This window comes from Cetorhinus maximus, chromosome 20 (assembly GCF_964194155.1).
Source record: "Cetorhinus maximus chromosome 20, sCetMax3.hap1.1, whole genome shotgun sequence".
NCBI lineage: Eukaryota > Metazoa > Chordata > Chondrichthyes > Lamniformes > Cetorhinidae > Cetorhinus > Cetorhinus maximus.
Window position 1 is genome coordinate 3,928,564 of NC_135898.1, and position 271,442 is coordinate 4,200,005.

At 47.7% G+C, this 271,442-nt stretch overlaps 1 protein-coding gene and 1 pseudogene across 2 annotated transcripts; both read left to right on the forward strand.

Annotated features, from left to right (window-relative positions):
- The first annotated feature begins 10,119 nt into the window (after positions 1 to 10,119).
- Positions 10,120 to 233,126, forward strand: LOC144694798 (GDNF family receptor alpha-2-like). 2 transcript variants are annotated; one of them, XM_078565400.1, is made up of 5 exons: positions 10,120 to 10,762; positions 14,859 to 15,158; positions 43,074 to 43,166; positions 60,133 to 60,216; positions 232,777 to 233,126. In XM_078565400.1, the coding sequence occupies exons 1-5, from the start codon at positions 10,723 to 10,725 to the stop codon at positions 233,124 to 233,126; spliced, it is 867 nt and encodes a 288-aa protein (XP_078421526.1). In that variant the 5' UTR covers positions 10,120 to 10,722. The 2 variants fall into 2 exon arrangements, with proteins under 2 accessions (XP_078421526.1, XP_078421527.1); XM_078565401.1 differs by lacking the exon at positions 43,074 to 43,166.
- A 36,111-nt stretch (positions 233,127 to 269,237) lies between these two features.
- The window catches only part of LOC144694714 (uncharacterized), an 18,037-nt pseudogene continuing 15,832 nt past the window's right edge, over positions 269,238 to 271,442 (forward strand).

Consider the following 271,442-nt stretch of genomic DNA (forward strand, 5'->3'; position numbering starts at 1 on the left):
CACACAGACACACACACACAAACACACTCACACACACACACACCTACACACACAGACACACACCTACACAAATATACACACATACACAGAGACACACCTACACCTACACACACACACACACCTACCCACCTACACACACATACACATGAAAACACACACACACAAACGCACTTACACACTCACACATTCAACACGCCTACACACACACACCTACACACACACACACACATGAAAACACACACACAAACACACTTTCACATACACACACGCCTATGCACACACACCTACATACACTCCCACCCATACACACACTGTCATGAAGTGATTAATGTGTATAATATTATTGGAAAATATTGTTATTTTAAAATCGAGGTTTAGTCTGTGGATGTGTCTTAATTGGATTAAAGCCAGCTAGTTTGGGTGCTTTGATGTGTACTAGTTTTAATATGTAAGAGAGATAGCGTGCATTTGCATTTGTTTGAATAGAGCATTCAAGAAGTGGGGTGAAAACTTGACACTTATCTAGCAGCTACCAAGCAACATGTTTATATTCCTAATAAAATTGATACTATGAAAGGGGTTTTATTGTTAGAAGAGGTTGGTGATACAATGAAAATTTACATTCAATGGGCAGTGGTAGGTATAACTTCAGCAGTTTTCGGGTGTGCAGGGCAGAGGCAATGTGATATTAAAAAGCAGCTGGAAGTCTCCAACTGTCTCCACAGGAACCAAAGTGAAAAGAACCTCATTTTGAATTCGTAAGGTGAAAATGCTTTGCCTGGTGTCGGGTTAAGTCTAAGGGTTGCTGTTGCCTTAATGGAGATTAGTTTGGGAATTGGTTAAAAGTTATGATAGTAGTAATTTGTAGACATGTGTATATATTTAACTTGTGTAAATTAATAAAATGTTTTATGTAGTTTAATGTAAACCTCTCGAGAACTGATGGTCTGATTCCTGAATTTGGAGTCGCATCTCAAACATACCACTTAAAATTATAGGTTATGACAGTTGTTTAAAGTTTGTCTCTGGGATTTTTAAATAACTCAGCTTTACCAACTGCATCGGTCATAACACTGACCTACACACAAACACACACACACACACACACACACACCTATGCACACCCCCACCCACACACCCACAAGTTCACATGCACACACCCCCACAACCACACACATCCACACACACACACTCACACACACGAACACACTCATATGCACACACATACTCACACCCATGAACATACACACACACACACAATCATATGCACACACATACTCACACCCATGAACATACACACACACACACACACACATATGCACACTCACACATGCCCACACTCCATCCCTCCCTCCCCCCACACACACACACACGCACAAACCCACACACACATGCCCACACACCCACGCCCATACACACACACACACACACACACACATCAGCGATGGTGACAACTGTTCTTTGATTAGAGGAGGATGTCTACACATGGGGGTTTCACGTGACTAAATAGGTCGATTCTCCAGCCACAGGTCTTTGGGCACATGGGGCAGGATGTCCCATGAGGCAGTGGGACCCGGAGTGCGGGATTTGCTTCCTTTTCTTTCCTTCTCTGTCGCTGCTCTGCCTCATCATGGAGACGTTGAGACTCAAAGTGCGACGCAGCTTGATGGACAAATTGTCATCATTTTGAAGCTCCTCCCAGTTATGAATGTCGATGCTGCTGCACTTCGAGGAGAGTTTCAGAGTGTCTTTGGAGAGTTTTCTTTGTCCGCCCTGGACAGCTAACCAGTTGCGAGTTGAGAAAACAGGACCGGGCAGGGGAGATGTCCGCCCTGTCCAGTCCAGTCCATCCAAATTCATTTTGTTGGGTTTTTGCCTGACTGTTTGTGGAGCTGGCTCCATGAAGGACATGATCATTTGTCCGATGTTCCTCCCAGTGAATATGGAGGATGTGGCGGAGGCATTGCTGGTAGAATTTCTCCAGCGCTCTGATGTGTCTCTGAGACACAGTCTAGGGGCAGAATTTACCGTTTGGCTGGTGAGCGCGGCGGACGGGACCCAGGAGCAGCCAAGGGAACAGACTGCCGACTGCGATCGACCCCCGACTGTGAGTTCACGCTGGCTGGCTTGCCAATTAACGGCCAGCCGGTGTGAAAGGCGGGCTGAGAGGTTCAGCGTGGCCGGGGTGGAGGTAGGAGGAGGGTGAGCACGGGCGAGAGCTGGCAAAAAGCTCCCTGAAGGCAGAGAGCTGCCCCGGGGGAGCCGAAGACCTGAACAACCAAAAAATTAAAGGCCGCAGAAACGGAATGAAATATCCAAGCTCCATAATCAGTCACCTGAAAACGAAGGTAATGAGAAAGCTGCCCACAGGAATCTATTTTAATTTTCATTTATCACGGAAACCGCATCCCCCCCCCCGTCCCTGGATGAGGTCTCCTGGAAAACGCGGAGGTCTCCTGGCCGATTCGCCCGCCCGCCAACCCTAACGTTAGACAGGCAACAAAAAAAATCTCTGTTAATTGCCTCGTTAATGGGCTTAATCGCCCTCCTAGTTGTCGGTCAGCGCGCGTCCGAGTTTTAAAGCGCGCGCACTGACCGAAATATCGCGCGGGCGTTAAACAGCGTGACGCTCGCTTGACGTTATCAGGCGCTATTTCGCACTCGAGTGGGTCGGGCGTGTGCTCCTCCCCCACTGAGTGAAACATTCTGCCCCGGGTCTCACTGCAGCACAGGGGGCCTGGTGAAGATAACTGCTCTGCTCACCAGGGCTTTTTGTCGACTTGAGGAGGTCTTTGTGGTTAAACGTTTGGTGCCGTGGTTTGTCGAAGGCTGAGCTGGCACAGCTGATCCACTGTTGGATCTCCATGTCATTGGTGGCCTTTTGAGGGAGGCAGTTGTCGAGGTGTGGGAAGCGCTCAACACATTCCAGAGGCAGAATCTATGGGTGAGCCGCTATCGATGCGAGAGCTGCAACAAGCAATCAAACGGATGAGAAACGGAAAAGCCTGCAGCCCTGACGGTATTCCAGCTGAGGTCTTCAAGCTGCTGGGTTTTTGCTCATATCCATGCATTGATCATATGGATTTAGGAGGATAGAGAACTCCCCTGCCACTACCCTCCACCCGATTTCAGGAATGCGACAGTTGTAACTATCTTCGAGAAGGGAGATAAATCATGCTGTGGAAACTATAAAAGTGTTTCTCTCTTGTCCATAGCGGAGAAAACCCTGACACGCATTTTCCTGAATTGCCTACTTCCTGTGGCTGAGGAATTCCTCCCAGAATCACAGTGTGGACTTAGACACATATAGACATGTACGAATACACAGGTGCATGTGTGTGTGTGTGTGTGTGTGTGCACATGCAAACAATGCAAAAACACACATATGTCCATACACACACATGCAGATGCACACGTATGCACACATGCTCATGGACATGCACACACACACACGTGCACATGATTGCATGAACACATGCACCACATACACATGCATACATACGCGCACACATGCAGGCACACACATGTACACACACACACACATCCACGTAAATACATAACCTCAGCACATGTAAATACACCTAAGCACGTCATCACTAATCCAATACAAACACGCATGTGTTTGTATTGGATTAGTGATGACGTGCTCAGGTGATCTTTAGGTAAGTGTAGACTGAAGCTGGTTATAAATCCCCCTGCAGTTCAATAGTCTCTTGCTGAGATTCCAGAGGACTCCTGGTCCCTGTAGGATTGCAGTCCACTTGGAAGCACTGATGGTGGGACACATGTGGTCACCCAGATAACATCTTTTAAAAAAATTCATCCATGGAATGTGGGTTTCGCTGGCTGGGACAGCATTTATTGCCCATCCTTAGTTGCCCTTGCTGGCCTGGGACCTCTTGCCTAACAAGGTGACTCAATCCAACCCCTTTGTCTCTTTTAAAATTCATCTACAACACTTGACTTGTTGGACTTGACACGTCCATTGGTTAGGCAAAGCTAACTGTGTTTTTAAAAACAGACAGTAAAGGCTAATGAAGGGTGAACATGTGAATGTGAATGAATTATCTGCACATGTTAAAGGAACAAGAGCACATCGAGATTGAACTTGGTGCAAGTTAATGGACAGGAACTTCCCCAGCGCGCAGTGAGAATTCGGAGTTTACACCCACATGGGGTTGTTGAGGTGAATAGCATAGGTGCATTGAAGGGGATCTCAATAAACACATGAAAGACAAAGGAATGAAAGGAAATGCTGATAGGATGAGATGAAGTCAGGGTGGGAGGAGGTTCATGTGGAGTACAAAGGCCACTGTGGAGAAGCTGGGCTGAATGGGGGAGGTGGGGGGGGTAACGGTATTGTCACTGGGCTAGTATTCCAGAGACCCAGTGTAAATCTCTGGTCTGAATCCCACCACGGCAGTTTGTGAGATCTGAATCCAATCAAAATCTGGAATTAAAAGCCTGATGATGACCATGAAACCATTGCTGATTATTATAACACCATCTGGTTCATTAATGTCCTTTTAGGGAAGGAGATCTGCTGTCCTTACCCGGTCTGACCTACATGTGACTCCAGACCCACAACAATGTGGTTGACTCTTAAATGCCCTCTGAACCAGGGCAGTTAGGGATGGGCAATAAATGTTTCCCTAGCCAGTGATGCCCACATCCCGTGAATGAATAAAAAAGGGCCTGTTTCTGTGCTGTAAATTTGATGTCTCTGTAATTGTTCCACTCACACTCTGATGAAGATCCATTGTCTTTAAATATTAATTACATGACGGGAATATTAAACGTACAAAGGAATTGCTCCCAAAGGCAGCTCAGTTTAGTTTGTGTCTGTAGTTTATGTGTGAACCCTCATAAAGTATTCATGAAATAAATTAATATGGGAATATTACTGAGATGAATGAGCAATATTTTCTCATATTAAAAACCTTGTGTGATATATTTCACCTCTTCCTTCTTGTTTCAGCTGTGGCTGTGTAAATGATTTTAGGACCGTAGTGTTACTGCAATGATGGCTTTTGTGATGATGACTTGAAGATAATGTGAATTATACAATGAAAGAGGCAGCAAGGCACTAATATTCACTGTCTCATAACTGCTCCATTTAGATCAAGAGTCTAATCCATTATTCCAGAGAGATCTGTCATATCTTCCATTGATAAAGAGGTTTAATGTCCCACCCCTGTTGCTCTGTGATTTCTCCCAATTGTCTTCCCTCAAACATGGCAAAGATCCACACGACTCTGCAGTCTAAGCTTTGCTTTGGGTTACAGCTGGTAGACTGTCAAACAGAAATATTGGAAACTCATACCGAGCTGAGAGGGGGGAGTTTAATTTTTCAGGAAGAATACAATTACTTGAGTTGCCGGGTCTCAGTGGACTGGCTTCTGACTGATCTGTGGAACTCAGCAAGGGCCCAGGTTTGTACCATGACTGGTCCCTATGGTAGGTGAAGGAAAACAGTCAGTACAATCACTCAGTGCCTCAGTGACTCGGGTAAGTGAAAGATAAAGTCAAAAAATTCCCAGCTCTGTTTAGTATTCATGTCCGAACGAGTGCATGTTATTGTTATGTTAATTGTATTGTTAAGGTTAAGGATAAACGGTGGAGAGCATTGATTGATTAAGTATCTCAAGCACATGTGAACAGGAACTTCTGGCACAGTGGAATGTTGGAAGTCAGGAGGCAGAGACATGTAAAGCTGCATTCTCTGAATAAACCTACCAACAAGAAAAGGTGTCTAGTTTCATATTTCATCTGACTTAGGGTCGATTTATGCATTCATATGTGCAGGTGTGCTTAAGTGACTGTGTGACTTTGTGTGTATGAGTTTGTGAATATCAGTGTCATTGAATATGTGCTTAAGTGATTGGTTGTGTGTGAGTGTGTGTGAATGTAAATGAATGTGCGTGAATGCATTTGCACAGTAATGCGGAGTGATAGCAGGCACATGGTCCAAACACGCAATGATATCACGACTGAGATTTACACCATGAATAGAGTAGATTTCTTGACCTGAGCACAGCCTTAACCTTCCCTCATTCAAAATCAACCCCCGCACACACTCACACCCAATACACAGCCTCACATGTACTCATACACAATACACAGCCTCACATGTACTCATACACAATACACAGCCTCACATGTACTCATACCCAATACACAGCCTCACATGTACTCATACACAATACACAGCCTCACATGTACTCATACCCAATACACAGCCTCACATGTACTCATACCCAATACACAGCCTCACATGTACTCACACCCAATACACAGCCTCACATGTACTCATACACAATACACAGCCTCACATGTACTCATACCCAATACACAGCCTCACATGTACTCATACCCAATACACAGCCTCACATGTACTCATACCCAATACACAGCCTCACATGTACTCATACCCAATACACAGCCTCACATGTACTCATACCCAATACACAGCCTCACATGTACTCACACCCAATACACAGCCTCACATGTACTCATACACAATACACAGCCTCACATGTACTCATACACAATACACAGCCTCACATGTACTCATACCCAATACACAGCCTCACATGTACTCATACACAATACACAGCCTCACATGTACTCATACCCAATACACAGCCTCACATGTACTCACACCCAATACACAGCCTCACATGTACTCACACCCAATACACAGCCTCACATGTACTCACACCCAATACACAGCCTCACATGTACTCATACCCAATACACAGCCTCACATATACTCATACCCAATACACAGCCTCACATGTACTCATACACAATACACAGCCTCACATGTACTCACACCCAATACACAGCCTCACATGTACTCATACACAATACACAGCCTCACATGTACTCATACCCAATACACAGCCTCACATGTACTCATACCCAATACACAGCCTCACATGTACTCATACACAATACACAGCCTCACATGTACTCATACACAATACACAGCCTCACATGTACTCATACACAATACACAGCCTCACATGTACTCATACACAATACACAGCCTCACATGTACTCATACCCAATACACAGCCTCACATGTACTCATACACAATACACAGCCTCACATGTACTCACACCCAATACACAGCCTCACATGTACTCATACACGAGTGCTCATACCTACAGACAGAACCCCACACACATAGCCCAACACATCAACACACAAACACACGCACACAAAACCCTACCCCCACCAACCCTCCCAAACACTCTCCCCATCCCCCCAAGGCATGGATCTATATCCCAGTAGGAGCTGGCTACTTTCATTGTGCCTGAAGGAAGGACATTTAAGCACATTTTCTGAATGTTGGGTTCTATTAATTTTTCTTTTAAAATGACATTAAATTTGTGTCGATGTCATTCTACCTGCCGGTACCAAGCGGGATCCAAACAATGAAATAGTGATCTGTCCTTCAACTCTCTCAGACTCCTGTGCGGAATCTCAATCAATAATCACTTCTGATGGTGATGAGTTTAATTAGTGATAGATAAATGAAGATTTCAAAGAGTTTCTTTCCCTTGGCAATTTAAGAACACGATTTTAGACATTGAGTGTAAAGATCGAGTGTACGCCCTGGCTCAAGCCTATGTGCAGCGTGCTCTGGAATGAAAATCAGAGGCCTATTCCCAGCTCCATCACTCTCTGGGTCAGGCTGCAGTGAGAAAATCCCTTCTCTTTCCCCTCAACAATACCCCATGCCTTTAATTCGGCTCAGGTGGAGGTGCGCTTCAATTCAACCATGGAGTTTGAGTTATTGTGGCAACCTGCATGTTGGGAGTTACGTGTAGTGATGGTGGAGGCTCCAACATTCCTTACACCGTATGGCTAGACCAGGAATCCCTCCCACTCCTACCACCAGGTGTGTACCAGGAGGATTTTGCAGGTGGATAACTAACCTGTTTGGGCAGGTTATAAACGCACCTCCCTGGGCTGTGAAGTCCTAGTCGGGTGGGACTTGAACCTGGAGCTTGTAGGCACAAAAAGGCAAGGGTTTGATCTGGATCATGGGGCTGAACGAAGTCTTATCCCTGGACGTGAGGGAATTAACTGAAGTCCAAAAACTCAAGTGTGCTGCGCACTGCAGGATATTTATGAAAACATGCATAATTGTACCACCAGTTGAATCAAATGTGATCTTTAAATGACAGCAATTTTTTTCTTTACCGCCTCCAGGCTAGAGGACATGACTTCCCCCGTACCTGTGATCACTTCATGTCTTGTGGCGTGTTTGGATCAACCCTGTACATAATTGTACACTAGAGGTCACTCTCAGGCCAGTATTCAGTCTCATTGCTAAATCATTACCATCCAGTCTTTATTTCACTACCTGAAATTACCCGACTAATTTATTCCGGTGTTTTCTCGAATGCGGTTACAAAGTGAACTCCAAGGGGATCTGCCGGTTTGGGGGGAAATGAATCAAGTGTAAAAGAAAGACTTGCATTTATATAGTGACTTCGACAACCTTGGGACATCGCAAATCACTTCACAACCAATTGATTATTATAGGATTATATACACACGGTATACAGCACAGAAACAGGCCATTCGGCCCCACTTGTCCATGCTGGTGTTTATGCTCCACTGGAGACTCACCCCCCTCCCCCCCATCTTCCCTCATTTAAATCTACCATTGTCCCCCTCTATTCCCTTCTCCCTCAAGTTACTTGTCCAGATCCCCTTAAACCCATCCAGACTATTCACCTCAGCCACTCCCTGTGGTGTTGAGTTCCACACCCTCCCCACTCTCCGGGGAAAGAAGTTTCTTCTGAGCTCCCGATAGGATCTCTTGGTCACTTTCTGATGGTGTATTCCACCCCACCCCCCTACAAAGTGCAGGCACTACTGGAATGCAGGAAACAGGGCAGTCAATTTGCACGCAGGCAGCTCCCACAAACAGCATCCCCTCATTGGCTGAGGGATAAATATTGGTCGGGACATTCCGTTTTGGGACGTTTCATCCCAGTTAAAAAGGCGCCACCTAGACGCAAGTTGCTGCTGTTGTTGTTCTTCTTGCAATAGTGGCTGTGGCTTGTCTCACATGGTACACCACCCACCCCCTGTCACCTCCACACCCCCACCCCCGGAGAGCCAAGGCAGACGCGACCTCGGCTCAAAATGTCATTTGAAAGTTGGCAGCTGACAGTGTCGCACTCCTTCGGCGCTGCACCGGGACCCTCTGGGCTGATTGTGGGCAGCGGGCGGACAGACCTGAGGGGGGGGAGGAATGAGCAATTCCGGGGAAACAGAGCAAGCGAAGCGAGGCGCCCCGGGGATCAACATTGCAGGAGGTAGCGGCGGAAAGATTGTGGAGCGATCCAGTCCTGAGCGTTCCTGTTTAACAGTCCGGGATAAGACTGAGCTCCCTCCCTCTCTCCCTCTCCCTCCCTCACACACACACACACGTTCGCACTGAGCCTCTTGCGTTCATTCTGACGCCAACCTGCTTTATTTCTACCCCCCCCACCCCCCACCCCCACAAAGACTCTCCAGGTTCCAGCTCCCCTTCCCAAGAAAAAGGAGCCTCGGGGAGGGAACTGTTCCCACTTGGGGGGGATTGTGGCTGGATCGCACCCCTCCGGGGCGAGGGCAAGAGGGAGAGGGGTGGGTGTTGGAGGGGGGAGGTGGTGGTGAGGGGGGTCGGTGAAAGCTCCCTCTCCCTCTCTGACTGCCGAACTGCAGTAATTTCCCTGGGACAGAGGCTGTGGGGGGCTCTGGAAAAACGGTCTGGATTCTCTCCCCCCTCCCTTGTCCTGTCCACAGGAGAGTCAAGTTTGGATCCAGAATATCCAGGCGGAATGAAAGAGAGAGAGAGGGGGGGCCGAGCCCTTAAAAAAAAAGGATTTCATTAAAGTTAATTGCAAGTGCGCTGTAAATGGGGACCCGGCTCCGCTGGGGGAGGTGATCAATCGATGCTCTGATTCACAGCGAGGATCTATTAAGCAAGTGATCGCTCCCCTCGCCCGTGCACAACAGAAACCCCTCTTAAAGGAGGCGGGTCTCTCCAGCGATGAGAGGAGGGGGAGTTTTGGAGCAACTAAATACATGAAATTTGTCAAGGGGGAGGGATGGGATGGGATGGGATGGGGGGGAGAGTTGTGGTGGAGGAGAGGAGGTGAAAGTCGGCATTGAAGGCGTTTTAATTCCGTTTGGAGCTGATCTTGGATGTCAACCGAATTAAAATAGCAGGGCTGGAGTGGAGAAAGTGTCCGCTTTAAGAGGATTGGAGAGCAGGAGGCAACACTGTTTGAGAAGCTGTTGGACGTGAGGAGTCGAGCTGGTGGATTTGACCGGCCGCTGCATTAACTGGACCAGCCTTATTTGCAGAGGGTGATTCTTTTAAAAAAAAATACACACATATATTTGTAGTTTATAAAAAAAAACCCCAGTGGAGTGGTGATCCCTTCAGCGTGAGCTGTGTCCAATGCTGCATGGGGAGTGGAGGCGAGTGGGGAGATGGCTGCAGGATCTCTACAACGTGGAAGACTAGGATCAGCATCACTGGACCTGACAGACTGATGTCCGTCTTCAGCGGATAAAACAAAAAAAAAACCAGAGGGGTTTTCACCCAGGCGGTGTTCCACTCCAGAAATAACACCCCCTCCTCCCCACCCACCCACCATCACCCCCCTCCCCACTCCCCACAGCCCCGAATCCGCGGAGATACTACCATGATTTGTGCAAACCTGTTCATCATCCTGATTTTCATTGGTGAGTCCGGTGAGGGGGGGAATGTGTTTATTTCAATAGGGATGCTTGGGGGTGGGTGTGTTGGGTGGGTGGGGGGTGGTGGTTGGGGAAGAGTGTGGAAAGGGTGTGTGTGTGTGTGTGGGTGGAGGTGAACTGTCAAGTGCTTCGGCGGAAAGTCAACTTGCTGTGGATCACAAGCTTAAGTCGCTTCATTTCATTGAGTTTGGAGTGCAGTGAGAGCAGGTGGTGGTGGGGGCTGGCGAGGGGTCTATGGAATAGTTAGTTAAAGATTTGATATATTTAATGAATGTAGGGAGATAGAGAGAGAGAGAGAGAGCTGGAGCAGGGGACGATGGAATGTACAATGATCGATCACCCATTCTGTCCCTTCTGTTTTGTAAACACTGAGCTGAGCGACAGAGGGTTAAAAAGTTTAACGCGATCTCATGGCTGGCTTTAATGGGAGTGCGTGTCCGCTTCACCCGGAGCGACGGGTATCGTCAAATGATGTGCATTTCTGAGAATGTGTACATCGCCTGTATGGGATCTGCAGGAATTTCATTAGCAAGAGCATTATAGTGGCGAGTTTCAGCATTTGCCTGTTTGATTTAAGCTAAGGCTGCCCAATTCAAGTGTGATAAACGCTGAAATAATACTTCAAACGCAATCCCAGAACAAACACCTGGCCCTTTCCGAACAAGTATTCACGCTAACAATCCAGGGATCAACACACGAGGGAGAGAGGGGTGGAGAGGGTATATGCTGATGGGGTGCGATGAAGCGAGGGTGGGAGGAGGAGACTCGTATGGAGCCCGAACCCCAGCCTGGACTGGTTGGGCCGAACGGCCTGCTTGTGTACATCAGATTCTGTGCAATTTGATGCAGATATAAGTCTGTCGGTGGGAGAGGTGGACATGGGGTGGGGGGAAAACAGTGGAGAGAGACTAACGGAAAGAGGGAGGTGCAGAGAGAGGGAGAGAGAGAGAGAGAGAGCGGTGTGAAGTGTGCATTAAAATATTAAGCTAAGCCCGTCTGGAGGAAGGTAAATCATATTCCACGGAAGGAGCCGGAATTCACGAAAATAAGATCCCAAAAATGCAGAGGGAGAGCGAGCGATGAGAGCCGTCCAATGAGTCTTTGAGGGACTGAAGCATTAAAGTGCCCACGGAGATAAGAATTAGTGAGAACAAATGGGATGAAAGAGGGATTGGGATCTGGAGGCTAATGGGTGGACAGATAACACTGCCTGCATTAAACTGTGTTATATTGTTCCAGATGTTCCCGCTTTCGTTACTATCCCTTTTGCCTGCTTCAGGAATGTACCTGGCTGTGCATCTATCGGGGCATTCGCCACCCCTATAGGTTCTGAGCTCAGAGGCCACACCTAAACCCCACTGCTGGGGGACGAATACCTCTTCAGTTTGGCCCTGAAATAATTGCTCAGCAAAAGTGGAGGTTTCAGGCGAACAACAGCTGACAGCTCATTAGAATGACGACTGTCCAAGGCAGTCAGGGATCTCTGTGTTTAGGAAGGCAGCTGATTGATAAGCCTTTGTGGAGTTATGAACGCGAGCCTGGTAGTTAGACCACCACCCACCCCCTTCATTCGCCGCTCCTTGCCCACCCCAAACCCTGGTCAAAATCCATTAAATGCCAAGTATTGAAAAAAATAATAATTCTCCCTGATCCAGTCAGACTGGCGAGTCTCAATTAGAAAGTAAACCAATGATGGAAACGAACCGCCAAAATTCTGGGAAAATCCAGCGCACTCAGAGGTAGAGTGACATCTAGTCTGGAATCCAGGGCAATGGTTAGTAATCTGGAATTACAGACCATCATTTTTATGAAAATTAAATCCAATTTCAAATCACAGATGATTTTAATGTTGGTTTCTGCATAAAAAATCTTTTAAATATATCTTTTAAACATTTTTCTATGTTTATGATTATATTTTAAAAGTTTATATAATTTATATATCTTTTCTTCTTCATCCATGGGATGTGGGTTTCGCTGGCTAGTCCAGCATTTATTGCCCATCCCTAGTTGCCCTTGAGAAGGTGGTGGTGAGCTGCCTTCTTGAACCGCTGCAGTCCATGTGGTGTAGGTACACCCACAGTGCTGTTAGGAAGGGAGTTCCAGGATTGTGATCCAGTGACAGTGAAGGAACGGTGATATATTTCCAAGTCAGGATGGTGCGTGACTTGGAGGGGAACTTCCAGGTGGCGATGTTCCCATGTGTCTGCTGCCCTTGTCCTTCTGGATGGTAGTGGTTGTGGGTTTAAAAGGTGCTGTTGAAACAGCCTTGTTGAGTTCCTACAATGCATCTTGTAGATGGTACACACTGCTGCTACTGTGCGTCAGTGGTGGAGGGAGTGAATGTTTGCGGATGGGATGCCAATCAAGTGGGCTGCTTTGTCCTGAATGGTGTCGAGCTTCCTGAGTGTTGTGGGAGCTGCACTCATCCAGGCAAGTGGAGAGTATTCCATCACAATCCTGACTTGTGCCTTGTAGATGGTGGACAGGCTTTGGGGAGTCAGGAGGTGAGTTACTCGCTGCAGGATTCCTAGCCTCTGATCTGCTGTTGTAGCCACACTATTTATATGGCTAGTCCAGTTCAGTTTCTGATCAATGGTGACCCCAGGATGTTGATAGTGGGGGATTCAGTGATGGTAATGCCATTGAATGTCAAAGGGCTATGGTTAGATTCTCTCTTGTTGGAGATGGTCATTTCCTGGCACTTGTGTGGCGCGAATGTTCCTTTCCACTTGTCAGCCCAAACCTGGCTATTGTCCAGGTATTGCTGCATTTGGACATGGACTGCTTCAGTATGTGAGAAGTCATGAATGGTGCTGAACATTGTGCAATCATCAGCGAACATCCCCACTTCTGACCTTATGATAGAACGAAGGTCATTGATGAAGCAGCTGAAGATGGTTGGGCCGTGGACACTACCCTGAGGAATTCCTGCAGTGATGTCCTGGAACTGAGATGACTGACCTCCAACAACCACAACCATCTTCCTTTGTGCTAGGTATGACTCCAACCAGTGGATAGTTTTCCTCCTGATTCCCATTGACTCCAGTTTTGCTAGGGCTCCTTGATGCCACACTCGGTCAAATGCTGTCTTGATGTCAAGGGCAGGCACTCTCACCTCACCTCGGGAGTTCAGCTCTTTTGTCCATGTTTGAACCAAGGCTGTAATGAGGTCAGGAGCTGAGTGGCCCTGGTGGAACCCAAACTGGGCATCAGTGAGCAGGTTGTTGCTAAGCAAGTGCTGCTTGATAGCACTGTTGATGACATCTTCCATCACTTTGTTGATGGTTGATAGTAGACTGAAAGGGCAATAATTGGCCAGGTTGGATTTGTCCTGCTTTTTGTATACAGGGCATACCTGGGCAGTTTTCCACATAGCCGGGTAGATGCCAGTGTTGTAGCTGTACTGGAATAGCTTGGCTAGGGTTGCGGCAAGTTCTGGAGCACAAGTCTTCAGTACTATTGCCAGAATATTGTCAGGGCCCATAGCTTTTGCAGTATCCAGTGCCTTCAGCTGTTTCTTGATGTCACATGGAATGAATCAAATTGGCTGAGGACTGGCTTCTGTGATGCTGGGGACCTTCGGAGGAGGCCGAGATGGATCGTCCACTCGGTGCTTCTGGCTGAAGATTGTAGCAAATGCTTCAGCCTTATCTTTTGCACTGATGTGGTGTTGATTATTTGTTATTTTGTGCCTATTATTTATAAAGCCTGCCAAAGGATTAATGGCACGTTACCTAGTTAGATTTCCAGTTAGACTTATATTAATGGTTCCTATCAGTGGATTAATGGCAAATTGCCTGGTTAGATTTCTAGCTAGGGTTATATTAAAGGGTCTTATAAATGGATTAATGGCAAATTATCTGGTTAGATTTCTAGCTAGGATGATATTATTGTTCTTATCAATGGGTTAATGACAAATTAGCCGGTTAAATTTCTAGTTTGGGTTATATTAAATGTTCTCGTTAATGGATTTACAGCAAACTACCTGGTTAGATTTCTAGTTGGGGTTGTATTAAGGGTGCAATTGTCGCTCTTTAACTTTACATTGTTTATCTTTAACCCTTCCCGCTCCACGGTACAGACGAGGTGCTGCATTCCACTGGGGATCCTGTTCTACCGGGTGGCTGGAGGGTGGACTGCGTGCGGGCCAATGAGTTGTGCATGGCTGAACCAGGCTGTAGCAGCCGCTACCGGACCCTGCGTCAGTGCCTGGCGGGGAAGGCCGCCATGCTGTTTGGTCCTGAGGCCAAGAATGAGTGCATCGCCGCCGTGGTGGCGCTTCAGCGAAGCCCGCTGTTTGACTGTCGATGTAAGCGGGCGATGAAGAAAGAGAAACAGTGCCTGGCCATCTACTGGAGCATCCACCAGAGCTTACAGCAAGGTAAGACATTCATAGGTTCAAAACATATTCAGGTTACCTCACCGGGGGCCCTGGGTTAATAATAATCCAGCAAGTGTGAGTTCAAAATCCCACCCTGGCGCTTTGAGAGTTTTCATTGTTCAAGTTGCAAGCATTATGAACTGTGAGGAGGATAGTGGGAAACCTCAAAAGGACATAGACAAGTTGGTGGAATGGGTGGACAAGTGGCAGATGAAGTTCAATGCAGGGAAGTGTGAATGATTCATTTTCGTAGGAGGGAGAGACAATATAAAATAAAGGGTACAATTCTAAGGGGGGTACAGGAGCAGAGGGACCTGGGTGCATATGCACATTAGTCATTGAAGATGGCAGGGCAGATTGAGAAAGTAGTTAATAATGCATACAGTATCCTGGACTTTATGTCCCTTTCAATAGAGCATAAAGGCAAGGAAGTTATGTCAGGAATTACAGAATACTGGTTCAACCTCACTTGGAGTATTGCATCCAGTTCTGGGTGACACACTTTAGGAAGGATGTGAAGGCATTAGAGAGAGTGTGGACAGGACTCATGAGAATGGTTCCAGTGATGAGAAACTTCAGTTATGTAGATTGATTGGAGAAGTTGGGACTGTTTTCCTTGGAGGAGAGAAGGTTGAGAAGAGGTTTAATAGAGGACAGAGTAGATAGGGAGAAACTATTCCCATTGGTTGGAAGGATTGAGAACCAGAGGGCACAGACTTAAGGTATGGAACAAAAGAAGCAACAGCGACATGAGGATAAAGTTTTTCACACAGCAAGTGGTTGGGATCTAGAATGCACTGTCTGAGTGTGTGGTTGTGGCAGGTTCTGTCAAGGTGTTCAAGAGGGAATTAGATTGTAATCTGAAAAGGAAGAATGTGCAAGGCTATAGGGAGAAGGTGGGAGGCTGCCATTAGGTAAATTGTTCCTATGAAGAGCAGATGCAGCTATGAAGGGCCTCCTTGTGTGCTGTAACGATTCTGTGAAAAATTGGTATTAAAGACAATGAAGGTCATTTGCCAAACCTGCTTTGACCTTTCCATTGCATGACCACCTGTCCCCCAACCGCCATTAGGTAAAATGCCTTTGCCACATTGTAAAAGTAGCACAGTGTTACTCTTATACTGGACTAGTGATCCAGAGGCCTGGGGGAATTTAAATTCAATCAGCGAATAAAATGGTTGCCTGGTAAATAATGATCATGGGGCTAATAGATGGTGGGTGAAAGCTCAGCGGGTTCACCAGTGTCTTTCAGAGGAGGAAATCTGCCATCTTTACCCGGACTGGCCCTCTGACTGACTGACTCCAGGCCCACAGCGAGGTGATTGATTCTTAGCTGCTGTCTGAAATGGCCTAGCAAGCCACTGAGTCGTAGGCAGCCCACCAACTCTTGCTCAAGGGGGCAGTTAGAGATGGGCAACAAATACTGGCATTGCCAGCAATGCTCACATCCCAAGCACAAATAGCAATAAAATAATTTTGCCAGTCTGTTCTCTTCCCTCAATTGTACTGGTCTCATTTAAAAAAAAACATTCAGTAGTGCACAGTTAAACACAGTCTTTGTGCTGGCCAGCATCGAACCTAACTATTAGTTTCACAGTCAGTGATGAAGTTAAAAATAGACTTTGGCAGAATGCCTTTCATGTGCTCCGAGTCATTTTCAGTGCAAAATACTCTGCTGTATTTTATTAATTGAAGTAAAGTAAGTTTTGCAGGAATTCCTTATTTTAATTACTATTGTAAAATGAGACAGCGATTTAAATTAATGATCATTAATAGTTGATGATCAGAATGTACATCACTGAGCTTCATAGAGAGGGGTCAAAAAACCCCTCAAACAATTGATGCTCTTTGCTGTATTTTTGCAGTGATCTTTCCAGGAGATTTATGTGACAAGGGACAAGGGTAGAGACGCGCTATAATCTGCTTCAGTTCTGAATACTGGACTTGCCTCCTCCAGCCCTCACTGCGTGATCTGACGGTGTAGGGTGCAGGTTGAGACGCCGCCCCGTTCGGTATTTCTGCTGGAGCACAGCGATCTCAGGGTGGCTTGGTCCCCAGCTTTTATTTAAAATATGAAGTTCATCGACCTCTAATTGACCTCCTCTACAATCTCACCCGATTCTAAGCAGCTTGACTGATTTGGATTCCCACAGGGATCACTTGAGCTGTCGTCTATAAAGGGAAAGGCTAGGTTAGCAGGAGAAGGACACCCAAACAGGCAGGGGAGCTCTGAGCAGGTATGGAAAGCACTCGCCCGAAACACCTGCACAGAGCTCACGGCGAAGCCAGCCGCTCGGATTCAGGCAGTACAAGGTCATACACTTGGAACGGTGTCTTCTTCACCCGCTGTTTGGTTCGGTTAGAGGAGCCAGGGTCCTGAAAGGAGGTTGGACAAAGTATTGAGCATGAGTTGGAGGGAAGACATCTGCCAGCCTTCTGGTGCAATTGCCTCTCTCCTGGCTTCATTGAAGGGAGCGTTTACTGAAGTTTCCCAGCTTTGACTGCGCCCTCAAGGCAATTCTCCTTACCGTGCAATCTTCCTGTCCTTCCAACCAAGATTTTACAATTCGGCAACGGCCAAATGCCAAGGTCTTCTTTTAAAATGGAGTTCCCTTACCCCTCTCGGGGTTGGACCCCTTATTCTCTCTGGATTCTGAAACATAAGAGACTTTGGTTTTTTTTGGGCTCACGGCCTTTGGTGAATCTCTTGATAGGAATTGGAAGTTTCGGTGACTCACTCTCTGCGGGTTCTAAACAGTCCGTGTGGGCATTGGGAGCACAATCATCACCGTTGACCAGACACTGCAATGGGACCTCAAGATTTTTGGATTTGAAAAACAATTAGTCAGGTGATCCGTTTCTCCCCTCAGTAAAATTCCCTTTGTTGGAGGGAAATGGCCAAGTGTGTTTGTGTGTCACAGAGTTATACTGTCAAAGAGCCTGGTTACTGCCAGCAGTCGCAAACCGTTTTCAAATACCAATTTAAAGGGGGTAGGCTGCAAACCATCATGGACTAGCCTCTAAACATGTGCAAGTTCCACACGACCAAGCTTGAGTTGCCTTTAGGTGGCTCAAGTCGATGATTTCATCCACAGATTTTCGAACATTTCATCCTGCGCTGAAAAACTTTAAACATTGGACGGGAGAGGATTTCTCAATACTTTGAAGTCCATCTGGCTTGTCACGTAAACCCAGTGCCTCTCAAATGACCCACTCGCTGATAGACCTCTCAGACTCTTCCTCGGGTGTCCCTGTCTCCGCGGGCAGATGATCAGGGCATATTCCCCCTGCCCTCTGCTTTCCAGAAAAAGGTCACGAAGATGTTTCAAGTGCCGAAACCCTCATGTATATTTGCGCAACACGTTTTGAAAAAAAAAAATACTCTGGGGATGCTTTGAAACTACTACCATTTGGCTTCTGTCGTATGAGACTCGTGATTGTCAAATGCACCAAAAATATCTTTTTCATTTTGACAGAAGTGTCACCCTCGGATTGTAAAGAACACAGCAATTAGACACTGTTGGAACCTTGCTGCTCAGCTACTGACTCCAGTTTCCTGAGACCTTAGATTCCAAAATAATCTGAGAAACATTTTTTTTTTGCCTTGACAAAGGAAGAAGCGAAATTGTAACTTCAAAGTCAGAACATGTTGGAAACGCACAGGAGGTCCGTTCGTGATTGAGAGAGGAGCTGGGTCAACCTCCAGGAACTGGAGTAGATGAAGGGTCAGCGCTGGGACAGGCCGAGAAGGCTGGCTGATCTCCTGTGCTAAAAACAAAAAAACTACTGCGGATGCTGGAAATCCAAAACAAAAACAGGATTACCTGGAAAAACTCAGCAGGTCTGGCAGCATCGGTGGAGAAGAAAAGAGTTGACGTTTCGAGTCCAACATGACCCTTCAACAGAACTGAAGTATAGTTAGGAGAGAGGTGAAATATAAGCTGGTTTAAGGTGGGGGTCGGGGGGGTGCTGTTTCTATGATTACGCTGGTACTGCGCTCACTCTAACCTGCTCCCCCACCCTCACTCTCACCTCCTCCTGTGCTCACTGTAACCTCCCTCTGTTAACTATTGAGTGCAATAGGCAACAACATGAGCAACATTTCCTCGGAGCTGTGGGGTGGGTTAACAGCAATGCAGGATCCATCAGTTTGTGCCATGATTAGGCTGGGCAGAGCAAAGAGAAATTAGACGGATGGTGAGGCATATCACACATGTTCTGATTTCTTCCTCTTTTAGTTGGTGCAATGACTGCAGGAGGAGTCATACATTGGTGATTTTCAATTTGTCATTTGTTCAATGTTCTGTGTTTGATTATGTGAGTCTGTTTAGATGCTCACTGTGCTTGATTGGTTCAGCCTGGGTGAGGACTCAGGGAAAAGTAAACAAACTGTGGCAAGAGCTGAGCATGGAGTAGACATTGGAAGCACGATGAATAAAACCTATGACGAACAAAGAAACTAGTGTCATCTCTGCATTGTTTTGGGACACACAAAATATACAACATTCAATATTAAAACAAAAAGCCTGTTCCAAAACTTTGGATGTGGGGTATCATCTGCCTGAGTGTTGGCCACAAGATTAAGGATTGTTTTTCAACCCCATATTCCCTTCCCATTGCTCCTAGATTGCCATTGTTCTGTACAGCAAGTTGTCTTGCTGATGTTTAGAAGCCAAATACAGGGAAAGATTCAACAGGCTGTGGTTGATCGGTGGGTCATTCTATCCACCCAGTCGCATAAAGGAACCCCAAAAATACAAGCTGTCAGCGAGGCATTGTCACACATGTACTAAACACGGCTCCTTCTTGGAATCCCTTGTCTTCAATGGATCCCTCCCCTCTTCCTGCTGAATGTGCTGCCAGCCATTTCAGTTTATTCTTGTGTGCCAACTATCTCTCAGTTCTTTTGTAAATCTGTCAGATCAAAACTTAAATGTGGCTTCCATCACAAGTGGCCAGACTCTTGAAAAATCCTCTGTGGATTTGTCGGCTGAGAGGGAATTACTCTGTCTCTCATCTCTAACCTCGAATCTGTCACTGTCTCTCTCATTACAACCCCAAACTTCTCTCTCTTTCACTGCCTCACTCACAGTTTGTCTAACTTCCTTTATTTTATCTAATACAGTATTCTAAGTGATTTCTCTCTTCCACACTGTCGTATAAGGGCCTGGGACATACAGAATTAATGTGGGATGGAGTACAGTACCACCCACACAGTGATGTAAGAAGGCACATGACCCAGACCTAGGGTCAGAGTGGTGTTGAGCAGAGATGTGTTAAGACCTAGACATGGAGATAGCTTCTTGTGTGTACTGTCTACTATATATATGAATATAGTGACAAGTACCTCATAAAGACTCAATGATAACCCACTGAAGACTATGAAGACTTCTTTAACAGACATGTCCTGTAATCAACAGCATCCCAACACTCACTCCATTAAGCCCCAGATATTTCAAGCATTTAATGACTTCATGATCCAAAGCTTTTAAAATTAACTCAGAATTTCTCCAACTCCAACTCAATCCTTCCCAGGATCTCAAACCTTCCTTGTGAATTCTTCACTCTCTGTCTTGCTCCCCTCAGTCTTCCCTCTATCTTTCTTTTCTTCCACAACCTTCAGGCTTTAAGATCTCAAGCTTACTGTCAGCTGATCACTGCTTTCCAATTTAGCTTGCTTTTCCCTTTTTCTGTTTATGGTTTGGGGCCCTAGGCCTTTCAACTTGGTTCTTTTTAAAAATTCTTTCATGGGATGTGGACTTCACTGGCTGGGCCAGCATTTATTGCCCATCCCTAATTGTCCTTGAGAAGGTGGTGGTGAGCTGCCTTCTTGAACCGCTGCAGTCCATGTGGTGTAGGTACTGTGCTGTTAGGGAGGGAGTTCCAGGATTTTGACCCAGCGACAGTGAAGGAATGGCGATATATTTCCAAATCAGGATGATGTTGATGTAGAGGGGAACTTGCAGGTGGTGGTGTTCTCATGCATCTGCAGCCCTTATCCTTCTTGGTGGTAGAGGTTACGGGTTTGGAAGGTGCTGTTGAAGGACCTTTGGCTAAAAAATGGTGTGATTATTTCAGATCCCACTGAATCTGGCAAGTAATTATTGTGTATAAGTAGCGTCCAGACATAAGCTTGTGATTGTCTGGTTGTAGGATTGAAACATAACCCAGTACACATTAAACACACTCCAAAAATAGCATCAATAAATTCGTTCTAGATATTTGCATAGGTAGCAGCTAGGATTAGGAACATAGGAACATTGGACTTGTTATGATCGCAGCTGAGGTTACCCCTGGACAAGCCTGATCCCAGAGTGGAACCCAGCTTGATAGATCCTAACTTTTATTTGTTTGTTTAGATACATGGAGATTCACCAAAGTCAGCTGATGAACTTTTAACAAAAGAATAAAACATTTATTCAACAAGAAAAGATGAACTACATTACAAAAGTCCTTCATCCACAACTATACCTTTACAGATATATACAGATTTGTAAGGACAACACGAAAGATATCTTATACTCTTATGTTCACAGTAAATACAGTCCATGTATTAATAGGCAACCTGTGGTCAGACACACCACACTCTGAAACCAAGTGACAGATGCCACCTCAACCAGATGCCATGGATCTCTCCTCAACTCCCCCCAGACACTTGTCACGCCGTGAGCCAACCAGTCTCACTGAACTCAGTCCTTCACTTGAGGGTTTCCAATCTCTACTCTCCAAGAACTCACCTTGGAATCTTCTCCCAAACTGACGCTTCTTCTCAGGCACCTTCTGCAACGGTTCACCTCCAGGGTTTCAAACTCTCCTTCCAATGTTCCTCTCCCCTGGGTCGCCACATGTTTTCATTCTGTCTTCCATGCAATCTCTCTCACCGACTCAGCCATCAACAATACTACTGCTTCACATGCCCATAGCAAAGAATAAACAGACCTCAGTTGTCTCTTTGGACCAACTTTCCGCTTGTAAGCTGTTCTTGCTTTAAAGCTTCTTTCTACAGCTTTTGTCTCTTTAAATCTGAAGCTTGGAGCCTTTCTCTCTGCCCCTCACTTTCTCTATGCCCCTCACTCTTAACTTCATTCACAGGACCTTTTCCAGGTTCCTGTGCTTCCTTTGACTAAAAGGTCTTCTTGGGACTTTCCCCTGTTCCATTCCCCTGGATTATTAGGGTTTTTCATTAGCTTGGGACTGGCTAAGTGCCCCTTGCAGGCTGCTTCTCTGGCAGCTATCTTCACAATCAGCTGAACTCCAACAGCTTCCAAAACAAACTGCTGTTTTTCTTTTTCTATGTGTGTCTATGGGAGGGACCTGCCTCTCTGGACCCCTGTTGCTAGGCAATAGCACTTTTTTTTCTACTCTTGTTTGCTTAACTTAGCTTATAGTTGTAAAACTCTCATTAGAAATGCAAGCACCTTTTAAATTTAAACTGATACTCAATTTGACCTTTCTTAACACACAGATACAGAAATACAAATCAAATGTAAACATTAAAGATAAAACTCATTCCTAACACCTACAAATACCAATATAACTTACTTAAACTATCTCTATTTCCTAACAAACTTAGGAGCAGCAGTAGGCTAATTGGCCCTTCGAGCCTGATCTCCCATTCAACAAGAAACAACTGCCACAACTATTTTACAATTTGTATTTATTTTGAGACGCGTGACTTGAATTCAATAGTAATACGACCACTGAGTCTTATAGGTTTCTTACAAAACTAAATTAAACCTTAATTAATTTAAAAAATGATTTTAAGCACATACATAGGTTCACAAATTACTACTATGATAGCTCTTAGCTCCCCTAGTTAATCTAACTCCCAGTTACACCTCCGTTCAGGCAACAGTAAAACATATAGGGAAGAATTTTCCCGGGATGTTCAGGAGCGGGTGCGTGCAGGCACACCTCCGATCGGCGCCCCTGATTGGGGGCACGCCTCCATTTTACGTGGATGGGCCAATTAAGGCCTGCCCAGCGTGACGTCCACCAGGAAGTGCCATGCGCTTCCTGTGCGGACAAGGGGGGAATCCCTAAGCCGAGAGTGTGCTCTTTCGCGCATGCGCGTGAAAGAGCGCACTCATCTCCCTGAGGCTAAGTGCTGCCTCAGGGAGATCGGCTCCACATTTAAAAATGTGAAATATAGACAAATAAAATTTCCCTAACATGTCCCCTCATGTGACATTGTTACATGAGGGGACATGTCCATCATTTTTAATTAAACTTTTATTAAATTTTTTAAAACCTATGTGAAGCCTCATTCCGCCCGTCGATGAGGTTTGATGCTTTTTCTGAAGCCCGCCAGGGCTCCCGGCCTCCTCGCCAACCTTAAGGCTGGACGGGCAAGTCCTTTAACTACTTCAATTACTTTTTAAATGGCCTCAATTGGCCGTTGACAGGTAGGCGGGCGCACAGCTGATTTGGCTGCGCCCCCGCCGACCTGAAAATTGAAATGACGCGGGGTGAGGTCGGGAGTTCCTCACGCGTTGGTGAGTGGGAGCTCACCACCCCAGGGCCCACCCCCCCCCCCCCCCCCCACCCTGGGGCCCACCCTGGGGCCCACCCCCCACCCTGGGGCCCACCCCGGGGCCCACCCCGGGGCCCACCCCCCCCCCCCATTCGCCGAACTCAATATCTTGGCCCTTAGATTTTAAAAGGCCCAGGCTAAGTAACAAGATACCCTGAACAGTCGAATTCAAGGTGAGTTTTCTTCACTTCAGTTCGTGTAGACACCAACTTGAGGCTTAGAGGCTGGAGGTTTTTCATATTTGTTAGGTTTTAGAAATCCTTCCTCTTGCACAGAACCTCATCTCCTTTACACAGGTTTCTCCCTTTTTAATGTAAATCCCATTGTTACAATATGTCTTTTCAACTCTACTTTTCTAATAACAAAAATATTTCATAGTACCCATTTTATCAGTAAGTCTTGGGAAAAAATAAACGCACTGTTTGGCTTCTTCTGGCTAAGTGTAACATTTCGCCACCTCCTTTGAAATTCAAATTACTCTGGTTTATCTAAAATGCAAATTTTACCTTGACACCTCACATTCTAAAACTTCCCCCATGTTTACCAATTTAACTTTTCAAACCTAGCTTCTCTTCTTGATACATCGAAGCCTTCAGACCAGCTGTCTTTAGCTCAATAAAGTCCCCCCCCAACATATACACACACAGACAAACACACTACTCCTACCTTACAGTAAATTCCAATAACATTATGAAAATTATTATATTTTCCTGACAGCCACCTGGAGACTCCTTTTACCATGAAGTCATTGATCAACCTGGTCTCATTGTTCATTGCCAGGTCAAGAATAACCTACTCCCTGGTTGGGTGTAGAATATTTCCTCTCACTTCCTTTGGATCTTAAATAAGTTATTTAATTTGAAGACATGCTTATTTTAAATCAATGGCTAAAACGGAAGCCAGGGTTTTGGAATACAAACTCTGATGTTGTGTACGTGTCTGTCGCATTCCACTGAACAGATTTTAAATTAATGGAGAGAAAATCACATTGAGCTTCGTCGCGGGCATTTGCTGCTCTCTGTCCCAGGTGGTGTGTTCAAGCCTGACTCCTGAAACTTGAGCACATAATCCAGACTAGAACTCCCTGTGCAATACTGAGGGAGTGCTGCAGTGTTGGAGGAGCCATCTTTCAGATTCGGATATTAAGTCAAGACTGCTTCTGCTCTCTCAGGTGGGTGTAAAAAGATTCCATGGCACTATTGGAAGCAGAGCAATGAAGTTCTTACTGATGTCCCGAGGCCAATACTTACTCTTCAATCACCAAAGCAGGTGATCTTTATCACATTGCTATTTGCTGTGTGCAAATTGGCTGCTGTGTTTCCTAGATTGCAACAGTAGCTGCACTTCAACAAGTACTTCATTGGCTTTGGAACCATCCTGAGGTCATGAAAGGTGGAATATAAATGCAAGTCTTTCTTTCTTTTATTCCCATCTACATGCCCAAATACAAATGTTTCACCAGAGATATTCAAGCTCAATAAACCAGTTGCCACTTGACATTACAGATGCAAAGAAAACCATTTACTTTTTTTAAAATGAGAAAGAACATCAATCATTTCATTCTCGTTTATTTTGGCCTGGAGACTTAAATTTGCAGGCAATTCCCTGACTTCAAAAGTAGGGAAGTCTTGCTAGAACTGCCCAGGGCATTGGTAAGCCTGTACTTGGAGTATTGTGTACAGTTTTGGTCTCCTTATTTAAGGAAGGAGATACTTGCGTTGGAAACTGTGAGGTTGTGCACTTTAGCAGGAAGAACAGAAAAGAATATTATTTAAATGGAGTGGGACTGCAGAATGTTTCAGTACAGAGGATCCTGAGTGTCCTCATATGTGAATCACAAAAAGTTATCATGCAGGTACAGCAAGCAATTAGGAAGGCAAATGGAATGTTGGCCTTTACTGCAAAGGGTTGGGGAGGAATCATCAAAATCAAGAAGTCTTGCTACAACTGCACAGGGCCTGAGTGAGACTGCACCTAGAGCACTGTGTACACTATTGGTCACCTTGCTTAATGAGGGATATACTTGCATTGGAAGCAGTTCAGAGAAGGTTTGCTAGGCTGATGCCTGGGATGAAGGGGTTGCTTATGAGGAAAGGTTGAGCGGGTTGGGCTTATACTTACTGGAGTTTAGAAGAATGAGGCATGATCTTATTGAAACATAAAAGATTTTGAGGAGGGTTGATGGTAGATGCACACTGTGGGGATGTTTCCCCTCCTAGGGGAGTCTAGAATTAGGAGGAACACAGTTTAAAAATAAGAGGTCTCCCATTTAAGATGAAGGTGAGGAGGAATTTCGTCTCTGAGGGTTGTTAGTCTTTGGAATTCTCTAACCCAGAGAGTAGTGGAGGCTGAGTCATTGAATATATTCAAGGCTGGGTTAGGCAGATTTTTGATTGACAAGGGAGTTGAGGGTTGTGGGGGATGGGCAGGAGGGTGGGGTTAAAGCCACAGTCAGATTAGCCATGATTTTATTGAATGGCGGAGCAAGTTTGAGGGGCTGAATGGCCTACTCCTGCTCCTATTTCTCATGATCTTTTGATCTAATTCACCTGAGAAATGTAGAAACCGCAACAATTATCTGGATCGCTACTGGGAATAATTCAGTAGTGGGTTCAATTAGACAGGCTAGGTTGGAAGCTATAAGGAGAAATTATTCTCCAGACGTGTGACTACGTAACCAAGGCCAAAGCAAATCCACCAAGCAACCTTATTGAAAAAGACAAAGAGGGAACCCAAAGGTGTTAGTAGATATGGGGCAAAGGCGTGGGTATGGAATTTGGCCGCAGGTCAGCCACTGAGTGATGGAAATGAGCTTGAGGGGCTCAATGGCTTTCTTTAGTGTTGCTAAAGTTTGTTACTGAACTTGGGTTCTCCTGACTGGGAAGCTGAAATTTGTGGCAAGTCACAATTGCCGTACGATTGATTTTCCCGAGTTTGAAATCATCTGGCTTTTCCAGTCTGCCTGAAACAGCCGAATAATTGAGGCCGGGTTTGAGGCTAAACATCACCACCGTGTTTGTGATCCCAGGTTACTTGTCAGCCAGACCACGGGATGTTGGCGAGCCTTCCTGAAGAGACCTGGAGTTGCTGTCCGAAGCGCGGTTCCATTCAAGTCAATTTACTCCTGCTTTCCTCTCGCTTTAATGCCCCTTTTCATCTCACTCGCCCTGTGCTGACGAGAAGTCGCATGTGATGTCATGGAGTTCAGGGGGGCATGTTTGACAAAGATTTCGCATCGTCCTGACAATTAGATTCGGCTGGTTGATGGAGAAGAATCCTATACATTTTAAGATCCGTTTCCCTTTGGAATAAGTAAAGCACAACAACCCTTTGCTCAACATGCACTTGGAAAGACGGTGGTGACAGGTTGCATAAGACCAAGCCTATATTCCCTTGAACACAGAAGATTTGGGCGTTTAAGATGATTGAAGAGGAGGATAGGACAGATGGAAGGAAACCGGTGGTTGGGAAAGTCCAGAACAAGGGGACCTGCCCTTAACACTAGAGCCGGACCATTCAAGGATCATGTCAGGAAATCTGGAACTCACTCCCCCCAAGAAAACCACTGCAGCTGGGGGTCTGTAGCAGATTTCAAAACTGAGACTGATAGATGTTTGACTGGAAAGGGTGTTACAGGCTGGGGAACCAAGATGGGGAAGTCAAGTTGCGGTACAGATCAGCCACGATCTAATGGAATGGTTTGAGGGATTGGATGGTCACCCCCTGTTCTTCTGTTTACAGGAAGTTCTCTTCACCCAGCTGTATCTATTGATCAATCTCTGTGCGAGCAAATCTCGCTTTCTCAATGTTTGCCTGAATGTGTGGCCTATTAACTAATGCGAAGGAATTAGCAACTTCTTTCTCTGCCTGCAAGTCAAAATAAATAATTAAACCAATAGCTTTTGCAAAGTACTCTTTAAAGCCTTGCCTGTATTGAATATAAATATTGAATCAGGCATTCATTCGCACGGCTGCTGGATGAGCTGATCCTTAAGGATATTTACTTTATACTTAGCTGATTATTAGATGGTGTTTGATAAAGTAAATTGATTTTTTTTTTTAGCCTCCATTCCAATTCGCAGCCATCTCCTGACTTGCTTTGGTCAGCATCAAGCTGAGGAATTTGACTCATGGGTGATTTTCAATGATTCTGCTGCCTTGCACAATGATTTTTGTCATGGAGAGTCAAGCATGGATTTTCTGCTGTTTTGGTTCGGCCTATCAAAGGGAAATAGGCAGCCTCCTTCTGAGGTCCTCCTTGCCCCCACATCTCTCTCCCCGCTGCACCCAAATGATCGAGAGAGCCCCGAGGGATAAGAATAAAACCCACCTGCTTGTTACTCGCGGGAGGACAGGGACAAATGGAGAAGATGGTTTGGGGCACCCGATGCTTAATTTGAGAGTGAAGGTTGAAGCGCTTGGGCTTTGCTTTCTTTGTTTAACAGAGGACTGTGGATTGGACCCGATGGTAAACAATGAGGGGAAACAATTGCTCACGGTGGAGAAGGGTTCAGATATGAGGGGTGGGGGGTGGATCATTGGGAATTTAGGAGTTAGGAGGAAAGTGAACAGCTTTCAACCCCAAATGTTTGGGATAATCTACCATGGAAGGTAATTGTGAAGATTGAAGGATATGGGGAGAAGGTGGATATGTGGGATTGAGGGATATGGGGAGAAGGTGGATATGTGGGATTGAGGGATATGGGGAGAACGTGGATAGGTGGGATTGAGGGATATGGGGAGATGGTGGGAAGGTGGGATTGAGGGATATGGGGAGAACATGGATAGGTGGGATTGAGGGATATGGGGAGAAGGTGGATATGTGGGATTGAGGGATATGGGGAGAACGTGGATAGGTGGGATTGAGGGATATGGGGAGAAGGTGGATATGTGGGATTGAGGGATATGGGGAGAACGTGGATAGGTGGGATTGAGGGATATGGGGAGAACGTGGATAGGTGGGATTGAGGGATATGGGGAGAACGTGGATAGGTGGGATTGAGGGATATGGGGAGATGGTGGGAAGGTGGGATTGAGGGATATGGGGAGAACATGGATAGGTGGGATTGAGGGATATGGGGAGATGGTGGGTAGGTGGGATTGAGGGATATGGGGAGATGGTGGGAAGGTGGGATTAAGGGATATGGGGAGAAGGTGGGTAGGTAGGATTGAGATATATGAGCAGATGGTGGGTAGATAGGATTGAGATATATGAGGAGATGGTGGGTAGGTAGGATTGAGATATATGAGGAGATGGTGGATAGGTGGGAATGAGGGATATGCAAAGATGGTGGGTAGGTGGGATTGAGGGATATGAGGAGATGGTGGGTAGGTGGGATTGAGGGATATGGGGAGATGGTGGGTAGGAGAGATTGAGGGATATGGGGAGATGGTGGGTAGGTGGGATTGAGGGATATGGGGAGATGGTGGGTAGGTGGGATTGAGGGATATGAGGCGATGGTGGGTAGGTGGGATTGAGGGATATGAGGAGATGGTGGGTAGGTGGGAATGAGGGATATGGGGAGATGGTGGGTAGGTGGGATTGAGGGATATGAGGAGATGGTGGGTAGGTGGGAATGAGGGATATGGGGAGATGGTGGGTAGGTGGGATTGAGGGATAAGTGGAGATGGTGGATAAGGAGGCCTCACAAGCAATAGCAGGTATGGTTGAGGGACACGGCGGATAGCGTGTATTCATGACTGAAATAGGGATATTCTTGTTGTAGCTAGTGGTTGTTTGTCATTCTGAAAATATTAAAAGTGACATTTTTCCTCCATGGGAAATGTCAATGAAGTTGCCTGGTCTGAGCTGCAGAGTAAATCTATCAGCAAAGGCCCTGAATTAAACATTGTGCTATACTTACTCACTGAAACAAGTAACCTCATGAGTATGTTGGGCGTTTCATCCATTGTATTGGAATATTAATTTCCCAAACAGCAGTACAGCCTTGCATACATTCATGTTAATTGGGAAATCACTGATTATTTCAGCATGTTTAATGAATTTGTTAATGTACTGAGTTTCTGCAACTCACTAACCACGATGAAAAGGCTGGAAAGACATTGCTGGTCACTCTACAGCTGTCAGGGAGGCAAAGAAACTTAATGTTTTGAGTAGAAATCTTCCTTGGATTCAAAATAAGGCCTAAAAGAAATCATTCCATTGTTTCTCCGAGTACAGACTGATATACAAACTGATCTATTGTTTGTTTGCAACATTCTCTGTCCCATATTTCTAGATTTTTATTTTTTTATTTGTCGCCAGCCATGTTTATCTAAAGATAAAAACAAAAAGCTAAAAGCTACTGCGGATGCTGGAAATCCAAAACAAAATAAAAACAGAATTACCTGGAAAAACTCAGCAAGTCTGGCAGCATCGGCGGAGAAGAAATCAGTCAACGTTTCGTTGACTGATTTCTTCTCCGCCCATGTTTATCTAAACATGCCCATTGTCACTGAATCTTGATTAAAGTATGTATCGAAAAGAAAAAAAGAGAGACCTACATTTATCTAGCACCTATCACTACCTCAGGACCTATCAAAGTGCTTTATGGCCAACATCAAGTTTTCCTTTGCATCAAGTGAAACTGCCTCTCGCCAGAAACACATTGTTCAACAACCCTAGAGTTCAAGAACTTCAGACCATGAACTCTCTCCTCCATCTTTACGTCTTTTTTAATGCATTTTTAAAAAGTTTATTTATTTATTTTGAAAATTTAGTTTGATTTATTTATTCATTTAAAACATTTTAAAAATACTTTTTAAAGTCCTTTCCCCCCAACCTCTTACCAACCCACCAACCCCCCCACTCACCCACCCCACCATCACAGGGCCATCTGTCACTTGTTTCTATGTGGTTCTTTCACAGAGTGTTGACCCTTGTTCTGCTGTTAACATTCTGCTATCTTACCTATCAGCACCTTCTTTAGTCTTTAACGCTACCATTAACACTCACTCCCTTTGCCTTGTGACCTCATCCTTGTCGGTCTCTCCTGAGCTCCCACCAATCTCTGACCTTGCGTTTTGCTCCACCTGCTCCACCCCCTCTTAAAAAGTATAAAAGCCATCAGATTTCTACTTCTCTTTAGCCTCGAGGAAGAGTCATACGGACTGGAAACGTTTCTCTTTCCGCAGATGCTGCCAGACCTGCTGAGTTTTTCCAGCATTTTCTGTTTTTATTTTAGTTTGTGCTATTCAGTCAGAACGCACTGCTCTATCATGCTTCAAATAAATGGCCGGGGGTGGAAATGGAAGTCAAGGAGCGAGTGAATGTGCAGTCAAAGAGAAGGGTAATAAGAGAGTAGTTGAAGCTGTGCAAGGAAGTTGGGAAGCATGAAGGAGTTTTGGAGGGCAGGGCAGGGCCTCTGGAAGCCCTGGTGTGATGATGGCCTGGGCCAACGATGGGGAACTAGGTCTTAGATGAGTGGAAAGCCTGATTGAAAGATGGGTTGGAGAAGATGGAGACAGTTGTTCCGACAATGCTGCAAGGGCCTTCCAATCAGCCCGCTGGAGTGTGGGGATGTCAGGCACCCTTGGTGTGTCGAAGCGTGATGGGAGCTTTGGGAGAGAACGATGGTATTTCGGGAAAGGTGATGGGATTTTGGGAAGGATGCTAACAGGGACATTCTTGAAGGGCAAAGGCAGCGAGGCCGGTGAGAAGAGTGCAGGAAGCGATAAAGGCATTAATTTGGACCAGAGTAATTTCTGTCAAGTCTTCACATAAGTTAGCACAAGTGAATGAATGCCACAATAATCCTATCTTATTTGTTGAAGTAAAGGAAGTATTCCAACCTGAAAAACTGCCCGGCTTCCTGTTTTTCAAATTCACTTCTCCAATCTGTGGAATCCACAGCCCCAAACATAAGCCCTCTCCGTCACGCTCTCTGATTATCCTTCGGGCACAGTGGAAAGGGATTCCTCTGCAGGGACTTCTTGAAGTGAGGTATCTGGCTGCATCCGGCCAGACTTGCCTCGGAGCTGCCCTGGTGTGAATGTCAAAGCCGCTGGGCCTCCTGTTGTTGACCGCACTCTTTGGCCCGTCACCCTCTCAAAGGCAATTAGAACTGGGCCACGAATGCTGGCCTTGCCAGTGATACTCCCATCCCATGGAAGAATTTAAAAAAAAAAAAATGCCCACTTGCCACCCCTTCTGAAACAATTGTTCAAAGAATGACTGGATTGTTCTGAATCAAAAGGGAAATATAAGAAGGGGCTGAAATATGAAGTTGAAAAGAGAGAATGTTTCATCGAGCGGTGTTTTTACATCTACTAATCTGCAGTTTCTATATTTGCTAAAGGCTGAAGATTTATTCTGCTCGAAGATAATGGGGAATTCTATTAGACATTAATGCATTGCAATTATAGAAACATAAAACTGTATATTGAAATATTTAACAACGCAGAATGCAAGTTAAGAATTTTATTCTTGTAATGACACTGCAATATCTGATGGAAAATCATTGGGACCTGGCTGTTAATCACACTCAGTCTTGTAAATGAAAATCTATACTTTCACACTCAAGGGTGAAGCCCATTTATAATCAACTAAAGTACATTTGGACCTTGTTTGATCTTTTCAGTCAACTGGAATGTTCTATCACTGGGTGTTGCCTGAGCAACATCCTGATTTTTAAAATTCTTAACCTTGTTTTCAGATCCCTCCATGGCCTCACCCCTCCCTATCTCTGTAATTTCCTCCAACCCTACAACCCTCTGAGGTATCTGCGCTCCTCTAATTCTGGCCTTTTGTGCATTCCCAAACACAATCACTCTACCATTGGTGGCCGTGCCTTCAGCTGCTGAGGCCCCAAGCTCTGGAATTCCCTCCTTACCTCTCCCCCTCGCATTCTGAGACACTCCTTAAAATCAACCTCTTTGACCAAGCTTTTGGTCATCTGACCCAATATCTCCTTATGTGGCTCGATATTGCACTTTGTTTTAACATGCTCCTGTGAAGCACCATGGGACGTTTTAATATGTTGAGGGGTCGATATAAATATAAGATGTGATTGTTCACATGAGGCCTCTGAGGCAGCTGTCAAAAGCTGCACTATTGGTGCAGTTGGTGTAACGCCAGTGGAGGATCAAAGGCAATGAGTTGTCCAATTGATTACCTTTCAGTTTTATAGCTCGCCCTGTTTTACAAGCCAATGGAAATGGCCAGCCAATCCAATCTAATCCAATCCAATCGGATCCGATCCAATCCAATCCAATCCAATCCAATTGGATCCGATCCAATCCAATCCAATCCAATTGGATCCGATCCAATCCAATCCAATCCAATTGGATCCGATCCAATCCAATCCAATCCAATCCAATCCAATCCAATTGGATCCGATCCAATCCAATCCAATCAGATCCAATCCAATCCAATCCAATCCAATCGGATCCGATCCAATCCAATCCAGGCAGATTGACGGCACAAAAAATTACGCTTGAGTAAATAAGTTTCCCTTCTGACAATGACTGGATGTTTGGTTACTTCACAAAACACCATGGGCAGTGTTGACAACACTTATGATTTCGTTCATGATTTATTTGTCCTTTTTTATTCAATCATGGGACATGGGCTTCACTGGCTGGGCCAGCATTTATTGCCCATCCCCAATTGCCCTTGAGAAGGTGGTGGTGAGCTGCCTTCTTGAACGCTGCAATCCATGTGGTGTAGGTACACCCACAGTGCTGTTAGGAAGGGAGTTCCCAGATTTTGACCCAGCAACAGTGAAGGAACGGCGATATATTTCCAAGTCAGGATGGGGTGCAGCTTGGAGGGGAACTTGCACCCATTTTTCCCATGCACCTGCTGCTCTTGTCCTTCAAGGTTGTAGAGGTTGCAGGTTTGGAAGGTGCTGTCGAAGGACTCTTGGTGATTTGTTGCAGTACATCTTGTAGTTGGTACACACTGCTACCACTGTGCTTCAGTGATGGAGGGAGTGAATGTTGAAGGCGGGGGATGAGGTGCCAGTCAATCGGGCTGCTTTGTCCTGGATGGTGTCGAGCTTCTTGAGTGTTGTTGGAGCTGCACTCATCCAGTCAAGGGGAGAGTATTCCATCTCACTCCTGACTTGTGCCTTGTAGATGGTGGACAGGCTTTGGGGAGTCAGGAGGTGAGTCACTCACCGCAGGATTCCCAGCTTCTGACCTGCTCTGCTCTTGCAGCCACAATGTTTATATGGCTAAGATAAAAGCAAAACACTGCGGATACTGGAAATCCAAAACAAAAACAAAAACAAAAATACCAGTTCTGTTGAAGAGTCATACGGACTCGAAACGTTAACTGTGCTCCTCTCCGCTGTCAGACCTGCTGAGTTTTTCCAGGTATTTTTGTTTTTGTTTTTGTTTATATGGCTGGTCCAGTTCAGTTTCTGGTTAATGGTAATTCCCAGGGTGTTGATAGTGGGGGATTCAGTGATGGCAATGCCATTGAATGTCAAGGGGCAATGGTTGGATCCTCCCTTGTTGGAGATCGTCATTGCCTGGCACTTGTGTGGCATGAATGTCACTTGCCACTTGTCAGCCCAAGCCTGGATATTGTCCAGGTCTTGCTGCATTTGGACATGGACTGCTTCAGTATCTGAGGAGTCATGAATGCTGCTGAACATTGTGCAATCATCAGTGAACATCCCCACTTCTGACCTTATGATGGAAGGAAGGTTATTATTGATGAAGCGGCTGAAGATGGTTGGGCCGAGGACACTACCCTGAGGAACTCCTGCAGTGATGTCCTACACTGCAGTTGTAATTTTCATGATTCACATGAACAGAAAGAAGGAATTTCTTTCTCGCTATTTCTACTTTCCTTTCTCTCTCCCTCTCTCTCTCTCATCTATTTCCATTTGTATGTTGTGTGAAAATGGTCCTGTCAAGTGCCCAGGGCTGCTTTATTTTATTAAAGGTGCTACATCAATGCAATTTGTTATTGCAGGGTTAAAGGTTGTGGACCTGAGAGTGAGTTGGAACAAAGGAGGCTGCTGGGGACAGAGAAATTGAGTTTTGATGTAAAGAAAAATGAGAAAGTTTCGACATTATAATCGCTGAATTATTCCTGTGCAATCCATAGCGTGTCTAGTCTCTTGCTAAGTAAACAGCTTGTAGCTAGATCTCTAATCAAGCTACTTGGGTTGCTATTTTGAATTGTATCCCCCTCATATCTCCACACTTATCCTGACAGCCTGCTATATTTAGGGAATTCTGAACATAGCTTATAACAATAGTTGTTTTGGTCATACAGAAGTTGAGTGTTGCTGAGGAACGAGACACACTGTTGAAGCTTTTCATCTTGCACTCATCAGGACAGACACAAGAATGTCAAATTTCAAAGACAGCAACAATATATACTGCATGAGAAAAGGGTGCTGATTGACTGGCAAGTCGACTCTGGTCGAGGTGTTGTCCTTGAGAATACACCAGGGAACAAGTGTCCCCCCATTCTGTTGTTTAATTTAAAACAGGTACAATGCCTGGACATGTTCCTTTTGGCAACAGAGGACAGGTCCCTGTGTCTGAATATATGCAGCTTTTAGCAAGTTTAAGTGAAGCACATTGCTAGCCCAACTGATAATCTTAAATTGGTTGTTAGTGTAATTCTTAGCACACTTGGGATTGTTCAGCAAGTGCTGTCCAATTGTGGAATAACATCTAATGTTGGACATTATGTTCTAAGTTTTGCCAGCACAGGATGACTGAGTACGGTCAGTGCACTGCCCACTGTGAACAGCCGAAGGGATGTGTTGTTTGATATGATCCTCCAGTCATTAGATCACATCTCATAGCACGTCACTGTAACACACGAGTGCACTAATGTCTTAGACCAGTCGGTCAGTAGTAGGGTGTATAATGTGGCTTGGATGCATTCCAGGATGTTTTATTACTTGACATTCAACCACCACTCTCCCCCCTCTCCCTGCCCCACCCCTTGCCTCACCCACGCGCCCCCCCCCACCAAACTCCTGCCATTGGTGACCTGACGTATCTTTGCTCGTGAGGCCCTGCCAACGTCAACTGAAAAATGAGTAAAGATGGATTGATAGCATCCTGACATGAGCTGGTGCATGAAGAGTGCTCACGTAGGCAAGGTGCTGAAGACTGTAGCATGCATGGGCACAGCAAGCACAAGTCAGCATTTCAGGAATGTTGTTGGTTGAACTGGAGAGCTTTAAAATTGGTTGTTGGTACATTGCAAGCGTGTGAGACTTAACATGAAGGTTTATGGCCCTTTTAGTTGAAACGTTTGAACTGATTGATCTTCCTGCAAATTATGTCGCTCTCTCTCTCTCTTCTAAAGTGTTTGCTTGCGTCTGATGCCCTGGGTCCTGAAGTCATTGCTTAGTTATGCCGAAGTAAAAAGCACTTTGGTTTAGTTCTGCATCATGGTAAACTCATTTGCAAGAAGATTGCACAAACGATAAGAGCGACGTTTAAACTGAATGTTCCAGTCCAGAATTCCATGGGCTTGGTGGGATTGAGGGAATGCTGTTTTACACCACACCCAGTATTGCTCTCCAGTGATCTTACTGTGGGCTGTAAAATCATTAATGGGCAGTTTAGATTAAACCCAATGCCAAATATCACAGTCAAATGGATTACAATTCTGAATCAATACTTAAATAGTGAAAGCTTCACTATTTACTCCCCCAGCAGCCTTGGATATTGGCAGGGGATCAGGAACCCCCAAATGTTATGGTCTGGTCACACAGCTCATTTATATTCTAGGCATGGACTAAATACGAGAACCACAGAAAATATAGTGGGCATTATAAAAAACACTTTAATTCTGTTGGATGAAAATGGAATTTGGCCTCTCTAGCCCTATGGGGTTTGCTTAGACGGGAAGGGGTTGGACATCAACGCCTTGGACAAGATTTTGTCCCATTGAGCTGTTGTGACCTGGAATGTGCTGCCAGAAAAGATGGTGGAGGCAGATTCAATAGTAAGTTTCAAAAGACAATTGGATGAATACTTGAAAAGCTAAGATTTACAGGGCTATGAGGAAAAAGCAGGTGAGTTGGGTGAATTGGATCATTCTTTCAAAGAGCTAGCAAAGGCATGTTGGGCTGGCTGAATGGCCTCTTGGCCTGTAAGGTTCTCTGTTTATAAAACAAAATTCGAGAGAGTTGGGAAAGCGCCTGAGAAATATTTGGTTGAGGTTTGCGTGAGATTTGCTGGAACAAGTGACTGGTCGGGGAACTCCAGTTGTTCCCTGGTAAACGTAAAACCAACCACAGCCTTCACTAGGCACACTCTGAGTTCCCACTGGGAGTTTCCTTTTGAGAAAGACCTTTAAGTGCAACATTGCTGAATTCGTTTGCAACCACAACAACAACAAATGGTACTTATATGGCACTTTCAACAGCACAATGGTTCACAGGAGCACTGTCAATAAAATTCAATACCAAACCACAGATGGAGATATTGGGAAAGGAAACCACGATAATATGAGAAAAAACTGGCAAGAAATACAAAACCAGACAGTAAAAGCTTCATCAAGTATATCAAAAGGAAAGGAATAGCTGAAGTGAGCATTGGCCCCTAAGAGACCGAGACTGGGGAATTAATAATGGGAAACAAGGAAGTGGCAGACACTTTGAACATATCTTTTCTATCTGTCTTCACAGTGGAAGACACAAAAAAAATCCCAAGAATAGTAGAAAATCAAGAGGCTAAAGAGAGGGAGGAACTGACTACAATCACTATCACTAGAGAAAAAGTACTGGGAAATCTAATGGGACTAAAGGCTGATAAGTTACCAGGACCCTGATAGCCTGCACCCAAGGGTCTCAAAAGAAGTGGTTGCACAGATACTGGATGCATTGTTTGCAATATCCCAAATTCCCTGTATTCTGGAAAGGTCCCAGCGGATTGGAAAATAGCGAATCTAACACCTCTGTTGGAGAAAGGAGGGAGACAGAAAACAGGAAACTATGGGCCAGTTAGTCTAACGTCTATCATCGGGAAAATTATAGAACCCATTATTAAGGAGGCAATAGCAGAACATGTAGAAAATCAAAATACAATCAGGCAGAGTCAACATGGTATTGTGAAAGGGAAATCGTGTTTGATAAATTTTGTCCAGTTCTTTGAGAATACTGGATAAAGGGACCCAATACTTGCAGTATATTTGGATTTCCAAAAGGCATTTGATAAGGTAACAACACAACCTACACAAGATAAGAGGTCATGGTGCTGGGGGTGATATATTCACATGGACAGAGGATATGGCGACCGTATTGTCACCAGATTTACTGATGTTACAAAGATAGGTAGGAAAGCAAGCTGTGAGGAGGGAACAAAGAGTCTGCAAAAGGATATAGATCGGTTAAATGAGTGGGAAAAATGTTGGCATTTGGAGTATAATGTGGGAAAATGTGAGGTTGGGAGGAAGAATAGAGAGGCAGAATATTATTTAAATGGAGAGAGACTGCAGAATGGTGCAGCACAGAGGGATCTGGATGTCCTTGTACATGAATCACACAAAGTTAGCATGCAGATACAGCAAGTAAGCAGGAAGGGAAATAACATGTTGGCCTTTATTGTGAGGGGGATGGAGTATAAAAATAGGGAAGTATTACAACAACTGTACAGGACATAGGTGAGACTGCATTTGGAGTACTGTGAAAAGATTTGGTCTCTACTTAAGGAAGGACATATTTGCATTGGAGGCAGTTCAGAGAAGGTTCACTAGGCAGATTCCTGGGATTAAGGAGTTGTTTTGTAAGGAAAGGTTGGGCAGGTTGGGCCTACACTCACAGGAGTTTAGAAGAATGAGAGGTGATCTTATTGAAACGTATAAGATTCTGAGGGGCCTTGACAGCGTAGGTGCTGAGAGGATGTTTCATCTTGCGGGGGGAACCTAGAACGAGGGAGCACAGTTTCAAAATAAGAGTCTCCCATTTAAGATGGATAGGAGCTGGAATTTCTTCTCTCAGAGGGTCGTTAGTCTCTGGAATTCTCTAACCCAGAGAGCACTGGAGGCTGGGTCAATGAATAAATTCAGGCTGAGTTGGACAGATTTTTGATCTACGAGGGAGTCAAAGGTTACGGAGGGGGGAAAGCAAGAAAGTGGAATTAAGGGCACAAACAAATCAGGCATGGTTACATTGACAGGCAGAGCAGGCAAGATGGGCCGAATTTTGTTATGATCTTACGATATTCTAAAACTTTCTCAAAGAGGTAGGTTTTAAGGAGCACATTAAAGGAGGAGAGAGAGAGAAAGAGAGGCAGAAAGGTAGAGCGGTTTAAGTGGAGAGTTCCAGAACTTGGGGCCCAGGTCGCTGAAGCCATGGCCGCCAATGGTGTAATGATAATCAGGTGATGCACACGAGGCCAGAGTTGGAGCATTATAGAAAGTGATTACAGAGATGGGGGTGGCCTAGACCATGGAGGGATTTGAAAGCAAGGATGAGAATTTTGAAGTTCAGGCCTTGTTTAACCGGGAGCTAATGGTCGGTGAGCACAGCGTAGGGTTGCCAACCCTCCGGCAATGGCCGTGAGTCTACTGGAACCGGCATCAGTCTCCCAGTGGCCAAAGAAAGCAACGCGGGAGATATTAAACAAGTCCGGCCCATTATTCATCATCAGCAACCACCAAGGCGGGAAAGAAACTACAATACCTCATAGTGCCTTGCGGCATTGCTACGTGGTGACATCACATCCAGTGCAGTGCTGTCCAATCAAACTCAAACCTTAAAGCAAAAAAAGTAGCCAGCAGGACTCCGATTGGCTGGGATTTTAGTAGGCTATGATGGGGTTGGTAGGGTTTGAATTTCATTGAGACATTGGGCGTGAGCAGTGAGCATTGGTCCGGATGTGATTGGTGCGAGCGGGGCTTCTGAACACTTCACTTCATTAAAAAAAAACAGAGATGGGGAGACAGAAAACAATTAATTTCGCCTCAGTTTCAGCAGCTTTTAATATCCCTGTTGGAAACCATGGTGTCCGATCCTGCACCGAGCCCATTGAGAGTGAGTAAACCGCATTGTGTTCCCTCTAAACTTTAATCATGATTCGCCCCCACTGCAAAGTCGTCCCCTCTGCCGAATTAAACTTGGTTTGTTTTCCTCATGTGCACTCCCTTAGCAACGCACTGTCCGCTTTCCGTGACATCACTTCCACCGATACCTCCTGCAACATATCCAGCCAGAGTTGAGAGCCGGGCACTGGGTGATGGAACTTGCAGCGTGTTAGGACATGCACAGCAGAGCTTAGCGTAACCTCAATCTTACAGAGGGCAGACTTTGGCAGGCTGGCTGGGAGTGCGTCGGGATAGTCAGGTTGGGAGGTACGTGCGGTATGGACGAGGGTTTCTGCAGCAGATGTGTCCAGGCAGAGGTGGAGTGGGGCGATGTTGCAGGAGTAGAAATAGGAGGTCTGAGCGTTGTTGCAAACACGTGGTGGGACACTCAGGGTCAAATACAACGCCAAGGCCAGGATTTTCCTGTGGTTGGGCGGGCTTGGCGGGCGGGCCTGGGAGCAATCGGGAAACCGACCATTGCCCGCGGTCAGACACTGACTGCCACGCGCGCTCAGCGCTGCCAGGGTGGGGGGTTGGCGGGAGGAGCGCGAGGGTGAAAGTTCACGCATGTGTGGGGGTCTGTGCAGTCAAAGCTCCCTGAGGCAGCTGAAGATTTTTAAAATAAAAAATTAAACGTATTAAAAATAATGAAAACGTGTCCCCTCTGTCACATGAGCAGGGATATGTTAAACGTGAGTGTTAAAAGTTTAAAATTTTTTAAAAATCACTGGTCGAAACCTCATCCCGCCCGTGGATGAGGTTTTGCCAGAACTGCAAAGGGCGCTTGGCCTTTTCGCCCGCCTGACGACTGAATGGTTGGATGGGCAGTGAAAAATTTGAATCAATGACTTCATTAAAAGGCCTTAACAGGCTGCTTAATTGTTGGCGCGGGCGCACTGCCAACTCTGGTGCGTGCCTGCCAATCGAAATATCGCCTGGGTACCCCAATGAGGTGGGGACACTTGCCCAATGTCGTCACATGTCACCTTACGCTCGTTTGGGTTGGGCACACGCCCGCCCAACCAGCCCAATATTTTACCCCAAGGCTGTAAACGGTCTGGCTTATTCTCAGACAGTTCCAAGGACTTAGGGGTGAAGGCATGGAGTTTGCAGTGGCAGCTAAAGACAATGACTTCGCTCTTCCCAATATTGAGTTGGAGGAAATTTCTACTCATCTATTACTTGATTCCAGTTTCCTTTGCTTGATCACTATAAAACAACGGATTATTCCCGCCGTTATTGGATCTCCTGTGGTGTCGCTCACTGGTGGTTTGATAGGCTCGTGATGTGAAGCAGCAAACCTTGCCTTGCTCCTTAAAGCCGTGGGAGCTAACTCTGGCCCTGTTCTGAGATGAGTTAGTGATCAGAAATTTGCAACACAGTATTTACAGCACTGAAAAAAACAGGGCAGTCAGCCCAAGTGGCCCAAGATGGTCTTTATGCTCCACTTGAGTCTCCTCTCACCTCACTGCATCTCACCCTATCGGTATATCATTCTGCTCCTTCCTCCCTTATCCAGCTACCCCCTAAATGTGTCTATACTGTTCACCTCAACTGTTCCCTGTACAGGGGAGTTGCACGATCTCACCAACCTCTGAGTAAAGAAGTTTCTCCTCACTTTCCCGATTGGATATATTGGTGACCAACTCCTATGTATGGCCTCAGGTTCTGCTCTTTCCCACAAGTGGAAACATCGTTCCCACATGGATTCTGTAAAAAGCCCTTTCATAATCCTGAGGACTTCCACCAGCTCATCCCTCTGTCTTCTTTTCACACAGTATCATGAGATTCCTTTGTATTTGTAACAGACTGTGACATTACCGATGGAGCACCACGTTCAGGATTACTCTTATACAGCTATGTGCAAGTGAGTTGTGGTGAATGAGAGAATATGGTCTCTCTCTTATCTGTCTGTCAAGTTAATGGCGCTTTGTGTGTCTTTTCTTGGCCTCTTGTCCACTTCAATCTCTGTTTCTCTTTGCCTTCTCTTTTGCTCTATCTTTGTCCTGGTTTTCTGTCTGTGTGCCTCTGCCTCTTGCTGTTTCTCATTCACCTAGCAGATTCTGGGAAGGGAGCTACTCTGAGTTGGCATTTAGTGGGAGTGGAATAACTGGTAGGGAAACTGTAGTTGCTTTCACATATCCTCCTGCTTCACTCTATCCTTGCTGTGTCTCCACTGTCCTACCATTCCCTTGGCTTCACATATTCGCATGCCTGTCCCTTCCCTACTTCACTCCTATCATACATCTGATCACTTTCCTTTCACATTTCCTTCTTAACTCCTCACTGTCCTGTCGGTGTTTCTGCCATTCATCCCTGCTTATTCTTCTTGCGGCTGCTTCCCCACCCCTATCCCGCTTACTTCCCACCCCACCATTCCTTCAACTGCACCCCCACATCGTGTCATTCTCATGGGTAACCCATTCCATGACCTGATCAACCTTCGTTCCCTCTCAACAACCTCATCCCCAATCCCACACCACTATATTCTTCCTGAAGGAAAAGCTCCACTTCCTGGTATCCCCCACCTGCCATAACTCCTTTTCCCACTTGTTATGATCTCGGTCAAGACGGGTAACCGTTTAAAAAAAATGAAATCTGAAATCCCAGCTATTCACTGAAAGATTCCGCAAATTAAATTTAAGAATTTTCAATATACAAGAATCAAACAAAGCAAACACTAAATGCTATCTTGGGTAATAACCTACACTCTAAAACCCAGAATCAACAGAAGTTAAACATGAATTAACAGGCATATTACAGTCGATTATAACTATAAATTACACATTAAATTATAGATACAGCTAAGACAGATATTACAAATTGGCTCGGCCGTCCATTGAGCAGATACGTCATCAATCTCGGTCACAAAATTCTTCAAAACTCTGCCTTCCTCATGAAGAATTTCAGCTCCTCTTCTTCTAGGGTGTGGCCTGAACTGCAAGCCGACAGCAGCACACAACCAACCCGAGTTCCACAGGCACGGTCTTTACCAAAAATGGCACACGTCTGCAGAACCTCCGCAACTGTGCCCACTATGTTCTGGATGGTGTAGATCCACCAATGTCGTCTTCAAGTACCAGGAACAGCTCCAGCAGCTGTAATTTTGCTTGCAGGTCTAGCCTCTGTCTTTTTCACTGGAGTCATCACCTGCTGAGCTCTGATGACCCTGTGTCCTTTTATATGTTTCAACCAGTTTCAGTCTCCCCAGAAGTTGTGCTTTCCGATCGCTCAGAGTTTCCTTAGAAACCGGAAAGGTCAGTTTCCTTAACCGGCTCCCCTTTTCAGTTAGAGCCTGTCTCAAAAAGTACAAGCTTTGAAACCACGGATTCCGTCACACGCAGTCCTTTGACAAGATCCTTCTTCTCACCAGGGAAACGAGCCCAAAATCTAACGCACAGGAATGGAGCTGGGAGACGCAGTTCAGAGGAAAGGCAGCGCCACGTGGTGTTGGGAGGCCTGAAAGGTAAGTAAAGAAACCTCTACCAAGCTTGCAGCTTTCGAGCTACGCGTGTGGCTTCCGAGATGTTGCTTCAAACAAGAAGTTGAGTGCCGCGCCCAGGAAATGAAGGCCAGAAGCGAGATTCTTTTCATAATGTGGGATTTGTGAAACTGATGCATTTGAATCAGAACCAAAGTTTAAGACTTTTAACTGTCCGGCAAATCAGATAATCCACACGTTGTTGCTTCTCTCGTGTGGACCTTCTGGATGCTTCTCTAAGACCTGTGGCTGTGATCTTACATTTTCATTTGGGCACTGCTGTGAAGAGTTTACATGTTTTGCAGGGGGCAGTTTCAGAAAAAACACTGCCCTCCTTTAAAACGCTGACCAAAAAATCCATGCAGACTCCATTTTCCTGACCACAAACCCTCAAGAGACCAAGCCTGTGAGAGGCAAGACCATTTAAGAAGAATCTGTGTACAGTTGAGGGACATGTTATGAGTGACGTACCGCTCAGTGGCTAATCCAGAAGGTTCCATTGCTCACTGCCAAGAGTGCAAATTAGAGGGCAGAGTAGCTGACAGTGAGTGTAATACAACTTCTGCTTCAGTTACAATCGATTACGCACTTGATGACTTTTTATCTGGAGTCGGGAGAGTTTTATTGAAGGAAATAAATAGTTGCATATTATTGGCCCAATGATTTGTGTGGAATGTTCAATGGACCTGCAAGGTTAGCTCGACAAGTAACACTTTCATCTCCAAGTCAGCACGTTGTAGAGTTTTGACTCACTCCAAGACCTATCGTAGAATGGTTGCAATACAGAAGGAGGCCATTTGGCCCTTCGTGTCTGTGCTGGCTCGTTGAAGGAGTGATTCACTTAGTGCCACTCCCATGCCTTCTCCATGTAGCCCTGCACATCTTCCTTTTCAGCTAATCATCCAACCTCCTCTTGAAATTCTTAATTGAACCTACCTTCACCACACTTTGATGGAGGGCATTGCAGATCAGAAGCACTCGCTGCATAAAAAGGTTTTTTCCTTATGTTGCCACTGCTGCTTTTGCCAATTACTTTAAATCTGTGCCCTCTAGCTCATGATCCTTTCATGCATGGGAACAGTTTCTCCATATCTACTCTGTCCAGACCCCTCATGTTTTTGATGACTACGAGCAAATCTCCTCTCAACCTTCTTTTCTCCAAGGAAAACAATCCCCAACTTCTCCAGTCTATTCAGATAACTGAAGTTCCTCATCCCTGGAACCATTCTCGTGAATCTTTTCTGCACTGCCTCCAGTGCCTTTGCATCCTTCCTATAATGCGATACCCAGAATTGGATGCAATACTCCAGCTGAGGCCGAACCAGCGTTTTATACAAGTTTAACATAACCTATTTGCTTTTGTAGTTTCTGCCCCTATTGATGAAGTCCAGGATACTGTGTGCTTTATGAACTGCTTTCTCAACCTAGCCAGCCATCTTCAGTGATTTGTGTACGTTTACATACAGGTCCCTCTGCTCTTGCACCCCGTTTAGAATTGTACACTTTATATTGTCTCTCTCCATTATTCCTACCAAAATGAATCAGTAAAGACTTCACTGTATTAAATTACACCGTCACTTGTTTGCCCATTCCACCAACCTGTCTATATTCTTTTGAAGTTCTATACTATTGTCCTCACAATTCACAATTCTTCCAAGTTCTGTATCACCTATGAATTTTGGAATTGTCTGCTGTACACCAAGCTCCAGGCGATTGGTATGAGGAAGAGCAATGGGTCTGAACATCGACCACGAGGGAACTCAACCATAAGACTTTGCCAGTCTGAGAAACAACTGTTCACCACGACTTTTTATTTGCTGTCACTCGGCCAATTTCTTATCCATGTTGCTCTGTCCCCTTTATTCCATGAGCTCTAACTTCACTCACAAGTCTGTGTGTGGCACTTTATCAAATGCCTTTCGGAAATCCATGCACACAGCACTAATGGCATTACCCTCATCAACCCTCTCTGTTACCTCATCTAAAAACTCAAGCAAGCTAGTTAAACATGATTTGCCCTTGGCAAATCTGTATTGGCTTTCTTTGTCAACCTACATTTGCCCAAGTGGCTATTATTTTGTTCTGAATTATCATTTATAAAAACGCATCATGTTGGTTAAAACTGGAAGGCAATACAAAGGGAGTTCTGAACTCTTGCTGATCAACACTGCAAGGCAGCATGAAAGGAGTGCTACCATGCTGATGGTTCTCACCAGGGTGACTGGCTTTGGTGGGGATGAAAGAAGGGACTTTCTACTAGAGGAGGGGTGGTGGTGGGGGGGTTGTTGGGAGGTGGGGTTTGCTAATGAGACTGGACCCCAGGACTCTCCCTTCCCCTGGGGCCCAGGTACAGCTGCTCCCTTGCGGCTGAATGCCTTTGTGTGTGGACTGTGCTGCAGACACCAACGATGCTCAGGAAGCAGCAAGAGGAGACTGTGGGCAGTTTCTTCACTTACTGCCCGGAGGAATCCAGGCCAAAGGGTGTCCTGGGAAGCCCATGCCCGGGACAGGAAACAGGAAGCCAACGCCTGGGACAATCCTGGAAAATCCAGAGTTTCCAAGAACAAGCTTTGGGAGGAGCTCTTGTGACTTGGTTGGCAGTGCCTCCTACCTCTGAGCCAGAACCTCTGAGTCCAAGCCCCACTGCAGAACCTGTTGGCTCCGAAAGGAGTGTTTGCGATGCAATTTAATAGGTTGGTAATTAGCCTGCTGCTCATCCTTTCAACCCTTCCCCACTATTCGCCAAAGGAAAACAAAAGCGTATGAAGATATAAATGACGGGAATTGAAATTAGTGACTCACGGAAATGTAGTCAGCTGAGTTCTGTACTGTAATTTCTACCCGTAGTCAGGAGATATAAAATGAGACTAGAGAGGAGCTTTCAAGCTGCAGGGGACGATCTGAAGAGATTATGTTGGTCTGGCTGCAGTCAATGGAGAGTGGAAGACCTTTACAAGATATAAATCGGTAGAAATATTACGAAGGATTGAGCAATACAACGCGTTTAATGAAACACAAAGACTGGACAAGACCCTGTCATTTTGGAATAAAAACAGAAAACGCTGGAAAAACTCAGCAGGCCTGGCAGCATCTGTGGAGATAGAGATGTTTCGAATCCATATGACTCTTCTTCAGAGCTAAAGAGAAGTAGAAGCCCGATGGATTCTATACTGTTTAAGAGAGGGTGCAGCAGGTGCTGCAAAACACAAGGTCATGGATTGGTGGGAGCTCAGGAGCGACTGACAAAGATGTCATGGACACAAGGCAAAGGAAGTGTTAATGCTGGCGTTAAAGACTAAAGAAGGTGCTGATAGTGGCATAAAGGTAAGATGGCAGAATGTGTTAACAGCAGAACAAGGGTCAGTGCTCTGTGCAAGCACAACATAGAAACCAGTGACAGGTGGCCCTGTGGGGGGGGGCGGGGTGGGGGAGAGGTGTGGGTGGGGGTGGGGGGGGTGGGGTGGGAAGAGGTGTGGGGGGGTGGTGGTGGATGGGTGGTGGTGTTGGGAAAAAAGAATAAAAACATTTTTAAAAAATTTAAAAAGGGGTAAAGATGGAGGAGAGAGTTCATGATCTAAAGTTGTTGAACTCAATATTCAGCCCGGAAGGCTGTAAAGTGCCTAGTCGGAAGATGAGGTGCTGTTCCTCCAGTTTGCGTTGAGCTTCACTGGAACAATGCAGCAGGCCAAGGACGGACATGTGGGCATGAGAGCAGGGTGGAGTGTTGAAATGACAAGCGACAGGGAGGTCTGGGTCATGCTTGCGGACAGACCGAAGGTGTTCCACAAAGCGGTCACCCAGTCTGCGTTTGGTCTCTCCAATGTAGAGGAAACCGCATTGGGAGCAGCGAATGCAGTAGACTAAATTGAGGGAAGTGCAAGTGAAATGCTGCTTCACTTGAAAGGAGTGTTTGGGCCCTTGGACGGTGAGGAGGGGGGAAGTAAAGGGGCAGGTGTTGCACCTTCTGTGATTGCATGGGAAGGTGCCGTGGGGAGGATTTGAGGAGTTGGGGATGTTGGAGGAGTATTTTGGCTCTGGTTAAACTAATGACATGCAACAACTTACATTTATGTAGTAGTACCTTTCATATCACAAAATGTCTCAAGGCACCTCACAGGAGTGTAATGAAAGAAAAAAATTGACGCCAAAACACATAAGGCCACATGTGGTCAAAAATTGGTTAAAAAACATTTGTTTCAGGGAGCATCTTGAAGTGGGGGGAGAGAAAGAAGTGGAGAGGTTTAGGAAGGGAATTCCAGACCTCAAGGTCCAGGCAGCTGCAGGCACAGCCACCAATGGTGGAATGATTAAAACTGGGGATACGCCAGAGGTCAGCATTGGAGGAGTGTAGAATTCTTGGAGGGTTGTGGGCCTGGAGGAGGTTACAGGGAGGGGCGAGGCCAGGAGGAATTTGAAAGCAGGAGTGAGAATTTTAAGAAAGAGGCATTTCTGGGAGCCAGTGTTGGTCAGCGAGGTCAGGGGGCAATGAGTAAAGAGGACTCCCAGTAAAGCAAGAAACTCCAGGAGATGAATTTCAACAAGACACTTGGACCAGATAGAGTACATTTGAGATTTTTTAAAGGAAAATGGGTAAACGTCTGGGTAATTTTTGTTGGTGTGACATCAACACCAGCAATGAAGGGAAGCAGCAATCTTTCCCTCCATTAAAACTGGATTCCAGGACCATTATTTGAATTGTTGCGATCTCCGTTTGCTCATCTTGGACGTTATACATCAAAATAAGTGATTCGACCTATGGATTATTAATGGGCCCATGTTGTGTGTCAGTTTGAGCACATGTCTCAAAAAAGACATCATAGGGGCAGTTAAACGGAGCGAAAGAGAGGAAATTATGGAGCAAGTGACTTACGCCATTAATGGCGTCACTCCATATATTCCTGGGATTTTCGCATCATTAACCTCATTGAAAACAGTTAGAAAACAATTGTGATCAGTCCGCCCCCTTTAAAATCATTGGTGATTGTGATTTTCCTGCAGTTAAGCTAGTTTTCACAGGGTTGTTGCTTAACACTTAAAAATAATGGTACCACATCTTTTAGTATCTTTTCCAGTTGGCCTGAGCTCATTGACTTTGTTCCCAATAACGTGGAAAGAACCTTATTTATTTCAAATCATTCATTGACACAGGATCATTCTAAAATAAAACGTCCTTCAACAGATGGTTTAAATAACCAGTCAATGCAGTTCATCGGGCACGACTGTGCAATTTGATGCTTCACACAAGTATTTATATTTCAAGCAAAGCAACCCTGGGAATTCCACTGTCAGCCACGCATGTTCCTTCAAAAATCTCAAAATTATATCAGTCCATAGCAACCCAAACTGACTAAATGAAGGAACTTAGTCAGTGGATCAGCGCAGTCACCACCCTCCCCTCTATCTCTGTAACCTCCCCCAGATCCACAATTCTCCAACATCTCTGAATCCCTCTCATTTCATTCTGGCCTCTTGCCCAATTTTAACTGCAACACCATTGGCAGCCGTGCCTTCAATTGCCTGGACTCCAACTTCTCCCCCCCTCTCCACCTCTCTTTCCTGGGCCCCTATATTCTCTAGAGTTGAGAAGAACGAGAGGTGATCTAATTGAAGCATACAAAATTCTCACAAGGCTTGAGAAGGCAGATGCAGGAAGGATGTTTCCCTTGGCTGGGGGGTGGGGCGGGTGGGGGGGGGGTGGGGTGGGGGGGGTGGCGGGAGGAGAGGGGGGGGCGGGAGGGGGGGTGCGGGGGGGGGGTGGGGGGGTGTGGGTTGGTTCTAGAACCAGGGGACACAGGCGTAGAATCAGAGGTAGGTTATTTAGGACAGAGATGAGGAGGAACTTCTTTGCTTGGTGGTGAATCTTTGAAATTCTCAATCCCAAGGGGCTGTGGAGGTTCAGTCATTGGGCAAGGCAGAAATTGATAGATTTCTAGATATTAAAGGTATCAAGGGATATGGAGATAGTGTGGGGAAAATGGCTTTGAGGTAGAAGATCAGCCAGGAGCTAGTTGGCGGAGCAGGCTCCAGGGGTTAAATGGCCTACTCCTGCTCCTATTTCCTAGGTTTCTGTTTTAGCATTCCTTAAAGCACCTCTTTAACCAAGCTTTTGGTCAGCTGTCCTGACATCTCTCTCCGTGACGCTCCTGTGAAGCACCTTGGAAAGTTTCACTATGTTAAAGGTGCTGTATAAAGGCAAGTTGCTGTTGTTGTTAATGATCCTTTAACTACCCAAACAGACTGAAATATCTGCAGCTGGCAGCTCATCAGCAGAGATGCCCTAATACCATCATTGCCACTGGGGATCTGAGCTCAGATGGGACTTCAAGAGGGCCTCAGGTTATTTAAAGTTGCTAGGCTTTGATCAGCTGCACTGCTTCCCATTCACTGATGATATCCACCATGATGTTCTCTAATTCAGTCGTTCATTGGTGTCATCTTCTTTCCAGAAGGTTAACTGCCATGGATCTCTACCTCTGTCTGTCCTGTGCTGCTCTTATATAGTCCACATCAGTCACCTGCATCCACTCCATTCTATTCATCATCCGTTTTCTCCTCTGCTTCTCTCTCCTACCTTTTCCATCAATCTTCTCCAATAACTGTCTCTGTCTACTGTCTGCTCTAACGATCTGGACAAAGTATTGTACCTTTCCCTCTTTGATATTGTGCAGTAATTTCCTCTCTTCAGCCCTTTACAGCACTTCCTCATTGGTCTTTCTGCCTGCCTGTGGAGGATGGGCGGAACATCCTCCTGTATATCCACGTCTCGAATGCATTCAGATTGTCGATAGTCTCTTTGTTTATCGTCCATGCTGGAGAGGTAGGAAATGTGGAGTAGCTTATTAATGGCTAGTTCAGTGTGCTGGGTGGGGAAAGTTCTGGTGATCTCACTGTGACAGGAAGATCGTGGGATACTGATTCACAAAACTCAAGCACAAAGGTAGGAGGAGCAGGGCCTTGTATTTTTAATCACATCTTCCTGACATCCCAAAGTGTTTCACAGCTAATTAATTTGGTGTAATCACTGTAATGTGGGCAAATGCAGGATCCAATCACAGCAAGAACCCCAAAACACAAAGCTGTTTTCCTCTGAGTGCTGGTTGAGGGAGGAAAGTTGGCCAAGACATTAATACACGCCTCATCCTCCTATTCCCATAGTGCTTTCACATCACCCTGAACAGATGTGCTCTTTGACTTAGTGCCTTACTCAAAAGATGGCACCTCTGATGCTCCCTCTACACTGCACTGAGTGTCAGTTACACAAGAACACGAGAAATAGGAACAGGAGTTGGCCATTTGGCCTCCAGAGCCGACTCGGCCATGCAATAAGATCCCCACTCTTCCGCCCGATCAGCATATTCCTTCACGCCCAAAAACCTATCAGTCTCTGTCTTCAATATACTTAATAACTGAGCATCCACAACCCTCTGTGGCAGAGAATTTCCAAGATTCAAAACCCTCTGAGTAAAGAAATGTCTCCTTATCTCAGTCCTAAATGGCCAATCCTTTTATGCTAAGGCTATGCCACCTGGTTCCAGACTCTCCATCCAGGGGGAACAGCCTCTCACCTGTCATGCCCATTAAGAGTTTGTATTGTTCCATGAGAACACCTCCCATTCTTCTGACCACCACCGAATATAGGCCCATTCTGCTCAAACTCTCCGCACAGGGCAGCCCTCTCATCCTGGGAATCAATCTAGTGAACCTTCCTCGCACTCCCCTCTTGGAGAAGTATATTCTTCCTGAGGTAAGAGGAAAAAAAATAACGGTTCATTCAGGTGTGACTTCACCTGAGGCCTATATAATTGCAGCAAGACTCGCTTCTAGTTGCAACCACTCCCCATTTGTAGTGAAGGCTAACATGTCATTTGTCTTCCTAATTGCTTGCTGAACCTTCATGTTAACTTGATGCGCTCTGAGTGCAGGGTGAGGTTTAGACCCATAACCTTCTGAGTCCAGGGTGAATGTGATCACAGAGCAAAGCAGGCACACAATGAGGCACAAAGCAAATATTAGGCGCTTCATTGGAGAGATCGAGTAAGAACGCGAGTGAGAAAGAATGAACATGACAGGTTATTACCACCCATCCCCCTCTGCAGTTGTGCAGGATTAGCAATGTTAAAGGTTGTACTCCTGAGGGACAAAACCAAGAGGGGAAAAATAGCAGTTCAAGCCTTCCTCCTTCATAATTTAAATTAATATTCGTGAGGATTGCTGGATTTAATTTTCAGTTAGGTACATAAAATTATATTTTTTAAACATTTCTCTATTTTGAATTCCCCGAGACTCTCAAATCCTCCACCTGGGAAACTCTTCAATTACCAACTTTCAGTCATTAACCTTCCAATTTTTGGACAGCAGCTGTATTCTGAATTCGAATGAGACAGGTTCAGGTGTAGGACGCCTTGGGTCTGTTACATCTTCTCCTTCCAGAATACCAATTTCACCCTGCAACAGTCAGCCAGGAGCCTCGGCTAACGCCTCCACAGAAGGATGGCATCCCGGGCAGCGCAGCACTCCCTCGGTACTGCGCTGGCCTGTCAACCTGGTTTGTGTGCTCAACCAGACCAAAGGAGCCAAGCACTGCAGCCTCTGGTGTCCAGGGGTTTGGAGGTCATTGTAATGTTTCAATCTTTATTCCCATTGATTCCCATGTACCTCAAGTAGCTGACACTGAGGGACCTTGGCGTTCTGATTTTGGATTTGTCCACCAATGAGGCAACAGTGAAAGCTTGAGGACCAACAAATTCAAACTAGAGAAACCATCAAATGAGAATCACAAGCACTGATAAGACTGAATTACCTGGATGCATGGGGTTGAGTACCGGGACTCTCAGAGAAGGTAGTTTGGATACCTAGAGGGTACACACCCCTGTAGTTAGTCCTGTGGATTAATTATCAGGTTGATTTCTGGTCCCATATCATCTCTATTACAAAGACCATCTACTTGTACAACATCACCGGTCTCTTTAGCCCTTTTTTTGCTGAAACCCTCATTCATGTCACCTCAAAACGTGACTATCCAATGCTCTCTTGCCCAGACAGCTACCTTTCACCCTCTGTCAACTTCAGCTCATCCAAAACTCTGCTGCCCTTATCCAAGCTCACACTGAGGCCTGTTGACTAATCACCCACTGTGCTCACTGACCTGCATTGACTCCCAGTCCAACAACGCCTCGATTTTACATTTCTCACTCTTTGTTTTCAAATCCCTCCATGGCCTTGTCCCAATCAATCTCTATAACCTCCCCAAGTCTGACAATTCTCTGAGAACTCTACGTTCCTCAAAGTCTGGTTTCTGTGCATTAACCCAACATCCATCTCTCCCCTTCACTTCACAAGTGCCAGGTGAGCCTTCAGTTAACTCGGCCTTAAGTTCTGGAATTCCCTCACCAAAGCTCCCAGCTTCCTGTCCTTCTTCCTTAAAACCCACCTCTTCTGCAAAGCTTTTAAAATCACCTACATTTTTGGCTTGGTGTTCGTTTTTATCCAATTATGAGTCTGTGAAATGTCTAGGAATTCCCTTTTCCTACAGAAAGACGCAGTTCAAATGCAAAGCCTTGTTGTTGCAAAGAAGCCAAGCACAAATTATTGGTTTTGTCAATAAGACTGAATGCGATGAGACACAGAAATGTGACATGCCACCCTTAAACAGTTCAATGAGCCCACTGAAATGGTGAAGAGCAGGCTGCTGCGTCAGGACTTTGATCATTCACCAGCAGGTATAGTCTGTGTTTGTACAAGCTTTAGAATCGGACCTCTTTAAAAATAAGAACAGTTTGATGGCAAGCAGAGTGGGATTGCACAAATGCCACATCTGGTCAACATGACTGTATGGATGCAGCAGTTGAAATATCAGCAAGACAATGGAAGATAAATTAAAGGCAAGAAAGGTGTAGTTTTTGAGATGTAACGATGGTGATTAATTGAACAACTAATGAGGAAGCTTTAAGGAAAGTAGATACACAAGGAAAGAACTTGTGCATATGAACACCAAGAGACACCAACAATTCTTTGGGCACATACTTGAGAGAGAAACTGGAACATCTGGTAGTGACTGGGAAAAGTGAGGGTAGCAGAACAAGAGGGAGACAAAGGAGAATCATGGAAACATAGAGATTAGGAGCAGGAGCAGGAGTAGATCCTTCAGCCCTTCAGGTCTGCTCCGCAATTCAATGTGATCATGGCTGGTTCTCTATCTCAACGCCATCCTCCTGCTCTCTTCCCCTTAATGCCTTTAGAGTCCAGAAATCTATCTATTTCCTTCTTAAACATATTCAGTGACTTGGCCTCCACAGCCTCTGTGGTAGAGAATTCCACAGGTTCACCATCCTCTGAGTGAAGAAATCTTTCCTCATCTCAGTCCTAAATAGCCTGCCCCATATCCTGAGACTGTGGCCCCTGGTTCTAGACTCCCCAGCCAGAGGAATCATCCTCCCTGCATCTAATCTGTCTAGCCCTGTTAGAATTTTATACGTTTCAATCAGATCCCCTCATTCTTCTAAACTCTAGTGAATACACGCCCAATCGAACCAATCTCACCTCATACGACAGTCCTGCCATCGCCGGTATCAGCCTAGTGAACCTTCGCTGCACTCCCTCTATGGCAAGTATATCCTTTCTTAGGTAGGGAGACCAAAACTGTGCACAATACTCCGGGTGTGGTCTCACCAAGACCCTGTATAACTGCAGTATGACATCCTTACTTCTGAACTCAAATCTTCTTGCAATGAAGGCCAACATACCATTTGCCTTCCTAATTTCTTGCTGCACCTGCCTGTTTACTTTCATTGACTGGTGTACAAGGACAACCAGGTCCCTTTGTACATCCACATTTCCCAATATATCACCTTTAACTAATACTCTGTCTTTCTGTTTTTCACACCGAAGTGTATAACTTCACATTTATCCACGTTATACTGCATCTGCCATGTGTTTGCCCATACATACAACTTGTCTAAATCACCCTGAAGCCTCCTTGCATCCTCCTCACAAACCCGCCCAGTTTTGTCATCAGCAAATTTAGAAATATTGCATTTGGTTCCCTCATCCAAGTTATTTATATATATCGTGAATAGCTGGGGCCCAAGCACTGATCCCTGCAGTACACCACTAGTCACCGCCTACCACCTGGAAAAAGACCCATTTATTCCCACTCTGTTTCTGGTCTGTCAACCAATTCTCAATCTATGCCAGTATATTACCCCCAATCCTAAGGGCTTTAATTTTTCCCACTAGCCTCTAATGTGGGACCTTATCAAAAGCCTTCTTGAAATCCAAATACACCACATCCACTAGTTCTCCCTTATCTATTCTACTAGTTACATACTCAAAAAACTCCAGTAGCTTAGTTAAGCATGATTTCCCTTTCATAAACCCATGCTGACTTTGTCTAATCCCGTTAATGCTTTCCAAGTGTTCTGTTACCACATCTTTTATAATAGACTCTCACATTTTCCCCACTACTGATGTTAGGCTAACTGGTCTGTAATTCTCTGTTTTCACTCTCCCTCTTTTTTAAATAGTGGGGTTACATTTGCCACCCTCTAATCTGTAGGAACTGCTCCAGAGTCTATAGAATTTTGGAAGATGACCACCAATGCATCCAATATTTCCAGGGCCACTTCCTTTAGTACTCTGGGATGTAGATTATCAGGGATGTTTCAGCCTTTAATCCCATTAATTTCTCTAGCACTATTTTTTTAACAGTAGTGATTTTCTTCAATTCCTCCCCCTCGCTAGACCTTTGGTTCCCTAACATTTCTGGGAAATTATTTGTGTCCTCTTTTGTGAAGACTGAACCAAAATATGTGTGCAGTGGAAAGCTTTCTGTGGTAGGGAATTCCACGGTTCACCACCCTCTGAGTGAAGAAATTTATCCTCATCTCAGTTGTAAATTGTCTACCCCATATTCTGAGGTTGTGACCCCTTGTTCTAGACCCTCCAGCCAGAAGAAACATCATCCCTGCATCCAGTCTGTTCCTCTCTGTCAGAATTTTATATGTTTCAATGAGATCTCCTCCCATTCTTCTAAACTCTAGTGAATACAGACCGAGTCGGCCCAATCTCTCCTCATACGACAATCCTGCCATCCCAGGAATCAGCCTGGTGAACCTTCGCTGAACTCCCTCTATGGCAAGTATATCCTTTCTTAGGTAGGGAAACCAAAACTGCACACAATACTCTAGGTGTGGACTCACCAAGGCCCTGTAGAGCTGCAGTAAGACATCCTTGCTCCTGCACTCAAGTCCTCTCGCAATGAAGGCCAACATACCATTTGCCTCCTTAACTGCTTGCTGCACCTGCATGCTTGCTTTCAGTGATTGGTGTACAAGGACACCCAGGTCCCTTTGTACATCAACATTTCCCAATCTATTATAATTTAAATAATACTCTGCCATCTGTTTTTCCTACTAAAATGGATAACTTCACACTTATCCACATTATACTGCATCTACTAAGTGTTTGCCCATTCACTCAACCTGTCTAAACTGTGTTGCAGCCGCTTAACACTCTCCTCATCGCTCACATTCCCACCAAGTTTTGTGTCGTCTGCAAATTTGGAAATATTACATTTGGTTCCCTCATCCAAACCGTTGATAAATATTGTGAATAGCTGGGGCCCAAGCACTGATCCCTGCGGTACCCCACTCATCACCGCCTCCCACTCCGAAAAAGACCCATTTATTCTTACTCTCTGTTTCCTGTCTGCTAACCAATTCTCAATCCATGCCAATATATTACCCCCAATCCCATCTGCTTTAATTTTACACACTAACCTCTTATGTGGAACTTTATCAAAAGCTTTCTGAAAATCCAAATACACCACACCCACTGGTTCTCCCTTATCTATTCTGCTAGTTTTGTCCACAACAAACTCCAATATGTTTGTCAAACCTGATTTCCCTTTCATAAATCCATGTTGACTTTGTCCAATCCCACCAACATTTTCTAAGTGCCCTGTTATCACTTAATACACCAACAGCTTGAGAAGCAGAACAGGTACAAAATTTGAGACCAACATTAAGATGTTGGCTCCTACCAAGGACCATGGAAATTGGAGAGCAACAATTGCTGATGTTGTAAAACCTGGAACATGAAGAAGTAGAGTTTACATCAAGGATTCAAATAAATAAATACAGGTGACTCAATGACACAATTATGCTTGCTCCCTCATAGAGTAAGAGTTGTTACAGCATAGAATAAGGCCAATCAGCCCATCAAGTCCATGCCAGAAGTGTCAATGGCCTTGGCCCCCGATGCTTTAAGCAGAAAGATTAAATGCTCCACAGCTATCATCTCCTTGGCTCCCCAACAGAGGGAGTTGTTATTTGTATGTTAGCTGTGTTTAATTGTACACAGGTGCTGGACATTCCCGTGAGGCCTCGATACATAGAGATGAAAACTGTGATTGTTGGAGTTAGGAGGTCCAGGCTTATAATGTGTAACTCTGTAAATAAATATACGTGTGTAAAGATTGGCTCCAGTTCCATCATTCACCTACTTGGATTTATGGAATAGAAGAAGAGGCAACACCAGTCAGGGCAGGCACCTGAGGGATCATTTTCCAATGTTGGGTTACTGACTAGGAGTTTTGTTCCCTCAGACAGGATATTGGAGACGTCAAGGCATGGTCTCCGTGGTCTGAAAACTGGGTGCAGCGTGGGTGATGCTTTTCACCTGAAGCTGTGAAATTAGATCATTCTGCCTCTCATTTCATTACTTTCCACTCGATTCATACTCATTTTCAACTGGAATGACGTGTTTCCCAGCAGCAGATGATTATTTCAACTCCAGAGATTCTTGCATCAGTTATTTTTTTTTGCAATATTTCTGTTTAAATGTGAGAGCTTGAATTTTAAATGCGGAGAGCATTAACATTTAAAATTTGTGACGCAATCAGGGATGTGGTAATGCAGTCATGCATTATTAATCTGTTTAATTCCAGTCATATCATCAATCAAAAATGTAATGTTCCATCAGTGGAGCTGTGGTTTAATGATGGATTTTGGTGATGAGCTTTGGTGTGTCCCAAGAATGGATCAAGGTGCTCTACGTTGTCACTTTGGGTGACCAGATCATGTTTTACAGAAATACCAGAGTTGGGGTTGGGGCTGTTTCATATGTTAATGTACGTCAGAGCCTTAATTATTTAATTCATTCTTGGAATGTGCAAGGTGGGCATATATTACTCATTCCTAGTTGCCCCAAGATGGTTGACAATTTTTTAAAACACTTTTTTCACAGTACGCGGGCGTCGCTGGCTGGGCCAGCATTTATTGCCCATCCCTAATTGTCCCTTGAGAAGGTGGCGGTGAGCTGCCTTCTTGAGCCGCTGCAGTCCATGTGGTGTAGGTACACCCACAGCGCAGTTAGGGAGGGAGTTCCAGGATTTTGACCCAGTGACAGTGAAGGACGGCGATATATTTCCAAGTCAGGATGGTGAGTGTGCTTTAGAGGGGAACTTGCAGGGGGTGGTGTTCCCACGTGTACCCTGCCCTTGTGCTTCTAGGTGGTAAACGGTCATGGGTTTGGAAGGTGCTGCCGAAGGAGTTTGCTAGACCATGTGAGAGGGAAGTTAATAAAAATGCCGGACCGGAGTCATATACCACATTTCAAAAAAAGGCCTTGCTGGGAGCTGCTGGAGAATTAAAAGCAAGGGGCTAGGGGATGGGTGTGTGATATATCACTGAGAATGGCAAGCACATGGTATAGGACAAGGGGGTATCGGATAGGGAACAGTAGGAATGCGATAGGGCGATGGAGGAAGATTGGGAGTGGGACGAACAGGATAGCACTTTCAAAGATCCAACACGGGCCTGATGGATCGAATTGCTTCCTTCTGCAATATATGATTTCATAATAATTCAGCCAGAACAACAATTACCAATGACTGGGACAAACGTGGTCAGCAGAGCCCCTAGTTTTACACACCATGGATTCTCCTCATCCTCAGTAGGCAGTTGTTAACCCGTATCCATGGAATTGGCCAAACGGGAAACTCAGTTTTATTTTGATGCATTTGTTCTCAGAGTCACTGAAGGTCAATGTGAAGGGTTTGACCAATCCTCCAGGTATCAAAGTGTCACAGGCATGTGTGATGTATTCATTCAGCAAAATCTTCATCTGATGCAACAGCCATTTCATTTCTCAAATCAATAACTAGCTAAACCTTAAGATTAAAGCAAAATACTGTGGATGCTGGAAACCTGAAACAAAAACAAAAAATGCTGGAAAAACTTAGTGGGTCTGACAGCGTCTGTGGAGAGAGAGACTGAGTTAACGTTTCGAGTCTGTAGAGTGATACGGACATGAAACGTTAACTCTGTCTTTCTCTCTCCACAGATGCTGTCAGACCTGCTGAGTTTTTTGTTTGTGACTACCTAAACATTAACCTTCTAGGACATGGCAAATGAATAGAGTTCCAAATGCCACCACAAACTTCAATTCTGTTCAAATTGTGAAATGTCACAACCAATTCTTAATTGTTGGACTGGTTTTAACAAATCCTCTGATCCAATTTTATGTCAATGCACATTATTGGAAAGAAAGAGAAGACAAGCACTTCGACAGTTTGAGGTGCTTTGGCAGGGTTGGCAACACTTGTCTTTCTCAAAGTCAGAAAGTTGTGGGATCAAGCCCCATTGATACCCAAGTGGACACAGATATGAGCCAAAGGCAGATATATGGAGTTAGGTCACATTGTCCAAGAGAGTATTGAATCATCTTCCCTTGACATTCAATGGTATTGCCATCCCTGAAATGCTCACCATAAACATCCTGGGAGTTACCATTGACCAGAAACGGAACTGGACTAGCCATATAAACACTGTGGCTACAAGAGTGGGTCAGGGGCTGGGAATCCTGTGGTGAGTAACTCACCTTCAGCCTCCCCAAAGCCTGTCCACATCAACAAGGCACATGTCAGGAGTGTGATGGAATACTCACCACTTGCCTGGATGAGTGCAGCTCCACCAAGACTCAAAAAGCGTGACACCATCCAGGACAAAGCAGCCTGCTTGATTGGCACCACATCCATCACCTCCCTCCACCATCTATGCACATTGACGGCAGTGTGTACCATCTATAAGGTGCACTGCAACAACCCACCAAGGCTCCTTCGACAGCACCTTCCAAACCCACAACCTGTACCCACCTAGTAGGACAAGGTCAGGAGATGCATGGGAACACCACCACATGCAAGTTCCCCTCCAAGTGACACATCATCTTGACTTGGAACTATATCGCCGTTCCTTCATTGTCTGGTGCACCTGCACCACTTGGTTTGCAGCAGTGCACCACCTTCTCAAGGGCAATCAGACATGGGTAATAAACGCTGGCCTTGTCAGCGATGCTCAAATCCCAGGAACCATGTAAAAAGATAAGCAACCATAATCTCATAAAATGGTGGAACAGGTTTGAGGGGGCTAAATGGTCTGCTCCTGTCTCTAGATAAAGTTTCAACCCATGCGTAAGAAGATCGCTCAAGTTGCTGACAGTGCCTTGCTTCAGGATTTATCCCCAGCACGGCCACAGATCTAAGGACAAACCCTTTCAAAACCTACCAGGTCAACAGTGTAGAAACAGGATAAATCAGTAGGTTGCCTTGGCTTCAGGGGCTTGTACTGGCAGGGCCTGTGAGCTCAAAGGCTCCACTGACCCAAGTCTAAATATGCCTGACTTCAAGACAGGAGCAAAGGACTGGTAGGGTGCATGTGTTTATGATGAAGCAGGTGAGAAAATGAAGCATCTCCCTCTGCGATTTCTCTTGGTGTATTGCAGGGCGTGCGTGAAGTAGCTCCTGTCTATGCTGGGCCAGTAAATAGCTTCAAAGAGCTTCTCGCAGTCAGTTTGCTTTCTCCCCCATGAGTCTAAATGCAGCGAATGGAATAGAATCTGATCCCTTCTGTTTGCTGACAGTTCTAATCAGTGTGTCAATCCTCATTCTTTTCAGGTGATGACCTGTATGAAAGCTCTCCCTACGAGCCGGTTAACTCACGCCTGTCCGACATATTCCGACTCGCTGCAATCAGTTCAGGTAAAGAAAATGATGTTTCCTTCATCTCCCTCTGAAAACATATTCTCTTCTGAAAGAGTGGAATGAGTGTGGGGATTTATATGAGGATAAATACCCAGTGCTACTGAGAGTCACTAGACGTTCAGTTCAAATGGACCAAATTCCACTATTAAATCCCCCAAACACCACTGCAAATCTTGTAATCCCATGTAATCGAAATAGAGTTTGATCATCTTAAATGTTATAAAACAGTGGTCTTGCTTCCAGATGCTGCAGTGCCAATGATAGGGGACAACAATGTTTGAATTTTCAGAAGAATCTAAAGTTCCAATTTATCCCCAGTCACTTCCCCCGTTTAATACTTCAGTTGAGCATCGGCCTAATTATTCCAATGAGACGACGCATGGTATATTCCAAACACAGGAGAGGGCCAGATGTAGACCAGTGTACCTGGTCCCAACGTCAATCCCCCTCAAAGAGCTCTCCGATTCTCCCTTAAGTTTTCCCGTCTTCTACCCACTCCTGGTGGTCAAGTTATCACATTTAAACCATCTGCCTCCTTCTGAGCTTGAGTTCCTGACTCCTGCTTTTAGAGTTCCTGCCAATCTCAGATACATGACTGAGGTTTCACACATGGATTATCTCGAGGACCCCTGAAGATTGGTGTAATCTTTTGTGATGAACAATGGAGCAGCGGCAGCAAATTCAGCAGTGACTTTTGGAAGGAAGTTGGGTAAATACTTCAAGGGAAAATATTTACAGGGAAAGAGCAGGCAGGGTGAGATTAACAGGTTGACTTTTTCAAAGAGCTGGCAAAGGCACAATGGGCCTTTTTCTGTATCAGTCTCTGATTCTCTCCTCAGTCTTCTCTTCATCAGTGTAAGCAACCCTAAACTCTTCCCAACCTGCCCCCAGGTTCGATATTTAATAGACAAAATGACTAATTTGTCAAAATGAGTGGAAATGTTGGTGACTTTTGTTTCTGAGTTGGAGTGGGTGCATTCAGCCTCCTTAAACCTGGGCCCAGTTTGGATCATTCCCAGTATTAATTTGGTATCATTGATTGTTGTAAAAACCTGTTTGGTTCATTCATGTCCTTTAGGGAAGGAAATCTGCTGACCTTGCCTGATCTGGCCTACAAGTGACTCCAGACCCACAGCAAAGTGGTTGACTCTGAAATGGCAGGGTAGGGCAATTTGGGATGGCCAACAAATACTGGCCTCGCTAGCGATGCCCACGTCCCATCAGGGAATATTTTTTTTAAAAGAAAGTTACTGGCACGTATGAAAAATCCATTTGGCCAGTAAACAAGTACATCCTGAGACACTTGGCAGGAGCGATCGGACAAAGTGTGACACCGAGCTGCATAGGGAGATATTGGGATGACCAAGAGCTTGGGGCAAAGAGGTAGGTTTTTAAGGATCATCTTAAAGAAGGAGAGAGAGAAATGGATGGATGGTGAGTTTAAGGGAGGGAATTCCAGAGCTTAGGACCTAGGTAGCTGATGGCAGGACAGCCATCTGAGGGATGATGGGAACTGGGGGGGCGGCCAGAATTGGAGGGCAAGGGCCACAGATCAAGCCTTTGAAACATAATCAAGTTCTTCTGACTGACTGACCTGAACTCCTTCCAGAGTACACAGAGAACAGTGTCACAATTTAAGGAAGGTGAATTTCCCATTCTGCCAGGAATGTGTTGCGCAGTTGGATCGCTTGCCAACTGGTTGCCATGTTCCCATTCTGCCTCTTGTTAGCTATTGTCTTGCCTGCCCAATCAACTTTAGCTGGATGAAGCCAGTTGATAAATTATAATAAACCAAAGAAAACTATGTAGAAGGCTGAATGAAGGTGAACTAAAATGACGAAAGGGCCAATTATGACACTGGTAATTAAGCAGTGAAATTATTCCAGATAATTATATCTTTTTTAAGGTGTTCCTGGTCCCTAGATACTTGGTAGATTTTAATCAAGGAACTGCTACATTTACTAGAATTCTACATTAAATGAACGCTTTCTGACAGACAGAACTAAATTAACACAATGTCACAAAAAACTCAGTTACCAATTCACTCACCTGTTTGAAAGGAGTGTAACTGGTAAGATTCCTTTTATTCATATAATTTGGAAACATGTGTCAAAAGAAGACATCCTGTTAATTTAGACAGTCAGACCCTCTGTGAAGAGAGATATATGGAAAGGAGTTGGAAATTACTGAAAGTAATATTAGGATATTAAACATTTAACAGTATAAATTTGGCTTGGGCAGTGCTATATGTAGTGCCTGATGTTCAGGCCCACTGCAGTATGATACACTCAAGGGCTTGAGCACAAAATAAAGGTGACACTCCAGTGTGGCACTGAGGGAGTGCAGCTCTGTCAGAGGGTCAGTACTGAGGGAGTGCCACACTGTCAGAGGGTCAGTACTGAGGGCGAGCTGCACTGTGAGAGCGTCGGTACAGAGGGAGCGATGCACAATCAAGGGGTTAGTACTGAGGGAGCGCTGTGCTGAGGGAGTGCTGCACTGTTGGAGGGTCAGTGCTGAGGGAGTGCTGCACTGTTGGAGGGTCAGTGCTGAGCAAACGCTGTACTATCGGAGGGTCAGTACTGAGGAAGCGCTGTACTGTTGGAAGTGTGTCTTTCAGATGAGACGTTAAACTGAAGCCCTATCTGCCAGCTGAGATGTCAAAGATTCCATGTTATTATTTTGAAGAAGTGCTGGGGAGTTCACCCTTGGCCAATATTTATCCCTCAATCAACATCACAAAAATAGACTATCTGGCCATTTCTGTTTGTGGGAGCTTGTTGTGATTGCTGTGTTTTCTGCATTACAGCAGTGACTACACTTCAAAAGTACTTCATTGGCTGTAAAGCACTTTGGTCGTGAAAGGTGTGATGTAAATGGAAGTGTTATTCTTTTCACAGGCATTGACCTGTTTCAAGCTAAAGCTGTGTGTCAGTCTTGGCTTGGTTGGTAACGCTCTTGTCATTCATCTAGAAGGTTGTGGGTTCAAGACTCAACCAGAGATTGAGCACATGATCCTGGCCTAACTCTTTAGGTGCAGTACTGAGAGAGTGCTGCACTGTCTTTTGGATGAAATGTCAAACCCAGGGCTCCAACTGCCCTCGAAGATGGATGCAAATAATCCCATAGAAGAGTAGGTAAGTTCTCTCTGACATTATGGCCAATATTTATCCCTCAACCAAAATCACTTAAAAAAAAATGTGGGATCTTGCTGTGCCTAAACAGGGCTGCCCACCGCACCGTTCCCCCCCCCACCCCCCCTCTCACCGCCCCTCATTTTCCCACATTACAAAAGTGGCAATGTTATTGTCAATGACTCGCTTTGCGCAGTTTACAGACAGACACGGTAAGGAGTGATACAAAAGCTAACCTAGGCTGTTTCTTTAGAACAAGGGAGAGTTCTAAAATATGTGCATCTTGGTAATGGAAATAAAATATTGGTAATTTGCTTCTTCACCAAAGGCTGGCTGTGGTTTGAGGTTGTGGGACGGAGGGTCTGTGTTGGCTGGCAATTGCTATCGCAGCGAATCACCTTTTGGTTAGATCACTTAAAAGAAACAAAATGGAAGTTGATGTGACAGCATCTTCCATGTCAGTGGTGAACAACGTTAGACAGCAAATTGTCTTCAACTACCAGACATCAATAAACTCTTCAGGAGAGAGGCTGTGGGCGTTCTGTGCATTGAGAATAATTAACTTTGGAGTTTGAGTCAGAGGTGCACATGCTTTCCTTGTGTTGAGGGTCATGCACGGTGTGGTAGAAATGACAGAAGATGTAGCTGTGTTTTACTGGTGAGAAAATAAATCTATAATTAATCGTTTTGTAAAAGAGGCTTGCTGACAACTTGTCAGAGTGTAAGAAAGCCTTCCTGGTGCTGACAGGCTGCTGAGCCAGGGGTAGTGCAATGGAGGCAAGTCAGTAGCTGCATTCAGTAGGGTTACAAATAGCCAACTGTGTTGTCCAGGAACAAACTCAATTTTTATCTTTACTTTTTCCCATTTTACACTCCCATTCCCATCTTAAGTCTATTTATTTTAAGTTCATCAGTGCCTCCCACAGATGTTATGCATTATAACTGGGCTTCAGTGACTGAGTACTCTGTGATACAATTGGGGTAAAGTGACTGAGTACCATGTGGGATAATTGGGGTTCAGCGACAGTGTGCTGTGCGGTAAAATTGGGGTTTGATGACTGTGTTCTGCCTGATACAACTGTGGCTGACCTCATCACAGTGAAATGTGCACTGATTAAGGAGGTTTGCCCACAAATACCACGCACAGGAATTGTCAATATTATTTTGACTTGATAAGAAGTGAGATACCCATCATCCTGGACTCCTTGTCATTTTCAGCATCCTATGGTCTACGATGGACATGACGCAAATCAAATCCATTGGGGCTGATGCAGCTTCAAATGTACCATTGACTGAAGGGCCCGATCTGTGAGAGACAGGTTCTGCTACAAGTGCTGCATTGGGACGAGTTTATCAAGTGTCCTTGTGGGCTGTTGTTTTCGTTGCCAAGCCGCTGTGGGCCACTGATTGTCACGGTGACATAGCCCACAGGTCCACTCTCATTGGCCAGTGTCAATGGTGTGAGAATCGATGTTTAGGGCCTTCATGTCACGCTTGCAAGCATCCTTGAAGCGGAGGCTCGGGTGTCCCACTGATCTTCTGACTCCGCCATCTCACTATACAGAAAACCCTTGGGTGTGAGACCACCGTCTATCCTGGTCTTGGACTAATCCATCACTACGTCAGTTTTTCCTGCACCACCATCTTCCCATTCTCCTGCCCCTTGAGATGAATTGTGCTGAAAGGTTGCTAGGTTTAGTTAGCTTTTGTGCTGGCTTTGAACTGTGACCTTTTAATCATGAACCAAGCCTTTGCGTTCGCTGATTAGTTTTTAACACAAGAGTTTTTGCTCTTGTTTAAGGCCACACCCCTCAGCCTGCTGGTTGAAAGTTGGTTATGTGGCAAGCTGCAAGCTATTGTCTTTATTTGAGGAGAGAAGACCATCGATAAGTCAATCAAAGCCCAAGAAACTGTTATTATAGAGTCATAGAGGTCTACAGCACAGAAAAAGGCCCTTCAGCCCATCGAGTCTGCACCGGTCAAACAAGTATCTTAACTATTCTAATCCTGTTTTCCAGCACTAGGCCCATGGCCTTGTATGCCATGGCAGCGCAAGTGCACATCCAAATACTTCTTAAATGTTATGAGGGTTTCTGCCTCTACCACCCTTTCAGGCAGTGAGTTCCAGATTCCCACCACCCTCTGGGTGAAAAAATTCTACCTCATATCCCCTCTAAACCTCCTGCCCCTTACCTTAAATCTATGCCCCCTGGTTATTGATCCCTCCAAGAAGGGGAAAAGTTCCTCCCTGTCTACCCTATCTATGTTCCTCATAATTTTACACACCTCAATCATGTTCCCCCCTCAATCTCCTCTGCTCCAGGGAAAATAACCCCAGTCTATCCAATCCCTCCTCATAACTAAAACTCTCCAGCCCAGGCAACATCCTGGTAAATCTCCTCTGCACTCTCTCTAGTGCAATCACATCCTTCCCATAATGTGGATTCCAGAACTGCACGCAATACTCTAGCTGTGGCCTAACCAGCGTTTTATACAGTTCCAGCATAACCTCCCTGCTCTTATATTCTATGCCTCTGAGATTATGGATTTGGAAAAAAATGTTGGGCAGTTGCTGCTGTACATTTTGTAGATGGTACACATTGGAGCCACTGTGCATAAATGATGGAGGGAGTGAGTGTTTTAGCTGGTGGATGGATACTAATCAAGCAGATTGACTTATCCTGAATAGCATTGAGCTTTTCTGCTCAGCACATGGGAGTTTTGCTTGTCTACGGGTTTATATGATGCTCAGTTGGCTGGTGCCTGTGTGTGCACAGTACTTATTTATATGAGCCTCTAAAGAATACGCCTGCTGCATTGACATTATTGTCATTTTAGCTTTCGTTAAGCACATCCAGCTCTTAAACGTATTTGATGCATTGATTGCCTTGAGCATTAGTTAACAACTGACAGTACTCCAAGGACTTGGGGAAAATCTATAAGCCACCTGCACTGTACATTGATATTCTGTGATTGGCATCAGCCAGCTGTAAGTAGGGCAGGAAAATACAGCCCAAGCTGGCTGCAGAGCCAGCAAGGAGTTTTAGTTAATGCGCAAACGACTTGAAAATGGGGAAGTCGCCTCATCCACACAACAGTCATGACTGATTTTGCTTCACTGCCCCATGCAAACTGACTGCTTAGGGTGTGGTGTTTGGAGTGGAAGCCCATTAGTTGCAATGCCTTGTGATAGTCTGCAAGCTACACTTAAACTGAGGGAAGCTGTGACCACAGACTGGAAGCTCACACCCTTCGAGATCAGCAGAACAGATTGTGGCATGAGTGGTCCCTATTCTCTCACTCCTCATTCCTACAAAAAAGGGACTAACTGGTACACAATCCAACGTGCAGAGATAGATACACGCATGTGCACAAGCATACACACGCGTGTACACGCATACACACATGGACACAAGGACACACACAGATGGACACACATGGACACACACAGATGGACACACATGGACACACTCCAATACGCACACACATACACCAATGCACAATGTGGCTGACTCTTAAACGTCCTCTTAAATGGTCCACCAAGCCCCTCAGTTGTAACAAACTGCTACAAAATCTAAAAGGAATAATGAAGCCAGACAGACCACCCGGCACTGACCTAAGCAACGGAAATGACAATAGCACACACAGCCCCGTCGCCCCTGCAAAGTCCTCCTGACCAACATCTGGGGGCTAGTGCCAAAATTGGGAGAGCTGTCTCACAGACTAGTCAAGCAACAGCCTGACATAGTCATCCTCACGGGATCATACCTTACAGATAATGTCCCAGACACCACCATCACCAACCCCGGGTAAGTCCTGTCCCACCGACAGGACAGGCCCACCAGAGGTGGCCTTGTTGGGAGGGAGTTGCTCCAGGAGTCCTGAACATTGACTCTGGACCCCTGGAAGTTTCATGGCATCAGGTCAATCATGGGCAGGGAAACCTGCAGCTGATTACCACCAACCATCCCCCCCTAAGCTGATGAATCAGTGCTCCTCCATGTTGAACATCACTTGGAAGAAGCACTGAGGGTGGAAAGGGCACAGAATGTACTCTGGGTGGGGACTTCAATGCCCACCACCAAGTGTGGCTTGGTAGCACCACTACTGATCGAGCTGGCTGAGTCCTAAAGGACATAGCTGTTAGACTGGGTCTGTGGCAGGTAGTGGGGGAGCCAACAAGAGGGAAAAACATACTTAACCTCGTCCCCACCAATCTACTTGTCACAGATGCATGTGTTCGTGACAGTATTGGTAGGAGTGACCACTGCACAGTCCTCGTGGAGATGAAGTCCCGTCTTCACATTGAGGATACCCTCCATCGTGTTGTGCAGCACTACCACCGTGCTAAATGGGATAGATTTCAAACAGATCTAGCAACTCAAGACTGGGCTTCCATGAGGCACTGTGGGCCATCAGCAGCAGCAGAGTTGTACTCGAACACAATCTATAACTTCATGGCCCGGCATATCCCCCACTCAACCATTACCATCAAGCCAGGGGATCAACCCTGGTTCAACGAAGCGTGCAGGAGGGCATGCCAGGAGCAGCACCAGGCATACCTAAAAATGAGGTGTCAACCTGGTGAAGCTATAACACAGGACTACTTACGTGCCAAACAGCATAAGCAGCAAGTGATAGAGCTAAGCGATTCCACAGCCAACGTATCAGATCTAAGCTCTGCAGTCCTGCCACATCCAATGGTGAATGATAGTGGACAATTAAACAACTCGCTGGAGGAGGAGGCTCCACAAATAATCCCATCATCAGTAATGGGGGAGCCCAGCACATCAGTGCAAAAGATAAGGCTGAAGCATTTGCAACCATCTTCAGCCAGAAGTGCCAAGTGGATGATCCATCTTGGCCTCCTCCGGAGGTCCCCAGCATCACAGATGCCAGTCTTCAGCCAATGCAATTCACTCCATGTGATATCGAGAAATGGCTGAAGGCACTGGATACTGCAAAAACTATAGTCCCTGACAATATTCCGCCAATAGTACTGAAGACTTGTGCTCCAGAACTTGCCGCGCCCCTAGCCAAGCTGTTCCAATACAGCTACAACACTGGCAGCTACCCAGCAATGTGGAAAATTGCCCAGGTATGTCTTGTAAACACAAAGCAGGACAAATCTAATCTGACCAATTACTGCCCCATCAGTCTTCTCTCAATTATCAGTAAAGCAATGGAAAGGATCATCAATAGTGCTATCAAGCTCAGTGTTATCACTTACTCAGCAATAACCTGCTCACTGACACTCATTTTGGCTTCTGCCAGGATCACTCAGCTCCTGACCTCATTACAGCCTTGGTTCAAACATGGACAAAAGAGCTGAACTCCTGAGGTGGGGTGAGAGTGACTTCCCTTGACATCAAGACAGCATTTGACCGAGTGTGGTACCAAGGAGCCCTAGCAAAACTGGATTCAGTGAGAATCAGGGGGGAAAACTCTCCGCTGTTTGGAGTCATACCTAGCACAAAGGAAGATGGCTGTGGTTGTTGGAGATCAGTCATCTCAGCTCCAGGACATGACTGCAGTTCCTCAGGGTAGTGTCCTCGGCCCAACCATCTTCAGCTGCTTCATCAATGACCTTCCTTCCATCATAAGGTCAGAAGTGGGGATGTTCGCTGATGATTGCACAATGTACAGCACCATTCATGCCTCCCTTGTCCGTATGGAGCAAGACCTGGACAATATTCAGACTCATAAGTAACATTCGTGCCACACAAGTGCCAGGCAATGACCATCTCCAACAACAGAGAATCTAACCATTGCCCCTTGATATTCATTGGCATTGCCATCACTGAATCCCCTACTATCAACATCCTGGGGGGTCACCATTGACCAATAACTTAACTGGACTAGCCATATAAATACTGTGGCTACAAGAGCAGGTCAGAAGCCAGGAACCCTGTGGCGAGTAACACAACTCCCCAAAGCCTGTCCACCACCTTCAAGGCACAAGTCAAGAGTGTGATGGAATACTCCCCACATCCCTGGATGAGTGCAGCTCCAACAACACCCAGGAAGCATGACACCATCCAGGACAAAGCAGCCCGCTTGATTGGCACCCCATCCACAAACATTCACTCCCTCCACCACCGACACACAGTAGCAGCAGTGTGTACCATCTACAAGATGCATTGCAGGAACTCACCTAGGATCCTTAGACAGCACCTTCCAAGCCCATGATCACTACCACCCAGAGGGACAAGGGCAGCAGATAGATGGGAACACCACCACCTGGAAGTTCCCCTCCAAGTCACTCACCATCCTGACTTGGAAATACATCGCCGTTCCTTCACTGTCGCTGGGTCAAAATCCTGGAACTCCCTCCCTAACAGCACTGTGGGTGTACCTGCACCACATGGACTGCAGCGGCTCAAGAAGGCAGCTCACCACCACCTTCTGAAGGGGCAATTTTGGTTGGGCAATAAATACTGCCCTAGCCAATGATGCCCACATCCCATGAATGAATGAAAAAAAAAACACACACACGCACAATCCAACACAGTCACAGATATACACGCACACACCAAAACACACACACCCCAGCACACAGACACACCCTTCTACACAAACACACACGCACTCACCAATACACGTGCACACATGTACCTGCATCTCAACACATGTGCGTGCACACACCCACACACCCAACAGCACATATTAAAAATGACAATTGACCACAGTCATCCATCTGTTCGATACCCAAACTGTCCAGGTCTTGTCTGCCCAAGCCTCAACTCTTCCATTTGTACCTTGCCTAGTTTAAGAATCCCTGCTGAAAACACTATCCGTGAGATAGGCAAAACACTTCTACTGAACTCAGAGCTCCTCCAGGGATCCTCATGGTGAGCTCCCGTATCTTCAGTTCGTTTTGCCGTCCATATCAATGTTTAATCTGTGACTGCGACTAAATTATTCACAATCGGTGCTTTGACTCAATCTCTGGTTTAATGGCTATTTGCCTGAATTTGTTGAATTTTCCCGACTCCCCCATTTGGAGTGACCCCACCACAAGCGCGCGTCATCATCTTGCTGGATAAGTGAAGTGGGCAAAATACCCTCATTTTAAGTCTCATTTTCCCATTTTCTTTGCTTCACAAGTAGATCATTTAGCTTTTGGTGGAGTAGATTATACCGTAGATTATACCGTAGATTATACCGTAGATTATACCGTAGATTATACCGTAGATTATACCGTAGATTATACAGCTAATTGTTTATCAGTTCTGAAGTAATGGGTGATTTGAATGCACATAACAACACTAAACCCAGCGAAATTAAATAAAAGGATGAGCATCAGTTTCATGGGTTTGACAGGCCTGCGAATGGGTTATATGGAAAGCTGCAAGGAAAATTGGGCGGTGATATCCAACGATTTCATTCTAACTGTAAAATACGCTTGAGAAGGGCAGAAGAGTCACGAGAAAGCTCAGTAAAGCAGTGAAAACAAATTCTTGAAACAGAACAACATACCAGGCAATGGGAAAGGGAAGGGACCAATTGGATAGCTCTTTCAAAGAGAAGCAGAAACACGTTGGGCCGAATGGCCTCCACCTGTGCTGTATCGTTCTATGATTCTACGCGACCACTGGTAATTTTCTTTTACCATAATCCTTCCTTTGTAGTTTAGTCAAAAAACCCAAAGTCATGACATGAAGTAGAGGGTGGGGTTTGTGGTGATTGCCAAATCTGGTTGAATGCGTTCCTGGGGGTTCAATCACATGATGTCTGACCAGTTCTACGAAGGTTAGGGGGAGATGGTGATGGTGGTGGTGATATCACTGGACGTGTAATCCAGGAGTCCAGGCTCATGTTCAGGGGGCCTGGGTTGAAAGTCCCAACAGGGCAGCCGGTGGAATTTAAATTCAATTCATGAAATTTAATAAAACCATGGCAACTACTATCGATTGTTGTAAAAACCCACCTGGTTCACTCACGAGCTTTAGGGAAGGAAATCTGCTGTCCTTACCTGGCCTGGCCTACGTGTGACTCCAGACCCACAGCGAGGTGGTTGACTCTGAACTGCCCTCTGAAATGGCCGAGCAAGACACTCAGTTCAAGGGCAATTTGGGATCGCCACACATGCTGGCCTTTCCAGCAATGCCCACATCCCATGATAAAAAGGTGACTGCATTTCCATTTGAACCCTGCGGCCACCAATCTCTGCTTGTGGCTTCTCGGCTGCAGCTGTTGTGCGAGGGGTTGCAAAAACTAGAAGGCTTCCCACGAGCAGGAGGGAGAGAGGGAAAGAGAGGGCGGGGAAACGGAGGGAAGGGAAGAGATGTGTCCTGTTATCCCACCGGTAACTGGAAGTAGTGACAGGCAAAATCCTCCTGCATTGAACAAGTTGCAGTCAGGCCCTCCGGTAGATGTCGCTTTTCACACCTCACTCCCTCTCACCTTGGGCTGCGCTTTGGCCTTTTGATTCCGTGTGGAGGTGAGAACATTAGCAGCAAGTAATGCAGCCAAATAAAAGCCATGGCACATTGCCTGGAATCTTACACACTGAGAGACAGGGAACGCTGGCACAAACATTGTTGGTTTGCCAGAATTACATGTCTGGATGAGGACTGAACTCAATTTGGATTCCTGCTGACTCTATTTAAACAGACAATCAGTTGGAATCTCATCTCCGCCCATTTCATCACTCATTCCACAGAATAATTTAAAATTTAAATACGTGCACAAAGGAAGATAATTTACAAGGTGATTACGTTTTGGAGATTTATATTACAGATTTTAAAAAAAAACACCGAAAATGTTGGAAATAAAGCCAGAAAGTGCTGTTAATAGACAGCAGGTGAAAGATGAAAGACAAATGCTTTCCAGCCAATGGAGGACTTTTGAAAGTGTCATGGGTGTTGGGAGATGGAACGGCAAGTCCTCACACTGCAAAGTCCAACAAAGAACACAAGATCATTTTTTTAGCTGTTAGTTCCGGAGTCAATGTTAGTTGCAACACCAGGTAAACTCTCCTTCTCTTCATGACCACTTGAGAAGATAGATAGTTTTATATTCCTGACAGTCAGATGAAAGAAGAAATCAGAGCCAGTCTTCACTTGGAAAAGATTTACTCACCGATTGAAACATTACAGGGATATGTCTCCGGACTCCACTCTGCTCCTGTGTCATTGAGTGTCTTTCTTTCTGTACTCAAGAAACCATCCAAACAATGCCCTCTATCTGTACGTAATTAACCTCAACTGATACAACTAACAGATGGGACCTCAGTTTAGTGGCACACCTAGAAGATGGTACCTCCAACAGTGCTGCACTCAGTCATTGCTGCCACCCGAGATAATATGCTCGAGTCAAAGGATGGGAGTTCAGCCTGCAACAGTCACGGGTCAGAGGCTGGAGTGTGAGCCAAGGCTGACAGCGACATGTTTACCGTTACTTCCAACAGTCTCTGTTTCGATTTCACTCTGCTCACCTTCGTCTTCGGTGATCTTATCGGAACAGGGAGAGGCCATTCAGCCCCTCGAGCTCCAAGTGTCTCAGATTTTAGTTAAGTGAAAGCTAAGATGATAAATTGAGGGAGAAGGATGAGGAGACAGAGGTTCAAATGAGTCAAAGGTAATCTTAGGATTGATATGAGGAAGTTCCTCCAGAAGATGCTCAGTGATTGAGATATTAAGTCATAGAGGCAGGAATTTGCTGCAATGGGAAACTGTAAGGTGAATTAAGATGGACTGAATGGTCTTTCTTAAGTAATTATCTTGTGACTAAAATGCATTTATATCAATGACAAGCTCCTCTTGTGGAATAATGCAGTAATTGCAGTCACAGAAACATAAGAAACAGGAGGAGGCCATTCGGTCCCTCCAGCCTTTTGTGTCATAGGTCACAGTTGATTTTTTGGTCCATTCCATTCACTCACCTTTGCTCCACATCCTTTGGTAACCTTACCTCATGGAAAGCAATCTCAGCCTTCAATGCTCAAATTGTGCCCCCAGTGTCCACAGTGTTTTTGGGGGTATAATTTTGGATTGGAAATATACTGAGAGAGTAGGAGCTTTACTCTGTACCTATCCCCATGCTGTACCTGTCCTGGGACTGTTTAATGGGGCAGTGTAGAAGGAGCTTTACTCTGTATCTAACCCTGTGCTGTACCTGTCCTGGGAGTGTTTGATGGGGACAGTGTAGAGGGAGATTTACTCTGTATCTAACCCCGTGCTGTACCTGTCCTGGGAGTGTTTGATTGGGACAGTGTAGAGGGAGCTTTACTCTGTATCTAACCCCGTGCTGTAGCTGCCCTGGGAGTGTTTGATGGGGACAGTGTAGAGGGAGCTTTACTCTGTATCTAACCCCGTGCCGTACCTGTCCTGGGAGTGTTTAATGGGGACAGTGTAGAGGGAGATTTACTCTGTATCTAACCCTGTGCTGTACCTGTCCTGGGAGTGTTTGATGAGGACAGTGTAGAGGGAGCTTTACTCTGTATCTAACCCCATGCTGTACCTGTCCTGGGAGTGTTTGATGGGGACAGTGTAGAGGGAGCTTTACTCTGTATCTAACCCCGTGCTGTACCTGTCCTGGGAGTGTTTGATGGGGACAGTGTAGAGGGAGCTTTACTCTGTATCTAACCCTGTGCTGTACCTGTCCTGGCAGTGTTTGATGGGGCAGTGTAGAGGGAGCTTTACTCTGTATCTAACCCCGTGCTGTACCTGTCCTGGGAGTGTTTGATGGGGACAGTGTAGAGGGAGCTATACTCTGTATCTAACCCTGTGCTGTACCTGTCCTGGGAGTGTTTGATGGGGACAGTGTAGAGGGAGCTTTACTTTGTATCTAACCCTGTGCTGTACCTGTCCTGGGAGTGTTTGATGTGGACAGTGTAGAGGGAGCTTTACTTTGTATCTAACCCTGTGCTGTCCCTGTCCTGGGAATGTTTGATGGGGCAGCGAGGATGCAGCTTTATTCTGAATCTGAATTATTAATGTGCTAATTTCATTTTACTATTGAATTTTGAAGAGTTTACATTCACATGTATATTTTATAAGCCTATTTTACATTCTGATAACATTGATTTTGTGTAGGAGTACATTGATATATTGCAGTTTCCTGGTCGCGTTGTGTCTGGACTGAGAGCAGTGTGGGTTTAGGTGAAGCAGTGAAGTCCTTGGCTTTCACTAAGAGTTAGCATTGTGTCTGTGGCGGTGAGAAATCAGACGGCATAAATCTTCACCTTTACATGTACAACTAGCAACTAGCGCCCAAAATAATTCTCCCCCTCCCCCATTCCCATCCCCCCAATGTGTGGTGACATCTTTGCGCTCAGTGTATGAATGTGGGAACAAGAGGAGGCCATTCAGCCCCTCAAAGCTATTGCATGGGAACAGAGGAGACCAATCAGCCTCTCAAACCTGTTGCAGGAACAGGAAGAGGCCATTCAGCTTCTTAAGCCTGTTCACCATTCAGATAGATCACACCTGTTCTCTACTTCATTGACCAGCCTTGCTTCCATATCCCTCAATACTACAAATTAAGATGCCAAAACAACACCTCCACATGTGATCAATTGCTTTTGAGCTCTTGTTACTTGTTATGGATGCTGACTGGCCAATCAATTTGTGCGCAGGAAGCTCCCACAAATAGTAAATTTGCAACATGATAAGTTAGTCTCCATTTGGCGGGTTTGGTTGAGGAAGAAGATACTGACCAGGACATCAGGAAAACCACAGAGTGTCGATGGCTGTTTACATCCACTTGAACAGTTTGACATGGCCTCAGTTTAACATCAAGCAGAAGAAAGGCACCTCTGACAGTGCTGCGTTCCCCCAGTACTAATGAAAAGAAATAAATACGTTACATTTCTGCAGTACCTCTCCCAGCTCCAAGATGCCCCAGGGGCCTTCACAGCCAATGATGCGCGATTGAAGTCCAGTCAATATTGGAAAACATGGAATGGCGAGCTCCCTCACAAATAGCAATGAAATGAATGACCACACTGACTGCTGCAGTGCTGGTTGAGGGAGAAACCCTCCAACTCATCTTCCGAAAGCGGCCGGGGCGGGATCTTCAACATCCAACTGAGGACAGAGGGAGCTCCAATAAATGTCTCATCCATAAGACAGCCCTCCAACAGGCCAGCACTCCCTGTGCACCAGCGCTGGGAAGGTCAGCCCAGGGGAAGGGCTCTGTTTTCTACAGAGGAGTTGGAATCCACAGCCTGCAGATTCAGAACCACGAGTGCTCCCCACAGACATACGTCCAACAGTTGAACACTGAGACTGAGCGCTGGGTGGTGCGCTCAAGTCTTGAATTCTCAATGTTCTGGCTTGGAATCAGGTGCAGTCAAGACAACCTGTTGTGCATCTCAGATCAGGAATTTATTTTAATCCCTTTTCTGCTTCTCACTTTCTGTTTTGCAGTCATTTCAGTGACTGACTGTGTGAACGAAAAGCTGATGATCACCACAGGACTGATACAATTAAGGGAAAATAGTAACTCCGTGTGGGGCCTGCCCCATGAATGTGAAATTGTTAAAAAGCTCAGGTCCTTCAGGAATGAATCTGATACTTAATAGTTGGCACTGAGAGAAAAAGAATCATCTCCCCCATGGGCCTCCTTTACCAATGCCAGATTCTTGACAGCACTTACATCTTTTGCAGCCTTTGGCACGGCTATAGGTCTGCCTGTTCTCAAATGGGAAACATCCCACTCACTTGCCTCCATCCAAACACACCAGCTGAAACCTGGCCTTGTGAAGTGGGAGGAGGGAGCCTGGCTCTGGGGCAATGGCAGGGAGAAGGGCGAGCACAGGCCTTGGCAGCTCAGGGTTTGGTCAGTTCACATGGAGCGTTGTCATGTCCAGCGTTAAATAACAGATAAAGAGTAAACAAATCGAAATCTTATCCCATAATTTCTCAGCAGCGCTTTTGTAGATTAAAGCAAGGGCCGTGGCTCCAATGTGCTCAAGGGACACAGTGTGTATGTGTGTGTGTGTGTGAGAGGCTGGGGAGTTGGATGGGGTACAGTGTGTGTGTGAGAGGGTGGGGATTTGGATGGGGTACAGTGTGTGTGTGGGTGGGGAGTTGGATGGGGTACAGTGTGTGTGTGGGTGGGGAGTTGGATGGGGTACAGTGTGTGTGTGAGGGTGGGGTGTTGGTTGGGGTACAGTGTGTGTGTGGGTGGGGATTTGGATGGGGTACAGTGTGTGTGGGTGGGGAGTTGGATGGGGTACAGTGTGTGTGAGGGTGGGGTGTTGGTTGGGGTACAGTGTGTGTGTGGGTGGGGATTTGGATGGGGTACAGTGTGTGTGTGAGGGTGGGGTGTTGGTTGGGGTACAGTGTGTGTGTGGGTGGGGAGTTGGATGGGGTACAGTGTGTGTGAGGGTGGGGAGTTGGATGGGGTACAGTGTGTGTGAGGGTGGGGTGTTGGTTGGGGTACAGTGTGTGTGTGGGTGGGGAGTTGGATGGGGTACAGTGTGTGTGTGGGTGGGGAGTTGGATGGGGTACAGTGTGTGTGAGGGTGGGGTGTTGGTTGGGGTACAGTGTGTGTGGGTGGGGAGTTGGATGGGGTACAGTGTGTGTGAGGGTGGGGTGTTGGTTGGGATACACAGTGTGTGTGTGGGTGGGGAGTTGGATGGGGTACAGTGTGTGTGAGGGTGGGGTGTTGGTTGGGATACACAGTGTGTGTGTGGGTGGGGAGTTGGATGGGGTACAGTGAGTGTGACAGTGCGGTGAGTTAGATAGGGTACAGTGTTGGAGGGGGTTCAGAATGTACGAGAGGGTGGGGAGCTGGATGGGGTACAGTGTGTGTGAGAGTGGTGAGTTGGATTGGGTACAGTGTGTGTGAGAGGGTGGGGAGTTGGATGGGGTACAGTGTGTGTGAGAGGGTGGGGAGTTGGATGGGGTACAGTGTGTGTGAGAGGGTGGGGAGTTGGATTGGGTACAGTGTGTGTGAGAGAGTGGGGAGTTGGATGGGGTACAGTGTGTGTGAGAGGGTGGGGAGTTGGATGGGGTACAGTGTGTGTGAGGGTGGGTAGTTGGTTGGGGTACAGTGTGTGTGAGGGTGGGGAGTTGGATGGGGTACAGTGTGTGTGTGAGAGTGGGGAGTTGGATGGGGTACAGTGTTTGTGAGAAAGTGGGGAATTGGTTGGGGTACAGAATGTGTGTGAGAGTGTAGGGGAGTTAGATGGGGGACAGTGTGTGAGAGGGTGGGTAGTTGGTTGGGGTACAGTGTGTGTGAGGGTGGGGAGTTGGATGGGGTACAGTGTGTGTGAGGGTGGAGTGTTGGATGTGGTACAGTGTGTATGAGAGGGTGGGGAGGTTAATGGGGTACAGTGTGTGTGTCAGAGGGTGGGGAGTTGGATGGGGTACAGTGTGTGTGAGAGGGAATTGAGGTTGATGGGGTACAGTGTGTGTGTGAGAGGGTGTGGAGTTGGTTGGGGTACAGTGTGTGTGAAGGTGGGGACTTGAATGGGATACAGTGAGTGTGTTAGAGGGTGGAGATTTGGATGGGGTACAGTGTGTGTGAGAGTATGGGGAGGTTGATGAGGTATAGTGTGTGTGTGAGGGTGGGGAGTTGGTTGGGGTACAGTGTGTCTATGTGAGAGGGTGTGGAGTTGGTTGGGGTACAGTGTGTGTGTGTGTGAGGGTGGGGAGTTGGATGGGGTACAGTGTGTGTGAGAGGGTGGGGAGTTTGATGGGGTACAGTGTGTGTGAGGGTGGGGATTGGATGGGGTACAGTGTGTGTGTGTGAGAATGTGGTGATTTGGATGGTGGACAGTGTGTGTGAGAGGGTGGGGAGATGGATGTGGTACAGTGTGTGTGAGAGGGTGGGGAGTTGGATGGGGTACAGTGTATGTGAGGATGTGGGGATTTGGATGGTGTACAGTGTGTGTGTGTGAGGGTGGGGAGTTGGATGCGGTAGAGTGTGTGTGTGAGGGTGGGGAGTTGAATGGGGTACAGTGTGTGTGTGAGGGTGGGGAGTTGGCAGGGGTACAGTGTGTGTGAGAGGGTGGGGAGTTCGATGGGGTACAGTGTGTATGAGAGGGTGGGGAGTTGGATGGGGTACATTTTGTGTGTGAGATGGTGTGGAGTTGGTTGGGGTACAGTGTGTGTGAGAGAGGTTGGTGACTTGGATGGGGTACAGTGTGTGTGTGTGTGAGGGTGGGGAGTTGGCAGGGGTACAGTGTGTGTGAGAGAGGGTGGGGAGTTGGATGGGGAACAGTGTGTGTGTGAGGGTGCGGAGTTGGATGGGGAACAGTGTGTGTGAGAGGGTGGGGAGTTGGATGGGGAACAGTGTGTGTGAGAGGGTGGGGAGTTGGATGGGGAACAGTGTGTGTGAGAGGGTGGGGAGTTGGATGGGGTACAGTGTGTGTGAGAGAGGGTGGGGAGTTGGATGGGGTACAGTGTGTGTGAGAGGGTGGGGAGTTGGTTGGAGTATAGTGTGTGTGAGAGGGTGGGGATTGGATGGGGTACAGTGTGTGCGTGAGAGGTTGGTGACTTGGATGGGGTACAGTGTGTGTGTGTGAGGGTGGGGAGTTGGATGGGGTACAGTGTGTGTGAGAGGGTGGGGAGTTGGATGGGGTACAGTGTGTGTGTGAGGGTGCGGAGTTGGATGGGGTACAGTGTGTGTGAGAGGGTGGGGAGCTGCATGGGGTACAGTGTGCGTGTGAGAGTTTGGAGAGTTGGCTGGGTTACTGTGTGTGTGAGAGAGTTGGGATTTGTTGGGGTACAGTGTGTGTGACAGGGTGGGGAGTTGGATGGGGTACAGTGTGTGTGAGAGGGTGGGGTGTTGGTTGGGGTACAGTGTGTGTGACAGTGCTTTGAGTTAGATAGGGTACAGTGTGTGTGTGTGTGAGGGTGTGGAGTTGGATGGGGTTCAGACTGTACGAGAGGGTGGGGAGCTGGATGGGGTACAATGCATGTGTGAGAAGGTGGGGAGTTGGATGGGGTACAGTGTGTGTGTGAGAGGGTGGGGAGTTGGGTGGGGTACAGTGTGTGTGAGGATGTGGGGATTGGATTGGATAGGGTACAGTGTCTGTGTGAGAGTGATGAGTTGGATTGGGTACAGTGTGTGTGTGTGAGGGTGGGGAGTTGGATGGGGTATTGTGCGTGGGTATTTGGATGGGGTAAAGTGTGTGTGTGAGGTTGGGGACTTTGATCGGTTACAAGGTGTGTGAGATGGTGGGAAATTGGATGGGATATAATGTGTGTGAGAGTGTGGGGAGTTGGATGGGGTACAGTGTGTATGTGGGTGGGGAGTTGGATGCGGTACAGTGTGTGTGAGAGGGTGGGGAGTTAGATAGAGTACAGTGTGTGTGTGTGTGTGTGTAAGGGTGGGAAGTTGGATGGGATACAGTGTGTGTGTGGGTGGGGCGTTGGATGGGGTACAGTGTGTGTGAGAGGGTGGGGAGTTAGATAGAGTACAGTGTGTGTGTGTGTGTGAGGGTGGGAAGTTGAATGGGATACAGTGTGTAAGATAGGGTGGGGAGTTGGATGTGGTACAGTGTGTTTGTGAGGATGGGGTGTTGTTTGGGGTACACTGTGTGTGTGGGTGGGGATTTGGATGGGATACCGTGTGTGTGAGAGGCTGGGGAGTTGGATAGGGTACAGTGTATGTGTGTGTGAGGGTGGGGAGTTGGATGGGGTACAGTGTGTGTGTGTGAGAGGGTGGGGATTGGATGGGGTACAGTGTGTGTGTGGGAGGGGAGTTGAATGGGGTACAGTGTGTGTGTGAGAGGGTGGGGAGTTGGATGGGGTACAGTAGGTGTGTGAGAGGGTGGGGAGTTGGATGGGGCACAGTGTGTGTGAGAGGGTGGGGAGTTGGATAGGGTACAGTTTGTGTGTGTGAGACGGTGGGGAGTTGAATGGGGTACAGTGTGTGTGTGTGAGAGGGTGAGGATTGGATGGGGTACAGTGTGTGTGTGAGAGGGTGGGGAGTTGGATGGGATACAGTGTGTGTGTGTGAGAGGGTGGGGAGTTGGATGGGGTACAGTGTGTGTGTGAGAGGGTGGAGAGTTGAATGGGGTACAGTGTGTGTGTGTGAGAGGGTGGGGATTGGATGGGGTACAGTGTGTGTGTGAGAGGGTGGGGAGTTGGATTGGGTACAGTGTGTGTGTGTGAGAGGGTGGGAATTGGATGGGGTACAGTTTGTGTGTGAGAGGGTGGGGAGTTGGATGGGGTACAGTGTGTGTGTGTGTGAGAGGGTCGGGAGTTGAATGGGGTACAATGTGTGTGTGTGAGAGGGTGGGGATTGGATGGGGTACAGTGTGTGTGTGAGAGGGTGGGGAGTTGGATGGGGTACAGTGTGTGTGTGAGAGGGTGGGGAGTTGGATGGGGTACAGTGTGTGTATGTGAGAGAGTCGGGAGTTGAATGGGGTACAATGTGTGTGTGTGAGAGGGTGGGGATTGGATGGGGTACAGTGTGTGTGTGAGAGGGTGGGGAGTTGGATGGGGTACAGTGTGTGTGAGAGGGTGGGGATTGGATGGGGTACAGTTTGCGTGTGTGAGGGTGGGGAGTTGGTTGGGGTACAGTGTGTGTGTGAGAGTGGTGATTTGGATGGGGTACAGTGTGTGTGTGGGAGGGGAGTTGAATGGGGTACAATGTGTGTGTGTGAGGTTGGGGAATTGGATGGGGTACAGTGTGTGTGAGAGGCTGGGGAGTTGGATTGGGTACAGTTTGTGTGTGTGAGAGGGTGGGGATTTGGATGGGGTACAGTGTGTGTGAGAGGGTGGGGATTTGCATGGTGTACAGTTTGTGTGAGAGGGTGGGGATTTGGATAGGGTACAGTTTGTGTGTGAGAGGGTGGGGATTTGGATGGGCTACAGTTTGCGTGTGTGAGGGTGGGGAGTTGGTTGGGGTACAGTGTGTGTGTGAAAGAGGGTCGGGAGTTGAATGGGGTACAATGTGTGTGTGTGAGAGGGTGGGGATTGGATCGGGTACAGTGTGTGTGTGAGAGGGTGGGGAGTTGGATGGGGTACAGTGTGTGTGTGAGAGGGTGGGGAGTTGGATGGGGTACAGTGTGTGTGTGTGAGAGGGTTGGGAGTTGAATGGGGTACAATGTGTGTGTGTGAGAGGGTGGGGATTGGATGGGGTACAGTGTGTGTGAGAGGGTGGGGATTGGATGGGGTACAGTTTGCGTGTGTGAGGGTGGGGAGTTGGTTGGGGTACAGTGTGTGTGTGAGAGTGGTGATTTGGATGGGGTACAGTGTGTGTGTGGGAGGGGAGTTGAATGGGGTACAGTGTGTGTGTGTGAGGTTGGGGAGTTGGATGGGGTACAGTGTGTGTGAGAGGCTGGGGAGTTGGATGGGGTACAGTTTGTTTGTGAGAGGGTGTGGAGTTGGATGGGATCCAGTGTGTGTGTGAGAGGGTGGGGATTTGGATGGGCTACAGTTTGCGTGTGTGAGGGTGGGGAGTTGGTTGGGGTACAGTGTGTGTGTGAGAGTGGTGATTTGGATGGGTTACAGTGTGTGTGTGAGAGGGTGGGGAGTTGGGTGGGTTACAGTTTGCGAGTGTGAGGGTGGGGAGTTGGTTGGGGTACAGTGTGTGTGTGAGAGTGGTGATTTGTATGGGGTACAGTGTGTGTGTGAGAGGGTGGGGAGTTGGGTGGGGTACAGTGTGTGTGAGGATGTGGGGATTGGATAGGGTACAGTGTGTGTGTGAGAGGGTGGGGATTTGGATTTGGGTACAGTGTGTGTGTGAGAGGGTGTGGAGTTGGATGGGATCCAGTGTGTGTGTGAGGGTGGTGAGTTGGATGGGGCACAGTGTGTGTGTGAGGTTGGGGAGTTGGCTGGGGTACTGTATGTGTGAGAGGGTGGGGTGTTGGTTGGGACACACTGTGTGTGTGTGTGGGTGGGGAGTTTGGATGGGGTACAGTGTGTGTGACAGGGTGGTGAGTTAGATAGGGGACAGTGTATGTGTGTGTGAGGGTGGGGAGTTGGATGGGGTTCAGAGTGTAAAAGAGTGTGGTGAGTTGGATTGGGTACAGTGTGTGTGTGAGAGGGTGGGGAGTTGGATGGGGTTCAGAGTGTAAAAGAGTGTGGTGAGTTGGATAGGGTACAGTGTGTGTGTGAAAGGGTGGGGTGTTGGATGGGGTACAGTGTGTGTGAGAGGGTGGGGAGTTGGATGGGGTACAGTGTGTGTGAGAGGGTGGGGAGTTGGTTGGGGTACAGTGTGTGTGAGAGGGTGGGGAGTTGGATAGGGTACAGTGTGTGTGAGAGGGTGGGGTGTTGGATGGGGTACAGTGTGTGTGTGAGAGGGTGTGGAGTTGGGTGGGGTACAATGTGTGTGAGGATGTGGGGATTGGATAGGGTACAGTGTCTGTGTGAGAGTGATGAGTTGGATTGGGTACAGTGTGTGTGTGTGAGGGTGGGGAGTTGGATGGGGTATTGTGCGTGGGTATTTGGATGGGGTAGTGTGTGTGTGAGGTTGGGGACTTTGATCGGTTACAAGGTGTGTGCGATGGTGGGGAATTGGATAGGATATAATGTGTGTGAGAGTGTGGGGAGTTGGATGGGGCACAGTGTGTGTGTGAGGTTGGGGAGTTGGCTGGGGTACTGTGTGTGTGAGAGGGTGGGGAGTTGGATGGGGTAAGGTGTATGTGAGAGAGGGTGGGGTGCTGGATGTGGTACAGTGTGTGTGTGCGAGGGTGGGGAGTTGGATGGGGTACTGGGTTTCTGTGAGGGTGTGGACTTGGATGGGGTACAGTGTGTGTGTGTGAGGATGGGGAGTTGGATGGGCTTCAGTTTGTGTGTGTGATGGTGGGAAGTTGGCTGGGGTGTAGTGTGTGTGTGGGTGGGGAGTTGGTTGGTGTACAGTGTGTGTGAGAGGGTGGGGAGTTGGATGGGGTAAGGTGTATGTGAGAGAGGGTGTGGTGCTGGATGTGGTACAGTGTGTGTGTGCGAGGGTGGGGAGTTGGATGGGGTACTGGGTTTCTGTGAGGGTGTGGACTTGGATGGGGTACAGTGTGTGTGAGAGAGTTTGGCTTGTTGGATGGGGTACAGTGTGTGTGTGAGGGTGGGGAGTTGGTTGGTGTACAGTGTGTGTGAGAGGGTGGGGAGTTGGATGGGGTACAGTGTGTGTGTGTGAGGGCAGGTAGTTGGTTGTGGTACAGTGCGTGTGTGTGTGAGAGTGTGGGGAGTTGGATGTGTAACAGTGTGTGTGTGAGGGGGTGGGGAGTTGGTTTGGCTACAGTGCTTATCAGAGGGCGGGGAGTTGGTTGGGATACAGTGTACAGTGCTGGATGCGGTACAGTGTATGTGTGAGAGTGTGGGGATTTGGAAGGGGTACAGGGTTTGTGTGAGGGTGGGGAGTTGGATGGGGTACAGTGTGTGTGAGAGGGCGGGAGTTGGATGGGGTACAGTGCGTGTGTGGGTGTGGAGTTGGTTGTGGTACAGTGCGTGTTTGAGAGGTTGGATTGCTGGATGGGGTACTGTGTGTGTGAGAGGGTGGGGGAGTTGGATGGGTTACAGTGTGTGTGAGGGTGGGGTGTTTTATGGTCTGCAGTGTTTGTGTGAGAGGGTGGGGGCTTGGATGCGGTATAGTGTGTGTGTGGGTGGGGAGTTGGTTGGTGTACAGTGTGTGTGAGAGGGTGGGGAGTTGGATGGGGTAGTGTGTTTGTGTGAGGGTGGGGAGTTGGATGGCCTACAGTGTGTGTGAGAGGGTGGGGAGTTGGATGGGGTACAGTGTGTGTGTGAGGGTGGGGAGTTGGATGGCATACAGTGTGTGTGTGGGTGGGGCATTGGATGGGGCACCGTGTGTCTGTCAGAGGGTGGGGATTTGGATGGTTTACTGTGTGTGTGTGTGTGATAGTGTGGAGTTGGTTGGATTATAGTGTGTGAGAGAGAGTGGTGAGTTGGGTGGGGCACAGTGTGTATGTGTGTGTGGGTGTGGAGTTGGTTTGCGTACAGTGTGTGTGACAGTGTTTGGAGTTGGTTGGGATACATTGTATGAGAGGGTGGGGTATAGGATGGGGTACAGTGTGTGTGAGAGGACGGGGAGTTGGATGGGGTACAGTGTGTGTGTGTGAGGATGGAGAGTTGGATGGGGTACAGTGTGTGTGAGAGGGTGGGGAGTTGGATGGGGTACAGTGTGTGTGTGTGAGGATGGAGAGTTGGATGGGGTACAGTGTGTGTGAGAGGGTGGGGAGTTGGATGGGGTACAGTGTGTGTGAGAGGGTGGGGAGTTGGATGGGGTACAGTGTGTGTGTGGGGGTGGGCAATTAGATGGGGTACAGTGTGTGTGAGAGGGTGGGGAGTTGGATGGGGTACAGTGTGTGTGAGAGGGTGGGGAGTTGGATGGGGTACAGTTTGTTTGTGAGAGGGTGGGGTGTTGGATGGGGTACAGTGTGAATGTGAAACTGGGAAGTTAAATGGGGTACAGTGTGTGTGAGGATGGGGAGTTGGATGGGATACAGTGTGTGTGAGGGTGGGGAGTTGAATGTGGTACAGTGTGTGTGTGAGAGGGTGGGGAGCTGGATGGGGTACAGTGTGCGTGTGTGAGAGGGTGGGGAGCTGGATGGGGTACAGTGTGTGTGAGAGGGTGGGGTGTTGGTTGGCGTACAGTGTGTGTGAGTGGTTGGGGAGTTGGTTGGGTAACAGCGTGTGTGAAATGGTGGGTAGTTTGATGGCGTTAAGCGTGTGAGAGGGTGGGGTCTTGGAATGGGTACATTGTGATGTTTGTGAGTGATTGGAGTTGGATGGGATAAAGTGTGTGTGTGTGAGTGTGGGGTGTTGGTCGGGCTACAGTGTGTGTGAGGGCGGGGATTTGGATGGGGTACTTTGTGTGTGAGTGAGAGGGTGGGGAGCTGGATGGGGTACAGTGTGTGTGGGAGGGTGGGGTGTTGAATGGGGTACAGAGTGTATGAGAGGGCGGGGAGCTGGATGGGGTACATTGTTTGTGTGAGAGTGCGGTGTTGGATCGGATACAGTGTGTATGAGAGGGTGGGGATCTCGATGGGGTACAGTGTGTTTGAGAGGGTGGGGTGTTGGCTGGGGTACAGTGTGTATGTGAGGTTCGGGATTTGTATGGGGTACAGTGTACGTGAGAGAGGGTGGGGTGCTGGATGTGGTACAGTGTGTGTGTGAGAGTGAGTGGAGTGGGATGGGGTACAGGGTTTGTGTGAGGTTGTGGAGTTGGATGAGGTACAGTGTGTGGAGAGGGGGGGGAGTTGGATGGGGTACAGTGCGTGTGTGGGTGTGGAGTTGGTTGTTGTACAGTGTGTGTTTGAACGTTTGGATTGTTGGATGGGGTACTGTGTGTGTGTGAGGATGGGGAGTTGGATGGGGTTCAGTTTAGGCGTGTGATGATGGGGAGTTGGCTGGGGTGTAGTGTGTGTGTGGGTGGGGAGTTGGTTGGTGTACAGTGTGTGTTAGAGGGCGGGGAGTTGGCTGGGATAATGTGTATGTGAGAGAGGGTGGGGTGCTGGATGTGGTACAGTGTGGGTGTGTGAGGGTGGGGAGTTGGATGGGGCACAGTGTGTGTGTGGGTGAGGAGTTTGTTGGGGAACAGTGTGTGTGAGATTGTGGGGAGTTGGATGGGATACAGTGTGTGTGTGAGCACGGGGAGTTAGATGAGGTACAGTGTGTGGGGATTTGGCTGGGGTACAGTGTTTATGTGAGAGGGTGGGGAGTTGGATGGGGTACAGTGTGTGTGTGAGAGGGTGGGGAGTTGGATGGGGTACAGTGTGTGTGAGAGGACGGGGAGTTGGATGGGGTACAGTGTGTGTGTGTGAGGATGGAGATTGGATGGGGTACAGTGTGTGTGAGAGGGTGTAGAGTTGGATGGGGTATAGTGTGTGTATCAGAGGGTGGGGAGTAGGATGGGGTACAGTGTGTGTGTGAGAGGGTGTGGAGTTGGTTGGGGTACAGTGTGCGTGTGAGAGTGTGGGGTGTTGGATGGGGTACAGCGTGTGTGAGAGGATGGGGATTGAATGGGGTACAGTGTGTGTGTTAGGGTGGGGTGTTGGAATGGGTACAGTGTGTATGTGACGTTCGGGATTTGTATGGGGTATAGTGTATGTGAGAGAGGGTGGGGTGCTGGATGTGGTACAGTGTGTGTGTGAGAGTGTGTGCAGTTGGATGGGGTACAGGGATTGTGTGAGGGTGTGGTGTTGGATGGGGTACAGTGTGTCTGAGAGGGGGGGAGTTGGATGGGGTACAGTGCGTGTGTGGGTGTGGAGTTGGTTGTTGTACAGTGTGTGTTTGAACGTTTGGATTGTTGGATGGGGTACTGTGTGTGTGTGAGTATGGGGAGTTGGATGGGGTGTAGTGTGTGTGTGGGTGGGGAGTTGGTTGGTGTACAGTGTGTGTGAGAGGGTGGGGAGTTGGATGGGGTAAGGTGTATGTGAGAGAGGGTGGGGTGCTGGATGTGGTACAGTGTGTGTGTGCGAGGGTGGGGAGTTGGATGGGGTACAGGGTTTGTGTGAGAGGGTGGGGAGTTCGATGAGGTTCAGTGTGTGTGAGAGGGTAGGGGTTTGGATGGTGTACAGTTTGTGTGAGAGGGTGGGGATTTGGATGGGGTACAGTTTGTGTGTGAGAGGGCGGGGAGATAAATGGGGTACAGTGTGTGTGTGTGCGAGGGTGTGGAGTTGGATGGGATCCAGTGTGTGTGTGAGAGGGTGGGGATTTGGATGGGGTACAGTTTGCGTGTGTGAGGGTGGGGAGTTGGTTGGGGTACAGTGTGTTTGTGAGAGTGGTGATTTGGATGGGGTACAGTGTGTGTGTGAGAGGGTGGGGAGTTGGGTGGGGTACAGTGTGTGTGAGGATGTGGGGATTGGACAGGGTACAGTGTGTGTGTGAGAGGGTGGGGATTTGGATGGGGTACAGTTTGCGTGTGTGAGGGTGGGGAGTTGGATGGGGTACAGTGTGTGTGTGAGAGGGTGTGGAGTTGGATGAGATCCAGTGTGTGTGTGAGGGGGGTGAGTTGGATGGGGCACAGTGTGTGTGTGAGGTTGGGGAGTTGGCTGGGGTAAGGTGTATGTGAGAGAGGGTGGGGTGCTGGATGTGGTACAGTGTGTGTGTGCGAGGGTGGGGAGTTGGATGGAGTACAGGGTTTGTGTGAGAGGGTGGGGAGTTGGATGGGGTACAGTGTGTGTGTGTGAGGATGGGGAGTTGGATGGGGTTCAGTTTGTGTGTGTGATGGTGGGAAGTTGGCTGGGGTGTAGTGTGTGTGTGGGTGGGGAGTTGGTTGGTGTACAGTGTGTGTGAGAGGGTGGGGAGTTGGATGGGGTAAGGTGTATGTGAGAGAGGGTGTGGTGCTGGATGTGGTACAGTGTGTGTGTGTGAGGGTGGGGAGTTGGATGGGGTACTGGGTTTTTGTGAGGGTGTGGACTTGGATGGGGTACAGTGTGTGTGAGAGAGTTTGGCTTGTTGGATGGGGTACAGTGTGTGTGTGAGGGTGGGGAGTTGGTTGGTGTACAGTGTGTGTGAGAGGGAGGGGAGTTGGATGGGGTAGAGTTTTTGTGTCAGGATTGGGGGGTTGGTTGGGGTACAGTGTGTGTGTGAGGGTGGGGAGTTGGTTGGGGTACAGTGTGTGTGTGTGAGGGCAGGGAGTTGGTTGGGGTACAGTGCGTGTGTGTGTGTGAGAGGTTGGGGAGTTGGATGTGTAACAGTGTGTGTGTGAGGGGGTGGGGAGTTGGTTTGGCTACAGTGCTTATCAGAGGGCGGGGAGTTGGTTGGGATACAGTGTACAGTGCTGGATGCGGTACAGTGTATGTGTGAGAGTGTGGGGATTTGGAAGGGGTACAGGGTTTGTGTGAGGGTGGGGAGTTGGATGGGGTACAGTGTGTGTGAGAGGGGGGGAGTTGGATGGGGTACAGTGCATGTGTGGGTGTGGAGTTGGTTGTGGTACAGTGCGTGTTTGAGAGGTTGGATTGCTGGATGGGGTACTGTGTGTGTGAGGGTGGGGGAGTTGGATGGGTTACAGTGTGTGTGTGAGGGTGGGGTGTTTTATGGTCTGCAGTGTTTGTGTGAGAGGGTGGGGGCTTGGATGCAGTATAGTGTGTGTGTGGGTGGGCAGTTGGTTGGTGTACAGTGTGTGTGAGTGGGTGGGGAGTTGGATGGGGTACAGTGTGTGTGTGAGGGTGGGGAGTTGGATGGCCTACAGTGTGTATGTGTGGGTGGGGCATTGGATGGGGCACCGTGTGTCTGTCAGAGGGTGGGGATTTGGATGGTTTACTGTGTGTGTGTGTGTGTGATAGTGTGGAGTTGGTTGGATTATAGTGTGTGAGAGAGAGTGGGGAGTTGGGTGGGGTACAGTGTGTATGTGTGTGTGGGTGTGGAGTTGGTTTGCGTACAGTGTGTGTGACAGTGTTTGGAGTTGGTTGGGATACATTGTATGAGAGGGTGGGGTATAGGATGGGGTACAGTGTGTTTGAGAGGGTGGTGAGTTGGATGGGGTACAGAGTGTGTGTTTGAGAGTGTGGGGTGTTGGTTGGAGAACAGTGTGTGTATGTCAGGTTGGGGAGTTGTATTGGGTACAGTGTGTGTATGTGAGGGTGGGGAGTTGGATGGGGTACAGTGTGTGTGAGAGGGTGAGGAGTTGGTTGGGGTACAGTGTGAGTGAGAGGGCGGGCAGTTGGATGGGGTACAGTGTGTGTGTGGGGGTGGGCAATTGGATGGGGTACAGTGTGTGTGAGAGGGTGGGGAGTTGGATGGGGTACAGTGTGTGTGAGAGGACGGGGAGTTGGATGGGGTACAGTGTGTGTGTGTGAGGATGGAGAGTTGGATGGGGTACAGTGTGTGTGAGAGGGTGGGGAGTTGGATGGGGTACAGTGTGTGTGTGTGAGGATGGAGAGTTGGATGGGGTACAGTGTGTGTGAGAGGGTGGGGAGTTGGATGGGGTACAGTGTGAGTGAGAGGGCGGGGAGTTGGATGGGGTACAGTGTGTGTGTGGGGGTGGGTAATTAGATGGGGTACAGTGTGTGTGAGGATGGGGAGTTGGATGGGATACAGTGTGTGTGAGGGTCGGGAGTTGAATGTGGTACAGTGTGTGTGTGAGAGGGTGGGGAGCTGGATGGGGTAGAGTTTGTTTGTGAGAGGGTGGAGTGTTGGATGGGGTACAGTGTGAATGTGAGACTGGGAAGTTAAATGGGGTACAGTGTGTGTGAGGATGGGGAGTTGGATGGGATACAGTGTGTGTGAGGGTGGGGAGTTGAATGTGGTACAGTGTGTGTGTGAGAGGGTGGGGAGCTGGATGGGGTACAGTGTGTGTGAGAGGGTGGGGTGTTGGTTGGCGTACAGTGTGTGTGAGTGGTTGGGGAGTTGGTTGGGTAACAGCGTGTGTGAAATGGTGGGTAGTTTGATGGCGTTAAGTGTGTGAGAGGGTGGGGTCTTGGAATGGGTACATTGTGATGTTTGTGAGTGATTGGAGTTGGATGGGGTAAAGTGTGTGTGTGTGAGTGTGGGGTTTTGAATGGGGTACAGAGTGTATGAGAGGGCGGGGATTTGGATGGGGTACTTTGTGTGTGTGTGAGAGGGTGGGGAGTTGATGGGGTACAGTGTGTGTGGGAGGGTGGGGTGTTGAATGGGGTACAGAGTGTATGAGAGGGCGGGGAGCTGGATGGGGTACATTGTTTGTGTGAGAGTGCGGTGTTGGATCGGGTACAGTGTGTATGAGAGGGTGGGGATCTCGATGGGGTACAGTGTGTTTGGGAGGGTGGGGTGTTGGCTGGGGTACAGTGTGTATGTGAGGTTCGGGATTTGTATGGGGTACAGTGTATGTGAGAGAGGGTGGGGTGCTGGATGTGGTACAGTGTGTGTGTAAGAGTGTGTGGAGTGGGATGGGGTACAGGGTTTGTGTGAGGTTGTGGAGTTGGATGAGGTACAGTGTGTGGAGAGAGGGGGGAGTTGGATGGGGTACAGTGCGTGTGTGGGTGTGGAGTTGGTTGGTGTGGAGTGTGTGTTAGCGGGCGGGGAGTTGGCTGGGGTAATGTGTATGTGAGAGAGGGTGGGGTGCTGGATGTGGTACAGTGTGGGTGTGTGAGGGTGGGGAGTTGGATGGGGCACAGTGTGTGTGTGGTTGAGGAGTTTGTTGGGGAACAGTGTGTGTGAGATTGTGGGGAGTTGGATGGGATACAGTGTGTGTGTGAGCATGGGGAGTTAGATGAGGTACAGTGTGTGGGGATTTGGCTGGGGTACAGTGTTTATGTGAGAGGGTGGGGAGTTGGATGGGGTACAGTGTGTGTGTGAGAGGGTGGGGAGTTGGATGGGGTACAGTGGGTGTTTGAGGATGGGGAGATAGATGGGTTACAGTGTGTATGTGTGTGTGGGGATTTGGCTGGGGTACAGTGTGTGTGTGTGTGAGGGTGGGGAGTTGGATGGGATACGTTGTGTGTGAGAGGGTGGGGAGTTGGATGGGGTACAGTGTGTGTGTGAGGGTGGGGATCTGAATGGGGTACAGTGTGTTTGCGAGGTGGGGAGTTGTATGGGGTACAGTGTGTGAGAGCGTGGGGAGTTGGATGGGGTACAAAGTGTTTGTGAAGTTGGGGATTTGAATGGGGTACAGTTTGTGTGAGAGGGTGGGGAGTTGGATGGGGTACAAAGTGTATTTGAGGGTGGGGATTTGAATGGGGTACAGTTTGTGTGAGAGGGTGGGGAGTTGGATGGGATACAAAGTGTATGTGAGGGTGGGGATTTGAATGGGGTACAGTTTGTGTGAGAGGGTGGGGAGTTGGATGGGATACAGTGTGTGTGTGAGGGTGGCGAGATGAATGGGGTACAGTGTGTGTGTGGGGAGTTGGATGGGGTCTAGCGTGTGTGTGTGAGGGTGGGGAGTTGGATGGGATGCAGCATGTGTGTGAGGGTGGGCAGTTGGATGGGGTACAGTGTGTGTGGATGGGAGGGAGCTGAATGGGGTACAGTGTGTGCGTGAGGGTGGGGAGTTGGATGGGGTACAGTGTGTGTGTGAGAGTATGGGGAGTTGGATGGGGTACAGTTTGTGTGAGAGGGTGGGGAGTTGGATGGTCTAGAGTGTGTGTGAGAGAGGGTGGGGAGTTGGATGGGGTACAATGTGTGTGTGAGAGGGTGGGGAGTTTGATGGGGTATAGTGTCTGTGACAGTGTGGGGAGTTGGATGGGGGACAGTGTGTGTGAGAGGGTGGGGAGTTTGATGGTCTACAGTGTGTGTGTGAGAGGGTGGGGAGTTGGATGGGGTACAATGTTTGTGTGAGGGTGGGGAGTTGGATGTTGTACAGTGTGTGTATCTGAGAGGGTGGGGAGTTGCATTGGGTACAGTGTGTGTGAGTGGGTGGGGTGTTGGATGGGATATGGTGCGTTTGTGAGGGTGTGCGGAGTTGGATGGGGTACAGTATCTTTGAGAGGGTGGTGAGTTGGTTTGGGTACAGTGCGTTTCAGAGGGTGGGGAGTTGGATGGGGTACAGTGTGTGTGAGTGTGAGATTGTGGGGAGCTGGATGGGGTACAATGTGTGTGAGGGTGGGCAGTTGGATGGGGTACACCGTGCATGAGAGGGTGGGTAGCTCGATGGGGTACAGTGTGTGTATGAGAGTGAGGAGTTGGATGTGGTACAGTGTGTGTGTGAGGGTGAGGAGTTGGATGGAGTACAGTGTGTGTGGGAGGATGTGGAGTTGGGTGGGGTACAGTGCGTGTAAGAGGGTGGGGAGTTGGTTGGGGTACAGTTTGTGAGAGAGGGTGGGGAATTGTGATGGGGTACAATGTGTGTGTGAGCCGGTGGGGAGTTTGTTGGGGTACAGTGTGTGTGAGACGGTGTGATTTGGATGGGGTACAGTGTGTGTGAGAGGGTGGGGTTTTGATGGGATACAGTGTGTGTGAGAGGGTGGGGAGTTGGATGGGGTACAGTGTGTGTGTGAGAGTGCCGAGTTCGATGGGGTACAGTGAGCTCGAGAGTGTGGGGAGTTGGATGGGAAACAGTGTGTGTGTGAGAGGGTGGGGAGTTGGATGGGGTAAAATGTGTGTGAGAGGGTGGGGAGTTGGATGGGATACAGTGTGTGTGAGAGGGTGGGGAGTTGGATGGTGTACAGTGTGTGTGGGAGGGTGGGGTGTTGGATGGGGAACAGTGTGTATGTGAGGGTAGAGATTTGTATGGGATGCATTGTATGTGAGATACGGTGGGGTGTTGGATGGGGTACAGTGTGTATGTGAGAGGATGGGGAGTTGCATGGGGTACAGGGTGTGTGTGAGGGTGTCGATTTGGATGGGGTACAGTGTGTCTTTGAGAGTTTGGGGTGTTGGATGGTGTACTGTGTGTGTGAGAGGGTGGGGAGTTGGATGGAGTACAGTCTATGTGTGAGTATGGGGAGTTGGATCGGGTACAGTGTGTGTGAGAGGGTGGGGAATGGGGTACAGTGTGTGTGTGAGGGTGAGGGGTTGGAAGGGGTACAGTGTGTGTGAGAGGGTGGGGAGCTCGATGGGGTCCAGTGTGTGTGAGAGGGTGCGGAGTTGGATGGGAAACAGTGTGTGTGTGAGAGGGTGGGGAGTTGCATGGGGTACAGTGTGTGTGAGAGGGTGGGGAGTTGGATGGGGTACAGTGTGTGTTTGTGAGTGTGGGGAATTGGATGGGGTTCAGTGTGTGTCTGGGTGGCGAGTTGTTTGGGGTACAGTGTGTGTGAGAGTGTGGGGAGTTGCATGGGGTACAGTGTCTGTGTGTGAGGATGGGGAGTTTCAAGGGGTACAGTGTGTGTGTGAATTTGTGGGGAGTTAGATGGGTTATAGTGTGAGCGTGAGAGGCTGGGGATTCGGTTTGGGTAGTGTGTGTGTAAGAGGGTGGGGAGTTCGATGGGGTACAGTGTGTGTGTGAGTTTGTGGGGAGTTAGATGGGTTATAGTGTGAGTGTGAGAGGCTGGGGATTCGGTTTGGGTAGTGTGTGTCTGAGAGGGTGGGGAGCAAGATGGGGTACAGTGTGTGTGTGTGAGGGTGGGGTGTTGAATGGGGTACAGAGTTTATGAGAGGGTGGGGAGCTGGATGGGGTACATTGTTTGTGTGAGAGTGTGGTGTTGGATCAGGTACAGTGTGTGCGTGAGGGTGGGGTGTTGGAATGGGTACAGTGTGTATGTGATGTTCGGGATTTGTATGGGGTACAGTGTATGTGAGAGAGGGTTGGGTGCTGGATGTGGTACAGTGTGTGTGCAAGGGTGGGGACTTGGATGGGGTACAGTGTGTGTGAGAGGGGGGGGAGTTGGTTGTGGTACAGTGTGTTTGAGAGTTTTCATTGTTGGATGGGGTACAGCGTGTGTGAGAGGGTCGGGAGTTGGATGGGGTTCAGTTTGTGTGTGTGAGGATGGGGAGTTGGTTGGTGTACAGTGTGTGTGAGAGGGTGGGGAGTTGGATGGGGTAATGTGTATGTGAGAGAGGGTGGGGTGCTGGATGTCGTACAGTGTGTGTGCGAGGGTGGGGAGTTGGATGGGGTACAGGGTTTGTGTGAGGGTGTGGACTTGGATGGGGTACAGTGTGTTTGAGAGTTTGGATTGTTGGATGGGGTACAGTGTGTGTGTGAGCGGGTCGGGAGTTGGATGGGTTGCAGTGCGTGTGAGAGGGTGGGGAGTTGGATGGGATACTGTGTGTGTGAGCATGGGGAGTTGGATGGGGTACAGTGTTTGTGTGAGAGGGTGAGGTGTTGGATGGACTACAGTGTGTTTTTGTGAGGGTGGGGAGTTGGTTGGGTTACAGTGTTTGTGAGACTGTGGGGAGTTAGATGGGATACAGTGTGTGTGTGAGAGGGTATGGAGTTGGATGGGGCACAGTGTGTGTGTGTGTGGGTGAGGAGTTTGTTGGGGTACAGTGTGTGTGAGACTGTGGGGAGTTGGATGCGATACAGTGTGTGGGGATTTGGCTGGGGTACAGAGTTTATGTGAGCGGGTGGGGAGTTGGATGGGGTACAGTGGGTGTTTGAGGATGGGGAGATAGATGGGTTACAGTGTGTATGTGTGTGTGGGGATTTGGCTGGCGTACAGTGTGTGTTTGTGAGAGGGTGGGGAATTGGATGGTGTACAGTTTGTGTGTGAGCGGGTGGGGAGTTGGTTTGGCTACAGTGCTTATGAGAGTGTGCGGAGTTGGTTGGGATACAGTGTATGAGAGGGTGGGGAGTAGGATGGTGTACAGTGTTTGCGTGACAGGGTGTGGTCTAGGATGGGGTACAGTGTGTTTGAGAATGTGGGGTGTTGGTTGGGGAACAGTGTGTGTGAGCGGGTCGGGAGTTGGATGGGGTACAGTGTGTGTGAGAGGGTCGGGTGTTTGATGGTCTACAGTGTTCGTGTGAGATGGTGGGGAGTTGGATGGGGTACAGTGTGTGTGAGAGGGTGGGGAGTTGGATGGGGTACAGTGTGTATGTGAGGGTGGGGTGTTGGATGGGGTACAGTGTGTGTGAGAGGGTCGGCAGTTAGATGGGGTACAGTGTGTGTGAGAGGGTGGGGAATTGGATGGGGTACAGTGTGTGTGAGAGGGTGGTGTGTTTGATGGTCTACAGTGTTTGTGCGAGAGGGTGGGGAGTTGGATGGGGTACAGAATGTGTGAGAGAGGGTGCGGGGTTGGATGTGTTACAGTGTGTGTTTGGGTGTGGAGTTGGATGGGGCACAGTGTGTGTGTGGGTGTGGAGTTGGATGGGGCACAGTGTGTGTGTGAGAGGGTGGGGAGTTGGATGAGGTACAGTGTGTGTGAGAGAGTGTGGGGAGTTGGAAGGGGTACAGTGTGTGTGTGGGTGAGGAGTTTGTTGGGGTACAGTGTTTGTGTGAGAGGGTGGGGAGTTGGATGGGATACAGTGTGTGTGTGAGAGGGTGGGGAGTTAGATGGGGTACAGTGTGTGTCTGTGTGTGGGGATTTGGCTGGGTAACAGTGTGTGTGTGAGAGGGTGGGGATTTGGATGGGGTACAGTGTGTGTGTGAAATGGTGGGGAGTTGGATGGGGTACAATGTGTGTGTGTGATTTTGGGGAGCTGGTGGGGTACAGTGTGTGTGAGTGTGGAGAGTTGGATGGGGTAAATTGTATGTGTGAGAGGGTGGGGAGTTGGATGGGGTACATTGTGTGTGAGAGGGTGGGGAGTTGGAGGGGGTTCAGTGTGTGTGTGAGGGTGGGGAGTTGGATGGGGTAAATTATGTGTGTGAGAGGGTCGGGTGTTGGATGGGGTACATGGTGTGTGAGAGGGTGGGGAGTTGGAGGGGGTTCAGTGTGTATGAGAGGGTGGGGAATTGGATGGGGTACAGTGTGTGTGAGAGGGTGTGGAGTTGGATGGGGTACAGTGTGTGTGAGAGGGTGGGGAGTTGGATGAGGTTCAGTGTGTGTGTGAGGGTGGGGAGTTGGATGGGGTACAGTGTGTGTGAGAGTGTGGGGAGTTGGATGGTCTACAGTGTGTGTGTGTGAGGGTGGGGAGTTGGATGCGGTACAGTGTGTGTGAGATTGTGGGGAGTTGGATGGGGTACAGTGTGAGTGGGAGGCTGGGGAGTTTGATGGTCTACAGTGTGTGTGTGAGAGGGTGGGGAGTTGGATGGGGTACAGTGTGTGTTTGAGAGGTTGGGGAGTTGGATGTGGTACAGTGAGTGTGTGAGAGGTTGTGGAGTTCGTTGGGGTACAGTGTGTGTGAAATGGTGAGGAGTTTGATGGGGTCCAGTGTGTGAGAGGGTGGGGTCTTGGAAGGGGAACATTGTGATGTGTGTGAGTGATTGGAGTTGGATGGGGTAAAGTGTGTGTGTGTGAGTGTGGGGTGTTGGATGGGGTACAAAGTGTGTGTGAGGGTGGGGAGTTAGATGGGGTACAGTGTGTTGGTGAGGGTGTCGAGTTGGATGGGGTACAGTGTGTGTGAGATGGCGGGGAGTTGGATGGGGTAGAGTGTGTGTGCGAGAGGGTGGGGAGTTGGATGGGGTACAAAGTGTCTGTGAGGGTGCGGAGTTAGATGGGGTACAGTGTGTTTGTGAGGGTGGGTATTTTGTTGGGGTACAGAGTTTGTGAGAGGTTGGGGAGTTGGATGGGGTACAGTGTGTTTGTGAGGTGGGGAGTTGTATGGGATACAGTGTGTGTGTGAGACGGTGGGGAGTTGGATGGGGTACAGTGTGTGTGTGAGAGGGTGGGGAGTTGGATGGGGTACAGTGTTTGTGAGAGGGTGAGGAGTTGGATGGGGTACAGAGTGTATGAGGGAGGGGAGTTGGTTGGGGTAAAGTGTGTGGAGTTGTTAGGGGTACAGTGTGTGTGTGAGAGGGTGGGGAGTTGGATGGGGAACAGTATGTATGTGAGGGTGTGGATTTGTTAGGGGTACAGTATGTGTGTGTGAGAGGGTCAGGAGTTGCTTTGGGTACAGTGTGTGTGAGAGGGTGGGGTGATGGATGGGGTATGGTGTGTTTGTGAGGGTGTGGGGAGTTGAATGGGGTACAGTATCTTTGAGAGGGTGGTGAGTTGGTTTGGGAACAGTGTGTGTGAGAGTGTGGGGTGCTGGATGGGGTGCAGTGTTGGTGTGAGGTTGTGGAGTTGGATGGGGTACAGTGTGTGAGAGGGTGGGGAGTTGGATGGGGTACAAGGTGTGTGTGAGGGTGTGGAGTTGGATGTGGTACAGTGTGTGTGTGGGTTGGGAGGTGGTTGGTGTACAGTGTGTGTGAGAAGGTGGGGAGTTGGATGGGGTACTGTGTTTGTTTGAGGGCGTGATGTTGGATGTGGTACAGTGTGTGTGAGAGGGTGGGGTGTTGGATGGTCTACAGTGTGTGTGAGAGTGTGGGGAGTTGCTTTGGTACAGTGTGTGTGAGAGGGTGGGGAGTTAGATGGGGTACAGTGTTAGTGTGAGAGGGTGGGGAGTTGGATGGGCTAGTGTGTTTGTGAGGGTGGGAGTTGGATGGGCTACAGTGTGTGTTTGAGAGGGTGGGGAATTGGATGGGGTACAGTGTGTGTTTGAGAGGGTGGGGAATTGGATGTTGTACAGTGTGTCTTTGAGAGGGTGGGGAATTGGATGGGGTACAGTGTGTTTGAGAGGGTGGGGAGTTGGTTTGTGTACAGTGTGTGTGTGAGGGTGGGGAGTTGGATGGGGTACAATGCATTTCAGCGTGTGTGTGTGTGTGAGGGTGGGGAGTTGGATGGGGTACAATGTTTGTGTGTGAGAGTGTGGGGAGTTGAATGGGGTACAGTGTGTGTGTGAAAGGGTGGGGAGTTGAATGGGGTACAGTGTGTGTGTGTGTGAAATGGTGGGGAGTTGAATGGGGTACAGTGTGTTTGTGAAGTAGGGCAGTTGGTTGGGCACAGAGTCTATGAGAGTGTGGGGAGCTGGATGGGGTACAGTTTGTGTGAGGTTGTGAGTTGTATGGGGTACGCAGTGCATGAGAGTGTGGGGAGCTCGATGGGGTACAGTGTGTGTATGAGGGTGAGGAGTTGGATGGGGTACAGTGTGTGTTTGTGAGGTTGGGGAATTGGATGGTGTACAGTTTGTGTCTAGGTGGGGAGTTGGTTGGGGTACAGTGTGTTTGAGAGTGTGGGATGCTAGATGGGGTACAGTGTTTGTGTGAGGTTGTGGAGTTAGATGGGGTACAGGGTGGTGAGATGGTGGGAAATTCGATGAGGTACAGTGTGTATGTGAGCGCTGGGGAGTTGGATGGGGTACAGTGTGTGTGTGTGAGAGGGTGGGGACTTGGATGGGGAACAGTATGTATGTGAGTGTGTGGAGTTGTTAGGGGTACAGTGTGTGTGTGTGAGAGGGTGGGTAGTTGCTTTGGGTACAGTGTGTGTGAGAGGGTGGGGTGATGGATGGGGTTTGGTGTGTTTGTGAGGGTGTGGGTAGTTGGATGGGGTACAGTATCTTTGAGAGGGTGGTGAGTTGGTTTGGGTACAGTGTGTGTGAGAGTGTGGGGAGTTCGATGGGGTACAGTGTGTATGTGAGAGGGTGGGGAGTTGGATGGGGTACAATGTTTGTGTGAGGGTGGCGAGTTGGATGGGGTACAATGTTTGTGTGAGGGTGGGGAGTTGGATGGGGAACAGTATGTATGTGAGGGTGTGGAGTTGTTAGGGGTACAGTGTGTCTGTGAGAGGGTGGGGAGTTGGATGGGGTACAGTGTGTGTTTGAGAGGGTGGGGAATTGGATGGGGTACAGTGTGTTTGAGAGGGTGGGGAGTTGGTTTGTGTACAGTGTGTGTGAGAGGGTGGGGAGTTGGATGGGGAACAGTGTGTGTGTGTGAGAGGGTGGGGAGTTGTTAGGGGTACAGTGTGTCTGTGAGAGGGTGGGGAGTTGGATGGGGTACAGTGTGTGTTTGAGAGGGTGGGGAATTGGATGGGGAACAGTGTGTGTTTGAGAGGGTGGGGAATTGGATGGGGTACAGTGTGTGTTTGAGAGGGTGGGGAATTGGATGGGGTACAGTGTGTTTGATAGGGTGGGGAATTGGATGGGGTACAGTGTGTGTTTGAGAGGGTGGGGAGTTGTTAGGGGTACAGTGTGTCTGTGAGAGGGTGGGGAGTTGGATGGGGTACAGTGTGTTTGATAGGGTGGGGAATTGGTTTGTGTACAGTGTGTGAGAGGGTGGGGAGTTGGATGGGGTACAGTGTTTGTGTGTGAGGGTGGGGAGTTGGATGGGGTACAGTGTGTGTATATGTGAGTGGGGAGTTGAATAGGGTACAGTGTTTGTGTGTGAGGTTGGGGAGTTGGATGGGGTACAGTGTGTGTGTGAGGGTGGGGAGTTGAATGGGGTACAGTGTGTGTGTGTGTGAAAGGGTGGGGAGTTGAATGGGGTACAGTGTGTTTGTGAAGTAGGGCATTTGGTTGGTCACAGAGTCTATGAGAGTGTGGGGAGCTGGATGGGGTACAGTTTGTGTGAGGTTTTGAGTTGTATGGGGTACACTGTGCCTGAGAGTGTGGGGAGCTCGATGGGGTGCAGTGTGTGTATGAGGGTGTGATTTGGATGTGTGTGTGAGGGTGGGAAGTTGGATTGGGTACAGTGTGTGTGTGTGTGTGTGAGGGTGGGGATTTGGTTTGGGTACAGAGTGTGTGAGAGGGTGGGCTGTTTGATGGGATACAATGTGTGTGTGTGAGGGCGGGGAGTTGGATGGGATACATTGTGTGTGTGTGAGAGGGTGGGGTGTTGAATGGGGTACTGTGTGTGGGATGGTGAGGTGTTGGATGGTGTACAGGGTCTATGAGAGGGTCGGGAGTTGGATGGTTTACAGTGTGTGTGTGTGTGATGGTGTGGAGTTGGTTGGATTATAGTGTGTGTGAGAGGGTGGGGATTTGTATGGCGTACAGTGTGTGTGAGAGAGGGTGGGGAGTTGGATGGGGTACAGTGTGTGTGTGAGAGGTTGGGGAGTTGGATGGGGTACAGTGTGTTCGAGACAGGGTGGGGAGTTGGATGGGGATCAGTGTGTGTGTGTGTGGGTGGGGAGTTGGATGGGGTACAGTGTGTGTGAGAGGGTGGGGAGTTGGATGGGGTACAGTGTGTGTGTGAGAGGGTGGGGAGATGGATGGTTTACAGTGTGTGTGTGATGGTGTGGAGTTGGTTGGATTATAGTGTGTGTGAGAGGGTGGGATGTTAGATGGGGTACAGTGTGTGTGTGAGGGTGGGGAATTCAATGGGGTACACTGTGTGTTAGAGTGTGGGGAAATGGATGGGGTACAGTGTGTGTGTGGGTGGGTCGTTGGATGGGGCACAGCGTGTCTGTGAGAGGGTGGGGATTTGGATGGTTTACAGTTTGTGTGTGTGTGTGTGATGGTGTGGTTGGATTATAGTGTGTGTGAGAGGGTGGGGATTGTATGGGGTACAGTGTGTGTGAGAGAGGGTGGGGAGTTGGATGGGGTACAGTGATTGTGTGAGAGGGTGGGGAATTGGATGGGGTCCAGTGTGTGTGTGAGGGTGGGGAGTTGGATGGGGTACAGTGTGTGGGAGAGAGGGTGGGGGGTTGGATGTGTTACAGTGTGTGTGTGAGAGGGTGGGGAGTTGGATGGGGTACAGTATGTGTGAGAGAGGGTGTGGGGTTGGATGTGTTACAGTGTGTGTGTGGGTGTGGAGTTGGATGGGGCACAGTGTGTGTGTGGGTGTGGAGTTGGATGGGCACAGTGTGTGTATGTGGGTGTGGAGTTGGATGGGGCACAGTGTGTGTGTGAGAGGGTGGGGAGTTGGATGGGGTACAGTGTGTGTGTGAGAATGGGGAGTTAGATGGGGTACAGTGTGTGTCTGTGTGTGGGGAGTTGGATGGGGTACAATGTGTGTGTGAGATTTTGGGTAGCTGGTGGGGTACAGTGTGTGTGAGTGTGGAGAGTTGGATGGGGTAAATTGTGTGTGTGAGAGGGTGGGGAGTTGGATGGGGTACATTGTGTGTGAGAGGGTGGTGAGTTGAATGGGGTTCAGTGTGTGTGTGAGGGTGGGGAGTTGGATGGGGTAAATTGTGTGTGTGAGAGGGTGGGGTGTTGGATGGGGTACATGGTGTGTGAGAGGGTGGGGAGTTGGAAGGGGTTCAGTGTGTATGAGAGGGTGGGGAATTGGATGGGGTACAGTGTGTGTGAGAGGGTGTGGAGTTGGATGGGGTACAGTGTGTGTGAGAGGGTGGGGAGTTGGATGAGGTTCAGTGTGTGTGTGAGGGTGGGGAGTTGGATGGGGTACAGTGTGTGTGAGAGGGTGGGGTTTCGGATGGTCTACAGTGTGTGTGTGAGAGGGTGGGGAGTTGGATGGGGTACAATGTGTGTGTGAGAGGGTGGGGAGTTGGATGAGGTTCAGTGTGTGTGTGAGGGTGGGGAGTTGGATGGGGTACAGTGTGTGTGAGAGGGTGGGGTTTCGGATGGTCTACAGTGTGTGTGTGAGAGGGTGGGGAGTTGGATGGGGTACAATGTGTGTGTGAGAGGGTGGGGAGTTGGATGGGGTACAGTGTGTGTGAGATTGTGGGGAGTTGGATGGGGTACAATGTGTGTGCGATTGTGGGGAGTTGGATGGGGTACAGTGTGTGTGTGTGAGAGGTTGGGGAATTGGATGGGGTACAGTGTGTGTTAGAGGCTGGGGAGTTGGATGAGGTACAGTGTGTGTGTGAGAGGGTGGGGAGTTGGATGTGGTACAGTGAGTGTGTGAGAGGGTGTGGAGTTGGTTGGGGTACAGTGTGTGTGAAATGGTGGGGAGTTTGATGGGGTCCAGTGTGTGAGAGGGTGGGGTCTTGGAATGGGTACATTATGATGTGTGTGAGTGATTGGAGTTGGATGGGGTAAAGTGTGTGTGTGAGAGTGTGGGGTGTTGGATGGGGTACAAAGTGTGTGTGAGGGGTGGGCAGTTAGATGGGGTACAGTGTGTTTGTGAGGGTGTGGAGTTGGATGGGGTACAGAGTGTGTGAGGGTGGGGAGTTGGTTGGGGTAAAGTGTGTGTGAGAGGGTGGGGAGTTAGATGGGGTACAATGTTTGTGTGAGTGTGGGGAGTTGGATGGGGTACAATGTTTGTGTGAGGGTGGGGAGTTGGATGGGGAACAGTATGTATGTGAGGGTGTGGATTTGTTAGGGGTACAGTGTGTGTGTGTGAGAGGGTGGGGAGTTGCTTTGGGTACAGTGTGTGTGAGAGGGTGGGGTGATGGATGGGATATGGTGTGTTTGTGAGGGTGTGGGGAGTTGAATGGGGTACAGTATCTTTGAGAGTGTGGTGAGTTGGTTTGGGTACAGTGTGTGTGAGAGTGTGGGGTGCTGGATGGGGTGCAGTGTTTGTGTGAGGTTGTGGAGTTGGATGGGGTACAGTGTGTGACAGGGTGGGGAGTTGGATGGGGTACAAGGTGTTTGTGAGGGTGTGGAGTTGGATGTGGTACAGTGTGTGTGTGGGTTGGGAGGTGGTTGGTGTACAGTGTGTGTGAGAAGGTGGGGAGTTGGATGGGGTACTGTGTTTGATTGAGGGCGCGATGTTGGATGTGGTACAGTGTGTGTGAGAGGGTGGGGTGTTGGATGGTCTACAGTGTGTGTGATAGTGAGGGGAGTTGCTTTGGTACAGTGTGTGTGAGAGGGTGGGGAGTTGGATGGGCTACAGTGTGTTTGTGAGGGTGGGCAGTTGGATGGGCTGCAGTGTGTTTGTTAGGGTGGGGACTTAGATGGGGTACAGTATGTGTTTGAGAGGGTGGGGAATTGGATGGGGTACAGTGTGTGTTTGAGAGGGTGGGGAATTGGATGGGGTACAGTGTGTTTGAGAGGGTGGGGAGTTGGTTTGTGTACAGTGTGTGTGTGAGGATGGGGAGTTGGATGGGTACACCGTGTGTGTGTGTGAGGATGAGGAGTTGGATGGGTACACCGTGTGTGTGTGTGTGAGGGTGGGGAGTTGGATGGGGTACAATGTTTGTGTGTGAGAGTGTGTGGAGTTGAATGGGGTACAGTGTGTGTGTGTGAAAGGGTGGGGAGTTGAATGGGGTACAGTGTGTGTGTGCGTGAAAGGGTGGGGAGTTGAATGGGGTACAGTGTGTTTGTGAAGTAGGGCAGTTGGTTGGGCACAGAGTCTATGAGAGTGTGGGGATCTGGATGGGTTACAGTTTGTGTGAGGTTGTGAGTTGTATGGGGTACACAGTGCATGAGAGTGTGGGGAGCTCGATGGGGTACAGTGTGTGTATGAGGGTGAGGAGTTGGATGGGGTACAGTGTGTGTGAGAGAGTGGGGAGTTGCATGGGGTACAGTGTGTGTGAAAGGGTGGGGCGGTGGTTGGGGTACAGTGTGTATGAGAGGGAGGGGAGCTGGATGGGGTACAGTTTGTGAGAGAGTGTGAGGAGTTGGATGGGGTACAGCGTGTGTGTGAGAGGGTAGGGATTTGAATCGGGTACAGACTGTTTGATAGGGTGGTGAAGTTGATGGGGTACAGTGTATGTGAGAGGGTGCGGAGTTGGAAGAGGTGCAGTGTGTGTTTGTGAGGGTGGGGAATTGGATGGGATACAGTTTGTGTCTGGGTGGGGAGTTGGTTGGGGTACAGTGTGTTTGAGATTGTGGGATGCTGGATGGTGTACAGTGTTTGTGTGGGGTTGTGGAGTTAGATGGGGTACAGATTGGTGAGAGGGTGGGAAATTCGATGGGGTACAGTGTGTATGTGAGCGGGTGGGGTGTTGGATGGGGTACAGTGTGTGTGTGAGAGGGTGTGGAGTTGGATGGGGAACAGTATGTATGTGAGGGTGTGGAGTTAGGGGTACAGTGTGTGTGTGTGTGAGAGGGTGGGGAGTTGCTTCGGGTACAGTGTGTGTGAGAGGATGGGGTGTTGGATGGGGTTTGGTGTGTTTGTGAGGGTGTGGGTAGTTGGATGGGGTACAGTATCTTTGAGCGGGTGGTGAGTTGGTTTGGGTACGGTGTGTGTGAGAGTGTGGAGTGCTTGATGGGGTGCAGTGTTTCTGTGAAGTTGTGGAGTTGGATGGGCTACAGTGTGGTGAGAGGGTGGGGAGTTGGATGGGGTACAGTGTCTGTGTGAGAGGGTGGGGAGTTGGATGGGGTACAAGGTATGTGTGAGGGTGGGGAGTTGGATGTGGTACAGTATGTGTGTGGGTTGGGAGGTGGTTGGTATACAGTGTGTGTGAGAGGGTGGGGAGTTGGATGCGGTACAGTGTGTGTGTGGGTTGGGAACTGGCTGGTATACAGTGTGTGTGAGAAGGTGGGGAGCTGGTTGGGGTACTGTGTTTGTTTGAGGGCGCAATGTTGGATGTGGTACAGTGTGTGTGAGAGAGTGGGGCGTTGGATGGTCTACAGTGTGTGTGAGAGGGTGGGAAGTTGGATGAGGTTCAGTGTGTGTGTGAGGGTGGGGAGTTGGATGGGGCACAGTGTGTGTATGTGGGTGTGGAGTTGGATGGGGCACAGTGTGTGTGTGAGAGGGTGGGGAGTTGGATGGGGTACAGTGTGTGTGAGAGAGTGTGGGGAGTTGGAAGGGGTACAGTGTGTGTGGGTGTGGAGTTGGATGGGGCACAGTGTGTGTGGGTGAGGAGTTTGTTGGGGTACAGTGTTTGTGTGAGAGGGTGGGGAGTTGGATGGGATACAGTGTGTGTGTGAGAATGGGGAGATAGATGGGGTATAGTGTGTGTATGTGTGTGGGGATTTGGCTGGGGTACAGTGTGTGTGTGAGAGGGTGGGGAGTTGGATGGGTTACAATGTGTGTGTGAGATTTTGGGGAGCTGGTGGGGTACAGTATGTGTGAGTGTGGAGAGTTGGATGGGGTAAATTGTGTGTGTGAGAGGATGGGGAGTTGGATGGGGTACATTGTGTGTGAGAGGGTGGTGAGTTGAATGGGGTTCAGTGTGTGTGTGAGGGTGGGGAGTTGGATGGGGTAAATTGTGTGTGTGAGAGGGTGGGGTGTTGGATGGGGTACATTGTGTGTGAGAGGGTGGGGAGTTGGAGGGGGTTCAGTGTGTATGAGAGGGTGGGGAATTGGATAGGGTACAGTGTGTGTGAGAGGGTGGGGAGTTGGATGGGGTACAGTGTGTGTGAGAGGGTGGGGAGTTGGATGAGGTTCAGTGTGTGTGTGAGGGTGGGGAGTTGGATGGGGTACAGTGTGTGTGAGAGGGTGGGGTTTCGGATGGTCTACAGTGTGTGTGTGAGAGGGTGGGGAGTTGGATGGGGTACAATGTGTGTGTGAGAGGGTGGGGTGTTGGATGGGGTACAGTGTGTGTGAGATTGTGGGGATTTGGATGGGGTACAATGTGTGTGCGATTGTGGGGAGTTGGATGGGGTACAGTGTGTGTGAGAGGCTGAGGAGTTTGATGGTCTAAAGTGTGTGATGTGAGAGGGTGGGGAGTTGGATGGGGTAGAGTGTGTGTGTGAGAGAATGGGGAGTTGGATGAGGTACAGTGTGTGTGTGAGAGGGTGGGGAGTTGGATGTGGTACAGTGAGTGTGTGAGAGGGTGTGGAGTTGGTTGGGGTACAGTGTGTGTGAAATGGTGGGGAGTTTGATGGGGTCCAGTGTGTGAGAGGGTGGGGTCTTGGAATGGGTACATTGTGATGTGTGTGAGTGAATGGAGTTGGATGGGGTAAAGTGTGTGTGTATGAGTGTGGGGTGTTGGATGGGGTACAAAGTGTGTGTGAGGGTGGGGAGTTAGATGGGGTACAGTGTGTTTATGAGGGTGTGGAGTTGGATGGGGCACAGTGTGTGTGAGATGGCGGGGAGTTGGATGGGGTAGAGTGTGTGTGCGAGAGGGTGGGGAGTTGGATCGGGTACAAAGTGTGACAGCGTGATGGTGGGGAGTTGGATGGGGTACAGTGTGTGTGTGAGAGGGTGGGGAGTTGGATGGGTTACAGTGTTTGTGAGAGGGTGAGGAGTTGGATGTGGTACAGTGTGTGTGAGAGGGTGGGGTGTTGGATGGTCTACAGTGTGTGTGAGAGGGTGGGGAGTTGCTTTGGTACAGTGTGTGTGAGAGGGTGGGGAGTTAGATGGGGTACAGTGTTATTGTGAGAGGGTGGGGAGTTGGATGGGCTACAGTGTGTTTGTGAGGCTGGGCAGTTGGATGGGGTGCAGTGTGTGTTTGAGAGGGTGGGGAATTGGATGGGGTACAGTGTGTGTTTGAGAGGGTGGGGAATTGGATGGGGTACAGTGTGTTTGAGAGGGTGGGGAGTTGGTTTGTGTACAGTGTTTGTGTGAGGGTGGGGAGTTGGATGGGGTACACCGTGTGTGTGTGTGAGGGTGGGGAGTTGGATGCGGTACAATGTTTGTATGTGAGAGTGTGGGGAGTTGAATGGGGTACAGTGTGTGTGTGTGAAAGGGTGGGGAGTTGGATGGGGTACAGTGTGTGTGTGTGTGAAAGGGTGGGGAGTTGAATGGGGTACAGTGTGTTTGTGAAGTAGGGCAGTTGGTTGGCCACAGTGTCTATGAGAGTGTGGGGAGCTGGATGGGGTACAGTTTGTGTGAGGTTGTGAGTTGTAAGGGGTACACAGTGCATGAGAGTGTGGGGAGCTCGATGGGGTACAGTGTGTGTATGAAGGTGAGGAGTTGGATGGTGTACAGTGTGTGTGAGAGGGTGGGGAGTTGGATGGGGTACAGTGTGTGTGAAAGGGTGGGGCGTTGGTTGGGGACAGTGTGTATGAGAGGGAGGGGAGCTGGATGGGTTACAGTTTATGAGAGAGTGTGAGGAGTTGGATGGGGTACAGTGTGTGTGTGAGAGGGTAGGGATTTGAATCGGGTACAGACTGATAGGGTGGGGAAGTTGATGGGGTACAGTGTTTGTGAGAGGGTGTGGAGTTGGAAGAGGTACAGTGTGTGTTTGTGAGGGTGGGGAATTGGATGGGGTATAGTTTGTGTCTGGGTGGGGAGTTGGTTGGGGTACAGTGTGTGTGTGTGAGAGGGTGGGGAGTTGGATGGGGAACAGTATGTATGTGAGTGTGTGGAGTTGTTAGGGGTACAGTGTGTGTGTGTGTGAGAGGGTGGGGAGTTGCTTTGGGTACAGTGTGTGTGAGAGGATTGGGTGATGGATGGGGTATGGTGTGTTTGTGAGGGTGTGGGTAGTTGGATGGGGTACAGTATCTTTGAGAGGGTGGTGAGTTGGTTTGGGTACAGTGTGTGTGTGAGAGTGTGGGGTGCTTGATGGGGTGCAGTGTTTGTGTGAGGTTGAGGAGTTGGATGGGGTACAGTGTGGTGAGAGGGTGGGGAGTTGGATGGGGTACAAGGTGTGTGTGAGGGTGGGGAGTTGGATGTGGTTCATTGTGTGTGTGGGTTGGGAGGTGGTTGGTATACAGTGTGTGTGAGAGGGTGGGGAGTTGGATGCGGTACAGTGTGTGTGTGGGTTGGGAGCTGGTTGGTATACAGTGTGTGTGAGAAGGTGGGGAGCTTGTTGGGGTACTGTGTATGTTTGAGGGTGCGATGTTGAATGTGGTACAGTGTGTGTGAGAGGGTGGGGTGTTGGATGGTCTACAGTGTGTGCGAGGGAATGGGGAATTGGATGGGGTACAGTGTGTGTTTGAGAGGGTGGGGAATTGGATGGGGTACAGTGTGTTTGAGAGGGTGGGGAGTTGAATGGGGTACAGTTTGTATGTGAGGGTGGGGAGTTGGATGGGGTACAGCGTGTGTGTGTGAAAGGGTGGGGAGTTGAATGGGGTACAGTGTGTTTGTGAAGTAGGGCAGTTGGTTGGGCACAGATTCTATGAGAGTGTGGGGAGCTGGATGGGGTACAGTGTGTGTGAGGTTGCGAGTTGTATGTGGTACACAGTGCCTGAGAGAGTGGGGAGCTCGATGGGGCACAGTTTGTGTATGAGGATGAGGAGTTGGATGGTGTACAGTGTGTGTGAGAGGGCTTGGAGTAGGATGAGGTACAGTGAGTGTGAAAGGGTGGGGCATTGGTTGTGGTTCAGTGTGTGGATTTGGATGGGGTACAGTGTGTGTGTGAGGGTGGGGAGTTGGAAGTGGTACAGTGTGTATGTGGGTTGGGTAGTGGTTGGTGTACAGTGTGTGTGAGAAGGAGGGGAATTGGATGGGGTACTGTGTTTGTTTGAGGGTGCTGTTTTGGCTGGGGTACAGTGTGTGTGAGAGGGTGGGGTGTTGGATGTTCTACAGTATGTGTGAGAGGGTGGGGAGTTGCTTTGGTACAGTGTGTGTGAGAGGGTGGGGCGTTAGATGGGGTACAGCGTTAGTGTGAGAGGGTGAGGAGTTGGATGGGCTATAGTGTTTGTGAGAGAGTGGGGAGTTGGATGGGGTACAGATAGTGTGAGGGTATGGAGTTGGTTGGGGTACAGTGTGTGTGAGAGAGGGTGGGGCATTAGATGGGGTACAATGTTTGTGTGAGGGTGGGGAGTTGGATGGGGCACAGTGTGTGTGTGAGAGGGTGGGGAGGTGAATGGGGTACAGTGTGTGTGTGTGAGATGGTGGGGAGTTAGATGGGGTACAATGTTTGTGTGAGGGTGGGGAGTTGGATGGGGCACAGTGTGTGTGTGAGAGTGTGGGGAGTTGGATGGGGCACAGTGTGTTTGTGAGAGGGTGGGGAATTGAATTGGGTACAGTGTGCATGAGAGTGTGGGGAGCTCGATGGGTACAGTGTTTGTATGAGGGTGAGGAGTTGGATGGGGTACAGTGTGTGTGAGAGGGCTTGGAGTTGGATGGGGTACAGTGTGTGTGTCAATGGGTGGGGCGTTAGTTGGGGTACAGTGTGTATGAGAGGGAGGGGAGCTGGATGGGGTACAGTTTGTGAGAGAGTGTGGGGAGTTGGATGGGATACAGTGTGTGTGTGAGAGGGTAGGGATTTGAATCGGGCACAGACTGTTTGATAGGGTGGGGAAGTTGATGGGGTACAGTGTGTGTGAAAGGGTGCGGAGTTGGAAGAGTTACAGTGTGTGTTTGTGAGGGTGGGGAATTGGATGGGGTACAGTGTGTGTGAGAGTGTGGGATGATGGATGGGGTACAGTGTTTGTCTGAGGTTGTGGAGTTGGATGGGGTACGGGGTGGTGAGAGGGTGGGGAGTTCGATGGGGTACAGTGTGTATGTGAGAGGGTGGGGAGTTTGATGGGGTACAATGTTTGTGTGAGAGGGTGGGGAGTTGGATGGGGATCAGTGTATGTTTGAGAGGGTGGGGAATTGGATGGGGTACAGTGTGTTTGAGAGGGTGGGGAGTTGGTTTGTGTACAGTGTGTGTGCGATGGTGGGGAGTTGGATGAGGTACAGTGTGTGTGAGAGGGTGTGGAGTTGGATGGGGTACAGTGTGTGTGAGAGGGTGGGGAGTTGCATGGGGTACAGTGTGTGTGTGAGGGTGGGGAGTTGGATGGGGTACAGTGTGTGTGAGAGGGTGGGGAGTTGGATGGGGTACAGTGTGTGTGTGAGGATGGGGAGTTGGATGGGGTACAGTGTGTGTGAGTGTGTGGGGAGTTGGATGGGGTACAGTGTGTGTGTGAAAGGGTGGGGAGTTGAATGGGGTACAGTGTGTGTGTGTGAAAGGGTGGGGAGTTGAATGGGGTACAGTGTGTTTGTGAAGTAGGGCAGTTGGTTGGGCACAGAGTCTATGAGAGTGTGGGGAGCTGGATGGGGTACAGTTTGTGTGAGGTTTTGAGTTGTATGGGGTACACAGTGCATGAGAATGTGGGGAGCTCGATGGGGTACAGTGTGTGTATGAGGGTGAGGAGTTGGATGGGGTACAGTGTGTGTGAGAGGGTGAGGAGTTGGATGGGGTACAGCGTGTGTGAGAGGGTGCGGCGTTGGTTGGGGTACAGTGTGTATGAGAGGGAGGGGAGCTGGATGGGGTACAGTTTGTGAGAGAGTGTGAGGAGTTGGATAGGGTACAGTGTGTGTGTGAGAGGGTAGGGATTTGAATCGGGTACAGACTGTTTGATAGGGTGGGGAAGTTGATGGGGTACAGTGTGTGTGAGAGGGTGCGGAGTTGGAGAGGTACAGTGTGTGTTTGTGAGGGTGGGGAATTGGATGGGGTACAGTTTGTGTCTGGGTGGGGAGTTGGTTGGGGTATAGTATGTTTGAGAGTGTGGGATGCTGGATAGGGTACAGTGTTTGTGTGAGGTTGTGGAGTTAGATGGGTTACAGATTGGTGAGACGGTGGGAAATTCGATGGGGTACAGTGTGTATGTGAGCGGGTGGGGAGTTGGATGGGGTACAGTGTGTGTGTGTGAGAGGGTGTGGAGTTGTTAGGGGTACAGTGTGTGTGTGTGAGAGGGTGGGGAGTTGCTTTGGGTACAGTGTGTGTGAGAGGGTGGGGTGATGGATGGGGTTTGGTGTGTTTGTGAGGGTGTGGGTAGTTGGATGGGGTACAGTATCTTTGAGAGGGTGATGAGTTGGTTTGGGTACAGTGTGTGTGAGAGTGTGGGGTGCTTGATGGGGTACAGTGTTTGTCTGAGGTTGTGGAGTTGGATGGGGTACAGGGTGCTGAGAGTGTGGGGAGTTCGATGGGGTACAGTGCGTATGTGAGAGGGTGGGGAGTTGGATGGGGTACAATGTTTGTATGAGGGTGGGGAGTTGGATGGGGAACAGTATGTATGTGAGGGTCTGGAGTTGGTTTGTGTACAGTGAGTGTGTGAGGGTGGGGAGTTGGATGGGGTACAGAGTGTGTATATGTTAGTGGGGAGTTGGATGGGGTACAGTGTTTGTGTGTGAGGGTGGGGATTTGGATGGGGTACAGTGTTTGTGTGTGAGGGTGGGGAGTTGGATGGGGTACAGTGTGTGTGTGTGTGAAAGGGTGGGGAGTTGGATGGGGTACAGTTTGTGTGAGGTTGTGAGTTGTATGGGGTACACTGTGCCTGAGAGTGTGGGGAGCTCGATGGGGTGCAGTGTGTGTATGAGGGTGAGGAGTTGGGTGGGGTACAGTGTGTGTGAGAGGGCTTGGAGTAGGATGGGGTACAGTGTGTGTGAAAGGGTGGGGCGTTGGTTGGGGTACAGTGTGTATGAGACGGAGGGGAGCTGGATGGGGTACAGTTTGTGAGAGAGTGTTGGGAGTTGGATGGGGTACAGTGTGTATGTGAGAGGGTAGGGATTTTAATCGGGTACAGAGTGTTTGATAGGGTGGGGAAGTTGATGGGGTACAGTGTGTGTGAGAGGGTGCGGAGTTGGAAGAGTTACAGTGTGTGTTTGTGAGGGTGGGGAATTGGATGGGGTACAGTGTGTGTCTGGGTGGGGAGTTGGTTGGGGTACAGTGTGTGTGAGAGTGTGGGATGCTGGATGGGGTACAGTGTTTGTCTGAGGTTGTGGAGTTGGATGGGGTACAGGGTGGTGAGAGGATGGGGAGTTCGATGGGGTACAGTGTGTATGTGAGAGGGTGGGGAGTTGGATGGGGCACAAGTTGTGTGTGAGGGTGTGGAGTTGGATGGGGTACAGTGTGTGTGAGAGGGTGGGGAGTTCGATGTGGTACAGTGTGTGTGTGGGTTGGGAGGTGGTTGGTATACAGTGTGTGTGAGAAGGAGTGGAGTTGGATGGAGTACTCTGTTTGTTTGAGCGTGCGGTGTTGGTTGGGGTACAGTATGTGTGAGAGGGTGGGGAGTTGCTTTGGTACAGTGTGTGTGAGAGGGTGGGGTGTTAGATGGGCTACAGTGTGTGTGAGAGGGTGGGTTGTTAGATGGGCTACAGTGTGTGTGTGAGAGGTGTGGAGTTGTTAGGGGTACAGTGTGTGTGAGAGGGTGGGGAGTTAGATGGGGTACAATGTTTGTGTGAGAGTGGGGAGTTGGATGGGGAACTGTATGTATGTGAGGGTGTGGAGTTGTTAGGGGTACAGTGTGTGTGAGAGGGTGGGGCATTGGTTGGGGTACAGTGCCTTTCAGAGGTTGGGGAGTTGGATGGGGTACAATGTGTGTGTGTGAGAGTGTGAGGAGTTGAATGGGGTACAGTGTGTGTGTGTGAGTATGGGTAGTTGAATGGGGTACAGTATGTTTGTGAAGAAGGGCAGTTGGTTGGGTCACTGAGTCTATGAGAGTGTGGGGAGCTCGATGGGTACAGTGTGTGTATGAGGGTGAGTAGTTGGATGGGGTACAGTGTGTGTGCGGGTGAGGAGTTGGTTTGGGTATAGTGTGTGAGAGGGTGGGGTGTTGGTTGGGGTACACCGTGTGTGTGAGAGGGTAGGGATTTGAATCAGGTACAGAGTGTGTGATAGGGTAGGGAAGTTGATGGGGTACAGTGTGTGTGAGAGGGTGCGGAGTTGGAAGAAGTACAATGTGTGTATGTGAGGGTGGGGAATTGGATGGGGTACAGTGTGTGTCTGGGTGGGGAGTTGGTTGGGGAACAGTGTGTGTGAGAGTAAGGGGTGTTGGATGGTGTACAGTGTTTGTGTGAGGGTGAGGAGGTGGATGGGGTACAGTGTTTGTGTGAGAGGTTGGGAGTTGGATGGGGTGCAATGTGTGTGTGTGAGAGTGTTGGGAGTTGAATGGGGTAGTGTGTGTGTGTGAGGGTGGTGAGTTGGATGGGGTACAGTGTGTGTGTGAGGGTGTGGAGTTGGATGGGGTACAGTGTGTGTGTGTGTGAGAGTGTTGGGAGTTGAATGGGGTACAGTGTGTGTGTGTGTGATAGGGTGGGGAAGTTGATGGGGTACAGTGTATGTGAGAGGGTGCGGAGTTGGAAGAGGTACAGTTTGTGTTCGTGAGGGTGGGGATTTGGATGGGGAACAGTGTGTGTGAGAGTATGGGGTGTTGGATGGGGTACAGTGTTTGTGTGAGCGTGGGGAGTTGGATGGGGTACAGTGTGTGTGTGTGTGAGTGTGTGGGGAGTTGAATGGGGTACCGTGTGTGTGTGTGTGTGTGTGTGTGTGTGAGGGTGGGGAGTTGGATGGGGTACAGTGTTTGTTTGAGGGTGCAGGGTTGGATGGGGTACAGTGTGTGTGATAGGGTGGGGTGTTGGATGGTGTACAGTGTTTGTGTGAGAGGGTGGGGAGTTGAATGGGGTACAGTGTGTGTTTGTGAGGGTGGGGAGTTGGTTGTGGTACAGTGTGTGTGTGTGAGGGTGGGGAGTTGGATGGGGTACAGTGTGTGTGTGTGGGTGGGGAGTTGGTTGGGGTACAGTGTGTGTGTGTGAGGGTGGGGAGTTGGATGGGGTACAGTGTGTGTGTGTGTGTGTGGGTGGGGAGTTGGTTGGGGTACAGTGTGTGTGTGTGTGTGAATGGGTGGGGAGTTGGATGGGGTCCAGTGTGTGTGAGAGGGAGGGGATTTAGATGGGGAATAGAGTCTATGAGCGAGTGGGGAGCGGGATGGGTTACAGTTTGTGTGTGAGGGTGGGATTTGGATGGGGTACAGTGTTTGTTTGAGGTTGCGGGGTTGGATGGTGGACAGTATGTTTGAGGGGGTGGGGTGTTGGATGGTCTACAGTGTTTGTGTGAGAGGGTGGGGAGTTGTATGGGGTACAGTATGTGTTTGTGAGGGTGGGGAGTTGGTTGGGGTACAGTGTTTGTGAGAGGGTGTGTAGTTGGATGGGGTACAGTGTGTGTGTTAGAGTGTGGGGTGTTGGTTGGGGTACAGTGTGTGTGTGTGGGTGGGGAGTTGGATGGGGTACAGTGTGTGTGTGTGGGTGGGGAGTTGGATGGGGCACATTGTGTCTGTGAGACGGTGGGGAGTTGGATGGTGTACAGTGTGTGTGTGTGTGTGTGTGTGTGTGATGATGTGGAGTTGGTTGGATTATAGTGTGTGTGAGGGTGGGGAGTTGGATGGGGTACAGTGTGTGTGAGAGGGTGGGGATTTGGATGGAGTACAGAGCATGTGTGAGGGAGTGTAGTTGGATGGGGTACAGTGTGTGTGTGGGTGAGGAGTTTGTTGGGTTACAGTGTGTGTGAGAGGGTGGGGTGTTGCATGGGGTACAGTGTGTTTGTGAGAGTGTGGGGAGTTGGATGCGGTACTGTGTGTGTGTGAGAGGGTGGGGAGTTGGATGGTGTACAGTGTGTGTGTGAGAGGGTGGGGAGTTGGATGGGGTACAGTGTGTGTGTGGGTTGGGAGGTGGTTGGTATACAGTGTGTGTGAGGTGGGGAATTGGATGGGGTACTGTGTTTGTTTGAGGGCGCGATGTTGGATGTGGCACAGTGTGTGTGTGAGGGTGGGGAATTGGATGGGGTACAGTGTGTGTGTGTGTGTGTGTGAGGGTGGGGAGTTGGATGGGGTACAGTGTGTGTGTGTGAGGGTGGGGGTTTGGATGGGGTACACTGTGTGTGTGTGTGAGAGTGTGGGGAGTTGAATGGGGTACCGTGTGTGTTTGTGTGAGGGTGGGGAGTTGGATGGGGTGCGATGTGTATGTGTGAGAGTGTGGGGAGTTGAATGGGGTACAGTGTGTGTGTGAGAGGGTGGGGAGTTGAATGGGGTACAGTGTGTGTGTGTGAAAGGGTGGGGAGTTGAATGGGGTACAGTGTGTGTGTGAAAAGGTGGGGAGTTGAATGGGGTACAGTGTGTGTGCGAAAGGGTGGGGAGTTGAATGGGGTACAGTGTGTGTGTGAAAAGGTGGGGAGTTGAATGGGGTACAGTGTGTGTGTGAAAGGGTGGGGAGTTGAATGGGGTACAGTGTGTTTGTGAAGTAGGGCAGTTGGTTGGGCACAGAGTCTATGAGAGTGTGTGGAGCTGGATGGGGTACAGTTTGTATGAGGTTGTGAGTTGTATGGGGTACACTGTGCATGAGAGTGTGGGGAGCTCGATGGGGTACAGTTTGTGAGAGAGGGTGCGGAGTTGGATGGGGTACAGTGTGTGTGAGAGAGGGTAGGGATTTGAATCGGGTACAGAGTTTGTGATAGGGTGGGAAAGTTGATGGGGTACAGTGTGTGTCTGGGTGGGGAGTTGGATGGGGTACAGTGTGGTGAGAGGGTGGGGAGTTCGATGGGGTACAGTGTCTGTGTGAGTGGGTGGGGAGTTGGATGGGGTACAGTGTGTGTGTGAGGGTGTGGAGTTGGATGGGGTACAGTGTGTGTGTGAGAGTTTGGGAAGTTGAATGGGGTACAGTGTGTGTGTGAGAGTGTGGGGAGTTGAATGTGGTACAGTATGTTTGTGAAGTAGGGCAGTTGGTTGCGGCACAGAGTCTATGAGAGTGTGGGGAGCTGGCTGGGGTACAGTTTGTGTATGAGGGTGAGGAGTTGGATGGGGTACAGTGTGTCTGTGTGGGTGAGGAGTTGGATGGGGTACAGTGTGTGTGAGAGGGAGGGGAGCTGGATGGGGTACAGTGTGTGTGAGAGGGTGGGGAGTTGGATGGGGTCCAGTGTGTGTGAGAGGGTGGTGACTTGGATTGGGTACAGTGTGTGTGATAGGGAGGGGAGCTGGATGGGATACAGTTTGTGTGAGAGGGTGGGGAGTTGGATGGGGTACAGTGTGTGTGTGAGAGGGTAGGGATTTGAATCGGGTACAGAGTGTGTGATAGGTGTTGATGGGTTACAGTGTGTGTGAGAGTGTGGGGAATTGGATGGGGTCCAGTGTGTGTGAGAGGGTGGGGAATTGGATGGGGTCCAGTGTGTGTGAGAGGGTGGTGAGTTGGATTGGGTACAATGTGTGTGAGAGGGTGGTGAGTTGGATTGGGTACAGTGTGTGTGAGAGGGTGGGGAATTGGATGGGGTCCAGTGTGTGTGATAGGGAGGGGAGCTGGATGGGATACAGTTTGTGTGAGAGGGTGGGGAGTTGGATGGGGTACAGTGTGTGTGTGAGAGGGTAGGGATTTGAATCGGGTACAGAGTGTGTGATAGGTGTTGATGGGTTACAGTGTGTGTGAGAGGGTGGGGAATTGGATGGGGTCCAGTGTGTGTGAGAGGGTGGGGAATTGGATGGGGTCCAGTGTGTGTGAGAGGGTGGTGAGTTGGATTGGGTTTAGTGTGTGTGTGTGTGTGTTGGTGGGATGTTGGATGGTTTACAGTTTGTGTGTGTGTGTGGGTGGGGTGTTGGATGGGGACAGTGTGTGTGTGTGTGGGTGGGGTGTTGGATGGGGACAGTGTGTGTGTGTGGGTGGGGTGTTGGATGGGGTACAGTGTGTGTGTGGGTTGGGAGGTGGTTTGTATACAGTGTGTGTGAGAGGGTGGGGAGTTGGATGCGGTACAGTGTGTGTGTGGGTTGGGAGCTGGCTGGTATACAGTGTGTGTGAGAAGGTGGGGAGCTGGTTGGGGTACTGTGTTTGTTTGAGGGCGCAATGTTGGATGTGGTACAGTGTGTGTGAGAGGGTGGGGCGTTGGATGGTCTACAGTGTGTGTGAGAGGGTGGGAAGTTGGATGAGGTTCAGTGTGTGTGTGAGGGTGGGGAGTTGGATGGGGCACAGTGTGTGTATGTGGGTGTGGAGTTGGATGGGGCACAGTGTGTGTGTGAGAGGGTGGGGAGTTGGATGGGGTACAGTGTGTGTGAGAGAGTGTGGGGAGTTGGAAGGGGTACAGTGTGTGTGGGTGTGGAGTTGGATGGGGCACAGTGTGTGTGGGTGAGGAGTTTGTTGGGGTACAGTGTTTGTGTGAGAGGGTGGGGAGTTGGATGGGATACAGTGTGTGTGTGAGAATGGGGAGATAGATGGGGTATAGTGTGTGTATGTGTGTGGGGATTTGGCTGGGGTACAGTGTGTGTGTGAGAGGGTGGGGAGTTGGATGGGTTACAATGTGTGTGTGAGATTTTGGGGAGCTGGTGGGGTACAGTATGTGTGAGTGTGGAGAGTTGGATGGGGTAAATTGTGTGTGTGAGAGGATGGGGAGTTGGATGGGGTACATTGTGTGTGAGAGGGTGGTGAGTTGAATGGGGTTCAGTGTGTGTGTGAGGGTGGGGAGTTGGATGGGGTAAATTGTGTGTGTGAGAGGGTGGGGTGTTGGATGGGGTACATTGTGTGTGAGAGGGTGGGGAGTTGGAGGGGGTTCAGTGTGTATGAGAGGGTGGGGAATTGGATGGGGTACAGTGTGTGTGAGAGTGTGGGGAGTTGGATGGGGTACAGTGTGTGTGAGAGGGTGGGGAGTTGGATGAGGTTCAGTGTGTGTGTGAGGGTGGGGAGTTGGATGGGGTACAGTGTGTGTGAGAGGGTGGGGTTTCGGATGGTCTACAATGTGTGTGTGAGAGGGTGGGGAGTTGGATGGGGTACAATGTGTGTGTGAGAGGGTGGGGAGTTGGATGGGGTACAGTGTGTGTGAGATTGTGGGGAGTTGGATGGGGTACAATGTGTGTGCGATTGTGGGGAGTTGGATGGGGTACAGTGTGTGTGTGTGAGAGGTTGGGGAATTGGATGGGGTACAGTGTGTGTTAGAGGCTGGTGAGTTGGATGAGGTACAGTGTGTGTGTGAGAGGGTGGGGAGTTGGATGTGGTACAGTGAGTGTGTGAGAGGGTGTGGAGTTGGTTGGGGTACAGTGTGTGTGAAATGGTGGGGAGTTTGATGGGGTCCAGTGTGTGAGAGGGTGGGGTCTTGGAATGGGTACATTGTGATGTGTGTGAGTGATTGGAGTTGGATGGGGTAAAGTGTGTGTGTGAGAGTGTGGGGTGTTGGATGGGGTACAAAGTGTGTGTGAGGGTGGGCAGTTAGATGGGGTACAGTGTGTTTGTGAGGGTGTGGAGTTGGATGGGGTACAGAGTGTGTGAGGGTGGGGAGTTGGTTGGGGTAAAGTGTGTGTGAGAGGGTGGGGAGTTAGATGGGGTACAATGTTTGTGTGAGGGTGGGGAGTTGGATGGGGTACAATGTTTGTGTGAGGGTGGGGAGTTGGATGGGGAACAGTATGTATGTGAGGGTGTGGATTTGTTAGGGGTACAGTGTGTGTGTGTGAGAGGGTGGGGAGTTGCTTTGGGTACAGTGTGTGTGAGAGGGTGGGGTGATGGATGGGATATGGTGTGTTTGTGAGGGTGTGGGGAGTTGAATGGGGTACAGTATCTTTGAGAGTGTGGTGAGTTGGTTTGGGTACAGTGTGTGTGAGAGTGTGGGGTGCTGGATGGGGTGCAGTGTTTGTGTGAGGTTGTGGAGTTGGATGGGGTACAGTGTGTGACAGGGTGGGGAGTTGGATGGGGTACAAGGTGTTTGTGAGGGTGTGGAGTTGGATGTGGTACAGTGTGTGTGTGGGTTGGGAGGTGGTTGGTGTACAGTGTGTGTGAGAAGGTGGGGAGTTGGATTTGGTACTGTGTTTGTTTGAGGGCGCGATGTTGGATGTGGTACAGTGTGTGTGAGAGGGTGGGGTGTTGGATGGTCTACAGTGTGTGTGATAGTGAGGGGAGTTGCTTTGGTACAGTGTGTGTGAGAGGGTGGGGAGTTGGATGGGCTACAGTGTGTTTGTGAGGGTGGGCAGTTGGATGGGCTGCAGTGTGTTTGTTAGGGTGGGGAATTAGATGGGGTACAGTATGTGTTTGAGAGGGTGGGGAATTGGATGGGGTACAGTGTGTGTTTGAGAGGGTGGGGAATTGGATGGGGTACAGTGTGTTTGAGAGGGTGGGGAGTTGGTTTGTGTACAGTGTGTGTGTGAGGATGGGGAGTTGGATGGGTACACCGTGTGTGTGTGTGAGGATGGGGAGTTGGATGGGTACACCGTGTGTGTGTGTGAGGGTGGGGAGTTGGATGGGGTACAATGTTTGTGTGTGAGAGTGTGTGGAGTTGAATGGGGTACAGTGTGTGTGTGTTAAAGGGTGGGGAGTTGAATGGGGTACAGTGTGTGTGTGCGTGAAAGGGTGGGGAGTTGAATGGGGTACAGTGTGTTTGTGAAGTAGGGCAGTTGGTTGGGCACAGAGTCTATGAGAGTGTGGGGATCTGGATGGGTTACAGTTTGTGTGAGGTTGTGAGTTGTATGGGGTACACAGTGCATGAGAGTGTGGGGAGCTCGATGGGGTACAGTGTGTGTATGAGGGTGAGGAGTTGGATGGGGTACAGTGTGTGTGAGAGAGTGGGGAGTTGCATGGGGTACAGTGTGTGTGAAAGGGTGGGGCGGTGGTTGGGGTACAGTGTGTATGAGAGGGAGGGGAGCTGGATGGGGTACAGTTTGTGAGAGAGTGTGAGGAGTTGGATGGGGTACAGCGTGTGTGTGAGAGGGTAGGGATTTGAATCGGGTACAGACTGTTTGATAGGGTGGTGAAGTTGATGGGGTACAGTGTATGTGAGAGGGTGCGGAGTTGGAAGAGGTGCAGTGTGTGTTTGTGAGGGTGGGGAATTGGATGGGGTACAGTTTGTGTCTGGGTGGGGAGTTGGTTGGGGTACAGTGTGTTTGAGAGTGTGGGATGCTGGATGGTGTACAGTGTTTGTGTGGGGTTGTGGAGTTAGATGGGGTACAGATTGGTGAGAGGGTGGGAAATTCGATGGGGTACAGTGTGTATGTGAGCGGGTGGGGTGTTGGATGGGGTACAGTGTGTGTGTGAGAGGGTGTGGAGTTGGATGGGGAACAGTATGTATGTGAGGGTGTGGAGTTAGGGGTACAGTGTGTGTGTGTGTGAGAGGGTGGGGAGTTGCTTCGGGTACAGTGTGTGTGAGAGGATGGGGTGTTGGATGGGGTTTGGTGTGTTTGTGAGGGTGTGGGTAGTTGGATGGGGTACAGTATCTTTGAGCGGGTGGTGAGTTGGTTTGGGTACGGTGTGTGTGAGAGTGTGGAGTGCTTGATGGGGTGCAGTGTTTCTGTGAAGTTGTGGAGTTGGATGGGCTACAGTGTGGTGAGAGGGTGGGGAGTTGGATGGGGTACAGTGTCTGTGTGAGAGGGTGGGGAGTTGGATGGGGTACAAGGTATGTGTGAGGGTGGGGAGTTGGATGTGGTACAGTGTGTGTGTGGGTTGGGAGGTGGTTGGTATACAGTGTGTGTGAGAGGGTGGGGAGTTGGATGCGGTACAGTGTGTGTGTGGGTTGGGAGCTGGCTGGTATACAGTGTGTGTGAGAAGGTGGGGAGCTGGTTGGGGTACTGTGTTTGTTTGAGGGCGCAATGTTGGATGTGGTACAGTGTGTGTGAGAGGGTGGGGCGTTGGATGGTCTACAGTGTGTGTGAGAGGGTGGGAAGTTGGATGAGGTTCAGTGTGTGTGTGAGGGTGGGGAGTTGGATGGGGCACAGTGTGTGTATGTGGGTGTGGAGTTGGATGGGGCACAGTGTGTGTGTGAGAGGGTGGGGAGTTGGATGGGGTACAGTGTGTGTGAGAGAGTGTGGGGAGTTGGAAGGGGTACAGTGTGTGTGGGTGTGGAGTTGGATGGGGCACAGTGTGTGTGGGTGAGGAGTTTGTTGGGGTACAGTGTTTGTGTGAGAGGGTGGGGAGTTGGATGGGATACAGTGTGTGTGTGAGAATGGGGAGATAGATGGGGTATAGTGTGTGTATGTGTGTGGGGATTTGGCTGGGGTACAGTGGAAGAGGTACAGTGTGTGTTTGTGAGGGTGGGGAATTGGATGGGGTATAGTTTGTGTCTGGGTGGGGAGTTGGTTGGGGTACAGTGTGTGTGTGTGAGAGGGTGGGGAGTTGGATGGGAAACAGTATGTATGTGAGTGTGTGGAGTTGTTAGGGGTACAGTGTGTGTGTGTGTGAGAGGGTGGGGAGTTGCTTTGGGTACAGTGTGTGTGCGAGGATTGGGTGATGGATGGGGTTTGGTGTGTTTGTGAGGGTGTGGGTAGTTGGATGGGGTACAGTATCTTTGAGAGGGTGGTGAGTTGGTTTGGGTACAGTGTGTGTGAGAGTGTGGGGTGCTTGATGGGGTGCAGTGTTTGTGTGAGGTTGAGGAGTTGGATGGGGTACAGTGTGGTGAGAGGGTGGGGAGTTGGATGGGGTACAAGGTGTGTGTGAGGGTGGGGAGTAGGATGTGGTACAGTGTGTGTGTGGGTTGGGAGGTGGTTGGTATACAGTGTGTGTGAGAGGGTGGGGAGTTGGATGCGGTACAGTGTGTGTGTGGGTTGGGAGCTGATTGGTATACAGTGTGTGTGAGAAGGTGGGGAGCTTGTTGGGGTACTGTGTTTGTTTGAGGGTGCGATGTTGAATGTGGTACAGTGTATGTGAGAGGGTGGGGTGTTAGATGGTCTACAGTGTGTGTGAGGGGGTGGGGAATTGGATGGGGTACAGTGTGTGTTTGAGAGGGTGGGGAATTGGATGGGGTACAGTTTGTGTGTGAGGGTGGGGAGTTGGATGGGGTACAGCGTGTGTGTGTGAAAGGGTGGGGAGTTGAATGGGGTACAGTGTGTTTGTGAAGTAGGGCAGTTGGTTGGGCACAGAGTGTATGAGAGTGTGGGGAGCTGGATGGGGTACAGTGTGTGTGAGGTTGTGAGTTGTAAGGGATACACAGTGCCTGAGAGAGTGGGGAGCTCGATGGGGTACAGTTTGTGTATGAGGGTGAGTAGTTGGATGGGGTACAGTGTGTGTGAGAGGGCTTGGAGTAGGATGAGGTACAGTGAGTGTGAATGGGTGGGGCATTGGTTGTGGTTCAGTGTGTGGATTTGGATGGGGTACAGTGTTTGTGTGAGGGTGGGGAGTTGGATGTGGTACAGTGTGTATGTGGGTTGGGAAGTGGTTGGTGTACAGTGTGTGTGAGAGGGTGTGGTGTTGGATGTTCTACAGTATGTGTGAGAGGGTGGGGAGTTGCTTTGGTACAGTGTGTGTGAGAGGGTGGGGTGTTAGATGGGGTACAGCGTTAATGTGAGAGGGTGGGGAATTGGATGGGGTACAGTATGTGTGAGAGTGTGGGATGATGGATGGGGTACAGTGTTAGTCTGAGGTTGTGGAGTTGGATGGGGTACAGGGTGGTGAGAGGGTGGGGAGTTCGATGGGGTACAGTGTGTATGTGAGAGGGTGGGGAGTTGGATGGGGTACAATGTTTGTGTGAGAGGGTGGGGAGTTGGATGGGGATCAGTGTGTGTTTGAGAGGGTGGGGAATTGGATGGGGTACAGTGTGTTTGAGAGGGTGGGGAGTTGGTTTGTGTACAGTGTGTGTGTGATGGTGGAGAGTTGGATGAGGTACAGTGTGTGTGAGAGGGTGGGGAGTTGGTTGGGGTACAGTGCGTGTGTGAGGGTGGGGATTTGGATGGGGAACAGTATGTATGTGAGGGTGTGCATTTGTTAGGTGTACAGTGTGTGTGTGTGAGAGGGTCAGGAGTTGCTTTGGGTACAGTGTGTGTGAGAGGGTGGGGTGATGGATGGGGTATGGTGTGTTTGTGAGGGTGTGGGGAGTTGAATGGGGTACGGTATCTTTGAGAGTGTGGTGAGTTGGTTTGGGTACAGTGTGTGTGAGAGTGTGGGGTGCTGGATGGGGTGCAGTGTTTGTGTGAGGTTGTGGAGTTGGATGGGGTACAGTGTGTGAGAGGGTGGGGTGTTGGATGGGGTACAAGGTGTGTGTGAGGGTGTGGAGTTGGATGTGGTACAGTGTGTGTGTGGGTTGGGAGGTGGTTGGTGTACAGTGTGTGTGAGAAGGTGGGGAGTTGGATGGGGTACTGTGTTTGTTTGAGTGCGTGATGTTGGATGTGGTACAGTGTGTGTGAGAGGGTGGGGTGTTGGATGGTCTACAGTGTGTGTGAGAGGGTGGGGAGTTGCTTTGGTACAGTGTGTGTGAGAGGGTGGGGAGTTGGATGGGCTACAGTGTGTTTGTGAGGCTGGGCAGTTGGATGGGGTACAGTGTGTGTTTGAGAGGGTGGGGAATTGGATGGGGTACAGTGTGTGTTTGAGAGGGTGGGGAATTGGATGGGGTACAGTGTGTGTTTGAGAGGGTGGGGAATTGGATGGGGTACAGTGTGTTTGAGAGGGTGGGGAGTTGGTTTGTGTACAGTGTGTGTGTGAGGGTGGGGAGTTGGATGGGGTACAGTGTGTGTGTGTGTGAGGGTGGAGAGTTGGATGGGGTACAATGTTTGTGTGTGAGAGTGTGGGGAGTTGAATGGGGTACAGTGTGTGTGTGTGAAAGGGTGGGGAGTTGGATGGGGTACAGTGTGTGTGTGTGTGAAAGGGTGGGGAGTTGAATGGGGTACAGTGTGTTTGTGAAGTAGGGCAGTTGGTTGGCCACAGTGTCTATGAGAGTGTGGGGAGCTGGATGGGGTACAGTTTGTGTGAGGTTGTGAGTTGTATGGGGTACACAGTGCATGAGAGTGTGGGGAGCTCGATGGGGTACAGTGTGTGTATGAAGGTGAGGAGTTGGATGGTGTACAGTGTGTGTGAGAGGGTGGGGAGTTGGATGGGGTACAGTGTGTGTGAAAGGGTGGGGCGTTGGTTGGGGACAGTGTGTATGAGAGGGAGGGGAGCTGGATGGGTTACAGTTTATGAGAGAGTGTGAGGAGTTGGATGGGGTACAGTGTGTGTGTGAGAGGGTAGGGATTTGAATCGGGTACAGACTGATAGGGTGGGGAAGTTGAAGGGGTACAGTGTGTGTGAGAGGGTGCGGAGTTGGAAGAGGTACAGTGTGTGTTTGTGAGGGTGGGGAATTGGATGGGGTATAGTTTGTGTCTGGGTGGGGAGTTGGTTGGGGTACAGTGTGTGTGTGTGAGAGGGTGGGGAGTTGGATGGGGAACAGTATGTATGTGAGTGTGTGGAGTTGTTAGGGGTACAGTGTGTGTGTGTATGAGAGGGTGGGGAGTTGCTTTGGGTACAGTGTGTGTGAGAGGATGGGATGATGGATGGGGTTTGGTGTGTTTGTGAGGGTGTGGATAGTTGGATGGGGTACAGTATCTTTGAGAGGGTGGTGAGTTGGTTTGGGTACAGTGTGTGTGAGAGTGTGGGGTGCTTGATGGGGTGCAGTGTTTGTGTGAGGTTGAGGAGTTGGATGGGGTACAGTGTGGTGAGAGGGTGGGGAGTTGGATGGGGTACAAGGTGTGTGTGAGGGTGGGGAATTGGATGTGGTACAGTGTGTGTGTGGGTTGGGAGGTGGTTGATATACAGTGTGTGTGAGAGGGTGGGGAGTTGGATGCGGTACAGTGTGTGTGTGGGTTGGGAGCTGGTTGGTATACAGTGTGTGTGAGAAGGTGGGGAGCTTGTTGGGGTACTGTGTTTGTTTGAGGGTGCGATGTTGTATGTGGTACAGTGTGTGTGAGAGGGTGGGGTGTTAGATGGTCTACAGTGTGTGCGAGGGGGTGGGGAATTGGATGGGGTACAGTGTGTGTTTGAGAGGGTGGGGAATTGGATGGGGTACAGTGTGTTTGAGAGGGTGGGGAGTTGAATGGGGTACAGTTTGTGTGTGAGGGTGGGGAGTTGGATGGGGTACAGTGTGTTTGTGAAGTAGGGCAGTTGGTTGGGCACAGAGTCTATGAGAGTGTGGGGAGCTGGATGGGGTACAGTGTGTGTGAGGTTGTGAGTTGTAAGGGATACACAGTGCCTGAGAGAGTGGGGAGCTCGATGGGGTACAGTTTGTGTATGAGGGTGAGTAGTTGGATGGGGTACAGTGTGTGTGAGAGGGCTTGGAGTAGGATGAGGTACAGTGAGTGTGAATGGGTGGGGCATTGGTTGTGGTTCAGTGTGTGGATTTGGATGGGGTACAGTGTTTGTGTGAGGGTGGGGAGTTGGATGTGGTACAGTGTGTATGTGGTTTGGGAAGTGGTTGGTGTACAGTGTGTGTGAGAAGGAGGGGAGTTGGATGGGGTACTGTGTTTGTTTGAGGGTGCAGTTTTGGCTGGGGTACAGTGTGTGTGAGAGGGTGGGGTGTTGGATGTTCTACAGTATGTGTGAGAGGGTGGGGAGTTGCTTTGGTACAGTGTGTGTGAGAGGGTGGGGTGTTAGATGGGGTACAGCGTTAATGTGAGAGGGTGGGGAGTTGGATGGGCTACAGTGTTTGTGAGAGGGCTTGGAGTTGGATGGGGTACAGTGTGTGTGTCAATGGGTGGGGCGTTAGTTGGGGTACAGTGTGTATGAGAGGGAGGGGAGCTGGATGGGGTACAGTTTGTGAGAGAGTGTGGGGAGTTGGATGGGGTACAGTGTGTGTGTGAGAGGGTAGGGATTTGAATCGGGTACAGACTGTTTGATAGGGTGGGGAAGTTGATGGAGTACAGTGAATGTGAGAGGGTGCGGAGTTGGAAGAGTTACAGTGTGTGTTTGTGAGGGTGGGGAATTGGATGGGGTACAGTGTGTGTGAGAGTGTGGGATGATGGATGGGGTACAGTGTTTGTCTGAGGTTGTGGAGTTGGATGGGGTACAGGGTGGTGAGAGGATGGGGAGTTCGATGGGGTACAGTGTCTATGTGAGAGGGTGGGGAGTTGGATGGGGTACAATGTTTGTGTGAGAGGGTGGGGAGTTGGATGGGGATCAGTGTGTGGTTGAGAGGGTGGGGAATTGGATGGGGTACAGTGTGTTTGAGAGGGTGGGGAGTTGGTTTGTGTACAGTGTGTGTGTGATGGTGGAGAGTTGGATGAGGTACAGTGTGTGTGAGGGGGTGTGGAGTTGGATGGGGTACAGTGTGTGTGAGAGGGTGGGGAGTTGCATGGGGTACAGTGTGTGTGAGAGGGTGGGGAGTTGGATGGGGAACAGTATGTATATGAGGGTGTGGATTTGTTAGGTGTACAGTGTGTGTGTGTGAGAGGGTCAGGAGTTGCTTTGGGTACAGTGTGTGTGAGAGGGTGGGGTGATGGATGGGGTATGGTGTGTTTGTGAGGGTGTGGGGAGTTGAATGGGGTACAGTATCTTTGAGAGTGTGGTGAGTTGGTTTGGGTACAGTGTGTGTGAGAGTGTGGGGTGCTGGATGGGGTGCAGTGTTTGTGTGAGGTTGTGGAGTTGGATGGGGTACAGTGTGTGACAGGGTGGGGAGTTGGATGGGGTACAAGGTGTGTGTGAGGGTGTGGAGTTGGATGTGGTACAGTGTGTGTGTGGGTTGGGAGGTGGTTGGTGTACAGTGTGTGTGAGAAGGTGGGGAGTTGGATGGGGTACAGTGTGTGTGAAAGGGTGGGGCGTTGGTTGGGGACAGTGTGTATGAGAGGGAGGGGAGCTGGATGGGTTACAGTTTATGAGAGAGTGTGAGGAGTTGGATGGGGTACAGTGTGTGTGTGAGAGGGTAGGGATTTGAATCGGGTACAGACTGATAGGGTGGGGAAGTTGAAGGGGTACAGTGTGTGTGAGAGGGTGCGGAGTTGGAAGAGGTACAGTGTGTGTTTGTGAGGGTGGGGAATTGGATGGGGTATAGTTTGTGTCTGGGTGGGGAGTTGGTTGGGGTACAGTGTGTGTGTGTGAGAGGGTGGGGAGTTGGATGGGGAACAGTATGTATGTGAGTGTGTGGAGTTGTTAGGGGTACAGTGTGTGTGTGTATGAGAGGGTGGGGAGTTGCTTTGGGTACAGTGTGTGTGAGAGGATGGGATGATGGATGGGGTTTGGTGTGTTTGTGAGGGTGTGGATAGTTGGATGGGGTACAGTATCTTTGAGAGGGTGGTGAGTTGGTTTGGGTACAGTGTGTGTGAGAGTGTGGGGTGCTTGATGGGGTGCAGTGTTTGTGTGAGGTTGAGGAGTTGGATGGGGTACAGTGTGGTGAGAGGGTGGGGAGTTGGATGGGGTACAAGGTGTGTGTGAGGGTGGGGAATTGGATGTGGTACAGTGTGTGTGTGGGTTGGGAGGTGGTTGATATACAGTGTGTGTGAGAGGGTGGGGAGTTGGATGCGGTACAGTGTGTGTGTGGGTTGGGAGCTGGTTGGTATACAGTGTGTGTGAGAAGGTGGGGAGCTTGTTGGGGTACTGTGTTTGTTTGAGGGTGCGATGTTGTATGTGGTACAGTGTGTGTGAGAGGGTGGGGTGTTAGATGGTCTACAGTGTGTGCGAGGGGGTGGGGAATTGGATGGGGTACAGTGTGTGTTTGAGAGGGTGGGGAATTGGATGGGGTACAGTGTGTTTGAGAGGGTGGGGAGTTGAATGGGGTACAGTTTGTGTGTGAGGGTGGGGAGTTGGATGGGGTACAGTGTGTTTGTGAAGTAGGGCAGTTGGTTGGGCACAGAGTCTATGAGAGTGTGGGGAGCTGGATGGGGTACAGTGTGTGTGAGGTTGTGAGTTGTAAGGGATACACAGTGCCTGAGAGAGTGGGGAGCTCGATGGGGTACAGTTTGTGTATGAGGGTGAGTAGTTGGATGGGGTACAGTGTGTGTGAGAGGGCTTGGAGTAGGATGAGGTACAGTGAGTGTGAATGGGTGGGGCATTGGTTGTGGTTCAGTGTGTGGATTTGGATGGGGTACAGTGTTTGTGTGAGGGTGGGGAGTTGGATGTGGTACAGTGTGTATGTGGTTTGGGAAGTGGTTGGTGTACAGTGTGTGTGAGAAGGAGGGGAGTTGGATGGGGTACTGTGTTTGTTTGAGGGTGCAGTTTTGGCTGGGGTACAGTGTGTGTGAGAGGGTGGGGTGTTGGATGTTCTACAGTATGTGTGAGAGGGTGGGGAGTTGCTTTGGTACAGTGTGTGTGAGAGGGTGGGGTGTTAGATGGGGTACAGCGTTAATGTGAGAGGGTGGGGAGTTGGATGGGCTACAGTGTTTGTGAGAGGGCTTGGAGTTGGATGGGGTACAGTGTGTGTGTCAATGGGTGGGGCGTTAGTTGGGGTACAGTGTGTATGAGAGGGAGGGGAGCTGGATGGGGTACAGTTTGTGAGAGAGTGTGGGGAGTTGGATGGGGTACAGTGTGTGTGTGAGAGGGTAGGGATTTGAATCGGGTACAGACTGTTTGATAGGGTGGGGAAGTTGATGGAGTACAGTGAATGTGAGAGGGTGCGGAGTTGGAAGAGTTACAGTGTGTGTTTGTGAGGGTGGGGAATTGGATGGGGTACAGTGTGTGTGAGAGTGTGGGATGATGGATGGGGTACAGTGTTTGTCTGAGGTTGTGGAGTTGGATGGGGTACAGGGTGGTGAGAGGATGGGGAGTTCGATGGGGTACAGTGTCTATGTGAGAGGGTGGGGAGTTGGATGGGGTACAATGTTTGTGTGAGAGGGTGGGGAGTTGGATGGGGATCAGTGTGTGGTTGAGAGGGTGGGGAATTGGATGGGGTACAGTGTGTTTGAGAGGGTGGGGAGTTGGTTTGTGTACAGTGTGTGTGTGATGGTGGAGAGTTGGATGAGGTACAGTGTGTGTGAGGGGGTGTGGAGTTGGATGGGGTACAGTGTGTGTGAGAGGGTGGGGAGTTGCATGGGGTACAGTGTGTGTGAGAGGGTGGGGAGTTGGATGGGGAACAGTATGTATATGAGGGTGTGGATTTGTTAGGTGTACAGTGTGTGTGTGTGAGAGGGTCAGGAGTTGCTTTGGGTACAGTGTGTGTGAGAGGGTGGGGTGATGGATGGGGTATGGTGTGTTTGTGAGGGTGTGGGGAGTTGAATGGGGTACAGTATCTTTGAGAGTGTGGTGAGTTGGTTTGGGTACAGTGTGTGTGAGAGTGTGGGGTGCTGGATGGGGTGCAGTGTTTGTGTGAGGTTGTGGAGTTGGATGGGGTACAGTGTGTGACAGGGTGGGGAGTTGGATGGGGTACAAGGTGTGTGTGAGGGTGTGGAGTTGGATGTGGTACAGTGTGTGTGTGGGTTGGGAGGTGGTTGGTGTACAGTGTGTGTGAGAAGGTGGGGAGTTGGATGGGGTACTGTGTTTGTTTGAGGGCGTGATGTTGGATGTGGTACAGTGTGTGTGAGAGGGTGGGGTGTTGGATGGTCTACAGTGTGTGTGAGAGGGTGGGGAGTTAGATGGGGTACAGTGTTACTGTGAGAGGGTGGGGAGTTGGATGGGCTACAGTGTGTTTGTGAGGCTGGGCAGTTGGATGGGGTACAGTGTGTGTTTGAGAGGGTGGGGAATTGGATGGGGTACAGTGTGTGTTTGAGAGGGTGGGGAATTGGATGGGGTACAGTGTGTGTTTGAGAGGGTGGGGAATTGGATGGGGTACAGTGTGTTGGAGAGGGTGGGGAGTTGGTTTGTGTACAGTGTGTGTGTGAGGGTGGGGAGTTGGATGGGGTACAGTGTGTGTGAAAGGGTGGGGAGTTGAATGGGGTACAGTGTGTTTGTGAAGTAGGGCAGTTGGTTGGCCACAGTGTCTATGAGAATGTGGGGAGCTGGATGGGGTACAGTGTGTGTGAGGTTGTGAGTTGTATGGGGTACACAGTGCATGAGAGTGTGGGGAGCTCGATTGGGTACAGTGTGTGTATGAAGGTGAGGAGTTGGATGGTGTACAGTTTGTGTGAGGGTGGGGAGTTGGATGGGGTACAGTGTGTGTGAAAGGGTGGGGCGTTGGTTGGGGACAGTGTGTATGAGAGGGAGGGGAGCTGGATGGGGTACAGTTTATGAGAGAGTGTGAGGAGTTGGATGGGGTACAGTGTGTGTGTGAGAGGGTAGGGATTTGAATCGGGTACAGACTGTTTGATAGGGTGGGGAAGTTGATGGGGTACAGTGTGTGTGAGAGGGTGCGGAGTTGGAAGAGGTACAGTGTGTGTTTGTGAGGGTGGGGAATTGGATGGGGTACAGTTTGTGTCTGGGTGGGGAGTTGGTTGGGGTACAGTGTGTGTGTGTGAGAGGGTGGGGAGTTGGATGGGGAACAGTATGTATGTGAGTGTGTGGAGTTGTTAGGGGTACAGTGTGTGTGTGTGTGAGAGGGTGGGGAGTTGCTTTGGGTACAGTGTGTGTGAGAGGATTGGGTGATGGATGGGGTTTGGTGTGTTTGTGAGGGTGTGGGTAGTTGGATGGGGTACAGTATCTTTGAGAGGCTGGTGAGTTGGTTTGGGTACAGTGTGTGTGAGAGTGTGGGGTGCTTGATGGGGTGCAGTGTTTGTGTGAGGTTGAGGAGTTGGATGGGGTACAGTGTGGTGAGAGGGTGGTAGTTGGATGGGGTACAAGGTGTGTGTGAGGGTGGGGAGTTGGACGAGGTACAGTGTGTGTGTGGGTTGGGAGGTGGTTGGTATACAGTGTGTGTGAGGGGGTGGGGAGTTGGATGCGGTACAGTGTGTGTGTGGGTTGGGAGCTGGTTGGTATACAGTGTGTGTGAGAAGGTGGGGAGCTTGTTGGGGTACTGTATATCTTTGAGGGTGCGATGTTGAATGTGGTACAGTGTGTGTGTGGGTGGGGAATTGGATGGGGTACAGTGTGTGTTTGAGAGGGTGGGGAATTGGATGGGGTACAGTGTGTGTGAGAGGGTGGGGTGTTGGATGTTCTACAGTATGTGTGAGAGGGTGGGGAGTTGCTTTGGTACAGTGTGTGTGAGAGGGTGGGGCGTTAGATGGGGTACAGCGTTAATGTGAGAGGGTGGGGAGTTGGATGGGCTACAGTGTTTGTGAGAGGGTATGGAGTTGGTTGGGGTACAGTGTGTGTGAGAGAGGGTGGGGCATTAGATGGGGTACAATGTTTGTGTGAGGGTGGGGAGTTGGATGGGGCACAGTGTGTGTGTGAGAGGGTGGGGAGGTGAATGGGGTACAGTGTGTGTGTGAGAGGGTGGGGAGTTAGATGGGGTACAATGTTTGTGTGAGGGTGGGGAGTTGGATGGGGCACAGTGTGTGTGTGAGAGTGTGGGGAGTTGGATGGGGCACAGTGTGTGTGTGAGAGTGTAGGGAGTTGGATGGGGCACAGTGTGTTTGTGAGAGGGTGGGGAATTGAATTGGGTACAGTGTGCATGAGAGTGTGGGGAGCTCGATGGGGTACAGTGTTTGTATGAGGGTGAGGAGTTGGATGGGGTACAGTGTGTGTGAGAGGGCTTGGAGTTGGATGGGGTACAGTGTGTGTGTCAATGGGTGGGGCGTTAGTTGGGGTACAGTGTGTATGAGAGGGAGGGGAGCTGGATGGGGTACAGTTTGTGAGAGAGTGTGGGGAGTTGGATGGGATACAGTGTGTGTGTGAGAGGGTAGGGATTTGAATCGGGTACAGACTGTTTGATAGGGTGGGGAAGTTGGTGGGGTACAGTGTGTGTGAGAGGGTGCGGAGTTGGAAGAGTTACAGTGTGTGTTTGTGAGGGTGGGGAATTGGATGGGGTACAGTGTGTGTGAGAGTGTGGGATGATGGATGGGGTACAGTGTTTGTCTGAGGTTGTGGAGTTGGATGGGGTACGGGGTGGTGAGAGGGTGGGGAGTTCGATGGGGTACAGTGTGTATGTGAGAGGGTGGGGAGTTTGATGGGGTACAATGTTTGTGTGAGAGGGTGGGGAGTTGGATGGGGATCAGTGTATGTTTGAGAGGGTGGGGAATTGGATGGGTTACAGTGTGTTTGAGAGGGTGGGGAGTTGGTTTGTGTACAGTGTGTGTGCGATGGTGGGGAGTTGGATGAGGTACAGTGTGTGTGAGAGGGTGTGGAGTTGGATGGGGTACAGTGTGTGTGAGAGGGTGCGGAGTTGCATGGGGTACAGTGTGTGTGTGAGGGTGGGGAGTTGGATGGGGTACAGTGTGTGTGAGAGGGTGGGGAGTTGGATGGGGTACAGTGTGTGTGTGAGGGTGGGGAGTTGGATGGGGTACAGTGTGTGTGAGTGTTTGGGGAGTTGGATGGGGTACAGTGTGTGTGTGTGAAATGGTGGGGAGTTGAATGGGGTACAGTGTGTGTGTGTGAAAGGGTGGGGAGTTGAATGGGGTACAGTGTGTTTGTGAAGTAGGGCAGTTGGTTGGGCACAGAGTCTATGAGAGTGTGGGGAGCTGGATGGGGTACAGTTTGTGTGAGGTTTTGAGTTGTATGGGGTACACAGTGCATGAGAGTGTGGGGAGCTCGATGGGGTACAGTGTGTGTATGAGGGTGAGGAGTTGGATGGGGTACAGTGTGTGTTAGAGGGTGAGGAGTTGGATGGGTTACAGTGTGTGTGAGAGGGTGCGGCGTTGGTTGGGGTACAGTGTGTATGAGAGGGAGGGGAGCTGGATGGGGTACAGTTTGTGAGATAGTGTGAGGAGTTGGATGGGGTACAGTGTGTGTGTGAGAGGGTAGGGATTTGAATCGGGTACAGACTGTTTGATAGGGTGGGGAAGTTGATGGGGTACAGTGTGTGTGAGAGGGTGCGGAGTTGGAAGAGTTACAGTGTGCGTTTGTGAGGGTGGGGAATTGGATGGGGTACAGTTTGTGTCTGGGTGGGGAGTTGGTTGGGGTATAGTATGTTTGAGAGTGTGGGATGCTGGATAGGGTACAGTGTTTGTGTGAGGTTGTGGAGTTAGATGGGTTACAGATTGGTGAGAGGGTGGGAAATTCGATGGGGTACAGTGTGTATGTGAGCGGGTGGGGAGTTGGATGGGGTACAGTGTGTGTGTGTGAGAGGGTGTGGAGTTGTTAGGGGTACAGTGTGTGTGTGTGAGAGGGTGGGGAGTTGCTTTGGGTACAGTGTGTGTGAGAGGGTGGGGTGATGGATGGTGTTTGGTGTGTTTGTGAGGGTGTGGGTAGTTGGATGGGGTACAGTATCTTTGAGAGGGTGATGAGTTGGTTTGGGTACAGTGTGTGTGAGAGTGTGGGGTGCTTGATGGGGTACAGTGTTTGTCTGAGGTTGTGGAGTTGGATGGGGTACAGGGTGCTGAGAGTGTGGGGAGTTCGATGGGGTACAGTGTTTGTGTGAGAGGGTGGGGAGTTGGATGGGGTACAATGTTTGTATGAGGGTGGGGAGTTGGATGGGGAACAGTATGTATGTGAGGGTCTGGAGTTGTTAGGGGTACAGTGTGTCTGTGAGAGGGTGGGTAGTTGGATGGGGTACCGTGTGTGTTTGAGAGGGTGGGGAATTGGATGGGGTACAGTGTGCGTTTGAGAGGGTGGAGAGTTGGTTTGTGTACAGTGAGTGTGTGAGGGTGGGGAGTTGGATGGGGTACAGAGTGTGTATATGTTAGTGGGGAGTTGGATGGGGTACAGTGTTTGTGTGTGAGGGTGGGAATTTGGATGGGGTACAGTGTTTGTGTGTGAGGGTGGGGAGTTGGATGGGGTACAGTGAGTGTGTGTGAAAGGGTGGGGAGTTGAATGGGGTACAGTGTGTTTGTGAAGTAGGGCAGTTGGTTGGGCACAGAGTCTATGAGAGTGTGGGGAGCTGGATGGGGTACAGTTTGTGTGAGGTTGTGAGTTGTATGGGGTACACTGTGCCTGAGAGTGTGGGGAGCTCGATGGGGTGCAGTGTGTGTATGAGGGTGAGGAGTTGGGTGGGGTACAGTGTGTGTGAGAGGGCTTGGAGTACGATTGGTAACAGTGTGTGTGAAAGGGTGGGGCGTTGGTTGGGGTACAGTGTGTATGAGACGGAGGGGAGCTGGATGGGGTACAGTTTGTGAGAGAGTGTGGGGAGTTGGATGGGGTACAGTGTGTATGTGAGAGGGTAGGGATTTTAATCGGGTACAGAGTGTTTGATAGGGTGGGGAAGTTGATGGGGTACAGTGTGTGTGAGAAGGTGCGGAGTTGGAAGAGTTACAGTGTGTGTTTGTGAGGGTGGGGAATTGGATGGGGTACAGTTTGTGTCTGGGTGGGGAGTTGGTTGGGGTACAGTGTGTGTGAGAGTGTGGGATGCTGGATGGGGTACAGTGTTTGTCTGAGGTTGTGGAGTTGGATGGGGTACAGGGTGGTGAGAGGGTGGGGAGTTCGAAGGGGTACAGTGTGTATGTGAGAGGGTGGGGAGTTGGATGGGGCACAAGTTGTGTGTGAGGGTGTGGAGTTGGATGGGGTACAGTGTGTGTGAAAGGGTGGGGAGTTCGATGTGGTACAGTGTGTGTGTGGGTTGGGAGGTGGTTGGTATACAGTGTGTGTGAGAAGGAGTGGAGTTGGATGGAGTACTCTGTTTGTTTGAGCGTGCGGTGTTGGATGGGGTACAGTATGTGTGAGAGGGTGGGGAGTTGCTTTGGTACAGTGTGTGTGAGAGGGTGGGGTGTTAGATGGGCTACAGTGTGTGTGAGAGGGTGGGGTGTTAGATGGGCTACAGTGTGTGTGTGAGAGGTGTGGAGTTGTTAGGGGTACAGTGTGTGTGAGAGGGTGGAGAGTTAGATGGGGTACAATGTTTGTGTGAGAGTGGAGAGTTGGATGGGGAACTGTGTGTATGTGAGGGTGTGGAGTTGTTAGGGGTACAGTGTGTGTGAGAGGGTGGGGCATTGGTTGGGGTACAGTGCCTTTCAGAGGTTGGGGAGTTGGATGGGGTACAATGTGTGTGTGTGAGAGTGTGAGGAGTTGAATGGGGTACAGTGTGTGTGTGTGAGTATGGGTAGTTGAATGGGGTACAGTATGTTTGTGAAGAAGGGCAGTTGGTTGGGTCACTGAGTCTATGAGAGTGTGGGGAGCTCGATGGGTACAGTGTGTGTATGAGGGTGAGTAGTTGGATGGGGTACAGTGTGTGTGCGGGTGAGGAGTTGGTTTGGGTACAGTGTGTGAGAGGGTGGGGTGTTGGTTGGGGTACACCGTGTGTGTGAGAGGGTAGGGATTTGAATCAGGTACAGAGTGTGTGATAGGGTAGGGAAGTTGATGGGGTACAGTGTGTGTGAGAGGGTGCGGAGTTGGAAGAAGTACAATGTGTGTATGTGAGGGTGGGGAATTGGATGGGGTACAGTGTGTGTCTGGGTGGGGAGTTGGTTGGGGAACAGTGTGTGTGAGAGTAAGGGGTGTTGGATGGTGTACAGTGTTTGTGTGAGGGTGAGGAGGTGGATGGGGTACAGTGTGTGTGTGAGAGGTTGGGAGTTGGATGGGGTGCAATGTGTGTGTGTGAGAGTGTTGGGAGTTGAATGGGGTAGTGTGTGTGTGTGAGGGTGGTGAGTTGGATGGGGTACAGTGTGTGTGTGAGGGTGTGGAGTTGGATGGGGTACAGTGTGTGTGTGTGTGTGTGTGTGTGTGTGTGTGTGTGTGAGAGTGTTGGGAGTTGAATGGGGTACAGTGTGTGTGTGTGTGATAGGGTGGGGAAGTTGATGGGGTACAGTGTATGTGAGAGGGTGCGGAGTTGGAAGAGGTACAGTGTGTGTTCGTGAGGGTGGGGATTTGGATGGGGAACAGTGTGTGTGAGAGTATGGGGTGTTGGATGGGGTACAGTGTTTGTGTGAGCGTGGGGAGTTGGATGGGGTACAGTGTGTGTGTGTGTGTGTGTGTGTGGGGAGTTGAATGGGGTACCGTGTGTGTGTGTGTGTGTGTGTGTGTGTGTGTGAGGGTGGGGAGTTGGATGGGGTACAGTGTTTGTTTGAGGGTGCAGGGTTGGATGGGGTACAGTGTGTGTGATAGGGTGGGGTGTTGGATGGTGTACAGTGTTTGTGTGAGAGGGTGGGGAGTTGAATGGGGTACAGTATGTGTTTGTGAGGGTGGGGAGTTGGTTGTGGTACAGTGTGTGTGTGTGAGGGTGGGGAGTTGGATGGGGTACAGTGTGTGTGTGTGTGTGTGGGTGGGGAGTTGGTTGGGGTACAGTGTGTGTGTGTGAGGGTGGGGAGTTGGATGGGGTACAGTGTGTGTGTGTGTGTGGGTGGGGAGTTGGTTGGGGTACAGTGTGTGTGTGTGTGAATGGGTGGGGAGTTGGATGGGGTCCAGTGTGTGTGAGAGGGAGGGGATTTAGATGGGGAATAGCGTCTATGAGCGAGTGGGGAGCGGGATTGTTTACAGTTTGTGTGTGAGGGTGGGATTTGGATGGGGTACAGTGTTTGTTTGAGGTTGCGGGGTTGGATGGTGGACAGTATGTTTGAGGGGGTGGGGTGTTGGATGGTCTACAGTGTTTGTGTGAGAGGGTGGGGAGTTGTATGGGGTACAGTGTGTGTTTGTGAGGGTGGGGAGTTGGTTGGGGCACATTGTGTCTCTGAGACGGTGGGGAGTTGGATGGTGTACAGTGTGTGTGTTAGAGTGTGGGGTGTTGGTTGGGGTACAGTGTGTGTGTGTGGGTGGGGAGTTGGATGGGGTACAGTGTGTGTGTGTGTGGGTGGGGAGTTGGATGGGGCACATTGTGTCTGTGAGACGGTGGGGAGCTGGATGGTGTACAGTGCGTGTGTGTGTGTGTGTGTGTGTGATGATGTGGAGTTGGTTGGATTATAGTGTGTGTGAGGGTGGGGAGTTGGATGGGGTACAGTGTGTGTGAGAGGGTGGGGATTTGGATGGAGTACAGGGCGTGTGTGAGGGAGTGTAGTTGGATGGGGTACAGTGTGTGTGTGGGTGAGGAGTTTGTTGGGTTACAGTGTGTGTGAGAGGGTGGGGTGTTGCATGGTGTACAGTGTGTTTGTGAGAGTGTGGGGAGTTGGATGCGGTACTGTGTGTGTGTGAGAGGGTGGGGAGTTGGATGGTGTACAGTGTGTGTGTGAGAGGGTGGGGAGTTGAATGGGGTACAGTGTGTGTGTGGGTTGGGAGGTGGTTGGTATACAGTGTGTGTGAGGTGGGGAATTGGATGGGGTACTGTGTTTGTTTGAGGGCGCGATGTTGGATGTGGCACAGTGTGTGTGTGAGGGTGGGGAATTGGATGGGGTACAGTGTGTGTGTGTGTGTGAGGGTGGGGAGTTGGATGGGGTAAAGTGTGTGTGTGAGGGTGGGGGTTTGGATGGGGTACACTGTGTGTGTGTGTGAGAGTGTGGGGAGTTGAATGGGGTACCGTGTGTGTTTGTGTGAGGGTGGGGAGTTGGATGGGGTGCGATGTGTATGTGTGAGAGTGTGGGGAGTTGAATGGGGTACAGTGTGTGTGTGAGAGGGTGGGGAGTTGAATGGGGTACAGTGTGTGTGTGTGAAAGGGTGGGGAGTTGAATGGGGTACAGTGTGTGTGCGAAAGGGTGGGGAGTTGAATGGGGTACAGTGTGTGTGTGAAAAGGTGGGGAGTTGAATGGGGTACAGTGTGTGTGTGAAAGGGTGGGGAGTTGAATGGGGTACAGTGTGTTTGTGAAGTAGGGCAGTTGGTTGGGCACAGAGTCTATGAGAGTGTGTGGAGCTGGATGGGGTACAGTTTGTATGAGGTTGTGAGTTGTATGGGGTACACTGTGCATGAGAGTGTGGGGAGCTCGATGGGGTACAGTTTGTGAGAGAGGGTGGGGAGTTGGATGGGGTACAGTGTGTGTGAGAGAGGGTAGGGATTTGAATCGGGTACAGAGTTTGTGATAGGGTGGGGAAGTTGATGGGGTACAGTGTGTGTCTGGGTGGGGAGTTGGATGGGGTACAGTGTGGTGAGAGGGTGGGGAGTTCGATGGGGTACAGTGTCTGTGTGAGTGGGTGGGGAGTTGGATGGGGTACAGTGTGTGTGTGAGGGTGTGGAGTTGGATGGGGTACAGTGTGTGTGTGAGAGTGTGGGGAGTTGAATGTGGTACAGTATGTTTGTGAAGTAGGGCAGTTGGTTGCGGCACAGAGTCTATGAGAGTGTGGGGAGCTGGCTGGGGTACAGTTTGTGTATGAGGGTGAGGAGTTGGATGGGGTACAGTGTGTCTGTGTGGGTGAGGAGTTGGATGGGGTACAGTGTGTGTGAGAGGGAGGGGAGCTGGATGGGGTACAGTGTGTGTGAGAGGGTGGGGAGTTGGATGGGGTCCAGTGTGTGTGAGAGGGTGGTGACTTGGATTGGGTACAGTGTGTGTGATAGGGAGGGGAGCTGGATGGGATACAGTTTGTGTGAGAGGGTGGGGAGTTGGATGGGGTACAGTGTGTGTGTGAGAGGGTAGGGATTTGAATCGGGTACAGAGTGTGTGATAGGTGTTGATGGGTTACAGTGTGTGTGAGAGGGTGGGGAATTGGATGGGTTACAGTGTGTGTGACAGGGTGGGGAATTGGATGGGGTCCAGTGTGTGTGAGAGGGTGGTGAGTTGGATTGGGTACAATGTGCGTGAGAGGGTGGTGAGTTGGATTGGGTACAGTGTGTGTGAGAGGGTGGGGAATTGGATGGGGTCCAGTGTGTGTGAGAGGGTGGTGAGTTGGATTGGGTACAGTGTGTGTGAGAGGGTGGTGAGTTGGATTGGGTACAGTGTGTGTGAGAGGGTGGTGAGTTGGATTGGGTACAGTGTGTGTGAGAGGGAGGGGAGCTGGATGGGGTACAGTTTGTGTGAGGTTTTGAGTTGTATGGGGTACACAGTGCATGAGAGTGTGGGGAGCTCGATGGGGTACAGTGTGTGTATGAGGGTGTGGTGTTGGATGGGGTACAGTGTGTGTTAGAGGGTGAGGAGTTGGATGGGGTACAGTGTGTGTGAGAGGGTATGGAGTTGGTTGGGGTAGAGTGTGTGTGAGAGAGGGTGGGGCATTAGATGGGGTACAGCGTTAGTGTGAGAGGGTGGGGAGTTGGATGGGCTACAGTGTTTGTGAGAGGGTATGGAGTTGGTTGGGGTACAGTGTGTGTGAGAGAGGGTGGGGCATTAGATGGGGTACAATGTTTGTGTGAGGGTGGGGAGTGGATGGGGCACAGTGTGTGTGTGAGAGTGTGGGGAGGTGAATGGGGTACCGTGTGTGTGTGTGAGAGGGTGGGGAGTTAGATGGGGTACAATGTTTGTGTGAGGATGGGGAGTTGGATGGGGCACAGTGTGTGTGTGAGAGTGTGGGGAGTTGGATGGGGCACAGTGTGTGTGTGAGAGTGTGGGGAGTTGGATGGGGCACAGTGTGTTTGTGAGAGGGTGGGGAATTGAATTGGGTACAGTGTGCATGAGAGTGTGGGGAGCTCGATGGGGTACAGTGTTTGTATGAGGGTGAGGAGTTGGATGGGGTACAGTGTGTGTGAGAGGGCTTGGAGTTGGATGGGGTACAGTGTGTGTGTCAATGGGTGGGGCGTTAGTTGGGGTACAGTGTGTATGAGAGGGAGGGGAGCTGGATGGGGTACAGTTTGTGAGAGAGTGTGGGGAGTTGGATGGGATACAGTGTGTGTGTGAGAGGGTAGGGATTTGAATCGGGTACAGAGTGTTTGATAGGGTGGGGAAGTTGATGGGGTACAGTGTGTGTGAGAGGGTGCGGAGTTGGAAGAGTTACAGTGTGTGTTTGTGAGGGTGGGGAATTGGATGGGGTACAGTGTGTGTGAGAGTGTGGGATGATGGATGGGGTACAGTGTTTGTCTGAGGTTGTGGAGTTGGATGGGGTACGGGGTGGTGAGAGGGTGGGGAGTTCGATGGGGTACAGTGTGTATGTGAGAGGGTGGGGAGTTTGATGGGGTACAATGTTTGTGTGAGAGGGTGGGGAGTTGGATGGGGATCAGTGTGTGTTTGAGAGGGTGGGGAGTTGAATGGGGTACAGTGTGTGTGTGTGAAAGGGTGGGGAGTTGAATGGGGTACAGTGTGTGTGTGAAAAGGTGGGGAGTTGAATGGGGTACAGTGTGTGTGCGAAAGGGTGGGGAGTTGAATGGGGTACAGTGTGTGTGTGAAAAGGTGGTGAGTTGAATGGGGTACAGTGTGTGTGTGAAAGGGTGGGGAGTTGAATGGGGTACAGTGTGTTTGTGAAATAGGGCAGTTGGTTGGGCACAGAGTCTATGAGAGTGTGTGGAGCTGGATGGGGTACAGTTTGTATGAGGTTGTGAGTTGTATGGGGTACACTGTGCATGAGAGTGTGGGGAGCTCGATGGGGTACAGTTTGTGAGAGAGGGTGGGGAGTTGGATGGGGTATAGTGTGTGTGAGAGAGGGTAGGGACTTGAATCGGGTACAGAGTTTGTGATAGGGTGGGGAAGTTGATGGGGTACAGTGTGTGTCTGGGTGGGGAGTTGGATGGGGTACAGTGTGGTGAGAGGGTGGGGAGTTCGATGGGGTACAGTGTCTGTGTGAGTGGGTGGGGAGTTGGATGGGGTACAGTGTGTGTGTGAGGGTGTGGAGTTGGATGGGGTACAGTGTGTGTGTGAGAGTTTGGGAAGTTGAATGGGGTACAGTGTGTGTGTGAGAGTGTGGGGAGTTGAATGTGGTACAGTATGTTTGTGAAGTAGGGCAGTTGGTTGCGGCACAGAGTCTATGAGAGTGTGGGGAGCTGGCTGGGGTACAGTTTGTGTATGAGGGTGAGGAGTTGGATGGGGTACAGTGTGTCTGTGTGGGTGAGGAGTTGGATGGGGTACAGTGTGTGTGAGAGGGAGGGGAGCTGGATGGGGTACAGTGTGTGTGAGAGGGTGGGGAGTTGGATGGGGTCCAGTGTGTGTGAGAGGGTGGTGACTTGGATTGGGTACAGTGTGTGTGATAGGGAGGGGAGCTGGATGGGATACAGTTTGTGTGAGAGGGTGGGGAGTTGGATGGGGTACAGTGTGTGTGTGAGAGGGTAGGGATTTGAATCGGGTACAGAGTGTGTGATAGGTGTTGATGGGTTACAGTGTGTGTGAGAGGGTGGGGAATTGGATGGGGTCCAGTGTGTGTGAGAGGGTGGGGAATTGGATGGGGTCCAGTGTGTGTGAGAGGGTGGTGAGTTGGATTGGGTACAATGTGCGTGAGAGGGTGGTGAGTTGGATTGGGTACAGTGTGTGTGAGAGGGTGGGGAATTGGATGGGGTCCAGTGTGTGTGAGAGGGTGGTGAGTTGGATTGGGTACAGTGTGTGTGAGAGGGTGGTGAGTTGGATTGGGTACAGTGTGTGTGAGAGGGAGGGGAGCTGGATGGGGTACAGTTTGTGTGAGGTTTTGAGTTGTATGGGGTACACAGTGCATGAGAGTGTGGGGAGCTCGATGGGGTACAGTGTGTGTATGAGGGTGTGGAGTTGGATGGGGTACAGTGTGTGTTAGAGGGTGAGGAGTTGGATGGGGTACAGTGTGTGTGAGAGGGTATGGAGTTGGTTGGGGTAGAGTGTGTGTGAGAGAGGGTGGGGCATTAGATGGGGTACAGCGTTAGTGTGAGAGGGTGGGGAGTTGGATGGGCTACAGTGTTTGTGAGAGGGTATGGAGTTGGTTGGGGTACAGTGTGTGTGAGAGAGGGTGGGGCATTAGATGGGGTACAATGTTTGTGTGAGGGTGGGGAGTGGATGGGGCACAGTGTGTGTGTGAGAGTGTGGGGAGGTGAATGGGGTACCGTGTGTGTGTGTGAGAGGGTGGGGAGTTAGATGGGGTACAATGTTTGTGTGAGGATGGGGAGTTGGATGGGGCACAGTGTGTGTGTGAGAGTGTGGGGAGTTGGATGGGGCACAGTGTGTGTGTGAGAGTGTGGGGAGTTGGATGGGGCACAGTGTGTTTGTGAGAGGGTGGGGAATTGAATTGGGTACAGTGTGCATGAGAGTGTGGGGAGCTCGATGGGGTACAGTGTTTGTATGAGGGTGAGGAGTTGGATGGGGTACAGTGTGTGTGAGAGTGTGGGATGATGGATGGGGTACAGTGTTTGTCTGAGGTTGTGGAGTTGGATGGGGTACGGGGTGGTGAGAGGGTGGGGAGTTCGATGGGGTACAGTGTGTATGTGAGAGGGTGGGGAGTTTGATGGGGTACAATGTTTGTGTGAGAGGGTGGGGAGTTGGATGGGGATCAGTGTGTGTTTGAGAGGGTGGGGAGTTGAATGGGGTACAGTGTGTGTGTGTGAAAAGGTGGGGAGTTGAATGGGGTACAGTGTGTGTGCGAAAGGGTGGGGAGTTGAATGGGGTACAGTGTTTGTGTGAAAAGGTGGGGAGTTGAATGGGGTACAGTGTGTGTGTGAAAGGGTGGGGAGTTGAATGGGGTACAGTGTGTTTGTGAAATAGGGCAGTTGGTTGGGCACAGAGTCTATGAGAGTGTGTGGAGCTGGATGGGGTACAGTTTGTATGAGGTTGTGAGTTGTATGGGGTACACTGTGCATGAGAGTGTGGGGAGCTCGATGGGGTACAGTTTGTGAGAGAGGGTGGGGAGTTGGATGGGGTACAGTGTGTGTGAGAGAGGGTAGGGATTTGAATCGGGTACAGAGTTTGTGATAGGGTGGGGAAGTTGATGGGGTACAGTGTGTGTCTGGGTGGGGAGTTGGATGGGGTACAGTGTGGTGAGAGGGTGGGGAGTTCGATGGGGTACAGTGTCTGTGTGAGTGGGTGGGGAGTTGGATGGGGTACAGTGTGTGTGTGAGGGTGTGGAGTTGGATGGGGTACAGTGTGTGTGTGAGAGTTTGGGAAGTTGAATGGGGTACAGTGTGTGTGTGTGGGTGGGGAGTTGGATGGGGTACAGTGTGTGTGTGAGGGTGTGGAGTTGGATGGGGTACAGTGTTTGTGTGAGAGTGTGGGGAGTTGAATGTGGTACAGTATGTTTGTGAAGTAGGGCAGTTGGTTGCGGCACAGATTCTATGAGAGTGTGGGGAGCTGGCTGGGGTACAGTTTGTGTATGAGGGTGAGGAGTTGGATGGGGTACAGTGTGTCTGTGTGGGTGAGGAGTTGGATGGGGTACAGTGTGTGTGATAGGGAGGGGAGCTGGATGGGATACAGTTTGTGTGAGAGGGTGGGGAGTTGGATGGGGTACAGTGTGTGTGTGAGAGGGTAGGGATTTGAATCGGGTACAGAGTGTGTGATAGGTGTTGATGGGTTACAGTGTGTGTGAGAGGGTGGCGAATTGGATGGGGTCCAGTGTGTGTGAGAGGGTGGGGAATTGGATGGGGTCCAGTGTGTGTGAGAGGGTGGTGAGTTGGATTGGGTACAATGTGTGTGAGAGGGTGGTGAGTTGGATTGGGTACAGTGTGTGTGAGAGGGTGGGGAATTGGATGGGGTCCAGTGTGTGTGAGAGGGTGGTGAGTTGGATTGGGTACAGTTTGTGTGAGAGGGTGGTGAGTTGGATTGGGTACAGTGTGTGTGAGAGGGAGGGGAGTTGGATGGGGTACAGTGTGCGTGTGAGGGTGGGGAGTTGGATGGGTTACAGTGTGTGTGAGAGGGTGGGGAGTTGGATGGGGTACAGTGTGTGTGGTTTGGGAGCTGGTTGGTATACAGTGTGTGTGAGAGGGTGGGGAGTTGGATGGGGTACAGTGTGTGTTTGTGAGGGTGGGGAGTTGGTTGTGGTACAGTATGTGTGAGAGAGTGGGGAGTTGGTTGGGGTACAGTGTTTGTGAGAGGGTGTGGAGTTGGATGGGGTACAGTGTGTGTGTGTGAGGGTGGGGCCTGGATGGGGTACAGTGTGTGTGAGGGTGGGGAGCTGGATGGGCTACAGTATGTGTGTGTGAGGGTGGGGAGCTGGATGGATTCCAGTGTGTGTGAGAGGAAGTGGAGCTGGAGGGGCTACAGTTTGTGAGAGAGGGTGGGAGTTGGATGGGGTACAGTGTTTGTTTGAGGTTGCGGGGTTGGATGGGGTACAGTATGTTTGAGAGGGTGGGGTGTTGGATGGTCTACAGTGTTTGTGTGAGAGGGTGGGGAGTTGGATGGGGTACAGTGTGTGTTTGTGAGGGTGGGGAGTTGGTTGCGGTAGAGTATGTGTGAGGGTGGGGAGTTGGTTGGGTTACAGTGTTTGTGAGAGGGTGTGTAGTTGGATGGGGTACAGTGTGTGTGAGAGGGTGGGGTGTTGGATGGGGTACAGTGTGTGAGAGGGTGTGGAGTTTGATGGGGTACAGTGTGTGTGAGGGTGGGGTGTTGGTTGTGGTACAGTGTGTGTGAGGGTGGTTAGTTGGATTGGGTTTAGTGTGTGTGTGTGTGTGTGTTGGTGGGATGTTGGATGGTTTACAGTTTGTGTGTGTGTGTGGGTGGGGTGTTGGATGGGGACAGTGTGTGTGTGTGGGTGGGGTGTTGGATGGGGACAGTGTGTGTGTGTGGGTGGGGTGTTGGATGGGGACAGTGTGTGTGTGTGGGTGGGGTGTTGGATGGGGACAGTGTGTGTGTGTGGGTGGGGTGTTGGATGGGGTACAGTGTGTGTGTGTGGGTGGGGAGTTTGGTGGGGAACATATGATTTATGAGCAGGAGTAGGCCACTTGTCCCCTGAAGCCTTCTCCGCCATTCAATAAGCTCAACCTCAACCCCGCATTCCTGCTCACCCCTGATAACCTTTCACCCCCCTGTTAATGAAAAATATATCTAACTCTGTTTTAAAAATATTCAAGGATTCTGCTTTCACTGCCTTTTGAGGAAGGGAGTTCCAAAGACGTACAACCTTCTGAATAAAAAAAATTTCCCCTTGTCTCATTCTTAAATGGTTGACCGCTTATTTTTAAACAGTGACCCCTAGTTCTAGATTCGTCCACAAGAGGAAACATCCTCTCCACATCCACCCTGTCAGTACCCCACAGATTCTTAAAGGTTTCAACTCAGTCGCCTCTTACTCTTCTAAACTCCAGCAGATACAAACCTAATTTACCCTGCCTTTCCTCATAAAACAACCCACCCATTCCTGGTATTAGTCTAGTCAGGAGTAGAGTGCGAGAGGAGGACCCCAAGCCAGGCAGTCAGCAGCACCTAGGGGAGAGTGCGAGAGGAGGACCCCAAGCCAGGCAGTCAGCAGCACCTAGAGGAGAGTGCGAGAGCAGGACCCCAAGCCAGGCAGTCAGCAGCACCTAGAGGAGAGTGCGAGAGGAGGACCCCAAGCCAGGCAGTCAGCAGCACCTAGAGGAGAGTGCGAGAGGAGGAGTGCACCAGTCAGTAGAAGGGAGGCAGGCAGGTAGTCAGAAAAGCCCCAGAGTGCATCTCACTCAAGAACCATTTTTCTGTGTTGGAAAACGGTCAGGGTGAATGTTCCTCTGGAAAGTGCAGCCAGAGCCAAGTTCAGGGCACTGTGGGTGGCTCAGCTGCACAAGCGGAAGGAGTAAGAGTGCAGGAGCAATAGTGGCAGGAGACTCAATAGTGAAGGGGTGCAGACAGGCGCTTCTGCGGCCATTGACGTGACTCCAGGGTGGTGTGTTGCCTCCCTGGTGCCAGGATGTCTCAGAACAGCTGTGGGGCATTCTGAAGGGGGAGGGTGAACAGTGAGAGGTGGTTGTTCACATTGGCACCAACGACATAGCAGAAAGAGGAATGAGGTCCTGCAACAAGAATTTCGGGAGCTAGGTAGCAGATTAAAAAGCAGGATCGCAAAGGTTGTCATCTATAGAGAGTTGGTGCAGGAAGGAGGGCTTTGGTTTCCTGGGTCACTGGGTCTATTTCTGACGGAGGTGGGCCCTGTACAAGTCGGACGGGTTACACCTGAACCGAACGAGACCAACATCCTTGCGGGGAGGTTTGCTAGTGCTGTTGGGTGGTGGGGGGTGGGTGGGGGGGGTTAAACTAATTTGGCAGGGGTATAGGATACAGAGTGGAGGTACAGTCGGGGGTGATACACAGCCAAATATAGAAGAGAAACTAAGTCAGTCTGGAAGGCAGAGCAAATATAGACCTGTTAAGGCACAAGGGAATAATGCAAGGCCGGATTACATCTATTTTAACACAAGGAGTCTTATAAGTAAGACAGATGAATTGAGGGTGTTGATTAACACATGGGATGATTATATTGTTGCTATCACAGAGACATGGTTGAGGGAAGGGCAGGACTGGCAGCTCAATATTCCAGGGTACAGGATCAGGCATGATGTGGGGGGGTGGGGCCTAAAAGAGGAGGTGGCATTGCACTATCGATCAAGGAGCCAATTACTGCAGTAAGAGGGATGGCATTTTAGAAGGTTCCTCAAATGAGGCCATATGGGTAGAACTTAAAAACAAAAAGGGGACAATCACTTTGCTGGGAGTGCATTATAGGCCTCCAAACTGTCAGTGGGAGACAGAGGAGCAGATATGTAGGCAAATCTCAGAGAAGTGTAAAAATAATAGGGTAATAATACTAGGGGATTTCAACTTCCCCAGTATTAACTGGGATAGTCTTAGTGTGAAAGGTTTAGAGGGGATGGAATTCTTAAAGTGCATCCAGGAGAACTTTTTGAGCCAACACGTAGAAGGTCCCACAGGAGAAGGGGCGATACTGGACCTCATCTTAGGGAATGAAGTCGGGCAAGTGGTAGAAGTGTCAGTGGAGGAGCATTTCGGGGATAGTGACCATAACTCTGTAAGATTTAAGGTAGTTACGGGAAAGGACAAAGGTGGACCTGAAATAAAGGTCCTGATTTGGGGGAAGGCCGATTTCAATGTGATAAGACAGGACCTGGCCAAAGTGGACTGGGAGCAGCTACTTGTGGGAAAATCTACATCAGACCAGTGGGAGTCATTCAAAAAGGAAATAGTGAGAGTTCAGGGCCAACATTCCCATAAAGGTGAAGGGTAAGTCCAACAAGTCCAGGGAACCCTGGATGTCAAGGGTAGAGGATTGGATAAGGGAAAGAAAGGAGGCTTATGGCAGATACAGAGGGCTGAAAACAGCAGAAGTCCTAGAGGAGTATAAAAAGTGTAGTGGGTACTGAAAAAAAGTAATTAGGAGAGCAACGAGGGGGCATGAAAAACACTGGTGGGCAAGATAAAGGAAAATCCTAAGGCATTTTATAAATATATTAAGGGCAAGAGGATAACCAGGGAAAGAGTAGGGCCCATTAGGGACCAAAATGGCAATCTGTGTGTGGAGCCAGAGGACATAGGTGAGGTTTTAAATAATTACTTTTCATCTGTGTTCACTATGGAGAAGGACGATGTAGGTGTAGAAATCTGGGAGGGGGTGCTGTGATATACTTGAACAAATTAGCATTGAAAGGGAGGAGGTATTAGCGGTTTTAGTGGGCTTAAAAGTGGAGAAATCCCCGGGCCCAGATGAGATATATCCCAGGCTGCTATGTGAGGCAAGGGAGGAGATTTCAGGGACTCTGACACTAATTTTCAAATCCTCTCTGGCCACAGGAGAGGTGCCAGAGGACTGGAGGACAGCGAATGTGGTACCTTTATTCAAGAAGGGTAGTAGGGATAAACCAGGTAATTACAGGCCAGTGAGTCTAACATCAGTGATAGGGAAACTATTAGAAAAAATTCTGAGGGACAGGATTAATCTCCACTTGGAGAGGCAGGGATTAATCAGGGATAGTCAGCATGGCTTTGTCAGGGGGAGATCATGTCTAACAAATTTGATTGAAGTTTTCGAGGAGGTGACTAGTTGTGTAGATGAGGGTTGTGCAGTTGATATAGTCTACATGGACTTCAGTGAGGCTTTTGATAAGGCCCCGCATGGGAGAACGGTCAAGGTGGTAAGAGCCCATGGGATCCAGGGCAATTTGGCAATTTGGATCCAAAATTGGCTTCGTGGCAGAAGGCAGAGGGTGATGGTTGAAGATTGTTTTTGCGATTGGAAGCCTGTGATGAGTGCTGTACTGCAGGGATCGGTGCTGCGACCCTTGCTGTTTGTAGTGTACATTAATGATTTAGATGTAAATATAGGAGGTATGATCAGTAAGTTTGCTGATGACACAAAAATTGCTGGTGTCATAAATAATGAAGCGGAAAGCCTTAGATTACAGGACGATATAGATGGGCTGGTAAGATGGGCAGAGCAGTGGCAAATGCAATTTAATCCTGAGACATGTTCGGTGATGTCTTTTGGGAGGACTAACACAGCAAGAGAATACGCAATGAATGGTAGGACCTTTGGAAGTACAGAGGATCAGAGGAACTTTGGTGTACATGCCCATCGATCCCTGAAGGCAGCAGCACAGGTAGATAAGGTGGTTAAGAAGGCATATGAGATATTTGCCTTTATTAGCCGAGGCATACAATACAAGAGCAGTATAAAAGCTGTATAAGAGCTAGTTAGGCCACAGCTGGAGTACTGTGTGCAGTTCTGGTTGCCACACTATAGGAAGGATGTGATTACACTGGAGGGGGTGCAGAGGAGATTCACCAGGATGTTGCCTGGGCTGGAGAGTTTCAGCTATGAAGAGAGACTGGATAGGCTAGGGTTGTTTTCCTTGGAGCAGAGAAGGCACCTGATTGAGGTGTACAAAATTATGAGGGGCATAGATAGGGTAGATAGGAAGAAAGATGTGGTCTCACTAGTGCCCTGTACAACTGAAGCATAACCTCCCTACTTTTGTATTCAATTCCCCTCACAATAAATGATAACATTCTATTAGCTTTCCTAACTACCTGCTGTACCTGCATACTAACCTTTTGTGATTCATGTACTAGGACACCCAGATCCCTCTGCACCTCAGAGCTCTGCAATCTCTCACCATTTAGGTAATAAGTTTCATTTTTATTCTTCCTGCCAAAATGAATGGTTTCACATTTGCCCACATTATACTCCATTTGCCAGATCTTTGCGTACTCACTTAGCCCATCTATGTCAATTTCTGGCCTCCTTACATCCTCTTCACAACTTACTTTCCCACTTATCTTTGTGTCGTCAGAAAATTTAGCAACCATTCCTTCGGGGTACAGTGTGTGTGTATGAGGGGGTGGGGAGTCGGAGAGGGTTCATTCTGTGTGTGAGAGGTGGGGGGTAGTTGGATGGGGTATGGTGTGTGTGAGAGGGTGGGCGTTGTGTGTGTTATGATGATGTAGAAGCACCAATCACACAAGGGATTATGCAAACAAGTTCTGCGTACATTTATTAATTCTAGGCACATGTAAATATACATACATGGGTAGAAAGCTTGAAGACACATGCAGCACAGCTGTGTCTGCTGTGCTCTGTTCAAGGCCAAAGGGAAACTGGGGCTGGATCAAATGAAAGACTTCCTCACTAGTGATGTTATGCTGCTATCTTTTAAAGGCAAATTATAACATTCCCCTTTCTTTTTAAGGATATTTACCCCCTTCCAAAGAAGTATAACTATTTACGATACATGTTCATGGTTACTTACCATTACATTAGTGTATAGGACTGGTGAATCTATGAGTCTCTAAAGCGTATAGGGAATCTACTGGTACATCCAGATCTTGCAGTGGTAATCTTATCTGGGGGAGTTTCTTTAATTGCTCACAGTGATCTGTGGCATTGTCATTCTTGGATATTGTTCCTGGTTTCATTTGGGATCTTGTCCTCAATGCAGTGGGACTGTGCAGTGGTTGAGGAGCTGGGATGGATCTGATTTTTCCTTGGTTTTGCCTCGCCATTGCATCTCTGTGTGAAATGACTTTGTCGGACCTCGGTTCCAAACAAATCCTTGTCATCTCGGCTGGTTACCACGTACCTTCTGGGTATGAACTCATCCCAACTGTAAACTTGACAATTCTGTACCTACATTTTTACTGTGCCCGTTGGTCATCTCCTCTTGTAGTTTTAAAAGTGGCTGTCTAGTTTCTGAGGGAGTAGAACGGGTAAGAGTAGGTAATTTGGGTCACACCATCTGCCAAACATGAGCTCTGCCAGTAATGGAATAGCTGCGCTTAAAGGTGTCGTTCTCAGATACAACAATGCAATGTGTAGATCTTGATTGGGGATAGGGATTCTAACGTGTGACTCATTCATTCAGCTCGGCTGTTAGATCTAGGGTAACGAGGAGAAGAGGTGGTATGATCAAGATTCCTCTCCTCGCATATATTCTGAAATAGTTTACCAATAAATTACAGGCCGTTATCCATAATAATCCCTCTAGGCATATCAAATAGACTGAAAATAGCACTTAGAGTGCAGGTGACAGTTGTCGAATAATGGGGTACTTGGTAAAGTAGTTGATGATGATGATGAAGTCAGTGCCATGGAAGTGACAGAGGTCGGATGTGATTTTGGACCAAGGATGGATAGACATTTCATGTGGAATGAGTCATGCTTTGTGCTGACTTGGCACATGCTCTTGACATGCTTTAGGCTTCTTGATGATGACTTCAATGTCATTGTTAATACCCGAACAATAGATTGTGTCTCTTACGAGTCTGATCTATGCCCATGTGTGGGTGAGTGATAGCACCTATGTTTCCCACAAAAATGACAGTGTGAATCATGTGTTTCCCGCTCTTCGTCTTGTCGTGCACATCATCATCATCATGTTCCGGTTTGTCAGTCGCCTCATGCATATGTTTCTGACATCATACCAGCTGGTTGTTCTTATTGCTTGAAGGTACCTGTTACCTACAGTCTGTTTGGATCAGTGCACGGCTCTGTGTAGCTGTATCAGCCTTTGCTCTAGTGCACTGCCACTGCCCAATGGCCCTTTCTGACACAGGCTTTGCAGGTTGATGGAAGGCCGAGTATTTCCTTGGTGCACCTTCCACATGGCTTGCTAGGTTTGGGTGTCCTAGTGAGTGGTCAACAATTGGGGTTGTGCAGACGACCTGTAGGCATCATTGACCTGCGAGGATCACTTCATACTTAGGTCCTCCTTGAGTCATTCTTCGATGCTATACGTTTGGGGCTTGTCTCACAGATCTTCCTGGAACTATTCCATGGGAGTGGATGCAATCGCCAACTCAATAACTCTGTCTGTTAGCCCTGCATTGGAAAAAAAATCACAGTACACACCCTTTTCTCTGCATCTGCTGACGAAATGGTCTGTGGATTTTGTAGACTATTGTCGATGAATATGGAAGTTTAACCTGATTCTGAACCAGTCTTGCAATGTAGTCCATATCTTTTGGGGATCCTTTAACCCTTCTGCTGATAATGCTGACGTGTTCAACCCGTGTAGATCTTCATTCTCCATTGCTAGGCAAATTTTTATGGCTTCCTTGCCTGGTGCAGATACACCTGAATCAAGAAACCATAGCTCTGTAACAAAAGCAGAAAGCGCTGGAAAAACTCAGCAGGTCCGGCAGCATCTGTGGAGAGAGAAACAGAGTTAACGTTTCGAGTCCGTATGACTCCTCTTCAGAGTCAAAACTGGGGAATTTTGTGGACATTTTGACAATATCCCTTGGACCTTCCTTTTCCTATACTACCTGGGATGAGTGTCGCTGGAGGCGCTTTTGCGCGTTTTCTGAAGCTCCGCCCATTATAATCACAGCCTGAGTTTTATGATTTGTTTTTTGGCTTGACTCTCCCTCTCTCACTATCGATCCGGCCCACACCCTGGTCACTCGACTTTCCTGACTGAGCTCACCCAGTGCTGGTCCTCACGACGCTCTGTCCCGCTCATAGAACTAACAGGCTATGTGCTGCAATCCCACCACGAAGGATCTGTCTGCTCACCAGCCCTTTGCTTGAGCACTATCCTAGCACTGTATCTTGGATGAATAGGGGGGGACAATTTCTTTGAAAGCAACAGTATACATGGCTGCTAACTCTTGAGGTAATTGTGACAGAATCCACATTTGGTCTGTTAAATGTCCAAAATTAATTTTTCTTTGAGATTAAAAATCTATTAGTTATGAAATTTAAGCACTTGAAATTAAGCAATCCATCATGTTCAGTGCAAAATCACTGACTGTACAAAGCCTGTGTGCATATTTGTCTTTGCATATCGACTGGCATTGACTTGTCAGCTAATTGATGAAGTTGGTCACTTCATGCTAGTTTTATGGGCTGGTTTACACATGGTCTCCAGCCCAACCTCACAACAGAATTCCCTCATGCTCCTGGGTGAAATGTTTCCACTTCTCACTCCATCATTTCATGTTGCTTCTTGCAGTAAGATTCCAATCAGTGTGAGGTCTGTGGGCTCGCTTTCATGAGGGTCTAGTGCAGGACAACTTGAAGCTTAATCTGCCTGGACCCCGCAGAGCTAAGGCAGCGCTCAACAGTCTGGGTGGGATCACATCCAGTTCCCAGACTTGGAAAGGACACTGTTGCACTCTTTAACCCCCATGCTGTAAGTTTAGCAGTAAACAAAGGCGTGTACTTCTCCCATCACTCTGCAAGATTTTTCTTTTGAAGGGTTTATCCAATTCCCTTTGGGAAGTTACTCTTGAATTTGCTTTCAGGCACATCATTCCAGATCACAACAACTCGTTGTGTACAAGTGTTTCTCCTCCTCCTTTTCCTGGTTTATTTGATACATGGACTGGGCATTCATCTTTCACTAGGTGGGCACACAGGGGTGATCGGTTTTCACCACATGATCAAAGCGACTGGCTCTTCCGAAACACTTTGAAAGGGCGTGGGGATTTTTGGGTGTTTTGTAAATTGTTGCATTTTGAAATTTGAGATTCCTTTTGGCCAGAGATTTGAAGTTTCTGGAAGTGGATATGCTGGGTACATGTCCAGGGAGACAGTTGTTACCGCACAGGCAGAAAACAAAAGGGATCCAATTGTCGAGGCAGCTTGGATAAAGTACAGCAGGACACTCTCTCCTCAGCCTGGACTGGTTGTAATATTTTCCCTGCCTGTATTGTGGAACGTTGTCCGAGGTTCTCCTTGATTTTTTGCCCTCCATTGTCCGTTTTTTGAAGGTTTCTCATGTCACAGGACCTTCAACTGCTGAGCTGTTTGGTTGGAGATTTTCCCAGATCTTTTGTCATTGCTGCTGCTGACGTGGTTTCAGGGACTCACTGGCCGATCAAACTTACCTCATCTTCCTGTGCTACTGATCTCTCATAACTGAGAGGTCCAGGCCAGGAGCCCCTCAAGTGCATTACCATGGGCCTGACTTCCACCAGCGCAAAGTGTGTTAAAAAAAAAATCCTTCAGATAGTTTCTCCCTCCATTCCACCCTGATGGAGCCCTCCAAGGATCCATCTTTTGTATTGGAGGTGTTTCTTCCTTCATTTTGTTTCTGGATCTGAAGACATTCTCCTCTTTCTCTCCTTGGTTTGACACCAGCTCCAGCTGATCATAGTTCCAAATCTCCTCTCCCTTCTCCCTTGTCTTTTCATTGACAGTGATACTCCAAATTCATTTTGGTGCTGTCTTCCGACTTTTGTTGGAACGACAGGGAAACAGAGCCATGCAGTATTGTGAAGTTCTTGGGACAGGAACAGTAATAGCCAGAAGCATTTAGAATGAGAACTGCACGAGCTGTTAAACATGGGCCCTTTGTTACCTCTTCCTAGCAGACTGTCTCTGCTGGTACATGGGCATATGGCAGCCTCAAGTGGACAAAATGCACCATGAAATTTTCAATCTACCCCAGGTATAACGAGCTTTCCAACTCTCTGCTGTACCTCCTCCTTGGAACCGCTCTGCTCTTTTCTTCAGCCTCTTGCACGTTCTTTCTCTCTCTCTCTTTCTTTCCCTCGCTCTCCGGTCAGTGCTATGAATGTAATGTTGAACATAGTTCTCTTTTCAGTTTATTTCTTTATCTCATAGAATGATAACATTGTGTAAGAAGCCAATTGGTATCCATCGTAGCTGTGCCAACTCTTGGAAAGAACTATCCAATTAGTCCCAACTCCCCCCTGACCTTTGCCCATCACTCTGTGATTTTTTTCCTTTTCACGTATTTATGCAAATCCCTTTTGAATGTTAAGATGGAATCTGCTTCCATCACCCTTTCAGACAGCGCGTTCCAGATCAACTTGCTGCATTTAAAAAAACAAAATCAACTCATCTCCCTCTCTGGGTTCTTCTGCCAATTAACTGAAACATGTTTCCTCAGATGACTGACCCTCCTGCCTGTGGAAACAGCTTCTCCTGATCTAGTCTGTGAAGCCCTTCATCATTCTGAACACGTCTTTCAAATCCATCCCCCTTGAACTTCTCCACTTTGACGGGAGCAACCCCAGCCTCCCCAGTCTGCCCACATTAACGGTGATCCCTCATCCCTGGTACAATCCCAGTAAATCTTTGCACACTCTTCAAGGCTTTGACATTCTTCCAAGAATTGAACACAACAGGCTGAATTTTCCCCGCCCCACTGATGGCCTTGGAGGTAGGGGGGAGGGAATGAGCCGGTTCGGAATGACTCTCCAAAGCATTCCCGCCGCGGGACTTGCGGGAACTGGTCCGTTGGGCTGTGGAGGGAGGAACTGTCTACGCTCAACTGCTGTGTCATTGGATGGAGGCAGTGACACCAGCCGTTGAGCGTCGCTCCACATCTCAGGCTTGCAAACTCCTGTTTGGGGGTGGAACACTGTGAGTATTGAGTGACTTGGGTAGCCCTCTACTTGTGCAGTGATGAATTAAGAATTTAAAGAAAGTGTAAACTGTTTGTTTTGCTTTTGCTGGTTCAGCTCCTTTGACTGACAGACTTAAATTTCTTGCTTAGTCATGTGTAAAGATCGTTCATGTTTAATGAACTGAAAGACTGCCTTTCGACAAAATCAAATTGAAACAATTGCAGAAAAGCTAACCCTCATCTTCCTCTGTTGTACAAGGGCAAGGTCAACAGCTTTGGACTCAGATTACTTCCATTAATTGCATCTTAATGTTGGACAATGTGATTATGTCTCCGGGGCCCCTTATAGTACCGAGTAACAGGAGTGAAACTGAGACAACCTGCCTTTCATTTAAGTCTTTTGTCAAACAACTTACCATTAATGCAATAACTATTAAAAATAAAATAGATAATTGGGTTTGAAATGTTAACAAGAATGATTTGAAAGGTCACATTACATTATTACTCACTTTATCAGATTGTTCTAATTCTCCCTGACTTCCTTTTCATTCATGGGACTTCTGCAGTGCTGACTAGATCAGCGTTTATTGCCCATCCCTAGTTGCCCTTGAGAAGGTGGTGGTGAGCTGCCTTCTTGAACCGCTGCAGTCCATGTGGTGTAGGTACACCCACAGTGCAGTTAGGGGGTTCCAGGATTTTGACCCAGCGACAGTGAAGGAACAGCCGATATGTTTCCAAGTCGGGATGGTGAGTGACTTGGAGGGGAACTTCCAGGTGGTGGTTGTTGTGGCCTTGGCTCTGAACACCAATGTACCAAACACTATGACAATGTTTAGTAATCTAAACAGAGGGTTCTTTATGGAAGGATAAAAGGATTCCAGGAGAGCTGTCCATATACAATATCTGCTGATCAGCATGTTCCCTCCAACTATTTATTCTCTCTGGGATGTGGTCATCACTGACGAGGCCAGCATTTATTGTCCATCCTGAATTACCCTTGAACTGAGTGGCTTGCTAGGCCATTTTGGAGGGCATTCAGAGTCAACCACCTTAATGTGGATCTGGAGCCACATGTAGGCCAGGCTAGGTGAGGGTGGCAGATTTCCTTCCCTGAAGGATGTTAGTGAACTGGATGGGTTTTTACAATATAGATCGGAGAGGTTGGGACTGTACTCCTCGGAGAGGAGGAGGCTAACAGGGGATTTGACAGAGGTGCTCAAAATCATGAGGGGGCTGGATCGAGTAGCTAGGGAGAGGCTGATCCCACTTGTAAAAGGATCAAGAATGAGAGGGCACAGATTTAAAGTGATTTTCAAAAGAAGCAGATGTGGTGTGAGAAAAAACTTTTTCACACAGCCAGTGGTTAGGGTTTGGAATGCACTGCCTGGAAGTGTGGTGGAGGAAGGTTCAATCGAGGCATTCAAGAGGCCATTGGATGATTATTTGAATATAAATAATATGCAGGGGTACGAGGAGAAGGCAGGAGATTGGCACTAAGTCATGATGCACAGGGAGAGCTGGTGCAGACATGATGGGCTGAAGGGCCCCCTTCTGTGCTGTTACATTCTGTGAATGTGTGAACAATTGATGATAGTTTCATGGTTAACGTTACCCAGACAAGCTTTCAAGTCCAAATTTATTGAATTTAAATTCCACCAGCTGCTGTGGTGGGATTTGAAATCGTATCCTCTGACCGTTTGCCTGGGCCTCCGGGTTACTACGCCACCATCTTCCCCTGTATCACATGCTGACTTGCATCGGTTCCTGTGATGATGTACACCAAACCATTTACATATTCAACAGTATGTTAATCAGCATTTTAGGCTACATGCACAGCAAAGCAACATTGCAATAGTGATGTTCTAATGTGTCTGATGCCTTCCTTTCTAGTTGGTAGTGGTCGAGGGTTTGGTAAAGTTCATAGAGTTCCCTTGGGTGGTCTCCCATCTTCCAATCTACAACAACTTAAATTCATCCAAAACTCTGCTGCTCATATCCTGACTTGTACCTTCATCCTATCACCCATAAAATATATAGGGTGACATCGTCCCAGATTTGCACTAAGTGCGGTAGCGGGTGTGAAAAATGATGTTTTACCCGCCGGCCGCAATGGCGAGGTTTTTGCGCCGTATTGTCCGCTTCCCGCCTCATTAATTATGCAGCCACAGGAAACACGCTGTCTCGCTGGCGGGCAGCCTCTGAATCGCCCGCCACACCGATACCTCACCATTTCCTCACTCCGGGTGCCATATCTAAACTGCAGCCACACACACAGTTCTCAATGCCTACAGCCCAGGGCTGCTCCAGTGAGGACATGACCCTGAAAGCCAGGAAGGGTTCAGTGACCCATCACTGGAATGCCTTTGGGAGGCTCACCGTGATGTCCTCCACCCCCGCTCTGACCACAGGAGGTCCAGCAATCTCACCGCTCCGGCTGGGGAGGTGGTGGCAGTGGTGGTCAGTGCCAATGCTGCACAGGAGAGGTTGGCCATCCTGTGCAGAAAGAGGATGAATGATCTCATCCGTGCCCCCAGGGTAAGGCAACCATCTCATCACTCTAAACTCACACTCACAATCCCATCACACATTCACTGGCACCTCACTCACTGCCAGCTCAAGGGACATCACCACTCACTCTCTCACACACACCCTCACATCTCCCTCTGGCCTCATCTCCTCTGGAGGCTGCCTCCTCAGTCCTTACCATCTTGAGGTCACGTGCACAGATCAACATGTGCCCCCACACACACACCCTGGGATACCCCCCTTCCCCCTCACCCTGTAGCCTCTTCCCTAGCCTGAGGCCACTTCTCCCCCTTCACCAAGCCCCGCCTTATGGCTGCTCTGGTAGGTAGAGACCTGCCTGTGAGCCCCCCTAACAGTGATTTGGTGCTGCCTGTGAAGCCTGGCGCTGAGACCCCGAGTGCTGCCCAAAGCAAGGTCGGCAAACGAACCTCGAAGTCCCGAGTGAAGTGCAGCTCACAAGGTGCACGTCGCTTATGTACATTTGTGAAACATGTCGGTGTGCTATTATGCTGACCTGTCTGGATGAACCAGCGAGGGATGATTCTGGCGAGCAGGGCTTATAATGAAATGCTAAAGTATTGAAATTAATTTCCCAGTGTGCGGGGGTGGGGAATGCGGCCCGCCATTGATGGGTGGGGCGGACGGTAACAAACTGGTTTCACAATGGCGTAAAACCGATTATTGGCCTTTTAGTAATAGTAGCTCCACCCATAGTAGCTGCTGACTTACCTTGGCTCCCGGCCCCATAACATGTCCAATTTAAAATTCTCACCCTTTGAAATCCCTCTGTGACCTCACCCCTCTCTATCTCATTAAGCTCTTCCAGCCCCGCAATGCTCTGAGAACTCTGTGTTCCTCCAATTCTGGCCTTGAACATTCCTGATTTCCATCGCTCCGCCCGTGGATGGCTATGCCTACAGCTGCCTGGGCCCTTGGCTCTGAAATTCTCCACCTAAACCTCTGGGGCTCTCTCTTTTCTCCTTACGAAGCTCCTGAAAATCTACTTCTTTGGCTTAGCATTTGGCCAAGTGACCTTAAGCCTCCTTGTTTGACCGGGCGTCCATTTTTGTGTGTCTACGCTCGCTGGGACATTTTGCCAGGCTTCTCTGCAGCCTAAAGGAGAGCAGTTTTCGTCTTTCTTTCCATGAAAGGCGCACTTTGAGGAGAGAATTTGATTGACCCTCTCAAGGCCCTGTTATCCTGGGGATTGCAGACACAGGCGTGGTCCTCAGCTGAATCTGGAAACACTTTCATCCCAACCCCAGGTTTCACAGTGGGGCTGAGGGTCTCTGAGCTGCACACTTAAGCACGTTCTTGTGAAATCTGTATTTTTACATCGTTCCCAGCTTACCAACCTCATATCCACTATTCAGCACGGATTTGTTGGTCTTTCAGGAATACAATATTAATCTGACTAACCGAGAGTGTGACACAGAGATAAACCGTGTGATGGACAGTAAATTGTGACAGACAAGCAATAAACTAGACAAATACAAATAACTCCTTCGTGGCTTTCACAATCAGCCACTGTAACTTTGACAGACCCCCTGGTTCCTGCAGATTGAGGATATTGCCAATGACAGTTTCTGTTCTATAGACTGGTCAATCTCCCATGAGATTTCCAATTGTGAATCAGAAGGGTAGTTGCTTTATAACAGTCAGAGAGTTCATGCGATGCAAGGAGATAACTACAGGTCCACTAAACAAAGTGCAAAGCAGGTCAAATTTCCTTCTTATTAAAATCGATTCTGGCGATTTCCTGGTGCCTTTGAGGTTTGAATCCCAAAACCTGCCCATTTCTGGATGAAAACACAAAGGTCAACTTACATTTCTCCGGAGCTTTTCATGGCTTCAGGATGTCCCAAGGTGCTTCACTGCGTAGTTTTGAAAGTTTAGACGCTGCTGAAATGATGGAAAATTCATCAGTTGATTTGTGACCCGCTATCTCTCACAAAGAGCAACAAGGGTAACGGCTGGATAATCTCTTTCAGTCATTTTGATTGAGTGATAAATATTGGCCCAAGAACATCTGGAAGAACATCCCCTGCTCTTCTTCTGGTATGGCCCTTGGATATTTTACACCTTCCTGAGAGGGCAGATGGGATCCCGATTCAGCATCACTCACTAAAAGATGGCACCTCTGACAGTGCAGGACACCCCCAACACTGCACTGGAGTGTCAGCCTGGATTATGTGCTTGAGTCTGGAGTTGGGCGATGTGGAGAGAGGCGGATGTGTTACTGACTGAGTCAAGACTGAGGCTCAGAGTGGCCTTTACATTCTAACTATATTCCTATAACCGTGTTCTTATCCTTTCATACTGCACAAGATGACATGGAAGGAGCACTGACTGAAGTGATGCAGTATGGGGTCATCCTGAGCTCTTGCAGCACTGGGAAATTATCCAAGAGTTTGGAGAAATTGGGATGGAATTCTGGATATTGACAGTGTGCAGTGGCCCTTTAACCTGGCTTCACTGCAGAGATGGTATCTGAGTTTTGGCAAACTTAGAATTGCATTTTGGCTTCCTGGTAAGACTGTGTGTGTGTGTGTTTGTGTGAGTGTTTGTGCGTGACTGTGTGTGTGTGTGTGTGTGTGTGTGTGTGCACTTGAGCATATGTGACTGTGTGTGTGTGTGTGTGTGTGCACCTGAGCATATGTGACTATGTGTGTGTGTGTGTGTGTGCGCCTGAGCATATGTGGCTCTGTGTGTGTGTGTGTGTGTGTGTGTGTGTGCGCGCCTGAGCATATGTGGCTCTGTGTGTGTGTGTGTGTGTGTGCACCTGAGCATATGTGGCTCTGTGTGTGTGTGTGTGTGTGTGTGTGTGCACCTGAGCATATGTGGCTCTGTGTGTGTGTGTGTGTGCGTGTGCGCGCGCCTGAGCATATGTGGCTCTGTGTGTGTGTGTGTGTGTGTGTGTGCACCTGAGCATATGTGGCTCTGTGTGTGTGTGTGTGTGCGTGTGTGCGCGCCTGAGCATATGTGGCTCTGTGTGTGTGTGTGTGTGTGCGTGTGTGTGTGCACCTGAGCATATGTGGCTCTGTGTGTGTGTGTGTGTGTGACTCTGTGTGTGTGTGTGTGTGTGTGTGTGTGTGTGTGTGCGCGCCTGAGCATATGTGGCTCTGTGTGTGTGTGTGTGTGTGTGTGTGTGTGTGCGCGCCTGAGCATATGTGGCTCTGTGTGTGTGTGTGTGTGTGTGACTCTGTGTGTGTGTGTGTGTGTGTGTGTGTGTGTGTGTGCGCGCCTGAGCATATGTGGCTCTGTGTGTGTGTGTGTGTGTGTGACTCTGTGTGTGTGTGTGTGTGTGTGTGTGTGTGTGTGTGTGTGTGTGCGCGCCTGAGCATATGTGGCTCTGTGTGTGTGTGTGTGTGTGCGCGCCTGAGCATATGTGGCTCTGTGTGTGTGTGTGTGTGTGTGTGTGTGTGCACCTGAGCATATGTGGCTCTGTGTGTGTGTGTGTGTGTGTGCACCTGAGCATATGTGACTCTGTGTGTGTGTGTGTGTGTGTGTGCCCCTGAGCATATGTGACTCTGTGTGTGTGTGTGTGTGTGTGTGTGTGTGTCTGAGCATATGTGACTCTGTGTGTGTGTTTGTGTGTGTGTTTGTGCGTGCCTGAGCATATGTTATTGTGTGCGCGCGTGTGTGCGTGCCTGAGCATACGTGACTCTGTGTGTGTGTGCGTACGTGCCTGAGCATATGTGAGTGTGTGTGTGTGTGTCTGAGATTTTGTGACTCTGTATGTGTGTGTGTGTGCGCCTGAACATATGTGACTCTGTGTGTGTGCGTGTGTGTATGTGTGTGTGTGCACCTGAGCATATGTGACTCTGTCTGTGTGTGTGTGTGTGTGTGTGCGCCTGAGCATATGTTACTCTGTGTGTGTGTGTGTGTGTGTGTGTGTGCGCCTGAGCATATGTGACTGTGTGTGTGTGTGTGTGCACCTGAGCATATGTGACTCTGTGTGTGTGTATTTGTGTATGTGTTTGTGCGTGCCTGAGCATGTGTGACTGTGCGTGTGTGTGTGTGTGCACCTGAGCGTATGTGACTCTGTGTGTGTGTGTGTCTGAGCGTATGTGACTCTGTGTGTGTGTGTGTGTGTGTGTGCCTGAGTGTATGTGACTCTGTGTGTGTGTGTGTGTGTGTGTGTGTGTGCTTGAGCCTATGTGACTCTGTGTGTGTGTGTGTGTGTGTGTGTGTGTGTGTGCCTGAGTGTATGTGACTCTGTGTGTGTGTGTGTGTGTGCCTGAGTGTATGTGACTCTGTGTGTGTGTGTGTGTGTGTGTGCTTGAGCCTATGTGACTGTGTGTGTGTGTGTGTGTGTGCCCCTGAGCATGTGTGACTCTGTGTGTGTGTGTGTGTGTGTGTGTGCTTGAGCCTATGTGACTCTGTGTGTGTGTGTGTGTGTGCCTGAGCATGTGTGACTCTGTGTGTGTGTGTGTGTGTGTGTGTGTGTGTGCCTGAGCATGTGTGACTCTGTGTATGTGTGTGTGTGTGTGTGTGTGTGTGCTTGAGCCTATGTGACTCTGTGTGTGTGTGTGTGTGTGTGTGCCTGAGCCTATGTGACTCTGTGTGTGTGTGTGTGTGCCTGAGCGTATGTGATTCTGTGTGTGTGTGTGTGTCTGAGCGTATGTGACTCTGTGTGTATGTGTGTGTGTGTGCCTGAGCCTATGTGACTCTGTGTGTGTGTTAGTCACAGCAAGAAGAAAAAGGACAATATTCTATTATAAATAAGAGCAAAACTCAGCAGATAATTGAAGCTTTCAAAATTCACTTTGTGCATTTAATTTTTAACTGAAAACAATTTAAGATGACCCATGACACTGTGTTAGTCTTTCTTGCTGTCTTTCTGACACAGCTGTAAGGGATGGGAATGTTCAGATTCTTATAACTGACAACACATTGAAGGTGTTCATCAGTGATAATTGTGAGTGGTTTGCTTCAAAATGCAATTTTACTCTAGAAAATGGATTGAAATTGTGCTGGGGAAAGACAATGAGCCAAACCGTCACCTTGGCTTCATGGTGATAATCTGGTTGAGAGAGGAACCCTCTCTGCCGAACCCATCAAATTCTTCATCCCATTCATCTTGATGAACAGTTTGGAAAATCCTAAATTCTATCGTGTTATGGTGAACGATGTATTTACAATCATTTCTCATCATTCAGATATCACTGGAACAAATTTATTTGAAGAAACTGCTGCAGGATGTTGTTAAAAAGAGAAGGTGCCATGTAGCTGTCTGCTGCAGCTTGCGTAGTGTAAAGGGTTATCAGGTGGGCTATGCTAACGTGTAATGTAGAAGATGGTGTATCAGTCAGTCTTGTGTTAGACTTTCTCTCTATCTCTCTCTCTCTTTAGAGAGAGAAGTTGGAATACCGTGCCCAGGAGCATTGTAACTACTCTGTAACCTGTTTGGATGTAGTGCTGATAAACAAGCGTTAAGCGCATCCAGAACACGACTGCAGTCAGCCTGAGACCAAGAGCCACAATAAGAGTCTACAAGATAAGGGCCGTCTCTGACCAGGTGACGCTAAAGAATGATATATAGATGCGCAGTTAAAAACTTAGCTCAAGCTTTGTCCATGGCATGGTGGTCATTAATGTTGCTCAGAATAAACTCCCCTTCGCTTCAGGATGTGCCAATTCAGCTTTGAGCTGCTGAGCTGTTTGTACCGACCAACATTGTAGGTTGCTGGTTCCAATGTGTGGTTATCTCAATTGACTGTCTGTGTGTGTGTGTTTGTTCTGGGACAGTTAAACCAATTGACAGTGGATATCACCCTATGGGAGGATTTTTACATAACCCCGCCAGCGGGATTGCGAGTGATGGGGGGGGTTGTTGGATGGTCGACCCACTGAGCTCCCGCCTGCCCCGACTCTCAGCAACTTTAGGGTGGGATGGGGAGGCCTTGGCTGGGCCGGCTCACTCCTGCCCCAACTGAGGCCCTTTTCTTGGCCAATTAGTGACCACTTAAGATCTCTTTCCTTCCCAGCCTCAATTTGCAGGCAAGCGGGAGGAGTTGAGGGGAGCTGGGAAGGTCAGAAAGCGACTTTGCTCAGGCCTGGGGCGGGAAGGGGTATGGGGAGTGTGTGGGGGGGGTATGGGGAGTGTGTGGGCGGGGGGGTGGGGGGGGCGGGGAGGGGGGATGGGGAGTGTGGGGGGAGGGAGGGGGGGAGGGGGCTTGGTGAGTGCCTCTATCAACAGCCTTCTTTCAACATCCAGCACTCCTCCACAAGGCCCGAGCCCTGCAGGTGCTCCCTAGACCCATCCCCCCACCCCCAGCCTCTACACCAACGCCCTCATGTTCCCTCTGTCTACCCTTCAGACCCCCGCACTCCCCTGGTCCTGGACGCCCAGGACTCAGACTCTGGAGGCTGCTTGTGGTCCCAGTCCTGCCCACCACAGTTTCTGGTGCTGCTGGGACGAGAGATCTGCAATCAGATTGGTCGACAGCTCACTGAGGCGGGACCTCCTCCTGAGTGAGGGTTGGAGGTTCCATCTCCAGCCAATTCACACTCCTTGCAGTGTTAAATTTTTTTAATGGGATGTGGGCTTCGCTGACTGGGCCAGCATTTATTACCCATCCCTAATTGCCCTTGAGAAGGTGGGGGTGAGCTGTCTTCTTGAACCGCTGCAGTCCATGTGGTGTAGATACACCCACAGTGCTGTTAGGGAGGGAGTTCCAGGATTTTGACCCAGCAACAGTGAAGGAACGGCCGATATATTTCCAAGTCAGGATGGTGAGTGGCCTGGAGGGGAACTTCCAGGTGGTGGTGTTCCCCATGTGTCTGCTGCCCTTGTCCCTCTAGATGGTAGTGGTTGTGGGTTTGGAAGGTGCTGTCTAAGGAGCCTTGGTGAATTCCTGCAGTGCAGTCAGTATTGGCCAGGATAGGTTCTCCATCAACTCTTCGGGTGGTGGGGCAGGACCATACTACAAATCCTGGCCTATATCTTTGTCATGTTCCTCCATATCAGCTTATCTTCTAAACTCCATCCCATACAACCTCCAGCTCATTCATAATTCTGCTTTCAGGGATCCTAACCCACTCAAAAAAACCTTAGCCAACCGTCCTCCACCAGTTCCCTGCCCTTCAAATTCCTCACCATTTTCCATAAGGTCCACCAGAACCTCACCATCGTCCCCATATCCCAACCCCGCCCACACCCCAACCCCGCCCACACCCCAACCCCGCCCACACACCAGCCCCACCCACACCCCCAGCCCCACCCACACCCACAGCCCCCCCCACACCCACAGCCCCCCCCACACCCCAACCCCGCCCACACACCCAGTCACGCCCACACTCCAACACCGCCCACACCCCCAGCCCCCTGCACACCCCAACCCCGCCCACACCCCAGCCCCGCCCACACCCACAGCCCCGCCCACACCCACAGCCCCGCCCACACCCACAGCCCCGCCCACACCCACAGCCCCCCCACACCCCAACCCTGCCCACACCCCCAACCCTGCCCACACCCCCAACCCCACCCACACCCCCAGCCCCGCCCACACCCCCAGCCCCACCCACACACCAAGCCCCACCCACACACCCAACCCCAACCCCGCCCACACCCCCAGTCCCGCCAACACCCCCAGCCCCGCCCCCACTCCCAGCCCTGCCCACACCCCCAACCCCGCCCACACCCCCAGCCCTGCCCACACCCCCAACCCCAACCCCGCCCACACCCCCAGCCCTGCCCATACACCCAGCCCACACCCCCAAATCCGCCCAAACCCCCAAGCCTGCCCACTCCCCCAGCCCCGCCCACTCCCCCAGCCCCGCCCACACCCCCAGAACCTCCCACACCCCAACCCCGCCCACACCCCAACCCCGCCCACACCCCAACCCCGCCCACACCCCAACCCCGCCCACACCCCAACCCCGCCCACACCCCAACCCCGCCCACACCCCAACCCCGCCCACACCCCAACCCCGCCCACACCCCAACCCCGCCCACACCCCAACCCCGCCCACACCCCAACCCCGCCCACACCCCAACCCCGCCCACACCCCAACCCCGCCCACACCCCAACCCCGCCCACACCCCAACCCCGCCCACACCCCAACCCCGCCCACACTCCAACCCCGCCCACACCCCAACCCCGCCCACACCCCAACCCCGCCCACACTCCAACCCCGCCCACACTCCAACCCCGCCCACACTCCAACCCCGCCCACACTCCAACCCCGCCCACACCACCAACTCCGCCCACACCCCCAGCCCCACCCACACCCCCGCCCACACCCCAACCCCGCCCACACCCCAGCCCCGCCCACACCCCAACCCTACCCACACTCCCCGCCCACACCTCCAACCCTGCCCACACCCCAACCCCACCCTCACCCCAACCCCGCCCACACCCCCAACCCTACCCACACCCCGCGCCCACATCAACTCCGCCCACACCCCAGCCCCGCCCACACCCCCAGCCCCGTCCACATCCCCAGCCCCGTCCACATCCCCAGCCCTGTCCACATCCCCAGCCCTGTCCACATCCCCAGCCCCGTCCACATCCCCAGCCCCGTCCACATCCCCAGCCCCGTCCACACCCCCAGCCCCGTCCACACCCCCAACCCCGCCCACATCCCAAACCCGCCCACACCCCAACCCCACCCACACCCCCCGCCCACACCTCCAACCCCACCCACACCCCCAGCCCCGCCCACACCCCCAGCCCCGCCCACACTCCCAGCCCTGCCCACACCCCCAACTCCGCCCACACCCCCAACCCCACCCACACCCCCCGCCCACACTTCCAACCCCACCCACACCGCCCAACCCCACCCACATCCCCGCCCACACCTCCAACCCCGCCCACATTCCCAACCTCACCCACACCCCCAGCCCCGCCCACACCCTCAACCTTGCCCACACCCCCAACCCCGCCTACACCCCCAACCCCGCCTACACCCCCAACCCCGCCTACACCCCCAACCCTGCCCCCACCCTAACCCCACCCACACCCCCCCCGCCCCCACCCTCAATCTTGCCCACACACCCAACCCCACCCACACCCCCAACCCGCCCACACGACAACCCTGCCCATACCCCTTGCCCACACCCCCCGCCCAACCCTCAACCTCGCCCACACCCCAACCCCGCCCACATCCCAAACCCCGCCCACATCCCCAACCCCGCCCACACCCCCGCCCCACCCACACCCTCAGCCCCGCCCACACCCCTGACCACAGCCCCACCCACAGCCCCAACCCCACCCACTTACCCGCCCAGCTCCCCCGTCCACACCCCCAACCCCGCCCACACCCCAAACCCAACCACACACCCCGCCCACACCCCCAGCCTCGCCCACACTCCTACCCCTGCCCACACCCCCTTACCGACAACCCCAACCCCACCCACACCCCCAAGCCCACCCACACTCCCAACCTCGTCCATACTCCCAACCCCGCCTACATCCCCAACCCCGCCCCCACCCCCAACCCCGCCCACATTCCCAACCCCGTCCACACCCCCTGCCCACACCCGAACCCCACCCACACCCCCAACCCCGCCCACACGCCCAACGCCGCCCACACCCCCAACCATGCCCACACCCCCAACTCCGTCGTCACCTCCCAGTCAACCTTCCTCTTCCTAACCAATATTCTGTCTTGTACAAGCTGCTCTTCAAATTTGGTCTATGGTGCCTCGTGTGACTCTGTTATATCAGTGGCAGACCCACCAGTTGCCTTTCCTCTTCCTCTTTACACTTCACAAACCTCCCCTGCCTTAGATGATGCCTCAGCTCCTGCTGGTGTCTCACTGTGAATCACCTTGAGCTGTTTTTCTGTGTTATGAAGGTGCCTTCTTCTTCTTGTTAAACTATGAATACCTTGGGTTAAGTATTAAGCAATAATATATTGCGGTGGTGGATCCTTCCGCTGAAACGCCTCCTCCTCTGTTTCTGCTGCAATTTGTGAATTTTCCTATTCCTCTTTGTTGCAATAAGGTTTTGCATACTCTGTGGGTGAGTTGGGATAGTCAGTGAATAGTTTTTCTGGAAACTATTTATTGACACATGTTCTGCGGACACCATGTTCTGTCGCTTGCTGTCTCGGAGCCTCTTGGTCATCTGACCCTGATGTCACGCCTACATCATCATTAACATCATTGCCTCATTAACATAACCATTAACCCTTTACTCAACACCCTTTACACTGGCCTGAATTTTTCCCACATCGGGTGGGCTGGGTGGGTGCGGAAGAGGGAGGTTGAGGAGCCGAGCGCCGCACCATGATCAGATCGGAATGGCCATTTTATGCGGGCGGGTCAGTTAAGGCCCACCTAGCGTAATACGCGGGCGGCAGCTACCTGTGCGGCCGGGGGGAGGAGGAGGAGCGGGCCTGGTGCACAGTTAACCTCCCTGAGGCTCGGAGCTGCCTCAGGGAGATTGAAGCGCTTTTTAAAAAAAAAAATAAAAACAACCAAAATTTAATGAAACGTGTCCCCTCATGTGACTGTCACATGAGATGGGACATGTTTTTATTTTTCAACAAAAGCTTTTATTCAACTTGTAAAAGCTTTAGGAAACCTCATCCCGCTTGTAAAGGCCGCTTGGCCTTTTCGCCTGCCTGACAACCATTAGGTTGTGTTTGAGTGGAAGTCTGTACATCATTGTGTTTAACGGGAAGTCTGTACGGTATTATTCTGATTGGAAGCCTGTACAGTATTGTGTTTGACTGGAGGTCTGTACAGTATTGTGTTTAATGGGAAATACGTACAGTGTTGTGTTTGACTGGAGGTCTGTACAGTATTGTGTTTGACTGGAGGTCTGTACAGTATTGTGTTTGTCTGGGTGTCTGTACAGGATTGTGCTGACTTGAAATCTGTACAATATTGTGTTTAACTGGAAGTCTGTGTAGTATTGTGTTTAATGGGAAGTCTGTAGAGCATTGTGTTTGATTGGAAATCTATACAGTATTGGGTTTAACTGGAAGTCTGTGTAGTATTGTGTTTAATGGGAAGTCTGTAGAGCATTGTGTTTGATTGGAAATCTATACAGTATTGGGTTTAACTGGAAGCCTGTACAGTTTTTATTTAATTGGAAGTGTGTATGTTATTGTGTTTGATTGGACATCTGTACAGTATCGCGCTAAACAGGAAATCTGTACAGTATTGTGTTTAGTGGGAACTCTGTACAGTATTGTGTTTGATTGGAAATCTGTACAGTATTATGTTTAACTGGAAGTTTTTAATGAGAAATCTCTACAGTATGGCGTTTAATGGGAAGTCTGTACAGTGTTGCGTGTGATTGGAAGTCAGTAGAGTATTTGTGTTTAACAGGAAGCCTGTACAGAATTATTTTGATTGGAAGTCTGTACAGCATTGTGTTTAACGGGGAGTCTGTACAGTACCCACGGTGGTTGACAGGGCCCTCAACCCTGTACGACCCATCTCCTGTGCCTCTGCCCTCATACCTTCCTCTCTCTCCCAGAACCATGATAGGGTCCCCTTGTCCTCACTTATCATCCCGCCAGCCTCCGCATTCAAAGGATCACCCTCCGCCATTTCCGCCAACTCCAGCATGATGCCACCACCAAACACATCTTCCCTTCACCCACCCTGGCGGCATTCCATAGGGATCATTCCCTCCGGGACACCCTGGTCCACTCCTCCATCACCCCCTACATCTCAACCCCCTCCCACGGCACCTTCCCATGCAACCGTAGAAGGTGGAACACCTGCCCCTTTACTTCCCCCCTCCTCACCGTCCAAGGGCCCAAACACTCCTTTCAAGTGAAGCAGCATTTCACTTGCACTTCCCTCAATTTAGTCTACTGCATTCACTGCTCCCAATGTGGTCTCCTCTACATTGGAGAGACCAAACGCAGACTGGGTGACTGCTTTGCGGAACACCTTCGGTCTGTCTGCAAGCATTACCCAGACCTCCCTGTCGCTTGCCATTTCAACACTCCACCCTGCTCTCATGCCCACATGTCCATCCTTGGCTTGCTGCAATGTTCCAGTGAAGCTCAACACAAACTGGAGGAACAGCAGCTCATCTTCCGACTAGGCACTTTACAGCCTTCCGGACTGAATATTGAGTTCAACAACTTCAGATCATGAACTCTCTCCTCCACCCCCACCCCTCTTTGATCCCCTTTTTTCTCATATTTAATTTTTAATTTTTATATATATGTTTTTTTCCCACCTATTTTTATTATTTTTGAAACTTATTTCCAGTTTTATTCATTGTTTTATTCCCACCTTTTAGCCTATTTCGATCTTTGTTCCCACCACCATCCCTATCCCCACCCCACCCCCACCAGGGCCATCTGTACCTTGCTCATCCTGCTTTCTACTCTTAATGTCACCATTAGCACCTCCTTTAGCCAGTATCACCAACATCAACACCCCTTTGACCTTTTGTTTATGACATCTTTCACAATCTCTCCTTTGCCTCCACCTATCACTGGCCCTCTATCCAGCTTCACCTGCCCCACCTCCCCCCACCTTAAACAGTATATATTTCACCATATTTTTACTCTCTTTAGTTCTGAAGAAGAGTCACACGGACTCGAAATGTTAACTCTGTCTTTCTCTCCACAGACGCTGTCAGACCTGCTGAGCTTTTCCAGCACTTCTTGTTTTGGTTTCAGATTTCCAGCATCTGCAGCATTTTGCCTTTATCTGTGCAGTATTGTGTTTGACTGGAAATCAGCAGAGTATTGTGTTTAACTGGGAGTCTGTTCACTATTGTGTTTAATGGGAAATCTGTACAGTATTGTGTTTAATGGGGAATCTGTACAGTATTGTGTTTAATGGGAAATCTGTACAGTATTGTGTTTGACTGGAAGTCTGGACATTATTGTGTTTAACTGGCAGTCTGTCCAGTATTGTGCTAATTGGAGATCTGTGCAGTATTGTGTTTGATTTGAAGTCAGTACACAGCATTGTGTTTAATGGGGAGTTTGTACAGTATTGTGTTTAATGGGGAGTTTGTACAGTACTGTGTTTAATGGGGAGTTTGTACAGTATTGTGTTTTACTGGAAGTCTGCAGAGTATTGTGTTTGATTGGAAATCTGTACAGTATTATATTTAACTGCAAGTCTGTACATTATTGTGTTTGAATGGATTTCAGTACAGTATTGTGTGTGACTGGAAGCCTGTACAGTATTGTGTTGAAGGGGAAGTCTGTACAGTATTAGTTTGATTGGCAGTCTGTACAGTATTGTGTTTAACTGGAAATCTGTACAGTATTGTGTTTAACTGGAAATCTGTGCAGTATTGTGTTTAACTGGATGTCAGTACACTATTATTTTTAAAGGGAAGCCTGTACATTATTTTATTTAACTGGAAGTCTGCACAGCATTATGTTTGATTGGATGGCTATACAGTATTGTGTTTAACCAGAAGTCTGTACAGTATTTTATTTAACTGGAAGTCTGTAAAGTATTGTGTTTAACTGGAAGCCTGGTGCAGTGTTGTGTTTAACTGGAAGTCCTTACAGTGTTGTGTTTAATGGGAAGTCTGTACAATAGTGTGTTTGACTGGATATCTGTACAGTTTTGTGCTGGTTGGAAATCTGGATTGTATTGTGGTTGATTAGAAATCAGTACAGTATTGTGTTTAAGTTGATGTCTGTGTAGTGTTGTGTTTAATGGAAAATCTGTACAATGTTGTGTTTAACAGGAAATCTGTACAGTATCTTATTTAACTAGAAGTCTGTACAGTGTTGTGTTTTACTGGAAGTGACTACAGTGTTGTGCTGAACTGGATACCTGTACAGAATCGTGTTTAAGGGGAAGTCTGTGCAATATAGTGTTTAGCGGGAAGTCTGTATAGTATTGTGTTGAACGGGAAGTACATATTGGGTTGAATTTTCCCAGAATTGCACTCAGTGCGGTAGCGGGCGGGTAAAATGGAGTCCTACCCGCAGATGAAAATGGCGGGTTTTCACGCCGTATTTTTCTGTGCTCGCCTCGTTATATATTCACTCCCGCGAAACACGCTGTTTCCATGGCGAGCGGGCTCTCACTCGCCTGCTCGCCATCACCCCGCTGTTACATCACGCCGGCCGCCATCTTTAAAAGGCAGTCGCCAGCGAAGCGCTCATCGCCACCAGCTCACCACTGCTGCCTGGGAGACATGGACAGCAAAGGCTAAAAGTCTGCAGCCCCCCACTTCAACGACAGGCCCCTCGAGCGACTGCTGGATGCCGTGGAGGCCCACCGGGCTGTGCTCTACCCCTGGTCTGGCCACAGGATGGGCAGCAACGTCACCAACCTGGCTTGGGAGATGGTGGTAGCGGTGGTCAGCGCCCACACCCTTCAGAAGAGGCCAATCACCCAGTGCCGCAAAACGATGAATGATCTCCTCCATTCCGCCAGGGTAAGTCACTATTTGCATCACTCCCAAATCACACACTCACAAACCCATCACACACCCACTGGACCCTCACTCACTGCTAATGCAAGGGACATCACCATTCACTCTCTCACACTCACCGTCGTTGTCCTCATCCCGTCCATGGGACTACTCACCACCCACACAGGCCATGTATACTTATCATCTGGCCTGGCAGGCGTCCTGATACACTCGCCCCATCTCTATCCATTCAGGACAAACTGGCTCACAACAGGAAGGAAAGGTCACAGACAGGTGGAGGGATGCCAGAGATCAAAGTTCTGACAGAATTCGAAAACAGAGCCATCCAGCTGGCCGGCGATGACCGGGACCGGTCCTGTGCTGACGGTGAGGTCAGCGCTGCTCTACCAAGTGAGGATCCAGCAGTGCAACATCCATCAGAAAACCATGCTGTGCGTGATGTGTCCCTGTTTCACAGGCCACTGCCAGGCACTAATTGTCTCCCCTGGCTTTCACAGGAACATCTGGGAAGTAACCTGCAGAGTCCACAACCCAGAACATGCAAACAAGCTCAAAAGAAACCTCTGAAGAGGAATCTGGAGGCACCCTCCCTGAAGACCCATCACAGTGCTCACCTACACCCTCAACCAGCGCAGAGACACACACCTCAGTGGGACCCAGCTTTAGAGTAGCCTCGGGATCACAATCTGGTGAGCACATCGCACTGTCTGATCTACTGCAGGCGGTGGCAGGGACTCCCCAGGTTTCCGGCACTCGGAGGACGGCTGGAGGCCAGAACGTTGCTGAGTCTGAGTCAGATGAGGAGCCTCTGAACTCGGTCATGTCACAGTCGCTGGAGCTGCAAAGGTAAACTCAGGAACATCAGGAAGGGATGTCCGTTGCACTCCTCAGATTGATGGCACAATGGAGGAGTCTGTCTGTCTTCACTCTGAGGTGATAGCGCCGGTATGCCAACGCACTGAGGTCAACACTGGCAGGATGGCGGCTGCCATGGAGACCTTGGTCCAGGACGTCACTCCTGCCCTGCTGCGTGGGCTCAACTCCATCGCTGATGCCATCATTGGCCTCCAACAGTGTGTACGCGAGAGGGGTGAGGGGCAGCTCGATCTCATTCCAGATACCCCTTCCACTCAAGGAGTCAGCCTGGGGCCCTTGGGCACCCATAGGGAGGAGGATCAGCAGGTGCACACCCAGGGCCATCCACCCAGGTGACTCTGGGACTGATGGCCCATCCAGATCCCCTCTTCCTGTGACCTCAGCAGCTCCAGCTTCACAGGCCAAGGAGACTGTCACTGCCACACAGCAGGACCCCGAAAGCAGGCCAGGACCATAGAAAAGTTACAGCACAGAAGGAGGCCATTCGGCCTATCTTGTCCATACCAGCCCGAGGACACCCAGGTGCCCTTTCTAATCCCACCTTCCTGCACCCGGCCCATAGCCCTGCAGCTTACAGCACTTGAGGTGCAGATCCAGGTACTTTTTAAAAGAGTTTAAAGTTTCTGCCTCTACCACCAACTTGGGCAGCGAATTGCAGACACCCACTACCCTCTGTGTAAAAAAGTTCTTCCTCATGTCCCCCCTACACCTTCTGCCACTTATCTTGCATCTATGTCCCCTGGTTCTAGAATTCTCCACCAAGGGAAACAATTTGATCCTGTCCACTCTATCTATTCCCTTCATAATTTTGTACACCTCAATCAAGTCACCTCTCAGCCTTCTTTGTTCTAAGGAAAATAACCCCAACCTATCCAAGCCTCGGCCCTCCAGAGGATGCCCAAAAAGTCATCACTGACCGCGTCAGTAAGGCTGCCTGTACCTCCGCTGTGCCTGGCATCGTCATTGTCTACTGCGCCCTTTACAACCTGGCGCTGCAACGGGGAGAGGAGCTGGCTGAGGAGAAGATGGAGGAGCTGCACGTCTCCTCCAATGAGGGGGACGCTGATGGGGATGAGGGTGAGGGGGTCCTCGGTGGTGATGACGATGGGGATGAGGCTCTTGCACTGGTGAGATGAGGCAGGTGCACTCGGGAGGCCCTCATAGCTGCCAGGTTTGTGGAGGATGATGATGACATGCAGTGAGGTGTCCCCATAGATCCTCACATCGCAGTTGTGAACGTTTTACTCCAACCTGGCTTATCTCAGTGCCAATGCCCTCTGTGAGAATGCTCCTGTCATGGAGGTGCAGTGAAGGCCCTAATAGTTGCTCGATCACAGGAGGATGATGACAACATGCAGTGAGGACACTCCCTAGATCTTCACATAGCCTCTGAGAATGTCTGACTTCTGTCTGGCCGAGGGCAGCTTGCCTGCGCTCTGTGATCAGGGCCATTTCTGAGATGCAGCCATGAACCTTTAGATGCATCTGGTGCTGTGTCCGCCTTCAATACCTCAGCCCTTCAGGAGCTGGTGCACAGCATCACATCTATGGGTAGCCTTTGTCTCCAAGGAGCCAAGCCTGCAGCCTCTGTGGACCCTGGAAGACTGCAGGGATCTGCGAGTGACTCAGGATGTAGGAGTCATGCACACTCCTTGGAAACCATGTGCATACCTGCAGGATGCATTTCTGGTGGTTGCATATCAGCTGCATGTTCAATGAGTGGAAGCCCTTGAGGTTGATGAATTCTACTGAGTGTAGTGATGAAGACCGAATACTGAGTATTGTGTTTGGAAGTCTGTATAATATTTTGTTTGATTGGAGGTCTGTACAGTATTGTGTTTGGAAGTATGTACAATATTTAGTTTGACTGGAGGTCTGTACAGTATTGTGTTTGGAAGTCTGTACAGTATTTTGTTTGATTGGAGGTCTGTACAGTATTGTGTTTGGAAGTCTGTACAGTATTGTGTTTGATAGGAGGTCTGTACAGTATTGTGTTTGGAAGTTTGTACATTATTGTGTTTAACAGGAAGTCTGTACGGTATTGTGTTTAATGGGATGTCTGTACATTATTGTGTTCAACGGGGAGTCTGTACAGTATTGTATTTAACTGCAAGTCTGTACAGTACTGTGTTTGACTGAAAGTCTGTACAGTGTTCTGTTTGATTGGAAGTCGGTACAGTGTTCTGTTTAGCTGGAAGTCAGTACATTATTGTGTTTGACTGGAAATCTGTACAGTATTGCGTTTGATTGGAAGTCTGTACACTATTCTGTTTGTCTGAAGGTGTGTACAATTGTGATTAATGGGAAGTCTGTATGGTATTGTGATAAACGGGAAGTCTGTGCAGTATTGTGTTTAACGGGAGGTCTGTACAGTACTGTTTGATTGGAGGCCTGTACAGTATTGTGTTTAACAGGATGTCTGTACAGTATTGTCTTTAATGGGGAGTCTGTACAGTGTTGTGTTTGATTGAAACTATTTACGTTGTTATGTTTGATTGGAAAGCTGTTCAGTAATGTGTTGACTGGAATTCTGTAAAGTATTGTGTTTGGCTGGAAATCTGTACAGTATTGTGTTTTATTGGAAATCTGTACATCATTATGTTTTACTGGAAGTCTTTACAGTATTTTGTTTAACTGGAAGTTGGTACTTTATTGTGTATGACTGCAAGTCAGTAGAGTATTGTGTTTGACTGTAAATCTGTACAGTTTTGTGTTTATTGGGAAGTCTGTATATTATTGTGTTTATTGGGAAGTGTGTACAGTATTGTGATTAATGGGAAGTTGGTACAGTATTGGGTTTAATGGAAAGTCTGTACAGTATTGTGCTTGATTGGATATCTGCACAGTATTGTGTTCGATTTGAAGTCTGTACAGTATTGTGTTTAATGGGACATCTGTACAGTATTGTGTGTAACTGGAAGTCTGTACAGTATTGTGTTTAATGGAAAGTCTGTACAGTATTGTGTTTAATGGGACATCTGTACAGTATTGTGTGTAACTGGAAGTCTGTACAGTATTGTGTTTAATGGAAAGTCTGTACAGTATTGTGTTTAATGGGATGTCTGTACAGTATTGTGTTTAATGGGAAGTCTGTACAGTATTGTGTGTAATTGGAAGTCTGTACAGTATTGTGTTTAATGGGATGTCTGTACAGTATTGTGTGTAACTGGAAGTCTGTGCAGCATTTTGTTTAATGGTAAATCTGTACAGTATTGTGTTTAATTGAAAGTCTGTACAGTATTGTGTTTAAGTGGATCTCTGTACAGTACTGTGTTTGATTGGAAGTCTATACATTATTGCGTTTGACTGGAAGACTGTACGGCAATGCATTTGATTGGAAATCTCTGCAGTATCGTGTTTAATGGGAAGTCTGTGCAGTATTGTGTTTGTTTGGAAATTTGTAGAGTATTGTGTTTATTGGGGAGCCTGTACAGTATTGTGCTTGAGTGGAAGTCTGTACAGTACTCAGTTTAATCATAAGTCTGTACAGTGTTGTGTTTAACCGGAAATATGTACAACATTGTGTCTAATGGAAGTCTGTATACTACTGTGTTTGATTGTAAGTCTTTACAGCCTTGTGTTTTACTGGAAGTCTGTACAACGTTGTGTTTAACAGGAAGTCTGTACAGTATTGTGCTTAAGTGGAAGTCTGTGCAGCATTGTTTTTGATTAGAAATCTGTAGAGTATTGTGTTTGATTGAAAGTACAGAATTCTCATTATACACACTGCTGTACAGACTCCCCATTAAACACAATGCTGTACAAACTCCTCGTTAAACACAACACTGTACAGGCTTCCAGTTGCACACACTGCTGTACAGACTCCCCATTAAACACAGTACTGTACAGACTTCCCTTTAAACACAACACTGTTGTACCTTCCAGTTGTACACAGTACAGGCAATCAAACACAATACTGTACAGACTTCCACTTAAGCACAATACTGTACAGACTTACAATCAAACTCAGTACTGTACAGACATCCAGTCAAACATAATACTGTACAGATGTCCAATCAAATACAATATTTTACAGACTTCACATTAAACACAATACTGTAAAGATTTACAATCAAATGCAATACTGTACAGACTTCCCATTAAACACAACACTGTATTGTGTTGGACTGGAGGTCTTACAGTATTGTGTTTGTTTGGAAATCTGTAAAGTATTGTGGTTGATTGGAAGTTTGTATGGTTTTGTGTTTAATGGGGAGTCTATACATTTTTGTTTTAATGTGAACTCTGTACAGTATTGTATTTAACTGAAAGTGTGTACAATGTTGTGTTTAATGGGAAGTCCATACATTATTGTGTTTGACTGGAAGATTGTATGGTAATGTGTTTGATTGGAAATCTCTACAGTTTTGTGCTTAACAGGAAGTCTGTACAGTATTGTATTTAACGGGAAGTGTCTACTGAATTGTGTGTAATGGGAATTCTGTACAGTTTTGTGTGGTTTTTGGAAGTTAGTATAGTATTGTGTTTAATTGCAAGTCTGTACGGTATTGTGTTTAAGGGGAAATCTGTACAGTATTGTGTTTGATTGGAAGTCTGTAGAGCAGTGTGTTTAACTGGAAGTGTACAGTATTGTATTTAATGGGAAGTCTGTACAGTGTGTTTGATTGGAAGTCTGTACAGTATTGTATTTAACTGGAAGTCCGTACAGTGTTATGCTTGATTGGAAGCCTGTACAGTATTGTGTTTGACTGGAGGCCTGTACAGTATCCTGTTTAATGGGGAGCCTGTACAATATTTTATTTAATGGGAAGTCTGCACAGCATTGTGTTCAATTGGAAGTCTATACAATATTGTGTTTAATGAGAATTCTGTACAGTACTGTGTTTGATTGGAGGTCTGTACAGTATTGTGTTTGATTGGAGGTCTGTACAGTATTGTGTTTGATTGGAGGTCTGTACAGTATTGTGTTCGGACGTCTGTACAGTATTGTGTTTTATTGGAAATCTGTACAGTTTTGTGCTTAACAGGAAGTCTGTACAGTATTGTATTTAATGGGAAGTGTTACTTTATTGTGTATGACTGCAAGTCAGTGCCATATTGTGTTTGATTGGAAGTCTCTACAGTATACTGTTTAACTGGAAACCTGTACAATATTGTTTTTGATTGGACGTCAGTACATTATTGTGTTTGACTGGAAGTCTTTACTGTATTGTGTCTGTCTGGGAGTCTGTACAGTATTGTATTTGACTGGAGGTCTGTACAGTATTGTGTTTGACTGGAGGTCTCTGCTCTACTGTGTTTGTCTGGAGGTCTGTACAGTATTGAGTTTAAAGGGAAGTCTGTACAGTATTGTGCTTGATTGCAAGTCTGTACAGTTTTGTGTTTGATTGGAGGTCTCTGCTGTATTGTGTTTAATGGGGAGTCTGTACAATATTGTGTTTGACTGACTGAAACTATTGACAATATTGTGTCTGATTGCAAGGCTGTACAGCATTGTGTTTTACTGGAAGTCTTTACAGTTTTCCGTTAAATGGAATGTCTGTATGGTATTGTGTTTAACGGGGAGTCTGTACAGTATTTTGTTTGATTAGAAATCTGTACAATATTGTGTCTGTCTGGAGGTTTGTACAGCATTGTTTGATTGGAGTTCTGTACAGTATTGTGTTTTGGATGTCCGTACAGTATTGTTTTTAACTGGGAATCTGTACAGTGTTGTGTTCGATTGACAGTCTGCACAGTATTGTCTTTGTCTGTACAGTTTTGTGTTTGATTGCACGTCGGTACAGTATTGTGTTTAACTGGAAGCTTCTTTAGTATTGTGCTTGATTGGAAGTCTGTACAGTATTGTGTTTGACTGGAGATTTGTACAGTATTGTGTTTAACGGGGAGTCTGTACAATATTGTATTTAATGGTAAATGTGTACAGCATTGTGTATGATTTTAAGTGTGTACAGCATTGTGTTTAACTGGAAGTCTATACAGTAAAGTGTTTAATGGGAATTCTGTAGAGTACACTGACTGGAAGTCTGTACAGTATTGTGCTTGATTGGAAATATCTGCAGTATTATGTTTAACAGGAAGTCTGTATAGTATTGTGTATAACAGGAATTGTGTACAGTATTGTATATAACGGAACGTTTGTACATTATTGTGTTTGATTGGACGTCTGTACAATATTGTGTGTAACTGGAATCCTGTACAGTATTGTGTTTGATTGGAAGTCAGTATTGTGTTTAACTTCAAGCCTGTACAGTATTGTGTTTGATTGGAAGTCAGTATTGTGTTTAACTTCAAGCCTGTACAGTATTGTGTTTGATTGGAAGTCAGTATTGTGTTTAACTTCAAGCCTGTACAGTGGTCTATACAACTGGGAGCCTGTACAGTATTGTGGTTAACCGCAAGTCTGTACAGTATTGCCTGTTACAGGAAGTCTGTACAGTATTGTGTATAACTGGACATCTGTACACTATTGTGTTTAATGGAAGTCTGTACAGCATTGCGTGTAACTGGAAGTCTGTACAGTATTACATGTAACTGGAAGCCTGTACAGCATTGCGTGTAACTGGAAGTCTGTACAGCATTGCGTGTAACTGGAAGTCTGTACAGCATTGCGTATAACTGGAAGTCTGTACAGTATTGCATGTAACTGGAAGCCTGTACAGTATTGCGTGTAACTGGAAGTCTGTACAGCATTGCATGTAGCTGGAAGTCTGTACAGCATTGCGTGTAACTGGACGTCTGTACAGCATTGCGTGTAACTGGAAGTCTGTACAGCATTGCGTGTAACTGGACGTCTGTACAGTATTGCGTGTAACTGGAAGTCTGTACAGCATTGCGTGTAACTAGAAGTCTGTACAGAATTGCGTGTAACTGGATGTCTGTACAGTATTGCATGTAACTAGATGTCTGTACAGCATTGCATGTAACTGGAAGTCTGTACAGCATTGCATGTAACTGGACGTCTGTACAGCATTGCATTTAACTGGACGTCTGTACAGTATTGCATGTAACTGGACGTCTGTACAGTATTGCATGTAACTAGACGTCTGTACAGCATTGCATGTAACTGGAAGTCTGTACAGCATTGCGTGTAACTGGACGTCTGTACAGTATTGCATGTAACTGGAAGTCTGTACAGCATTGTGTGTAACTGGACGTCTGTACAGTATTGCATGTAACCGGATGTCTGTACAGCATTGCATGTAACTGGATGTCTGTACAGCATTGCGTGTAACTGGAAGTCTGTACAGCATTGCGTGTAACTGGAAGTCTGTACAGCATTGCATGTAACTGGACGTCTGTACAGCATTGCGTGTAACTGGAAGACTGTACAGCATTGCGTGTAACTGGAAGTCTGTACAGCATTGCGTGTAACTGGAACTTTGTAAAGTTCTGTGTTTTTCAGGAATTGTGTACAGTATTGTGTTTAATGGGAAGTCTAACAATATTGTGTTTAACACGAAGTCTATACAATAATGTGTTCAGTAGGAATTCTGCACAGTACTGTGTTTGATTGGAAGTCTGTACAGTATTGTGTTTGGAAGTCTGTACAGTATTGCTTTTAACTGGAAGTCTGTACAGAGTTGTGTTTGATTGCACGTCTGTATTGTGTTTACCTGGAAATCTGTACAGGTTTGTGTTTAACTGGAAATCTGTACAATATTGTGTTTGATTGGAAGTCTGTACAGCACTGTTTTACTGGATGTCTTTACAGTATTGCATTTGACTGGTCATCTGTACAGTATTGAGTTTGATTCAAAGCCTGTGCAGTATTGTGTTTAATGGGATGTCTGTACAGTATTGTGTTTGGAAGTCTGAACAGTATTGTGCTTGACTGGAGGTCTGTACAGTATTGTATTTAATGGGAGGTCTGTACAGTATTGTGTTTTACTGGAAGTCTGGACAGTATTGTGTTTAATGGGGGGCGGGGGTGGGGTCCGTACAGCATTGTGTTTAACAGGAACTCTGTACAATATTGTTTTTAATGGGATGCTTGTACAGCATTGTGTGTGATTTTAAGTCTGTACAGTATTGTGTTTAACTGGAAGTCTGAACAATGTTGTGTTTAATGGGAATTCTGTACAGTATTGTGTTTGACTGGAAGTGTGTACAGTATTGTGTTTGTCTGGAAGTGTGTACAGTATTGTGTTTAACGGGAAGTCGGTACAGTATTGTGTTTAATTGGATGTCTGTGCAGTTTTATGTTTAATGGGCAGTCTGTATGGTATTGTGTTTAACAGGATGTCTGTACAGGTTTGTGTTTAATGGGGAGTCTGTATAGTATTGTGTTTGACTGAAACTATTTACATTATTGTGTTGGATTGGAAGTCTATACAGTAATGTGTTGACTGGAATTCTGTAAAGTATTCTGTTTGGCTGGAAGACTGGACAATATTATGCTTTACTGGAAGTCTGTACGGTAATGTGTTTGATTGGAAATCTCTCAGTATTACGTTTAACAGGAAGTCTGTACAGTATTGTGTTTAACCGGAAGTGTGTACAGCAGTGTGTTTAACGGGAATTCTGTACAGTATTGTATTTAATGGGAAATTTGTAATTAGTGTGTTTGATTGGAAGTCAGTACAGTATTGTATTTAACTGCAAGTCTGCACATTCGTGTATTCAACTGGAAGTCATTACAGTATTGTGGTTATCCAGAAGTCTTTACAGTATTGTGTTTGATTGGAAGTCTGTACAGTATTGTGTGTAACTGGAAGCCTGTACAGTATTGTTTGTTTGGAGGTCTGTACAGTATTGTGTGTAACTGGAAGTTTGTATAGTATTGTGTGTAACTGTAAGTCCGTGAAGTGTTGTGTTTAAGGGGAAGTCTGTACAGTATTGTGTGTGATTGGAAGTCAGTACAGTGTTGTGTTTAACTGAAAGTCTGTTCAGGAATGTGTTTAAATGGAAGTCTGTACAGTGTTGTGTTTGACTGGAATTCTGTACAGTATTGTGTTTGACTGGAAGTCTGTACAGGATTGTGTTTGACTGGAAGTCTGTACAGTATTGTGTTTGACTGGAATTCTGTACAGTATTGTGTTTGACTGGAATTCTGTACAGGATTGTGTTTGACTGGAATTCTGTACAGTATTGTGTTTGACTGGAATTCTGTACAGGATTGTGTTTGACTGGAATTCTGTACAGTATCGTGTTTGACTGGAATTCTGTACAGGATTGTGTTTGACTGGAATTCTGTACAGGATTGTGTTTGACTGGAATTCTGTACAGTATTGTGTTTGACTGGAAGTCTGTACAGTATTGTGTTTGACTGGAAGTCTGTACAGTGTTGTGTTTGACTGGAAGTCTGTACAGTATTGTGTTTGACTGGAAGCCTGTACAGTATTGTGTTTGACTGGAAGTTTGTAAAGCTTTCTGTTGACTGGAATTCTGTACAGTATTGTGTTTGACTGGAAGTTTGTAAAGCTTTCTGTTGACTGGAATTCTGTACAGTATTGTGTTTGACTGGAAGTCTGTATAGTATTGTGTTTGACTGGAATTCTGTACAGTATTGTGTTTGACTGGAATTCTGTACAGTATTGTGTTTGACTGGAATTCTGTACAGTATTGTGTTTGACTGGAAGTCTGTATAGTATTGTGTTTGACTGGAATTCTGTACAGTATTGTGTTTGACTGGAAGTCTGTACAGTATTGTGTTTGACTGGAATTCTGTACAGGATTGTGTTTGACTGGAATTCTGTACAGTATTGTGTTTGACTGGAAGTCTGTACAGTATTGTGTTTGACTGGAATTCTGTACAGGATTGTGTTTGACTGGAAGTCTGTACAGTATTGTGTTTGACTGGAAGTTTGTAAAGCTTTCTGTTGACTGGAATTCTGTACAGTATTGTGTTTGACTGGAAGTCTGTACAGTATTGTGTTTGACTGGAAGTCTGTACAGTATTGTGTTTGACTGGAATTCTGTACAGTATTGTGTTTGACTGGAATTCTGTACAGTATTGTGTTTGACTGGAATTCTGCACAGTATTGTGTTTGACTGGAAGCCTGTACAGTATTGTGTTTGACTGGAAGCCTGTACAGTATTGTGTTTGACTGGAAGCCTGTACAGTATTGTGTTTGACTGGAAGCCTGTACAGTATTGTGTTTGGCTGGAAGTTTGTAAAGCTTTCTGTTTGACTGGAATTCTGTACAGTATTATTTTTAACAGGAAGTCTTTTTTGACTGAAGGGACAACTTCCTGGGATGAGTGGAATTTCTGTAAATAATCACCTGACATTTGGAGTCAAACTTTCTGAAGCTGATCTCAGCCACGCCACTCATCAGGGTTACAGGAGGCCTCAATAACTGGCTTTGCATCCCATCACAGCACAAAGTCATCCCAGGTCAGGTATAAGAAGTGAAGCAACAGGAGCATGAGACGGTCATATGGCCTTTCAGACCCGTTCCGCCAATCGAGGTCATGACAGAACCTTCTGAAGCGGAGATTTAAAAAAAATGAATGAAATTGGTTGAAAAATAATTTGCAACCTGTAATGAATTGTAACTGTCAGTCACTGTGCTTATTTATGTTGTAGGCATTTGTTTGGTGTCGCACTAGGAAGCCTAGTGATTGGCCATGAAGTGTTTATTGGTAACATTTGGCCGTATACATCTCCAAGGGATAGCCCTGACGAAGTACGATCTCCATGCTGGCTTCTGCACCCAGTTTACCATCATGTGACTCCCCGTATCATTCTGTGGGCCGGAATGTTCTCCAGTCCCACATTAACCCTTGCTAGGCCAAACACACGTATTTATACATCCCCTTATCCCAGTTACGTCTGAGCATTTCTTCCTCGCTTTTTAAGATGTAGTGATCTAGTTTTTTTGTACCTTTCTTATTGTCTTTCAGCTGAATTGGTGTGAAATATGAATTTTATTCAAGACAGAGATTGATAGATTTGGGACATGAGAATAGGGCTGTAAAGGCAAGTTGAGGGAGGGGTTCTGTCATGACCTCGATTGGCGGAGCAAGTCTGAAAGGCCATATGACCGTCTCATGCTCCTGTTGCTTCACCTGACCTGGGAAGACTTTGTGCTGTGATGGGATGCAAAGCCAGTTATTGAGGCCTCCTGTAACCCTGATGAGTGGCGTGGCTGAGATCAGCGTTCTGGGGGACCCTCTCCATTGTAAGATCGAGTATCACGTTGAACAGCTGGGATTTGGCAAACACTTTGGTCCCCCTTTGCACTTGGGCCCATTTCGCTGCTTTGGGAATGAAGTGTTGTGGAGGAAAGCCCAAGGAATGGGAGCAGCATAGCTTTAAAATGTGGCAGGAAACAGTCTGGGGCCTGACAGGGAAAGACATTCTCCTTTTTATTCTTTCCTTGTTGGCCCTGGACACGAGCTGCAATGGGGAGAAAAGTGTTTGTTCCCCCAACGTTGTCACAAGCCGCGTGTCATCTGGGCTGCACCCGAACGTCACACAAAATCGTCGCCCGTTATGTCAACAGTGATATCAGGGGTGAAGAGAATCGTGTGGAGGGTTACCACTTATGAGGAGTGACTGGAGGGTCTGGACTGTTCCCCTTCGAGGAGTGAAGGTGAAGGGGGAAATTCAATAGAAATGTTCAAAATTAATGCAGGATTTGGAGATTTGGACAAACGGTTTGTCTCCCTGAGGAGTGAGGGTCAGGACCAGAGGATACAGATTTAAGATGAGAGAATTTTTTTTTGGGCATGGGATGAGTGGTTATGGTCCGGGATGTTCCGCTGGAAAAGAGCGGTGGGGAAGATTAATTTGTAATTTTAAAAAAGGAGCTGGATAACATGTGGAAATAAAAATTTTGCAGGGCAAAGAGCAGGTGTTGTGTGCTTAGGAAGAGCTGACAGAGGCACGATAGGGCCAAATGGATTCCTTCTGTACCATCTTTTAACCCTCCTAGTAATAACAATATCGTTTGCCCGAATAGTCTTCAGTAAAGATCTTCCCTGGCTAATATTTTAGCCGTGCTGAGGTTCTTCATCGTGATGCAGAGGAGAATGTAGCGGCAGATTAAGTGCTCTCATTGTGAAGGAGTCACTGTTTTACATACAGTTTATAATAGGTGCCAAGGAATGTAATTCTGAACTGTCATTACAGCTTGACAATGTTAATAGAAAATACTCGTGCTAGATTGACTGCAAAAAAAGAAAATCGATAATGGGCCCCGGGGGAATACACGCAGGCTCTGATCGAACACTGAAATGCTGAGACGTCATTTCAATAAATGAATTGCATTTTAAATACTTACCAATCAGTCTTCTTCACTTTGTAGAAATGCAGACCAAAACAGTCTCGCCCTAACCATTCTTTGCATATTCCTTTCAATGGGCTTAATTTTATTGTTGCCTCGACCGGGCTTGTGTTCCCTGGAGGGCAGAGGATCAAGCGGCTTTCTGATTAAGGTGTTTAAGATGATGATAGGAGGTGATACTTTCTCTCCATCTACCCTATTCACTCAGGCGGGGTGCGGGTGAATAGGGAGTCCAGAACCAGGGGAGACATTACCCTAAAATTAGAGTTAAGCCATTGACAGGTGATGTCAGAAAGCACTTCTTTCTACATCGGGTAATGGAAATCGGCAACCCTCTTCCCCCAGTGAGCCATCGAGGCTGGATTGGGGGGAGGGGGGGGGTCAATTGAAAATTTCAAAACTGAGATTGATAGATTTTTGCTGGGCTAAGGGGATAAACGGTTGTGGAACCCAACCGGGGAGATGCAGATCCGTCATGATTTTACTGAATGACAGAACAGGTTCGCAAGGCTTCTCCCCTTCCTGTGGTGCTATGTTTTTCGCTCTCCAATACAAACCACTTCACCTGTTCTTTTGGTTATAACTGCACTTAACAGGCGGGGTAAGTCCAAGCAGAAATGACTCCAACAATTTGAGAAGCAAGTTCGGTAAGGGCACTGGCTTTCATGGGAAGAAAGGCTAAATGGTGAAACACGATGGTTATACTCTGGAATGCCAGTTGGTGAAAGCATAAACCAATCCTAGCCTTTACTTGAATAGATTTAGTCATAGAATTAAACATTATGGGTATAGATCTCCTGAATCCACTCTACTCCTTTGTCAGTAACTCTTTCGAGTTATCAACAGTCACAGATTGTAACTCTTTTGAGTACAATCACAGTTCTTGGTTTTCCGGGAGTGGGACATGAACCCACAACCTTCTGATTTAAAGGCGAGGGTGTTATGAACTGAGCCACAGCTGACACCTCCTAAGTCACCCTCTATATGTGCTCCAGTAACCATCCAATCAATGCCCTCCACCTCTATGTACTTAACCTCAATTGATACAGTTAACAATGATTCCCACTAGATCAGTTCCACCCGTGGGGAAGACCACACAACGAAAGGCCACTATTATAACACAGTCACCAAGAAACCCCAAGAGGCAGTTCAGGAGAAACTTCTTTACCAGCTTTTGTAATATCACTTTAAGAGAATATGCAAATGATGTACACATCATTGAGTAACCAGGATACAAAGCAGCATGTGACCAGCAGTCAGTTAGTGTTGTAGCTGTTGAAGTTGGCGTGAGTAATGTTGGTTGCCAAATCTCTGCAGTCTGACCTGTCTGTAGAGCTATCCTGTAAAATGTAAATAGGTCTGTTCAAATAGGTCGAACCTCCTTGCAGTTTACCAATCCTGTGTGTGTGTGTGATTGTTGAGTTTGTGTAAAGGAGCCAGGAGTGCAACAGCAGAGAGTGGTGAACTTGTCACCACAGGGAGTGGTTGAGGGAAAATAGCAGGGATGAATTTAAGGGGAGGCTAGATAAGCACTTGAGGGAGAATGGAGGGGCAGGGGGAGGGGGAGGTTATGCTGGTAGGGTGAGATGCAGAGAGGGAGGCTCAAGTGGAACATAAATGCCAGCATGGACAGATTGGGTTGAATGGTCCTTCGATTCTCCGATCTCCGCAAAACAAAGCAAACGCAAAAAAAAAATCAGATCACCCAGTGTAATAAAAATGGTAATTTCTCTTGGTGTCTGTAAGCCAGTCGCCTTGGTTATAGACACTCCATTATTTCTGAGCATGAAGCCAATTTATCGAGAACCCAGTGCTGATAATTTGAAGTTAAACTTTGGCACAAAAAATCAAAATGATCCAATAATAGCGAAGCAAAGTAGGAATTCAGCGGATAAAGAATTTACCGGATCGTTTTTGAACGAAGCGACTTTTTTTTCCCCCCTGGATTCTGTGGAAAGAGCAAACACCGGTGAGGTTCGCGGAACTCCATTATAATTAAAACGTACTTTGACTTCCGAGGCTCCCATTCATCATCCTTACATGTTGTGGTTGTCAGTGCTTTCAGAAGTGACAGGAGTTAAATCGAATACCACCCTGCCCCCCCGTCCGGGTTCAAACTTAACAAGTGTGTGTGGTATGTCTGTCGGGACACAGCAAGTGGGCTGTGTTCTGAAAGTAATTGAAAGTAAGGGCTGCGTTTGTGGATGTTTTGCCTTGTTTAAAATGTAAAGAGATGCGGATTGACAGATGCTCTTAACGATAGCTTCATCCTCTGTGAATGTCGAAGCATCGATGGAATCCATTACAGGGTCAGACCCCCTGCTGGGGAGGGTGAAAGGTGTGAAATGAATGGTAATTTTTAGACGTTTATTGAAAAAAAACTGGCAAGAAGGCTGGGAAAGTACATCGGCTTTCACGTCCTCAGCTTCTCCCAGTGCTCTTCACATCCACTAATGTACCTCTAAAATGCAGCCACAGCTGATTCTGTGGTCAACCAATTTGTGCACAGCAAGATGAGATCAATTGCCAAGAAAATGTTGGCCAGGACATCTATAATCACATTCCCAGCTGCTTTTTCTATGGAGTTCAGAAAAAAAGTTAATTCAAAAACTAGCCAACAAATCTATTATTTTTAACCGTTGAATTCCTACCTTGCTTGGGTTTCATTGGATCACTCAGGATAGAATCATACAATGGTTAAGGCTATTCAGCCCATCATGTCTATGCTGACCGTCTGAAGGAGCAAGTCACCTCGTGCCATTCCCCCGCCTTCTCCCTGTAACCCTGCTGTCCAGATCATAATCTAATTCCCTTTTGAAAGTCTCAGTGGAACCTGTCCCTCCCACACCCTCAGGCAGTGCGTTCCAAATCCTAACCACTCGCTGCGTGAAAATGTTTTCCCTCATGTCGCCTTTGTTTCTTTTACGAATTACCATAAATCTGTGTCCCTCTTGTTCTCGATCCTTCCGCCAATGGGAGCAGTTTCTCCCTGACGACTCGATCAAGACCCCTCATGATCTTGAACACCTCTATCAAATCTCCTCTCAAACTTCTTTTCTCCAAGAAGAACAGTCCCAACTTCTGCAATCTATCCAGGTAACTCAAGTTCTTCATCCCTGGGACCATTCTTGTGAATCTTTCCTGCACTCTCTCTGATGTCTTCACATTCTGCCTCAAGTGTGGTGCCTAAATCTGGACACAATCCTCTAGCTGAGGCTGAATCAGTGTTTTATACAGGTTTAACACAACTTCCTTACTTTTATACTTTATGCCTCTATTCATAAAGTCTATGAACTGTGCCCTCAACCTCTCCTGCTATCTTCAATGATTTATGCACATATACACCCAGCTCCCTCTGCTCCTGCACCTCCTTTAGAGTTGTACCCTTTATTTTAGATTGTCTCTCCACGTTCTTTTTACCAAAATGAATCACTTCACACTTTTCCACATTAAATTTCATCTGCCACTTGTCTGTCTGTTCCAACAGCTTGCCTATGTCCTTTTGAAGTTTCACATTGTCCTTTTCCGTTTACAATGCTTCCAAGTTTCGTGTCATCCTCGTTTTGAAATTGTGCCCTGTACTCCTAGATCTAGGTCATTCATGTATATCAGGCAGGGCAAGGGTCCCAACACTGACCCCTCGGGAGGGGGGCTCCACTATAAATCTTCCTCTGGTCTGAAAAAGGACCATTAATCACTACTCTCAATTTCCTGTCACTCGGTCCGTTTCATATCCATGTTGCTCCTGTCCCTTTCATTCCATGAGCTATAACTTTGCTCGCAAGTCTGTTGTGCAGCACTTTATCAAATGTCTTTTGGAAATCCATGTACACCACATCAACAGCATTGCCCTTATCAACCCTCTCTGTTACCTCATCAAAAAACCCAAGCAAGTCAGTTAACCACGATTTCCTCTTAACACTTTTGTGGCTTTCCTCAGTTCACCCGCATTTGCCCGAGTGACTGTTGACTTAGTCCTGAATTACCGGCCGGGATTTTCTGGCCCTGTTGCGGGTGGGACCCGCCAAGGGTGAGGCAGCGCCCCGGCCAGAAGCCCATTGGCTAGCGGCGGGACCGGAACATTCCGGCGGCGGGCGGGTGCAGAAAATCCTGCCGATCGTTTCTAAAAGCTACCCCGCCACCAAAGTTAAACTGACTTGCTGAGCTTTTCTTTACAGCCATTTTTGAACAAGGGTGCGACATGTGCAATTCTCCAGTCCCCTGACACCACCCCTGGGTCTAAGGAAGATTGGAAGATTATGGCCAGTTGTTATAATTATATGGCTGAGGGGATTGTCATGTTTTGGAAGTGTGTCTTTAATTTCATGTAAAACGGAGGCTGTCATGTGGTCTGTTCTGAGGTCTGCTTGACAACGGGCCTGTGGTGGTTGAAGATCAAAGGGAGACCCAGATTGTGTTACTGGGGCGATGGTATAAGGTGTTCACGTCTGGACACATTAGCAGCAGTCTCTGAGTTTTCTACATGGGTAGACTCTTAGTCTATCAGAAAATGTTGCAAGTATTGGGTTGTAAACAGTTGGGCTGTCAACTGTCCATTTTCTTCTAAGATGAAAGAGAGCTGGGGTCAAGAATAGCTAATCAGCATTTCTACCTGGATACAAGGCTAATGTGTTTCACGTTGCCATGGAGAAGAGTGCAGAGGAAGCCATTTCTGAGATCAGCTGACAGGCTTCCCTACAAACCAATGAATATCACAGGCAGACAGCAGGAGTTCTGTGTGGTCAGAGAGAAAAGGCTGCTTGACTTTGTGAGCTACAACAGGTAGATGTAGGAGGGAGACAGTGTCCAGTCAAAGAGGTGCATCCCTCAGCTGCCTGAGGATTCCAGGAGTTTCATCCTGGTGTGGACAGAGGGGAAGAATCAGGCTTTACTGCTGATAGTGAAATTAGGAAACTCTTGGAAAACGAAAGGAAGAGCCTGGAGGTGATCACTCAAAATTACAGCTTGGTCAAATGGGGAAATGTGAACCCATTGGAAGCTGGGAGCAACTGTGGACTGTTTGCTCATGAGGACTGTAATTCTGTGGAGAGTGCGATGTGTGATCAGTAAAATAGGTCCTTTCTGTGATTTAAAGTATCGGTTGTCTACAAAAATAGTGTTTCGTGAATACTGTTTTTAACCATTTGTTACAGTAAAAATCTTAAATTGTGAAATCTTGTTGCGTCCTTTTTTTCAGCTATTAACTGGAAGTTTGATTTTTTTTTAAGTTATTGGTCTCTTTGGGAATTGTAACACAGTACCTCCACAATTTCCACTCTCACTTCCCTCAGTATCCTTGGATGCACGTCATCTGGTCCTGAACCCTTTTCAACTTGAAGCCTGTCTAATGCCTCCTCCTCCTCATCAATTTTAAACCCTTTGTGTCCCTGAACTACCTCCTATTTCACCATGACCTGGGCAGCACCTTCTTCCTTGGTAAAGACAGATGCAAAATATTCATTTAATATTACATCTATACATACCCACTGCTTAAATGCCCATTTGGTCCCCAATCAGCTCCACTCCTCCTTAGACCACCCTTTTACTATTTCTGTGGACTCAGCACTACGTACCTTTGCCCTTGTCTAAGCTTATCTACTGCTGAAACCCTCATTCATGCCTTTGTTACTTTTATTTGATTATTCCAAAGCACTCTTGGCCAGCCTCCGTAAACCTGAGATAACTGTACTGCCTGTATACTCTACTGCCTGTATACTGTAAAGACTGTATACTGCCTATATACTGTACAGACTGTATACTGTACTGCCTATATACTGTACTGCCTGTATACTGTACAGCCTGTATACTGTCAGACTGTATACTGTACAGCCTGTATACTGTCAGACTGTATACTGTACCGCCTGTATACTGTCAGACTGTATACTGTACAGACTGTATACTGTACTGCCTGTATACTGTACAGCCTGTATACTGTACTGCTTGTATCCCAACTTGCACCAAGTCCCTTCACCCATCATGCCATGTTCCCTGACCTACACTGCCTCCTGGTTAAGCAATGCCTCAATTTTAAAATCCTCATCCTTGTTTTCAAATCTGACCCTGGCCTCGCCCCTCCCGATCTTTATAATATCCTTCAGCCCCACAACCCTCCGAGATATCTGCACTCCTCTAATTCTGGCCTCTTGTGCATTCCCAATTACAATCGCTCCATCATTGGCGGCCGGGCCGTCAGTTGCCTGAGCCCCAAGCTCTGGAATTCCCTTCCTAAGCCTTTCTGCCTCTCGACCTCTCTCTCTCCTCCTTCGAGACACTCCTCAAAGTCTGCCACTTTGACCAAACATCTGGCCATCTGCCTTAACATCTCCTTATGTGGCATGGTGTCTAATTTTGTCAGACACCTGCAGTATAAGGGTCTGGCATACAAAGGGTTAATGTGGGACTGAGTACAGTACCACCCACACAGTGATGTCAGAGGATACATTACTCACATCTAGGGGTCAGTATAGTATTGGACAGAGCCATGTGTAGAAGCAAGCGTGGAGACAGCACCCAGCTTGGACCTTTACTGTACCTATGTATATAGTTTTTAGTAGTTAATAAATACTACCTCAGATTGCGAATACCTTAGTAAGGCCCACTGAACTATGCCCAACGCCTTACAATAGTGGCACTGCTGTAAAGTGCCTTGAAATGTTTTACTATGTTCAAGGTGCTGTATCAGCGCAATTTGTTGTTGTTTCAGGAAGCTGTATCAATGATTGTCCCCACGGGACAGGATGTCCCCATCTTGCATTGGAGGCCTCCTGAGAATCAGAGTTGAGAGTTTTTTTTCCCAAAAGCCCAACTGCTTGTAGGAAATTCTTACTGAAGAAGGGTAAACCAATGCCTTTTGGGGTGTTTGCTAGTTCACAGAATCACAGAATTGTTACAGTGTGGAAGGAGGCCATTCAACCCATCGTACACTGGCTCTCTGAATCAGCATCATGACTTAGTGCCAATCTCCTGCTTTTTCCCCATAACCCTGCACATTGTTTCTATTCAAATAACCATCCAGTGCCCTCTTGAATGCCTCGATTGAATCTGCCTCCACCAGATTTCCAGGCCGTGCATTCCAAACCCTGACCACACGCTGTGTGAAAAAGTTTTTTCTCACGTCACTTGCTTCTTTTGCAAATCACTTCAAACCTGTGCCCTCTCGTTCTCGATCCTTTTACAAGCAGGAACAGTTTCTCCCTATCTACTCTATCCAGCCCCTTCATGAATTTTAACATATCTATCAAATCTCCTCTTAGCCTTCTCCTCTCCAAGGAGAACAGTCTAAGCCTCTCCAATCTATCCTCATAGCTGAAGTTTCTCATCCCTGGAACCATTCTTGTAAACCTCCTCTGCACTCTCTCCAATCTGTTCACATCCTTCCTATAATGTGGTGCCCAGAACTGTACACAGTAATCCAGCTGAGATCTAACCAGTGTCTTATATAAATTCAGCATAACCTCCCTGCTCTTGTACTCTATGCCCCTATTAATAAAGCCCAGGATACTATATGCTTTATTAACTGCTCTCTCCACCTATCCTGCCACCTTCAATGATCTATGCACAAATACACCCAGGCCTTTCTGCTCCTGCACCCCCTTTAGATTTCTACCCCTTATTTTATATTGTCTGTCCATGTTCTTCCTACCAAAATGCATCACCTCACACTTCTCCGCATTGAACTTCATCTGCCACCCATCTGCTCATTCCACCAACTTGTCTATGTCCTTCTGAAGTTCTACATTGTCCTCCTCACAATTTACAAGTTTTGTATCATCCACAAACTTTGAAATTGTCCCCTGCACACCAAGATCTAGATCATTAATATATATCAGGAAAAGCAAGGGTGTCCCAATACTGACTCTTGGGGAACTCCACTACAAACCTTCCTCCAGCCCGAAAAATATCCATTGACCATTACCCTCTATTTCCTATCACTCAGCCAATTTTGTATCCATGTTGCTACTGTCCCTTTTATTCCATGGGTTATAACTTTTCTCACAAGCCTGTTGTGTGGCACTGTATCAAATGCCTTTTGACAGTCCATGTGCACCACATCAACAGCATCACCCTCATCAACCCTTTCTGTTACATTCAAAAAACTCCAGCAAGTTAGTTAAACACGATTTCCCCTTTCGAAATCCATGCTGGCTCTTCCTAATCAAATCACATTTTCCATGTGACTACTAATGCTATCCCGAATAATTGTTTCCAGAAGCTTCCCCACCACTGGTTAAACCGACTGGTCTGTAATAGCTGGGCTTATTCTTACAACCTTTTTTAAACAAGGGCATAATGTTTGTAGTTCTCCAGTTCTCTGGCATCTCCCCTTAGTCTAGGAAAGAGTGAAACATGATGGCCAGTGCCCCTGCCTCTTGCTTCCTTCAATATCCTTGGATGCATCTCATCCGGTCCCGGTGCCTTGTCAACCTTAAGTACTGACAGCTTATCCAATACTCCCTCCTTACCGATTTTGAACCTTTCTAGTGACAGAGTTTCTGCCTCTGTTACTGTGACCTCGGTAGCATCTGCTTCCTCGGTAAAGACAGATGCAAAGTATTCATTTAACACCTCACCCATGCCCCTGCCTCCATGTGCAAATCCCCTTTTTGGCCATACTCCTCCTTTTACCAGCCACTTAATATTTATGTGCTGATAGAAGCCTTTGGGATTCCCCTTTATGTTGGCTGCCAGTCCTTTGTCATGATCCCTCTTTGCTTCTCTTATCTGCTTTTTCACCTCCTCTCTGAACCTTCTGTATTCTGCTTGGTTATCAATTGTATTTCTACCTGACACCTATCATAAGCACACTTTCTTCCTTATCTTAATTTCTAGCTCCTTTTTCAGCCAGGGAGCTCTGGATTTGTTTGCTCTATCTTTCCCTCTTAAGGGAATATACCTCGACTGTGTCCGAAGCATTTTTTCTTTGAAGGTAGCCCATAGTTCAGCTAGTTTTCCCGCTAGCCTGTGGTTCCAGTCTATCTGACCCAGCTCCGTTCTTGCCCCATTGAAGTCGGCTCTCCCCCAGTTAATTATTCTTACTCTGGATTGTACATTGTCCTTTTCTACCATCATCCTAAACTTTACGATACAATGATCACTGTCTCCTAAATGTTCCCCCACTGACATTTGATCTACTTGGCCCACCTCACTTCCATGAACCAGGTCTAGCAGTATCTCCTTTCTTGTTGGATTGGACACGTACTTCTGTAGAAAATTCTGCTGAACACAATCTAGGAATTCTTGCCCCTCTCCGCCCTTTACACTACCACTGTCTCAGTTTAAATTCGGGTAATTAAAGTTCTCCATTATAACTACTCTATAATGTTTGCATCTCTCTGTAATTTCCCTGCAGATTTGTTCCTCTATATCCTTCCCACCAGGGAAAGATAGGACAAACAAATCCAGATAATTGCACCCTTTTTGTACATTAGCTCCAGCCAATCTACTAGAGAATACATTGGCTAGAGTTAATGTACGGCGGAGATGGTCCTTGAACCCTCTGGGACATCCTCTTTCTCCAGCCCTGTAATGCTCTCCTTAACCAATACTGCCACCCCTCCTCCTTTCCTTCCTATCTCTTCTGAACATCTTGTACCCGGGAATATTTAACACCCAGTTCTGCCCTTCCTTGAGCCAGGTCTCTGTTATCACAACATCATATTTCCACATGGCAATCTGTGCCTGTAACTCCCCAATCTTATTTACTATACTCCGTGCATTCACATACATGCACTGTAACCCTGATTTAGACTTCATGACTTTTTCCTTTACTCCAACTCTACATATTAACTCACTATTCTCTATACTGGTGCTATCTGTCTCTCTCAGTATTTTGTGCACCCTGGTATTCCTCTCTTATGCTCTCTCCTGGTTCTCACACCCCTGCTGAGTTAGTTTAAAACCCTCCCAACAGCACTAGCAAAACGCCTCACAAGCAACTCAGTCCCAGCTCTGCTCAGGTGCAGCCCGTCCGGCTTGTACAGGTGCCATCTCCCCCAGAGCCAGTCCAAGTGTCCTAGGAATCTAAAGCCCTCCCTCCTGCACCATCTTTCCAGGCACGGATTCACCTGCCTTATTCTCCTATTTCTGTACTCACGGGCACATGGCACTGGGAGTAATCCGGAGATTACTATATTTGACGTCCTGCTTGCTAATTTTCTACCTAGCTCCCTAGATTCTGATCGCAGGACCACATCCCCCTTCCTACCTAAGTCATTGGTACCAATGTGGACCATGACCTCTGGCTGATCACCCTCCCCCAGAGGAATGTCCTGCAGCCGCTTGGTGACATCCTTGGCCCTGGCTGATCAGCACTGGGCACGTCCAAAGACCCAAGTTGTGGTTGAGATCAGATCTTTGCCAGTGCCGTGTTGAAGCAGGATTTGCAACATGACTCACAGAAGACTGTCTATTCACTTCATCCAATGGTGCGTTATACAAACAGACTCAACATCAAACTAAGAAGATAAGCAATACGCACGATAGGCGTGTGATATGAGTAGTAATAACCACATCAGAATGGAAATCATGAGAGAGGGAGAAAAAGGGAGAGGGAACAGAGAGAGGACAGAGACTGAGAGGAGGAGGAGGAGAGAGATAGAACCATAGAAAAGTTACAGTGCAGAAAGAGGCTATTCAGTCTATCGTGCCTGCGCCAGTCAAAACAAAAGAGGAAAAAAGAAACTAGCTGCTCATTTTTAATCCCATTTTCTATCACCTGGTCCATAGCCTTGCGGGTTACAGCACTTTAGGTGCAGACCCAGGTACCTTTTAAATGAGTTGAACATTTCAGCCTCAACAACCAATTTAGGCAGTGAATTTCCTGATGCCCACCATCCTCTGGGTGAAAATGCTTTTGCTCATGTCCCCTCTAATCCTTCTACCAATCACTGTAAATCTATGCCCCCTGGTAATTGGTCCCTCAGCTAGGGGAAACAAGTCTATCCTGTCTACCCTATCTCGGCCCCTCATAATTTTATACACCTCAATTAGGTGTAATTAATTAATTGTGTAATCAATTAGATTGGGGGGCGTGGGGAAGAGAGAGAGAGAGGGGTGTGAAGAGAAAAAAGGGGAAAGAGAGAGACAGAGAACCTGCAGAAAGGTATAACGTGACTGGACCTCACAGATGCTGAGGATACAGCTGGCACACTGGTCTGCTCGGAAGGCTGTCCAGGGTGCTTCTTCTCTGGGTTGGGACAGTTGTTCACTGTCCACCTTGGGCAAGGGAGAAGTGCATGAAGAAGACAGGCCAACCGACTACCACAGGGCTCAGTGCTAGCCCTAATCCTGTTCAACAGATATAACATTGACCTGCCAACAACCACGTCCTACAAGTTCATCTATGCTAATGACATCTCTTGTGCCACCCAAGCTCCACCCTCCTCTACTCTAGACCAGGTCCTTAACAAAGTTGATGGACCTACTGCAGCACATGGTGCCTCATGCTGAATCCCTTTAAAACCATACCCAGTGTATTCCACCTCCATAACGTCAATGCCAAAAAAGAACTGCATATCTACATGGGATGGCCAGAGGCTAAAGCAGGACCCCAACCCAACACACTCGGGACTGACTCTTGATGGGACTCTGTCCTTTCAGGAACATATGAAGAGAATGACAGCAAAGGTCAAAACCAGAAGTGACTTATTACCCAAGCTTGCTGGGTCTACATGGGGTGCAGTGCCACAACACTCCACACCTCAGCACTTGCCCTATCATTCTCCGCAGCAATGTACTGTGCACCTGCCTGGCACAGGTCATCACACACACACATCTTGTTGACGCTCAGTTGAATGCAACAATATGTGACATAACTGGAACTCTCTGCTCAACACCCCTCCCTTGGCTTCCTTCCCTTGCAAATATCACTCCCCTTCACCCCCTCTGACTGACAAAAACCTACAATCTGGTTGAAACCGTCCATGCTGTACCTCACTTACCACTCCACGGTGACCTGTTCAACCCATCTAGTGGCTGCCTTCCATCTCGGTGCTCCATATGGAGCACCCTTCCTGAGCAAGGCCTACCAGCCGACATCTTCTGCATGAAGGAATGGGGAACACGGGAAGCCACTAATAAGTTCCTTGTGACAAACCCCACCTGTCGAATGGCAGACTTTGGACTACCACGGCAGGGGTGGCCCTTGCTGAACAGGTTCAAGACAGGCCAGGACCCCAGTGAAACCAACCTCTCCCGCTGGGGCCTCAGTATAAACCCCTTATGCACTTGTGGAAAGTCACAGGGTCAGTTCCTTAGACCGTCCTTGTGTCAGGGTCAGTTCCTCAGACCACCCTTGTGTCAGGGTCAGTTCCTCAGACCACCCTTGTGTCAGGGTCAGTTCCTCAGACCACCCTCGTGTCAGGGTCAGTTCCTGAGACCACCCTTGTGTCAGGGTCAGTTCCTCAGACCACCCTCGTGTCAGGGTCAGTTCCTCAGACCACCCTCGTGTCAGGGTCAGTTCCTGAGACCACCCTTGTGTCAGGGTCAGTTCCTGAGACCACCCTCGTGTCAGGGTCAGTTCCTCAGACCACCCTTGTGTCAGGGTCAGTTCCTCAGACCACCCTCGTGTCAGGGTCAGTTCCTCAGACCACCCTTGTGTCAGGGTCAGTTCCTCAGACCACCCTTGTGTCAGGGTCAGTTCCTCAGACCACCCTTGTGTCAGGGTCAGTTCCTGAGACCACCCTTGTGTCAGGGTCAGTTCCTGAGACCACCCTTGTGTCAGGGTCAGTTCCTGAGACCACCCTTGTGTCAGGGTCAGTTCCTGAGACCACCCTTGTGTCAGGGTCAGTTCCTCAGACCACCCTTGTGTCAGGGTCAGTTCCTCAGACCACCCTTGTGTTAGGGTCAGTTCCTCAGACCACCCTCGTGTCAGGGTCAGTTCCTCAGACCACCCTCGTGTCAGGGTCAGATCCTGAGACCACCCTCGTGTCAGGGTCAGTTCCTCAGACCACCCTCGTGTCAGGGTCAGATCCTGAGACCACCCTCGTGTCAGGGTCAGTTCCTCAGACCACCCTTGTGTCAGGGTCAGTTCCTCAGACCACCCTTGTGTCAGGGTCAGTTCCTCAGACCACCCTTGTGTCAGGGTCAGTTCCTCAGACCACCCTCGTGTCAGGGTCAGTTCCTCAGACCACCCTTGTGTCAGGGTCAGTTCCTCAGACCACCCTCGTGTCAGGGTCAGTTCCTCAGACCACCCTTGTGTCAGGGTCAGTTCCTCAGACGACCCTTGTGTTATGGTCAGTTCCTGAGACCACCCTTGTGTCAGGGTCAGTTCCTCAGACCACCCTTGTGTTAGGGTCAGTTCCTCAGACCACCCTTGTGTCAGGGTCAGTTCCTCAGACCACCCTTGTGTTAGGGTCAGTTCCTCAGACCACCCTTGTGTCAGGGTCAGTTCCTCAGACCACCCTTGTGTTAGGGTCAGTTCCTCAGACCACCCTCGTGTCAGGGTCAGTTCCTCAGACCACCCTCGTGTCAGGGTCAGTTCCTCAGACCACCCTTGTGTCAGGGTCAGTTCCTCAGACCACCCTCGTGTCAGGGTCAGATCCTGAGACCGCCCTTGTGTCAGGGTCAGTTCCTCAGACGACCCTTGTGTCAGTGTCAGATCCTGAGACCGCCCTTGTGTCAGGGTCAGTTCCTCAGACGACCCTTGTGTCAGGGTCAGTTCCTCAGACCACCCTTGTGTCAGGGTCAGTTCCTCAGACCACCCTTGTGTCAGGGTCAGTTCCTCAGACGACCCTTGTGTCAGGGTCAGTTCCTCAGACGACCCTTGTGTGCGCTGATTAGATGTGGGAGCCCCGAATTTTAATTAGTCTTTAACCAAACACAGGACAAGTAATTTTTAATGAACAAGAAAATTCTGTAACCGACATTATGGGTTTAGTGTAGTCAGATCTTTGTTGGCCAGCGTGGACACGATGGGCCGAATGGCCTCCTTCTGTGCTGTAGACGTCTATAAGTCTATTATAGAGCTTGGTCCTGGAACAGAAATAGATATTTCAGAGGCATGGCCTATTCCCTCTTTAAAAAGGCTCTTATGTTGAAAGAGGGTAACAGATTGGCATCACAGGTACAGTACCTCAAAACAGGCACCCTCGGCAACAAGGCCATGCCAGATTTTGGACACTGCTGGCTTTGGGGTCGGGCAGTTTGGTGCGGGCCGTGGGGGCAGTTTGGGTCAAGCGGGATTGTGTGGAGTTGAGGGTGGCTTGGAGCATGGGTAAAAGTGGCGTACGAAGTGGATAACTCATATGGAGCCACAGCGCCCCAATGCAGTGCCCAGTCAAATTGTTCAGGAAAGTCTGCTTTCTCATTTTACTCAATTAGAGTTGTCGTGTGGCACATTGTAAAAATGCCCAGCTTTTGGACAGCCGGTCTTTGAGGTCCTCTACCTGTGATTTCGCCCCTTTCACAACCTCGGGATGTCCTGAAGCACTTTTCAGCCAGTGAGGTGATCTTCAGAGCGTTGTCGCTTCTGTAGAATAGGAAAACACGGCAGCCAATTCGTACACAACAAGATCCCACAAACAGCCATGCGATCGTGACCAGATTATCTACCAGTGTTGTCAGTTGAGGGATAAATGTTGGCCAGGTCTGTGGTGTGTGACAAGGGTTAGGGTTCATTTCTGTCTGTCTAAAAACCTAATTAGTGCAGTGATTGAACCTTGTTATTTGTAAATTTGGAACAGTTTATGAAATGAAAATTCATGTGAGAAAGACGAAGGTTATGAAGATTGGGGGAAATAATGGTGGGAAAGTAGAGGCTGAGATAAATGGTCAACCGCTGGGACAGGTATCACAACGTAAGTACCTGGGAGACACCTTATCAGAAGATGGTCACTGTTATAAAGAAATCAGAGCTAGAATAACCATGACAATAAATTCTCCAAACACAAAGAAATGCTGAGCATAGGAATGAGTAGAGATCTGAAGAAAATAATTATTCAGACTGTGATTTGGGAGTGTCTTGTGTGGGGCTGAAATGTGAACATTGGGAAAAGTGGACATCCAAAGACTAGAAAGTTGCAAAATGTAGAAGGGTGAAGGATGGAGCGGCTCAGTGAGGTGGGGACACAAGAGCGACGAAGAAGTTATCAGGATGGTGGAGGAGGAAAGGTCCTTGGTGAAGAAAAGGTAACAAGGTTGGACTGGCCATATCTTAACGCATGAGAACTGAAGGAGGTGACTGAAGGAAGATTAGAGGGGTGTAGATCAAGAGGGAGGAAGAGGATGATGATGTTAGACAACTTGAAATTGAAAATGAGAGGGACTGAAGAGGAAAGTGCAAGACCGTGAGGTGCAGAGAAATGGACGGAGGACCTGCTCTTGGGCAGGTCACCACTCTAGTTTGGAAATCCATGTTCCAAAGACTTGCTTCTCTGACTATAAGTGTAGCCAGCAGCATGTTTATAGATATGACTAAATACTGGAAGCTAGCCATGCTTAAAACACTTTGTTTGTGTGTGTATGGTAGTGAATTCATTGCAGGAGTTGGAAATGTTTTCAAGAACACTTGAGTCTGAAGCCTCCGTGGATTTGATTAAAAGCTGTACACTTCAACAGCAGTTTTCAAAACAGGATTGTTTTTTTCACTTTTTATAGGCACAAGTTCATGATTGTGTTTTGTTTGGAAGAGTATCAGTCACCTTTACCCACCCCCTCAAACCCCAAAAGTCTTCTTTTTCAATCACTTCCCAAATGTCACAACATCTGCAGCCAAAAGGGTGGGTAAGTGAACCTGTGCTTGGCTTTTGGCTGCATGGGGCTATATAAACAGCTACGAGAGTGACATAGGAAGTAACACGATCCACTATGTTCCCTCTGTTATTAATTTAACTCGCCCACACTTTGCCCAGTGCTTTCCTGCAATGACACAGCTGAGAACAGCAATCCACTCCTGTGCCAAGTGGTAACAAGGACCGACATTTATATAACGCCTTTAACACAGTCAAGCAAGGTGAATCACAAGGACACCATCAAACAAAGTTTGACACCGAGCCACAAAAGGAAGTAACAGGCAGGTTTTAAGGAGCCTCTTAAAGGAGGAGAGTGAGATGGAGAACAAGAGATGGTGAGAAGTAGGGAGGGTATTCCAGGACTTACGGCCCAGTTAAAGGCAAGGCTTCCAACGGTGGAGAGATTAAAATCTGGGATGTTCAAGAGGCCAGAAGTGGAGGAGCACAAAGATTTTGGAGGGTTGTTGGGCTAGAAGAGGTTACAAAGATAGGGAGGGGTAAGCAGTATGTGGGGTGGGGCATGGGGGCTTAGAGGGGGGGGCGCGGTGGGGAGTGGCGGCAGAGGAGATCCTTCCCTTGCGCAGCATTCAATTGTCCCAAATGATTCCATGGTTTTGACCTCAAGGAGGTATCTGTCGCCATTCTGTCTGCCTGAAAGAGCTTTAATCCTAAAGTTACCTTTTAGTGATTTGAACCTGTGTCTGTGCTACTCTCACAGCTGAAGGCAATTTTTCCAAGTTTACCTTATCTATTACATTTACTGTCTAAACACCTCTGATAAGATCATCTGGGGCATTTACCTCCAAGGCTGAATATTCCTTGGCGTTGAAATTTGTTCCGGGATGACAAGGCAAATGGAGTTGTTGCCTGGTACATGTGACTCAGACCCAAGTGCCTCCAGTTCCTCATCACGTAGATCTTTGACATCAGGGTTTCTGTGGTGAGGATTCTCTCTGCAATCATGACAGTGACCAAGGGTGGTCACTCAAAGCCCAGGTGTCCTGCCAAGGCTGCGGACCAACACTTTGCATCACCAAGCAAAGGCAAAACTCAATGGCAAAAAGCAAAATGCTGCGGATGCTGGAAATCTGAAACAAAAACAGAAAATGCTGGTAAAACTCAGCAGGTCTGACAGCGTCTGTGAAGAGAGAAACAGAGTTAACGTTTCGAGTCTGTGTCACTCTTCTTCCACAATGGCTTTGAAATTATGGAGTGTGGCATTAACTTCTGAAAACTTAACACAGCCTCCCAAACCCTAGACTTCAGCACAGACACGCACCCAATTTATTTTGAACTAAAATCATCGCCATCCTCACAAATCATTGTTGAGTGCAGAGAGAAGTTTCAGCTCGCACGGTCAGAGTTTTAAATGTTCCAATCGGTGTAATGAACGAGAAAGTGAAAGCTCAATCCGTTCTTATGACACTTGCAGCTTATTGCTGCAGTGATGGACCTTACTTGGAAATTTATAGCACAGGACTGCGGTGCCCTTTCGGTTTTTCACTATGTCTAGTAGATTGTAATAATGGTGAAGTTTATTAACTGCTGGGGAAAAATGAGTAGATTGTGCTAAAGTTGAATTTGTAATGACTGCACTCTTCCTCAGACTACAAATTATGACTTTCTTCCAAAGCTATCTATCAACTAGATAAATGTCAAGCCTTCAGGGAAGGGATTTTTGTTTTCATTCTTTCACAGGGTGGGAAGGTGTCACTGGCAAAGCCAGCAATTGTTACCCATCCCTAATTGCCCACGTCAGTCAAATTGTTGTGGGTCGGGAGGCACATGCTGGCCAGACCAGCAGATTTCCTTCCCTAAAGGGCATTAGTGAGCCTGCTGGGATTTTACAGCAGTCAATGATAATTTCATGGTCACTATGACTGAGACAAGCTTTACATTGTAGATTTATTAATCGAATTGAAATTCTATCAGCTGCCATGGTGGGATTTGAACCCATGTCTCCAGAGCATTAGCCTGGACCTCTGGATAATGAGGGCAGTGACATTACTACTACACCACCACCTTTGCTTGTCACTAGAATGGTACCAGGGGTGAAAAGCTTTCAGTTATATAGAAAGACCAGGGGAAACTTGGTTTGCCCTCTTTACAACAGAGAAGACGAAAAGGAAGATTTGATAGAGATTTTCAAAACCACGAAAAGATTTTGATTAACTAAACAGGGAGAAGCTGTTTCCAGTGGCAAAGAGATCAGTAACCAAAGGATCCAGATTTAAGATGTTGCCTTTGGCAATCATGAGGGAACTTTTCTTTTTACAGTCTGTGGGTTGTTGTGATCTGCTGAAGAGGGTGCAGGAAGCAGGTCCAGTCGTCACTTTCAAAAGGGAATTGGAGAAATACTTGAAAAGGAGAAATTTGCTGGGCTATGGGGAAAGATTGAGGGGGGAGGGGGTTAATGGGACTAACTGGATAATTACATCGTGTGGTGCCCTGAGGAAGACAATCACATGCCTGATTTCAGGGAACCATTATTGAACAAACTTTATTTACAACCCCACCCCCTAGCAGAGAGGGCGGTATAATAAGACGCTCAGGTCTTCCAACATACGACACTTTTAAAATGGAGGTGTTTTCCGAGCTTTGGGAAGCGGAGCACTGACCTTTGTCTAAAAGACAGAAGGACGGGAAAACCAAAAACGTAACAATTCCGGCTTTTTTGAGCTTTGTCAGCTGCAAAGTGGGCTGGGTGAGGGAGCGATGCTCTCTTTCATGTCCCTGTCTTCCGATTGGGAAAGGTACAACCCCAAGTGCCAGCTTAGCTGGTGAATTTTCATCGGCTGAATGCCATGGGTACCTAATATCAGCAGATGCTAGTTTTGTTGGATTTGATACCTACAAGTTACTTTACTGAGGTAGTCTGACTATACACCAGTTTTAAACACTTTGATTCACCAATGATTAGTACGATATCTTTAAAAATGACCATGGGAATAAGAACTACATGTGTTGCCAGTGTGCATGGGATGGTTAGTTGGTCAGAGTATTGATGACCTGTGAATTTAATGAACTGTATGTTCTATGATTTGCTATTCGGCAGAGGAGGTGCAGAGCGGTGGTGAGGAAAACCCTTTCTGAGTATTTTCCACAGACGATGTGAATGTGTAAGAGTTGCTTTAATGTTAGTGCTCACTCAGCTGAGATGATTTGTACAAGTGTGCGCCTCAAGGCAGATAACACGGTGAAGTTGAAGCTCAGACTGCACGGCTGTGTGGGTTGATGGTATTTTATCCCTCGGATTTAGGTCCCCCTCAATCATGTTGCACAGTGCATGTGAACAGGTTCAGGAAAATCTACCCTTACAGAAATACAAGGAATGTGTCTGATAGGTTAAACGATTGGGTAGAACAAGAAGGGAACTGGGTATATATTTGAAAAGGGACCCATTGTGGAAGGATGGGGAAAGAGCAGGGGAGTCGTACTCATTGGACGGCTCCTTCAAAGAGCTGGTACAGCCATGGTGGGATGAATGGCCTCCATTTTGGCTGCACGATTCTGTGATTCCATGAATCCTTAAGAGGCATTGAAAGTAATCAGGTTCTCTTTGCTTATGAAGGGAAGGAAGGGAAGAAAGAAAAAAAGACTGCGTTTCTGTAAATCCATTTGCAACCTGAAAGTCCCCAAGTGCTTTACATCCAATTAAGTACTTTTTGAAATGTGGCTACTGTTGTAACACAAACCAATTTATGCACAGCAAGATCCCACAAACAGTAATGAGATAAATGACCTGATAATGCATTTTAGTGATGTTGATTTAGGGATTAATATTGACCAGGGCAATAGGGAGATCTCGTCTGCTCTTCTTCGAAATAGTGACATGGGATCTTTTACATCCACCTGAGATAGCAGGACAGGGTCTCGCTCAAAGACCTCACCCAAAAAATTCAGCACCTTTAAAGAGTGCTTCACTTGCTGGCCTTCAAATATCCTTCAGGGGTCTAGCCATTCAAAGCATCTGTTTCACTGATAAGGTGGGGGTCATGTGGAATGACAAGCACAGAAGGAGGCTATTTGGCCCATTTTGCCTGCAGTGACTCCTTGAGAAAGCTAACCGATTAATCCCACTTCACCGCTCTCTCCCTCCAGCCCTGTAAATTTTGTTCCCTTCAAGCAATGATCAAGTATTCAACATATTCTTCGAACGAACCAACCAGATGGATAACTGGACAACAACAACGTTATATTTATATGGTGCCTTTAATGGAATGAAATGCTTCACAGGAGCATTACAAAAAAAAAGTATGACATCGAGACACAGATGACCGAAAGCTCGGTCAAAGAGCTAGGAGTGTCTCTAAGGAAGGTGGCGAAGGAGAGAGGCGAAAAGGTGTAGGGAGGAATTGCAGAGCTTGGGGCCAAGGCAGCTGAAGGCACGGCCGCCAATGGTGGAGTGAATACAATGGGAATGCACAAGAGGCCAGAATTAGGGGAGCACAGATACCTTGGAGAGCTGTGGGGGTGGAGGAGATTACAGAGATAGGGAGGGTAAAGACCATGGAGGGATTTGAAAACAAGGATGAGATGTCAAGTTGTTTGACTGGAAGGCAATGTAGATCAGTGAGCGCAATGGTGACAGGGAAACATATGGACATGTATAGATATAGTTTACATTAAAGATCTTATATACACTCACATTTCCCCTTGACAAAGTTCAGTTACTGTCATCATAATGTTTGGTCATGCTTTTGAAGCCAAACTTTAATATTGAAAATGCTGATTTGATCAGTTATCATGAGAATTTCCTATGTAAACAGAGGTCTGTGACATTGCTATTACAGCCAGTGACCAGTAGATGATATTGTAGCTCCACTTTAATCTCAGACACAAAGTGAGCATTGCCGCAGGGTATCTACTAGCTTAAGCCAAGTGCCTGATTCTTTAAAGCCCAAGAGAGTCTTTTTCTTGGGCTGGGAATTATTCGCTTGAGAACTATCCACCTGAGAACTGTTTTTCAACAGTTTTTCTGCCTGATGGTTTGAGGAAACCTCTCTTTCCATATCACTTGCATTTCACATTTTTTCTTTTCTCATTTTGTTTCTTTGAACTTACAAGGATTTCCAGCTGACCCTGAGCTTCTGTTGCGTTGCAGTAGAACGATAGCCCACCACCAGCTACCTTGTGAGCATAGCCTGGGGGAACGATCCCTCCCTCCAAAGGACAATTCCGACTGAATTCAGGAAAAAGAGAGAATAGAATAGGCTTCATAAAGCTTAGACTTTTACAAGCTGGGCTTGGGGACAGAGACAGATGATCAATTGGCTGTTCCTGTCTGTATTCATATTGTGATTTATTCTCACCTTTGAGATTTATGTCCACAAACGTGCATCTTTTCTGCATTGTGATAAGGCATGTACTTGGTTTTCTCTGTCAACAAATTGCCAAGACATTTATTGAGATTTTAAGTAGTTTTGTGGTAACAGTAGAACGTGAATGCTATGAAATGCCACCCCTTGTACTGTAAGCAAAATGCATTCTTAAACACCCTGAGGAGAGACTGTGGTGAGACCATGCCATGTTCCTCAAACACTAAATTACATTGACAGACATTCTCTTTGTCCCAGTGGATTGAGGAGATGGTCATCAAGTGGATCAGATTTGGTACTTCCAGCTTATTATCCTGGTCTCCTTTGCTCTGTCTCTCTCTCTCTCTCTCTCTCTCATGCTCTTGTACACCACTTCCCTCTAACATTCGAGCAGCGCACGGTGTGACATGAATCAGTGGGTGGGAGCTCAAGCTGGACGATAATGAACTGAAATAAAAACAGAAAGGGCTGAAAATACTCAGCGGGTCTGGCAGCACCCTATGGAAAGCGGAACAGAGTCAACGTTTCGAGTCAAATATGACTTCTTCGGAGTTGGGAACTCGAGGACAGCAGTTACTGAAGAAGAGTCATGTTGGACTCGAAACCTTAACCTTCTGCCTCTCTCTCCGTGGGTGCTGCCAGAGTGCTTTCAGCGCTTTGTTTCTGTTTCCGATTTCCAGCACCTCCAGTATTTTGCTTTTACAATAGTGAACTTCAGCTGGATTTAAGTTTACCCTCCTGGCTCTTGCCTCTCCCTCTCACATTCACAAGTGCACGCGTCTATATTCACTTGGCACAGCTCGTAAGACAGGGCAAAGGTTTTAAAATCAGTTCACCATTCAGAAAGGTTCAAGTTCAAACCAGGAGCCCGCAGAACAAACCCACATCGAGTTAGCGGAATATCCCTCCAGAAAGTAAAATCAATTACAAACTGGGGTAAAGAATAAAAGAACGACGGGTTTATTTGACAAGGCAGCCTCTGTTCATGCAGTCCAAGGTATCCATTCTCAATCGCCTGCAGAGTGTACGATTCAGATAGAAATGTTAGGGTGCCTGGATTATGGAAACCCAAGCAAAGGTCTGGCTAGAACATTGTGCTGCTGAGAATTATTGACTGGAAACATTCTGGACTTCACAAGGAGCTGATCCTTTGCCTTTTGAAGGTTCCCCCGTGGATTGGAATGGATGTTCCAATTTTCAAAGCTAGTGTGATGGAACAATTGGCAGAGATTTTGTTTATGATTTACTCCCCACTAAAGTTGTGGTGATGAATATTTGCGATCATTGGCCCTTTAGTGGGGGCGCAATGAAGTGAAAGTTAAAGTGGCGTAATTGCGTGTTTTTTTCTTTTTTTAAAATTCATTCATGGGGTGTGGGCTTCACTGGCCGGGCCAGCATTTATTGCCCATCCCTAGTTGCCCTTGACAAGATGGTGGTGAGCTGCCTTCTTGAACCGCTGTAGTCCATGTGGTGTAGGTACATCCACAGTGCTGTTAGGGAGGGAGTTCCAGGATTTTGACCCAGCGACAGTGAATGAACGGCGACATATTTCCAAGTCAGGATGGTGAGTGGCTCGGAGGGGAACTTCCAGGTGGTGGTGTTCCCATCTATCTGCTGCCCTTGTCCTTCTAGGTGGCAGTGGTTGTGGGTTTGGAAGGTGCTGTCTAAGGAGCCTTGGTGAGTTCCTGCAGTGCATCTTGTAGATGGTACACACTGATGCTACTGTGCGTCGGTGGTGGGGGGAGTGAATGTTTGTGGATGTGGTGCCAATCAAGCGGCTGCTTTGTCCTGGGTGGTGTCAAGCTTCTTGAGTGTTAGATCTGCACCACACTTCAGAAAGTACTTCATTGAGAACTTCAGAGGTTGTGAAAAGCGCTGTATAACTGCAAGTCCTTTTCTCAGTGGCGCAAAATGGATTCATAGTGAATACAGCACGCTTTACGGCATGTCTGATTTACCTTTAATAGAACTTCCATCATAATGCTTAACGTAATCCTGCTGTATTTCTGTGTGCTAATTAATGATCTCTATTGACTTTAAAGAAGGGGAGGGGAATGCTTGTACAAAAATAGAGCAGACAGGAATAAAGTACAAAATCGTTAAGTGTTTGAAGGTGAACTTTGTCCTCTTCAGTTGCAGTGACGTCAATGATGGAGAGATGTTGCCAAATTTTACATTTTTGGAACCATTGGGATCTATGAGGAAAAGGGACAATTTGGATGCCCAGAATTACACGTTGCTATTTTTATAACTTGTGTACATGAAGAGTTGGTCCATTGAAGCGACATTTCCCACATTGCTCTGAAATTTTCTGTTCAAATTTTTCAAAAAACAAACTAATGGGTGTTGGTGCCAGGAGTGGAAAAGTTTCCATTTTAGGCACACAAACACCCCCACAATATAGGGACAGATAAAGAGTGTTTGATGTGGACAGTGTAGAGGGAGCTTTACTCTGTATCTAACCCCGTGCTGTACCTGTCCTGGGAGTGTTTGATGGGGACAGTGTACAGGGAGCTTTACTCTGTATCTAACCCCGTGCTGTACATGCCCTGGAAGTATTTGATGGGGACAGTGTGGCGGGAGTTTTACTGTATCTGACTGTAGTAGCTAATGTGCCAAAGATGTGAGAGCTGTGGAGATGGAGCAAGGAGACTCGAGAGAAAAGGAGAAAGCAAAAAAGGTCAGAATGATTAGCTTAGTCAGATTATAGGTTATTGAAAGGGTATTTTTAGATGTGTCAGATTTTTGTTTGAACATTTTGCCCACAGTGTCTTATGAGTGTAATGAGAGGTGAAAGTGTTGGTGTGTTTCAGCCAAGTACAGTAATTTCACCTTTGTCACATCGCTGATATTGAGGCTGAAGGAACTAAGGGGTATACTGGCACTGGGTCAATCCATGGGTGAGATTTGAGAGTTGTACTTCACTTGTTGACCACGATGGAGCGACTCCTATCTCCTTCCTTGTACAAGAGTCCAATTAGATTTGACAGCCATGTCGGTAATTTGGCAAAGAAGACAGATAGAAATGAGGTCTCATGATAGACAGTCTCCAAGTGCACAGTCAGAATAACTTATAATAAATTAATAGATACATGGCCTTAAAGTTCACATTTCTGGAGTATTGTATGGAAGGAAGTCTAGCGTGGAATGTATATCATTCCTTAAGTACTCAGCAGAGTCCATAAAGTATTTACCGGCCAGTTGAAGGCATTTGGATGTGCAGCTCAAACTGGTGAACCTATTTTTAACATTTGATTCAGGGAGAAACACTGGCCAGGTTATTGGGAGCACTCATTACTTGAATAAGGCCATGAGTTCTTTCACATCCAGCTGAAAGGGCTTCTGTTTAACACATTTACCCCAGCGGTTCAAAAAACCAGCTCACTAACACTTTCTCAAGGCAATTAGGGATGGAGAATAATTTCTGGCCTTCCCAACAATGCTGGCATCCCAAGAAAGAATATATTAAAAAAAATCTCTTCTCTAAACCAGCAGCAGTGACGGTGCAGGGCTCACTCAGTACTGCACTGGAGTGTCGGCCGCAATAAATGTGGTCAAGTCTGATCCTTGGTGTGTGTGTGTGTGTGTGTGTGTGTGTGTGAGAGAGAGAGTGAGTGGGCTTATGTGTGCACTTGCATGCGTGAGGGTGTGTGTCTGTGGGTGTGTGTGAGAGAGTGTCTGTGTGGATGCATGTGCGAGGGGTGTGTGAGAGTGGGTGTGTGTGTCTGTGTACACATGTGTGTGCTTTTATGAGTGTGTGTGTACGTGCTTGCGCGAGTGTGTGTGCACATGCACGCGAGTGTGTGTGTGCATGTGTGCACATGCATGAATGTGTGTGTGCCTGTGGATGTGTGAGAGAAAGAGTGAGTGTATGTGTGTGTGAAAGAGTGAGAATTAATGAGTGTGTGTGCACGCACGTGCACACGTACACATGCACGAGTATGTGTGTGCATGCGTGTGTGTGTGAGAGGGAGTGAGCATTAGTGTGTGTGTGTGCGAGAGTGTGTGCATGCACGCGCCTGTAGGTGTGTGTGAGAGACCGAGAGAGAGAGAGAGTGAGTCTGAGTGTACATGCGTGAGTGTGTGTGAGCGAGACTGAGTATGAGTGAGTATGTGTGCATGAGAGAGACAGAGAGAGAGTGTACAGTTAGATCATTTTTTTTGCAGAAATCAGACAGCAGGATCGGTTACTCTGACACTTCCCTTTGCAGCAAGTAAATCTTCCTGACACCGTACTCAGCACATTTTATTTTGTACAGTGTTTGTGCTCCTATTAATGGGTCTCTGTTGTTTTAAACACAGCAAATACTTTAAATAGGAGCTGCACTGCTGCTGGTCAGAAATGTGTTCCTTTCTCTTGAGAATTTAGAGCAAAGACCTCTATTTAATTAGGTCAACCTCTAACTGGCTGTAATTATGCCAGGCCTGAGTTCATCAAGGTAAATACATTTTACATACTACTTCCATGTATCAGTCACCTTGTGGAAATGAATGGATTTGTGGAACCTGCTGTGGAAAAGGAGACAAAGAGGAACAGGAAACATTTAGCCTTCCCGCTGGAGTCTTTTGCTGTCAATAAATACAGCCCCAATGTAGAATTAAACTAAGCAAATAAACCTTGGTTAGTCTGTGCGCTCAAGCGAAAGCAGCCATTTTATGAAACTGTGCTTTAGGCAGTAAGTCTCGCCCTCTGGGAGCTCATTCCTGCAATTCAGACATGACTTTGCCATTTTTCTGTCTGCTCATTTCAGCTTGGGTGCAGGGAAATTCTTTTTAGCTTGTCAAGTGAATACTCATTTCCTCCACCACTGTGGGTGCAGAGTGCACCATCTGCAAGATGCACTGCAGCAAAGTGTCAAGGGTCCTACGACAGCACCTTGCAAATCCGTGACCTCTGCCACCTAGAATGACAAGGGTAGCAGATGCCTGGTGACACCACCGCCTGCCTTGATTGGTCTTTCAGGGATTGCAGCAGAGGACATCCATTGTAAGGAAGTGTGTCATGCCATCCAGTCTTAGTTTCACTTTTGCTTTTAAGCAGAGCGCTCAGTGCTCAGCTCTGCTGCTGGTGTTCCCATGCCCCTAGTCTAAATAAATGAATCCACAACAGGTTTACCCAATCCCTTATGAATGATTGGTGGCTTCACATCATCATAAAAACACCACATGGTGTGGAGCAGTGGTCCCTTCTAAACGACATGGGACTCAGTGCGGGAGCTAGATTATATACAGGGTATGACACGGTGAACAGTCTTAGATCATGCTACATGGCATGAGATGACCCTTGACATTCTGGTCAGACCGCAACAAAGCCAGAATGTCGGAGAGTGTTGAAATCACAGCGCGGAGACTAAACAAAAAAAGCTTTGGAAAATACGGTGCATGGATAGTGCTCAAATGAAGGGCTGGTAAGCAGACAGAACGGTGTGTCCAGAGGACCAGCACCAGCTGAGCTCAGTCAGGAAACCAGGGTGAGTGACCAGGGTGTGGGCTGGATCGATACTGAACAAGGGAGAGTCAAACAGGTGTATCTGAACCAGACAGACAAACCGTAAAAACTCGCCTAGTGATTGGGAACGGAGGACCACACAGGGCGAACATGTCAGGATTAACAGCGGAAGAGCTAAAGGATCCCCAGGAGATATGGACTACATTGGAAGACCAGTTCAGAATCAGATTAAACTTCCGCAGTTATCGATTAGAGTTCATGTCATTTCAGCAACAGCCTACAGAATCCATACACCACTGTCGGCAGGTGTAGAGAAAAGGGTACATACTGTGAGTTTTCAAATGCAGAGCTAGCAGGCAGGATTGTTGAGTTGATGTTGCATCCACTCCCATGGAGGAAATCCAGCTAGATCTGGCCGACAAGCCCAAAACATACACCATTTAAGCGACCCTAGCTGGTTGAAGAATCTTACAGGTCTTAAGTAAAACCCCAATTGTTGACGCTCTTTTTAGAACACCCAAACTGAGCGAGACATTTGGAAGGTGGGCCTCTACAGGCACCAAGGAAATGCCCAGCTTTCCATCAATTCTGCAAGGCATGTGGCAGGAAGGGGCATTGGGCAGTGGCAGTGCACCAGTGCAAAGGCTGATGCAGCTACAAAGAGCTGTGCACTGATCCAAACAGGCTGTACACAACAGGCACCTTCAGGTAAGAATGACCATCTGGTATCCCATCAGAAACATGCCCGTGAGGTGATTGACAAACCAGAAAATGACGATGATGTGCACAACGAGACAGAGAGCGGTGAACGCACGTTTCACACCATCAATCTCATGGAGAACATAGATACCGCCACAGCATCTGAAGTGTCTACCAAGATTAGAATTGTCTGTCCTAAGAAAGTTGGTAACTACTCAATATTGGCCAAGATTGAGACGGGGGCAAGTGCCAACATCCTATCCCTGTGAATTCGAAAAGACGTATCCACAGATGTGGAAGGCCATTATGTAATCTGCTGGGGCGCAACTTACAGCGTAAAACAGTTCACCAGTTCCATGCACATGATCCATGGCCCTGGGGTGCAAGTACAATCAATCCTCCTGAGTGTCACAGATGTTCGACAACGTGAAGCCTGAAGGCCCAGCAATTACAGCCCTACCAGCATGCCATCATCTCACACTAGTCACAATCCATGGAATTAATCAGACTTCAGAAGGCAGTTGAACCTCACCTCAGTTCATGACCTGACATCGAAATACCCAGAATATTTTGACAAAGTTGGCAGTTCCATGGGAGTTGCAAAGTTACACTTGTAGGAGAATGTCAGTCCATCCAATTAATCTGATACATTTTGCACAAAGCAAATACCAGCAGCTACAAGAAACGGTGATAGATTCATCACTGCAGGAATGGTGGAAAAGCATCATTGGTGGATGGCCTGATTCAATTCAGAATACCATGAACATGTGAGACCATTATGGCCTTAGCAGGATGAGCTTGGCATCTCCCGGGCAGTCATTTTTGAAGGCAGGCAGGTTATCATACGAAAATCTTTGTGACCTGATATTCTTCAACAACTTTATACTCACGTGGGCATAGATTGGATGAGAAGACTCACAAGAGAGACAATCAATTGGCCGGGTATGAACAATGACATTGAAATTGTCACCAAGAAGTGTGAGGCATGTCAAGAGCATGTGCCAAGTTAGCACAAAGAATGACTCATTCCACATGAAGTTTCCATCCATTCTTGGTTCAAAATCACATCTGACCTCTGTCATGTCCATGGCACTGACTTCATCGTCCTCGTCGACTACTTTACCAAGTACCCCATTATTCAACAATTGCACAATATATCAAGTACAACTGTCACGCACACTCCAAGTGCCATTTTCAGTTTATTTGATGTGCCTGGTGAGATTGCTATGGATTGTGGTCTGCAATTTATTGGTAAGCTATTTCAGGATATGTGTGAGAAGTGGACTATTGATCACACTACTTCTTCTGCTTATTGTGCTGGATCTAAAGGCTGAGTTGAATAAATGATTTGCTTGGTTAAACCTCTAATTCTCAAATGTATTCAGACCAAGCAAGATCTCCACATTGCAATGTTGTAGCTGAGAGCGACACCTTTAAGTGCAACTATTCGATTACTGGCAGAGCTCATGTTTGGCAGACCTGTGTGTACCAATTTACCTACACTTACCTATTCTCCTCTCTTAGAAACTAGAGGGCAATTGTTAAAGCTGCAAGAGAAAACCAACATGCATGATAAAAATGCAGATACAAAATTGTTAAGTTTACAGTTGGGACAACATATAGGATCCCACAGAAGATATGTGGCAACTAGCTGAGGTGACAAGGATTTGTTCAGAACCAAAGTCCTATGAAGTCATTATACACAAAGGTGCAATGGTGAGGCGTAACCGAGGGAAAATCAGATCCATTCCAGATCCTCAACCACCATGCAGTCCTATTGTATTGAGACAGGATCTCAGATGAAACCAGAAACAACTTCCAAAAATGACAATCCCACAGATCACTGAGAGCAACTAAAGAAGCCTCCAGACAAGGTTACCGTGACAGGAGCTGGACATACCAGCAGGTTACCTTTAGGCTTTAGAGACTCAGTGATTCACCTGTTCTATACTCTTATGTATTGGCAACTAAACATGAACACAAATTGTAAATAGTTATTTCCCCCTCCTTCCAAAAAAGTATATCTGTAAAGAGAAAGGGAGCTGTTGTAATATGCCTTTAAACAATTGCAGCATGACATAATTAGAACAGAAGTGGGTCATGAGATCCAGTTTTAGTTTTGCTTTTGTTTTTAAGCAGAGCACATAATACTCAGCTCTGCTGTTGTTGTCTTCAAGCTTCAAGTGTATATGTTCCTATGTGCGTAGTCTAAATAAATGAACACACAATGTTTACACAACCCATTATGAATCCCATTATAATCCCTTACCCCAACTGAGTGATTGGTGCCTTTGTATCATTATAAAAACACAACAACGACAACCTGCAAGTTCCCCTCCCATCCTGACTTGGAAAGATATCACTGTTACTTCACTGTCGCTGGGTCAAATCCTGGAATTCCCTCCCTAACAGCACTGTGGGTGTACCTATCCCACATGGACTGCAGCGGTTCAAGAAGGCAGCTCACCACCATCTTCTCAAGGGCAATTAGGGATGGGCAATAGATGCTGGCCCAGCCAGCGACGCCCACATGCAATGAACAAATAAAGTTGAGATTGGTCATGAAGGAATAATGATGTCATTGATTGGAAATGTATTTTAACATGGTCAACGTATGCTATAATGGGAAGAAGGCATGAGCAGAAAAAAATGTATTTTGTCAGCATGAAATCAAGACATTAGATGCCGTACATTAAACAGGAGAATCAATGAGGATGCCAATTTGTTGTAAATTTGGTTTCAATGTCAACAGCCTTGCCTCCAAATTGGAAGGTTGTGGATTCAAGCCCCACATGAGAACTGCTGCACACGAATGGGTCTCCACAGGACTGAACTGGAGGAGCTGAAAAAAACATGAGAGAATCCCAAACAGAAATCGACCCCCATCATCTGGATCAGTTCAGTGCTGTACTGAGCGAGTGCAGCATTGCCTGAAGTGCCGTACCTTCATGGATGAAATGTTAATTAAGGCTCTGTTTGCCTGTTAGTGGATGAAATATCCCACTGCATTTTTTTTTTGAGAGACAGGATGCAGGGAATTCTCTATGTGTACTGTCCAACATTGATCACTCAAACAACATGACCAAAACAAGGCACCTGGTGATTAGTGTGTGTGTGTGTGTGCACATATGCTACAGTTCAGTCAAGGAGTCTGAGTTGCTGTGGCAACATACACCTTTACATGCCTGTTGTCACCTGGAGCTATGGATAGTGATGGAAGAGGCTCCAATGTCCTTTCCATCACATGGCTGACCTGGAATCTCTCCTGCTCTTACTGCCTGTCATCATTGTGTGCTGGAGGGATTTGCAGGTTGATTTTCAACCTGTTGGGCAGCTTTAATGAATGCACCTGCCTTGGCTGTTCAGTCCTGGGGATATTGGGCAGCAGTGGGGAGCAGACTTGAACCCAGAGCTTCTGGCTCAGAGGTCGGGATGCTACTCACTGCACCACAAGGCCATCTCTTGGTCATTGCCACTTGTGTACATTTTGGCTGCAACATCTGCTTACAAAACAGTGGTGACTGCGCTTGAGAAGTAAATCATGGGCTGTGAATCACTGATGCCTTTAGATTAACACACGGACAGTTTGTCTGCCAGTAATACTGAGAGCTAACTTTGCAATCCATGCTTGCTGTCTAAAGGCTGTGTGGGTGGGTCGTTTGGAGGGGCCTTGTTGCACGATCTGATCTGAACACGGCAGCTCTGCACAACTGGAGATCTCATGTCACTTCAGCCCTCTTAAAATTTAATTCCAGTCTAAAATTAAATCACTGTCTACCGTGGAGGCAGCTTATGATAGAAAATGCAGAGGAGTACGGTGATTTGGCAGTCAGGCAACATAAACATTTGTTTATATTGATGTTGGTTTGCCATGGAAAAGCTGTTGAAATTGGATTTTGGAGACCAACCTTTGACTGACTTTCACGTCTTCTCAAACCACCATAATGTAGCTGGGTCCTGTCATGCTGCCCTTCATCACTGGTGTCAACAATAGTTCAGTCACGGTAATAGTGGAGAAATCGGCCCCTGACAGATACCTGGCTACAACGTCTTTTCACAGAGATTGTGTGAGTGCCATAATCCCTCTATCATTCGTTCAGGCTATAATATTGAACAAGGTAGCTACAATGACATTTTATTAAGGTTACTCATTGTGTAGACTGAATGTACAAGTGGACACTGACCTGACAGTTGAAGATTTCTTACTGAATTTGTACATCTTAAATGGTCCATTCCTCATCAATGACAAGGACAAGGACAAGGGCAGCAGATAGATGGGAACATCACCACCTGGAAGTTCTCCTCCAAGTCACTCACCATCCCAACTTGGAAATATATCGCCGTTCCTTCACTGTCGCTGGGTTAAAATCCTGGAACTCCCTCCCTAACAGCACTGTGGGTGTACCTACACCACATGGACTGCAGCGATTCAAGAAGGCAGCTCATCCCCACCTTCTCAAGGGGCAATTAGGGATGGGCAATAAAAATGCTGGCCTAGCCAGTGGCCCCCTCATACCCAGAACGAATGAAGAAAAATAACACTTCTGCCATGAAGCTGTGATATACGGAATTAATTTGAAATCTCATCAGCAGGTTTCACATGTTAAACGTTTTAAAAAAAGGGACATTTCACTGAAAAAAAAGACACTGACTTAAAATGACTGCCACTTTGCATCTATGTAGCCAGAGTCCATTTCGTGGAGACATAGGGTCTATGGAGGCGTCAGCAGACACTAACCTCCCTGCAGCTGTGAAAAGCTTCCTTTCTATCTCATCCAAATGCAAGAATGAACTATTCAGGAGTTAATTGCTAGAACATTAAAAATTGATCACCTCGGCTATCACAGTGGAGAGGAAGAGCTGTTGTCAGACACGAGCTGATCAACTTCCTTTCAGAATATACAACAGAGACACAACGTGGAGAGACATCGCGTGATACAACCTTCTGTCTGGATCCTTGAAATTGGGATTTGGCAGGGATATTCTCGCTGCTGCTAGTGTGTCATAAATGATCAGTTGTCTTTTTTTACTAACAGGCAGCTTGCTGTTCATTCTTGATCATGCACAACTTAGAATGATCAGAAAGTGAAGCATGATTTTCTTTAAAAAAATTAAAAGAATAAAGTTCAGGATTAAGATCATCAGGTTTTAAGTTACAGCCAAAAGGAACATGAGAGAAGCAGATTTGTTGCTGACCATCAGCAGGTTGTGGATGGAGAAGGTATATGTAGTGTGATTATACATATATATATATATATATTTCAATGCACAATCTTCAAACTTGCTCATGTTTGTGTGCCAAAAGCTGGAGACCAACCGAATAATGATTTAGTTGCTGATGGAGCGACTGTGTTTCGCCCTTTCTCTCTACAATACTCCATCTAAGCTTTGAACCCTGTTCTACTGAGTTCGAAGTGTTCTTTTGCTTTAATCTTGCATAGGATGTGGGTATTACTTGCAACGTTTGTTGCCTATCCCTAATTGCCCTTGAAATGAGTGGCTTTCTTGGCCATTCCAGAAGGCAGTTAAAAGTCAACCTCATTGATGTGGACCTGGAGTCACATAAGAACATACATACTAACGTATAAAATCAGAGCAGGAGGTGGCCATTCGGCCTCTTGAGTCTGCTCCACCATTCAATAAGATCATAGCTGGTTGGTTTGCGTTACTAATTCCACATTCCCATCTATCCCCAATAACCTTTGAATCTCTTGCCTAACAGAAATATATCTACTTCTGCCTTAAAAATATTCAAAGGCCCACCTTACGCTACCTTCTGAGGCAGAGAGTTCCAAAGTGCACAACCCTCTGAGAGAAAAAAATTCTCCTCATCTCTGTCCTAAAAGAGTGACCTCTAATTTTAAACCAGTGACCCCCTAGTTCTGGACTCACCCACAGGAGGAAACATCCTTTTGACATCCACCTTGTCAAGGCCATTCAGGATCGCCTATACTTCAATCAAATCACCCCTCACTCTTCTAAACTCCAAAGGAAACAAAGCCAGTCTGTCCAACCTTTCCTCATAAGACAACCCACTCATTCCAGGTATCAATCCAGTAAACCTCTTCTGAACCGCCTCCAATGCATTTACATCCTTCCTTAAATAAGGAGACCAAAACTGCACACAGTATTCGAGGTGCAGTCTCACCAATGCCCTGTATAATTGAAACATAACATCCTTAGTTTTATGTTCAGTTGATCTTGTTACAAAGGATAGCATTCCATTAGCTATCTTAATTACTTGCTGTGCCTGCATACTAACTTTTTGTGACTCATGCGCTAGAACATATGGAAGCCAGACCAGGTGAGGTCAGCAGATTTGCTTTTTCTCAAGGATATGAGTGAATAAGATGGGTTTTTACAACAATCGATGATGCTTTTAGTGGCACCATTACTTAGGGCGGAATTTTACAGCTCCCCCCCCCCACCCCGTCGCCAACAGGATCTTTTGTTCCCGCCTAAGCCAATGGAGTTTTGAATGACTCGCCACATTTTGCAGCCCCGCCCCCAACAGGGCCAGAGAAGCTCACCCTTAAGACTAGCTTTATATTCTAGGTTTATTCATTGAATTTAAATGCCACCGGCTGCTTTAGTGGGATGTGTTCCCAGGGCATCAGCCTGGGCCTCTGGATTACCAGTCCGGTGAACCATCACCTCCCCGTGTGTGTACAGTCCAACAGCAGACACAGACTCTCGACTACAAAAGCCATCGGATTTCTACAACAGTGTTTCCTGGAAGAAAGAGGCAGACTAGCCATGAACCTAAACCGACGGCCTCAGCAGAAGAACCAATGCTTCCGGTTACAGTGAATCTTCATTGACTTTCCCGTTTTTAATCTTCCCTTTAACTTGGCCAAGATCAACCTCTAATACTCTGGAAGGTTGTATTATTTCTGGAAGGGTTTGAATGTGTGCTTGCACACATTAGTTGTGCATTCTTAACATTTTAAATATTTCTACCTGGGTGGCTTTTAGTGCAACAAAACTAACCCCTTACACATTTCACTGAAGAATACCCATCTAGATTAACTCTTACAAACTCCACACAGGCAAGTCCACAGTGAATTGGGAATATAGCATCCTTTTTAAAATTCAAAACCTCTGCTCTAAACTCACCGGGGAGTGAGAAACCAGTCTGTCCCTCCCCACTTTGGCTGGTGTTCTAGCCAGAAACTGGAGCTATTGTAACTGCCAGCAGGAAAGGTTGTTCCTGAGCGCCATTTCAAGTGGAAGGACAGCTCTAGGACAAGGGAATAGACAAGGCACAGCCTCAGAAAATGCAGGGGCAGGAGCTATTTTCTCACACACAAGAGTTTCAAGACTTCCAATGTGCTCTGGCTCGGGGGAGTGCAGGCAAGAGCTCAGGAGTCACTCAAAAGACAGTTCGAGTCCGCGTTGGCAGGATTGTAGGTTTCTGCAAAAGGATGAGCTCATTGGGTTGACTGGCCTTCCTCATCAGTAGCTTGAGCAGAGATGAAGACTGTTGACTTGGTCCTTTTCCTGATTAGTGAACGAATCTCTGACTGCTGTATGTACATTGTCATGACAAGACTCAACACCGAACAACACCGTTCCCATTACTATCTACAATATCCACCCACAGGAACAAAATAAACCCAGGTTTGCTGCATGTCTTTCTTTGCTACTACATCATTTTCATGCCTAACTATGATTCATAGTAAATGTGTAAAATTGTGTGCTGCTTTATTTAGTAAACTTGTTGATGGCTGAGTAAATAGAAGGTGGACATTCAGACACGAGGAGCCCAGTTGTGTACAGCAATGAGGAAGACCTGCTCAACAGCAGGCAGCCATTATTGAACAACTTTATTTACACCTCCTCTCTGCTGCCCTCTACGGGCGAGGATAATATAATAAAATGCAAGAAATAACGAAAAGAACAATGACCTTTGTCCTTCCACATGCCTTCAATGATCCTACCTGACTCCTTTCTCCTTCTCCCTGGGTATCTCCTTCTGTTTCCATTTGCTTGACCCTGCACTCTCGACATCTCTGACTCTGTCAAAGCTGAACTTTGACGAGCAACTGGGACTGTGACGTGGATTCGTCAGTCATAATCAAAGGCCCCGACTCGCTTTGGTCTACCGGTGGATTCTGCAATACTGGCAGCCTTTCAGTTTCCTTTGCGTGGTGGGGGGAATTTGGACTAGGAGGTTTCTCATGCTGTCCCCTTGTCAGATTTCTTCTTTCAAGCAAATGATCTCCACGGCACTGGAGTCTCTCTCCAATCTTCATGAGATATGTGAGCTCTTTACAACAACTCCAATCACATGCTTCTCCTTATCACCTTGATGATTTTTCACTATGACCTTCTGACCAGCAGTGAACTCTCTAAGTGTCATGCCTGGTGCATCATGACTCACCTCCACTTTTGTCTTGCTTTTCTCTTTCTTCCCTTTTAACATCAGCCTGACGCAAACTAAATTTTATTCTGAGTGGGTGTTTAAACAATAACGTGAGCAACCTGTGCTAGACTGCGGGGATATTGTGTAAGAGAACTGAAAATTGCCCAGCCTGTCTTGAAGGGAAACATGGAAATTACTGCTGAGCTTGTCACCGAGCAAATACTTGTGTGAAGACCCCCCCCTCACAATCTGTACACTTGCGGTAGCATCATTTGATGCTGGGGCGATGTGGTAACACGCGAGTGTGTTTGACTCCATTCCTACTCAGAAATATTTCAAATCCTTCCACTGTAAACTGTGGACCATTATCTGACACCAACCTCTGGCGACGCATAAGTTGCAAAACACCTTCTCAAAACCTCAACTGTTTTGGCTCCTGTGGTGTTGGGCAGGAGATTCAACATTTATCCACTTGCTCGAGCTATCGAGGGATGCAAAGGTACTCTTTCCCTTCCATGAGCATCTACTCATTCCCACGGTTTTCTTGTATTTGGCCATGGATTGAAAGGAACCTTGGTTGGATCATTTCTCATTCTGAGATACGCTTTGCAACTTTTCACAACCTTCTTAATTGCCTCTGTTCTTACTAAATCTATCCAGCTCTTTACTTACTGCTTCTAGCTGTACATAAGGTACTGGTCTCGCCTTGCAAAATATCAGCTGTACATTTTCCTTTTATCTTGACTTGGGCTTTGTGATGTGCAATTTTAATCGTTTGGTCCCCCCCCACTTGTTCAAAGACCACTTCACACTGCCTCACACATACTCTCACTGATACCTACTGTAAATCACTCAGACTAGTTTAACTGGATTTTCTTAAGCCAACTCCTTCCCATGAAGAGATTTTGTTCACTCTTGCTAATACCAATGGCGAGTTATAAGAGATGTATCATCATCATATTCTACCGTAACATTAACTTGACCTAAGACTGGAATATACTGCTATTGGAATAACTAGAACATTTCACACCCCTTCTGCATTAGGGAATGTGACTTAGAGACTTGTACTCTCCTTCTGAAATAACAGACACAGCTGCAGCTATAGCAATCATGAAAGTAAATTGGAAATCTTCAACTTTCATTTCTCCTGTGGGTGCTGGAATTTTATCTAAGCCCCCTTGCTCTCATCTCCCATGTGCTGTTTTTCTTGCTCTATGAATGAGTGCAACTCTTGATCTTCCTGCAGAATAACATCAACTTCTGTTTCCCTATGTTTCAAATGGGCATTCGCAGCCTTCCAGATTCCTGGACTAGTTTTAGACTGAGCACGGCCATGACCTGGTGCATGGCTGTGACTTGGAATTTGACCATGACCTGCGGCATTCCTGTTTCCTCTGCTCCTGCATGACACAGACATGACACTTTGACTGGGAATGGGGGGCATCTGCTACCAATTCCATGGCTGTGGGCTCATCGCAGGACTCCTTCCATATCAGTTTAGTGCCTCTGCTCAAAAGCCTGGATTTAATTGTTCTTAAGACCTCCTACAAACATGTCTCTGAGGTTGACTTATAAGTTTGTGCTATGCCCTTAGTGGTGAGGGTGTTTCTCTAATTCGAGAATGTAATCTGCACCAGTCTCGTTTGGCAACTGCTTCCTTTGATGGAACATGATTCTCAGTGTAATTTCACTCTTCGTCATGCTGTAAGTCCCGAATTTCATTACTTTCAGCACAGTCCATTGAACAGGGGTCTCTCAGACAACACATATCAAAAGCATCTGACCCCATCACATTGAGGAAAACATTTACTCTCTCTTCAGCTCCTACTTTTTTCTGCTTTTAGTAAAATGTGTAACCTTATTGAGTAATTACACCGGACCTCTTTGTTAGGGTCGAATTCCCCTTCAGTGCCATTTTTTTTTCAATTACATACCGTGCTGACTCACTGTGTACCTGAACGTGATGTGCGCACGGAGCAATCTCTCAAATTGCTTGAACGTCCTCAGAAGTCTGTTCCAAAAATGGATCATAATGTTCTTCAGCCTAAGTCTACATGAAATGTAAAAGAAAATTCGACCCCAGCTTTGTCATCATCTTTCTGTTGTGCACTTCGCTGTGTGAGAGGAACACCTGCTCAGCCGCAGGCGGCCATTTTTGAACAACTTTATTTACACCTCCCAATGGAGAAGGCAGTAGTGAGGGCAGCGTAACACAATGCTCAGATCTTGCAACATAATGCAAGCACCAAGGTTTCTAGTTCATTTCAAAAGATGAGGGATCCTGATCAACTTAAAATTAAAAACAAAAGTGAGAATCCTGGAATGCTACCTCACACCAATTTTGACAGACAGAAGCGAGTGTTGGACGATCGCTGAAGCAACGCGGAGAAGAATCGAGGCTGCAGAGTTGTGGTGTTTGAGGCCAATAATGAAGAGTTTTCTTGGACAAGTCATACTACCGATGAAGAGGTGAGAGTAAAATCTGCGACCAAAAGATCTCTGCTGATCAAGATCAGGAAGAGATAATTGGAATTTCTTGGACACGTAATAAGAAACTATGATTTGGAAAGTCTGATGCTGATGGGAAAGATCGATGGTGAAAGAGATCGGGGTGGATAAAGGATGATCTTTCTAAAGCTCCTCACAAACTGGATGAATGTACCACCGACAAAGATGATCCACACCTCCAGAACAAGATTAATATGGAGGGCCATGGTCGCCAATGCTCTGAGGACATGGGACCTGAAGAGAGAGAGAGATAAAGAGAGAGATCTCCATATGAAAATAAAGGGGTATATCTGTGCCTCACTTTACATATCATATCTCAAGTGTCACATTTTGTTCTAGATCATGAAATCTTGCCGCACAGAAGGAGACCATTCAGCCCATTGTGCCTGTGCTGGCTCTTTGAAAGAGCTATTCAATTAGTCCCACACCCCTCTGCTCCTTCCGCATTAACCTTGCAATGTTTCTCCTTTTTCGAGTATTCGCCCAATTCCCCTTTGAGATTTGCTGTTGAATTTGATTCCACTGCCCTTGCGTGAGACGCATTTCCAATCATAACAAGGCTGATGTGTTTTTGACATGAAGTCCTCATCTCTGCCTCTGATTCTTTTGCCAAACATCTTAAATGTGCTTCCTCTGGTTACCAGACCCTCCTGCCAGTGGAAGCAGTTTCTCCTGCCGCACTCTATCGAGAGACAGAATAAACTGTAGGAGAAGCGGGGAGTAAGGCCACTTACTTGATGCTGGGTTCTTGTGATCTGGAGCCACATATTTACAAACAGGTGGAATTACATGGAAATGCTTACTTCGATCAATTCCCTGCCAGAGAGCACTTGAGTACTCTCCTTGGGGAAATGATTCAAGCAGATCATATGTAGTTGAAATTACCAAGTACTTTCTGTACTTGAGCATTGGTCTTAAAGCAGCACGCTAACTTACCTCTTTGTGTTTGGAGGCTGCTCACTTCAGATTCCAGACCTGGCTTAAGATACGCTGCAGGTAATTTGCTAATTTTCCATCCCCTGTACACTATTTGTCAAACATATTTCTTTCCAGTGATCAGCAGGCCTTTGAAGGCCATTTGGCTCAAGGCATCACTGCGACACATTTAGAAATTGCGGCAGGTCGATAATCAATCCATTCTTTGAAGAAGTTGCAACCTGCCTTGCTAAATGTTATAACATGAAGGAAAGACTTGCATTTCTGCCACATTTTCACAAGGTCAAACCCACCCCCCAAAGCACCTTCCAGCCAATAAAGTGCTTTCTTCAAAATGGTGTCACTGTTGTAGGAAATGGGACAGCCAATTTGCACACAGCAAGGTCCCACAAACAGCAGTGTATAAATGATCAGATAATCTGACAGGGCCTCAGTTGAATGTCCCACCTGAGAAATGGCCTCCAAAAAAACTGTTCAACAGCAGAAAATGTCTTCTTTACTGCTGTTCCACTGGCAGAGGTAGATAGATTCTTGTTAGGCAAGGGAATCAAAGGTTAACTGGGGTACTGTTCATCTATCGGGGTTAGATGGAAACCGAATCACAAGAAGATCAGTTTATTATTCTTATTGAATGGCAGGGCAGGCTTGAGGGGCCGAATGGTCTACTCCTGTTCCTATTTCCTACCTCTTCATCTGTAGCCCTGTAGGTTATGGCACTTAAAGTGCATATCCAAATGTGTTTTTTTTACACGCGATGAGGATTTCTGCTTCGACCAGTCTTTGAGGCAGTGAGTTCCAGATCCTCTCCACCCTCTGGCTTCTGATCAATTCTGAACATTGTGCTGAAAATATGTTCTTATTATGTGTTCTTACGTTCTTATCACGGTGGTCTAGAGAGCCATAATTTATATCATGTTCTGTCCTTCCTGCCAAAAGATGTTGAACAGAATCTGAACCAAGAGGCAGCACAGTCTGGAATGATCGCCCTCGGTGGAGAGTGATGGGTTGGGAAAGCTCCCACAGGCTCCCTGTTCTAGAACCAACAGGTGGTTTCAATTGTACAAGTTTTAAAAGAACATCAACTGCTTGATATTTCACCCTACAAATATCAAATGATCCAACATTTATTATTCGTAGCTTGAGAAATGGCTGCATATTGTGACACTTAATGAGCCTGCAAACCATTGGAGACATAGACTGACTCAAAATGTCCTGGGCAGAACACAGATGATTAATGAACTCCTCGCACTGATTCCAGGAATCCACACTGCATGTCAGTGGATTGATTTTCCGCACGCAATTTATGTTACGTCACTATCCTCCACTCACTGCATTTTTCTGTAGAAATAATCCTACTTTTGTCAGGAGGCTTAGCTGTCCATTCAAGCGCGAGTCTCGCTGCAGTTCATAGTGACTCAGTTTAAATAGACTCTGTTTGCTGCTGCATGAAGCTCTGCACCACCTGCAACTCATTGGTTGACCTAAGTGCTGTCAATGCTGACTTTGCTTTACAAAGGCAAGTGGTTGTTTTTCTACAACAGGAACAAAAAATGCTGGAAAAAATCAGCAGGTCTGACAGCATGTATGGAGAGAAAGGCAGAGTTAACATTTCGAGTCCGTATGACTCTTCAGAATCGTTGTTAGTTCATCTTCTAGATTATGAGGGGCTTTTGGAGTCATAGAATTATAGAAATTTATGGCATAGAAGGAAGTCATTTGGCCCATTGTGTCTGCGCTGGCCGGATATGATCTATCCAGCCTAATCCCGCTTAGCACCTCTTCATCTGTAGCCCTGTAGGTTATGGCACTTAAAGTGCATATCCAAATGTTTTCTTTACATGCGATGAAGGTTTCTGCTTTGACCACCCTTTGAGGCAGTGAGTTCCAGATCCTCTCCACCCTCTGGCTCCTGACCAATTCTGAACATTATGCTGCAAATATCTTCTGCAGATTAGTTTTCCCAAAGCAATAATGATAAATGTTGGGTCATTTGGGATGAAATATTGAAGAGTTGGTTTATTTTTTTAACCACTTGTATATTTGAAAGCGCTTGTTTATTCTGGAACAGGGAGACCTGTGGGAGATTTCCCAGCCCCAGACTCTTGACCGAGGGTTCCAGACGATACTAGTTGTTGGTTCAGAGATTTTGTTCAATAGCTTTTGGCAGGAAGGACAGAATGCAAAAACATGGTACAAATTATAGATAGCTCTACCACAGCGACAGAACTGGCCGCTTGGGAGAGCAATCGACATTGTGTTTTAATAAACAAACAGGCAGGCAGTAATATTACATCCATCGTTTCTGTGACGTAGTTCACAGTGGCAATTATTGCCATTTTGAGTTTGTGATTGTTTGAACAACTGAAAGCTTACTCAGCCACTCCAGAAGCCGTAAAGAATGAAACATGAAGTGCAGGACTGGGGAGTTAGATGAGATCAGATATTGGCTGGAGCGGGAAAGCCAGGTTGGATTTTTAATGAGAATTTCGGTGTTTTAATCATCAAATGACCAGATTTATTGCATTTTATTGGACCTTCCAGATAGGACTTGAACTCTGAGCCTCTGGGTTGGCTTTTAATGCAAAGTGGGTGGAGGATCAAAGCAGGGAATTCTTGTTTACTGGACAGGGTGTATGAGACCCCACCTGGAATATTGTGTACAGCTTTGGCCTCTCTATTTAAGGAGGAATGTACTTGCACTCGAAGCAGTTCAGAGAATATTCAGAGGAACATAGGAATTAGGAGCAGGAGTAGGCCATTCAGCCCGTCAATCATCTGCTGCCATTCAATAAGGTCATTGCTGATCTGGTTGTGGTCTCATCTCTACTTTCCTGTCTGTCCCCCCATAACCCTTGACTCCCCTATCTATCAAAAATATATCTAACCTTGCCTTGAATAAATTCAGTGACTCAGCCTCCATTACTTTCTGGGTGAGAGAATTCCACATTTTAATGAGCCGCTGAGAGAAAAAAATAATTCTCCTCATCTCAGTCTTGAAAAGGGGGCCACTTATTATTAAATCTGTGTCCCCAAGGTCTAGCCTCCTCCACAAGGTTGATTCCTTGATCCACAAGGGATGTAGGGATTGTCTTAAGAGAAGAGGTTTAGCAGGTTGGTCCTTGGAATTTCGAAGAATGAGAGGTGATCTAATTGAAACATAAAAGGGACTTGACAGGGTAGATGCTGAGGGGACGTCTTCCTTGGTCAGGGAGTTTAGAATGAGGAGGCTACAAGGGTCACCATTTTAGATGGAGATCAAGAGGAGTTTCTTCTCTGAGGGTCGTGAATCTTTGGTTGCATCATTGGTTCCATTCAAGGCTGAATGAGCAGGTTTTTGAACTCTGGGAGAGTCAAGGTTGTGCAGTTGAAGCTACGATCAGATTATCTATGATCTTATTGAATGGAGGAGTGGGCTCAAGGGTCACATGGCCCTACTGCTGCTCCTATTTCTTATGTTCTAGCCCAGTGTCCTAGCTACTATCCTCCATGTGGGTTGGGAGAGGGGGGTGTGTGGGGGGGTGTGTGGATGTGGTGAAGGTGGGCTGGGTGTTCTGGGAGTGTGTGGGAGACTACTTTGTGAAACTGGACAGCAGATACACAAAATAACTGAACAGGAAACAATTGCAATTAGTTCTTTACCCTTCTACGCCCCGCCCTGCTGCACCCTCACCCCAATCTTCAGTGCAGCCGTGTGTACGGTTTAGTTTGTAGTCCACCTGCTGGTGCCCTGCAACCAGGCGGTCACCTTTACTCATAACATTTTGAAAAATTGATCTTTGCAATGTTTTCTCAAAGCTAATGATACAAAGCAATAACCAACATGTTGTGCTTTTGTAATCTTTAGATGAAGAACATGGCTAGGATTTGCTCTGCAGCTTGACAATTAAGGTTCAGGATGAAGGAAAAAACAGGAGTAGATGCTATATTATAAAGTTACTGTCAGTGAGCATGGAAACAATAAGGAAAGCACTAACAGAGGAACACATCACTTGAGACAATAAAGGGAAAGAGGATTGGACATTTGGTACCTTTTTGAGTGAGGACAAGTCCTGATAATGCAAGGGTAGAAATTCTGATTGAATTTAACGTAGTGCCCTTGTGCTACATTCGTGCATGTGTGAGCGTCTGTATGTACACGCGTGTGTGTGCGTAGGAATGTATGATTGTACAGCAGTGCGTGCATGTATGTGTCTGCATTAACATGAACGTGTGTGAGAATGCAGGACTGTGTATGTGCCTGCAAGAATGCATATGAGCGTGTGCATGCCTGCGAGAATGTGTGCGCACTTGTGTGTGCAAGCATGTATGTGCATGGTGCTGTGTGCATACGTGAATATGTGTGTGTGTGTGTGTGTGCATATATGCGCACTTGTGTGTGCATGCACATGTGTGTCTGTATGCGTGTGTGTGCATGCACATGTGTGTCTGTATGCATGTGTATGTCTGGCATGTGTGTCTGTATGCGTGTGTGTGTGTGTGTAAGCACGTGTGTGTGTGTGTATGGTCATGTATGTGCACACATGTCCATAGGAGTGGAAGCAGACTGGAGCCAATTTAAAATAAATTAGTGAACATCTGTCTGAAAATAGTACACACAGGGAAGACAGGAAAAAAAAGACAGAATTGCATTTCTGCAGCATCTTTCACAACCTGAGCATGTCAGATCCAGCAAAATACTTTTGAAGTGTGGTCACTGTTGCAATGTAGGAAATGCAGCAGCCGATTTACACACAGCAAGCTCCCACAAAGAGCAATGTGATAAACCCCCGCTCTCCCCAAAATTGTGCCATGGGGATCTTTTATGTCCACCGGAGAGGGCAGATGGTCTGGGTTGTCGGTTTAACATCTCGTGGGAAAAACGGGACCTCTGGCAGTGAAGGACTCGCTCACTACGGCACTGGGAGTGTCTGACTGGACTTTTGTGTTCAAGTTTCAGGAGCGGGACTTGAACCCATGACTTTCCTTGCAAAGAGACACTACGGATACCTGAAATGGAACAATGGGATACAACCGATACTTTGATAATATGAAACTGATGAGGCACAGAGCAAGGGCTCTGAAGCCAGGGCCAGTGATTTGACGGATGAAGATAGCCTGTTTCTGTCAAACCGCTACTTGATCGGAAAGGCTAAATCTGTATATCAACCTTGATCGATCTGTAGACTTGAGAGTGTGTGACTGTTATGGGTCAGTTTGCTTCAAAAACTGAAAGCAGGTCAGATTTAGCCTGCTACATTTAGTAAACCTCCAAATGAAGTAATGCAGCTGTTAATATGAACCTGGGGATTGCTGTATCATTAAAAATCTGAAAGAATCTATAGTTCTGCTTGCAATGATCGCCCCTTGGATGCATGGCTGTAGTGAAATGAAGAAAGAAAGATTTACATTTTGATTGCGCCGTTCACAGCTACCAGACCTTTCAAAGAGCTTCACAGCGAATCAAGTGCTTTTTGAAGTGTAGCCACAGTTGTAATGTTGCAATGGCAAAGTCTGCTCACACCAAGCTCCCCACAAGCAGTTATTTGAGGGAAAGATATTGGCCAGGACCCTGCGGAGAACTCCCCTGCTGCTCTTCGAAATAGTCTCATGGAATCTTGTACGTTCATCTGAGAGGGAAAACGGGACTTCAGGTTAATGTGCCGCCAGAAAGACGGTACCTCTGGCAGTGCAGCACTCCCCCAGTACTGCACTGGAGTGTCAGCCCTGATTTTAGAGGGGTGCTGTACAAAACTATGTGGGGCCTAGACAGGGTAGACAGGATAGACTTGTTTCCCCTAGCTGAGTGGTCAATTACCAGGGGGCATAGATTTAAGGTGATTGGTAGAAGGATTAGAGGGGACATGAGCAAAGACTTTTCCACCCAGAGGGTGGTGGACATCTGGAAATTCACTGTCTAAATCAGTGGTTGAGGCTGAAATGCTCAACTCATTGAAAAGGTACTTGGATCTGCATCTGAAGTGCTGTAACCTGCAAGGCTATGGACCAGATGCTGGAAAGTGGGATTAAAATGAGCGGTTAGTTTCTTTTTCATCTTTTTCTGGCCGTTGCAGACATGATGGGCTGAATGGCCTCTTTCTGCACCGTAACTTTTCTATGGCTCTTCTAAGTCTTGGAGTGGGGCTTGAACCTGTAACCTTATGACTTAGAGTGTTGCCAACTGAGCCACAGCTGACAAATAAAGTCGTAAACAATGCATTGGGTCGTGGCCTCTTCAGTCCTAGGCAGCTTTGGGATGAGGTGAGAATAAAGAGTGTTCAATTTGTGATAGTTGTGGAATTGTGTCTGGGCCTTTTTCATTGAGTTGGCTCCATTTTGGATTCTGATCCAAATTAAACATTACACATTCTGTACCCTGGAAGCAAGCCCAAATCCTGACCAAATATTTCTGCGGGGAAGGGTACGGAGAATGTTTGAATTGTAAAGTGAGCCCTCTCATGAAGACTCATTGATCCAACTCTTCCAACCCTCATCAAGCAAAAATAAAAAATGCCCACTTACCTTGCTCCGATTTTTCTGGCCAGTGTTCCTGCAGCACTCTCTCAATGCAGGGAACCCCAGAGGAAGCAGTGGGGAGAATCTGCACAGATGCCACTCCCCTTTTAATGGCACTCACTGCCCCGTATTCTGGTAAGCAAGAGTTTAAATGTCCCAAAGCATCTTAGTTGGTCTGTGAATGAGGGAAAGGGTGAATGTGTAAGGTGTACGGGATGAGTGAGGTAAGTGGGTGGGTGAGGTGTAAGCAGATAAGGAGGTAGGTTGGGTGACGTAAGTGGATAAGGGGGTAGGGAAGCAGCTGAGTTGGGTGGTGGGGGTGAGTCAAGTCAGGTCTGGGGGGATCAGGGGTGAGTAAGGTGATGAGGGGTGGTCAGGTCGGGTGGGAGTCGAGGGGGTCGTTGAGGTTGGGTGAGTGATTGCAGAGTCAGTTCTGTAGTTACCCAGGAGTTAGAGTAGCATTTTTCTGGCTAACATTTCCTGGGTAACTATTCAAGTAAGTAAGAACCATCTAAAGTCTTTGACTCTAACTCGGAGTTGGAGACCTTTTCAGAGGGGCCAGGGGCACAGGGGAATTTCCCATCAGAAGTTCAACTTCCAGGACAATTCCCACGGAGTCAGTGTGTTGGGACTTGCAAGGGGTCCCATATCATATCTCGGGCTACACCCAGTCTCCGGTGGTCCAGAAGACGTGGGCCATTGTAAAACTAAACAGCGAGCAAGAACCAAATCAAGCACAAGCTAACTTTCTGCCTCTGGAGTGAATTAAGGAAACTGATGACTTACTGGATGCAACAGTGTGAGGAAGGTATATTAACGCTGAAGGCTGACCTGACAAACTCATTGAGGCGAGCTCTGATTTACCTTTAGAGGGTGTAAGAGCTGTCCTTGTCACTCTATCCTCAAGGCCAACTTGGCTCATTTGGTGGCACGCGCTGCCTCAGAGTCAGAGAGAGGCTTTTGGGTTTGAGTTCACAGACACGACTGTACAATCCAGGCTGCAGTGAATGACTGAGGTGGGTGCTACATAGTTGGTCGTGCCAATGTTAGGAGGGGACATTCCACTGTCTCACTGTGTGCAAAGATGCAGTGGTGCAATCCACAAAGAGCCAGTCTTTGAGTTTTCATGGCCACTATTCACCTGGCCATAAGACCATAAGACCATAAGACATAGGAGCAGAAATTAGGCCATTCGGCCCATCGAGTCTGCTCCGCCATTCAATCATGGCTGATAAGTTTCTCAACCCTATTCTTCCGCCTTCTCCCCATAACCTTTTATCCCCTTACCAATCAAGAACCTATCTATCTCAGTCTTAAATACCCTAAGCGAACAGCACAATAACCAGATCAATTGATCATTAATGTCACTTGCTGTGTACAATCTGGCTTCCTAGGTAACTGTACAGGAAAGGGTTAATGGCAGTGCTAATTAAACAATGATCTTAATGATAATGTAAACATGACATCAGGGTCAGCTGATCAAGAGGCCCCAAGGGAACAAGACAGAGAGCAGTCTCTGTAAAGAGAATCATGTATTTACCATGAGACCTTGGATGCAAATAGTTCTCAATAAATAGTTTCAAGAAAAAACTAGATACTGACTATCTCCAAGTTACTCCTAGAGTGAGAAAAATCTGATCGAGCCAGAAACCAGACAGGGAAAGGGCAACAAGCATAAACCATGATGGCAGAACAAACCAGTCAAATCAGTTATTTCACTTCCAAAAGTCATCTGTTGATTGTGAAGCATTTTGTTTTTTCCTCATCCCCACCCCTGGTACCTCAACTAAATTACAAGTCTACATATCAAGCCACGACAGTAGAAATTCGACTGTGGGTGGCATCGTTGCTGAGCTCGACACGTGCACTTTCGACAGGAGTTTATCAATTAGAAGGTCAATTCTGGCTTCTCTGCCCCCCGCACTCCCTCTTCTCTCTCACAGGGCTCACAAGGCCAGTTGAAGTTTTCTCGCCCTACCATGCTCCAGGCTCAGATGCAGCTCACCCTGGAATTAAATCTTTCCCCTTCAAAGGGTTGCGATATTTAAAGAATGAATTCGCAGCAGCTGGAAGAGTCATTTACAGCACAGAAGCCATTCGGCCTATTGACTTCCAGCTGGAAGAGTGTCTCACCTTTAAGGCTTGGATCCTGTGCATTCCTGGAATTTTTGCAGCTCTTAATTCAAATTCCCGGCACTTGTATTTTTATTGTTGCGCTATCTGAGCTTGCAGAGGAGGCTCAGGGCATGTCTCTGTTAATTCAACTCTCTCACAATGCTCTCTGAAGATTTGATCTTAATTGGGGATTTGATTTCACTGCAGTTGTAGCTATCAGTGGTATCGCTGCCGTTAATGGAATTGTTCAGTCGACAATGAGGTGAAATTGGTTCAGCTTCTCCAGTCTAGGAGATATTTTGTGACTTGACTAAATGTTCCCAGCCCACCCCCTCACCCTCCCCAGTTTAGGGGGCAATAGATGGAGCTCAGTCCGAGAAAGTGAGGTGCCCCCCCCCCCCGACCAAGGTGGGCCAGAAGAAGCTTGATTGAATTGGCCCCCTTCTTCTGGTCTGTGACGAAGGGGTTGGTGAGCAGAGCAAACCGCAGCCTGTGCGTCCAAATTGCACATCATGGGCCAGGCACCCTCTTCTAGATCGGGTGACACCGCACCCCCACTTCACCCTCACGTGCCCCCCTCCTCCCCCCCCACAGAGCCTGTACCACCACCCTCATGTCCCAACCAAGACCCACTGAGGCAGGTGCCCAAGCAGCACCCACAACACCGTAATCTGCGGTCAGTGTACAAGGCCATCTGTAACCCAGTTATACAGTCCAATGGACTGACCAGCTCAGGGAGCTACCATGCCTCTTGTATACCACCTGTGTACCACCCCCTCACAATCGAAATCTCACTGTAGCTTTTAAAGGTTCAGGTTGTGAGGCCTGTGTTCCTTTCGATTTAGAAGATTGAGGGGTGATTTAATTGAGCTGTTTCAAATGATAAGAGAATTTGATAAGAGTGGATAGGGAGAAAATATATTCGAGGAGCCCAAAAGAAAGGGGCAATAACCTTAAAATTTGAGCCAGGCCGTTCAGGGGGCGATGTCAAGAAGCCTTTCTTCACACAAAGGGAAGTTTGGAAATCTGGAACCACCCCCTCCCCCTGAAACTTGTGGATACTGGGGGTCAGTTAAAGACTGGGCTTGAGAGACTTGTGTTAACTAAGGGTATTAATAGGTATGGGACTAAGGCAGGTAAATGGAGTTGACATGGAGGTCAGCCATGATCTGCTTGAATGGTAGAACAGATTTGAGGGGCGAAATGGCCTACCTCAGTTGCTAAGCTCCAATATCCAGCTCCTTGTCGTGCAGTTTGATGGGTTACTGAAGGGAGTATGAAATTCTGATTTTGTGAGCTGTATAGATGTGTACCCACAGACCACAATCAAGTCTTTATCGCAGACACCTCAAGCTGCTAATACTGACAGATAGTGGTGTCCTGATCTAGGATCTCACCTATGAGGTAACAGCACCAAAGGGCCCTTTTCAAAGCTTTGAGCCCACAAGATTACTTCTCAAGGGCAGTATTTTAAAAATTGAGAATTTATGCTGAACTCTAGCAAGGCTTGATTGGGCCACTTGTGGAGGACTGTACACAGTTGTGATCTCCCTATTATGAGAAGGATTATCGAGGAGCTGGAGAAGGTACATCAAAGATTTACTAGGATGCCGACACAAATGAGGGGCCAGGATGAACAGGGTGTGTCTCTCTTGAAATGTGAACAGTGAGGGGTGACCTGAGGCCTGGAAAGTGGTGACACATTTTGATAGAGCAGACACAGAGACAGGGTTTCCACATGCGGGAAGAGCAAAACTAGAAGCCATTAGCCGAAGGCACAGCCTGTTGTAACAAATCCAAGGGGGAATTCTCTTTACCCAGAGGGTGGTGAAAATATGGAACTCACTGTCACAGGGAATGGTTGAGGTGAACAGTGTAGATACATTTAAGAGGAAGCTGGATAGACACACGAGGGGTAAAGGGATAGAAGGGTATGTTGATAGGGCGAACTGAGGAAGGATGGGAAGAGGCTTGAGTTGGAGCATAAATGCCAGCAAGAGATGGTTGGGCTGAATGGCCTGTTTGTGTGTTGTAAACACTGTGTAGAGATTTAAACAACAGCAACCCATGGAAAGGTGAAGAGCATCAGGTCGCTTGGTTTTTAAGGAGCTGCTCACAGATCCCGGCTGAAGGTTGGACATTCTGGCCTAACGGGAATTGTATTAAGCTCATATTATTTAGCGGCAGGACTTGTTGACATCCAAATCCTAGATTTTCTATCCTGTTCATGCATCCTGGGGATCACAGGGAATGTGAGAGGGCGCTTGTGTTTGCGTCTTGGGCTCAGTTATTTTCTAATTACACACGCATCACCTTCTCTCTGGGATCTGTTTTCATTTTCTGCACAAACTCTGGATTAAATCACAATAATATCTTTCCTTCCCTCTTCCTCGTTGTGCTGCAGGGATGGAGCCCTTGGGAGCCCGCGGGAACCAGTGCTTGGATGCAGCCAAGGCTTGCAACCTGAACGACACCTGCAAAAGGTACCGCTCGAGCTACATCTCCACCTGCGTCAAGCGCACCTCTCCATCCGACACCTGCAGCCGCCGCAAGTGCCACAAGTCGCTGAGGCAGTTCTTCGACCGGGTGCCAGCGGAGTACAGCTACCGGCTGCTTTTCTGCTCCTGCAACGACCCAGCCTGCGCAGAGAGGCGCCGCCAGACCATTGTACCTGTCTGCTCGTACGAAGACAAGGAGAAGCTGAACTGCCTGGCGCTCCATCAGACCTGCAAGATGGACCATGTGTGCAGGTAAGGGCAAACATTCTGCATTGCTGTTTCAGCTTGGTCACACGATCAGTGGAGGGGATCTCATGTTGCGTGGCAGCAGTCTGTGTCCTGCTTGGTGATATTTGCAAAGAAAGCGTTCAGAGTCCATCTCTCTGCCCACCGCTAACAGTGTCCAGAGGTTTTAACCCAGATACGAACAGACGACCATACGAATTAGGGGCAGGAGTCGGCCACTCGGCCCCTCGAGCCTGCTCTGCCACTCAATAAGATCATGGCTGATCTGAATGTAACCTCAACCCCACATTCCCACCTACCCCACCCCCCCGATAACCTTTCACCCCCTTGCTTATCAAGAATCTATCCACCTCTGCCTTAAAAGTATTTAAAGACTCTGCTTCCACCGCCTTTTCAGGAGGAGAGTTCCAAAGACCTACAACCCTCTGAGAGAAAAAAACTCTCATCACTACCTAAATGGGCGACCCCTTATTTTTAAACAGTGACCCCTAGTTCTCGATTTTTCCACAAGAGGAAACATCCTCTCCCCATCCACCCTGTCATGACCCCCTCAGGATCTTGTATGTTTCAGTCAAGTCGCCTCTTACCCTTCTAAACTCCAGTGGATACAAGCCTCATCTATCCAACCTTTCCTCCATAAGACAACCCACCCATTCCTGGTATTAGTCTGGTAAACCTTCTCTGAACCTTGTTGGGTTGCTTCACTCCACTTTTTCTACATCCCAGGGTACTAAAGGAGGCGGCCATGGAAACAGTGGATGTGTTGATTGTCATCTTCCAAAATTCTATTGATTCTGGAACAATCCCAGAAGATTGGAGGGCGGCAAATGTAACCCCACTACTTAAAAAAGGAGGGAGGGTGAAACCAGCAAATTGCAGACTGGTTAGCCTGACCTCAGCAATAGGGAAAATGCTAGAGTCTATTATAAAGGATGTAATGACAGGACAGTTAGAAAATATCAACGGGATTAGACAAAGTCGACATGGGTTTATGAAAGGGAAATCATGTTTGACAAACCTACTGGAGTATTTTGAGGATGTAACGAGCAGAATAGATAAGGGGGAAAACAGTGGATATGGACTTTCAGAAAGCTTTTGATAAAGTCCCACATAACAGGTTAGTGTGTAAAATTAAAGCACATGGGATTGGGAGGAAATATATTGGCATGGATTGAGAATTGGTTAAGAGACAGGAAACAGAGAGTAGGAATAAATTAGTCTTTATTGGAGTGGGAGGCGGTGACTAGTGGGGTACCGCAGGGATGAGTGCTTGGGCCCCAGCGATTCACAATATATATCAATGATTTGGATGAGGGAACCGAGTGTCATATTTCCAATTTTGCTGATGACATGAAACTTGGTGAGAATGTGAGCGATGAGGAGGGTGTTAAAAGGCTTCAAGGTGATTTGAGTGAGTGGGCAAATACATGGCAGATGCAGTATAACATGGCTGAATGAAGTTATCCACTTCGAAAGGATAAACAGAATGGCAGAGTATTATTTAAATGGTGATAGATTGGGAAATGTTGATGTACAAAGGGACCTGAGTGTCCTTGTACACCAATCACTGAAAGCAAACATGCAGGTGCAGCAAGCAGTTAAGGAGGCAAATGGTATGTTGGCCTTCATTGTGAGAGGACTTGAGTACAGGAGCAAGGATGTCTTACTGCAGCTGTACAGGGCCTTGGTGAGACCACACCTGGAGTATTGTCTGCAGTTTTGGTCTCCTTACCTAAGAAAGGATATACTTGCCATAGAGGGAGTGCAGCGAAGGTTCACCAGACTGATTCCTGAGATGGCAGGATTGTCGTATGAGGAGAGATTGGGCCAACTAGGTCTGCATTCACTGGAGTTCAGAAGAATGAGAGGAGATCTCACTGAAATATATAAAATTCTGACAGGGATGGACAGACTGGATGCAGGGATGATGTTCCCTCTGGCTGGGGGGGTCTAGAACAAGGGGTCACAGTCTCAGGATACGGGCTAGACCATTTAGGACTGAGATGAGGAGAAACTTCTTCACTCAGAGGGTGGTGAACCTGTGGAATTCTCTACCACAGAAGCTGTGGAGGCCGGGTCACTGAATATATTTAAGAAGGAAATAGATTTCTGGACTCTAAAGGTGTCAAGGGATATGGGGAGAGAGAAGATCAGCCATAATCTGACTGAATGGCAGAGCAGGCTCGAAGGGCCGAGTGACCTACTCCTGCTCCTATTTTCTATGTTTCTATGAACTGCTTATAATGCATTTACATCTTTGCTTAAATAAGGAGACCAATACTCTTCACAGTTCTCCAGATGTAGTCTCACCAATGTCCTGTATAACTGAAGCATAACCTCCCTACTTTTGTATCCAATTCCCCTCACAATAAACAATAACATTCTATTGGCTTTCCTAATTACCTGCTGTACCTGCATACTGACCTTTTGCAATTCATGTACTGGGACACCTAGATCCCTCTACATCTCAGAGCTCTGCAGTCTCTCACCATTTAGATAATATGCTTCTTTTTTATTTTTCCCGCTAAAATGGACAATTTCACATTTTCCCCCATTACACTCCATTTGCCAGATCATTGCCCGCGAGGTTAACCTATCTATATCCCTTTGTAGCCTTCTTATGTCCCCTTCACATCTTGCTTTCCTACCTATCTTTGTGTCATCAGCATATTTAGTAACCATAACTTCAGTCCCTTCATCTAAATCATTTATATAAATTGTAAAAAAGCTGAGGCCCCAGCACTGATCCCTGTGGCACACCGCTCGTCACATCCTGCCAACCAGAAAAAGATCCTTGTATGCCTACCCTCTGTATCCTGTTAGTCAGCCAATCTTCTATCCATGCCAATATGTTACCACCCACACTTTGAGCTTTTATTTTTCACAATAACCTTTGCTGTGGCACCTTATCAAATGCCTTCTGGGCATTCCTCTCCCCTTCTTATATTCTTGGTGCCCACTCTATCATTTTCCTTCCTTTTCATGTTGCACTGTGAGACCTTCCTGCATTCATCCCAACTGCAATGGGCCAATCAGGATGTGACTGTGTTACCCCAGAGTTACATAAGTCACCATGTCAAGCGCTCCTTTAAGGACACCCTTCAAAATAAACAAACGGGTGGTCCAATTAAATTGTGCAATCAGGGAAAATAAAGCAGAGAACCTTAGCAATCAAATGCAAATGTTGCCAATGGCACCCATCGGGCACTTCTACTCTCACCAGTCATGGATGGATGGATGGATGGATGGATGGATGTGGTACGCTCCATCTCCAGGCTGGCAGGGCACAGACGGGGCCACAGGTGAGAGGCGGGCAACCTAAGCTTAGGAAGTACAGTGGAAATGCAAGTCATTAAAGCTGTTGCACTCTCAGATACCGAGTTACAGTTATCTCTAAGCCTGTGAGCTAAATCAGCCCACTCATTGGAATTGGCAACTGGTCTTTGCTACCTATGAACTCAGCGAGATGGTGGAGAGACAGCCCCAGACAAATGAGAAGCAAATGTAACAGAAATACAAAAAAAAATACTGGAGGCCGATTGGTATTTTTATAACTTCCCCCACTCCCACCGGTGACATGACAGAAAACAGATGGCTTTAATGACCATCTTGGCATAATAATTTAGTCACGTCAGAAGGAGAAGCAGACCGAGATAACGCAGAAATTGGATTCAGCAGTGTGTGTGTTTCTTTTTATTGTAAGAATGTTGGTTATCAAAGTTCAACACCAAACTCTGACAGATTAACCTGTTCAGAAAGAGGGAGATTACCTCACACCTAGACTCTCCTCTCGTCAAAGGACAAGGAGGGACATAGAGATAATTTGAAGAGTATCACTTCTGCTCACCTAATTGTAATAATGCAATGATCTGTTGGGTTAAAGAATGACAATCAGTCAGATTTGGCAAAAGTGATGAACTCTTTGAATACTGACAGTTCAGGTATTGTAAATGATTATGTCATTCTTTGCATGATGGGACAGCTGTGCAGGAATGTAGACTTGTCATGCACTTTCACCCTGCCCCATTTCTTCTACTTCTTCATCAACAGTGTTAGAATAACATTCACTTTCTCTCTCCTGCTCGAATTCTTTCAATGCTTTCTTTCTCTTCCTCTCTGCCTTACTCCCTCAATCTTTCTATCTTGTATTGAACTTTTATAAGACACTGATTTGGCCTTAGTTAGAGTATTGTGCTCAGTTCTGGGCACCATACTTTAGGAAGGATATGAAGGTATGAGAGAGGGTGCAGAAAAGATTCACGAGAATGGTTCCAGGGACAAGGAACTCCAGTTACGTAGATAGATTGGAGAATTTGGGATTGTTCTCCTTGGAGAAGAGGAGATTGAGAGGAGATTTGATAGAGATGTTCAAAATCATGAGGGGTCTGGACAGAGTAGACAGGGAGAAACTGTTCCCACTTGTGAAATGATCGAGACCGAACAGGCACAGATTTAAAATAATTTGCAAAAGGTGCAAAAGTGATTTGAGGAAAACCTTTTGCACTCAGTGAGTGGTTAAGGTCTGGAATGCTCTGCCTGAGAGTGTGGTGGAGGCAGGTTCAATTGAAGCACTCTAGAGAGAATTAGATTGTTATCTGAAAAGGAAGAATGTGCAGGGTTACAGGGAGAAGACGGAAGAATAGGACTGAGCGAATTGCTCATTTGGAGAGCTGGTGCAGAACACGATGGGCTGAATAGCCTCCTTCTGTGCTGTAATAATCTGTGATTCTGTGTTTCTGCCTATGTTAGCTCTTTGAGAGAGCTATCCAATTAATCCCATTCCCCCAATGGCTCTTTCCCCACAGCCCTGAAATTGGTTCCTTTTCAAGGGTGCATCCAGTTGCCTTTTGCAAGTCACTATTGAATCTTCTTCCTTTGCCTTTTTTAAGCGATGCATCCAAGATCTCAACTCATTGCAAAGAATGACATTCTCATCCTTCCTCAGGTTCTTTTGTTAATTATCTGAAATCTCTTTCTCATTCCCTCATTCATTTATTCCCTGGTTTTTCACCTGCAGTCTTTCCCGCTTTCATGTCCTCTCCTCCTTGTTCCTGATTTATCGCTCTCCCCTTGGAAAGGGTTAACATCAGGAGCATATGATATAAATGCAACTACTGATGTAACCATGATGCAATGTCACATGACTAAGAGACTGAGATCTGGTTGGATGCAGAAGTAAAACCTGGTGTAGACGTATATAGATCTGTAAACAAACAAGAATGGTTTTTAAGAATAACAGTCTATGACATCATTCTTAGGGTAACAGGCAAACCCTAAAAGAACCCCATCTAGAGTCTAACCCAGGAAGAAGGGCCCATTCCCTCCTTCCCATATATGCCTACTTTTCCCTAGTCTATCTGTCTCTCTCATTTGCCGTTTCTTTTATTCTCTTTCCCTCTGCTTCTTACCCTTGGTTACAATTGCTCTTCCTCATGTTATGTCCCTGACCCCCCGCCCACCGTTCTCTCTCCAACTCTTCAGCATCGAAGGGAATAGTGTTGCCTGTGTCTCCCTTTCCAATGTGGACAGAGCATCTTGATTTTTGTTTTGCCAAGGCCAAGACGAGCCATTGGATAGAAACCTGCAGCCCTTTGAAGAGCCGCTGCCTCTTTGGATGTTGGCACATCCCAGACAAGCTTCCTGGGCAAACGCCTCCTGTTCAACTTTGGGGGGAAGGATAACCCACCCTGCAACACTTAGCACGACCCTTCCCATCAACTGCCGAGATGGGGAGAATCTAGCATTCTCTCAATATCAGGCAGTTGCTGTCTACTATCTACAGTGGCTGCTGTGTTTTCTGCATGTCATGATTTGACAAATCCCAAAAAAATTCACCAAGTTCCCCCTCACCTTGTCAATGACCTTTTCTTTGTGTAAAAGATAAGTAGCATTTAGGAAGGGTCTGTAGGCCATACAAAAGCTTGCAGTTACATAGCGCTTTTGTTGTTGTAAAATATCCTAAGGTGCTTCACAGAAGAATTATCAAACAAAATTTGACATCGCGCCAGACAAGGAGATGCTGTGATGACCTTTAAATCAGGAGCAGTGCAGTAAGTTCTTTAAAGATCTGTGGAACTGTCATTGTTTTTAAGAATGTTTGAAAAGGGCTTTTTGAGTTTGCATCAATTGTAAAGGGATCATTACCATTTTCTTGGATAAATAAAAAAAAATACTGGTCCATGTGACCTGGCAACTCTTGACCTGGAAGCAGCACTGATAGAAAGGAAGTTAAGAAGGAAGCTGTGTGGCTGTCAGACAAAAAAGGAGAGCTGCAGACACAAAGGAGAGGTGCAAGCAGAGGAGCCGGAGGGTGAAGGCAATCAGTGCACAGATGCAGATACCAAGAGAAAGCAGGCAGAGACAGAAGGAGGAACACAGAGTTCTTGTGAGGAGAAGAAGCAAATCACTCTCAGGAAGGGGTCAGTTTTTCTGTTTGGCAGAAAATGCGACAGGAGCTCTTTGTGCCACCATGTGAGCTGGCTAAAAAGGTATAAACCTGGAAAGCTGTGTGAATAGCTCTGAGACACTAAAGAGCTGGTTATTTTCTCAGAAGTGGCCAAACCTCGAACTGGGGTGTCATTGGTCGGTGGGTTGGAAAGGAACTCTGGAAAGCTACATCGTGAGGACTGTTGTGATGCAAGGGAGGGAGGGTTCATAGAAGTATGCCTTACTGATGATAATCGTAGCTGTGAAACGTGAAAGTGAAAGCTGTTTGTCTGATAGGACTCCCGACCTACCCCGTGTGAATAAAGAACAGCATATTGTGAAACTGTGTAACTATGTAATGCCACACATGCTGAAGAGGAGTGGTTGTGGTTGTATAAGATGCATCTTTGTTGTATCAGCTACTAAAAGTAAAATTTATCTTTCTAGTTAAAGTGTAATTTTCCTGTTAATTCATGTGTAATTTGCATTGCTTCTGGTCTGTATTAAAGCAAAAGCTTCAAAATGTGGAATCTCGTAATTTCTTCATTTGGGTGTCACTCAATAAATTTGGTTATTTTGATTTACGGTTTACCCACCAGGATGGTAACAACATTAGGACAGGCGATTGAAAGCTTGATTAGAAATGAAAGGGGGTCTTGAAGGAGGACAGAGAGGAGTAGAGAGGCGGAGAGGTGTAAGGTGGGATGTCCAGAGCTTAAGGCCTGGAGCACATTGTCCTCGAACAGAAAAATGAATCAACCTCATCAGAGATAGCACGGGCTGGGTTAAAAGGAAATATCAAAGTTACCAATTTTGCCTTCTCCCAGTCAAACAATGCCAAACAGCCAATCAGGTCTTGTGGAGTTGTTGCTCCTGAGATTATCTGTCATGGCAATGGACAATGCGGCTTCACAGGAGCAGAGGACAGCAGCACTGTCTAAAATGAGGAGGGATATATGCCATCAGAGTGATCAATGGACAATTTTTCACATATTCACTCTGAAAGCAGCAAGTACGTGCAGTCTGGTTTGGAGGGGGCGGGGGGGCGAAACTAAACGTTAAATTATTGGCTTCTGGAAAATTGGAAGGCACTCAGTTGAAATAATAAGAAAAACCCGGGTTGTAATTCACCCTCACTCAGAGAACTTGTGCTTTGTAAACTTTTTTTAAAAAACCCTGGAGCATCTGAGCAACAGGCTACCAACTTGGCGACATCGCCTCATGAGTTAGGGAAGCTGCCATTTCAGTAGCTTCACACTTGAATTACCTCAGAACTTTATGTTTACTGGCGCACAGAAGCAAAGAAATGATTGTGAGTTTGTACAGGAGTTTGAACCACAGCTGAAGTGTTGTGTGCAGCATTGTGAAGCGGATTATAATCCGAGCTGCTTTTTTGGGACTATTCTGGATCAGGCATAATCCCGGATGATCTCTCTCACTTCGGGTTGAGAAAGACAGGCCTCACAGACACTTCAATGGAACCGAAGAGCTGATCCAACTCTTTCTGAAGGAAAGGAACCACCAGAGAAAATTAGCGTCCTCCAGATAGCCTTTTTAACACATTATAGCCAGATTATAACAACCTGGATATTATAACGGTCCAGGTATCTCTACTCAACAATATACCTCTCGACTGAAGAGTGTACAGAGATGGGTTTCTGAGTTTGGATACAGAATACTATATGAGACAATATATTGTCTAAATTATATAAAAGCTTATTAAGGAACATGCAATTCATTTTTGATGGCAGTCACAACATTGATAGTTCTAGGAAAAGTAAGCATAATTTGTTTCTATTAGAGAATCCATCTTACTAAGGTTACAGAGTTATTTAAGATATCCATCAGTATTTAAAGTAATATTTACCTTAAATGTCTGAAGGGGCAAACTATCATCACTACACTACAGCTACTGTCTTTAACTTGAGAGATACTGGAGTGAACCCAACTAATCTAAAAATCCTACTGTGTGGTCCCAATATTTATACCATAAAAGAACTGAACCAACAGGAAGTATGCTGACACATGCTGGATAACATCCTTTGTTTTTGTCAACATCCTTCATTTTAGTCAACATCCTTCAAGCCAACAGGAAACTGAGAGGTGCAGATTGTGGTCACTGCACTCAGTTTCCAGGATTCAGTTGACAAGTTATTTAGGGCCATCCATAAGGTTATTATGCATTGTTAGATTGTGTAATCTTAGAATTTATCGATGCCTTCATGTTTTTTCAAGGACTGCCTTGTGTTAGAGGATATACCATATCCCATGCCACAGGATGTTGTTGTCCTTGAGCACACAATGACTCCTGGGCATGTTTATCTTTTGTCCAACAGATGAGCTCTGCTTTTAAATTTTAATTCCAGATTCACAGGAGATTCACTATTTTAATCTTATAACTCCTTATCTATATCTGGATTGTCTGGTAATACCTTATTTATAGATAGATTCTCTTACAACTCCATATTTATAGTTGGACTCCTTCACAGCTGGGTACCTGGGTTCAAGTAAACATTGGAGCAATGAGAAAGGTGCGAGGTGGATTCAGGAGGATGATCTCGGCACTGGGAGACTCAGAAAGAATTGGGACTGCATTTGTTGCAGCAGGGGACTAAAGGAAGATTTGAGAACAATGTTCAAAGTGTTGGGAGAGTAACGCTAACGGGGAAAAATATTTTCATGACACAGGAGCACCAATAACAAGGAGGCACAGAATATGAGCAAGAGAAGTTTAAAGGGGACCTTGCTATTAAAAATTGGATTGGACAATTAGACATTGAAGTCCAGTCATGGCATTTAAGAATCAACTTCATTCAAAGATGCAGAATAAGTGTGTATAATGAAATTGGAGTCGATAGAGCTGGTGTGGCGCTAGGACAGAAACAGTGAGCCCTGGTCTCTTATTGTGCTGTGATTCCATGCATTATTTTGCATGGAACAGACTGTCCAAGGTGTCTGAATGCTGAAATGAGTCTCTGGAGCTCCAATCAATTTGCTTGCAGTTTTGTACTTTGACCCAAGAAATGTGTCTTCTGCTTTGTAAACTCTTCTCACCCTATCAATGGAAGAGATCCGAGTTTGATAGCGATTGGCCAAACCTTGTTATCCAAATTATGATTGGACCATATCAGTTGGGTCATTGTTCCAGTCATGTTGTTGTGTAAGATCTAGCGATAACTTTCTCAATAAAGATACAGAATTATCGGAAATAATTCTTTTAAAATAGTTTGATGTTTAAACATGGATTATCTGGGAATTCCTTGTGTTGATTCTTGTTACTGGAATACCAGTGTTTGAATGCAGTCCAATGGACAGATGGATGCTTGGAGGGACTTAGTAAGCTCATGGTGAACTGACATTAGTTGTGAGCTATGTTAACTGGGAATGTTTCAGTACATATTTATGCTCTGCCTGTGTACGTTAGTTTACAGCACTGACTTTCTGGGGACCACTGCCTTAGGTAATTGCAGTTAGTGTTCACAATCAAACACAAATGGTGCCAGAAATCCATGTTGTGGTGGATGTAAAAGACCCCATGGGGATTGTTTTGAAGAAGAGCAGGGAAGTTCTCCCCGGTGTCCTGGGACTGATAGTTATCCCTCAATCAACATCACTGAAACAGATTATCTGGTCATCATCACATTGCTGTTTGTGATTAAACTAATTATTAAACTGTGTCCCCTAGTTCCAGACTCCACCACAAGGGGAAACACCCTTTCAACATCCACCCTGTCAAGTGCCCTCAGGATCTTATATGTTTCAATGAGATCACCTCTCATTCTCTTAAACTCCAGTGGGTATAGGCCCAACCTGTTCAACCTTTCCTCATAAGATAGCACCTTCATCTCAGGAATCAGTCAAGGAACAAACCTGCATCTAATGTAATTATATCCTTTCCTAAGTAAGGAGACCAACACTGAACACAGAACTCTAGACGCATCAGTGTACACTGTCTTTTCACCCACAGTTATTCTTGTTTCACCCCTCTGTCCGCATTTTGTGCAGTTAGCATTGAACTGAACAAACCATGCACTATGTTGCATAATGAAAAGGCTGATGTGGATGACTTAGTGGTGAATCTACTGAAGAGTCACAATTGTAGTGTCATAGTGCATTGTCTGATGGGCAGTTGGTTTTTTGGAAGGAGAGGAAGGACACAGTCCAGATAATTCGAAGGAAAGGAAGAATGTGCAGGGTTACAGGGAGAAGGCAGGAGAATGGATCGAAACGAATTGCCCATTCAAACAGCTGGTGCAGACACAATGGGCCAAATGGCCTCATTCTGCGATGTAACAATCCTCTGAATCTATAATTCTGCGAGTTTTTTTTTCCAGCCAAAGCAGATACAACAAACGTGCCAATCCCCACGAGTGAGAGAGCTTGATGCAATATTCGGAAGCTCAGAGCCTACCGAGCACTTGAGTCTCCAGGCAGGTCTGCAGCGCAGGGCTATATTTCAGCTGGCAGATGGTGACCTATTTAGCAAGGGGATAGGCACAGATATCGCTCTCTGCTGATTCCGATTCCCGAGTCCCCTTCCCCCCGAGATTGGAGTGTCAGGCTGTTCTATAAGCTTCATTAAGCAGCCCAGCTGAGACACCCTCGGGGGATAGGCTAGTTTGGAAATTAGCTGTGGCTGTAGTTTGAAGCTGATTATCCCAGAGAGAATGTTTCCTTCAAGATGTGACTGCGCAGCAATCACTGAGTCTTATTGGTATGTTATGTTACGATACAAAGGTGAAGGACATTGTTTAATTACTTAATTAAGTACCGAGAGTACTTATAAAGGGAGACTGCTGAGGCACTGGGCTGGGTGGTAGGAAGCAGATCTACATAATGCTGCATTCCGGGAATAAACCTATTATTGAGAAAAGGATTAGTGTCTAGTTTCATATTTCACCAACTGGCTTGGGAGTTGTGCAACACAATAAACAACCCACTCAAAATACAGAAAAGAATTGGAGGAATATTGCAGATGAGGGTTGGAATTATGGTTGGTGATGCCCGACTTTCTGCAGCATTCCTACTTCTGGCAGTGACCTGGTTGAATATGTTGATGTCTACATAAAGCAGCAGGCATAGAAAGACCACACAAATGCATCATGCATTTGTCAATGACTGACGCCAACACTCTGTATTCGTCACAGGGCTGGGAGTAGGGAAGCTGTTTCCTTCACTGAAACAAACTGCTTGTCCCCCTCTATGTACCGTCCTACTGTCTACTGTTTGGTCCCATTGGAACAAGCAAACTGCACATGTGGAATTAACTGTGCCTTCAGATGCAGGCCAATGAAGGAGTTAATGAGAAATGTCAATGTTGGTCCTTCTCCCCAGCTCTGCATCTGTGTATTGGATGTTATTTTGGTGTTGCTGATAGTGCTATCATTTTGATGCATGTCTGCTTTTTCATGTATTGCGGAGAGATGGTTATTAGACGGCCATCAAACATTGTGCTGCACCCCATCAATAGTCATAAAGTTTCTGCAGTAAAAGCCATCAGTTTCTCATCACAGCTGAAAGCTACAGACAGCTATTTTCAAGATATAATGACTTAAATGCGTTTTAACACTCATACACCCTACATTGCTAAAAATAAAAGTCCAAGAGGTACACCAGTAATCTCTAGCCAGAGAACAGTGACAGGCTCTGTTATGACCAGGGATTTCATTAGCATCAGGTTGTTTTTTTCAGGGCATTTTGCATGAATTTGACCATATTGTCAGAAGACCTTAACACCATAAGATGTAGGAGCAGAAGTAGGCAATTCGGCCCATTGAATTTGCTCCGCCATTCAATGAGATCATGGCTGACCTGATAATCCTCAACTCCACTTTCCTGCCTTTTCCCCATAACCCTTGATTCCCTTACTAATTAAAAATCTGTCTATCTCAGTCTTGAATATATTTAACGACCCAGCCTCTACCACCCTCTGCAGTAAAGAATTCCACAGATTAACTACCCTCTGAGAGAAGAAATTCCTCCTCATCTCTGTCTTAAATGGGCGACCCCTTACTCTGAGATCCTAGTCCTAGACTTTACGATAAGGGGAAGTAACCTCTCAACATCTACCCTGTCAAGCCCCCTAAGAATTTCTTATGTTTCAATAAGGTCGCCTCTCATTCTTCTAAACTCCAATGAGTACAGGCCCAACCTACACAACCTCTCCTCATAAGAAAATCCCTCCATACCCGGGGTCAACCTAGTGAACCTTCTCTGGACTGCCTCCAATGCCAGTAAATCTTTCCTTAGATAAGGGGACCAAAACTGTTCACAGTATTCTAGGTGTGGAACTCACATAGGTGGTTGGGATCCAAATAACCAGTTTGAAAAGGGCAGACTAAAAGAAGGAATTTGAATGAGAAGGGTAACCTTCTGGCAGCAGATTATCACATTGACTCTACAAAGACCCTCTGCCACTCAGAAGGTGGAGCTCAAGAGTGTGATGGGATACCCTCCACTTGTCCGGGTGGATGGAGCTCCGACGAGACTCAAGAAGCTCGACACCATCCGGGACAAGAATCTTTGCATTTAGCTAGCACCTTCAACAGAGTAAAAAATCCCAAGGCGCGTCACAGGAGCATTTTCAATCCCAAGTGTAACGCCTCACCACATTAGGACGCATGAGGACAGAGGGGCAAAAACTTGGTCCAAGAGCTAGGTCTTAACGAGTGTCTCTAAGGAGGAAAATGAGGTGGAGAGACGGGGAAGTTTACACTGATTTCCAAAGTTTAGGGCCGCGGCAACCGAAGGCAGAGCTATGAATGTGGAATGATTAAAATCAGGGATGTTCAAAGGCAGAATTGAGCGAGCGCAGAGATCTTAAGGATTGTAGGGCTGGAGGAGGTTACAGAGATCAGGAGGGCCAAAGTCACGTAGGGATTTGAAAATAAGATATGAGAATGTGAAATCACTCGCCATCCTGACTTAAACATATATCGCCGTTCCTTCATCGTCGTTGGGTCAGAATCCTGGGACTCCCTTCCTAACAGCACTGTGGGAGCACTTTCACCACATGGGCTGTAGCGGTTCAAGAAAGTAGCTCACCATCCCATCTCAAGTGCAACCAGGGATGGGTAATAAATGCTGGCCCTGCCAGAGATGCTCACATCCCTCGAAAGAATCATTGATTTTTAATTCTGGCATGAAACAGGTCCATCAACATCTGGGAACAGACCAGATGGGTTCCTGGTTCCTGACGCTGATGGTTCTTTGGCAGTAGTGCCAGAAGTTCCGAAGAGTGCCCACCTATCATTCCCCTTTTCAGAAGCTGAGAGATTCTGCGTTGAAATTCCAGCACTCCTGTCGATATTTCAGATTTCTCCTCCTCCTCCTTCAGACAAAATGAGGTCTTCAGAATGACCATTTTCAAACCGAATGCCAGTGTGAGATATGGAGCATGGCTGCGATGTTCACGTACTCAGCTGTCCTGTCACTTTAAGGCCACGGCTCAAAGGGTCTCTTTGAGAATCCAGCTCTCTCCTGAGATAACCCCATCACTTCTGAAATTTCAAGATTCAGGTTAAAAGAAACCAGCTCAAAATGCCTGGTTCTCCCTCACTTTTATTTTAAAGACTGTTTCGTATCCGCGACTGAAATGTGAATATTGCTGTCACCTGGGATGCAACGCTTGCAGTGCAATGGCCAACAGCGGGGAAGCTACATAAGCTGCAGCTACGACTTGGTCTGATGTGCACATCGGAAGAATTTATTCTCAATCAGGCGTGTGGAATCCATCTTACAACTGAATCACCACAACTTTTAGAAGATAAATATGAGCCAGGAGATTAAACTGAGGAAATTTGTTTTCGGAGCTGCAGGGGAGATTCTGTTCCTCGGTGAAATTTAGATGAGTGAATCAAACAGTTAATAATGTAGGAAGAAAACGCATTGGAAGCAGCTCATTTGAATGAATACGCTGTGTGATTAGAACTCCGCAAGGCAGATAATGAAATTAAAACTGAAAACGCCAGATTGTAGCATTTAGTCGAGAGGCTCAATCTGTTGCTGTTTTCCCACCGTTTCCATTAGCTGTTTCTATGAGAAATCTTTTCCGGACATCCTCCTCGTCTGGGGATACCAGGACGATACAGATGCCTGTGCAATTTGTTTAATTAACCGATAGAACTTGCCGAAGAGATAAAGTGGAAGGGGAGCTGTGGGTAGGATTGACAGACGGCGGGACCTCGATGTCAGGGTGTAACGGGGGGAATCCTGGGTCTGCTCTGGCTCGCCCGCTTTGCCGGAGGCTTCCCTCACTCATGGGCCGGCACCGTGCCCGCCGTCCAATGAAGGGCAGCGATAAGGGCTCCCGAGGTGGCCGGCTCTCGAGCCTCGGCTGCCACAGCGGGAGCGGTGAGCGCGACTGAGGCAAGTATGTAATCGAATGACTGCAGAGGGAAGTAAGAATAATAAAATCCGAGGACCAAACCGGGGAGTGGGGATGACTGGATTGCTCGATCAGAGAGACTAAGCACCTGAATGGATCATTGGACCTGTGGGGGGCGCTATCCCCTGCCCGTGGCTCACTCTTTCAGGCACGGAGCTTCCAGCTGCAGTGTTCAACAGTTTAGCTGCTTTGTGTTTGATTATACGTGTCTGTTGACTGACCTGTGCTCGCTGCGCTTGATTAGTTAAGCCTGGTTTGATGACTCAGAGAAAAGCAAGCCGCCGAAAGAGCTGGAAGCTGAGCTGAAGCATGGAGCAGACATTTAAAAGCATTGTGAATCAAACCTGTTAAACAAATAGGCTGGAATTTTCTGGCCCCATTGGCGTCAGGCGACATGGCAGGTGGCGTGAAAGCAGTTTGTGATCGTTCGCTCCACCCGTCAATGGTGGGCCACGTTTCCGGCCACCACACATCTGGAACCTAATTTCAATACTTTAGCATCTCATTATACGCACCATTCACCAGAATATCCAAACCCGCCCCCTCCCGCCAACGCTGGATCATCCGGGCATGTCGGTGTGTAATCACATCGATGTGTTTCACAACTGTACATAAGCGACGCGCACCTTGTGAGCTGCACTTCACTCGGGACTTCGAGGTTTGTTTGCTGACCTTGCCTCGGGCAACACTCGGGGTCTCAGCGCCAGGCTTCACAGGCAGCACCTCATCACTGTTAGGGGGGCTCACGGGCAGGTCTCTACCTACCAGACCAGTCATGAGGCGGAGGTGGCTTTTCAATGGCTGCAGGGCTAGGGCTTGCTTGGGGAAGGGGGTATCCCCGGGTGTGTGTGAGGGGCACATGTTGATCTGTGCAAGTGGCCTCAAGATGGTGAGGGTTGAGGAGGCAGCCTCCAGAGGAGATGAGGCCAGATGGGGATGTGAGGGTGTGTGTGAGAGTGAGAGGTGATGTCCCTTGAGCTGGCAGTGAGTGAGATGCCAGTGAATGTGTGATGGGCTTGTGAGTGTGTGAGTTTAGAGCGATGAGATGGTTGCCTTACCCTGGGGGCACGGATGAGATCATTCATCCTCTTTCTGCACTGGATAACCAACCTCTCCTGTGCAGCATTGGCACTGACCACCCAAGCCCGAGAATGACGGGCCTCCTGTGGCCAGAGATGGGGTACAGGGCTTTGTGATGGGCCCCCACGGCATCCAGGAGGCATCCCATAGATGCATCACTGAATCGGCTGGGGGGGGGTTGGTGAGTGGAGGGCTGCACTCTTCCTGTCTTTCAGGGCCATGTCCTCACTGGAGCAGCCCTGGGCTGTAGGCATTGAGAACTGTGTGTGTGGCTGCAGTTTAGATATGGCACCCGGAGTGAGGAACCGGTGAGGTCTCGGTGTGGAGGGCGATTCAGAGGCTGCCCACCAGCGAGACAGCGTGTTTCCTGTGGCTGCATAATTAATGAGGCGGGAAGCGGACAATACGGCGCAAAAACTCACCATTGCGGCCGGCGGGTAAAACGACTTACTTCCTGCCCGCTGCTGCAGTTTGTGCAAATCTGGGATGATTCCACCCACAGAAACTAGGGTCATTGCTCAGAGATGTATAAAATATACAACACCAGTTCCAATAGCCTCTACTACAAGGAGGTGGCTTCCATGAGACTGGTAAACTTTGAGAAGGGTGGGCGGGGGCATGAGAGGGTTTGCAGCAGGATGCTTTGCTGCTGGCCCAAAGTATTGGCCTCATAGGGTTGTTAAATATTTAAATGAGATGGGAATGTGTTGAGGAGCCATCCCTACATGTCTCCCCACCATCTTCCTGGCTTCCCGCCCCCAACGCCTCCCAATTCACCATGTCAGGACATGCAAAGCCCTGCTCTGCCTCCCTAAAGCTGGGAAATAAGGTTTTGCCTGTTGATATTTGGGTTGGAGTAGTATTCAAGGTGTAGAAATGGATCCAGTGTTCAAAGTGCAGTGTGACCAGAAATGGATCCAATGTTCAAGGCGCAATGTGACCAGAACTGGATCCAGTGTTCAAAGTGCAGTGTGAACAGAACTGGATCCAGTGTTAAAGATGCAGTGTGACCAAAACTGGATCCAATGTTCAAGGTGCAATGTGACCAGAACTGGATCCAGTGTTCAAGATGCAGTTTGAACAGAACTGGATCCAGTGTTCAAGATGTAGTGTGACCAGAACTGGTGCCAGTGTCTAATGTGTAGTGTTTGACCAGAACTGGATCCAGTGTTCAAAGTGCAATGTGACCAGAGCTAGATCCAGTTTTCAAGGTGCAGTGTGGCCAGAACTGGATCCAGTGTCCAAAGTGTAATGCGACCAGAGCTAGATCCAGTTTTCAAGGTGCAGTGTGGCCAGAACTGGATCCAGTGTTCAAGGTGCAGTGTGACCAGAGCTAGATCCAGTATTCAAGGTGCAGTGTGGCCAGAACTGGATCCAGTGTTCAAGGTGCAGTGTGACCAGAGCTAGATCCAGTATTCAAGGTGCAGTGTGACCAGAGCTAGATCCAGTATTCAAGGTGCAGTGTGACCAGAACTGGATCCAGTGTTCAAGGTGCAGTGTGACCAGAGCTAGATCCAGTGTTCAAGGTGCAGTGTGACCAGAGCTAGATCCAGTATTTAAGGTGCAGTGTGGCCAGAACTGGATCCAGTATTCAAGATGCAGTGTGACCAGAAGTGGATCCAATGTTCAAGGTGCAGTGTGACCAGAACTGGATCCAGTGTTCAAGGTGCAGCGTGACCAGAGCTAGATCCAGTATTTAAGGTGCAGTGTGGCCAGAACTGGATCCAGTATTCAAGATGCAGTGTGACCAGAAGTGGATCCAATCTTCAAGGTGCAATGTGACCAGAACTGGATCCAGTGTTCAAGGTGCAGTGTGACAAGAACTGGATCCTGTGTTCAATGTGCAGTGTGCAGCTACCTTCCAATCTATTGGGACCTTCCCTGAATCTAGGTGTTTCGGAAAATTAAAATCAATGCATCAATTATCTCACCAGCCACTTCTTTTAAGACCTTGGGATGGAGTCATCAACAGTGCTATCAAGCGGCACTTGCTTAGCAATGACCTGCTCACTGACGCCCAGTCTGGATTCCGCCAGGGCCACTCAGCTCCTGATCTCATTACAGCCTTGGTTCAAACATGGACAAAAGAGCTGAACTCCCGAGGTGAGGTGAGAGTGATTGCCCTTGACATCTAGGTAGCATTTGACAGGCTGTGGTATCAAGGAGCCCGAGAAAACAAGAGTTAGTGGGAATCAGGGGGAAACCTCTCCGCTGGTTGGAGTCATACCCAGCACAAAGGAAGATGGTTGTGGTTGTTGGAGGTCAGTCACCTCAGCTCCAGGACATCACTGCAGGAGTTCCTCAGGGTAGTGTCCTCGGCCCAATCATCTTCAGCTGCTTCATCAATGACCTTCCTTCCGTCATCAGGTCAGAAGTGGGGATGTTCACTGATGATTGCACAATGTTCAGCACCATTCACAACTCCTCACATACTGAAGCAATCCATGTCCAAATGCAGCAAGACCTAGACAATATCCAGGCTTGGGCTGACAAGTGGCAAGTAACATTTGCACCACACAAGTGTCAGGCAATGACCATTTCCAACAAGTGAGAATCCAGCCATCACCCCTTGAAGTTCAATGGCATTACCATCACTGAATCCCCCACTATCAACATCCTGGGGGTTGCCATTGACCAGAAACTGAACTGGACTAGCCATATAAATACTGTGGCTACAACAGCAGATCAGAGGCTGGGAATCCTGTGGTGAGTAACTCACCTCCTGACTCCGCAAAGCCTGTCCACCATCTACAAGGCACAAGTCAGGAGTGTGATGGAATACTCCCCACTTGCCTAGATGAGTGTAGCTCCCACAACACAAGAAGCTTGACACCATCCAGGACAAAGCAGCCTGCTTGATTGGCACCACATCCATAAACATTCACTCCCTCCGCCACCGACACACAGTGGCAACAGTGTGTACCATCTACAAGATGCACTGCAGGAATTCACCAAGGCTCCTTTGACAGCACCTTCCAAACCCATGGCCACTACCACCTAGAAGGACAAGGGCAGCAGATAGATGGGGACACCACCACCTGGAAGTTCCCCTCCAAGTCACTCACCATCCTGACATGGAAATATATCGCTGTTCCTTCACTGTCGCTGGGTCAAAATCCTGGAACTCCCGCCCTAACATCACTGTGGATGTACCTACACCACATGGGCTGCAGCGGTTCAAGAAGGCAGCTCACCGCCACCTTCTCGGGGCAATTAGGGTTGGGCAATAAATAGTGGCCCAGCCAGCGACGCCCACATCCCGTGAATGAATAAAAAAGAAAGTCCATCAGGACCTGGGTACTTGTCAGCTCACAGCTCCAACAATTTACTCAGGACCACTTCTCCAGTGACTGTAATTTTCCTGATTTCCTCCCTCCCTCCCATTTCCTGATTTATAGTTGCTTCTGGCATGTTACATGTTTCTTCTCTGGTGAAGGCGGATGTAAAATACCTCTTTAATTCATCTGCCATTCCTCGTTTTCCATTATCAATTCTCCAGACTCACTTTCTATGGGACCAATGCTCACTTCGTTAACTCGTTTATTTTAAAAATATTTATAGAAACTCTTATATCTGTTTTTATATTTCTGGCGAGCTTTCTCTCTATTATTCTAATCTTTCCCTCCTTATTAATCATTTAGTCATCCTTTGCTGTTCCATATATTCTGTCCAATCTTCTGGCCTTCCACCTATCTTTGCACAATGATACGCTTTTTCTTCAAGTGTGATACTTTCTTTCACCTTTCTAGTTAGCCACTGATAGTGCGTCTGTCCCTTGGACCTTTTTTTACTCGTTGGAATTCTCTCCCTCATCTGCATTTACCATTGTGCCTATGAGTGTTCCAAAGAAGAAAATGTTGATGATCTAGTTCCCTGGCCCACAAAAAAGTTAGTGTGCAGGTCCAGTAACTAATTAAGAAGGCTGATGGAATGCTATCCTTCATTACGAGATGAATTGAACATAGAAGTAAGGATGCAGTTACACAGGGCATTGGTGAGACCACATGTCGAATACTGTGTGCAATTTTGGTCTCCTTATTTAAGGAAGGGTGTAAATGCATTGGAGGCGGTTCAGAGGAAGTTCACTAGATTGATACCTGGAATGAGTGGGTTGTCTAATGAGGGAAGTTTAGACAGACTGGGCTTGTTTCCACTGGAGTTTAGAAGAGTGAGAGGTGACTTGATTGAAGTATATAAGATCCTGAATGGTCTTGACAAGGTGAACGTGGAAAGGATGTTTCCTCTTGTGGGTGAGTCCGGAACTAGGGGGCACTGTTTTAAAATTAGGGGTCGCCCTTTTAGGACAGACATGAGGAGTATTTTTTTCTCTTAGAGGTTTGTGCGACTTTGGAACTCTCTGCCTCAGAAGGCGATGGAGGTGGGGTTCATTGAATATTTTTAAGATGGAGGTAGTTAGATTCTTGTTAGGCAAGGGAATCAAAGCTAATCGGAGGTAGATGGGAATGTGGAATTCAAAACACAAACAGATCAGTCATGATCTTAGTGAATGGCAGAGCAGGTTCCAGAGGCTGAATGGTCTACTTCTGCTCCTATTCCATGTGTTTGTATGTATTGCCCAGGGCCGGTTCTGTCACTCGTCAGTACCTTGCACACAGCATACGTGCGGGTAAATGTGGTGCATGAATGATGCATATCCCTCCCCATAAGATAAGCACCATGGTGTGAGTACATATTCCAACAGATGTCATCCAACGTTCCTGCTCCCTCATGAACAGATAGACAGCTGATAAAGTTCATTGTGTCCTGTCCAATACAAGGTCAGTTCAGATCAAGAGGATCCTCTCGTCCATCTCACCCTACCCTTCCCCAATGCCAACCCTACCATTTTGCCATTAATGCATCCAGCTGCTCCCTCAATGAGTCCCACGTCCTGGTCCCAACCGCCTTTCCTGGTTCAATTTCCTGGCCATCCTACAAATAAAGAAATATATTACTGGGATGATGGGACTGTGCTAAGAGGAGTGATGTAGTTAAATGGGCTTATATTCCCTCAAGTTTAGAAGAATAAGAGGTGATCTCAGCAAAATTCTTCGAGGGCTTGTCAACGTAGATGCTGAGAGACTGTTTTCCCATAAGACCATAAGACCTAGGAGCAGAAATTAGGCCATTCAGCCCATCGAGTCTGCTCCGCCATTCAATCATGGCTGATAAGTTTCTCAACCCCATTCTCCCGCCTTCTCCCCGTAACCTTTGATCCCCTTACCAATCAAGAACCTATCTATCTCAGTCTTAAATACACTCAATGACCTGGACTCCACAGCCTTCTGTGGCAATGAATTCCATAGATTCACCACTCTCTGGCTAAAGAAGTTTCTCCTCATCTCTGTTCTAAAAGGTCTTCCCTTTACTCTGAGGCTGTGCCCTCAGGTCCTAGTCTCTCCTACCAATGGAAACATCTTCCCCACGTCCACTCAGGCCTTTCACTATTCTGTAAGTTTCAATCAGATCCCCCCTCATCCTTCTAAACTCCATCGAGTATAGACCCAGAGACCTCAAATGTTCCTCATATGTTAAGCCTTTCATTCCAGGGATTGTTCTTGTGAACCTCCTCTGGACCCTCTCCAGGGCCAGAACATCCTTCCTGAGATATGGGGCCCAAAATTGCTCACAATATTCTAAATGTGGTCTGACCAGAGCCTTATAAAGCCTCAGCAGCACATCCCTGCTTTTATATTCTAGTCCTCTCGAAATAAATGCCAACATTGCATTTGCCTTCCTAACTACCGACTCAACCTGCAAGTTAACCTTAAGAGAATCCTGGACTAGGACTCCCAAGTCCCTTTGCAGTCCAGATTTCTGAATTCTCTCCCCATTTAGAAAATAGTCTATGCCTCTATTCTTCCTACCAAAGTGCATGACCTCACACTTCCCCACGTTGTATTCCATCTGCCACTTCTTTGCCCATTCTCCTAACCTGTCCAAATCCTTCTGCAGCCTCCCCGCTTCCTCAATACTACCTGTCCCTCCACCTATCTTTGTATCATCTGCAAACTTGGCCAGGATGCCCTCAGTTACTTCATCTAGATCACTAATGTATAAAGTGAAAAGTTGTGGTCCCAACACTGACCCCTGCGGAACTCCACTAGTCACCGGCCGCCATCCTGAGAAGGACCCCCTTATCCCCACTCTCTGCCTCCTGCCAGACAGCCAATCTTCTATCCTTGCTAGTACCTTGCCTCTAACACCATGGGCTCTTATCTTACTGAGCAGCCACCTGTGCGGCACCTTGTCAAAGGCCTTCTGGAAGTTCAAGTAGATAACATCCATTGGCTCTCCTTTGTCTAACCTACTCGTTGCCTCCTCAAAGAATTCTAACAGATTTGTCAGGCATGACCTCCCCTTGATGAAACCATGCTGACTTTGCCTGATTTTACCATGCACTTCGAAGTATTCTGAAATGTCATCCATAATAATGGACTCTAAAATCTTACCAACGACCGAGGTCAGGCTAATTGGCCTGTAATTTCCCGTCTTTTGCCTCACTCCCTTCTTAAACAGGGGGGTTACATTAGCGATTTTCCAGTCCTCTGGGACCCTCCCTGACTCGAGTGATTCCTGAAAGATCACCAAAAAAATTCCCCTGGCTGGATGGTTTATTATTTGGGGTCACAGTCTCAGGATAAGGGGTCAGCCATTTAGGATTGAGGTGAGAAGTTTCTACACTCAGAGGATTGTGAACCTTAGGGAACCTCTGTCTGTCAGAGCTGTGGATGCTCAGTCACTGAGCATATTCAAAGCTGAGATCAATAGATCTTTGGGAAGTGAAGGAATCGAGCTCATACAGGAAGGTGCAGTTGAAATCCAAGATCAGCCATGGTCTGATTGAATGGCAGTAGAGCAGGCTTGATGGATCTGACCAAACCCTCTTTCTTATGGTTTTATGATCCTGGTGTCTGCCTTTAGCTTGCCCCTTGCAAACCTGTGCCGTCTAATGCTGCTGCCCCTGAATTATCTGCTACCTGAACTGTCGCCATCCCATTGAGCTTCTCCTGTATCTCCACTCGGAGGTCCACGGCAATGGGGTGTGGGAGGTCACTCCGAGTTATCACCGTGAGGGCGGCGTGGACTGACTAAATCTAATAACAACACTGTGAAGTGTTGTTCTATTATTGAGATAATTGCTGAGATTAATTAGACATCTTATGTGCTCAGCAAAAAGCTCATGCGAAACTTTGAAATGTTTTTATGCAAATATGATCATCTGTTCAATGGCAACTGATTAATCATGAACAAGAGGAACACATCTGAATATAAATACTGCAAAATGTAATTGCACACAGAATGATATGGATTGTATCATTCTTAATTATTGTTTTAATGCAATAATTCAGACTATCACATCTCATTTTAAATATATAATAGTAGTGTCTGATTATACATTAGAGTGAAATCTGTAAGATCAAAGTGTGAATGTTGTGTGTATCAAGAGATCTCAAAGCACTTAACAGCCCAATTACTCCCTTTTGATGTGTGGCTACTGTTGGCAGAAAATACCAATGTACAGTTTGAAAGATATGGATCATTATGTTGGTTCAGGGAGGAATGCTGACCTTTATACCGAAAGGACTACAAGGGGGTAGAATTCATGCTACAGCTCCAGAAAGTCCTGGTTAGACCACACATGGAGTGACTGTGAGTGGTCTGGGCACCATTCCCTATGTAGGATATCTGGGCATTGGAAGGAGTGCAGTGTAGATTTATCAGACTGACACCTGCATCCCGAGGGTTAAGCTACAAGGAGAGATAATGCAAGGTCAGCTTGTATTCCCTTGAATTTAGGAGGTTAAGGTGTGATTTGATCAATGTTTTTTTAGATGTTATTGGGAACAGATTGGGTAGATGGGCTAAACTCTTTCTGCTAGCTTGGAAGGGCTCGGGCTGGTGGGGGGCCATAGTCTAAAAATTGGATCCATATCTTTTAGGAGTGACGTTAGAAAACACTTAGGGTGGAATCATCCTGGATTTGCACTCAGTGTGGTAGTGGACGGGTAAAGCGACGTTTTACCCGCTGGCCACGATGACAGGTTTTCACTCCATATCGTCCCAAACCTGCCACGTTAATTCTGCATTGCTGGGGAACACGCCGTTTCCATGGCGGGCGGGCTCTCATTCACCCGCCACGCCATCACCTCGCCGCTTCATCACGCCGGGCACCATTGTTAAAGTCTAGCCGCGCGTTATAGTCTAGTCTCAATGCTGACTGCTGCAGGGAAGATGTCCACGAAAGGCAAAAAGACTGCAGGCCCCAGGTTTAATGACGTGTCACTGGAACACCTTTTGGATGCCATGGAGGCCGGATGCGATGTCTTCTACCCCCCAGCTCTGGATGCAAAATGGGCATCAACGTGACCAATCTGGTTTGGGAGGCGGTGACAGCGGTGGTCAGTGCCATTCAGGAAAAGAGAGCCACCCAGTGCTGCAAGAGGATGAATGATCTCCTCCGTTCTGCCAGGATAAGTCACTCTTCTCATCACTCTCAACTCACACATTCACAAACCCATCGCACATTCATAGGGCCCTCATTTACTGCCAGTTCAAGGGACATCACCGTTCATTATCCCACACACACCTTCATTGTCCTCATCCCTGCCTTATTTAAATTCATTTATAGGATGTGGGTGTCACCTGCTGGGCCAGCATTTATTGTCTATCCAAAATTGCACTTGAGAAGGTGGTGGTGAGCTGCCTTCTTGAACCACCACAGTCCATGTGGTGTAGGTACATCCACAGTGCTGTTAGGGAGGCAATTACAGGATTTTGACCCAGCGACAGTAAAAGAACAGCAATATATTTCCAAGTCAGGATGTGTGACTTGGAGGGGAACTTCCAGGTGGTGATGTTCCCATCTGTCTGCTGCCCTTGTCCTTCTAGATGGCAGAGGTCACAGGTTTGGAAGGTGCTGCCGAAGAAGCCTTGGCGAGTTGCTGCAGTGCATCTTGTAGATGGTACACACTGCTGCTACTGTGTGTCGGTGATGGACGGAGTGAATTTTTGTGGATGGGGTGGGAGTCAAGTGAACTGCTTTGTCCTGGATGGTGTCCAGTTTCTTGAGTGTTGTGGGAGCTGCACTCATCCAAGCAAGTGGGGAGTATTCCCTCACACTCCTGACTTGCACCTTGTAGAATGTGGACAGGCTTTGGGGAGTCAATAGGTGAGTAACTCATCACAGGATTCCCAGCCTCTGACCTGCTCTTGTAGCCACAGTATTTATATGGCTAGTCCAGTTCAGTTTCTGGTCAATGGTAACCCTCAGAATGTTGATAGTGGGGGATTCAGCGATGGTAATGCCATTGAACGTCAAGGGGCAATGGTTAGATTCTCCCTTGTTGGAGATGGTCATTGCCTGGCACTTGTGTGGCGCAAATGTTACTTGCCACTTGTCAGCCCAAGCCTGGATATTGTCCAGGTCTTGCTGCATTTGGACATGGACTGCTTCAGTATCTGAGGAGTCTCGAATGGTGCTGAACATTGTGCAATCATCAGCGAACATCTCCGCTTCTGACCTTATGATGGAAGGAATGACATTGATGAAGCAGATGAAGATGGTTGGGCCGAGGACACTACCCTGAGGAACTCCTGCAGTGATGTCCTGGAGCTGAGATGACTGACCTCCAACAACCAAACCATCTTCCTTTGCACTAGGTATGACTCCAACCAGCAGAGTTTTCCCACTGATTTCCACTGACTCCAGTTTTGCTAGGGCTCCTTGATGCCACACTCGGTCAAATGCTGTCTTGATGTCAAGCTGTTGATGACTCCTTCCATCACTTTACTGATGATGGAGAGTAGACTGATGGGGCAGTAAATGGTCAAGTTGGATTTGTCCTGCTTTTTGTGTCCAGGACATATCTGGGCAATTTTCCACATAGCCGGGTAGATGCCAGTGTTGTAGCTGTACTGGAACAGCTTGGCTAGGGGCGCGGCAAGTTCTGGAGCACAAGTCTTCAGTACTATTGCTGAAATATTGTCAGGGCCCATAGCCATTGCAGTATCCAGTGCCTTCAGCCATTTCTTGATATCACATGGAGTGAATCAAATTGGCTGAAGACTGGCATCTGTGATGCTGGAGATGTCCGGAGGAGGCTGAGATGGACCATCCACTCGGCACTTCTGGCTGAAGATTGTAGCGAATGCTTCAGCCTTGTCTTTTGCGCTGATGTGCTGGGCTCCCCCATCATCGAGGATGAGGATATTTGTGGATCCTTCTCCTCTAGTGAGTTGTTTAATTGTCCAACACCATTCACCACTGGATGTGGCTGGACTGCAAAGCTTAAATCTGATCTGTTGGTTGTGGGATCGCTAAGCTCTGTCTATCTCTTGCTGCTTATACTGCTTGGCACACAAATAGTCCTGTATTATAGCTTCACCAGGTTGACACCTCATTTTTAGGCATGTCTGGTGTTGCTCCTGGCATGCCCTCCTGCACTCTTCATTGAACCAGGGTTGACCCCCTGATGGTAAGCCTACTCCTGTTCCTATGTTCCTCGAATATTGTCTTGGGCACTGGGGGAAAATTCTGCCCTTCACTCTGGACAGTGTCACAGATCTCTTTACATCAACCTCAACAGTTACCACATCTCAACAGATAATGCAACACTCGCTTTGTCTGACACTAGATTGCAGCTTGGGTTAAACCAGTGGTAGCTGGTTATCTTTTTGACAGGTGAGGTTTAGGCTATGATGCCTCACCAGTACAGGTCATTGTCAGAGCAATGGGTCCTTCAGGCATGTGTCCACACTCTGTGCTACAACCTGGGACACAAGTCGATCATGTGCCTGCTGTTTCCAGGTAACTTCAGTGAAAAATGGTGAAGAAAGGAAGGATTGCACTGACAGCTAACTAATGGTACAAAGAGGGAAGCCAGCTGCTCCCTGACCCAGACACAGGGGGATCCATCAGACAGGTCAGGCCCCAGAGTGAACCGTCAGACACCCTCTTTTTCAGACACGAGGAGTGCCATCAGACACCCCCTTTGTCAGACACAAGCAATGGAAGCCTCGATGAGTCAGTGCTCAGCGCCCCCCCACCATTGTACAAGCCCACAAGCTTTGGGGGAAAGTCTGTGGGGAACTGGACGAAGCTGATTCTTGAGTAAAACACTTTCTTTTCTTGTCCGCCATGGAAGGTTCAGGGCCCAGAGTGTGCCTTAGCGTGTTTTGATGTGCTGGAGTACAACCCAAAACACCCTGCAGCGGAGAATCGATGCGAGGATTTGGGATTGTTCTTGTTGACTGATGATTAAGAGGCACTCAGCTGCCTCTTTGGAAACGCTCCAGGGCTTGGGATCATTGTAATCCTATTTGGTTATTGGCATGTTCTGCGCTGCCTGGGGGATTCTAGGAACACGTCTGGCGAGTGACATTCAAGAACCCAACGAACTCATCCCAACCACGGCAGTTTTTACTGTTACCCCCAAATCATCATCATCATCATCAGCAAAAGCCTGCAGATGCTGCCAGTGTGAAAAGCAAACAGAATCTGCTGGAAACCCTCGACGGTATCCGGGGAGAGAGAAACAGAGTTAATGTTTCAGGTTGGTGACCTTTCATCACCAGCAATCTTGTTGGGAGTCTTGAGTCACATATGAAGCAGATGGTTTTGTTGAACTTAGTAGAAGTGTCAATTTAACCCTGTGATGCTATCCTGATTGGTTCCAGCTCACCCAGGGAGTCTGAATTGCTGCGGCGACATGCACTTTTACACGCATGTTGTTGTCTGGAACTATGGATAGTGATGGTAGAGGCTCAAATTCCTTTCCCCCAGATGGCTGACCAGGAGTCTCTCCTGCTCTTACCGCCTGCTTCTGGTGTGTTGTTGGAGGGATTTGCAGGTTCGTACTCAACCTGGTTGGACGTGTTATGAACACACCTTCCTTGGCCATCAAATCCAGAGCTGGGACTCGAAATCTGCAGCTTCTGGCTCCGAGGCAGGGACACTAACCACCGCGGCCACAAGACCTCCAGTACATTGAGTGACAATGTGCAATGCATCTGCACTCAAGGTGCTGACAGTGACTGTATCATTCTTGGCATTTTAGATAAAGCTGAAAGCTATATGAGTGAGAATCTCAGTTCTAATGGCAGGACAACAGTTTATCATGTGGGAGCCCCTTCATATTATTAGACAACAATACTAAATACTTCCTACCTAATCTGACCTCAAACCTGTACAGGCACAATGATGAAAAGACACATTTGCTATAGGTAATTTAGAAACAGTTGATATAACATTCAGGGATCAGCTATTTCTGGTTCGCTAGGAGTCCTTTCACTGCTCTTGTGGCCCCTGATTGACTCAGGATAACAGGCATTTCCACAGGTTCTGTGGACCTTACTCAGCCCTTGCCTCACAAGCAAATATTTTCCACTGTGCCCTGAAGAAGATAGCCTGAAGATTTAAGACTGTCCTGTGCTGAAGTGCAGAGAACAAAGGCGATGCTCCAATGGAGCACAGAAGCAAGGATGATGGGAACGCAGGTCATTGATGTAGGAACTCAGGTCTTAGATGTGGGAACGCAGGTCAGTGATGTGGGAGCACAGGTCATACATGTGGGAATGCAGATCAGAGAGATGTGGGAGCCCAGGCAGAGAGATGTGGGAGCGCAGGTCAGAGAGACTTGGGATCACAGGTCATAGATATAGGAGCACAGGTCAGACAGACATGGGACAACAGGTCAGTGAGACATAAGAGCGCAGGTCAGAGGCATGGGAGCGCAGGTCAGAGACATAGGAGCGCAGGTCAGAGACATAGGAGTGCAGGTGAGAGGAATGGGAGCGCAGGTCAGGGAGACGTGGGAGCGCTGGTCAGAGGTATTGGAGCACAGTCAGAGACATGGGAGTGCAGGTCAGAGACACGGGAGCACAAGTTATAGATGTGAGAGTGCAGGTCTGGGAGTCATGGGAGCGCAGGCCAGAGTCTTGGGAGTGCAGGTCAGAAACTTGCCAGCACACGTCAAAGACTTGCGAGCACAGGTCAGAGACTTGGGAGTGCAGGGCAGAAACTTGCCAGCACAGGTCAAAGACTTGCAAGCATAGGTCAGAGACTTGGGGGTGCAGGTCAGAGACTTGGGAGTGCAGGTCAGAGATGTGGGAGGGCAGGCCATAGATATTGGAATGCAAGTCAGAGACTTGGGAACACAGGTTATAGATGTAGGAGCACAGGCCTGGGAGTCATGGGAACGCAGGCCAGAGTCTTGGGAGTGCAGGTCAGAGATTGGGAGTGCAGGTCAGACTCTTGGAAGCGCAGGTCAGAATCTTGGGAGCGCAGGTCAGAAACTTGCCAGCACAGGTCAAAGACTTGCAAGCACAGGTCGGAGACTTGGGAGTGTAGGTCAAAGTCTTGGGTGCACAAGTCAGAGATGTGGGAGGCCATAGATATTGGAGCGCAGGTCAGGGAGACATGGGAGCACAGGTCAGAGTCTTGGGAGTGCAGGTCAGACTCTTAGGAGCATAGGTCAGAGACTTAGGAGCGCAGGTCATAGATATGGGAGTGCAGGTCAGAGAGACATGGGAGTGTAGGTCAGAGTCTTGGGAGTGCAGGTTGGACTCTTGGAAGCACAGGTCTTAGATATGGGAGTGCAGGTCAGAGACATGGAAGCACAGGTCAGAGTCTTGGGATTGCAGGCCAGAGACTTGGGAGTGCAGGTCAGGGAGACTTGGGAGCGCAGGTCAGAGAGATTTAGGGTTGTAGGTCAGAGAAATGTGGGAGCGCAGGTCAAAGTCTTGGGAGCACCGGTCAGAAATATGGGAGGACAGGACAGAGACATGGGAGCACAGGTCATAGATATTGGAGCGCAAGTCAGAGACTTGGGAGTGGAGGTCAGAGAGACGTGGGAGTATAGTTCAAAGTGTTGGGAGTGCAGGTCAAAGATGTGGGAGGGCACAGGTTAGAGAGACTTGGGAGCACAGGTTAGAGATGTGGGAGCGTTGGTCAGACACTTGGGAGAGCAGGCCAGAGCTAGGCCTGTGATATTAAGAGGACAATACCTGTTTTAAAATAATTTGCTCTTGAAGGTGTGGGTCACATTTATGACCCCCATCGAATAAGCTTGGAGACCAAGTGGCTTGTTCAGACCCAACTGCCAATTGCAACTGTTAGGGGTAGACAAGATTCCCTTTGCTGGGGTGCAGTTGTCCGTGCAGTTGGAGTTTTACAACTATCCAAAGTGTTTAACTTTCTAGAATTTACTGATTGAGCCTCATTATTTACCACGGAAGAATTTGAACCCAGAGCCTTGTAGTTCACTTGACCAGCGTTGTAACTGCCACATCACGATGTCTGCACTCTGGTCCCTCAACCAGTGTCTTCCTGTGAATTTTAGCCTCCAGTGTAGCCATCCTGCACCTTTACACAAATTGTCCTTTCTCACCACATGATTAGGGATTAAAAAAACATTTCTTTGAAATTGTGTTCACTCAGGATGAAACCTGAACAAGTTTGCAAAAGAGAAAAGGGGTTGCTTTCTCCCCACAGGCTGGTGATAAATTAGTGAGTGGGAATAGGTTTGTGAATTATAATTGCTGTGTGAGGCTGGGATTAAATTCCCTTCATGTTGCTTCTGGGAATCCTGTGAATGAAGGTAACGAGATGCATTCTGGGTTTTTTTTGGGTGTACTAATGCAGTTTTTGTTTCTGATTGAATACCAATAAGACTTGTGATATTTCCCTTAGGCTAGATGCGTGACGTTAAAATCTCAATGTTAACTGTTTCCACACAAGTCCTTCCTCCTTCCTTCACTGTACTTCATCAACGTATCACTCTATTCCTTTCATCCTCATGTGCTTATCTTTTTCTCTTCTCTTCCATGCCTTGTGGTATATGAGGCAGACAAAACGTGTGCTTATGTCTGTTTCTGTGACCTGGTTTTCCCTGGAACAGGCCACTACCCTGTCACTATGTTTGAAGGTCATCACTCCACATCAAGCATTTGCTAAAAAATTCATTCACGGGATGTGGGCTTCGCTGGTTGGGCCCAGCATTTATTGCCCATCCCTAGTTGCCCTTGAGAAGGTGGTGGTGAGCTGCCTTCTTGAACCGCTGCAGTCCATGTGGTGTAGGTACACCCACAGTGCTGTTAGGGAGGGAGTTCCAGGATTTTGACCTTGCGACAGTGAAGGAGCGGCCGATATATTTCCAAGTTAAGATGGTGGTGTTCCCAGCTGTCTGCTGCCCTTGTCCTTCTAAATGGTGGTGATTGTGGGTTTGGAAGGTGCTGCTTTGCTGAGCATGGCTGACCAGGAGACTGCCCAGCCTTTAGTGCCTGCTATAGACACATTGGAAGGATTTTACAGGTTGATAATCAGCCTGTTTAGCCACGTTATGAATGCACCTTCTGTGGTCATCGAGTCCCTGAGAGGGATTCTAACCCAGAGCCTCTGGCTCAGAGACAGGGGTATGACCCACAGTGCCATGAAACTTCCTCATGTGCTTATCCAGCTTCCCCTTTAATACATCTGGTTAATTCAAATGAACACTCCCAGTGGTAGTCAGTTCCACATTATGACCGCTTTCTGGGTAAAGAAGTTTCTCCTGAATTCCTTATTGGATTCATCAGTGACCATCTTAAAATGTTGGCCCCGAGTTTTGGAACCCCTAGCTTTTTTTTCCCCCACACCTCTGTCCACTTAACCCGAACCTTTCCATCATATTGAAGACCTCTATCGGGTAAATGTTTTAGATTGTAAGAATTGGGACAGAGCAAGAAGACAGCAAAAGTTAAGTGGTTTAGATAATATTATAAATCACAAAAGCCATTGCTCCATGTGGTTTATGAACATGAATTAAAGCCTAGCATTGATCTAACTCTTTCATTGTTATCTCCTGTTTGACATCTTTGTGTACAGCATCAATCAGTTTAATTTGTAAGAATGAGGCTGTATGCAGGTGATACCATGTTATTTGTAAATCACATAGTATAAACAATACAAGATAAAATATCATAAATACAGACAGCTGAATGTTACAAGACTATTTCTCTAATGTGACTAGATCATGTGTTACACATGGACTCCACTCTCACTATTAAAAAAAAAACCCTTGGGAGCTACGTACTTCACATGTTATAGTAAGAATAGAATGTGTGTCTCGTAACAGCACAGAACGCAACATTAAGGTGGAGAACCATAAGTTTTCTGACAGGCCCTTTCATAGCTGATAGCGTGATAGTGAGCACGTTTACATGGAGCGTGACAGTAAACACGCTCACATGGAATGTGACAGTGAGCACATTTACATGGAGCATGACAGTAAACATGCTCACATGGAGCGTGACAGTGAACACGTAACATGGGGCATGACAGTGAACATGTTTACATGGAGTGTGACAGTGAGCACGTTTACATGGAGCGTGATAGTGAACACGTAACATGGGGCATGACAGTGAACACGCTTACATGGAGTGTGACAGTGAGCACATTTACATGGAGCGTGACAGTGAACACGTAACATGGGGCATGACAGTGAACACGTTTACATGGAGTGTGACAGTGAGCACATTTACATGGAGCGTGACAGTGAACACGTAACATGGGGCATGACAGTGAACACGTTTACATGGAATGTGACGGTGAGCACATTTACATGAAGCGTGACAGTGAACACGTAACATGGAGCATGACAGTGAACATGTAACATGGGGCATGACAGTGAACACGTTTACATGGAGTGTGACAATGAGCACATTTACATGGAGCGTGACAGTGAACATGCTCATATGGAGCGTGACAGTGAGCACGTTTACATGGAGTGTGACAGTGAGCACATTTACATGGAGCGTGACAGTGAGCACATAACATGGAGCATGACAGTGAACACATTTATATGGAGTGCGACAGTGAGCACATTACACGGAGCGTGACAGAGAGCAGCTTTACATGGAATGTGACAGTGAGCACGTTTACATGGAGTGTAACAGTGAGCAGGTTTACATGGAGCGTGACAGTGAGCAGGTTTACATGGAGCGAGACAGTGAGCAGGTTTACATGGAGCGTGACAGTGAGCAGGTTTACATGGAGCGTGACAGTGGGCAGGAATTCATCAAGGCTCCTTTAACAGCACCTTCCAAACCCACGACCACTACCATCTAGAGGGACAAGGGCAGCAGATAGATGGGAACACCAACACCTGGAAGTTCCCCTCCAAGTCACTCACCATCCTGACTTGGAAATATACCGCAGTTCCTTCACTGTTGCTGGGTCAAAATCTTAGAACTCCCTCCTTAATAGCACTGTGGGTGTACCTACACCACATGGACTGCAGCGGTTCAAGAAGGCAGCTCACCACCATCTTGTCAAGGGCAACTAGGGATGGGCAATAAATGCTGGTCCAGCCAGCGAAGCCCACATTCCGTGAATGAAAAAAAAAGGTTTACATGATGCATGACAGTGAGCATGTTTACATTGATCGTAACAATGAGCAGGTTTACATGGAGCATGACAGTGAGCAGGTTTACATGGAGCGTGACAATGAGCAGGTTTACATGGAGCGTGACAGTGAGCAGGTTTACATGGAGCATGACAGTGAGCAGGTTTACATGGAGCATGATAGTGAGCAGGTTTACATGGAGCATGCCAGTGAGCAGGTTTACATGGAGCGTGACAGTGAGCAGGTTTACATTGATCGTAACAATGAGCAGGTTTACATGGAGCGTGACAGTGAGCAGGTTTACATTGATCGTAACAATGAGCAGGTTTACATGGAGCATGACAGTGAGCAGGTTTACATGGAGCGTGACAGTGAGCAGGTTTACATGGAGTGTGACAGTGAGCAGGTTTACATGGAGCATGACAGTGAGCAGGTTTACATGGAGCGTGACAGTGAGCATGTTTACATGGGGCGTGACAGTGAGCAGGTTTACATGGAGCATGATAGTGAGCATGTTTACATGGAGCATGACAGTGAGCAGGTTTACATGGAGCGTGACAGTGAGCAGGTTTACATGGAGTGTGACAGTGAGCAGGTTTACATGGAGCATGATAGTGAGCATGTTTACATGGAGCGTGACAGTGAGCAAGTTTACATGGAGCATGATAGTGAGCATGTTTACATGGAGCGTGACAGTAAGCAGGTTTACACGAAGTATGACAGTGAGCAGGTTTACATGGAGCATGACAGTGAGCAGATTTATACTGAGTGTGACAGTGAACATGTTTACGTGGAACATGACAGTGAACATGTTTAAATGGAGCATGACAGTGAGCAGGTTTCCATGGAGCGTGACAGTGAGCAGGTTTACATGGAGCGTGACAGTGAGCAAGTTTACATGGAGCGTGACAGTGAGCAGGTTTACATGGAGCATGACAGTGAACAGGTTTACATGGAGCATGTCAGTGAACATATTTACATGGAGCGTGACAATGAGCATGTTTACATAGGGAAGTTCTATATTTGCATTACAGGAGAATGATATTTGTGCACTGACTCCAAACATTCCCTTTCTTCAACTGGTTCCCTCTTAGATTATCTACCACCTCACAATTTCCTGGGTTGTGCCACTGGTGGGGCTGTGGCACACAAGGTTGTAGAAGAAGAGCAGGGAGTCCTTCCTGTTACTCATCAAATCCTTCTCTCAACCAAGTCTGTGGAAAATAATGGAACCAATTGTGCAATTCATAGCTGTTATATATTTGTACATGATGAACATTCCCAGTAAGTGATAATATCAGTAAGCATTTGATCTGGCCACCTGAGTTTCTGTCTCCCTTTACAAGTTCCTTACAATATATAACAACTTCCGTTTGTGGGATCTCGCTATGCATAAAATGCTACTTCCTCTGTGTAACTGTGTCACTGCACTCAGTACATGTGAATTGCTTTGACATGTTTCAGAGGATTGCCAAGTGCAAGCTTCCTTTTTTCACCAACTGGTCTTCCCACATGAGTCACAGGGTGGTGATATAAGTAGATGATTGTCCTTTGTACAATAAGGACATTTCAGAGCCTCCATCACCATTCAAACTATATGCATTAATGTCTTGTCAAATTACATTATTAGGGTTTGTTAATTACATTATTAAGGTTAGGAGAAACAGGTGATGGGTGTTAATTGTCTTTGAGCACGTATAAATAGGGGATAGCTGGGACACTGGGCTGTGTGGGATGGGAGCTGTGAGACTAAACAAGTCATTAAACTCTCTCAATAAAGAAAAGATCTGTGTCTTGGGCTAGGACTCTACGGCCCTGCCACGGTGTGTCTCCCTCCCCAGTGGATGCGGCAAGCCATTTAAATCTCCGTTTGGTTCAGCAGAACCGTAATATTCCACCGGGTGAGAGGGGCCATAAAATCCTGGCCTTTGTTTCTGCTTCATTGGCTTGGATCCTATGCACATATGTCTCTACACTACACCGTAAGGGGCATTCACTTGTTGAGCTTTTGCTGTTATGACCGATGCAGTTGGTAAAGCTGAGTTATTTAAAAATCCCAGAGGGAAACTTTAAACAACTGTCATAACCTAAAATTTTAAGTGTTATGTTTGAGATGCAACTCTAAATTCAGGAATCAGATCATCAGTTCTTGAGGTTTTACATTAAACTAACTGAAACATTTTATTAATTTACACAGGTTAAAAATATATTTACACATGGCTAAAAATTACTACTATTATAACGTTTAACAAATTCCAAAACTAATCTCCATTAAGGTAACAGCAACCCATAGACTGAACCAAACACCAGACAAAGCATTTTCACCTCACAAATTCAAATTGAGGTTCTTTTCACTTTGGTTCCTGTGGAGCCAGTTGGTGGCTTACAGCTGCCTTTTGATCTCACATTGCCTCTGCCCTGCACACCCGAAAACTACTGAAGTACCACCACTGATTGAATTCAAATTCTCATTATTTCACCAGCCTCTTTAAACTTCACCTTTTAACAATGAAATTCCTTTCATAGTATCAATTTTAGTAGTAATATAAACATGTTGCTTGGTATCTGCTGGATAGGTGTCAGGTTTTCACCCCAATTCTTGAATGCTCTATTCAAAAAATGAAAATGCACGCTATCACTCTTCCATCTCACTTCCATCTCAAAACTAGTGCATATCAAAGCACCCCAGACTAGCTGGCTTTAATCCAAGTAAGACACACCTGCAGACTAAACCTCTATATTAAAAGAAAAATATTTTCCAAAATATTACATACATATTAACAGCTTCATGACAGCGGGGATAAGGCTCCCAGTAATCAATGTCTAATTGATTTTCTGTTTGAAAATGACGCAGCAGCCTGCACACCAACACTGCTCAGGAAGGTACAAAGGAATGTTTAGCTGTGGATAGATCCGAGGCCCAGAATCCACCACAGGCATGGTACAAGCACTCCAAACCAATTGCTCTTGTCAAACTCCATCCCCTTTGCCGGCCACGTTTTCAGTTTGCAATGATCACCACTAAATAGAGAGAGAGTGCAGAACTCTGAGGTACGAGGGATCTGGGTGTCCTGGTGCATGAAATCACAAAAAGTTAGCATGCAGGTACAGCAAGTAATTAGGAAGGCAAATGGAATGTTGGCCTTTATTGCAAGGAGGATGGAATATAACCATCGCGTAATCTTGCTATAACTGTACAGAGCATTGGTGAGATTGCACCTGGAGTACTTTGTACAGTTTTGGTCACTTAAGGAGGGACATACTAACATTGGAAGCCGTTCAGAGAAGATTCTGTCAGCTGATTCCTAGGATGAAAGGGTTGTCTTGTGAGGAAATGTTGAGCAGATTATGCCTACGCTCAATGGAGTTGAGAAGAATGAGAGGTGATCTGACTGAAACATATAAGGTTCTGAGGGGCACTTGACAGTAGGAAAGTGGGATTAAAATGAGCGGCTCATTCCTTTTTTGTCTTTTTGGCTGGCACAGACATGATGGGCTGAATGGCCTCTTTCTTCACCATAGCTTTGCTATGGTTCTATGGACGGGTGGATATTGAGACGATGGTTCCTCTTGTGGGGGAATTGAGAAACAGGGGGCACAATTTCAAAGTAAAGGGTCTTCCGTTTAAGACGGAGATGAGGAGGAATTTCCTCTCTCAGACGGTGGTGAACCTTTGGAATTCTCTTCCACAGGGAGGAGTGGAGGCTGGGTCATTGAGTATATTCAAAGCTGAGTTGGACAGGTTTTGGATCTAAAAGAGAGTCTTCCAACCATTATATATGCATCTGGGCCTTGCGCTGCATTATTTAAAGAGTATGATGTTTTCCTTGGCAAATTGGACCAAGGGATAAATGCTGAATATATAAAGTAAAGAAACAGATAATAATAAAAATGACTGATATATAGTTTCAGTGAAAAATAGACAGTCAACGAATGAGATCCTGGAACACCAATAAAAATCTCATAGTACAATATAATGAAATTGGAGCTTGAATGGATTCAGGACCATAAATCAGTGGCCCGGCTAATAATATGTTGATGCATAGCACCTCTGTAATAAAACACAGTTGTTCAATGTGTTACCCACTAGTCAAATGTGGCTAATTGGAAATCTGGATGTGGTTAACTGAATATAAAGTGAGGGAAAAATTGAAAATGATCTCAATATTCACATGCTGTGTGTGTATGATTGAACTTCAACCTTTCCATGTACTTGCTGGTAAAAGGGTAAAGACCAACAACAGTGTGCAAGTGTTGCTTGCTCATTGTGCATGCATTATTCCCTTGGTTGCCGTAGAGTATTAGTTGTTAGTTCAGTAAACATATACGCGTGAAGTACATTTTTCTGCATTGTCTGAGCATATATAAATCTATTTCTACTTAAATTAATCACATGGCTAAAGAATGTCATCACCTAAACACCTGTGGTGAGTCAATGATTTCAGTAAGAATAGCAGTTTCTATAGCTTCCCTCACATGACCTCAGGCCACCACAAAGAATGAAATACTTTTGAAATACCCTGACTGTGATGATGTAGGAAACATGGCAGCCAATTTGCACATAGCAAGCTCCCTCAAACAGCAGTGTGATAATGACCAGATTATCCATCGTAGTGATGTTGGTTGAGGGTTAAATACTCGTCCCAGGACACCGCTCATCTGCAAACTAGTACCATGGGATCTTTCCTGGAAGGGTGGAAGGGGCTTGGGTTTAATGCCTCATTTGAAAGACAACACGGCAGTGCTGCACTCACAATCGTGATTTCTTTTTTGTACAATCCATTGAGTGAGACTTGAGGTCATAACCTCTGATCTCGGAGGCAAGGGTGCTTACCAACTGAGCCAGGGCTGACAGACCACTATGAAATAGAATATCCTGTGGCTCCGTCTGCCTTGTGCACTTCTGTCGCTCTTCATAGTGTCAGCCATGGATGAAGAGGACCATTTATTCATACGGGTCTCTCCAAACCCAGAGCAGCAAAGGCAGAATCATCTCCCAGTCTACAGACTTAAGGTGATGGTTAATTTCTAACTGACCTCAGGATTTACA

Bases quoted from the DNA above. Each gene is read 5' to 3' on its own strand.
- LOC144694798 (XM_078565400.1), top strand. From the start codon at position 10,723: ATGATTTGTGCAAACCTGTTCATCATCCTGATTTTCATTG. The intron at 10,763-14,858 runs GTGAGTCCGGTG...TCCACGGTACAG, and splicing joins CATCATCCTGATTTTCATTG to ACGAGGTGCTGCATTCCACT. The intron at 15,159-43,073 runs GTAAGACATTCA...TCTTCTCACCAG, and splicing joins CCACCAGAGCTTACAGCAAG to GGAAACGAGCCCAAAATCTA.